General features: G+C 32.4%; 33 protein-coding genes, 1 long non-coding RNA gene, 1 other non-coding gene and 3 pseudogenes across 49 annotated transcripts; 17 read left to right on the plus strand and 21 right to left on the minus strand.

Annotated features, from left to right (window-relative positions):
* Positions 1-539: 539 nt before the first annotated feature.
* LOC100798916 (probable receptor-like protein kinase At2g42960) lies at positions 540-6,016 on the minus strand. 6 transcript variants are annotated; one of them, XM_041009202.1, is made up of 9 exons: positions 5,864-6,016; positions 5,248-5,443; positions 4,003-4,794; positions 3,769-3,873; positions 3,449-3,571; positions 2,280-2,450; positions 2,064-2,193; positions 1,740-1,949; positions 540-980 (listed from the first exon to the last, which is right to left on the minus strand). In XM_041009202.1, exons 3-9 carry the CDS (start codon positions 4,695-4,697, stop codon positions 864-866), a joined length of 1,551 nt encoding a protein of 516 aa, XP_040865136.1. In that variant the 5' UTR covers positions 4,698-4,794; positions 5,248-5,443; positions 5,864-6,016; the 3' UTR covers positions 540-863. The 6 variants fall into 6 exon arrangements, with proteins under 6 accessions (XP_040865136.1, XP_040865137.1, XP_006595757.1 ...); XM_041009203.1 differs by having other exon boundaries at positions 5,248-5,397; positions 5,864-6,015; XM_006595694.4 differs by having other exon boundaries at positions 4,003-4,803; positions 5,248-5,397; positions 5,864-6,015.
* Positions 6,017-8,993: 2,977 nt separating this feature from the next.
* LOC100806543 (probable sucrose-phosphate synthase 3) lies at positions 8,994-15,346 on the minus strand. The gene is made up of 12 exons (XM_003545099.5): positions 14,681-15,346; positions 13,995-14,227; positions 13,808-13,871; positions 12,688-13,383; positions 12,323-12,457; positions 11,946-12,077; positions 11,684-11,860; positions 11,532-11,589; positions 11,386-11,444; positions 10,200-11,141; positions 9,975-10,102; positions 8,994-9,430 (listed from the first exon to the last, which is right to left on the minus strand). Exons 1-12 carry the CDS (start codon positions 14,963-14,965, stop codon positions 9,148-9,150), a joined length of 3,192 nt encoding a protein of 1,063 aa, XP_003545147.1. The 5' UTR covers positions 14,966-15,346; the 3' UTR covers positions 8,994-9,147.
* A 3,168-nt stretch (positions 15,347-18,514) lies between these two features.
* Positions 18,515-23,077, minus strand: LOC100807607 (cellulose synthase-like protein D4). Its single transcript, XM_014766620.3, has 5 exons — positions 22,626-23,077; positions 21,992-22,390; positions 20,861-21,665; positions 19,634-20,397; positions 18,515-19,530 (listed from the first exon to the last, which is right to left on the minus strand). Exons 1-5 carry the CDS (start codon positions 23,075-23,077, stop codon positions 18,567-18,569), a joined length of 3,384 nt encoding a protein of 1,127 aa, XP_014622106.2. The 3' UTR covers positions 18,515-18,566.
* An 8,062-nt stretch (positions 23,078-31,139) lies between these two features.
* On the plus strand, positions 31,140-32,390 carry LOC102665933 (uncharacterized). Its single transcript, XM_041009204.1, has one exon. The coding sequence runs from the start codon at positions 31,256-31,258 to the stop codon at positions 31,439-31,441; it is 186 nt and encodes a 61-aa protein (XP_040865138.1). The 5' UTR covers positions 31,140-31,255; the 3' UTR covers positions 31,442-32,390.
* A 693-nt stretch (positions 32,391-33,083) lies between these two features.
* LOC100806353 (conserved oligomeric Golgi complex subunit 5) lies at positions 33,084-38,035 on the plus strand. The gene is made up of 3 exons (XM_003545162.4): positions 33,084-34,278; positions 35,564-36,037; positions 36,715-38,035. Exons 1-3 carry the CDS (start codon positions 33,190-33,192, stop codon positions 37,651-37,653), a joined length of 2,502 nt encoding a protein of 833 aa, XP_003545210.1. The 5' UTR covers positions 33,084-33,189; the 3' UTR covers positions 37,654-38,035.
* A 1,909-nt stretch (positions 38,036-39,944) lies between these two features.
* LOC100808135 (GDSL esterase/lipase At4g10955) lies at positions 39,945-43,558 on the minus strand. Its single transcript, XM_006596533.4, has 2 exons — positions 43,284-43,558; positions 39,945-42,088 (listed from the first exon to the last, which is right to left on the minus strand). Exons 1-2 carry the CDS (start codon positions 43,454-43,456, stop codon positions 41,128-41,130), a joined length of 1,134 nt encoding a protein of 377 aa, XP_006596596.1. The 5' UTR covers positions 43,457-43,558; the 3' UTR covers positions 39,945-41,127.
* A 1,354-nt stretch (positions 43,559-44,912) lies between these two features.
* LOC100778027 (uncharacterized) lies at positions 44,913-47,212 on the plus strand. Of its 2 annotated transcripts, none has more exons than XM_003545188.5 (3): positions 44,913-45,259; positions 45,868-45,939; positions 46,859-47,212. In XM_003545188.5, the coding sequence occupies exons 1-3, from the start codon at positions 45,049-45,051 to the stop codon at positions 47,146-47,148; spliced, it is 573 nt and encodes a 190-aa protein (XP_003545236.2). In that variant the 5' UTR covers positions 44,913-45,048; the 3' UTR covers positions 47,149-47,212. The 2 variants fall into 2 exon arrangements, with proteins under 2 accessions (XP_003545236.2, XP_006595760.1); XM_006595697.4 differs by having other exon boundaries at positions 45,002-45,253.
* A 41-nt stretch (positions 47,213-47,253) lies between these two features.
* LOC100527735 (uncharacterized) lies at positions 47,254-49,872 on the minus strand. Its single transcript, XM_041009205.1, has 3 exons — positions 49,193-49,872; positions 48,162-48,310; positions 47,254-47,917 (listed from the first exon to the last, which is right to left on the minus strand). The coding sequence occupies exons 1-3, from the start codon at positions 49,316-49,318 to the stop codon at positions 47,725-47,727; spliced, it is 468 nt and encodes a 155-aa protein (XP_040865139.1). The 5' UTR covers positions 49,319-49,872; the 3' UTR covers positions 47,254-47,724.
* Positions 49,873-51,346: 1,474 nt separating this feature from the next.
* LOC100305604 (ribosomal protein L18aB-like protein) lies at positions 51,347-58,398 on the minus strand. 2 transcript variants are annotated; one of them, XM_041008735.1, is made up of 5 exons: positions 56,324-58,398; positions 53,024-53,086; positions 52,818-52,933; positions 52,602-52,665; positions 51,420-51,934 (listed from the first exon to the last, which is right to left on the minus strand). In XM_041008735.1, exons 1-5 carry the CDS (start codon positions 57,998-58,000, stop codon positions 51,593-51,595), a joined length of 2,262 nt encoding a protein of 753 aa, XP_040864669.1. In that variant the 5' UTR covers positions 58,001-58,398; the 3' UTR covers positions 51,420-51,592. The 2 variants fall into 2 exon arrangements, with proteins under 2 accessions (NP_001237792.2, XP_040864669.1); NM_001250863.2 differs by lacking the exon at positions 56,324-58,398 and having other exon boundaries at positions 51,347-51,934; positions 53,024-53,083.
* A 5,305-nt stretch (positions 58,399-63,703) lies between these two features.
* Positions 63,704-70,152, plus strand: LOC100813856 (rRNA (cytosine-C(5))-methyltransferase NOP2C). The gene is made up of 12 exons (XM_006595698.4): positions 63,704-64,009; positions 64,086-64,404; positions 64,518-64,665; positions 65,007-65,144; positions 66,228-66,290; positions 66,753-66,874; positions 67,161-67,368; positions 67,813-68,024; positions 68,573-68,673; positions 69,135-69,216; positions 69,468-69,529; positions 69,712-70,152. The coding sequence occupies exons 1-12, from the start codon at positions 63,798-63,800 to the stop codon at positions 69,824-69,826; spliced, it is 1,782 nt and encodes a 593-aa protein (XP_006595761.2). The 5' UTR covers positions 63,704-63,797; the 3' UTR covers positions 69,827-70,152.
* A 14,942-nt stretch (positions 70,153-85,094) lies between these two features.
* Positions 85,095-85,166, plus strand: TRNAE-UUC (transfer RNA glutamic acid (anticodon UUC)). The gene has a single exon. It is a non-coding gene; the product is annotated as a tRNA-Glu (tRNA).
* Positions 85,167-86,901: 1,735 nt separating this feature from the next.
* HPPD (4-hydroxyphenylpyruvate dioxygenase) lies at positions 86,902-89,017 on the minus strand. 2 transcript variants are annotated; one of them, NM_001367992.1, is made up of 2 exons: positions 87,717-89,017; positions 86,902-87,257 (listed from the first exon to the last, which is right to left on the minus strand). In NM_001367992.1, the coding sequence occupies exons 1-2, from the start codon at positions 88,892-88,894 to the stop codon at positions 87,086-87,088; spliced, it is 1,350 nt and encodes a 449-aa protein (NP_001354921.1). In that variant the 5' UTR covers positions 88,895-89,017; the 3' UTR covers positions 86,902-87,085. The 2 variants fall into 2 exon arrangements, with proteins under 2 accessions (NP_001354921.1, NP_001235148.2); NM_001248219.2 differs by having other exon boundaries at positions 86,907-87,257.
* An 807-nt stretch (positions 89,018-89,824) lies between these two features.
* On the minus strand, positions 89,825-100,561 carry LOC100808661 (anaphase-promoting complex subunit 5). The gene is made up of 20 exons (XM_014766931.3): positions 100,091-100,561; positions 99,337-99,499; positions 99,042-99,163; positions 98,372-98,621; positions 97,963-98,140; positions 97,780-97,858; positions 97,599-97,684; positions 96,987-97,113; positions 96,791-96,823; positions 96,350-96,598; positions 94,884-94,961; positions 94,525-94,787; positions 93,123-93,182; positions 92,921-92,988; positions 92,506-92,611; positions 92,276-92,417; positions 91,695-91,793; positions 91,143-91,407; positions 90,813-90,880; positions 89,825-90,243 (listed from the first exon to the last, which is right to left on the minus strand). The coding sequence occupies exons 1-20, from the start codon at positions 100,259-100,261 to the stop codon at positions 90,082-90,084; spliced, it is 2,769 nt and encodes a 922-aa protein (XP_014622417.1). The 5' UTR covers positions 100,262-100,561; the 3' UTR covers positions 89,825-90,081.
* Positions 100,562-102,879: 2,318 nt separating this feature from the next.
* Positions 102,880-107,454, plus strand: LOC100792926 (switch-associated protein 70). Its single transcript, XM_003545213.5, has 10 exons — positions 102,880-103,060; positions 103,161-103,268; positions 103,534-103,595; positions 103,694-103,777; positions 103,900-103,931; positions 104,026-104,107; positions 104,932-105,160; positions 106,044-106,271; positions 106,440-106,732; positions 106,984-107,454. Exons 1-10 carry the CDS (start codon positions 103,049-103,051, stop codon positions 107,324-107,326), a joined length of 1,473 nt encoding a protein of 490 aa, XP_003545261.1. The 5' UTR covers positions 102,880-103,048; the 3' UTR covers positions 107,327-107,454.
* Positions 107,455-108,708: 1,254 nt separating this feature from the next.
* On the minus strand, positions 108,709-112,801 carry NAC42-2 (NAC domain-containing protein 42-like). Of its 2 annotated transcripts, none has more exons than NM_001255599.3 (3): positions 112,362-112,614; positions 111,525-111,829; positions 108,709-109,472 (listed from the first exon to the last, which is right to left on the minus strand). In NM_001255599.3, the coding sequence occupies exons 1-3, from the start codon at positions 112,603-112,605 to the stop codon at positions 109,044-109,046; spliced, it is 978 nt and encodes a 325-aa protein (NP_001242528.2). In that variant the 5' UTR covers positions 112,606-112,614; the 3' UTR covers positions 108,709-109,043. The 2 variants fall into 2 exon arrangements, with proteins under 2 accessions (NP_001242528.2, XP_006595570.2); XM_006595507.4 differs by having other exon boundaries at positions 108,991-109,472; positions 111,525-111,832; positions 112,362-112,801.
* A 3,344-nt stretch (positions 112,802-116,145) lies between these two features.
* LOC100799259 (uncharacterized) lies at positions 116,146-120,466 on the plus strand. Its single transcript, NM_001252840.2, has 7 exons — positions 116,146-116,375; positions 116,470-116,515; positions 116,614-116,684; positions 117,326-117,570; positions 117,987-118,656; positions 118,740-118,819; positions 120,028-120,466. The coding sequence occupies exons 1-7, from the start codon at positions 116,229-116,231 to the stop codon at positions 120,098-120,100; spliced, it is 1,332 nt and encodes a 443-aa protein (NP_001239769.1). The 5' UTR covers positions 116,146-116,228; the 3' UTR covers positions 120,101-120,466.
* Positions 119,246-120,214, minus strand: LOC106795717 (uncharacterized). The gene is made up of 2 exons (XR_001384451.2): positions 120,085-120,214; positions 119,246-119,682 (listed from the first exon to the last, which is right to left on the minus strand). It is a non-coding gene; the product is annotated as an uncharacterized lncRNA (long non-coding RNA).
* A 1,012-nt stretch (positions 120,467-121,478) lies between the features above and the next one.
* LOC121173473 (glutathione S-transferase F9) lies at positions 121,479-127,519 on the plus strand (annotated as a pseudogene).
* A 2,912-nt stretch (positions 127,520-130,431) lies between these two features.
* On the plus strand, positions 130,432-131,978 carry GST24 (glutathione S-transferase 24). Its single transcript, NM_001249571.1, has 3 exons — positions 130,432-130,595; positions 130,692-130,740; positions 131,258-131,978. Exons 1-3 carry the CDS (start codon positions 130,452-130,454, stop codon positions 131,710-131,712), a joined length of 648 nt encoding a protein of 215 aa, NP_001236500.1. The 5' UTR covers positions 130,432-130,451; the 3' UTR covers positions 131,713-131,978.
* A 7,233-nt stretch (positions 131,979-139,211) lies between these two features.
* LOC100809201 (coniferyl alcohol acyltransferase) lies at positions 139,212-142,039 on the plus strand. Its single transcript, XM_003545103.4, has 2 exons — positions 139,212-140,015; positions 140,544-142,039. Exons 1-2 carry the CDS (start codon positions 139,587-139,589, stop codon positions 141,516-141,518), a joined length of 1,404 nt encoding a protein of 467 aa, XP_003545151.1. The 5' UTR covers positions 139,212-139,586; the 3' UTR covers positions 141,519-142,039.
* Positions 142,040-146,095: 4,056 nt separating this feature from the next.
* LOC100811518 (phytoene synthase 2, chloroplastic) lies at positions 146,096-149,062 on the plus strand. Its single transcript, XM_003545244.5, has 5 exons — positions 146,096-146,695; positions 147,370-147,420; positions 147,515-147,687; positions 147,997-148,232; positions 148,606-149,062. Exons 1-5 carry the CDS (start codon positions 146,323-146,325, stop codon positions 148,973-148,975), a joined length of 1,203 nt encoding a protein of 400 aa, XP_003545292.1. The 5' UTR covers positions 146,096-146,322; the 3' UTR covers positions 148,976-149,062.
* A 1,557-nt stretch (positions 149,063-150,619) lies between these two features.
* LOC100814739 (BTB/POZ domain and ankyrin repeat-containing protein NPR1) lies at positions 150,620-156,783 on the minus strand. 3 transcript variants are annotated; one of them, XM_014767222.3, is made up of 5 exons: positions 156,218-156,783; positions 155,487-156,077; positions 152,470-153,223; positions 151,897-152,094; positions 150,620-151,187 (listed from the first exon to the last, which is right to left on the minus strand). In XM_014767222.3, the coding sequence occupies exons 2-5, from the start codon at positions 156,030-156,032 to the stop codon at positions 150,913-150,915; spliced, it is 1,773 nt and encodes a 590-aa protein (XP_014622708.1). In that variant the 5' UTR covers positions 156,033-156,077; positions 156,218-156,783; the 3' UTR covers positions 150,620-150,912. The 3 variants fall into 3 exon arrangements, with proteins under 3 accessions (XP_014622708.1, XP_014622707.1, XP_014622709.1); XM_014767221.3 differs by having other exon boundaries at positions 155,487-156,492; positions 156,682-156,698; XM_014767223.3 differs by having other exon boundaries at positions 152,470-153,196; positions 155,487-156,783.
* A 6,914-nt stretch (positions 156,784-163,697) lies between these two features.
* Positions 163,698-168,768, plus strand: LOC100817391 (transmembrane protein 56-B-like). The gene is given in 9 exon segments (NM_001255902.2): positions 163,698-163,930; positions 165,152-165,355; positions 165,485-165,573; positions 165,663-165,801; positions 166,918-166,992; positions 167,173-167,294; positions 167,369-167,444; positions 167,593-167,652; positions 168,428-168,768. Coding segments are annotated over 8 exon segments (825 nt in total). The 5' UTR covers positions 163,698-163,930; positions 165,152-165,220; the 3' UTR covers positions 168,557-168,768.
* Positions 168,769-171,237: 2,469 nt separating this feature from the next.
* Positions 171,238-175,294, minus strand: LOC112999380 (probable transcription factor KAN4). The gene is made up of 3 exons (XM_026125522.1): positions 175,171-175,294; positions 174,489-174,565; positions 171,238-171,468 (listed from the first exon to the last, which is right to left on the minus strand). Exons 1-3 carry the CDS (start codon positions 175,292-175,294, stop codon positions 171,238-171,240), a joined length of 432 nt encoding a protein of 143 aa, XP_025981307.1.
* A 3,759-nt stretch (positions 175,295-179,053) lies between these two features.
* LOC112999381 (membrin-11-like) lies at positions 179,054-182,953 on the plus strand (annotated as a pseudogene).
* Positions 182,954-183,087: 134 nt separating this feature from the next.
* LOC100810272 (DExH-box ATP-dependent RNA helicase DExH6) lies at positions 183,088-191,358 on the minus strand. The gene is made up of 15 exons (XM_014767022.3): positions 191,342-191,358; positions 190,769-190,987; positions 190,539-190,629; positions 190,072-190,387; positions 189,224-189,298; positions 188,945-188,989; positions 188,456-188,546; positions 188,269-188,327; positions 187,665-187,814; positions 186,972-187,024; positions 186,627-186,660; positions 186,398-186,487; positions 185,309-186,313; positions 183,855-184,940; positions 183,088-183,745 (listed from the first exon to the last, which is right to left on the minus strand). The coding sequence occupies exons 2-15, from the start codon at positions 190,905-190,907 to the stop codon at positions 183,485-183,487; spliced, it is 3,495 nt and encodes a 1,164-aa protein (XP_014622508.2). The 5' UTR covers positions 190,908-190,987; positions 191,342-191,358; the 3' UTR covers positions 183,088-183,484.
* Positions 191,359-193,218: 1,860 nt separating this feature from the next.
* On the minus strand, positions 193,219-197,324 carry LOC100780502 (WD repeat-containing protein 26 homolog). Its single transcript, XM_003545263.4, has 5 exons — positions 197,173-197,324; positions 195,657-196,533; positions 195,141-195,242; positions 194,234-194,863; positions 193,219-193,527 (listed from the first exon to the last, which is right to left on the minus strand). The coding sequence occupies exons 2-5, from the start codon at positions 196,425-196,427 to the stop codon at positions 193,312-193,314; spliced, it is 1,719 nt and encodes a 572-aa protein (XP_003545311.1). The 5' UTR covers positions 196,428-196,533; positions 197,173-197,324; the 3' UTR covers positions 193,219-193,311.
* Positions 197,325-199,893: 2,569 nt separating this feature from the next.
* On the minus strand, positions 199,894-202,272 carry LOC100784806 (oxygen-evolving enhancer protein 2, chloroplastic). Its single transcript, XM_003545268.5, has 4 exons — positions 201,798-202,272; positions 200,719-200,951; positions 200,325-200,375; positions 199,894-200,238 (listed from the first exon to the last, which is right to left on the minus strand). The coding sequence occupies exons 1-4, from the start codon at positions 202,045-202,047 to the stop codon at positions 199,978-199,980; spliced, it is 795 nt and encodes a 264-aa protein (XP_003545316.1). The 5' UTR covers positions 202,048-202,272; the 3' UTR covers positions 199,894-199,977.
* A 2,838-nt stretch (positions 202,273-205,110) lies between these two features.
* LOC100787981 (reticulon-like protein B8-like) lies at positions 205,111-208,981 on the plus strand. The gene is made up of 6 exons (NM_001255001.3): positions 205,111-205,230; positions 206,287-206,474; positions 206,564-206,744; positions 206,844-206,985; positions 207,753-207,822; positions 208,436-208,981. Exons 2-6 carry the CDS (start codon positions 206,300-206,302, stop codon positions 208,603-208,605), a joined length of 738 nt encoding a protein of 245 aa, NP_001241930.2. The 5' UTR covers positions 205,111-205,230; positions 206,287-206,299; the 3' UTR covers positions 208,606-208,981.
* Positions 208,982-214,226: 5,245 nt separating this feature from the next.
* LOC100793814 (putative membrane fusion protein Use1) lies at positions 214,227-217,093 on the minus strand. Of its 2 annotated transcripts, none has more exons than NM_001361520.2 (8): positions 216,963-217,093; positions 216,342-216,427; positions 216,156-216,223; positions 215,962-216,034; positions 215,402-215,517; positions 215,217-215,321; positions 214,657-214,756; positions 214,227-214,570 (listed from the first exon to the last, which is right to left on the minus strand). In NM_001361520.2, exons 2-8 carry the CDS (start codon positions 216,423-216,425, stop codon positions 214,394-214,396), a joined length of 723 nt encoding a protein of 240 aa, NP_001348449.2. In that variant the 5' UTR covers positions 216,426-216,427; positions 216,963-217,093; the 3' UTR covers positions 214,227-214,393. The 2 variants fall into 2 exon arrangements, with proteins under 2 accessions (NP_001348449.2, NP_001242746.3); NM_001255817.4 differs by having other exon boundaries at positions 216,342-216,432.
* A 4,297-nt stretch (positions 217,094-221,390) lies between these two features.
* On the plus strand, positions 221,391-226,817 carry PIF4B (transcription factor PIF4). Of its 2 annotated transcripts, XM_006595699.4 has the most exons (9): positions 221,391-221,784; positions 222,294-222,383; positions 222,475-223,414; positions 223,800-223,898; positions 223,993-224,058; positions 224,449-224,514; positions 224,604-224,900; positions 225,237-225,366; positions 226,537-226,817. In XM_006595699.4, exons 2-9 carry the CDS (start codon positions 222,313-222,315, stop codon positions 226,554-226,556), a joined length of 1,689 nt encoding a protein of 562 aa, XP_006595762.1. In that variant the 5' UTR covers positions 221,391-221,784; positions 222,294-222,312; the 3' UTR covers positions 226,557-226,817. The 2 variants fall into 2 exon arrangements, with proteins under 2 accessions (XP_006595762.1, XP_040865140.1); XM_041009206.1 differs by lacking the exon at positions 221,391-221,784 and having other exon boundaries at positions 221,837-222,383.
* Positions 226,818-230,255: 3,438 nt separating this feature from the next.
* LOC100798561 (polyamine oxidase 2) lies at positions 230,256-234,630 on the plus strand. Of its 2 annotated transcripts, none has more exons than XM_003545291.5 (10): positions 230,256-230,637; positions 231,268-231,383; positions 231,477-231,565; positions 231,667-231,780; positions 231,952-232,039; positions 232,186-232,271; positions 232,365-232,467; positions 232,889-232,986; positions 233,080-233,509; positions 233,734-234,630. In XM_003545291.5, the coding sequence occupies exons 1-10, from the start codon at positions 230,598-230,600 to the stop codon at positions 234,037-234,039; spliced, it is 1,470 nt and encodes a 489-aa protein (XP_003545339.1). In that variant the 5' UTR covers positions 230,256-230,597; the 3' UTR covers positions 234,040-234,630. The 2 variants fall into 2 exon arrangements, with proteins under 2 accessions (XP_003545339.1, XP_006595763.1); XM_006595700.4 differs by lacking the exon at positions 233,734-234,630 and adding an exon at positions 233,590-233,625 and having other exon boundaries at positions 230,272-230,637.
* A 1,340-nt stretch (positions 234,631-235,970) lies between these two features.
* LOC100811871 (protein DETOXIFICATION 41) lies at positions 235,971-239,060 on the minus strand. Its single transcript, XM_003545107.5, has 8 exons — positions 238,698-239,060; positions 237,736-238,280; positions 237,209-237,295; positions 237,062-237,118; positions 236,746-236,984; positions 236,543-236,661; positions 236,373-236,459; positions 235,971-236,275 (listed from the first exon to the last, which is right to left on the minus strand). The coding sequence occupies exons 1-8, from the start codon at positions 239,004-239,006 to the stop codon at positions 236,201-236,203; spliced, it is 1,518 nt and encodes a 505-aa protein (XP_003545155.1). The 5' UTR covers positions 239,007-239,060; the 3' UTR covers positions 235,971-236,200.
* Positions 239,061-242,548: 3,488 nt separating this feature from the next.
* On the minus strand, positions 242,549-249,638 carry LOC100812417 (uncharacterized). Its single transcript, XM_003545108.5, has 8 exons — positions 249,260-249,638; positions 249,052-249,157; positions 247,425-248,902; positions 245,532-246,844; positions 245,218-245,348; positions 244,284-245,077; positions 243,808-243,920; positions 242,549-243,096 (listed from the first exon to the last, which is right to left on the minus strand). The coding sequence occupies exons 1-8, from the start codon at positions 249,323-249,325 to the stop codon at positions 242,802-242,804; spliced, it is 4,296 nt and encodes a 1,431-aa protein (XP_003545156.1). The 5' UTR covers positions 249,326-249,638; the 3' UTR covers positions 242,549-242,801.
* A 1,550-nt stretch (positions 249,639-251,188) lies between these two features.
* LOC100812956 (pentatricopeptide repeat-containing protein At5g64320, mitochondrial-like) lies at positions 251,189-255,622 on the minus strand (annotated as a pseudogene).
* Positions 255,585-264,164, minus strand: LOC100810798 (auxin response factor 6). The gene is made up of 14 exons (XM_006595701.4): positions 263,489-264,164; positions 262,757-262,869; positions 261,739-261,837; positions 261,596-261,652; positions 261,360-261,518; positions 261,186-261,270; positions 260,368-260,458; positions 259,863-260,027; positions 259,643-259,765; positions 258,520-258,595; positions 258,225-258,372; positions 256,965-258,094; positions 256,413-256,609; positions 255,585-255,978 (listed from the first exon to the last, which is right to left on the minus strand). Exons 1-14 carry the CDS (start codon positions 263,532-263,534, stop codon positions 255,777-255,779), a joined length of 2,691 nt encoding a protein of 896 aa, XP_006595764.3. The 5' UTR covers positions 263,535-264,164; the 3' UTR covers positions 255,585-255,776.
* A 1,573-nt stretch (positions 264,165-265,737) lies between these two features.
* Positions 265,738-266,390, minus strand: LOC100500178 (uncharacterized). Its single transcript, NM_001251102.2, is given in 2 exon segments — positions 265,738-265,882; positions 265,976-266,390. Coding segments are annotated over 2 exon segments (360 nt in total). The 5' UTR covers positions 266,326-266,390; the 3' UTR covers positions 265,738-265,872.
* A 3,604-nt stretch (positions 266,391-269,994) lies between these two features.
* LOC100306020 (uncharacterized) lies at positions 269,995-270,916 on the plus strand. Its single transcript, NM_001364459.1, has one exon. It carries the CDS (start codon positions 270,088-270,090, stop codon positions 270,742-270,744), a length of 657 nt encoding a protein of 218 aa, NP_001351388.1. The 5' UTR covers positions 269,995-270,087; the 3' UTR covers positions 270,745-270,916.
* The last annotated feature ends 2,318 nt before the right edge of the window (positions 270,917-273,234 follow it).

The raw sequence follows: 273,234 nt of genomic DNA on the forward strand, positions 1-273,234 counted from the left end.
TAACGGATATACAAACACACTAAAACTTTAAAAACTTAAAATAAATCTCACAAGTTATTTCATATGTTTATATTCTTTTAGTAAGTCACACAAGAAATTATTCTTTTAATGTAAGGAATAAGGACAACTTATTTTTTAACAAAAAAGAAAGAAAAATTCTTACACGAGTTCTACATTTTCACCACTTTGCTAAAAATCATTAGGTATCAATAAGTTAAATACCTTAAACTAGATTGGTAAAACACTAAAAATATATCTCTAAAAAAACACGTTTATTTACCATTTCAAAAGGAAAATATTGTTAGAATGAACAAGATATAGATGAATTATCCATATACAAAATCACAATTATCGACTCTAATGGTGAAATTGTATAAAAACTGATTCTTAAGTCTAAGAATCTCATAAGGAACCCCCATTCAACATGCTTGGAAAATATATTGTCACTTGACATGGAAATTGAAGCAAAATATTCGTTTTTACTATCGCCACTCTCCAGCAGCGTGTGACTAAGCGAGGATATAATAAAGTCAAGGAAGTTAAGAAAGAAAATCAACAATCATGTAAGAAGGATAGGCCCCAAAGCATCTGTACAACACTAATACTCACACCACCCATACTGATTCTACCCTCTTTGCAAGGCTAGCTAGTGTATCATATCTTCAATGGCAACCATTCAATTAAAAACAAAAACAAAACAAAACAAAAGCTCACTCTGATCTGATTCTATCCTCAGATGAAACAAAATTTTCTTAAGGTCACAAAGTTGGAGATATTTCAATATGGTATAGATAAGTTACTATATATATAACGTGTGTATAACGGGAATTGTACTTGCAGGCTAAGTCATGGGGTTGTCAATCCTATTCTTCAACGTGGCTTTCAGAAATTCCCATCTTTTCAGCATCAGATGGACCAGAAATATCCTTCACGGTTTCAATTTCCATGCTGGCAGTGCCACTCTTTCTTTTCCTTCTATCCTGAAAGTGATTATTATCAATCAGTTGTCTAGCTTACGTTTTAGTGTTTTGTTGTCAACATATAATACTTCAATATTTTGTATATAAGCACCCAAAAACATGCATACAAAAGAGGACCATGCTCTTTATAATATAATGCATCAGAATGCTAAGTAGGTAGAATTGAACAGTATATTCCCACTAATATGTTATGATAAACACAAAACATTATGCTTTGTTTGGTTGTTTGTTTTTGAGCTATACTGAGATGCTAATTGAGTAAATAAAAATTGTGTAGGCTGAAGAATATCAAATTTTGGGTTTTAATATGGTGACTTTTGGTTGTAGTTCTTGAAAAAAAAATATTAGTTTTAGTTTTTATGTTAAAAGTTTTGAAAATAGTCTCTATCACCATTTATTGATTTATTGATGACGTAACATGCATCTAAATACTAAATATGTCATGTCACATGCCATCTTAGAGTGTTCATTAATGTGACCTTTATGCCACATTATGAGGACGGAAACCAACAATTATTATTTGTAGGAAACAGAAACATATTTTACGCCCAATTTTTTTTCCTGAGAGTTCATCCAATGTTTTGTTCTTTCTAGTTGGTGGTAGCCTGGTAGGTTAGCCAATACATGTACGAAGGAGAATAATGAGAAGAATGCACACAAGGTAAAAAAATATGCAAAATTGTGATAAAAGACTCAAGACTCAAGTTATTAACTAATCATTAGAACTTATGTATGAGAAGACAAGATATTGAAGGGAACCTCTCGAAGTGGATATTCGTCAGCTTCAAGCATCCTCACAACTTGACTCATTTTGGGCCTCTTGTCAGCATCAGGATCTATGCACCTAAGTGCAACCAAAAGAGTGCGCTTCAAAGCACGCAGTGGTGGTTTAACTTGAAGGCTTGAGTCCACTACTTCTTCAGCTCTCCGTGTCCCCACCATCGTTTTGAGCCATTCAACTAGATTAACCTGTCATAATGAAGATAAACAATATCTCATCAGCTATTTGAAAGGCAGTGATCACTTCTGGTGGAAAGCATGGTTAGAACTGGCAAGCAGGTAGAGTTCATAAAAATTAGCCACCTCATTAGCAGGACGCGCATAGTCTACAGGGTCCCTTCCAGTAACTGCTTCCAGCAAGAGGACACCAAAGCTGTAAATGTCACTCTTCTCATTTAACAAACCGCTGTTAGCATATTCTGGTGCCACATAACTGAAATCCAAAACAAAAGTGAGTTCCTAAGTGTACAAATCCTTTAAGTATAAAATAAGGAAAGAGATAATAAATTTTCTGTATACCCAAACGTTCCCATTACTCTAGTGGTTATGTGACTTTCGCCTGAATCCAAAAGTTTGGCCAAACCAAAATCAGAAACCTTTGCATTGAATTCATCATCAATCAATATGTTGCTAGACTTTATATCCCGGTGAATAACTTTTGGTTCTATTGCTTCATGTAAATAAGCAAGCCTGCCACCAATCACAGTACACTAAGGGGTTAATCAGGAGAACAAGGTCCATCATTGAATCTTTGACACGAACAGACGACTAAGCTACTCTAAGCTACTGGTAATGAAATTTGCAGAGGTTAATACTTGCTCATTTTATTGATCCTTCATGTATTTATAGGCTACTACACGAGTGCAAAGGCAGAAAGGATAATCCTTAGCCATTCACAAAACGACAAAAGCAGGTAAAAAGCATAACAGAATTGCTAATCCACTAGTAACAGAATTCCATTAATAGTTTCTCTAACTGATTTGCAGAGCAAGCAGCACTAAGACCTTCAAGCATAATCCTCAAGGTACGTGGGCCTCCCGAATGCCCTCTTGGGCCTGCTGTAGCTTCTTCCTATTAATCTTCCTTAAAAATAATTTTGTAACTAATTAAGAAGTAAAATATTTAAACTACAATAGGTCACATGTTCACTAAGACTATGTTTGAACTAATGGAGTGAAATGAAATGGAATCCATTCCATTCGATCCAAAACTGCTCCTTTTCTTCCCCCCAATTTGGGGGTACTGGGTGGAACCAGTTTTTCTAATTCAATTCCATTGCATCATAAAATATTAAAACAATGCAACGGTAAATTTATTTCATTCCATCACATTCCACCCATTGTTGGTAATCCAAATCCAAATATGGCCTAAGATAGTCAGTGGTCCCATGGGCAGAGAGCATATTGTTGTTTACACTAAAAACCTAATGGGCTTAAATATACTGCAAACTATATGAGAATATAAAGTCTATAACATATATCAATAAACATAAATAAACAGTTAATAACATTTATGATATATTTTGACACACACAAAACACTAATAGTAATAACATTAATTAAAGGAAACACATTTTTACAATCAAAATTCAGAGATGAGAGATTTATGATAATTATACCGAGTGATTTGGCACCAGATTATACAAAAGATTACCATGGTATATATTTTAAGTTGCACCCTGAACTTACGCTTTGGCAGTGCCAAGTATAACTTTCATGCGGGCCTCCCAGGTAAGTGTTCCATATTGATGCATGTCTCCATGTAACCATTGTTCTAAGTTACCATTGTTCACATATTCATACACAAGCAGCCTGAATATCAATCAGGAAGCACATTCATTATGACAGATAAAGAGACATAACACAGAGAAAAGCTTATGTCCAATTTCGGACTAAGTAGAATATGACTATCATAAACCCAAAGCTGGCACTATTATTGAGAATGAATGTGCAATATAATACAAAGTGTTAGTGGATACTAATGTAGGAAAACAAAGAATATTTTTTACCTGTGAACTCCTTCTACACAATATCCAAGAAGGCGTACAAGATGCTTATGTCTAACATGGCCTATAGCCTCCACTTCAACCCTGAATTCTTTCTCAGCTTGGCCCCTAGGAATTCAATGCAGAACTCAATTACATAACAAGATTAAAAAAGAAGTCATTGTTTATGTGTAGTGTCAGAAACTGGCAGAAGAAAAAAAATTAAAGGGTACACCATTGATAAATAAATATCCTTACAAGTTGTTAAGAAGCTTCTTCACTGCCACCTCGGTTCCATTAACCAGTCTGCCCCTGTAAACAATCCCATATCCACCCTCGCCAATGATGTTCTCGCTTGAGAAATGATTGGTTGCCATTTCCAGATCTCTAAGTGTAAACCAGTGGCCCCACCCAAGATGAGAAAATTCTGGCAAGCCAACTAAAGGAGAGGCAGTGGCCAGCCCTCCATGTGACAACGTAGATTGCTTCTTAACATTCCCAGAGCTTCCTTCTTCGGCGGACATTGAACTCAATCCTCTCTCATGATGATAAATTGAGCTGCACTGACTGATATTATCAGGATCACCAGATTTGCTATTTCCCAAATGAACTGATACATTATCTGAATTCTTGTCACTTGCCTTGTCATGAACAGGAATAACCACATTTTCTGGTTGAACATGAGAACTCTGCACCCCAACCTTGTCAACATCGATATCTTTTGAGAAATTTGGTATTTGGGATACAGAATACTTGTCCAGAGATCTCCTAGACTTTCTCCGAAACATCGCCCATATCGATAATATACACAAAATCAGCACTATAAATGCACCGACACCTATCCCAATCAAAACCCATCGTTTCAAACCCAAAAATGACGTCTTCTTTGACAATTCCATATTCAAAGAACTGTTGGATGACATAATTGGTTGCACCGAGTCAATCAATATCATCCCCACAAGTTCTTCAGCTGGTAGAACCAAGACATTCCCACTCAAGTACAGGATTCAAGTTAAGTACTCCTCTTACTCAAGACTTCGAAACACACATCTGAACATACTAATTTACAGCCAACATTTCAGTTCTTGCAACAATGCCATAAACAGCAACCAAAGCAAGAGTTTAACAAATCACTAATTGCATCTTAATCATGATTGAAGGTAATCTCAGACTACAAAATTTCCTGTAAGCTAAATTTGAAGATGAAAGACTCCCCTCTCAGGCTTTATTGGCAATGGCATACAATAAAACAGAATCCAACTAATACAAGAAGCAGCATACATAATTCAGCAGTTTCAAAACCAACACAATAAAAAAGGCATGCCGAATGGATTCACAGTTCATTGGGAAAGTAAAATAACCTGATGAATGTTGATAAGCACAACAATTTCTAATGAAAAAAAGAAACGAAACCAGGAAAGCATCACTTATGATCCAAGCAAACAAAAGAGAAAGTGAAATGTATATTATCCAAAAAGTGATTGAGAAAGACAAAGCATTTACCTTTGTGGTGATCCAAGGTAGCTAGACTCCTGAATCCTCTACCCAAAGAAGCAACAGGTTTCACGCCTCATTTTGAACCGACGAGAGACTTAATGTGCAAAGATTACCGGAGGATGAGCAACACACATACCCTACAGCAAAATCCAGATGCTGCAAAAGATGTAGTGGCACAACAGTAGGTAACAAGTGGGCCACACTTAAACAAAAAAATAAAATGTAAAAAATATTAATATAAGAGAAAATGGAAGGGAATGCCAGACAAAAATCTTATTTTGATGGGAAAAATAGAGAGGCAGAGAGAGAATGGTTGTATTTTACTAATTAGAGAAGAGAAAGAGTAAATGTGGTAAAAACGGTTGGTGGGTACTGTGTTGTGTCTGAGGGCAGGACCAGACCAAGCTGGAAAGGAAGCTTGGTTTGCAATGAAGGAAAGCAGAGACAGAGAGAGAGAGAGAAACAGTAAAGGGAAAGCAAATGTGAAATGAATAGTTATGTATGGTGTTTATGGATGGCTGGTAGAAAGAAAGAAAGAAAAAAAAAAAAAGGAAAATTGTAATGAGTAATGAATAAGGAAGAAAGGTAAAGTGAAGAGAGAGAAGAGAGAGAGAGAGTCAACCTCAATCCAACAGAGAAGCTGAGCACCAAATCTAGGCTTCCTCTGATGTCATGTCTGCTCACCAAACTATCCTATTTGTGTGAAAGGGAAAAATCTTATGCAAATCTTGAAACTTAGCACCATGCTACTATGCTTCCCTTCACATGCCATTCCAATTTGCTTTGGGTTTTGGATTTTGGACATCCCAAAATTAACTCTATGTTTTGAACGGATCATAGAAAACAAAGATGGAAAGAAAATCTTAAAATCAAAATAATAAAAAAAGAATCTTAGAAATTAATTTTTAAATTAAATAAAAATATCATTATTTAAAGAAAAATGTATTTTTAATACTGTATAAATTATTGAATGAATTATTCTATATGTATCACATCTAAAAAAAATTCCTAGTAGAGCTTGATATGTTCAATCCAAGACTAATTATTTCATATTGTTGAGAGAGAGGAAAAAAACTACAACATTTGAATATCTAGTAAGAAAGAATATTTTTTAAAAATTATGGGAAAAAACCAACAAATATAAACACAAATTGATGGTGGAGGGAAAAAAAGTGAAGTAATAAAATTGCATTATTTCTTAACCAACTCAAATTTAGTCAAGTAAGGTTAGGCGAAAATACATATATTAGGCGAAATATAACTTGCTGAAAGGTATGTTTTTTTGCCCTTAATAGATAATGGCATGCCTTGATGTTTAACTATGCCCTTAATAGATATAAAATTCGGGTGACTATAGTGAGAGGTAATTTTGTCAATACGTTTTGACTAAGCTTAATCTTCAGACCTTTCCCGAGAGAAAATCGTAAGCTCGAGTAAAAAATTGTGCATTTTCTGAGTATGGGTTTAGAGGGCCACAAAAAGCCACCAATAAAGGAGGAAATAGATACTTTGATTCGAAGCATAATTTTTTATTATAGATAATCCGGACAAAACCTTTTCACTTTTCCTCACCTTTTTAAAATAATTACTATTAGAATTACTATTTTTTATTATCTATTATTATATGAGCTTAAAATTACTATTGGCTCAAACTATTGTCAAGGTATTATTTTTTATCCACATTTAAAAGATATTATTTTATATATATGGTTCAACTCTTGCATTTTTTTCCCGGTGTACTCAACTCTTGCATATAGGGATTTAGTATTTCAATCATAACTTCATAGGGAACAACATTTTTATATTAATATAACAATATATAGTCAACAAATATAAAATATCCAAATGTATAAAGTAGCAATTTAATCAAATATTATTTGTAAAAAAAAAATCAAATATTATAATTTCACAAAGATAAAAGTAATTATTTCCCCTGTGATAGCGGGAATGATGAGGTTTTATAATTAACAATTCGAATTGAAAAGATATATTATTCAATTAGTTTAATATATAGTGGGCCAAACATGTAATATATCAATATATTGTTATAATTTGAATTCTAACAATACTATTATTTTTTTTGAAAGCAGCATTTGTGAATTTTCTAATACAGCGTGCATAGATGGTTCTTAATCGGATCAAAAAATAAATTACTTCAAGTGATATAAAAATTTAAATGTTTTTTTCTCAAATTTGTATTATTTTCTTTTTTCCTCCATATTAAAAATTATTTTATTTAATTCTCCAATTTTAAAAAATGTTTTTTTATCACTCTTAGCCGATGGTTTTAAACGCATTGTCGATGTGTCTAATCCATGTCAACAATATACACATTAATTAATAACAATTTTTTTAAAAAAATTAAGTATATTTTATCTCTTGATAACCGTTAAATATGAGCTATTTTTTATAATAAAAATATAATGGAAATATTTTTAAAAATATTTATTTAACATTTATTTTTTACTTAAATATTAAGAATTGATATTTTTCTTATTTATAACTTGCAAATATGAAAATGAGGTATAAAATTCAAAAAGATACAGGAAATATAAAAAATATTAATAAGAAATATTTTTGCCCAAAAGTCGAAGAAAAAAACACACATAGTTTCGGAGCACTCTAATACACACTTAAAGTCTAACATTTTTCTCTTAGGGAATTCTTTCTTCTCTCTCATCATTTTCTATTCCTATTTTTCATTCATTCTCTTGCATCAGTTTCCAAACCCCTTTTCACATGTAAGACCTCTCATGGCTACGAGAGACTAAACCCTTAGTTAGGGTGTGACAGGTCTAAAAAAATCAAAAGATGTATTGTATACTTTTGGCAGTTAGGTGCTCGATAGTCAGTTTTAGGGATTAGTCATTTGATAGAATGTAATTTCTAATAGAAGTAAAAGGAATGAATATCTTAATAAAATCATAGAGTGATTGCATTATGTTCATGCATCAAAGCAAACATCTAGAATTAGAATTTCATGTATTTTATCTATTGAATTTTTGCAAAAACATTTGTGAGATAAATATGTAAGATAGACTTGTCGTCGTGAGACATCATGACAAGTATTTTAATAGATGTGGATATAAAAAATTCACCTAATTGATAAAAAAATCTAAAATAATATATCTCAGACAAATAAGATATATTAGGTCTTAACATTCTCATGTAAACGAGTTAACATCTCTCACATTTACATCAAATTTCTATTTGATCTCCTAATTTATATATATATATATTTCACATTATCACATAAGGATTAGGGAGTGAACTCTAATTAGCAAAAATTCAGTTTATTAAGTAGGAAAGTCTCATCCCATAAATTTCATTGTTTTCTCAAACACACATAAGGCCGAGATAAATGCATAAAAAAGGGATAAACTTTAGCGGATGATGCTACTACCATGGGCGTGTTTTGTCTTATAATTCTTCGAGTGCTAATGAAATTGTTTTAGTGAAATTTAAGTATCTCAATTTCAGGATGATTATACAAATTCAATTTATTTATATTTTAGAAAAATTATATGTAACTTCTTGAAGGTCTATCAAGAAAAATATGTTGTAGCAAAGAGAAGCATGACCTAGTTACACTTTAGCCACATTCAATATATGCATTAGGTAACTCATGATTTACATCAATTCATTTTCCATTTTGACTGTGGTGGTAAATAAATTTAGGAAAAAGATTGGTGGAGAACACCAATCTTCTCGTTAACACCAGGAAAGAAAAAGAGAAAAAAGAGATATAAATATGAGTATATATAATAAGTGATATGATCCAATAAGAAAAATAAGATATAAAAAAATAATAGATATGGATAAAGTGTGTAATATATGAAAGTGACCACATATGTGAAGATATTCATACCACTCTCATAAATTTATTACTTAATATATAGTAGCACTTCAGATTCCTCCAGATTTGGAAAGTTGCTTCAAAGCATTAGCAATGTTTTCATGTGTTGTTTCAGTAATGGATGCAACAAGAGGGCTCTCATTTGGGACAATATCATCTCTTTGGTAGCTTCCTGGACCTCTTAGTAACTCTTCTGAACCCTTAGACACCACTCCCTTCATGATTATGGTCTTGTGAGTTCCAGAAATCATCTCCTCATAATCCGTGTCCCCGGTTTCTCCAAGGATGACGTACATGTTTGCAACGTTCAACCTCCAACGTACAAAGAGATACCTAGTTAACATATTTAAGCAAATAATTAACATTCAGTTTGTGATTAGGCCAACGTTTGAAAAATTGATTTCAAATTAAATTGATTCTAAATATAATTGATTAGTCGATCAATTTAAGTTTGGGTGCTTTTATTCTTAAAACAAAGTTAGTAATAAAATTTTGTATAAAATTTCGAAATAAGATTACTTTAACTAAAATCGTTTCTAGACATAGAATCATGTAGCGTTTGATTTGACATTCCTCGAGAGAAAACTCGCACAAAGAACATGCCCATGATATTTGGAAACTATCTATTTCAGCTTTTATGTTAAGTGTGTGTGAAATTGATGCAACTTTTAAACCAACTAGATCATAACATGCTATCAATTCTTTAACGCCAGATCGAACACGTGAACATTTACTCAAAATGCATGTTAATTGATACTATTTTAATGTGATTTTGGATGACTCAACGTGAAACCAATCATGCACTCAATATTACTTGCTTTATATTATGAGTTGATTGCAAATATAAATTAGAAGTTAAGGATGAAGTGGTAATTACCTGAGTGCCTGGGCTCTAGATGCAAGAAGAGGAATCACATGCATTCTAGATGACCCCCTGCAGTACATAGGATGACAACGTAGACCTCTCATCCTAAGCTTCTGCCTCAACTCATCAACTTTTTTTGCCTGAATTTTAATACACATGATTATCATTTATCTCTTAGTGCGCCCAGCTAGCCATTATGTAAATTAATATAATGGTAAATGTCATGTTGATTTATACCTTACTAAGATCCTTTATTTTGTATGAGATGCAATGTGCATTGCTGGATTTGAGATCTTCCTCAATGGGGCTGTTCTCATCACCATTCATAAGTTTCCAAATGGTTTTCTTAAGACCTTCACACCCCCAACGATAGTCAATATGTACCTCATAATCTGGATCAGGCAAAAGCTTTCCTTCTTCTGTATTGATGCCAGGGTAGTAAACTTGACTTCCACTACTGCAAATTAAAGCATCAAACTCATTCACTTGAACATTGCCTGATGTTAGGAACTCTACTGTTTCTATCACTGGCATAGCAGTTGATAAAGCAAACCCTGTAACTCTAGCAGTTTGAGGGTCTAGTTGCACAGCTTTAATTATCTTTTGCACCATCTCAATCATTTTCTTCTCCGGAGCTCCATTATTGTCATACAAATCAAGTGCTATAACAATCAACCTACGCCTTCTTCTCAATAGAGGATATTTGCTAGTGTTAGTGCTAGTGCTAGTGCTCGTTACATTGTCAAGCAGCATATTGATATTTCCACCACCATTACCATTTGAGCCAGAATCTGTCTTCCTTATCTTGCTTAGGATGCGTTTAACTTGGTCTTGCATATCTAGACCAGTGCCTCCACTTGCTGCAGCCAAGTCACCATCAATTGAGAGCCTAAGGGACATGTCGTGTTCGTCCTTGAGCGAATCGTTGAAAGACTCTTCTTCTTCAACAGCTTTATCATCCTCTGGATTGTTGGTTTGCCATTGTGGATGCCTCATCCTACAGGCAGCCACCCGGGTCAAGTAAGTGCGACAGTGTTCAGGCCATGAGAAAAGGTGTATGTTCTTCCAACCGTTCTTCCTGCACTCATGCCACATGTTTTTCTCTGACAACAACTTCACCAATGCATCGGCAATTGCTATGTCATCATGAGGGTCCACAAGCAAACCATTGTTCAGGGCCTAACATCACAATTCAAAAGGAGCTTTGATTTCCAACATAAATAAAACAAGAAAAAGCAAATATGGGATGTACAATTAATATCCAAATCACTATATACTGAATGTGAGTAACTCTCCTAGTGGGAATTCAAATCTTGGTTTACAAATTTTTTTCCAATGCTTTGGTGCCATCTGACAAATAAATTATGAACTTCCTAGCATGCATCATGCAACTGACTATCTAAACTTTTAATTCTTAAATTACCCGATGAATGTCCACAGGTCCCCCATTTTTAGTGGCCACCATTGGAAGTCCATGGGCAGCTGCCTGCATGAGTTTAAGCACATTCAATAATCACTTCAGCATCAAAATAAGAATAATATTACAAAAGTGGCTAGTTAGTTAAAAACCTGCCTCAATTAAAGTAAGGCCAAAGGGTTCCACTAAAGCCGGATTTATGAAAACACCCTGGGAGAAATTTCAAACTAGTTAGCTGGCCATCATTGTTATCACAAAAGAAGTTAGATCTCAAAATATACTATAACTTCAATAAATTTTATACCTTTGTTTTTGCAGCAAATCTGTATATCTCTGGAACATCAGATTGATTGTGATGTTTTGGGTATGCCACTTGCCCGTACAGGTCATACTTATCAATCAATTTCAACACTGTTGTGAGCACACTAGCATTGCCAGAGGACATTTCATCTATGTCATCCCTGTTTCCCATTATAAGCGTCTGTTTGAAAACATATTAGTCCTTTTTACAAGTTCTCAACCATAGTTCCCACCAAGTACTGAGCAGTTGAATTATGTCAACTTACAAGATTAGCTAATTCTCTTAAGGGGCGGCATTCTCCAAAGGCTTTTAACAAAGTGGTTATGTTCTTTTTCGGATCTGGCCTTGACAAGGCTAAGATCATAGGTTTATGAGGATTTGTGAAGAAACGCATCACCTGCACAAAGTTATCGGTTATAACTTGACAAGGCTAGTCATTGATTCTGGATAATTATAAAAGAACTAGGAAAGAAAACAATAAGCAAAATGAATCAAATTTCTTTCATAAGAAAACTTCTATAAAAAAGTGATCTTAACTTATAGGAGAAATTTAATTCATTTTACCTTCTTATTTTCTTCTCCTATAAGTATTTATGAAGAACTCAATGTAATTCAAGATATGTAGACATGTTAGTTACTCACTTCTAACCAGATTGTAGGTAGAGCCTTTGTTGAAGACCCATCAACACCACGAGTAAGCTGTGTGAGCTCCCCGTCAACTTCAGGGCCATCTTCTTGTGTCACAACATTGCTAAAGTCCATACCAGGCGGGATAACCTACATAACTTTGAACCATTAGTACTTCATACAACACGTTATCTTAAATTTGAGAATTTAAGACATGCTAAGGTGCATAAGAAAACACCAAATAAAGTAACTGATATAACCATCCTTTGAAAAAGTTGGTACATAGTTGTTTCCTTTTCCAAAGAAGTTTCACCAAGGTTTAAGAAATAAAAGACTTTCGAACATTGAGTCTGAGTGTGTGATCCTAGTTGCATTCTTACCGCCATCCTTGGCATGAATCGGCCATGACAATTGACACCACGTCTAACTCGAGCACGCAAAACTTTCTCAAGCTTGACATCAAACCCATCATAAAGTCCCCATTGCTCATCAATTTCTTGCCTTGTGCTAGTGATAACAAGTTCAGCAGCATCTAGGGAAAGCTCTTCTGCTTCTATTCTCCTCATTATCTTATATGTTGAATTGATATCCTCCTTCGATTGACGCCCTTGCTTAAGAAGCTGTTCTAGCTTGTTTCTTCCAAGTGAATGACCAGTGAGCACCATTGGCACATTCAAGGCACCTGAAAGAAGAGCAGCACTATCTCCAGCATCAGCATAATGTCCATGAATAACGTGTGGCCACACTGGTTTCCCCCCGCTAACTTGTTCACCCAATACTTTTGACATATTGAGAATGTGAGCTAAAGCCCCATCTACAAATTCTTGAATATGGGGCCAAAGAAGTTCTTTCTGTAGATATTTTTCACGTGGACCAAAGGGTATTCTTATGATGTATGCACCACTGCTCTCCCCAATGTTATCATCATCCTCATCTGTGCCTGCAGTTAGCATTTCTGTAGGTTCTCCGTAGCTCCAATCAATTTCAGGAGATGAGATTTGGCGTGTGAAGAGGTCTACTCTATACACTCCTGGCATTTTTGCTAGTGCACGAGCAAGTTCTACCACATATTTAATCTGGAAAAAATACATTGGTTGAAATTGAATCAATGAATTTGACCACCAATTTAGGCTATGTTTGATAAAAATTGGGAATATGTTTTTGGGAATTCCAATTCATATTCTTGAATTCCAAGACAAAAAATGAGAAGGAAGATTGATTGTTTTGAGAGTAAAAGTATTTTTAAGCTACTTCAACTGACAAATTATTAGATAATTTAGAACTATCACCTATCCATAGTTTTGACTAATCTATGTGACATGTACCCGAATTTTTTCATTTATGAAAAAGAATTAATAACAGCTCATTACTTGTCATATACGTAAAGATTAATAGGACCATGATCATCTCAGACCATCTAATAATTTATCTCACCAACTGGCATCAAAACACACACTAAATGGGAGGGTCACAGCTTATTCATGTAACAATGTCAAATACCTGTCCACCAGTATCAGAATCTCGACCAAGCTCCATGTTTTCTCCTCGAACCAAACCATGCAAACTGTCAAACGACAAGGGTCATAGTCAAACAATCAATATACCTTAGTAATACACAATCAAGAAATTTGGCTAAACACATTTATTGAATGCAAAATGATTGTGAGAAAGTGGAGAATTAATATACCTTACGAGGACAATGTAAAGCTTCTTTTCCTTTTTGTCATCAGACCATACTTCCAAGTTGGAAATCTGCCTCTGGAAATTTTTCTTTGATGTCTCAATTTGTATCATCTCCCCAACGCCATCTCCTTTTTCCCCTTCTGACAACTCTTCAGACAGATCCTCTGTTGCATCCCTGCGTCCTTGTTCTCTCTCCCATCTTCTGTTTGCAAATCTCTGCAGCTCCTCCCCTTCCAACTACAAGTAGTGCCCCATTAATTTCACTGACAATCACTCTGGTAAATAAATAAATAAATATATATATATATATACACACACACACACACATCCCCCAAATTCATCGAATGAAAAAGCAAATACAACAAAAACGAAAATTTACAATTTAAACCAAACAACATTTTGCTTGGCCACTCGAGATTCTATTGCATAGCATTCAACAAAATCAAACAAATAAACATTAAACAGGTATTAAAAAACTTACGTGCACATGTACATATATACTACTATCAATTCTACTTTGAAATCAAGTGTTATTGTCATGTTTAGTGTTATTTTTTTCTTCATTCCTAACAAGTATTCTTCTTCAGAACCAATCTTGTTTGAAGTATTGGCAGACACTAAATGTAAACAACTCTCCGGACAGGAGTTCGAACCTTAAGCAATTAGCACTAAATGAAATATGATTGTTACCTGTTTCTTCTTGCGGGCAAGATGCCAAATTCGCCAGCACATGTTCTCCAACCTTGAGCTGCGTTCCCTGGTGTTACGAGTGGCAACCACCTTGATCCATGTACGGTGAAGGTCAGACTCGTCAACACTAGACACCACTTCTTCCACAAAGTACTGTGTGGGATTAAAATGTCCACTTTCTGGTGGAGTCACTGCTTTTTGCATTTGCTCATCAACGGTGCCAGCCCCAGTTCCAGTGGATAGTATAGCCTCAAGGTACCCATTAATCCATTCATTGCCAGCCATTAGAATATATATATACAAAGTTTCTTTTGTGTTGTTATCTATATATATGTGTAACACTGGTGCAGTGCAGTGTTGTCTTCAAACACACCTAAAAACCTTAGTCAGAACGTGGAGAATTTCATGAATTTTACGTGGGAATTCATTGACATGGCCGTCCACGTGCCTATGCAATGAAGAGGCAGAGTATGCTATAGAATTAAGGTGCAAGAGATTATTTGGTTGTGTTGGAAAGAAGAGTATGACTGGGAATTTTATAAGACATGTTGAAGAGGAAAGAAAGAAGGAGAAGGAAATGGAGAAGAAGAGAACCTGACCACATGGTAGGCACGGAATGGTGGGCCCCGCATATTCTTCATTCGTTTGTTCTTATTTGTGTGTGTTGCCTTGTCTTGTGTGGTTCATGATATGCACTCATTAATATTATTCATTAAAGAACATCAATCACAAGATTAGTATGTTTTGATAAAGAGTGTGTTATTGCTGACTAGGATATTAATACTACTTCAATCTTGTTTTGTTTTGCGGAGGATTGGTTACTTGTTATTCTTGTAATAATTTTATTTCTTAAATAGCAAGGAAGTGTTCATTTTTTTTTTATTTCTCTAGGTCATATTATATTGTAAAAAAAATTGATGTGTAAACCACATTACTCCATGTATAAACCTGCCCTTCCTTTGAATTTTTTGCTTCATTGTAGTTTGCAATTTTTAAAATTTTCTTTTAAGATTAAACTATTTTTCTAAATTTTCAAAATTGTAATATTTGCCTTAAGCAAGTTCATAATATCTATGAATGTCCACTTTGTAGAGTAAATCTGATGCACGCATATTTCAAAATTGATAACGCGTACGTATCCATTTCATACTCGTGTGGACTGTCAATATATGTTATTATACGAGTGACCGTGTATCAAAACTTGGCTACATAATACTTTCCTCATAAGTTGTGCAATAAATAATGCAATAATGATAAAAATTCATACGAGTAACAAATTAAGAAAATATAAAGAAGAAAAAAAGAACAGATAAATTAATAAAATATTGGAAATGTATTATTACTATAATTACATTTAACTTAAATATTATAACATATATATATATATATATATATATATATATATATATATATATATATATTCCTTTTTTTTATAAAAAAAAACATCGTATTTACATATGATATTCATTTCTTGTACTCATATCCCATAGAGCATGATAACGCAATTAAAGGTTGGTCAATTATAAAGTTAGGTAATATGAATTGAGTGTGGGATTAAATTTCCACAATTCTTTTTCATTCTCTTTTTTTTTTATCGGCTTCTTTAACATTCTCTTATTTCGTCCCTCTTATAAGTTCTAGTATCAGCTTTTCCTTGAAAAAAAAAAAACTAAACACAAAACTACAGTCCTCAGCACTCACTAGCTAGCACCATTTTTTTTTTATATGATTCAGCATCTATCTTTTTCATTTCTCCATGCTATTGCTGATATGCAACTTATACAACTCCACTTGCTTCTTGCAAGATAAATTCAACTTGGTTATATTCAGTTTTTGACTCTCTACTTGAGGGACAGATCTGACGAAATATTTTAGTTTTAGAAATTAAATTAATTTAAATTCATTAATAATAAATATAGTTATGCACGATCATCTAATAATATTTTTTATGTTTTGTCAATGGAGTTTAATTATCTTAGTTTATTAAATTTAGTGTGTGAATTATTATAAATCTGTTGATATTTAATTTTTTTGATTTTTACGGATAAAAAATATATTTTATACTTTAATAAAATTGGCATCTTATGTATTTTCAAACTTATTAAATAAATAAATAAATTACCAAAAAAACTCATTAAATAAATGTGATGACGCATTGTAACTTAAAATTCATACTTTTGAACTGTTTTATATATTTAAAAACTTGCCTCCATTGTCTGACACACACCAAAGCCTATGATGTTTGAACAAAATGGTTAAAAATAAAGGTGTCGCCCATGTGTTTGATGCGAAAGTTTGTGGCAAGTGAGCCATCATCCCTAAAGTGGTAACCACCATCAACCAAACTTTATCTCTTCTCTTAACATATTTCCCTTCATTGTTTTTAATTTGAGCCTTTTACAAAATATGTCTTTCCGAAATAGCTAGTAATGCATTGAATTGATTGCACCAAATTTTAGTTTCGAGATTGATTTCATTGGCACGTCCTCTCCTTTAGCAATCAGACAAAGAAGGTAGCAATTTGGGTGAGAGTTGGCAAAAGCAGACAAACTAGTGTTTGTGGCACTTCGTCACACTTATCCTTTTGTTTTAGACTGATTCACTGAATCGATTCCAATTGATATATCAAAAAAGAAGCACGTTACTTGTTGTCTTGCTTCTTCTTTGTTATCTTTGGTAAATTTTAGGAACCCTTCACGAGTAGTCTAAAGATGTTAATAATCTTCAAATTAAAAAAATAAAAACATTATTAAAACTTATTGCATAAATATGTTAATAATCTTCAATTTTATTAATTTTAATAACAATTTTTCTCTTTTATTTTTTTTTAACTAGTGTTCTAATTAACATTCTCCTACACGTAACAATGAGAATTATGTGATAAATTTTGTATTCGTAAAATTTTAGAAAAGACCAAAAGCCAAATGAAAGGGTTCTCCGAGATGGCTCGATCTAGTTACTTGAGATTTTTATGGGCTAATTAAAAGATTGAAAATTTAAACCATCTTGAGACTTTTGTAAATCGTTAAAATATCCATACTCGTCGAAAATTCCATAGCACGTGCTCAATGCTCTGCGTATCATATACTACATAATACATTTTATTTTTTGTAAAAATTTCCATACATTAAAATAATTGATATTGTTTATTTCCACTATTTTATTTTCCTTCTTGTCATGGGGTTGGTACATCCTGTAAATACAAAAATTAGACAGCCCATATGTACCCAGAAACAAAAATATAGTCCATAACAGTGAGCCACTTATTAGGGCAGCCCATTCCTGTAAGTAAAGTTAGCAATTAGTGCTACAACAAATACCCAAACAAATTGATTACTTTACTGATGTTTAGTTGCTTAAGCAGCACGTAATTTGTAAGAGTACAGTAAGAAGAATTAATTATAATATTTTGCCAAATTGGTTACCATTTTTTTTAAGTACTTAAGCTCAATTAAATTTTAAGGAATTATGATTTGTACCTGTAAAAGGCTTGCCAAACCCTTTTCTTCTGCCACCAATTTGACCAGTGAAACAATTGAAGGATAGTCCGTTTTCAGATTCATTTGAACCTCATTTTCCCTCTAGTTCACTTTAATTTAAGTTACTAAGATGTTTAACATTTCATCTACTCTACTGAATAAATCAAACAACATAAACATGTAATGCTTTTGAGGATGGAAAAAATGGAATGGTCAATGACAGTAACAACTAACCCAGATGCACATTATGTACTTAAGACATGCGAATTAAAGGTTTACAAAAATAAATGACTGTTACGAACATATAATAAGAATAAGACAAAAAGAAAAACTAAAAACATGAGCCACAGCCACCCACCAGGCCTAGCATTAGCAATAATATTGTTAATGTTGTTATTACTATTATTTCATGGAAATTGAAAATCTCCCCCTACACCTTGTCCGTCAGCACCTTGGGGTGGGCTAATGGAAACCCAAAGCAAAGAAAGTGTGATGGCAATGAGACCTGACCACACAAAGACAATAGTGGGTGTCTTGCCTCTCCTCCCCATCAACCCTTTTGCAAACGGGTACAAATGAGCAAGCACCCAGAAACTGAAGAATGCACCTCCAATAAACTTGCTCCATTGTGGATTGGCACTGTAAATAGTCCTGGAAAAAGCAACCGCAATGGCAATGATGTTGGTCATAGCAATAACAATTGGCGGAACCATGAGTGAGCTCCACTTGACTATATACAAATCTGCAAACATGTCATCCTCATCTTCCCCGGCAGATTTCGACGTCAGCGTGAAAGAGATCTCTATCCCTGCCATAACCTTGAGGAGTCCTTGCACCACAGCAGCCAAGTGAGCACTGGTTCCAGAAATGAGCCAAAACTGTTCGTTTCTCCACCACTGCTCTAACTCCACACCAGACCACTTCACCTCCAGAATGGCCAGCATAACCAGGCATACGGTGATGATGAGCAAGTAGATTAAGAAGGCAATGCTGAGAGTTTCGACAATGAAGAAACCAGAGAACAAAGAGAGAGCGGGGAGGAAGCAATAGACGACAAGGAAGACGGAGGTGAAGGGGTAGATGCCAACGTTGAGATAAGAGAGACGCTGGAGAAGCTTGAGGCGCTTGCTGGCGAGGAATGCGTTGTTCTTAGAGAAGAATATTTCAACTGAGCCTGTGGCCCATCTCAGAACCTGGTGCAGTCGATCCGTGAGGTTAATTGGTGCAGATCCACGAAATGCATCTCGCTTCGTTATGCAATACACAGAACGCCATCCCCGGTTATGCATGCGGTATCCTGTAACCACATCTTCTGTCACAGATCCGTATATCCATCCCACTCTGTCTCCCCATTCAGTCTTGTCTTCGTACCTATTATGCATGCATAGACAACAACAACAAGTTAACATAAACCATTCAAATCAAAATGCTTCAATTTTTTCTAATTCATATAGAGAAATTATTAAAGACGAACCAACAAGAAATGACAGATACGGCTTCGGCTACGGTAGTAGCATCGAGTGGCTCGCGAGGTGTCCTAAGAACACCGAGTGGACGTCCAAACTTGATGGCGGGGTGATCTGCTAAAGGACGTCCTTGGAACTCTGCGATGGGTATGCTCTCAGCCAGCATTGTTGAATTGCCAAAGCGCTTTGGGAGTAAGTTCACGTCAAGGTTTGGATCAAACTCGCTGGCATTCATGGCTGGCGTTTCGGACCCTTGAAGCCTTTTACCATCGTTCTTATTGTCAGCGTCCTTGTCCACTACTGGAGGGTCGAATCCGTATAGAGCAAATCGTCGAAACATGCATCCTGTTCCCACGTACATTGGACCTTGTAGACCATCAAGGGCTCGCATGTTTCCATCAAAGAACACAGTGTTGTGGTTTGCATAACGATCTGAAGGGTCAATGCCTTCGAATCTTTGTGGGAACTGGATGTAGCATATGTCCTCGCCACCTCTGTCCATCATGAAGCACATCCCTTCTCGTACTGCCTTGCAGTTATAGATATAATGGTCACAGTCAAAGTTTAGAATGAATGGCCCGTTCGACAAAATTGCAGATGCTCGAACTAATGCATTCATCGCACCAGCTTTCTTGTTGTGATCGTAACCTGGTCGTTTCTCCCGAGAAACATATACAAACATTGGCAACCGTGTATCTACCCCTGTGAAGTCTAGAATCTTTTCATCTGCAGTTCCAAATAACGGATCGGGACTTGGTGGCTTTAGCATCACCTGCATTCATTAATGCAAAAAAAGTTGGATTAAAATACTATTATTATATACCAAATTTAAGTTAAATTGATTCTTGGATATCCTCATCATATCTTTTTATTTTATTGGTTACTCAAATTGCTAGCTAGTTAACATGATTGATCCAATAGGTAAGCAACACATTACTATGAAAATCTTGATGGTGGACAGTATTTGATATACATCTCAGCTAAACTTTTTTTGAGCAAGAAAAATAAAATTTGCTAGCTAGGTGCCAACAAAGGTTGGTTTAAGTTGATAAGTAACATAGACTCATATTCCATAAAAAGGATATGATCGAATTTGATTTTTATTGTGGATGTAAGAACCTTGTTCATACATAATATGTAAGATCTATCATGATTCTATCTGAGTTTTGGAATTCAATTCAACTAAACTTTTCTCAAAAATAAAAAAATAAAAAATTTCTAGGTAGGTGTGGTACCTGAAGTATTCCAGCATGATCACCTTTAGCATGTTCACCAGAAGGACTGGCCCATGTACCAGGCCAGTGGGTGCCATCAGCCATCCATGTGGCCTTTAACACTTTGACAGGCTCAGAAGGGTCAGCCCCACTCTCTTTCATATGCTTCATCATCTTCATCTCCTCTCTGGCATTAAATGCATCAGATCTTCTCCTGATGGAATCTGGAAGGCCATTTATACGTACCTTGAACTCATCATACTCCCTCTTAACTCTCCTTCTGTCCTTCACAAAATCAGTTCTGCTTTTGTTCTTGGTAGGATCAACTTTTAAGCTGAAATATGACTCTGGATTCCTCGGCTCGATGTTGTGTTTTCGGCAAAAGGGAACCCATAAATCAGCAAAACTTGCAGCCTCAGCCATGGCTTCAAAGGTCAAGAGAGCACCTCCATCATCAGAAACGTAGCATGCAAGCTTTTCAACAGGGTAATCAACTGCCAATATGGAAAGAATGGTATTGGCAGTGGTTAGAGGTGGCTCCTTCTCGGGATCAGCAGTGGACACAAAAACGTCCATACCGGGTAGATCAGATCGCCCTGTTGGATTTGATGGGGATGGACTATCAAATTTCTCATGAAGGGCTTCAAGGTCAGTGGAACGATTCACAGGGCAAAGCTTCGGAACTTGATCTAGAATCCATGAGAAGCCAAACCATATCTCACAAGTAATTGACATAAGCCACAACCATACTGCATCTTTATTTGGATTTACCACTCTCCAGTGTAAAAAAAAGCACAATACTATAAGTCGCACCACGATAAGTAACCTGCAAATACATACATTGACATAGATTTCATCATGAAATTATTATTATTACACTTAAATACATTTTTCTATTTTAATATTTTTTATTCTCATCCATGTAAAAAATAATTTCATTTTATTTTTCATCTTTAAAGAATTTTATAAATAATGTTTTGAACAGCAAAAAAATATTTTGAATTATACAGTAAAAAATAAAATAAATACATTTTATAAAAACTAAAATAAAAAATTACAGAGAGATAAAAATGAAAAAAAATGTATTTAAATCTTATTATCATGGTTATAATTACAAACTATGAGCAACATAAATTGATATAATTAATTAACCTGTAAGGACTTATGATGCCTGATGGAATTGGCATTACCCGGCTCAAAGGCTTCCATGGCTTCTCTTGATCCAGTATTCCTTCCTTTAGGGCATCATCACCATCATCACCATACATTTCATCTTGGGGCCAATATGCATTACCAACTCCGTAGGTACCTTGAGTCTCAAACAACCACTTGTTATGGTCAAATTCTCCATTTTGATTTCTCTTCATAACTGACATGTTGTTTGCGTTACGTTTGGAACCATTTGGCGCTGTTAATGGCAATGCCCCATTGTTAGAATACTGATCTGTGAGGTCTTCCTCATATTCCCCGACTTTATATGGCTCCTTGCAACCGGGACACATACCAGATTCTTTTTGTGCATCTATAAAGCAATCTCTACAAATCTTGAACCTAAATTTGAATTATTATGTAACTTAGTTAGTTTCCCTTCATTTCTCAACAAGGAATCAAATAAAAAATAATGTCAAAAGTTAAAAGGAGAAAAATTCTCATTGAAAGACATAAAATTATGTTTTTTTTTAAAAAAAATTTCTTATTACTTCTACAATAATTACTTTATCTTTTGAATTATTTAAATAATATCTTTAGGACACACCGGTTAGCAGGACCTAATAATAAGACGTACCTGCACTCACAGGGAGTGACATCATGTCCCCTCTCATCCCTCATGACCCTGCCATCACAAATTGAACATAGAGAGCCTTTGGAGCCTGCCATTTGAGGATGAGTGACTTCAGAATCAATGACCTTATCCATTAGATGCGCTCTAGTGACGCTGTTGAATCCCCCGGTAAACAAAGAATTAGAAACATATTGTTCTTCAGCTTTCATTGCAACAGATGAGTCCATGGGTTGATTGTCTGGGGTAGGAGGTATATGAACAGTGTAGTTCATGTAATCCCCTGATAAGTCTGAGGACATATCAATGTCATCCCTTGACAGACTCACATATCTCCCACTTGAAGTTCTTCTCGCAAACTTAACACTTGGCCCGCCAGAGCTTTGTGACCCTTGAGATGTTGATCCTCCAGAATTACGTGCAGATTTCTTCGAAGGTTGCCTATTAATGGATGACATTGTTTCTAACTGCTACACCTCACACCTACGTACACCTATATAATTTACTACTTTTTCTAGTTATTAATTAACAAAATCTACATGTATATTGTATTCCAGTGCTAGCTTATTCTCCATTTTGATTGATAAATAGCTTGATGATGATTCCTGAAGAGAAATTAATGGAACAGGAAATGTAAATGAAATTACACCAACATTAATTTACCGTGGCAAGATCTATTGGATGTTGAACATGTTATAGCTACAATGACAGATAAGAATCAAAGTTCAAATTATTCATGGTAAGAGAACAAAAGTAGTTAGAGAGAAGAAGTTTGATCGACAATAAGAGATTTGTCGGAGTATAGAATGTTGGCGGAGAAGAAGAATGATTTATGGTGCGAGACCAAGTCTATCTTACAATGCTATTTTCAGGAGTCTCACTTCCGAATTCATAGAAGTGTGTCGCTCTCTATCTCTCTTTATACATGTAAACTATTTGATTTTATAACTTTTCTATTTATGTTCAATCTTCAACTCTTTCTATTTTTAAACTTTATTTGGTTTAAATTTTGTTCATACAATACTTTTTTATTTTTATACGATTAAACTATTTTTTTAATTTGGTTAAGAAGTTTATGTATTTTGAAGAAGAAAAAACTTGGTCCTTTGTTGGTGATATTTTTACGAAATAATAAAACATCAATTGAATAACTTGAACCAACTATCAATGTATTGTGATGTTATCTATTTGATATGAAGTTTACATTTGTCATAATTGGTTGGGAGGGTACACTGAATGACTCAAGAGTCTTTAAAAAACGATTAAGAACCTAGATTATTAATTTCTCATTCTTCCTCGAGGTAAATATTATCTAGTGGATTCTGGATACTTGGTCATGTCTTGTTTTCTTTCACCATATCATAGAGAAAACTATATATCACTTGTGTGATTATAGAGACCAACAAATACCCCAAGGTCTAAAAGAATTATTTAATTATATGCATTATTCTTGGTTAGATAATGTAATTGAAAGATGTTTTGGGATTTTAAAATTATGTTTTATTATTCTAAAATCAATGTTGTCTTATGCCTTGAAAAAACAAAAATATATACCGCTTACATGTTGTGTTATTCATAATTTTATTAAAATGGAAATACAAGATGATTCTCTTTTTAATATGTGAAAGAAAAGGTTGAAAGGTTGAAGTTAAAGAATTAGATGGGAATAACATGACATAGCAACATAGGGCATCATTAGTTACTACCACATATACCTATCGAATGGCAAATTTTCAAGATCGATTGGCTCAATGATGATGGGATTCAGCTAATGTAATATCGTAATTGTATTGTACTAAATCGTTATTATTATCACATTTTGGATATATAAACCTTTTGCACTTTTATGTTTACTCGTGTAATTTTTTGCTTGATAAAAACTAAATACAAATTGTAAAGATGTGTTATATAACCCAACATATTATTACTAGTGTTATGTTTGTGTTATTAATTTTTTAATACTTTTTAATTATTTTTATTATGCTTAATTATTTTTTATATTGCATGATTTTATAATGAAGCATGATAAAATAAAATAGTGAACTTATTTTATCTATTTTTAATTTACTATAACTTTTTAAAATTTCAAAATTAATATAAATTGAAACTCACAACTCAAAACATAAATTGAATTTAGTTTTTAATAATTTTAAACTTGGAAACAGAAAATCACCCCAAATAGAGCCTAAATTTCAAAACTCCAAATTTTTTTCTTACCAAAGGCCTCCTAGGTAGTGTTTGAAGAATCGGACTAGATTGGACGGTCCAATCAAATTCCGATGGGCACACCAGTTCGGTTTCCTAGGATCATTAATGTATATGTGATCCAGGTTGAACTAGGATAGATCTTTAGTCAAATCAACTGGGTATTGCATTTTAAAAAAAAATTAAATAAAAATCAACTTTTTCTATGTTATTTAATGTGAACTTATGATTATTTTCATGAGTGTTTGTTTGTATTTGAAACTTATTATGAGCTTCTATTGACATGAGAAAGGAAAGGGGAAAGGGGGGAAAATGGTGTGCATAAGGAAGGCTACGGTGAAGGACCTACTGGCGATGCAGGCGTGCAACCTGTTCTGCTTGCCTGAGAACTACCAGATGAAATACTACCTCTATCACATCCTCTCCTGGCCCCACCTCCTCTACGTCGCCCAAGATGGAGAATGCCATGGAACAGCCATCCCATTATCTCTTTCCATTTACAAATTGCAAATGTAGCAGCGTGTCTTGACTTGGGTGATTCATGCTGCTACTTGTAATTAATTACTAGGGATGATAGTAAATGAGGATGAATATTTACAGTACCAAGTTACCTATTAATGAACTGTTATTGCCTTGCTTTGGATGAACTTAATGGTAAGGATGAGTATTTTCATTTCTGATGCAAATTGGATAAAAGGATGTTGATAAAGAAAAGATAGTTACTTCTATTTCTTATTGGTGTGTGTTTGCATCCTATACTCATTTTATTTCTGATTATCACCAACACCTACAAAGAATGGGAATTTGCTTCTGGATCATTGTTTTTTTTTTTTTTTTTTTATGAGAAGTATGAATATCTTTTTAATCACTGGATTCTGACCTGGATGAATTGTTCATCCTTGGATGTAATGTGTGTTGTATGCGATTGGTGCAATATTAATGATATGCACAGTGCAGTAAAAATTGAGGGTGGGTGTGATTTCTAACAGTTAAAGTATTTCACAGTAGATAATTTGCTGCATTATTTTGGTTTAGAGTTTGATTTTCCTCTTGGATGATACACTGATGGCCAAAAGTAGAACTGTGTAGACATCCAGTTTCTTCCAAAGTTTTATTATTTTTTTAATTTTCTTATATTTCATACATTTTGCTTTATTATATAGTAATTTATAATATGAATATTAGCAGGTAATCAGTTCTGCATTTGCAATTTTATGAAATGTTCTTTGGCCTGTTCTATATCCTATATTTGAATTCCCGTGTTCTCTATCAATTGGATGCTTGAACCAATATTAGCAGGTGTTTGCTTCCGCTCTATTTTGATGCGGCAAACTCTTTCTTGTGGTTGATCTGTTTTATTTATGAAGCTAATTTGTTGAGGTGAACATCTCAGAATTATTGGATGGTTTCTCACTCAACGTATACTCAATGGATGTTATATAAAGAGATCTAGCTTTTTCTGATATTAGGAGATATCACTTTTTTTCCTTTGGTTTGTCTGCTGCAGCTAGCTGATTTTTTCCACTTAATACAAAGCACTAGGCCTGCGTGGCTGTATGTTATCCCTTTGCTAAATAGTTAAATTTTGAACAAACCTAAATTTTAGGTCAGCATGGTGGCCCATGATTAACGTGACTTAAATATGCAAGAGTCTGCATCTTATGTATAGGATGTTATATGTCAAGAGTTACACCGTTACTAATAGCTTAAAATTAGTATAATGGTAAACTTTCTTAGTTATACCATTTGGAATCAAAGTTAGCCAACATGGGTTTGAATTCCAGGTTCAACTTGTTTCTGATTATCTTAAGGTTCAGGGCAAACCTTCTCCAATAGAGAGGGGAATGACGTGTTCAAAGGGTCGTGAAGGTACATTCTAGTCAATGGGTTGGGTTCAAACTAGCGGCTCATGTTTAATGGCCTGCCTCTATGCTGGGCATATATGTCGAGTTATATCTTAGTTAAACAACTTATGAAAGTAGCATAAACTAATGAGTCTGAAATCCTTCATCCCATGCACCATATCAACCTTTGGAAATAAGGAAATGAAAGTATCATTTATCTCCTTAATTCTACTCGGCTCATAAAAAATGTTTAGCACAAGCTGAACAGGAGAATTTCCCACCACACTCCATTGGCTTTGGTAGAATAAAGCTTAATTGAAGGTTTTTATGATATATTATATTTTTATTGCGTTTATGAAACGGTCGTTAGTCATTACACCCAAGAGGTTTATGGTATATTATATTTTATTTGTTAACAAACCTATATATTTACTGGTATACTAGCCGTTATGCAATTGGAAATTGACATATGTAGTTGGAGAAACCAAGTAAGCAACGATTAGCTAACGTCTAAACTTAAGTGGACATGAGTATCTGGGACCACTTGATTGAATTGACCCATTTTGGAGGGACCATACCAAAATGAAATTAGGGAACCAATGAAATAATGTCAATTTGTCTTTTGACAACACTGCAATGAGAAAATTGCTGAAAATACAAGAAAAAAGGACTTGATAGATAAAGTTATGGACAAAGGTAGAAAGGATTGATATCCAACACATAACATGTATTTCACACGATGTTGTTTCAATGAAAATAACACTAATGTCATCTATTACTACAATTAATAAAAACTAGAGAAATATTATTGTACTTTACACGGAGAATAAAAGAAAAATGTTCCAATCAGTACCTAATTCCAGTTTTCAATGCAAATAAAAGAAATTATGACATGGAATAAAGCAGAAAGTGTTGAAATCTGTCCAATTCCTGAGCTAATTTAATATATATTGAGAAAATTTATAGAAGAAATGAATAAAAGATATCAGATTCAATTTTGATGGATTATTTTATTGATTTCTTTTATATTTCACTTAATTTTGTATTATTAATTTGTTAAGAAACTCTTCAATAACCATTATTTCAAAATATTTTGTTTGATGACATGATAATATATACGAGTAACCGATAATAAAGGCTTTCTGCACTGAACCGAAGTCAGTTGAAATAAAACTCGAAGATATTTTAAGATTTTTCTCAAGAAAAGACATATTTGGATTTTTTTTTCAGAATTGGATATTTTCTGACATTGTTATCTTTATTATAATATAGTAACTTATTTTTTCATAATTATAATATAAAGAGCATTCTGAAGAGCTCAATGAAAAATATGAAAATAGTTTATCTTTTTTATAAACTCTTACGGTGGATATGGTATGAACTCTTGCAGCATGCTTGCAAATCTACTCCTATATAATAAATTTAAATGATCATTATATTGATTTTAATTCATAAAAAATCATTTAATTCATTTTACTTTCTTATTTTTTATAAGTTGATTTTATTCAAACTCACGTCATAATAACAATTGAATATTATGAGATTCTAGGCATGTCTTTCAAAAATCATATGTCAAATTATATCAACCTCTCTAATTGAGTAAAAAGTAGGAACAATTTAACAAGGAAAGGTATGCATATTAGGACGTAATCCTAATTTAAGAATGGTTTAATAAAAGACGGAAGTTTTAAAACATACAGATAAGTTTTCTTATATATTTCGTATGATCATTAATGCATAAAATGTAATCTGAACATTCTTTTCTCACCTCCATTTTATTTATCAACGTATCAGAATTGTAATTAATAAAAATGAAACGCTCCCCTCATAATTTTTCCCTTGTTGAATTTTTGTTAATTTGAGACTTGCTAGTTATATTATATACACACCCTTGTTACCAAGCCAGGTCAAATCTTATCATCATGCAGTGCACGACAACAATGCGGGAAACAAGTTGCTCCACGCAACCAAAACAAAAAAATAAATATCTCTGCAAAAATGTTTTCTACTAGTAACAAAGTTGTCTTACTTTATAAACAAACAAAATCAATTATACAAAATATTGGATTGAGGGATTTTGTGTATAAATAAATTCATAAAAAGTATATATATATATATATTCTACAAAGGTGAGATTTGCCGGAAAGATCACAATCACATTACTTTTGGTGTTTGAAAGGGAATATTACCTTTCAGTTTTCTTTGCATACATTAGTAAATAATCAATAAGAAAGAAAATATTTAAATATGTTTCTGGGTCTTAAACAATTTTATGTACATGTACCTTTTAATTATTTCCATTACTTTCATTTTATTAAACGATGACATTTTTTTCATTTATCATATCACTTAATAGAATAATAATAATAATATAATTTAAATATAAAAACAATAAAGTGAAAAAATTTGTATATGATTTAATTATTGACCCTAAATCTGGATAAATGATGAGAATTGTATTAATCCTTCAACAAACGTAAATATCGATAAAATAAAAGATCAAAATAAAATAAAAATCGTAGGAACTAAAATTAAAATCAGTTTTTTCAGCAACCAAAAACATTTAAGAGGAATATTACAAACATAATTTAATGCGATTTGATCCAATTCATTTACCAACCTCTATATTATAAATTTACAGTACTCTCATTAAATATAAGAATATATTTTTATTATAATTTTTTAGAGGATAAAACATGACTTTAATTATCATAATTTAATATTTATGTATTTTTTAAATTCTCAAACTATTAACCATTTTAAAACTTATTTTTATATTAATAGTTTTTATCCTCAAATCTCAACTTTAATTACTAACGGCCGGTATGTGTCTAATTTATCTTTAAAAATGTATCAGTTTGTATAAGATGAATCTATATAATTTTAATCTAATAATTGTAATTGAATACTTTCATTATTACTCACAATAACTCATGTTCCCTCTAGTAATACATTACAGTATAAGTTAAAATACTGATTTTTTAAATAAAAATCATATTTACTTTCTCTTCTCATATAATTGTGATTAATAGGGGTGTTCAAATCTAAACCGATCAAAAATAAAAATTTAAAACTGTTTAAAAAAATCGAAATCCAAACCAAATCGATTTTTTTGAATGATTTTTTTCTTAAACCTATTGATTTGATTCATTCCGTGATTTGTGTTTTGAAACTAATCCAAACCACAACACTTACATTAAGACTTATATTAATTAAAGGTTATGTATTTTATGAGTGTATTACTTAAATTTTACGGTATTTTTGTATTGTTATGTATACAAAATTTATATAATATATATTACTTTTTTATACTACTTTTTTAAGATATGTTTGATTTAAAAGAAATGATTTTTTTTTACAGAATTTTATCATAAAAGATTTATCATTAAGTTTTGTAAATTGTTATCAACAATTTTTTAATATAATTGTATTTAAAATATGAAAAAAATATATAAATTTTAATGAAATAATATATATTAATACGCTTTGTAAATTATTATGAATAATTTTTCAATGTAATTTTATTTAGAATATGAAAAAATATATAAATTTTAATAAAAATCATAAAATTTAAATTGAATCAAACCGTAAAATTTTTTTATTCCAATTTTATTTTAAATGAAAATTTAACCGTATAACGGAACGACGAACACCCCCTTCATCCTTTGTCATTTCGTGGCACATGATCGATATACGGTATTCTATATCAAATCAAATTGATACAGAATTAGTTATTCAATAAAAGAAGACTTTATATGTCCCTTCATCTTTCACAACCTTTTAAATCTCATGCGCGCTCTCATTCCCCCAACAACTCTCCAATACAAATTTACATGCAACACATGAAATGAAACCACTTTACACGAGAATCAACAACTCCACTATTTTTACCAATATTTTCATTTTTTTTATAACTTTGGGTATCTCCAAACTTAGTAAGAAACAAATCCCTTTAATATTCATTTAAAGGGTTTAAACTCTAAAAAAAAAATTAATGAAAAGCAAATAAATATATTAGGAATTTCACATATCTTTGCTATAATCATTTTAATTTTTAAAAATGCAAGAAGAAGATAAATTAATCTTATAAGATAAAAAATTAAAATTTAATTCTCAAATATAAAAAAATGAAACAAAAAAAATCAATTTAACAATAAATTATATATTTTTTTATGATTAATTTAATATTAAATTATAAAATTTAAAAATCAATTTATTATTATATTATCCACATAACTAATGTATCATACTTTATACATATTCAAAAATTAAATATAAAATTTTCAGCTTGATATCAATTTATCATTATCTGCACTTTGATACTTTTCGTAACCATTACCAATTTTTAAATCTAGTTATCTACGATTAAAATTTGCAACGGAAACTAAAAATGGGGAACAAGATTGGTGGAATTTTGTAATGAGTGTCGGAAGGAGCAGGAATTGAGAAATGTGACAAAAGTAATAGAGTTCATAAATAAAGTGTTTCATGGGCCAGCAAACATCCTTGTCTTTGAAGCATGCCACCCTTTCTCAATATAAACAAACAACAGCTCATACTCTGTCCAAAATTACATAATAGAGTTTGATGGAAGAGAAGAAGAAGAGCAAGTTGTGGTTGAAGAAGGTGTCTTGGCCGTTTCGCTGGAAACGACTGGATCTTCAAACAACCATCATCGACACCGTCGTTTTCAAGATACTCTACGCGGCTGAGGCTGTAGTCCTTGTCTCCACCCTCTGTTTCTTCTACCTTTGCTGTGGCTGCCACTTCTGAATCATCGTCACCACCACCGTCACAAAACATGATTTAGCTAATTTCACCTTACAAATATGTTTTTTATTTTTTTATTTTCTTCTCCAATAAAATATTTATAGAAAATAATTGTCCAAATATTGTTATTTCATTCATTTTTTTCATTACTACTTTGCTTCAATTGCATTTATTTGTAAAATATATGTAAGACGTTATAAATTTCTTATTTTTTATTCTTAGTGATAAAAAAAATTATATTTATTTACAGTTACAGGTTTCTCATTAGTAATAGAATAGGCACAGAACTTAAGCTTGCAGTGATATCTTTCATGCTTTATTATATTATAGATTTCATCTTTTTGCTTAACCTGCGGCAATTCCTTCTTGACACTCCCAGCTTGCTCTGTTTTATAATTTGAAAGCTTAATTTTCTGCACCAAATTGGAAGATACGAGATGATGAACGATCATATATTATGTATATAGTTTGATATATTTTCACGTTTATAGGTTGGAATGAATAGTTTGAAGAGCATAAACGATGAATTCTGGAGAACAATTTTCCCTAGCATTACAATTTTGGCTCTTCCTCGTACTTTTTTTTTCCACTGTATAAAATAGTACGAGAAACTGTTTGGTGAACAAATATGTTGGAGTGATCTGTCTGCTTTTTGTTTATTTATTGGGAGGAGAAGACTGGTTTCTATTATTGTAAATGCAAAAACTACCACTTTGAGTGAAATTACAGTGTGGAACTACCAATTGTTGGTTCAGTTATGAATTTCAAGGTCATGGAGTCCCAAATTTTTTCTCTTCAATTTGTTTAGGATTGGCAGAAGTGGAAGGCCGTAATTTCATGCATGTTTAGAATGATATAGATCAATAGATGCATTATTGTCACTTGTAGAAGTTCTCAGCAGTAAAAAGTTTGATCTTTAACACGTTAAAAGGTTTGGTCATCGACAGATGAGTAGGAGCAATGGGTTTTGGTACATAAGGTTAGATGTGATCTTTGTTAGCCATTTAATTTTTCTCTACTTAAAGTCATCAAATTCTTATATATATTCTTACAAAAATTTGCAAACTGGATTTCTTAATGCTATGTTTGGTTTAATGTTACAAAAATATTTTTACAAAATTTCAATACAAAAAATATGCATTTTAATGTATAAATTGAGAAAGAAATATTTTAGTCTGTCTGAAAAATCGTTCAAATACCTCTAAAAGTGCATTGGAGTAAAAATAAAATAAAAATACGAAGAACATGTGTTGTGAACCCGTTATAGTTAGGTTTTATGAATTTCGAAGTGTCATTTTACAAGAAGTAATAATGTATTAGTTAAAACAAACAAACACGAGTATCACTTTGGAGGAAGCATGTTCATGCTAAGAGTACTTTCAACTATCCTAATTTCAATCAGAATAAACTTACTTTCACTTTTTTTTATAACAGCAAACTTAAAAAAACTTAAAAGCTTGCTAATCAAAATATCACACTTTATCCGTTTATCCAAAAAACATAAAAATAAAAAACATTCTAGCTTCGACACTTGAAAAAGAATTCCATGTTATTAAAAAGTTAGGATACTAAATTAAAAAAAAATCACATGAATGGTAAGTAAATTATAAAAAAAAAATAACACAATCGCACAAAACAATTTCAGAAGCAAGAAGTTACATAAAACAAAAGAAATAGAGTAACTATCCTATTCTAGTGTCTGTACTAGACTAAACGACCTTCGTCGCTCGCTCGCGAAAACGAAAATCACAATGGCGTCACCAGCGGCGGCGAGGACGCCGGTCTCTACCGGCGCATCTCCGATGCAACGCCTCTCCACCTTCAAAAACCCCTCCTCCGCCGCCGCCTCCACCGCCACCACCACCCCCTCCTCCTCCGCCCTAGACTCTCTGGCCTCGGATCCCATCTTCTCCGCCTTCCTCTCTCCTTCCTTCTCCTCCACCTCCTTCTCCTCCGCCGCGCTCTCCTCCGGCTCCCCGGCCTCCACCGCGGAGAAGCTCCACCACGCGATCCGCCTCCTGGAGAACCAGCTCCGCTCGGAAGTCCTCTCGCGGCACCACGACCTCCTCTCGCAGCTCTCGTCCCTCCACCACGCGGACCACGCCCTCTCCACCCTCAGATCCGCGCTCTCCTCGCTCCAGTCCTCCGTCCGCCGCCTCCGCTCCGAGCTCTCCGACCCTCACCGCTCCGTCGCCGCCAAAACCGCCCAGCTCTCCAACCTCCACCGCACCACCGAGCTCCTCCAGCACTCCATCCGCGCCCTCCGCCTCTCCAAGAAGCTCCGCGACCTCATGGCCGCCGCCGACCCCGAAAAACTCGATCTCGCCAAGGCCGCCCAGCTCCACTTCGAGATCCTCAGTCTCTGCGACGAGTACGACCTCGTCGGCATCGACGCCGTCGACGAAGAGCTCAATTGGGTCAGGGAAACGGGAGATTTGCTTCGCAGCGAGGCGATGAAGGTTCTGGAACGCGGAATGGAAGGGTTGAACCAGGCAGAGGTTGGGACCGGGTTGCAGGTTTTCTACAATCTTGGGGAATTGAAGGGCACTGTGGAGCAGGTGGTGAATAAGTATAAGGGTTTGGGTGCTAAGAGTGTCACTGTGGCGTTGGACATGAAGACCATTTCGGGTGGAAGCGGGTACGGTCCTGGTGGGATTAGAGGATCTGGAACGCCCCACATTGGAGGAGGGGCTAAAGCTAGAGAGGCTCTCTGGCATAGGTTGGGAAATTGCATGGATCAGTTGCATTCCATTGCTGTCGCTGTGTGGCATTTGCAGAGGGTGCTCTCTAAAAAACGTGATCCCTTTACACATGTTTTGTTGCTTGATGAGGTCATTCAGGTGAGGCTCATTGTTTCTGTTTAAGTTGTTTGTTTACATCAGAAGGAAATTATGTTGTTGCTTGCCTTGGATTCATATATGCTCTTCTTCATCCATCGCACGACAATAGAAATTATTGTTTGTCCTCTCAACGCCATAGTTTGATATGTAGATGATAGATTGTATTGTGATTATATTGTGGGTGCTTCTCTCGTAGAATTGGTTTACTTTACCGACATAATTGTGTAGCGAATACCCTGTGGCTTTAGCTTATTATGCAAAATGGCCAGCCAAACCTTGGTGTTTGAATTTTAGTTTGGAAATTATTAGCACAAACAGGTTTATTTTTAGTTTTTCACACCCGATTTGGTTAGTATATTGAGAGCTATTATTTTGTGTGCCTCTCTTCCCAAATGGAAGAAACTGACGATTATATTAGAAGTTTGAATTGAGTCAGTGATTGCTACGTGTGTTCATTTGGTTCAGAAGAGACTGACATGGCAAGATCTATGAATCTATTGCACTGGTTTAATAGATCTATAAATGTTAGAGACCACAAGAAGGCAAGACTGTAATATTTCAATTTTTTAGTATCAATCAAGTATTTGCTGTGCAATACAATCCATTTGCCAGCCTTCCAAATCTTTCCTTTTTGTGGTCTTCTTTTCCTCCGGTATGCTGTAAACAGATGCCAAGGGGTGACTTGTGCTATACTATATTACCTATACATAAGTGAAGAGGGAGTAAGGAAATCAAGGGTAATTGCTTGTTGTTTCTCTTTTGTGTAAAATTCTTTTAATAGGCTTCCAGCTTTATGCAACATTATACCGTCAAAGGCCTTTCTCTCTTCAAAAGAGTTGTATAGGATGCAGAGTAGAGAAATTGTAAAAGTTCATGCCTGTCCATTCTCTTCTGATGCATTAAACACCGCTAGATGGATTTTGGATGAGATGAGATCAATATGCAATCTTTTGAAAATCAACTCCTCTGTATGTATTCAGTGTAATAAAGTGATCAATATGTTAGATGTATGAAGATGTTGCATTGATTTATTTAGTAAGGTCTTTTATCCTAGATTTTGGAAAAATTTGTGATCTTATACCATGTGCAAATAAACAGATTCAATGGACTTCCTATTTCCTAGGGGTTTGGGTCTTCATGATCTATTATACTTTACAGTATTGAATTCTTACCAAGGAACACTCATCAGATCATACTTATTCTAGCTACTGTTGTTCTCACTTTCTTATTTTCTATTTGATTTTTTTTTTCTCATTTTCGGATGTTGACTGCTGCTGCTGCATAGGAAGGTGATCCCATGCTAACTGATCGAGTGTGGGAGGCCATTACAAAGGCTTTTGCAAGCCAAATGAAGTCTGCTTTCACTGGATCAAGTTTTGTTAAAGAGATTTTTACAATGGGATATCCAAAGCTTTACTCCATGATAGAGAATCTACTTGAAAGAATTTCACATGACACAGATATCAAAGGAGTGTTACCAGCTATCAATTTGTCTGGAAAAGAGCAGATAATTTCAGCTGTCGAAATATTCCAGAATGCATTTTTGGCTCATTGCTTGAGTCGCCTTTCAGATCTAGTGAATTCTGTATTTCCAATGTCCAGTCGTGGTAGTGTTCCCTCCAAGGAACAAATATCAAGAATTATATCACGCATTCAGGAAGAGATAGAAACTGTTCAGATGGATGCACGCTTAACTCTTCTTGTTTTGCGTGAAATTGGCAAGGTTTTAATTCTTCTTGCAGAACGAGCTGAATACCAGGTAAACAGAAATGACGTTATTGTATCTAAGGCGTTGTATGCTGCTTATTAGATGTTTTAAGCGCTACATTTATTGGCTTAGAAATGAAATCAATGCTATCTAGATCATGGGTTTTCAGGAATAACTACTTATATTTTTGGAATAAAGAATATTTTATTACAAGGAAAGAATGGATTCACAGAAAAAGGAAAGTCTTGTTGACTGTACTGTAAATCATGGCATTGTTAACTGCATGCATAAAGAATATCATGTGTTCTTTCATTGAGGAGTTTATACTTCATATGCGTATTGTATTATTGGACTTGTACTGTATCACATTGTAGTGATCAGCAACCATTCAATCATTTAACTTGCTTACTCATTTTATTTTTCAGTGTGTTAAGTAATTAATATTTTTGCTCGACTTATATAATATTTTTCTGATATTACTACCTGAAGTGTTGTCACTTGTCATGATATGGTGAGATATAATGACCGGAGATAGATAATTATTTCCTAAAGTGCTGTTGCTGTATGTTTTCTCTGGAACCTAAAGGCTTTGTTTCCCCTTCTTCTTTGTGTATGAGTTTTGCAATATATAGAATCCCAAAGTCCATTTTATTCAAGTGAAGGGAGGACAACTACTATAGAAGCATAGTTTCTAATCTTTTAATTATTCAATGTCATTGTTATGACAGATATCCACTGGTCCTGAATCACGTCAAGTAAATGGTCCTGCAACACCAGCACAGCTCAAGAACTTTACATTGTGTCAGCATCTGCAAGATGTTCATACACGGATATCATCTATACTTAAAGGAATGCCCAGTATTGCTGCAGATGTGTTGTCTGCTTCATTAGGTGTCATATATGGTGTTGCCTGTGATTCTGTAACAGCTTTATTCCAAGCAATGCTGGATCGTCTTGAGTCTTGCATATTACAAATACATGATCATAACTTTGGAGTGCTCGGAATGGATGCTGCTATGGACAACAATGCATCACCTTACATGGAGGAGCTCCAGAAGTGTATTCTTCACTTTCGCAGTGAGTTTCTTTCTAGGTTGTTGCCTTCCAGGAATTCAACAGCTCCTGGTACAGAGAACATATGCACCAGGCTTGTCCAGAGCATGGCTTCACGTGTTCTAGTATTCTTCATCCGACACGCATCTCTTGTGAGACCACTTTCAGAATCAGGCAAGTTGAGGATGGCTAGGGATATGGCTGAATTGGAGCTAGCTGTGGGTCAAAATTTGTTCCCTGTCGAGCAACTTGGTGCACCATATCGCGCACTTAGAGCATTTCGTCCTCTTATTTTCTTGGAAACGTCCCAGCTTGCATCATCACCACTTCTTCAAGATCTGCCACCAAATGTCATACTTCATCATCTGTACACCCGTGCTCCTGAAGAATTGCAGTCACCGCTGCAAAGGAACAAACTAACACCATTGCAGTATTCACTATGGCTAGATTCTCAATGGGAAGATCAAATCTGGAAGGGCATCAAAGCAACACTTGATGATTATGCTGCAAATGTGAGGAGCAGAGGAGATAAGGAGTTTAGCCCTGTTTATCCTCTTATGCTTCAATTGGGTTCTTCTTTGATTGAAAAAGATCAGACTTCCTCAAAGTCATGATCCAGTAAAGAATTTGTAGTCTAGCAAATTAAACCACATCTGGTACTTCCCATATTGCTTCTTGAAAGTTATTGAAAAGAGTTTGGTTGTGGAAACATGAGGAAGAGGCCTGCTACTTCTGCTAGCAAGCATGAGGTACAAACATTTAAATGATTAAATTTTTTTTCTTTCTTTCATTTCTATTCATCTTCCTTCCTCCTTCCTTCCTTCCTTTTTTTTTTTTTTTCCTTTTTAAATGAAATTACTGTTATTGGTTAATCTCGAATTTCTTGATTATTTGTTGTTACTTTCAATGTAGAGAAATATAACCTTTTCATGGAATGTAGAAACAAGTGCTGTTGTATACTCCCCATGATTAATAGACATGTAAACGATTATTTCATCATGCCTTACGTATGCCTGCCAATATCTTCATGTATAACGTAAACTATCTTTATCTAATTATTCGTTAATTTATTTTTCTCAACAAGTTTGTTGCAGCTTCGCAATATTTCACGTTATGACTTATAATCTATCTTTTTTGTTAAAATTGAAGTATTTTATCTTCAATGTAAACTGGTAGATCCTATCAAAGTATGGGTAATATAACTGCTATGCTGTCTAATAATGATGGCAAATGAAATGATTGTTAAGATTTTTTATCAGTAAAATTGCCAATAATCATAAAAATTCGAGTACCTTAGTTTGTGGACCTGAGGAGTTCAATATTCACCTGCGTCATAATAAAAAGTAACGGCAAAAATAAACATAACACGAAATAAGTTGGAGAATTAAATTTATAAAAGAAGTTAAATGTTAAAGTGAAGCTTAAAATAAAATTAGGTTTAATATAATTTTTAAACTTATCCCTTTTAATCTATAGTTAATAATTAAATTTTTTAGTCCTTAAAATTTAATAAGAAAAGTTTTTAATTTCTAAAGTTTATATTTTAATTGTCAAAAGATTTTTGTCATTAAATAAAATCTGTTAGTCAAGAAAATTGTAATGACACGGTTCTTTTGAGAATTAAAATTATAGAAATTAACTATAGGACTAAAATGAATAAGTTTAAAAATTATAAAAATTAAATAGATAATTAAATCATAAAATTAAAAGAAATTGCGAGAAGGAGACCCATTTAACATTGAAGGGAAATCACGTTGAGAGCTTCGATCCAAATCCTTCTCGGATTTATTTGTTTCCCTTCATAATTCAGAATCTTCAAACTCATTCTTCATTGTCATTTTGAGTTTGAAACACTGTCTTTTATTTGCCACTGTTGATTTACTCTATTGAAAATTTACAATTGAAAATTGTCAACAGCATGAATTTTGGAGAAAAAAAAGAAGACATACCGTAAAGTTTCCATTGCCCATTTTTGGAATCGCTAATCAGCCAAACTTAAGGTTTGCAATATGATCCCATTAATTTGTATTAAATTCATTTTTTTAAGATGTATTATATTTATTTTTAATTTGTCTGGTAATGGCAATTTTATAATCATTGCCAATTTATAGCTGTCCTATGATTTTTGAAGAAATAAATAAGATTTAATTATTGAAAAAACAAAAAATTGCTTCTTTTTTTTTAAAAAAAAAAGGTGAATTAGACAAACATAAAGAAACAGAAAACTAGTTATTATATTAAAAAAAGTATTTTTTAACAAATAAATTTAAATTTAAATTAAAATAAAGGGGGCTATATGACTATATCCTCTCATACACACTAATTTGGAAAATAAAGGCAAAGGTAGATATGACACAGAGGAACAGTTAAAAATGAAAGTAGTTAAATTTAGTAAGCTCCGCCACTTGACACCGTCCAAAGCTGCTGCTGCTGCGTCATTGGTGTAGATCATAATTCATAACGAGTAACTTGAATTAGTATTGAAAGCTTATGATAATGTGTTAATTTGTTGCTCTCGCCGCAGGTAAGGATTTGAAGGCAACTCTCTTATCATCTTTCTTGTTCGTAGCATTCTTATTTACAATTCCAAGTAGAAAACATTTACCCCGCTTCCGCTGTGAATCTGTACAGTCATACCAATGCATGATAGTAATATTTGATGATTGATGAGCGTTACTGAGTTTTTTTAACCAACTCCTAATTGCAGCATCAAATAGTATCAAGATGAAGGTGGTGGTGAGGAAGCTTCCAAGTTGTGATTGTAATGTTAACCTTCCAGAATTCTTTATGTTGAAGCTTCACATGCCAATGCACTGTTGTACTGGACGAGAGGTGTATTTATAGCTTTGCTTGGTGGTGACACAACTCAAGTTAATTGCCGGGAATGAAGTCAATAAGAGAAATATATCACAATGATAAATTAAGGACTTATTCTTCATATCTGCCATGTTCTGTTTTCTTCTAAGCTAGGAATTGAAAATAACTGCAAGCAACATTTCATGTCAATGCTGCCAAAAAAATAAGCAAATTATGCTCTACTGAATCTGAAAAACTACAACTTGATTTTCATACTAATATTTTTTCTCAAAAATGTATAAAGCATAAATAATTATTTATAGTTACTTCACAACTTATTACTTGTTTTTGATAAAATGTTAACAATTTCATTTCATCAACAAAGACAAATATTGCAATCAAAGAAAGTTAGAAAGAAACTAGTAGGAATGTGAACAAGAACTCAACCTCACACTATCACTACATCACAATCTCGATGAGGCTCTTTAAGTGGCTTGCATATATCCCATTTATATCTTCAAACAAAAAATAAAGGGTACAAATCTATACACTTGTATAGTTCCTAACTAGAAGAAGGAATGAAAAACTGATGAAACAATATAAAAAATAAATGATGCATAAAATATCAACAATGATGCTTACAAGGAAAATCAAATGCAGGAAACAAATTCCATAGAGAGAGGGATGTTCAATTCAAGCAAAAGCACTATAACCAGGACCAGAATTAAAATTCCTTCAAAATCATGCATCTATAACTTTCTAAACTCAACATACATAAAGAAAATAACTAAATGTAGCACAAAAATCTCACCGTTAAAAGCTACATGTAAATCACATTTTTCAATTCCGAACAACAATAACATAATAACATAATCTAAGGGAACCAATTACATCACAAAACAAAGTTAAAAAGTTATGATACATGCCGCGGTAAGTTAACATAAATTTCTTACTACATAGACAAATCCAAATCACCCACTACTAGATTTCACATAATCCCCACTAAAAATTGAAAATTTATGAAAACCCTTCACTCAAATGGAAAACAATCAAACTCTAGACCACAAAACAGAGGAATCGATCAAAGCAACTTAAAATTAGATCAAAAACAAGAAGAAAAAAAAAAGCAAAACAAAACAAAACCCAAATTGTATCTTACTTTATGGATCCATCTTTGGCCATAAACCAAAAAAATGATTTGCTTTGATGAGAAAAAGGGAAAAGGGTACGGAGAAACAATTAAATATAAAAAAGAGAAAGTAAGAAACTTTCTTGAGAAAGTTACAATAAAATCATTTGTAATTTTCACTTTTGATTAATGGCCACTCAAAGCATCTCCGACAGAATTTTTGTTTAAGAATGAAATGAGACCAGTGTTGACCGCTAAACAACCTTTGACGGGTGAGAAGAAAAAACAAAACAACTACACAAACTCCCTCGAGAAACTTCTGTTTCTCCTTAGAGACAACAAACAACTTTGCTTGTCCATTTGTAGTTCCTACATTCACCTTTGTGCTTGTGCCAGCACCATCATTGTAATAGCAACAGATATAGTCACCCTTGTTAACATACAAATAAGGAACCCATTTTGCCACCCCCAAACTAGCATCTTTCAAACCACCATTGCTGATTTGAGCCTCACCAATATAAGGAAGCATGGATTTAAGTCTATTCCACACAAACTCAGCCTTTTCTCCAATAGTTTTGAGACTCATGGCTAGTGAAACAGAAGGTGGATTAAACAAATGTGCCTCCACATAAGTCCCTTCTTTGGCTAGTTCTTTTCCCACTTGAAGAGCAAAACCAGCCCCCAAGGAATGCCCTGCAATGCATACATTATTGCTTCCGTATTTACCACAAATCAATTTTAGTACCTCCAAAGCTGCTTTAAACCTCACAGAGCCCTTCAAGCTTTCCCAAGCAACAAAACGGAGGTCATCTTCGATATCTCTTCGCATTGTAGGGCTTTTGAGTAATGTTCCTCTGAGTGCTAAAACAGCCCTGGGGGCACCACTTGGTCTAATTGGTATCAAGTCAGCCAATGCAGCAGATCTATCCCATTCAAGAATTGCACCAAAAATGGATCCATCTCTTTCATCAATTAGTGTTTGTTTAAGCTTGTACTTGAAGGGAATCCACCAATTTGGGGCAAGAGCATTTCCTTGTGTTCTCTTCTCCTGTCTATCAAGTTCAAGCAAGTACACTGCCTGTATAAAGCAGGCAATGACAGTTCTCTTATAATTTACATCCTTCCTGTATCAACCAAAACAATATCAACATCCGTATATGTTACAAAAAAAATGTGAATGAAACTAAAACTATGGGTCCCTTTCCACAGATTTGACAAATGAAGGATAAAGGGGTCTTGGTAGAGTTAATGCCAACAAAATTCATACAATAATAAATCCATGGTATAGATCAAAATTTAAGATGACCTGGAACGGGTTCAAAAGAGAAAAGGAAAAGGCTTCCTAGGTTGTGTTTGGAACTGCATCAAGAATCAAGTTAATGCATAAGCTACAATGGTGTATAGTTCGATACACATTTTTTCCTGCGGTTCAAAACACCCACTGAGGCAATCCAAGCAGTAGAAGTTATTTAATTTTAGAAAATATCCATTATGCAATTATGTAAATGCTTTCTTTTCTTTGTCCTGTCATGTACATGTTTGGTTCTGGGATGAAATATTATATTTATGAGACGTAGTTATTATTATTTTTCTAAAAAGGTCTCTTTCAGCAAACTGATAATACTATATTAAGTCCCCAAAAATAACGTCAAGTGATCTAGTTCAATCATTATCCAAGCCAAATCCCATTAGAAAATAATCATAATGATAATACTATATTAAGTCCCCAAAATTCTATTCCAAATGCTTAATAATTAAGGTAACTAAGAAATTGGGTATCATGATGAAGACTACAACAAACAGATAGATATACTGAATCAAGAATTACCAAAATTATAACTTATAGAACTATGAAAAAGACAATCAAAACAAAGTACATATCATTGACCTCTGCAAATTTGGAGAATCCATCAAATATATCATTTAGATCTGTGAAACAACCCATCTCTAATTTATGACGATAGATGAAACCCAGTTGATAAATTTTGCTATCATTTTCCATTTCAATAAAAAATCTTAAATTCATAAACTTTGCAAACCCATTTGGTGAAGTTTAAAACCTTACACCGATATGTTCCAACCCATTTGTTCTAACATGTTCAAAATCGATCAGCAAACAAACACTCCATACTAGAAACCACGCACACTACCAATTTTGTTATTTTGCTTGCTGTCTTCCAGCACCCCAATAACCATTAACCAGTGGCAAACATAAAGCATTTGCACATCCAAGTTAAGGGATGAACAAAGTGTGATGAAGGATGATCAAATGCAAGAGTGAAAGGCCAACTTGAAGTGAGAATTGAAATGGGTACTGACCAACTAGAAATGAAAAGGTCCCTCCAATTAAGGGAAGTGAACTTGCGAGGGCCAGAGACATGAAAGGCATAAGGGTGAGATTCACGAGGAACCACCTGGTTTGCCATTAACGTAGTAAACAACACAAGCAGAACAAGACTCGTTGGATGGTTTCTTAATTGGGCTGTTTGCATTGCATGGTGAGTGGTGACGGTGGAAAAAGAGAGAACTTGTTCTTCTTCTTACGGAAAGGTGCCAACTCGCGCAACCAACGATCAGTTTTCATTTCAATGCACTTTAAGCGTACCTTTATGCTTATTTTCTAAATTAAAATACGGTAGTGTTTAGTATTTACGGTTGGAACTAATTGAAAGAATGCATGCCTGCTGTTCCTTTATTTCAGTGCTTTTCAGTGGAATTGGAACTTGTTCAGTTGTTCTCTTCAAAAGAAACACTGACATTGTATTCGTTCAAATCTATTTTTATTTATTATTGGTGAATTCTTAAAAGTTAAAAAAGAAATACTAATAGTAGTTTTTAAAAGTAATTTATTTAAGAAGTACTTTTCTGATTTTTTCATAGGTTAAATGAGTTTTTTTTTCTAATTAATTATTTAGGTTTAATTTGGTCTTCTAATTCATAGGTTTAATTATTTCTAAAAAATGTGTTCTTTATACAAGATAAAGTCAGACCGTCAAAGAGTATAAAATATTATTGTATTTTTCTTTTTATTATATTTATTGAACACAGAAAAATGACTTAATTAAAAGTAATTTTATGAGAAAAAATAATTAATGAATGAGACATTCTATATTCTATATTGGTTCTTATGAAAAAAATATCAAATTTCACTTTTAATTTGGATGTTATAAAAATAACCAGAAAAATTATTAAGTTGACTCTATAAAAGTAAACTAATCACTTTAAGCACAATATTCAATAATTTATTTTTTTAATGTTAATTTATTTTATAAAGTCAATTTGATTACTTCTTAAATAAATCACTTTTAAAAAGATATATTGGATTCAATTTGTTTAAACTTATAAAAATAATTTTAAAAAAATATAATTTATATAAGTATTTTTTTTAAGAAGTAGATAGACTTTTCTTCTTTAAACAAATAAAAAAATCACTTATTTTAAGTAAAAAATAATTTAGAAAAACACATTAAAAAATCATAAGACTGTTTATTTTATTTAAAAGAACAGTTATTTTTTTAAAAAAAAAATAAGTTTAAACAGATTTGTCCATTAAATTTTATAAGAATGATCCAATAATAAAAAAATTACATTTGACTTAATAAAAAATGATGAATGTATTAATTCAAAACTTAAATCCATATTAGCAATGTTTTTAAAATTAGTTATTAAACTGGTGAATGTGTTAATTCAAAGTTTACTAATTTAGTTATGATTAAATTGTACTTCAATTAGTAATAATCTATATATTTTAACAGTGTGCAACATATTAAGCAATAAATTAGTACAAGATAGTAAAAAATTATAAATTTACATAAAATGACTATGTTATATTCTAATAAAATATAAAGTAAACATTAGTGACTAAATAATAATAAATCCATAAGACAAAGAGTGTAGTAACTTGACATTGTGTCTTTATTTAGTGAAAGAAAAATATTTTTGAACGGTGGGGATTTAGAAGAATGATTTTTTTGTGGTCCTACATAGAACTAGAATCCTCCACAGATAATATTTGTGGCAGGGAGGTGCCGCCTTTGGCCAATTAAAATACCGACCTGAAACTCCAAAGCTGAAACCAAAATGAATGGCATTAGCAACTAACTCCAAAAAACCTCACTGTATGGCCATCAATCTCAGCACCACTGCTTCTCTTCACTCCAAGCCTTCTTTTCTGACCCATAAACACAACAACCTCATCAAAATCTACCATCCTTCTTCCTCTTTACTCACAACATGTGCTCAAACACAAGGGACTGACACTGGAGTTACACAGGAAGATGCTTCTGCTGGTAATGGTATATATGCTAACAATTCCTACCCACTCTTTATTATTATTATTATTATTGAATCAAATATGGGCTCATGGGGATAACCATGAATTTCCATATTTGTTGATTAACCATATGTGTATGGTCCATTGCATTCACATGTAAGAGAATAATTCATATTTGATTCATTTTGTGTCTAAAATTTTCTTAGATCAGGGAGTCATAGCAATCACGTATCGTGAGTAGGATTATTAGTCTCTAATCCATGTGGATTGGAAAACATACATGTCTCTGACCCAAGACCAAAAAATATTGGTTGTTGATTTATATATTAAAAAAGATATTCTTTCTTTGATGGTTGGGAGACCACAAATATTTAGAAAAGTTAGAAATTGTGTCAGTTATATTTTGATATTTGTTGCATCCACATGGTTACAAGTGGAAAAATGAATCAGAACTTCTATTAAACTTGAAATATTTGTAGGAAAGTCGTGTTTAATTTCTTCACTCTCTCAAATTTTCTTATAATTTTTTTTTATCTTACCAGTTTAAATTTCTACCAAATACTTCTAAATTTTACAATATGAGGTTCTCGTTCATGTCTGACTTGGCTTCTGGGGACTTTGTGTTGTTAGGATCTTTATCTTCTTCTCGTGCACAGCTGGATCTTTTGGAGCAACTTACATCTACAAGCTCACCTAATAGTGGTACGTAAGCTAACATCTCCTCTTTAAATCAATGATATGTATAAGGGAGACAGATTAATTGTCTTCTGTTTTTGTAATGCCATTTTATCACTGTTAGAAACCCCTTCTCTGTTTTGTTGTTAACTTGCTAGTTTAAATGAAATATGCTGAAGATATAGACATGGCTGGAGAATGTAATTGTTTTAATAGTTTTAATGGGAAAAAAATTGAAAGCAAGAGTAGTGCCTTTGAAATCACAAGTTACAAGATTATGTTACTGCCATATCATTAAAATTTCAATGATACTATGAAAGAGCTTGCCTTTGATGTTACCTTATCCTTCCCCCTTATGGCCGCATAGTATAATAATTTAGAGTAGAAACAATGAAGTTGGAATCACATAGTATTACTCAGCATAGACCAAATTCATGGTAGAATTTGGGTGTTGTAATATGATTTGTTCGTCAAAGATAATGTGTTTAGCCGTAGTAGTTGTATGGGAGGAAAATAGGCGGCATGAAAGTTTGAAAATTGAGTAAAAATTTGACTCCTCTAAGATAAGAAAAAATATAAAGTGAGAAAGTAAGGATGTATTTATCCTTAGTTTGAAGTGGTTCAAGTTTACAAGTTATTTGGATTCAAATCAATTGTAAATGCACCCTTAATTTCTCACTTTAGAAGAGTAAAGTCCATATTTTTGGTATGATCATATGTCTATTTCTCCCCATCTTGCATAACTTTTGAAATTCTCCCATGCCATTTATCTCTCTGTTATGAATCACTCCTGATATGGATGTTTGTCTCATGAGTTATGTGAGAATAGAAATTTTAGAGCCATGTCTGTTCATAACCTCTTTCTTGTATTTGGTTTTTCTTCTCTTTTTTTTTCCCTTTAATATTGGGAAAAGGATTACAAAGATTGAACATTTCTGATTTATAGGTTATGAAAGTGATGGAAGCAAACTTACAATCCGAGAGCAGCTCGAGCAGTTGTTTGGAGAAAGGGATGATGATTTCACCATACCCCTAGGTAAAAACTTGAAGAAAGTGAGTGCGAAGTTCTTGACCATCTCACAAAAGAGAAATATCAGGAGACAAGCTTACCTCAATGAAGTGTCTCAAAGGAATGATTCAGTTTTCTTTGCAACCATAGGAGCATTTGTGATTCTTCCACCTTTTATAATACTAGGAATAGCTATATTAACTGGCTATGTACAGCTTTTTCCTTGAAATACTATAGTTAGCGATACTTAAGTGATATATCAATGTGATATTAATAGAATTTCTTACCTTATTATTTGTTTTCTCCTGTTTTAGCGATAGAGTGTATGTCTTTCCCCGTTGGTTAGCACATTCTTTTTATTTTGAAATGCTTATAAACACTGATAAACAATGTCCTCAAACATTGAGAAAAACATCATGGATAATATATTGATCTATCTCCATGAAGTATTACAGCGTCCACATCAAGGTTTGAAAAAAATATCAGAATTGATTGTTAGGAGAATACAACAAAAAAATGTATCTCGCGGGAAGACATCACAAAGTTTTCTATGACTGTACCTTCTCTGAAGAAAGAAACCCACACAAACATATTTTATCTTAGGGAAAGAAATTCAGGTCCATCTGTGGTCTTATGTGTTTCAAACACTTGCATCCATGGCAAGGCATTGATTCATTTTTCTTAGCAAGACTCAGCCTTCATGCCTGCATTCTTGTCATCTGAACTAGCTTTTTTTCTTATCAAGTAGGAATCAGTAATTAGTTGTCCCAAATCACTCCCTGGTTTTGTATGTAGACCCATTTTTATTGAAGAAGGTAGAAGATCACAATCAAAGATATCTGAACGGTGAAAAGTATATTCCAAGTTGTTATGCTTTTGGATGTTTTTTCTTGGTAGGCTTGTAAACCTATAAATACATTCAGCACACCCAGTAATGACACTGCAGTTCCCACTACCCTGCGTGCAAAGAACCAAAGACTTCTTTTTTTGGATCCCCTGCGAAGAAGAAGAAAACACTTGTACCCTAATCATCATGCTTTGCAAACAGAAAACTGTAGCTGTTAATAAAGCTGGCTCTCTAGAAAATATGAACATAGAACATGAAAAATCTTTATAAAGAAATTTAAAAGAGAAGAAAAGTTTGACTGCATTGTCTAAGTTTGGTATTTATCAAAGGCTAAATGGCCTAATCCAATATATTGCATAGATTTTCTTAATAACAAGCAATCCTTTGGTTCACCTTTGTGGTCGAAAAATACCAACTAGAACTTGCAGCCAGATAATACAATATAATGCTACCCCTAATCTTTGATGATTATTGCTGAAGGAGTTGTTGAAACTTTTTATGGACATGATTGCTCCTGCAGTGGCAAGAAGTACGGCAAGCTTCTGTTGAACAGAAATACAAAACGTGCATATAATTAATAAAAAAAAGGCAAGGATCAATGCAAGAAAAGAAAGCTTCTGGCCTTTTTATAACTTGAGCTAAAACTTGATTAATGATACAGACAACAGCATAATTGCAAAGTTCTTTTCACATGCTCTATTAAAAAATGAGACAAAGAAAGCTTGGAACTTCCAATAACCAAGAAGATTATTTCTTGTCTTCAAACCATTCATTATAGTCCTTTTCAATAAACAAAGATGAAATACCCCTCACTTGACCTTATGTAGTGACTAACAAGCTTTAGGACAAATAAATTAACTGTAAAATTGGAATCTTGCTATTCTTATCTCCATTCCACCATCATTAGAAGTTAATTAGTGGGACAACCGACCCTTCTAAACTAAACTGAAACCATATAAATAATTGTACAAATATGGGTTGCCACGTAAAGGGAAAAGAAACTAATTAAATATACCAAAAAAGAAAAAGAAAAAATTATGATCTATGATTTAAATTTATAATGATAATGTAACAGAGGTTTTAGGTTTAGATACACTTTCCTGCAAAACTGCATGAACATAAAATATAATTCTAAGCCTTCTTTGATTCCCCTCTCTGTTGGACAGTCTAATGACTAGTATACCATACCAATAGGCATTAAGAACGCCATTGAAGCCCACAAGAGAAACCCATGTAATGTGATTTCGAACTGAAGTCTAGAACTCATCTTCATACATAAAACAACCACAATAAAAAGGTAACTTCACAAACAAAACTTAAAAGAGGATTATAATAGCAATGTAGACAAGGAGAAGAATATACAAAATTATAATACCAACTTAATTGATCAAAATTAGAAAGAATACAATGCAGGAATGAAATACCTTGATGTTATGGTCTTTTTTGCTTGAATGTCTGCCTTTAGCTTTCTTGTGCTCTTGAGATGCGCTAACAAGGAGAAACATGCTTAATTGAAAGAGGAAAGCACTGAGTTTTTGTTGAACTCCCATTCTTCAATGCTAGTGAATAAGACTTCAAGGCAGAAACACTGACATTCTGGAATTTATATGTGTTTCTTCTCAAGCTGGCTAAGGTAACTTGCATGACTCTATATGTGTATGTGTGTTTGAGGATTCATAGCACTTTTACCGTTCGTCTCAGATTGCACAACTAAACAGTTGAGTCCAAATCAGGAGAGAATGAGAGCAACTTGAAGCAAAGAGAGAACTCATCAATAAGCCGAAAATAGATAGAGTTTTAACCTTCAAAATTATATATTTCAGTTTGAAGTTAGAATAATAGACTAAATAACACTGGTTGCTGCATGAAAAATGATGGTTATGAAAGTGGGGTTGTGGGGATATATAATGAAATGAGATTTCAAACTTGTGGTTGCGGGGTTAACTTCCACAAGCTTTTTGTGTTTATGGTGGAGAATGTGCAGTTTCAGAAAAAAGAAAAAAAGTATGTCAGATTTCGATGGAGGGTTCTAAAAGACAAAGTGGGTCGTGGTAGACTTCCCTGGTAAACACTATCTTCTGTTTGCCACTGCTCAACAGACATTATTATAACATGCTTGAACAAAACATTATAAGTAAGTGAATAAATTCAAACTCTACCAAGTTTATTTCCTTTCTTAAAAAAAAATGTTAACAATTTTAGACATGGCATTCTTGTTCGTATCAAATCACATTTCTTTCATGCAGCTTCGAGGTTAATATTTTTCCATATTTTAAACGACCAATCCATCTCAAGGAAATTATACATCAGCCCTTTCTTTGTGATTACTCTCAACATTTCACATAATTTAAAATTTTGAGCCAAAACTTCAACGCTGTCCCTCTAATTATTACCAGACCTGCGATTAGAAGTTTTTCAGTATTCTTTTTCCTATATTTTTATCTCATGCTTGCATCTGCGTGACAATGGTAGGTCACAAATATGATTATGGGATGTGGAAAACACAGTAGACAGACAGTCACAACTCATATAACCTATTTATCATTGTGAGTTAAAATTATATCTGCCCTTGCACATGGGAAAAGAATAATTAACAAGTGCTAATAATGCAGAACCTTAAAAGGTAGATGCACGTGGTCCCTCATGTTAACCCTTCACCGTTGCTTATATTACTTTATTTTTACTTTTTTTTATTACTAACTTTGTTTATTACTTTTATAGCATTCTTCTATTTGTGTTCTTTAGTAAATGTAAATTCGCTTACGAGCGACAGCATAATCCTGCGCAGTAAGTAATAAGCATGTTTAGTTCAGGTTACCAAGTGAGTTTTTTTTGTCATTTAATAAAAATCAAAAGTTAAACTAATAATACAAAAGCTTTTTTTAATTACACCAGTGAGCAAATTGCAACGATTTAATTTTGACCAAGACCATGATTGTAGTTCGTAATCAATCAGGAGTACGCACATGCACAAGTATACCCGTTTAAAAGAAGTTACACACTAATCATAAGATACAGATGAAGAGTGCGTAAATGTACGTAAAGGAATCTTAAAACAAATTTATAATAGTTATCCAGCCTACAATTTTGATTACTTTTAAGATAAGTTAATCCTTGTCATACAACTTAACAAAATAGTTTATTAAAATCCAATATTAATCATTTATTTTAATTCATTCATTTTAATTATTTTACTTAAATTTAACATTAAATTTCATGTTCTCACTTCTACCCTAATAAGCTAGATAATAAATAGCAATGACTGAATTTAACACAATTAATTGCCTTGTTCATCTTTCTTCCAAAGAAATTAAGTTTATTTACAAACAAAAACTTCGGTGCAGTTGCTAAGGTGTTTTAGTGTTTTCTACAGTTTCACTTCATTAACATAAATAGTCTGCATTAAAAATCAACGCAGAAATTTGAGATAAAAGTTCAATACGATTTTAAAAACAACACAAAAAAACTCAAGGTTGTACACTTAAAGCTTTGTCCTTTATTAGCCATGCTTGGTCGAAAATATTTATTACCAAAAATCAGAGAGCACATATCAACTAACAGGTGATAAACCCAGAACCGAGACAAAAAAGTAATCGCTAAATTCAAAAGCAACTTGATCGAATACATCAGAATGAGTAAAATAGACGACTCTGCAAAAATATAAAATTAAATAAAACACCATCTTTCAAAAACAAAATCTTCAGAGCTTAAAAGAATGCAAACTATGGTTGCAGGCAACGAAGTTTGTCACTACATGGATCACCTCTAAGCTCTTCCTTTTTATACTTAATGAATCAAAAAGCAGGGAAATTCCATTAACTGAATCACATAAATAGGTTTGGCCTGGATGCCTTGTATGTTGTCTTCAGCTTCCTAGTTGGAGGCCTAATCTTCTTGAACACCAATGGGAACTTGATTTTAGAATTGTGAAACTGCTTGGTGCTCTCCCTTTTGCACAGCTTAGCTGGGATGGTGGCAGTCTTAATTATCTGGATGCATGGATGCCTCACCCTATGACGAGATGCCATTTCAGTGTACATATGCTCAACTGCACCATTCAGAGTTGTATCTCGGTATTCCTTGTACATATTGTGATAACCAGTGCGGCTCTGATAACGCAGCCAAATTCCATAATTCTTAATCTTGGTAGGATTCTTCTCAAAAATCTGCAATCAGTACAAAAACTCAAACCTCCATGTCCATTGTCCAATAAGACAGCAATTGGAAGCTAAAATACAAATATTTGTTCAAGTATTTCTTTCCTAAAGGGGCTTTCATAAGACCATAATTCACCAAATGTCCAAACTTCAATGCCTTTCACCTCATTTACCATTTCCTGTGTGCTAATGTTAGGTTGTTAGTCAGAAATAATGCACCATATGACTCGAGTACACTCCATTTATCTACAGTCCTACCCCTACGCCACCAGATACCATCGTATGGGTGGCAAAAATTTAAGAAAAACTATTTGCTTCCATAGTCAATAAAAATAAAAACAGAAAAAGAGAAATGATGTGATCTACCCAACAGATAGTTAAGCATAAATGACTTCCCGTAGTCAAATCCACACTTAACAGGGTCTCTACATGTAGCATTACGTCTACCCTTCTTCAAATGTCTACATAACTTAAACATATTTAATGCACAAGTTAAGCCCAGCAGTATAATATTTATAAAAAAAAAAAAAAAAAAATCCTCTAGAATCCTTCAACATAGAAATCTAGCCTCATTGCAATCCTTTTAACAAGTAACTAGCGCTCAACTCATTTTAGTGCAATAATTGATATTTCTGAGACGAACAAAAATATACTAGTAAAATTGAGAAGTGCACACCTCATTGATGGCTAGCACTTGTCCATTGCTTTTCTTAACCTTCTTCAATTTTCTCAAAAAATACCTGTAACAATTAACATTGACATTGTCAATAATAATAACTATAAAGTGATTAATGGCCAACGTTTTCAGAAATAGAAAAGATTGCATTTTATTATTGAATTAGTACGAATACGAATAAACAACATTTGAAATAGAGATGAACAATAAACATACCAGAACTTGGATTTGGCACGGACCTCGTTGGTGGCCCAGAGTTTCATGCGGTAGATCTTAGGATGCTCATCGGATTCGGTAGGAAGAGCCCTTCCCACCACCTGGTACTGGTGAAACTGCTTCAACCATAATCACATTCACATGTTAAATTCCACAAACTCACTCTGCAAACTAAATCAAACACAAAAACCATTAACATTACCCACCCTCATGGCAACCATCTCCGCCGATTTCGATTGACTCCGCAACTGTTGTTCCACTGCTACAAGCTAATCAACAAAGGATCATATGTGCAAACTAGAACCCTAATGGGCCGGTGCCTTCCTTAGTAGGGCCCAACTGAAACCCCAGGCCCAGGTTGACCTTTTTTACATTTGACTAACGCTCTAACCAGTAAACTTTTTTTTCTTTCATAAAGCCATTTCAATTTTTTTTTTAATTCTCCAGGGGTATTTGTATCATTTTCATTAGAAATTAAAGAAAAAAATTATAATCTAAAATCAATCCAATATTTTTTCACGAGGTAAATTTACAAATATTATTGAGATTGACTGTTTAATTTATGTGCTATGACAATTAGAACTTAGAAGTCATTTTAAGTTCAGCTGATTTTAAAAATTAAACCGTATCTTTTACAAATTTTCTATACAGGATTTATAGAAAAAAAAATTATCTCTTTAAAAACGTATCCAAACCAAACATGTGCTTCGTATTTTTTTAAATAAAATGTGCTTCATGTGTTATTAAATGAGTTATTATAGAGGCCGTATTATACCTTAAAAACAACCTTATCATGTAGACAAGTCAGATTCATATCTTATAATGTCTAACCTATCTATTTTCAGATTTTTCTTGTGTATTGAGTAGTTGAGATTTTAATTTTTATAGTTTATAATTTTTTAATATAAAATAAGCCTTTAAATAAATTAATAAATTGTAAGTTAGGTTTTTAAAAATATCAAGTCTAAAAATAGATTACTTGGGCCTCTTTGAATTTCTTGGCCAGACCTATTTAAGTATGGCAAAAATTCATAAACATCTAACATCTATATGACAACTAGTGAGAAAAAAAAAAGAGCTAGATATGATAGTTTTTTTTTACATGTCAAATGATATAATATACCAAAAATAAATAAATATAAAAATAGTAAATATTAATAAAGTATTTGATATACAAGTGTTCATATATAACTACTTATTTAAAATATGCAAATAACACACTTTAAATCCGTGGTCCACAATATCCCCAAAGGAACATATGCAAAACTGTACACTTTAAATCCGTCTTCTATATTGTGGACTCACCAACCTCCACCATCCACTATTATTCATTTGAGAAATAATACTTGTACAACAACATTCAATAAAATTGTACAGAGGAGAAAGAAAAAGAATTGTAAAATATAATGAATAATGTCATATAGAGGGTTGTATGAGTGGTTGTAAGTGTATCACAATTCACAACTAAAAAAAAAGTCTCTGGACTAAAAAAGTAGGCTCTCAAGGTTAACTTTTTTATAAATAAAAAAATTAATTTCATCATTAAGAATGCAGTTAAAAAAATTACATGATTAAAGACCAAAAAAATTTAAAAAAAAGTTTAAAGACATACTTAAAAATCCCAAATTGTTTAAGTCTTTAAGAATCAGATAAGAAATTTAACCTAAATTTTACTACTAACTTATTTTTAAACTTAAAACACTAAAAAAATCATTTTAAATTTCATTTCATTTAAAAATAATTTTATTTAAAATTAGTTTTAGAAAATCAACTTCACTAAACAAAATAATTTCGCAAATAGCTCACACAAACACAAGCTTAATATATTCGCTCACTTTTTTGTCACCATCAGTGGCCATAGACACAGTTATATTATGACCACTCTCCGTAAGCAAATCTATATTAACAATGTGCGTAATTTATTAAATTTTCATTGAAAATTCCTTCACCTAATTGATGTCACACTCTACCAATACTGAGGGTGAAACACGGCTCTGGAGTTGAAAAATAATACCCACTTCATATCTCAACCTTAGGTTTGAATATGGACCAAAAAACGAATAAACTAATAACTAATAGTCCTGTACTCCTGGTGCTTGGAATTTGGAGGAAAATGAATATATGATGATAGTCTACAATGATTATTCACGCAAAACTTAAATATAGGCTTCATAGTTCATACTGGTTCCCGATGCAGAACTATGAAAAATAATAAAATGTACCAGAACATTTATGGAAGTAGGCAAACTGCAAATTTTACGTTTAAGTATACAGACCAATTCAGCAAAGGACGATAGTCTAATAATTGTATTTGTACTCATCTTATTAAATAGAAGCTTACACATAAAACTTATAAAATCTACATTGATGGAGCTAGATTAGAGTAAAAAAACGTCTCTTATAATTTGTTTACTATAAAGGAAATTCCTATAAACATTACCATTTACTATAATGGCATAATAAGGAAAAACGTCTCTCATAATATAAAACAAAAAAACAAAAAAGATAAGAAAAAAGACTCTATTTTAAGGGTAAAAAAATATAACTCTTAGAAAAAGAAGAAAACAAACAAGGAAATAAATGAGTGAGCTAGATTAGAGTAATAATACACTTACAATAAATGCTTATAACACTTTTTATAATTTGTTTTTCTTTATCACATAACTTGTCTTATTTAATACTTTGGTTACAGAGAAACATCCTTGGGCAGACACAAAAAGATTGTGATCCCTAATACTTTTCCCTTTTTTTTCCCTTTTCTTGTAAATTGTAAAATTTATCATATGAAATTGACGTATAGGTAGTATTATTCTTTAGATTAATGTAAAAGTACCTAGGCCAACAATATTCTTTGGTCCATGCTTTTTTTTTCTTATAAAGTTGGCAGTGTACCTAACAGAAAAGCCATGGAATAATACACTGATGCGACATCGGGGAAAAAACCATGTCCATGTGCTATTTGATTTATTTTTCATTTAAAAGTAGTTTAAAAGAGAAAATAAGTATAAATTTTAAAGGATGTAGTCTACAAGAAAGTAGGATAGTAACAATGAGCAAACCACGAACTGTTATTGCCCCCCTTGACTTGGAGACTCAGGATACAGAACTTCATTGCCAAGTTTCTTTATTTCTTGTGTGTGCATACGGAGCAATTTTCCTTTGAGAATACTGAATATACAAAACAATAACATGTCCAGAATGATAGTAAGAGAGAACATCATATATTCATATATAGAATAGAAAGAACAAAATATTAAAATTAAATGAGACAAGCTCAAAATTGAGCAGTTAAAAAAACAAATGTTTATGTTTGTAATGATCCAGTTTTGTGTAATTACCTGTAAACTAGTTCTATAATCAACTTTAAATTATTATTTTTTTGTGTATATCACTTTCCAATTTCCACCTAAGGGAAAACTAAAAAATCTACCCCCTGACTCACCATGTTTACAATTATGAGACTATACAGTATACACCTTTCAAGTTTCAACCCCAAAAATATGTTAAACATCAGCACACTTCATTGGTGCATAGCCAAGTCTGGATTTCTTCATATCATATAGTATGTGGAAATTCTGCTGCTGATAGTTTCCAATTATTGAAAGGGCAGATCGAGGATTCCCCAAAATAGCCAAACAAACAACATCAGGATCAATCTGGATAAAATAATTCTCCACTGGAAAATTCCACACTGCTCCATCAGCAAACAAGATTCCAAAGTCAGGTAGCTCCATCTTTTCAATTCCAGACACATTGTAACATGGCTTTAGAGGAGGAAGGCCTTCAACAAGTTCATAGCCCTTAATTTTCCTCACAAAAGCCTCCTTGATAATCTCATAAGCAGGCTCAGCAAAATATGTTAAAGTGGTGCCAGAATCAATTATGGTACCACCAGCACCTTCTGAAGACAAATGCCAAGTCTCCTCAGGTATCTTCAGCACCTCATCATCAACCATAACAGAATTTATCTGGACATAGTAAAATGTGTCAACTGAACCATCTTTCCCACCACCAAAAGAAGTGAAATTCAAATTGGGGTGGCTGAGGAGCTCCTTGTCCTCACCAAAAATCAACTTGCTGCTAACACTTGCATTGCTATTCCTATCCACAAGACAATAGGAAAAGGATTGACCATAGAGAGATTGCATTTGAGAAGCAAATGACAATGGTCCTTTCCCCAATCCTAGCAAACCAGCAGCACCATGAAATAGGCCTCTATTCCAATGACCACATCCAAACATCACATTCTCCACATGCTTCAACTCTGACTTCCCATTAGGAGTGGTGAGATTAACAGTGAAAGTCTCCAATGCAAAATCCCCAGTTGTATTGGAACCATCCCCATACCAATAAAAGTAGGGACAACTCTGATTCTCAGCCTTGCAAGGATTAGGTGGATCCGGGGATGAAACCAATTGGCACCGGGGATCATGACAGCTTATATTCCTAAAAGAACTAGAATCTTTGGGGTCATAATATGGCCCACTTTGCTCAAAACATGCAATGCAAGGAACACATTGAATCCAATTAAGGTCACTACCAGTGTCAAGTATCAGAGAAAAATGCTTAGGGGGTGTCCCCACAAACACATCCATGAAATACTCACCAGAGCCAAGACTCACCCCGGATTCCAAGGTTGCCACAAGCTGCCCGGAAACTGGACTTGTCGATGAAGCGGCCGGAGCAAACACTGGCTTGAAGGACTGCTTTGGTTGCTCCTTCTGTAACCTCTGCAGCCTTGAAATGGTGTTTTGGTTCCTATTTTCTATAACCCTTCTGTGAAGGTTCTGAATTCTGGTCAAATCTCTTACTGTGGAATCAATCACAGAGTTTTTAGGCTCAGCACCTTTGCTCCCTGATCTGTGTTTCAAGTGGAGTTTCACCGAATTCTTGTGTGGTTTTGGTGCTGGAAAAGCCTCACTCTCTTCATCAGTTTCTTCACCTGATGTCATGGTAGGTACAGAATGCCCAAGTTGCTCAGAATTTGAGAAGCTACAATCATTGTCCCCAGAAGAAGAGACATCACTGAAACTTGGATGATCAGGAAACTTTATGGCAGCCAGAGAAGATCCATTTTTGTTGATATTGTTGTGATTGTGATTATTGTGATTCCTAGAAATGGCTTCCACAACACAGGAGCATATCACAAGCAGAACCACAATGAGAGAAACCTTCAAAACCATAGTAACGATGATATCTTGTTTCTTGGACCCAATGAAAATCCAAGATCAAGCACCTAACAGAATTTCAGGGAGAAAATCTATTTCTTTATGGAAATTTCTGAGCTTGGCCAAGAGGGTCAAAGAAAGAACTGAGTTCACAAGTTTCTCTCAAAGGCAATCAATCAGAAGCAAAATCTTAAAACAAGAGGAAAATGAATGAAGAGGAGGGATTGGCAAAGTGAATGGAAAAGAAGAAAAAAAATGTGAACTTATGAGTTTTGAGACCAAAACATTGGTTTTGGCAGATGGAAATTGTTTTTGACGGAGAGAAGGAAGAAAGAAGGATTGAAAAGCAAGCTGGTGTGCCTATGAGCTTTTAATGGTGTGACTTTATTAGTAACAACGAATGAGAAAGACTTGGAAGCCTAGCGTCAAAGGTTGATCCCAACAACGCGGTTTTATTCACAATAAAGCCTTAATATTTTATGAGTTTTGCTGATTAGTATTCTGGGTTTCTTTAGTGATTGATTAAGAATTAAAAATAAAAAATATTTATTATATAAATTATAAGAAAGATTATGAGTAATAAAAAATTTTGTTTTTAGATAAAAATATTTAAATTTTAAATTTTTTAACCAATCTTCTTATAAAACTAGTTATTATTTATCATATTTTATCAGCCCTTAAAATGAATTATAAAGTTTCTAATAAAAGAGATTGCGTAGAATTCTTATTTTCGAAAACCATTTTTAAAAATAAAGAAAACATATAGTACTTATTTGAAGTGAATTTCTCATCACGGGTAGCATCATTTCAAACTATTTACACCTCCGAGTTAGGACTACATACAGTACTTCAAGAAAAGAGAGTTAGGATTAGTACATGGTTTTTTTTAGTGTTTGTTTGGATTTAAGTTGGAAATAAGATACGCGGGATTCTATGTAAATTCAACGGATAAAAATAAAAACAAGGGTGATGATGTTTCTGTAAATGCTTAGCCTAAAATGTATATGCCTAAAATTGTTGCTTTGTGTCTTTTTATATTAATTTTAGAAATAATTTTAAAATGAGACATTATATCATGTATAACAAATCTTTTCAATAGGTTGAGATGGTATTGGTATAAGGTGGTGATTCAAAATAAAAATTTTAATATATCATAATTATTATAAATTTAATATAAAAAATTACCAAAAATTCAAAATAATTATGCTAGAGATAAAACATATTTAAGTGTAAATAATAAATGATGTTTGGTCTGGTCTTGTTATCACAGGATTCTCCTCTTTGCTTCCTTGGCTTGTGATTGTGTCACAGATATTAGTCTTGCCTAGCAAGGCTGCAACTACCAAAAGTCAAAGACATAGTGTTTGTTAGGGAACAAAAAAAAACCAATTGGAGAGGTAAAACTCTCTAGTCGCTGGTCAGAGTTTTGAACCAGTCGTCATGCTATTGAAGGGAACATGGAGAAAGACAAATCCACCTTTGTGACTTAAATAATGAAAACAAATGCTAAAGAATTTGTTGAAGAGAGCCCCACTTACGAGCTGGAAAGTGGAAGATAATTATACAAGGCCAAAGTAAATCATAGTGATTCAGGAGAATGAAGATCATTATCGACCCCTTTTTTATGGGGTTAGAATTTGTATTTTAAAAAGTGTAGGTGATAATGTGCCAAGTAGAGGTGAAAGGGAGGCCCCCAAAAATGTGTAATTTTCTTGCTTAGTTCCTTATGTTAATTTTTTAAAACGATTTCTTAATAAAAACGTATTTTTAGTAAACGATTCCTTTTTTTTTTGTTGGTTTTTTCTATTAAGTATGTAGTTTTTTTGTTTTTGTTTGATTCTTTTAAATATTACAAGCACATCATTTAATGCTTTTAAATATCATGATTTTATTTAATTATTTAAAATAATGAAATTAAAAAAATCGTGCTATTTAAAAGGTTCGATAGAAAAAAATAAATGGAAAATTTATTGTAGACAAAAAATATATTTTATACAGGTATATGTAGGAAAAATTTTAAGTAAGGGATATATAATAAGAATTACAATTTTTAAGGGATTAAAATGTATTTAAATAAAACATTTTGTAGTAACAATAAGTTTCTCTTAAAAAGATCATTTGAAAGATAGGTAAAAAAATAATTTAATTTCAACGTACTATTAACTTTTTATATCGTTATCAAATCGTGTAACATTAAATTATTAAAATCTTTATTATCACAACTTGAAAAAAAATTCTACAAAATTTTATTTTATACAAGTTGTATCTAATAACATATCATTATCTTAGTGAGATGATCTGAAAAGAGAAAATTATGGATGCAATAATTAATGCGATGTAAAAGAAAAGAGAAAAACAAAGGGTAAATGGAATATATGGCGTGTGCCCAATTTTAATTGTCTGAAAATTAGGATTGATAAAAATAGAAAAAAATATTGCATTGTGTGGCTGCACGCCGAGGCACTTTTCTCGCTGGAGCATGTGAATACGTGATTTTGGTGTCGTAATGTGCAAAATGGGTTCCTGGAACTGATTGTGGATACCCCAGAAATCTCAATCACTTGACAAATAAGTGTGAAGGAACATTGAGATCATAGAAAAATTAGCATAGTTGTTGAAATTCGATGCAAACATACGTGCCAAGAATCAACATCAAATTAGTGTCCTTTTTTTTTTTCCTTTTCCGGGCCGGGGTAGGAAGAGCTTAGTACTTTGAAAAGCGATAAACTCTTCCATTTATTAGTTCTTGGATTTTACTGTACCATGTTGTAATCTTTCTTCCACGTGATACTTCCTCACTCCGGTACAGAAAAAAATATGTTTATGCTGTGTAATTTCCAATTTTTTTTCATATATCTATCAGATTGATGTGCACTATAACATGACTTGTGTGATTTTGAGTGTCAAAAAACTCAAAATAAAAGAAAAAGATACACGAAATCATTTCACTAGTGAATAGTAACACTTTCCGTGATGAATTAAATAAAAGAAACCTAAGTGTACCATCATTGTCTTCTCTAGTTTTTTACTTGTGACATGCATTGATAATAGTAGTTTGTGGAACCTTTAGCCAAAACCACGTCTTATTCGACGTCCACACCCAACCCAATTATTTTCCACTTTATGTTGATTTATTATTGTTTTAGATTACTTGTACTAACTGTAGTGTTGTATTAATGGTACAGGCTATACGATATAGTATTTTTTTAACAAAATATTTTCTATAAAAAAATACTACCAATGCAAGTTAGAGATCAATCTATTTGTTGACTATTATTATGCCAAACCCTATTCACTTTTTGTGCATTAAGAAGTCTAATAGTACATATTTATTGTGACAGTATTATGAGTAATAAATTTTAACAAACATGCTACTTCTCACACTTTAACAAACACTAGGAGTAGGTTTTATCTTAATTCTCAAACTTCATTTAGAATCAAACACCCACAACATGAATAATGAATATCGCCTGATCTCGTTTGTCAAAGCACATTGTATTTGCTTGGATTATGAAAGTCGCCATTCTATCTGTCTATGTGTAGACAACACGATCAATGCCTGTCTTTATTCTACTCTATCTTATTCTTATCACGTATTTGAATGAGTCTGCTATTAACAGGTGTTTTGAAGTCCTTTTCTAGTTTTATTCATAAGTGGAAAATTTATCAACATTATTACATCAGCTTAACTGGAACAGAAGAACGTACACATGATAACGCAATTAATATTTATCACCCTTCTGACTTTGTTCGAAGAATTCTTTTATTGTATAAAAAATTGTAATTTATCACAACTTAAATTTACCACTATCTATTCAATCAACTCTTTATGTCCTAAAGTTACGGCAGTTAAAATTAGTCAACAAACTAAATTTATATCATTTTTTCATTCATCTTTATCCTATAAATACAATCAATACTTGTTTGATTCCATTTCTTTCAATCATTAAATTGAATTGCCCAACTAGAGACTATAGTTTCAGTTAACTCTATCGTTCTCGTATACAACACACGACCCAAATACGGGTGTACAAAAATTAGTTCTCTAAAAAAAAAATCCAAACCAAACTGATTTCGAACTATTTTAATCTGTTTGGTTTTATATTTTAATAGTAAAACTGATTTAATAATTAATTCAAAAACTGCCTAATTTTAAAAAATTGATTCTAAAAGTCAAATTGGTTTTAGAATTATTTTTTTCAAATAAAAAATATTTAAATGAAAGTCAATTCGGTTAATCAAACTAATTTTATAACAATAATTTGATTAACTGAATTAATTTTATAAAATAGTACATTCATTTTTACTTAAATTAATTAAAAAAACAAATTTAATTTATGATTCAATTATAATCCGATTCAGTCAAAACCCGACTTTTTTGCAAACCTCTAAACCCAAAGAATTGACATCTTGAACATCAAGTTATTGGAATATAAGTAGCACTCAAAGCTGCAGCAGTCACTATAAAAAAACATCTAATATGGTAAGGTTAGAGGATGTTTGGTTTGACTGTTTTATGCTTTCATTTTCAATAGAAATGGTGATGAAAATGCGTGTGGTTAGATTTTTGAAAATATTTTGAGTGAAAATGTTTTCTCAAATAAACCAAAAATTGGAAACAATAAAATCTCATTTTCAGTGTTTTTAGTTGAAATCAAAAATCTCATTTTGAGTAAAATGAAAATACGGTGGCAAGGAATATAATTTTAAGCAAATCTAAAAATACATTTCTTTTTGAAAATATATTTTCAATCTTTTTATTTCTTGAAAGCAGAAAACAAGAAATCAAACCAAACATGTTTTCAGAATTCTAATCTTTTGAAAATAAAAATAGTCTTCAGAAAATAAAAACAAGAAATGAAAATGTAAACTAAACACGCCCTTAAGAACTTGTCCCTGTACATAGTTTGGTCAACAAAATTAGTGGCAATTCAACCACAGGAATCAATAGTGATCACAGATAACTGATTAATATGTTGAAATTAAAATTGAATTATTTAAGTATTATTTGAGTTTGATTTTCAAAGAAGCAATATTTAGTCAAACTTTATTTATTTATTTTTATCAAACTCTGAATTAATAATTTTTTTTTCATGAATCGAAAGATTAAGATAAAATAATTATGAACATTAAGTTGGAGGTATAATATGTTTGATTGATATTTTATTCATAATGTAAACGTAATATTTTTAAGCTTTATTTTTTGTCACTATTTAATTAGTATGATGTATTTATTAATTTTGTTAATGACTAATCTTTATTAGAAATTTGATTGATCACCTATGCTTTGATCTGTCTTATTAATTATATTTTTTTAATTCACAAAACTTCAACTTGAAATCTAATTAAAACATAAATCTAATTCCATTAATATATTGATATTTCATTATATTTTCTTGAAATAAAATTTATTTCTCCTGCTTAAATAACCTTCTAGTCTTTTCAAAACATGATATTCTTTTATCATTTAAAGTTTTTTGTTTGATTTTAATTCTTATATTTTCTTGATTTAATTTTTTTATCAAATGACAACATAACAACATATTAAATCATCAGATAACAAATTTGATCACATATAAGTTTTTCTTAAATGATGTGATAAGTAAATTGATTGTAAATATCATGATCAATTAGCTTAATTAACAATAAAAAAAATAAAAAAAAGGTACTACTATCGAAACAAAGGTGTTTAAAGAACTAAAAAATAACATTGATAGTATTTACATTTGAAATTTTGCAAATAAAGAGGCGAGAAGCCCTAGCCATTGCAGCTATTGGTGGCGGTACTTGGGTGCTTGGCTATGGTGTTTGAATGAAAAAAGGGAGGGAATTATTCGTTGGTAGTTACAGAAGCCTTCACCAAACACCGATTTCCCCCATTCAGTTCCAGCAAACGATGTCGCATTCCGATCCTTCAAACAGATACTCCTACACCCCCACTCTAAACTGGAACCCTCAAGTTCACCACTACTTCCTCAAAGCCTACGGCGCCGACCACTTCTCTCGCATCTCCACCGCGCTAACGTACGCACTACGCACCCTCAAAGCCTATTATTTTGCTTCCAACTCTTTGATTTTTATTCAGCTTTCGAATTCGCAGGCGCCCTTCTCGCTACTCCTGCATCCGAGTCAACACGCTCAGGTCCACCGGCGACGCCGTCATCCACAAGCTACGCTCGCTCGTGCCGAATGCTGACGTGCCACCGCCGCAATCCGATTCCGGAGATGACGTGGCGAATCCGTTGAAGGAGTGTTCGGCTGCTGCTGCTGCTCCAATTTCCAAGTGTGAGATTCCTGGACTTGATTATGTGGTGTTTGTTTGGGGTTCGGGACCGCGCCGCATCCATTACGGCGATGCGCCTCCCAAGGAGGTCATTGTTAGTAGGAAGTGTGCTGAGGCAGTTCTTCGAGGTGCTCAGGTTAGTGAATAGTACTATTACCTTTGCCAATTGCCAAATTCTATGTTGTATTAGGGGGATTAAAGTTTATGGCGAAGAATTTGTTTGGCTCCTAATGTTAGTTTTGCTTTTAGGTGTATGTTCCTGGTGTGATGGCTTGCAGTGCTCATGTTGAGAAAGGAGATACAGTTGCGGTTTCGGTTGCTGTGGAGAAGCAGGGTGCTGATGGGGGATGGGGTATTGCTATGACACGTGGCACTGTTCTCCAAGGATCTGAGACAGGTAACAATTGTGTGTTTGTGTCTGAATGCTGTAGACGTTTAGGTAGACTTTAATTTTAAACTTGGCAATCAGATACGTAATTGTTTAACCTGAAAAACCATCAGTGGATAATTGGATAGCCATCAGGGAGATGAAATTGCATTTTCAAAGAGACATGGTTACATTTTCTAATAATAGAGTTTTAAATAGTAAGACATGAGTGGATTCTTCTTTGTAGAAATCATGCAAAGGATGTTTTGTTTGTAATCAAAATGGTTTGTTTAGGAGGAGGATAAATGTTTCTGTTGAAGTAAACTTTTGGAATATGGTTGATAGGATTTTGTATTTTTCTTGTTTTACAGATCCTTATTATTTTGAACGAAATGGGCTTTATATTGGGCAAGGAACAGCAATGTTGTCAAGGGCTGGGATGTTCCGAGTTTCTGAAGGAGTTGGTGTGGATATGAAGGATAGAGTATATGAACTGCATTCTTTTCATAGTAAATTTCATCTCTCACTCACATGTGATATCATATTCTTGTCTTGGGCAGTATTTATTATTTTTGTCTTTCTTTCATCACTTCATGATTCGTAATTATGTTTGTGTTTGTTTCATGTTCAATAAATGCTCTAGTAATTATTCATTTTTCTTTATTTCTTTTTAGTATATGTATCATTATTTATTTATTTATTTTAAAACATATACCTAATTTGTTGTTCCCCTCTTCATATGCATGGTTGTGCTTAAGTAAGATATTGAAGCTTGCTTGAATTACTTTTTGTATTTTTTGGCTGCAGTTGAATTGGCTTGAACCTTGAAGCTTATGAAATTTTTATAGTATGATATAATGTGGCATGACAAAGTTAACTTTTTTTTCCAAATAAATTTGAGCAAGGAAGACAGCTTTACTTTGATCTAATGAATTTCAACACATGATTAGTTTAAGATTACTATAATCTCATTAGTTGGTGTTGATAATGATTGCTGCTTTAGTACGGAGTTGATCAAGGAATTTCAGAAAGTGAAGATTACATTTTTTTTTTGAAGGAGTGTTGAAACCTGTTTCTCTGCTTTTGGAATCCTATACTGAACTTTTGTCTTTATCTTTTGCTGTTTGGAATGTTAGTGAAGAACATTAGATATTGTTTTAATAATTGGCATCTGTTATGCATATCTGAGGAGATTATCTTTAAGAAATTAGATTTTACATGGTCTCTCACTTGGTAAGTGGAGGGGGTGGAGACTTGTCTAGCTTGTATGAAGCCTACAGATTTGTGATTATAGGTGAGATAGAATCTGGTGTGCTGTGGATATTTTTTTTTCCAGAGTTTTCTTATGTAATTTTATATGGTCCTTTTCTGGTCTGCCTGTGCAGTCATTTATTTGTTATTTTGCTCTGTCTATTTAATGCTTTTTTCCCTCTGTAGAGGCCACCACTCTGTTTAGTCTAGAACTCCTGGGTTAATCCCCTTAGTGGCATTTATCTTTGCTCTCTTTATGTAATTGGAAATTTTGTAAAGTATTTGTGGTTTTGAAGCATGTGTATAGCTGATGTCTTATTGTTTCTTTTTCTGTTTTCCAGATGTGCTTGAGGGAGAAATATTTCTTCAAAACCTGCCAAGTATTATTGCTGCTCATGCTTTAGGTACATAAATTGGAGTCTCATTTCTTATTTTCTGACTTTGGAGTGATTTCCATGCAATGTTATTGTTGGCCATTTGTTTTCCTTGGTAGTAAATGATTTTTTTACTATATTCCTCAGCAAGCACTCCAGATTAAAACACAACTGAGAGAAGTTGGATTTGAACCATCGTAGTATAATGCTTTTCTGGCAACCATGTGGGCCTCAGAACATGCCCTTTTAGTCGGGGATAGGTCTTGCTATGGTCTCATCCGCTACTGAGTAATTTAGATTTTCTGACATGTGATTGATAAAGCTGAATGATAATAATTGTTTACTTTGCTCTATTGGTTTTTCCCTTTTCATTGCTGTTTTACTATTCTTCTTATTTTAAGAAGGATTGAGGATTCCTTATCCTCTCATCTCTTTGTAATTTTTTTTTGTTTTAAAAAATTTTCTTTATATAGATTCTTTTTTATACTACAGATCCACAAAAGGGTGAGCGGATACTAGATATGTGTGCTGCCCCAGGAGGGAAAACAACTGCAATTGCAATACTTATGAAGGACGAAGGAGAGATCATTGCAACAGATAGATCTCATAATAAGGTGAATATTCTGAACTCTAGTAAAAACTTGCCATTCCTATATGCTTGTTTGAACTCAAGTATACTGCAGTAACTGGATGTTGTGGAATCATAGCTTAACATGCATTTTCATATTGTTCTATCTTCTGATTTATTTTGAAGTTTCATTGGTGGCCAGATTTCTGTACCCTGTTTTTGATACACAGAATATTGGTTATTTTGTTATGATAAATATGATAAATTAATGGTGTGCAGAGTTGTAATAAATTAATGGTTTGTTAACATATCAACTTTTGATGACTGTCTAGGTGCTGGATATTCAGAAATTGGCAGCTGAAATGGGCTTGAGTTGTATAAAGACATTTAAATTAGATGCTCTTAAATCTGTTTGTCGAAGAGATGATATTGATACTTTTACTGATCCGTGCTGTAATAATGCCAAAATTGATGTGACAAATCAAGTGTTGGATTCACCAAATTTGCAAGTAGAAAGAGTGTCACCCCTTGTTACAGAAGGTTTAAACTCTCAGACTCTAGAGGAACATTAAATGTCTTCATTTGCTACTTGCCGACTTGTTCATTTACACATGATATAAAGCATTATTGGGTCCTATAGTTACATTAAATTTATATTTTTATTCAATGCTAAAGCTGTACTATCAAGTGCATCGGAGTTATACATTTAATCACACTAATTGAATTGCTCTTATTGTCTAACATTCTGTTTTATGTTGAAAGTAGTGTTTGCTAAATGCAAAGATCAAAGAAAATTATTCTTAGCAGAGCAAAAAAAAAAAAGAAAATTATTCTTATATTTTCAAATATTATGCTTGATTAGATTTATTGGATTTCTGTTGGCTCATTTCTTCTGTGCTATGGTTTGTCACTTTCCCGTTTTATATTTTGTTATATACACAATAAGCATTTCTGTATCAACAATTTACAAATGCATTTTTAAAGATAAAGGCAAAAAACCAAATGGAGGAGCTTATGTTAGCAAAGCTGACATCCGGAAGAACATGCGAAGAGCACGAAATGGACCTGGAAGAAATCAGTGTGTGGGTGGTAGGGTTGATCGTTCAAAAGGTTTTTCTCCTGACAGTTTTGACAGAGTTCTTCTTGATGCTCCCTGCTCTGCCCTTGGTTTAAGGCCTCGATTGTTTGCTGGAGAGGTAGAAGTGGATCTGCGTATTGAAATTTATCCTGCATTTACTTGAATTTACACACACGTGCTTAGACCAATCTAGATTTATTGGTGCAAATATAGATAGGATAAGGGGACTACTGGCTTATCTTAAAGTGGAATTGTGTTCTCATTTTTCTTTTCTTGATTTATACCACCATTAGTTTTTACTACTAAATCCTGCACAAATAAGTGTATATCTTAACCTTTGCCTGAAATACAGGAATGTGTAGAAGTAATGGTTATTTCAATGTAATTGGGGAAAAACAATTTATTCTATGGTAAATTCACCCTTTTTGCCCAGAAAGTGTAATTTGTGAAATTGTCAGCATGAATTATATATCGGTCAATGTGATGCATAATCATCATCTCTGTCTGGGTGGTTAAGTTAGTTTTTATTGTTCATTTTTATATAAAAAAAATTAACCCACAAAAAAGTTGTTTTAAATAAAAGAGGAATAACCATGCAATGCCATTTGTTTTTGGCAGGAAACAATTCAATAGGAATAACCATGCAATGCCATTTGTTTTTGGCAGGAAACAATTCAATCTTTAAGAAACCATGCAAAATATCAGAGAAGGATGTTTGACCAGGCTGTTCAATTAGTTCGACCTGGAGGAATAATTGTCTATTCCACGTAAGTATGCATTTTTGTTGATCACATTGTTCTGTGCATGCTCACAAGTTTCTATTGCAATATGCGATCATGTTTCTTTCCTTTCACTTTCTCTCATACCAAACAACCTAAAAAATCATCTCACTTTCCATTCTTTTTCTTCCCTTCTTTCTTTCTTTTCACTTTCTTACCTAAACTAAACACGACATTCGTAATTTTGAAATGTATTTGTAATGGTCTGAAATATATTTTATTTAGTGTCTAAGTTGCTTCTTTGGAATCTGCTTCCAGCCAGACAGCTTAATACAAGAAAGATTTAAGAGATTTTTTGTTTTCAATTATCAAGATGTTTGTTTTGTACCTATGCTGCCTCAAACCATTATGTTATCTTTGGATGGGCACTTCTGAAGTTTTATTTTACCCCTTTTTAGTTGAGACGTTTCTTTAAAACTGATTTGTTGATGGCTATTATCTTATAACAGTTGTACGATTAATCCTGGTGAGAATGAAGCATTAGTTCGATATGCTTTGGATAAATACAAATATCTGTCATTGGCACCACAGGTTTGATGCTAATTCTTTGCAGTCTCAATTTCCTATTTTGATTCTTTTGAACTGATTAGGCTTCTATAATTCTCGGGCTGAATTACTATCTTGATTATACATGTAATTAATTGAAGGATGATCCCTCTTATAATTTATAAATAAGATGGGTAAGTGGTGAGTACAAACAAATTTTGATGTTTAGTTTGTCTGTAATGAATTATTAGTTCACTTGGTTGAGTTATTCGGATTTGCTATTTGATTTATTCCAGCACCCAAGAATTGGAGGACCGGGTCTAGTTGGTAGCTGTGAATTTCCTGATGGATATATAGAGTAAGCCCTTCATCCATTTGTCCATGATTGTGCATTTTTATTTCTCCCTTACATAGACGATCTTGTATGCACACTCATCTGTGATGCTGTTTAGTATTGTTTGTGGATATACCTTTCTTTTCTTTTTGTCCAAAAAAGAAATTCAGTGCCAATTTTTGGTGCACACCATGATGTCTGTGCAGGGAGTGGTTACGACCAGGGGAGGAAGACCTTGTTCAGAGGTTTGATCCATCGTCTCCGCTTGATACAATTGGATTTTTTATTGCCAAATTTCTCGTGGGGTCTAAAGATACCTGACAACTATTCATGAGTTGGCGTGGATATATGTTTACTTCATAATTGCCACTGAAGGAAGCCATCAAGTTTTTTTATGATTGGCCTCTGGCAACAGTCTGAGAGCTTCTCATATGTCCATTTGGAAAATGAATTAAGAAAATTTCAACAATCTAGATGCACGGCGAATAAGTTGACAACTATTCATGATGTTATGTACTGTAGCTCCCATTTTGCATCTGTGCATGTACCCATATATTGTCAACTTATTGGATTAGTTCGTTTAAATTTATTTGTTAAAAAATACTTATTTTTGATAAAATAAGCAGTTTGTTGTTTTTTTGTGTTTATTTAAACTGTTTCTGTTTTTTTTTTTAAAAAAGTCTTTTTGCTTATTTTGAAAAAAAAATCTTATCTGCTTATTGAATAACTTTTTTTTAAGTACTTATTTCAAAATTGTTTATTTTTATCTCCTATTCGAAACTCATTGAGCGTAACTTTGCGTGTGTAATAGATAACTGATGTGATTAGATGAAACACTCCAGTCATACATAATTAAGATACAGAGCGTACAAATATATTTCGGCAATTCCCAAGCCTTATTACTGTTTTTCAATGTTATATATAATCTTTCTTTGTGCTTCAAACTTTTTAAATATGGGAAAAGTGCCTTAGTAATTATCAACTGGTCAATATTTTTTATGTTCATCAAATACTTATTAATAACTTAACATTTATTGTGAGTCTAACAACTTTTCAGATAACTCACCTCAATTCTTCTCAAATAATGTCAACCAAACGTTACTGCAAAAATTTTAAGGGTAAGGATAATGATGTAGTAATTTAAAACCATTAAAAAAATCACAAAATAGGCATGTATGCAACCTTACAATGATGTAATTGAGGAATCAATTCAGAGTAGGGGCGTGAAAAAAATGGATTCAAATTGAATTTGTCATCCAACTTAAATTAAATTGGTTTTTTTTTTCTTGGAATTAGTTTAAGAAAAAAAGAGTACATTATTTTATAAAACTAATTTAATTAATCGAATTGTTTCTATAAAACCAATTCAGTTAATCAAATTGATTTTTATTTAAATATTTTTTTATTTGAAAAAAATAGTTCAAAACTAATTGGGCTCTTAGAATTAATTTAAAATTAGTTAAAAACTTTGTAAATTTTCATTCTTCCCTTTGAACCACTGAATAATTCTGATTCATATAGTTATCACATTATCAATTCTACATTGCCAAATACGATCCTAATATATAAATATTGTCCTAAATGAGGCATCAAAGCAAGGTCCCTCTATTTTACTATTACTTTGTAAGCATTCATCTTATTTCTCAGCTATCATGCATAATATAGAATGAAAGAGATGGAAAAATAATAAGGAAAGTATAAATAGATAATTAATTAACGTAGACATGCAGCAAATAATTTGGAAATCGAGTCTTTAAACTAATTATTATAAGTCTTTTTCTTTCACTTATGTCTTAATAGAACTTGACCCAAACAACATTTACACATGTAGTTCTTCTAACATGCTCTTCAATTTACGAATTACTAGCCAGATTCTTTCACACGTGAGCTATTTTAGCCCCTATTCCCCTCTTCTCTTCTAGAGCTAGCAAAAAGGTAAACTTTAATATGCATCTAAATATCATAATCTTCCCACAGGAAACCATAACTTGCCTCATTAGAGACAAGCCCATCACAAATTTGAGAGTAACATTCTTCATTAGCATAACCAAAATCCACCATCCCAACAATGTCATCTGAAAACCAATTCATTTTCACATCATTCAGTGGATTAGTTGGCTCCATCATATTGAGCCACTCAAAGTCATGGCACCCATACTTCTCCAAACAGTTCTGCTGCTGCTGTTGTTCTTGCTCCCTATTCATCATGTCAGGATGAGCATCGTTTTCTTCTACGGATTCTACCATGCATTCTACTTTACCATGATCCTTATCATCCTTGCCCTCTTGATCTTCTTCTAGCAATTCTCTTAGGATGGCCGCATCAATTTCAAAGACCTCCAAATCTATTTCTTCTAAGTTCATATCATTGTTGTCATATAAGGCCATAATATATGGAAAAGTGGGGAAAGAAGCAGAGGAAAATGAGGCAATTAACTGGTTTACAAAATGAGAAGGTTATTATCTTACATATTTTGAAAGGATGTACATCTGTTACTCATATATATACACCCAACAATGATAAGCAAGAGGTAAAAGTGGCCATGACATGAAAATTACATTTACCTAATATTGCGGAATCAAATGCTGACGCAAATTGAAAAGGGGACTGAACATACCAAAGGGTAGTAAGAAAATTAAGATGAGAAGGTTCTAAATATGCATATGTACTTATATACTAGAATACGGCATTAATCAGTCACAGGAAGTGACAAGAGGCAGGTATGAAAGGTTTCTGGCTCACGATTTTCATTGCCATGGACGGAGAAGGCAAAACCAAAGCAAAGGATACGCCTCTAATAATAATATTTGGCCAACAATATCTAAATGTAGCTATGCCATGGTGGGAGTTTGATTGCCCCATTTACTAGAATATCATGTTACGTGTATTTCTTTGGGCATCTTAGTTTGGTGCAACGTATGTTATTAGATATGGTTGTCATTTTCCAGTAATACATCCCACCTCGTGACTTGTCTGGTTTCCTTTATCTCCTTTCTGCTCTTCTACGGGTATTCGGTTTTCCTTAAATAAAAACCAGACACATATATAGTAAAGAACATTCACATGATGTATAAAGTTGTATTGCATTTACGCCTATATTCTAATATAAACAATTCTGCTTAAAAAAAAAACCATGAATAACTATAGATAAGTTTATCGTGAATGCTTTTCTTTTTCCAATTTAGTGACGATCTCACTGTGTCATTCATACTTATTTTTTAAAGGGATTTGTAACATATTCCAAGTAAAATTTGGGGTTAAGTAACCCCATACAAGATGATTTATGTAATTAAAAAAAGGATTTCTTTAACTGACCCAATGAAAATGCGATTAAGTAATTCTATCTTTAATGATGAATAGAAATTAGATAATTATCTTAAGTTTTTAATTCTATCATTAATGTTATAATGATCACATTTAATATATCATCTTTAATTTTATTTATGTATAAAATTAAAATTTTATAATTGCTAATTAAAATTATAATAAAATACATAAATATATGTAAACAAGTTATAAAATATTAAAATTTGAATAATTACTTTTTAATTAATTATAAAAATCTATATTCTTTATTCACTTTAGGTAACTAGTTTTCATTTATTTTAACTTTATAAAAATTAATTTACTTTTTTTATAAATTGATTGAAATATATATATATATATATATATATATATAAAAAAATAACTTTAGGTACTCTCGTTTTACTTATAGATAAAGTTAAGTTTTATATATTTCAACAAATTAAAAAATTAAAAATTGATTTTTTCTAAAATTAAAATATATGAAAACTATTTACCTAAAGTTTTTTTATGACAACTATTTACCCAAAGTGAATAAAGAATATAGATTTTTTATAAATAATTAAAATACTAATTATTAAGATTTTATAATTTTATTACATATATTCATGTATTTTATTATAATTTTAATTATTTATTTTAATTAATAATTATAATGTTTTAATTTTATGCATATGAAAAAATACATGATATGAAAGAGAATTAAAGATAATACATTAAATCGGATAGTCATAACACTAATGATAGACAAACCCTTAAAAAAATTATACTAACAGTTTGAAAAGTACATTTTTAAATTAAATGCTCACATTATCTATTATAAAAAAATAAAAAAAATCAGACAAACCCTTAAAAAAATTATACTAACAGTTTGAAGTACAGTTTTAATACATATTTTCTTGTAATGGAAACTAATTTTCTTAAATAATAAAATACAACAGAACAATTGTAATTATAAACTAATTATAACTAATGATAACTGTAGAGGGTAAATATCACAAAAAAGGAAAGAGGTTGAATTGTGATTAAGCATAATTGTAAAAAAAACTTTTCAAACGAACAAAGTTTTTAATCTGTGAAGATCATCTTGTAAAAATAAGTAACAAACTTTATTACAAGAACACTTTAGATGGTGAGAAAACACAATTCTGAAAAAACGCACGATATCCTTAAATGACTGCAAAACCATTCAGGCTCAAGATCATTAAAAGCAAAAAGCAGCAAAAAGAAAAGTAAAGACACACAAGCATAGAGTTATACTTGGTGGTTCATCTCTACCACCATGCTCCATTAACTTTTCAGAAGTTACAAATATTTGAACACTTTTATCTTTTACAAATCAAATCTTGTCCAAGTTTGGTCACACTCAATATTCTTTGTTCTATTATGTCTTTTAAGTATGAGTTGTCTCGTAATGAGTAAATCTTCATTTGTTGTCTCGTAATGGGTAAATCTTGGTTTGTATGAGATCAACTGTTTCAATCTTTAAACCTTCTAGTTTATATAGGCCTTTTAAGTATTTGTTGTCTCGTAATGGGTAAATCTTGGTTTGTATGAGATCAACTGTTTCAATCTTTAAACCTTCTAGTTTATATAGGCCTTTTAAGTATTTGTTGTCTTGTAACGAGTAAATCTTCATTTGATCTTCGTCTGATAAAGAGAGTCGTTAGATACATTTAATACACGTCTTTTCCTCATACATAGACACCTTTGTTTAAGATTTGTGTGTACGAGAAATTACAAATAGATCCTATGTAACTTTTCATAGTGAACATGACACATGAGATCCTGACTTTTGACTTCTTTCCTTCATAGTATTTGATAGATTCTAGAAGAATATTCACGCAAATATCATATCATGGTACACAGTAATAAATAAAGTTTTGAAGGTTATATCACATGCGACAACAAATGTTATAATTTTATTTTTGTATTTGTTTATATTTAATCAAAATAATTAAAGACTCTTGATTAATTGTTAAGATGTAAATGTTCTTTTAATTCAACAATAACAACAACTATAATAATCTTAAATAAGATGAAAAAATAGAATAGAAAAATTATAAAAATATGTGAATAACAAATTTAATGTTAAAATTTGTTTATTTTGATGGAATAATAGGATTTTATTTAAGTAATTAATAAGGGTCGGGTTTTGGTTTGGATAATTATTAGCAAAAAAAAAAAAAGGGTATCATACCCAACTTACCCCATCCCTAAACAAATTAACACCTATAATAAAATGTAAATATAAAACTGCATATTTCTTATATTTTATAATTAATATATAATCATTTTTAAATTCATTTAAATATTAGTTAATTTGAATATTAAAAAATATTTTTATTTACTGATTTGTTAAAAAATATACACTAAAACTAAAAAAGATTGTTCTAGCCACAAATTACTTCCAAATCTAGGGTTTCAGGAGCATATTGCACGTACGGTGGCCTAATATTTTATACTCATTTCTCTTACTTTTTTTTTTCTTTCTTGCAAGAGTATAAACTTAATAGAAATGTTGATAGAGTCCACACAGAAGGAGTAGTTTTGTTTTAACAAATATCCGAGTGTTATAAATCTCTTATGATCATTGTGCTTTCTATCGATAGGACAACTGGTTGAGCATCAAATTGATAAACTGATCAGTATGGCCTTCTTTCTGGAGCAGAAACAACAGTGATATTGGGAATATTTATATCACAAGGAAAGTGGAAATGCCAAGTTTTATAAGAAAAAGTATAATTAAAAATCCTACCCGGTTTAGTAGTTTGAGCAGTGCAAGCTACTTACTAATCAACAAAATCATGCCGTCAAAGTTGGATATTCTTCCTCTCGGTGATTATTATTTTTTTTTTTTTTGTGAAGAGAGAATAGGAATATATTATTATAAATCAGAGGATAAAACTAAAAGGTCCAATTGGTTTGGGAACTCATCTACCCAAAATATATCTCCCATATTGAAAGCCAATTTGGCTAGTTCATGTGCCACTTTATTCCCCTTCTTTTTGTAAAAACTAAGGCACTAATACTTTTTATTTTTTATTTTTATCAAGGCACTATCACTAAGATACTTGCAATCTGCAACAATCAGATTCAAAAATCACATTGGTGATCAAACAAAATTCTGCAGCAAGCTTCGTTTCAAAAACCATGTCAAGTTTCCTCGTGGCAGCTCCCAGTACTGCTCCATTATGATCATTCATGAGCATGTTGAAGGCTCTAACATTTTTTTTTATATATATATAATGGTCATACCGATGTTTAAACCTATGACTTCAGGCATATTACTTCAAAGATCCAAGCCCTTCACCACTAAGCCGACACCCTAGTGATTCTATAGGCTCTAAAACCAAGGCGCTCAATCTTCTTCTGTTTGGTCAGTTTTCCCTAACTTAACCAATAGAATTTTCTCCTTTCTGTGCCATCACCTTCTCTCGGAGATTAATGTGCTGCTCAAAATTTTTAATAGCCATGCCACATTAAAAAGGAATATATATGACATATCTATATTAAATAATTAAAATGCCCTAAAGTTATAGATAACGAATTTGAATCAAATATTGGTCAGTGAATTTTATTTCGGATATGTGTTAACTGGTCAGATGTTTCCTTTTTTATTCTAAATGAATATCTAATTAAGATTTAGAACCAAATCCTCTATTTTGGATTCTACTTGTGAGTTTTGATATTGACTTTTTGAAGGCAAATGAATACATGTGATGTCTAGAAATATCCTAATTTTAATTGAAACTTTGAAACAAATATGAATAAATATATGACGGGTTAATTTGGTGCAAGCCATTCATAATGTCATCATCATAGTGCTCGGATTATTTGGCTGCATGTGTTGCAAGAGGCTAATCAAGTCGCATATGATCTTAAAAAAAAAAAGTTACGAATGGTTTAGCTGAGGCTGGACTAAACAGTAATTGTCTGTTTTGTATTTATTTTTGTAGCTCCTACTTTTATTGTTAATAATACATTACTGGTAAATATGGCTAAGGAAAACTAATACAATTCACATCTACCAATAATATATATTAGCTTGTAGTTCCCCTTTTAATAATGCATTTCATTAGGAAAAAAAATAAAAATGAAATAAAAAATATGGCCTGGGTAACTGAAATGAAAATATAATAAACATTTTACCTAAATGAATAATATCATATGGAATGCATGTGCACAACTAAAATCTTATGATATTCTTTGCTCAAAACGCTTCCCGGCTATCAGAACATTTTCCTGAAGGCAAGAAATATAAAATGGTGATGTTTTGATATTGAAAAACTAGATGTTAACAGACTGTAATAAGAATGTTGCTTTCGTAAGTAATTAATAATGTTTCTCGACAACTAATATTCTTTTCTCAAGCCATTGCAACTTTGCAAGCTAAATATGGCAGTTTCACCGGTTGTCCACCGACATTAACTTGCCCAATTAGTTTGGAACAACACCTCTAACAGCACTAATAAATTATAATTTATTAAATTATATTATTTCAAAATATGTTTTAAAAAGTATATTTAAAAAAAATATTATATAACAATAATAATTTTTCAAAGTATATTTCATTATATATTGGTATTAAATTCTATAATAATTAATTTGTATTTAATAATTTATTTTAAAAATACATTGACCAATATGAAAAGCCACATGTTTAATAAACATATTTTATAAAAATTTAATGCAATTAATATATTATATTCATAATAATAATATTAATATTATTATTAAAATTAATTGTATAATTATATTAATTAAATAGAATATCTAGGGTGTGTTTGGGATGGCTAAAAAGTTAAATTATTTTAATAATCAATTGATTTTAAGATAACTAAATTTGTTAGAATGCAACAACAAATCCAATTTTACGCAGTAAAAAAGTATGAAAATAGCTAAGGGAAAAAAATCTGTTGAGAAATAATTATAAGCTGAAAAATTTCAGATTCATAAAAATAGTTTTTTTTTAATTTTTTTTTTACATTTTTAAGCTATTGTTCCAAACAGCTTTTTTACCACAAAAATAATTAAAATCTTGAAAAATAATCTTTCTCAAATATGCTCTTAATGTTATATATGAAAAGTTGCATTATGGTGACTAATGTCATGGAATTGATTTTGGAAACAAACTCGTTGTATAGGCAAAGGAAGATTGTGTACAATTATTCTTCATGCACCTATTAAGAGATTCTAATCCAGGGGATTAAATAAGATGTATAAATTATTATAAATTTCTTATTATATATTTATCTTTAATTTTTATATATAAAAAAATTCATACCTTCACAAAGTGATGAGAAGCCTCTGGCATTGAAGTTCGTCCTTGTATATTTATAAAATATTATATTTATAATATTAAATAATATATTAATATTTGTATTGATGTTTTACTTTTTTTTTATTTTGATTATCTTAAAATATGTTTTATGAACAATAATGATGAAAAGTTAGCATTTTTAAATATAATTTTCTCGAACATAATAGAAATAATGATTTTTAATGTATATTTTAATAATAAATTCTGATATACAAGTATTGAATTCTATAATAAATAAATGTTGTTTAATATATATATATATATATATATATATATATATATATATATATATATATAATACCTTGATTGGTATGAAAAATCACATGTTTTATAAACATCTATGATAAGTATTTAGTTCAATAAATCTATTATATTTGATAAATATAATATTCAATAATATTATTAAAATTCATTAAGGATTATAATTAAATAAATATTATTTATATATTTATGAAAATACTATATTAATAATATTAAGTACTTTGTTAATATTGTACTATTTAGGTATTAATACTTTTTTTTTATTTTAACAAGCAAAGTAATATCTTTATTAATATTAATTGTTTCAATATATTTCATATTAATTATATTAATACAACAAAAGTATGGTGGAGTGATAGTAACAAAAAGGTGATGACAACATTCATGACAACAATAATAATAGTAGTAAACGCAATGACAATGGAGATGGTGAAAATAAATGCACAACCATGAAGGTGATATAAACAATAAAGATGACCATAATATGGACAACAATGATGACGATGTTAATTAATGCGATAATTTGATGACAATAATATAAATGGTAATGACGATGATGATAGTGACGACATGGTAACCATGAGAGAAGAGATAAAAAAGAAAAAATATAATTATTAAATGAGAAGTCAAATAGGTTTTTTTTATCTTTTAATTATTTAATTTATACTTAAAATAAAATATTATCACATGGTTTATAAAAAAAAATAGTTTTTGTCATTTTCATTTTCACTCGATTTGTATTATCCCATGGTCTATTTTTAAAATGAAACGTGAAACATTTATATTTATCTTATCTACTACCATACCTTTTAATAAATCAAACGAATTTATGTATATAAATTTAACAACCGTACCCCTACTATTTTTTTTAAATGAAAACATTAACAAGTTATAATATGATCACCTTAAAATACACCCAATATGAACTTTGCTAGAGTACTCCTACAAAACAGATGGGTTTATGTCAACAAATCCTTGAAATACACCTTTTTCATGTGAGAAGTAACACTTTAGCAAATTACAACTTAAAATACACCTATGATATAAGTTGTTAATGTACTGTTTCTAAAACACAATTGGATGTACGTTTGAATCTCATTAAAAGTCTTATATTTATGAACATATATTAATTACTGTTATAAAATAATATGTAAATTCATTGTATTTATTAAATGCAACAATAAATGTATAAAAAACCGTCCACTTTTTATTTAATAATACTTTTTAATATGTATAAATTGAAAAATATTAACCAATTATCTTAAAACATTAGTTAAAGAATTTAAAGTGAAAATATTTTTATTAGGAAATAAAAAATCATATTGTTCATGATTATTTTTACTCTCTTTTATATTTTTCATATTAAATATTTTTTCTTTTTAACTCTTTAACCAAAACCTCAAACAGACTGGTCAACCAAACTTATATAAATTATATGAAAAGGATACATTTAATAAATATATATTGTATTTATTAAATCTAATAAATATTTTGCTTTGAATAAAGTTAAATTTAATTAATTATATATCATATTTAATATATATATATATATATATATATATATATATATATATATATATATATATATATTACTTGAAAGAATCATCATTTCATTAAAAGAAAATAAAAGGTACGAAAAATATTTCTTTTAAAATTACTCTTACATTAACTTAATCCTTTCTCATATTATAACATTAAATACTTTATTACTTGTTCTCAAGTATAGTTTACCTATATATAAATATATCTAGAAAAATTGGTAGACAAGTTTTAACATCATCAATTAATTAAAAAATATACTTCAAATAAACATAATCTTTTCTAGCATTATTATAATTCGAGTAGAATTAGATTTGTATCTTTGAGTAAAATCTTATGTTGAGTCTTTGAATGAAAAAAGATATAATTAGAAAAAAAATCATTAAAAATAGTCAGATTTCTGGGGAGATGTTATTAGCAAGAAAAAATAATTGGGAGAAAATGAGAAAAAAATAACATCTGGTGTTTAGTTTTCCACTATAATTAAAAAGAAAGAAGAATGCACAGCGACCAAGTAATAATTGATTAACAGAAAATGGGTCCTAATTAACAGAAAATGAAATACAAGACATCATGCATGTAATTTGCTAGATACAATTCTTGGAAGCCTTGTCAACAATGGCTTTGAAGTTGTCAACATCATATATGATTCTGAGGAGTCCTTGCTGGTATCCCAACTCATCTGCAGACTGATCCAGCAACTCAACAATGGTTGGATGCTGAATCGCTTTGATGGATACCCAAATCTTCTCCATGTTGTGTCCCCCTTTGCCCACTAGCACTGGAACATACCCTTTGCGACCTTCTTCCATTTCGATCTTCCCTCCTATTGCTTTCTCTTACAGAAGACGTACTATGTATTTATATAGGGCTCTTCACCGGTTGGATGAGATTAATTAACCTAAGTAAGTCCTAGTGGCATGCAATTGGCAATTCGTGACCAATTAATATTAATTAATATATCTGCCAAGTGGCATGCTTGAGTGACGCTATTTAATTTTCATCAAGTACATATACAGAAAGTACAGAGTGACGAAGGATTATTAATTGTGAAGTATCAACATTTTGTTAATCAATTTTTATCGTGAAATCTAACTAGATATTTTTAATAGAATCTTCTTTTACTCAATGTTTTTTCAGTCCACTGTACTTTAATATAAAATATTTGCTTAAATAATTAGAGTGTAATTTTATTTTAATCATATCGATAATGTATTGAGTTTGTTAATGCAAGAAATGAACTTACTAAGGTTTAAAAATTTATTCTTATGCATATGAATTTAGATGTGTAATACTTTCATGTTTGTTAATTATATTTTTTTAAAGTATTCTTAAATATTATTTATGTTTTCAGATAAGTAATAACATCTTTTTTTTTTATTCCTATAATAAGATATGGAAAATTTATATCATAAGAGTATATGTTCAGAAAATTTTTATTTTTATTTTCGAGTCTAATTATACTTTATATTTCTATTATTATATTTTATTTTCATTATTTTGAATTTAAACATTTTAAAAAATATTAAAATTCAATCAAACATACTTTTGAATTTAGTAAAAAAAAAATTGTTATAGTATTTCTGAAAATATCAACTCTTATAATACAATATTAATATAGCTTGAAACATGCATACACCAGCTTGGACTTTAAATCAAACAAGGTTAGGTTTGTTTTGTAATCTATCAATTATTTTAATATGAAGTCATACTTCTCTGATCAAAACATAAGGGTATTTCGTGGTCCTTGTCACAATCACTAAGATATTGACAGATATATACTCTCTCAAATTGATTTGCCATGGCAATAATTTAATTTATATATCAACTTCCGAACCATGCACATATGGGGTAGCATGCATGCCGGCGCGCAGAAAAGTAACCTCTTTATGCTTTCTTTTCGGTCTTTTATTTGATTTGGGCGGGGCTAATTAACTCTTAATTATTTAAGAAGATTTAATTTTTTTAAAATCAAGAAGAAAAATACTTGTACTGTAAAATGGAAAAATTGTCACTACTAACTAAAATAGTGCATTCTACTACGCCAAAGGTATACAAGAGTTAAGATATATACTAACAAATGAAAAAATTGTCACTACTAATATTATTGAATTAATTCAAAGCAACCCTTAGAATTTTAGCATTTATGCTTAATTAATTGTTTTACAGATGAAAGAGTTATTCTCCAACTAAGCTAAAGGTGTACAAGAGTTAAGATTATATACTAACAAAGCTTTCAAAAAGGAAGTGACCACGCCTTGCAGTTGCAGGAGTAAGTCTACGCTCAACCTATAATAATAATAATAATAATAATAACAAAAGACGGCAAATCGGGTGACCTGATTCTCCTAAGGAGACCACAAATTCTATATAGCAAAAACTCGATTCTCATCCATTGTCATGCCTGAATTCAATAGTGCTTTGTAAACATTTCAGATAAATAAAAAACTGAGTTCTACTTAGTCTTTTAATACTATATTAGGAAAATTTCTCCCTAGATAAAACGAGTAAACCAAGATCGGTCATGGACAAATTCAATAACATCTAAGGGAAGGGTCAAATGCCAACAAATTTTTACACATATACTTTTATATTAATAAATTTCAAAATTATATATTCTAAAACTAAATAAAATTTACCTATATAGTTGAAAAGCAACTGCAAAGTGCGGTTATGATCTAATGGTTAGAATGATTTTTTTTTTCTTCTTAATTAGGCCATGAATGTGGCTATATAAAAACATTTAAAAATAAGAAGAAAGCCAAGAAAGCATCTATACAACTATAAAGGATAGGCATAAGACTGTGAGGGAGGTGAAGAGCTCTGCTAGGGCTCCAGCTAAGAGTTCTAAGGAAGAAGAGGAAGACTCTTTTAACTGTAATACCAAAAAGGTTAAGACTATGGCAGGTTCGATTACGATAGATGAGGTTATTACTGAGGCCAGAGACAAAGAAAATATGTAGAAAGATAAGGTTCCAAAGTCCTATTTGGATACCTTGTTAGAGGCTGAAAAAGAGATTGTGACAAACTTCCAGAGCTTTGTAGATGAAATGGAACGTAACACTCAGGATAGATGTTACAAGGTAATTAGGAGTATGACAATAATAATGATGCTACAAAGCTATAACTATGTCCAATAACTCCTATCTCGAAGGAATTTGAATAATGGTGTGACCCCCGGAAGAACTCTCATATTGTTGCTGATGTGTTGGGAAGAAAGATAGTTTTAATTATGATTGAACACAAGCTACACAAGGAACAATCTATAATGGGAACTATACGCATTATCAATATGTCGCAAGACTATTACTACCTAGTTTAATTAGTTCTCGGTAAAGAAGGATTAATGGCATGCCCTATATTTTGAAGGACCATGGATTTTTTTTTTGATCAGCATGAAAAATTACTTTTATATAACCAAAAAGGGCATAAGAGATACCCATTTACATATTACATGACAAATGTTCCTTAAAACAAGTGACCCCTCTAATGGTTATATCATATTTAGCATACTACAAGATTGATGTTTATATCTACATTCTGGGTCTTTCCATTGAATTATATGAGAGAAGTTCTTATGGTAAGCAGGTCCAAAGCTGGGAACCATTTTAAAAATCGATATGCTAACTTTATACACTCCAGAGGGAGATTTTGCCAGAATCTATGTTGAAATTGACCTAGGAAGAAAGCTAGTATATATCGTGAATCAATGTCTTGGGTTAGATTCTAAAATTGAAATACGAAGGACTTCACTCAATATATTTTGATTATGGCAAGTACGATCATAAACAACCCAATCCATTCTTAAGAAAATATATTCTATTACCTTTATTAAAAGTAATTAAAAATATTGCTTATATACTATTTTTTCAATTTTTCAAATGGTAAGAAGATTATAGGGATTAAAAGAGAGAAATATATATTAAATGCATGTATAATAGTGTTTTGAAAGAGAATTTTCTAGAAAATGAATCAGATAAATATATTATTTTCTTTTCGTCTAAAATCTTGTTACAAATCTAAGTTACATCTATTGAAAAGAAAAAAGATATAATGAAAAAAAAATTATTTTCTAACAGTTTGGGGGATGGAAGTGGGCTCACAATGTAGTGAAGCAACATTAGGGATTGAGCAAACAACAATTAAATGTCCCAACACATAATCACCAGCAGGAAGCTACCATGAAAGTAATGAAAGGTGGAGAAAAGGAAAATCATGCTGATGTAAGCCCTAAACAAATTAATGAGTCGTAAATTGTGGCTAATCAATTTGTTCAAGATAAGGCGGGATTAATTATACGGTCCATGGATGGTAGTTAAAAAGGGTAAAAATGTGTCTGAGGGGCACAAAAATCAATGTTGAAGTTTTGAAAGCCATTAATGTGAAAGCTCCTGAAAAAACAGATCAAAAAGGGGAAACCAGATCAAGATTCAAATTGAATCAGTACCAAGATGTCACGTTTATTGCATATGATAGCTATAATAATTTTGCATTCGTTGCAAATGTGTAGTACATAGTTTCTTATGACATTCTATTCCAATCCACATCCTATTTAAAGGATATCCTTATGGACAATAAGTCTAGTAAACAACAATCTGTTATTATATATTATCATGATTAATTAATTTTTTTTGGATAGATAACATAAACAATTTATTATTAAGGTGATTTAATTTTGATAATATTTTTCATTAATTTAAATATACACTTATATTAGTCTACAAAAATGTTTAACTGTTTTATTAATTAATTAAATTCAATATCAACATTTTAAGTCTTCATTGTTAAATTAGTTTCGTAAGGTGCTAATATGACAACAAATTGACATATCAGTACTGCAAGTAAAAATTTTATTTTTGGGTAAATTACAAAACATGTCTGATTAAAATTTTATATTTATGAGAGAATTTCAATAATTGAAATCATAAAAGAAAAAAAATAATAAAAGGAAAAGATGAAAAAGAAAAATAAATAGACACGATAAATTGTGCCAAATACTTTTTATATGTTACTGGCATAATCGCTTCCAGTATGCTAAGGGTGAGTTAAAAACGTTAAGTATATGCAAATACTGCTGCACTGTCGTAGTCACATTAATGAAAATTACTAGCTTATGATGTATAACAAATATTTAGGATTTTGTTCACCTACTTATGAAGAAATCCGTTGTCGTCCAGCGGTTAGGATATCTGGCTTTCACCCAGGAGACCCGGGTTCGATTCCCGGCAACGGAAAAGTTATTTTAAATTATTTACTTTATTTGTTTTGTAAAAATGTTTTAACTTTTTCTGTGATATATATCATGAGTCATAGTCATGACTACTTATCCCATTAATAGCATATTTACCAGAAGCTCTCTGCAATCTTGTTGGTAGCACCAAGACTAGCTAAAATTAATGTGAAGACTACTACTTCTGAGTGGATTCAGGTAAACAGCATTCCAACGTACCATTAACAAGCGAAACTTCTGACGGTTGTATTGTATTGCTTCTCATTACATATCTAAAGACTTTTGGTCTAAACACTGTACTTCCTACTCACTTGGATCCAGTTTTATATATTGTATGAGATCTTTTTTGAATTTTTGTAATTTAAAATTTATTGTTTGGATGTTTTTTATGAAGAATTTTAAATAATTAAAAATTTAGAATTTCAATTCCTTTCTAAAAGGTGAGAAATTAAAATTTCTTCTTCAAGAACATAGTTCCTAAAATATCGACCGGGTATGAACATAGAAGAACACATATAACTAGCACACTAATCATATTTTTTTTTATTCATTTTTTTCATCCTCATAATTTTAATTTTTTTATTCAGACACAAACTTTTGAAAATAAAAGAATTTCAATTGAAATATTTGAAATTCTTAAAATTTAAAATCTCTCAAAATTTTAAATTTCTCCATCCAAACACACTTTTAGGAATTTTGTGATCTTAGGGTGTCTTGCTTTTGGAGAGCACATATTATTGTAAAAGGTGAAAAATTAAAATTCTCTTCTTACCGTCTTCGTCAAGAAACATAGCTCTTAAAATATTGATCGGGTGTGAGCATAGATGAACACGTATAACTAGCACACCAATCATTTTTTTTTTCATTCATTTTTTTCATCCTCATAATTTTAATTTTTTTATCCAAACATAAAATTTTTAAAATAAAAGAATTTCAATTAAAATATTTAAAATTCTTAAAATTTAAAATTTTTCCATCCAAACACACTTTTAGGAATTTTGTGATCTTAGGTGTCTTGCTTTTGGAGAGCACCATATTATTTTACACTTCCATTGTTGTGTGAAGGAACAAATATTGTGGCACGTAATTCAGTTGAAAATTGAGTTTCATTGGATCATTGTTATATATTTAGTTTCTGTGCGTCTTCCTTTGGATGAGAAATTGGATTCACTACAAAAAAACATTTGAACTATGCAAGGTTCAAAACCATATTCCTTATCATTTCTCTGTCAGGAAAACTTGTGATATCATAAAAATCACTACATCTAGAAAGTTTAGTTAGGATTGTTGGTTGATGCAATTAAATGTATTAAACTTCAGTTTGGTGCGTATCTTACGCAACATCATGTGGATAGCAATTATTGAATAGAACTTACTTTTTTTTTTCCCTAAAAAATTATGTTAAATAGCATGAAACCGACCTATTATTACTAGTTATAATCATCATATACTCATTATCATTTTCATTTTTTTATTTCTTTTTATTTTCCATTATATTATTTATTACATCTGTCATTTTCTTTCTCTGTATCTTTTCCTTTCACTCATACACTCAAAAAAGTTCATCCTCTTCATATTATTATGCTGTTATCTGATATGATGTTGCAAAAAGTGGGATGCTGTGGAACAGGGAGATTCAAGATGAGTTACTCATGGAATCCCCCAAAGTGCACTTCACAAGCAGAGAGGCAGATAAAGTTGTACTTGGGGACGCCTCGTATCCGTCAGAGGAAACAAATCAAGTAATCTCTCAAAGTATTTAATAGAAAAATACTATCCATAAAAGTTTCTGTGATTTCATTTTCATACAAGGGAGGACACTATCATTGTAATTCTATGTATTATAGAGTATAAACACCCTATGCCACATTGATTCCTCATTAATCATTTCAACAAAGGAGTATTTGTGTTCTTCCAATGTGCTTACGCGGTTCTTTTAGCTTCCAAAGTCTTCTCATATTCTTCAATGGATTTGAAAAGCTCAGAAAAATTGCCTTTCCCAAAACCCCCACATGCACCCTTCTGGTACACCTTCCCTTCCTCATCCTCCACCATGCACCCGATCCTCTGAATTATCTCTATGAATATCGTTGGCCTGTCAATTCAACACAAAACACATTTAACTAATCACCACCCTCCAACACACAAACACTGTCAAATTGTTAATCTAACTTTTACCACTTTCAATCAGTTCAAAGCGGAAGATAAATAAATTGCACTTTTATCTATCAATTTTTTCAATGTCGTAAACTTTATGTCAGGAAAGGGACAAAAGTACAATTTGTAGAGGGAAACACTCTGATGAACTGCTACATCAAGTACATCCATTCTGACATAACACTATACTGTACATCATTTGTTAATTATTGAAAGTTATAATTGAAAAATTAAAATTTTATATAAAAAAAAAAACTAACAAAGTAGGAGAATAAAAAGCACAGTTTAACGTAAATTAAAAGTCATCAAGGCTAGGCTAATAGAATGTGAGAGTTATAATAAAGTTGTTTAGCAGGGATTAAAAAAACAAAAAAAAAAGAAGCAGAAAATGAAGAACCTGTCCCCAACAGGCTTGGTGAAAATCTGAAGCAGAGTGCCCTGATCATCTCTGTCAACAAGAATCCCAAGCTCCTCACACTGCTTAATCTGGTCAACGGTCAACACATCAGCGGCACGGTTGTGGAGGTTGGCGTAATAGGTGGGAGGAGGAGAAGGCATGAACTCAAATCCACCAAGGAAACTTCGCTTTCTCATCTCTCTCAGTGTGGTGAAGATGTCGTGAGTAACAAGCGCAAGGTGCTGCACACCAGCACCTTCGTTGTGTTCCAAATACGTCTCAATCTGGCTCTTCCTCTTCGTTCCGTAAACCGGCTCGTTCAGCGGCAGCAACACCGTCTCCGAGTTGTTCGCCAGAACCACCGAGTTCAACCCGCTCTCGCTCGTTCCCACGTCCTCCGCGGTGAACTCCGCGAACTCGTGGAATCCGCTGAAGCCTTTCAGGTACCTCACCGCCGGCGCCAGCTCCGGAACGTTCCCGACGGCGTGGTCCAGCCGCCGGATCCCGTAGTCCAGCTCCGGAAACGAAGACGACGACGCCGCGGCCTCGAATCCCGGCAGGAACCACCGCGACGGATCTGCGTGTGGCGCCTGCGGCGCGGCGTCCTTGTAGCTGACGTAGCGGAGCACCACGTCGCCGTAGAGGCGCACCTCCGCGAAGCCGGTGCGATCGTCGACGAGAACCGGCGGCGACGCCGGCTCGGCTCCTTTCGCGACGCTGGCGCTGAAAGCGGCTTCCGCGTCGGCGACTTCCAAGGCGATGGCGCGGACGCCGAAGCCGTGTTTGGCAGCGAAGGCAAGGCAGGTGGCGGCGTCGAAACTGGGAATGGAGGCGGAGGAGGCAGCGGAGGAGCCGGCGGAGAGAGAGGGAGAGTAAGGAGCGGAGAAGAGGAAGGAGAGGTCGCCGGAGCGGAGGAGGTAGGAGGCGTGGATTTGGTTTCCGGTGGAGAGATCAGATTTTGCCACAATAGGCATTCCAAGTCCCCAAGAGAATCGGCGAGAGGCGTTGGTGGCATCGGTGCACCAGAACTCGATGTGGTGGAAGCGGTTGACTTGAAAGCGGTCCGACTTAGGATTGGTTCGGACGAAGTTTTTGAAACCGACGAGCTTAAACCCAGGTTGGGCTTGGGCTTGGGCTTGGGCTTGGGCTTGAATTTCGTTGCACATGGGTATTGGCATTGGTGTGGTGTGATGCTGCTGCTTGAGATTGAGCTTGGTGGTTGTGATATATAAGGGGAGTGTGACACTTGGTTGAATGTGATTGGAGGAGGGTGCGGAGAGTGATGGAGTGTACATGGGCATTGCGTCTGGGTTGAGAATAGGTGGATGAGGATGAGGACGAGGAAGTGAAGATAGATGAGAAATGGAAATGGATTACGACGCTCTTTTAACGTCCATATATTGGATGATGTTGATGCGGCTTCTCTCTTTTTTTATTACCCACACCTACAGCCTCAGCGTTATTACTTATATTCAACATTCATTCAACGTACGTCAAATCCACCTAGATTCGTCTCTCTCTTGTTCACACGCTTCTCTTGCCTTTATCACATCCTTTTCTTCTATATTTATCTTCTTTTTTTTAAAAAAAAAAAATTATTATATATTTGGTTCCTAAAGTTAAGAACTCAAATAAATCCCAACCATGTTTATTGGGATTCATTTGTGTGTAAAAAAGATAAGACAATTTAAGAGAACGGTTAAATGAAATAAGATAAGAAAATTTAAGAGGATTGTTGTGTAAAAACTATTATCAAAAATACGTTATTTATACACTAAAATTTCAAACATTGATGCACTATATAACGTTAAAATTGTGTCTTGAACTTTAAGCTACGCATCGTTATTCGTTAAAATATTTTGACATTGTAATTCCATATTTCCAAGGCAATACTGCAATCTAATTTTTTTTTTAAGAGATGCAATCTACTACTGTTAATAATGCATAATTAAAGGAATGTAAAAATGAAATGTATAAGAGAGTCAGTTGCTAGCTGAAATAATCTAATAAACAAATGAGTCCCACAGTTTTTCTCTAATGGTACAAATGTCTAATTTTAAATTTTCTGTTAAGAATTTTAAAGCACAGGAATAATTTAAGAAAAAATATTTAATCTTTTAAAATGATAAATAATTTAATTGTCGTTAGTATGTCCATTACATGAAGGTTGTCCTCTATGAAGGGAAGAGAGAACAAAATATCTCCAAGGTTTATGCCACCGTGCATCTTGGCTACGGTTACAATTGGAAACAAAATGACTACAGCTATTGAATGATAATTACAGAAGATCAGGGGTCACTATTGCACATAAATTTAATTTAATAAGCTTATATAGATAAAATTAGGTATAAACTATAAAGAACAATCAAAACACACTAACAAGAGGATCATCCTCATCTTGAGGATTGCGGAGAGCCAAAATATGTTTCTGAAATGAAGCTGCAGCTTCTTCCCTTTCTTCTAATTGCCCCAGTTTGTCATATACCATGGCCATCAGATAGAAAGCTTCAGCTGCCAGTTCATGAAACTGCAAGAAAATCAAATCTTAAATAAAAAGCAATAGAAGGGGATTTGGGTGTATTAAGACTAGTGAGCTTTCACCATCACAACATAAATCTTGCAAGTATTAAGACCCCATAAAATCAATTTGATAAACATTTATCCAGTATCTATATGCCCGAATATAATGTATGCCTCTGCTTTTGGTTTGCACTGGTTTTTCATTGCGACAGTCATCCCTACTTCATTTTACGCTTTACACAACTCTAGCATCTATCACAAGCATGCAATCATGTATCCACGTGAACTTTGGCGGGAAGCAGAGATGCAGCAAAAAGGCTTACAAATGAAAAAGGACCAATGAAAACTGTTCGGAAGCTTGTAATTATGTAATATATTGTGTAAAAGAAGTATTGTAAATTAGGGATATTATGAGTTGTATAATTATATGACAATTATCTACTGTATTTGCAGTTCTAATTATAAATAAGAGTCTCCACTGTGTAGTCAAGACACAGATTCATTCACATGAACTCTCATTTTTCTTCCTCTCACAAGGGATTACACAAAAGATTAAAAGGCAGAAAGTTTGCTTACCTCCAAAAGTTGGAGTTCTTCAGATGCTTGTCTCAATGAATCTATCACAATCTCATAATTTTCAAAGACTGAAAAAGAAATTCAAATCAGTCAAGTAAGATTCAGTTAAAGCCCCAACAAGGGGAGAGAAAAAGGATCAACACCCTCAGAAAACTATTGATGAAAATGTGGGGAAACTAATTTCCCCCTATTTGATTATTATCTTTTACAGAATCAGAAATTTGGCTATTGTATTGAAATACTTGCAAAAACAGCATATGTTTAAATATATGTAGATAGACAACAAATTTGAAGAGCATAGTTTAACATCAACTATTTACAGTGACATACCATTGAAGTTTGAATCACACAGATAGCATTTTGCTTCAACAATAAAGGCACGGGAGCGGAGTTCCAAACCACCATGACCAAGAATCATTGGGAAAGCTCCATGGATAAGGTTTAGAGCCCTTGTTGCATGGCTTGATCCAAGAGAGAGCCACAACTCAGCTAGAGTAAGTGTGGCTGAAGCTTTTAGAAGGTCCAAGTTAAATGAGAGGCAAAATGAGAGGCTTGCTAAAGCATATGGAAGACCAAGAACTGCATTGCCTGATTTCTGATAAAAACAAATGAAAGAAGGCTTTAAAGTAAAAAAAAAGTAGAGAACACAACAATGTGAAAGCTAGGGTTGGGACAATGTAGTAGATTGCCAGTAATTTAGGATGATACATAGATCAAGCATTAAAAAGAAAAGAAAAAAAATGATCATACAGATAAAGCAAAATGAAATAAAAAAGAATTTCATTCAAGATGGCTTGATCCATATTTTTTATTATCAAAACAAAAAAGTGTTTGATAGTTGATCCACACCACATGAAACTAACAAGTATGTCAGAGATTTACCTTGTGAATCTCAGCAAGTAAAAGAAGAACTGAAGCATTCTCAACTTGAAGATTGTATTTGTAGCACATACAGAAGAGGGAGTGTGCCACAGCAGCTGCCTGAAAGAATCATCATATGAAAATTAAAAACAATCTATACAGATTTTAAACAGTAAATTTTTTAATTGTTCAACTGTTAGGTAACAGTGGTTGATTTCACCCTTTTGTCTCCTTATGGGGCAAGGAAGCTAAGATCCTCACATACTGTACTTTAATACATAACAATAACAGCATTGCATACAGCATGCTTGAAATCTACAAATCCTATGCTTTTGCCAAATGATACAATACAAGGACACTTAACAGAATATACTCAAAGGGTATGATCCCTTGTTCAAACCCTAAGGCTTTTTTTTCAAATGATATAGTACAAGGACTCTTGGTAAAACAGAATATATTTAAAGAGTATGATCCCATGTTTCCAACAAAAGAACAATAGTAACATATGCAGTATAAATTCAAGAATCAAATTGTGAATAGTGTGTGAATGATTTTCTGTATATAGTTTAATATTTAGTACATAGAAGAAGACTAAAAAAAACCTCTCGGAATTGATTTGCTGCAAGCAATGTACGAGCATGGCGAAGGCTTGCTTCTGTCTTTAGTTCCATATCTACACCAGTTACTCGTGATGCCAAAACACCAAGTTCATCACACAGTTTCTGGGCTAGCTTTAATTGTCCACTACATGGTGCTCAATTAAGTGAGCTGAAATTGCAGATGCTAACACAATTCAAGATTCTTAATACAACAAATGAACTAGGCAACTTACCGATGTAAAGCATGCTCATGAAGCAGCTGCAACTTTAGCAGTAAGATTTGAGATTTTGAGACAGATAGAAACTTCTCTTCTGCTATTTTAAGGGCGAAAAAGGCCTCTAGAAACAGAGAAAAAGGAATAAGTCAGAACAATAAGAGGGATAAAAGGTAAGGAACTCGAATGGGTGATAGTGGACATTTCTATCCACTATCAACAATCTTAATGAAGAAAAAGATAACTCTGTATTAATGAAATGCAATTTGCACAGCAAATAATTGCCATTAAGTTGAATTTATCATATTATTTTTTTATAAAAAGTTACTCTGGCAACTTACAAACTATTAGCAAAAGTACAGAAACAAGATAAAACAAATGCAAATGTGAAAACAATCACATACAATATTCAATTTTATGCAACCAATCTGACCTTTGTATCCTTTAGATACTGCTAAATGTTGAATGAGCTTTACATATGCTAATGCTGCATCTGATGAGCTGGGGAAACCAAAAGATAATTCAACAGAAAAATTTAACAAAACGGTGGTGATACAGTTATTTTTCATAATAAACAAAGGTGATAATAGCAGCTTAGAATGTGATCTCTGTAATATATTCAGCTCAGAAACTACCTTGATGCATCAGCAAAGCGAGTTGCATGCACCAGCGCATTTATGCGAGACAGTGGTGAGCTAATAACAATTGGAAAAAAAAATCAGATTGTGAAATACATACAGCAAACTTTCAAGATATTAAAAAAAACACAAAAATTAGAAACAAGAACTATATCTTTAATCACCCCAAATGATGAAAAATAATTAAAACAAAACGAATATGTAAAAACTGCAAAGACAAAGCATGCAATCTGCCTTTTTATTTATAACCATAACTTTCGCAAAAATAAAACAAAACCAGGGCTTAAGGAATTTTGTCAAGATGGTGTCTAGTCTACCCTTATGATTTATCTATCTGTGTTTGAAAACCATAGTTCACCTGATTAAACCCTAAAATAGAAAAAATTGGGTGAAAATTTGCTTCTGAATGTTTGGTAAGCAAGACCTTAATAGCAACTAAAATGTTTTACTTTTACTAATGAATTATAAATAGAAATAACTGCTAATTTATTTTAAGAATATAATATTACAGAGATGTGTGTAAGTATGTGTATGAATCTCTCTCTCTCTAATTTTGTCTTTAATTAAAGTGGATAATTTTCCTCTTTTGAACTTTGGTTCCATAAAAAGGAAAAATAGTCACTTCTCAGAAGCTTGACATGAAGAACTACACAGAATGGCACAATACCATTAAAATGTTTTTGATGGGTACTGAGAAAGAAAATCATCTGACTGAAAATCAATCCAAGATTAAGAAAATAGTTGCAATAGAAGAGAGACTGCAAGGATAATGTCTTTCCAAAAATTCATTCAGGCCATGAGTGTTCATCTTTTGCATTCATTACCACACTTGTACTCACCCATACATAAATGCTCCAATAAAACCAACTATCTCATCTCTTAGCAGAGGGTGTGCTTGTGTGTAACATCTTTCCAATTTATTAGTTCCTTTACTATATATTTATTCCAAGTTTTGGCCCTATTTTTACATCCCCACTTCCATTTTTTACATTCAAGCATTCTGGCCCATGAATAATCTTTCCCACCTTTCCCAACAATTGATATGGCTAACACAGCCAATAAGTCTCGACCTATAATTATATTGCAAAGGGAAGGAGTAGTTGTTGGTGCCAAATAAATAACAGCTACATTCAAGATTTTAACATAATAGAACATTGATATATGGATTAAAATTCAGTAAGGCTGCGTACAACATCCCTCCCCCATACCTTCGCATAGCGAAGAGCCTCTGGGCAATGGGGTACGAAGTTTTTTAATAGATTAGCCTTAAAGCAATGAAATTTTAATCAATTATACCATGTTAGTTGGCAATTTCCAAAAAAAAAGATAGAACAATAATTAGTGTAACCTTAATTCATAATTTCATATAAACATATATCAACACAAATAGCAACTTTACCTTCCATATAACTCCCATGCAGTTGCACGAAGTATATAAGACAAACCCAATACTTGCAACACAGATCCAGGAATTGAGGTTGGTTGTGCAATGAATTGGGAAGCATTAGAACTGTTGCCAGATCCATTCTCTTGACACAAAACAAGAGAACCCGTCGGCTTTTGTAAATTCCTAAGCCAAGCTGTACTAAAGGCACCATCAATTGTCATTGCAGAACTCTCATAGCTAAAATCACTAATAAGATGAGAACTCAACCGAATTTCCTGCCAGCCATATAAGAAGAAAATAGATTAAGTACAGAATTTAATTCTTGTGTTCTGAAACTGTCACCATAGAATAATCACAAAGATTTCTACAACCTTGCAAACATTAACGGGGCAAGTACTGAGCTTCATGGAAGTTTTTGGACCAAATGATAGCAAGGGCCGCTGTACATGCTGCAATCAAGATATTACCATGATGTAAAATGGCATAAGACAAATTTCAAGTTTCAGTACTCACTAACAGGACTTAAAATCTAATTTAAGTTGGTAGGGCTTGAAATAACTTATATAAGAAAAATAATGATGATATGTAAGATACATGGGCTATGGATTCAACTTTAACAAATGAGGTACTAAAATTTATTAGAATTACGGTCATATTTCAAGACACCTAAACCATGCGACATCGAGTATGATCTATCTGATCCCTAATTTTCATCGTCAAGAAATTGTTCACTCAAGTTGAGTCTCATTGAACTTGTATTTCACACATTGTGTCTCTCTCTGTCACTCCTACTTACCCAAAAATCTTTTCATTTCAAAGCTACTCTCCATGACTCAAGTTTAGAATTCATTCTTTCTCTCAACTCATCAACTACAACCATGTCTGTCATGTACTGCATAAAGCATACACTAAGGCACTAGCTATTCAATGTGCCCAATAACTACATCCAATACCAAGGTAAACTGATGGAATAATGGAAAGTGCAACCTATTATGCTTATATCCCTTTTATGTTTTATCCCACATTTGGGAATGTTCAATCTCAAAAAAGTGATTGTTTGTTTGCAACCCGAAATGCTCAAAGCAGCGCTCTGATTCAACATGGTAGCAATAGAAACAAGAACAGTAGCATGTGCTGAGACTTGAGAGAATAAAATACGGAGTTTGTACCTAAGATATAGATCAAATGACAGATTTAGGGACCCGATCCTTTCAGGGACAGCAACATTTTTCCCACCCCAAAAAATGATTTCTTGCTTGGTAGGGTACTAGGGTTCAAACTTAATGATAGATTGAAGTAAATGTATCATGATCAAATTTCAATCCTAAATAGCTAACCAATCAGATATCAAGGAAAGTCCAGTACCACATACAAAACTGTATTACAATCCATTTAACATTAATATGGATTCAAAGTCAATCCTCTGCTAAAGCCTTCCATGAGACTTCTAGTGCCATCCTAGCATATACTCTATCTATCTCAATGATGACTATGCAAGGATCTTTTTGTTTCCTTCAGTATAGATACATCACACCCTGCTGTAGACATAACCTCCCTGGCATAAACCCAAACACTCTCAAATGCAGGTCTCATCTTAATCAACTCACGATAACTCTTTCTCATGTTCCACAGTGTGACTCATGAACTTGATTATCTGGAATTTGCACAATTCCATGTCTCTCCTATATTCTTATATTAACAGGTCAATATATTTGAGGCTTGAATATTTTAAGAAGCTAAAGCCACAACAAAGATTTTACATTATTGCTTAGGATTCATAAAGTACTGGCAGTATAAAGAGAGTGTTTAGTTTAAAGTAGTCAGCAAATTTCATTACCGTTAGATCAAATTTGGCCATTGCCAGATGATTGGAAGCCACCAACCGTTTTAACTTTAAACTTTCTGCTCTCTTTAAAGAACCTCTCAAGAGAACAAACAATTGTTGCTGAACAGAGAGCGAAATACCTATACTTGTAAAAGGTGAGTATGACGATCCTAGTGTCGCAGCTGTACTTGAGATGCCATTTTCAAACAGCAAGTTTGAAATAGCTGCTAAAGTATATGCAAGACAGGTATCATTACTTTGCTGCACAAATGAAAATTGTCAGTTTTTACAGCACAACATCTGGAAATATTTGCCAACAACATTTATGTTGCCATGTACCCCTTGTAGCATAGCATGCACAGGCAACATTTGTCAGCTTAGGTTTTGCAAATAATTGGTGAATACATGTTCACAATTTTATTTAATAAATAAAGCTTATTTTTATATGATTACCTGCTGAGAAACACGAACTGCCTCCGACAAAACCTAAACATAACAAACCAATATAAGTGACACCAAAAAAGTGTATAGTATTATATTAGCTTAATGACTAGTGGAGTATAAAATAATACAAATTATAGAAGCCTTGAGGATTAGAAAAGGTAGAATGCTGAGCACGTATCAAAATCAAAATGCTAAATTTTTTTACCTCTAAAGCCAGCTTTGGATGCCCAAAGTGAAAATGCATCATCCCCAAACATAATAAACCAATTTCATATCTTCCAAAGCCATTACCACTAACTGAAGGAATATAATCAAATCCTTCAGTCCCTGCACTTTTGTCCAACAAATAACAGACCAGTTCAGTTGCAGAACATAATGTTCCTCTATCCTTTTTATTGGCTATTAAGTCACTCAACCCTTAAGGGTATGTGCACAGGACAAATATAGTTATGAGATCTATAATTCAAAGCAAAAGACAAAATCTATGGATGAAGGAAAAGGTTTACAATTGCATATGTAGGGAAACTTTAATGTCAAATTGAAGATGAAGAGAATAAGGTTATTAGAAAAAAGTAGAATGCAGGCAAGGTAATAGTTGCCTTCAGTAGCATGCAAACAGACTAGCAATGTTAACAATTTTGTTGGATGAGAGTCAACTGTGTTTATTGAGGTAGCAATGAATATCCATTGATAATGAACTGCCACAAATGAATGATGAATTATTTCTGCTTGCTTTATATGTAATTAGTCATCAAATGAACCCAAACATTGGCAATGCCGTCAAAGAGATTGAATAAAGAAATAACCGCTGAATTACCTGTAATCAAAATAGCAATGAAGATTCTCCAAAGCAGAAATATAATCATCATGAGAAAGACCATTCAAGTAGCTTAAAAAGTGAACCTGTATTGAGGTGAAAGTCAAACTCTCAGCAAAGAATTTAATGAAAAAATCTAGTATATTAAAGGAATGGTATTAAAAAAATCTAATAAACTTACCCGATGCAGTTCAGGTGCCAACTTTTGTAGTTGCCGTAGAATGATTTCAAGCCCATTGAAAGATACAGCACTACCATTCCTGCAATATATGAATAAAACTTGAAATTTAATATAATTGCATGCACTGTTACAGTTAATTTTTATAAAAAAAATCAGCAAAGTTCTAAGTTTACAAGTTGTTACTTTTCAATGGTATGAGCTTGCTCCTGTAAGTACCCTTGTACCTGCCAGTTTGTCCGCAGAAATACCGGGCTGCTGTGATCAACATCTCGCAGCATGTTACTTGAAGGGTCCCCATATGGACTAGCTACTCTAACTTTCTCACTCTGTTTGGATACTGAATCAGCAGGCACATCAATATCTGTGCATGTGAGTTCCAACATTATCAGTGAAGTTTTGTCATTGTGTCAAACAGTGTTTCCAAAAGCAAGGCATAAAAAGAGAAACCCAAAAGAGAAGTGCAGGATAAACTGTAGAAACAGAAAACAGGGATTTGGAAAATTGGTTAAATATCCTGGTCTAGATTTTTTGAGTGCTTTCAAAACTACAGAAAACACTAAAAGAGCAGCCCAATTAAATTAGATGCTTATACCATCAACTAAACTCAGAAGAGTGTTGTGTGTATGAAGATGGAATGGAACAATTTCACTAGCCTCCTTTCTTGCTTCAATTTCTTCTGAAACCTTTTCATAGACAAAGTTCTCCAGGTCCATATTCTCATATTCTGAATATGTCTCCAGATTACTACTAGAATCATCTAAACCGTGTTCTTCATAGGAAGGACAATTTGAGAATTCTTCTTTACAATAGATCCCGAGGTTTGTCAAGAGATGAGATACACCCTGGACACCCAAATTAGAGGTTATGAGGAGGATAAGATTTGATTCTAAAGAAGAAAAGTGAAAATTACACATATAAACTAAGCATATGAGAAAAGAGTAAGAAAAAAAAATTAACCAGAGACTCAAAATTGTATATTAAATTCCTACTAGCAACATGCTCATCATGAAAACAAAGGATAACAGGTGCTGAGCCCCACTCCACGAATTTTAGTAATATCAATGCAAACTCATTCAAAGGTATCATTTAGAGTTTACTTCAGACAACAATACTTTCTTAGAAGCACCTAGCAATATTATGGAGCTTCAAAGAAGACAACTTCACCTTCCTTCCCCCATTTTTTTTTGACATGGATAATGATCATATAAACATTCAAACAATGATCAATTTAAACCATCTTAAGAATGTGCAAAACATCATACCTCAAACGATAGCAAGTTAAAAGCAAGAACACAACGCCGAAGAAATATCCCCAGGTTACTGTTCATGTCCAAAATAACCTGGTCATCTTCCACAGCACCTGAATCAGGACCCCCAAGTATTCCTGAACCACATTTTACTATCAGTAAATATGAAAATTTGATCTATCGTTATAAGCAATAACCAAAAGCGATGCAACTTGCAAGTAAAATAAAAGGATAAAAGAGGGAATCAAACAAGACATAACATATAAAAAAAAGGTCAAAGGCTAGCAAATATTAAAGCTGATAAACTCACCTCGTATATCGCTAAAAAAATTAAACAAATCATCAGGTGATGACAGAGATGATAGTCTGCTCATCAACTGATCAATAACCCAGGAAGCCTCCCAGTTTTGGCTCATCATTCTCAATTGATGGATGAGTTCATCCAATTTTGGCTCCATGATATCATCGCAGGACTGCATTATTAACAACATTTTCAACACAACAGCATGAAGAAAATGTGTGATCCAACACTGAATTAGAAAAAAATCCCAAAGAATATGGGAATGCTAAAAAATAATTAAAATAACATGCCCATTCCACTGGCACTACGCCCTAAGATAACTAAGATCCTGTTTGAATAGATTCTTCAATAAGAGAAAGTAAGAAGGTAAGATGAATTAAGCTTCTCCCATAAGTTAAGGTTAGCTTATGTGTAAGTTAAAATTATTAGCTTTTGGACTTTGGAGAAGCTAAATGAGAGAGCTTTTATAACTTAGCCAATGCATAATAATTTTAACTTATGCGAAAAGTTTAATTCATTCTACCTTCTTAATTTCTTCTGCTACAAGTATTTACTGAGAACCCAGTAAGAGAAAACAGACAAGGCGTGAAGCTAAGAAAAAAAAAACGAGCACTATTTAGCACAAGCTGCCTGCGATACAACTGAGCCAAAAATTCCTCCTTCCAGAGTGTGATAAGTTTAAATTCAAATTCAAATTCAAAATGGTAGAATTGATTGAAATGCAATTTCATTTGTCCAGAATGAAAGAAAAAAAAGTGGTGACCTTGGTGAGGGCTAATAAGAACAAGCCAAGGCGATTGTGCTGAGCAACGGAAGCGAAAGGGAAGGGGACCGATATCTGAGCGGGTGGAGCGTAGATCTTAAGAAGTATGCAGAGTGATACTTTGTGCGGTGTGATTGCAAACGCGCCGGGTTGCTTCAATATCCCACCCATCAGTTATCTTCGCCTGCTTTCTGTTTGACAAAATGCTGAGCTGATTGTGCAGCTTGAGTACAGTGATGTTCACTTCGATTCGATGCCTGATCAGTGAAGTGAAGGATGAAGGAGCAGGCCTTGGACCAGTATTGCTGTCAATGAATTTGAGACTGTAAGTGGGCGTTTGTCTAGGGTTTGGTTTTTGTTTTGCACAATGAAAAAGCGCCAACTGAAAAATGATATTCTGTATTTAAATTCAAAAGTACACATGATACCCAGACATCCACTCCCTATATTATGGCACAACAGAAAAAAAAATGAAAGACGGAGAAGAAATAGGAAAAAGAGAAAGGTGGGAAAAATAATTGATTTTGATAAAAAAAATACGTTTTTTGCTAAAATATATTTTTACTCATTCGTCATTTGCTGGAACAATAATATTGACTTAAATTTGAGAGATAAAAGATTTTTAAAAATAAACGACCAAAACAAATTTTAATAAAAAGATAAGAAATTAAAAATATATTTTAACCTAGATTTTTTTATAAATTTGATTTTATATATATATATATATATACTATATATATATATATATATATATATATACTAATAATCTACTGTGAATTGTAACCTAAAAAGATTGTGCAATGGTATAAGTTACACTACATTTATATGACATGAGTGAGATAATCTATTTAATGGAAAAATACACATTTAATTTTTATCATGTATAAAATTCTATTATTCTAAAAAACAACAATTATATAGTGCGAAAAAGATTAGTGTTTTTGAAAGACACTCTTAATTTCTAACTCAAGATCAAAGCAAATTTATTATGGATGGTAAATAAAAGTAAAATAATTATATCGAGAATAGGGTATTTATATTGTTCAAAATCTCACTCATTAAGTAAGAAAATAAAAAACAAAATAAAGCATTAACTTTGTTTTTGAAGCATCATCCTCTCTCTTAAATAGTGTTTAAACTATTGAAATTATACAAGTACTCTTTTTTTTTTTGCAATAGCAAATTGAAGAACTTCCATTGATGATCAACTGTTGAATACAAAAAGGTAATTGAGAGACTGGCAAAATCGGTTGCCACCCTTGCAATGGAATGAGTGACAAAGTTTGTTTGCCTCTTGATAAACTAGATCAAATAGTTTGGATTGAGGGAGAATATGTATGCACACTCTTGAATGATGACACTAAGCTCAAAAAAATCTTGGGTCATACTATAGACCTTATCTACAACTAGCTTACTATCCATTTCAAAAATCACTCTGCAAAAGTGATTCTCCAATAACCAATTGAGGGCTCTCAACGAGCCCAAGGCCTCCCTTTCGGCAATAGGAAAGAACTGACCTTCACTGTAAAAAATGGCAACTTTGAAATTGCCTTGGTTGGCTCTACAACAAATGCCCCAACTAGTGCTATTAATATCTACATGGAAGGTGGCATTAATGTTGTTGCATTTGACGAATCCTTGAGGGAGAGGAGAACATGAAATCCGAGTAGAAATCTCCTAATCAGTATTAGCATAATTATGGAAACCTTTTGCTTGAGTCCAATCACACAAATATTGTTTAGCATTAAAAAATAATCTGAAAAGCTGTTGGACGCTTGTTTTCCCAAATGAGCTTGTTCCTACCGTGTCATATACCAGATAAGAGTAGCATTGAAAATCATGCTATATAGTATTGAACATTTCTTCAAATTAGTTTCCTTAATGTTAGTAATATTTTTTTAACTAGAACTTTTTGTGTCTTGTACCAAAACATCATTTTCCTTCTCCTAAAATTTAATTTTACCAAAACAAAAATACACTTTGTTTGGTTGGTGGAAGTGAAGGGGATGGGTGGGTGGAAGATCTATTCTTCAAATTTTTCGAAAGTGTTTATAGGAGTTTTTCTTCAATAAAAAACGTTTTTTAAGAATTATTTTTAACATCTTATTTGTTTCAAAATATTATTTTTGTCTTTATATCAATAATTCAAAATATTTCTATATCACAATATAAATTATTTATTATAAATTTAACATATACTCTATATGTTTAAAACTATTAATTAATTGTGAATTTTAACTATAACATATAACATAACATAATTTATACATTTAAAAGTTATTGTTTATTATAAACTAGTAATATGAAATAATATATTTTCAGCACATCTTAAAATACTGGTTTATTGATAACATAAATTTTTTTATAGTTTTTTTATAAGCCAAGTGATGTATTATTAATAGAAAGCCAAACTGAGAATAAGAAGTGTCAAGTAAAATTATTGATATTATCACTGCAAACTCTTACTTTAATTGATAGTGTAAAAATATATACATTGGAAATGTTTAAAAAACTTAAAATCATGTTTTTAATATAAAATTAGTGTTTAATTTTGATACACTCTTAGTTAAAGGCTTTTTACATTATAAACTGAATATAAATCATTTTAAGTAAAATTTTAAAATAATTACTATAAAAATGAATAATTAAATCCATAAAATAGATTTAAATATGCAATCTTAATTGTATTTCATTATTCAAAATTAATTTCATTAAAATTATTAATCCTGGCCAACACAGAAAAAAGTGAAGCTAACTGCACAACTGCAAGTCAGTATGCCAAATAACCTACCGGTCTTTCCCATTAAATAATTTAATTTCCTAAACTTTTTATTCTTCTTTCAATATTTTCTTCTAAAAAGTAAAAAACAAACACTCGAAAACGCAAATCTGGGGGAATATCATTATCACCAAAAACCCTTTGTGTTTGAGCTTCCGAGAAAGTCTTGATCTCCGCTCATGGCTTCTCCGGTAACTGATCAATCGACACCTTCTCTTTCTCACTCTCGTTGTGTGTTGTGTGTTTTTGAATCGCTGTTAATGACACTGAGCTGAATTTGCAATGACACAGCGAGCTGCAGAAAACACCGAGAATAGCTTGGAGAAGATCAAGCGCCAGCTCGCTTCCGCTTCCGGTAGAAACCTGTTGCAAGGACCACTTCTCAAGAGATCTGAAACCGTAATTCATTCACTCCCTTTATCTCAATACCTATTTTCTATTTCTCACTTCAATTTCACTTTATTTTCGCCTTTACTCTTTTTCTTTTTCCGAATTCCAATTGTTAATTTCCTATTCGATGTTCTGATCGTCTTATAGTTCCAACGCGTTCTGTTTTGTTATGTGTTTTATAATCGTTTGAATAGCCAAATATTATTGATTGATGCTTTTAGAAAAAAAAAAAAAAAAAAGCCAGTTCGTGTAAGAATCGCTTTTGTGTTCACAGCTGAGAAAATGGAACGAGCGTTGGGTCATCTTGGACCCGACTACGGGGAGAATGGAATACAAGTATGTGTTTGCATATTGGTTTCTGTTTGTGTGGGGAAACGGAAAATCACTTTGATTACTGATCTTCTGTATTGTTTTGAATGTTTTCCTTTCCTTAGGATAAGACGAAATGAACCTTCTGTTAAAGGAACAATTATATTTGACGCCAATAGCACCATCACCATATCTCCCGTGAATTTCCAGTAAGAATGGTGTTTTTAACATAAGCCTATTTTTCCTAGTTTCCAGATATGTTTTTATGAAATTTTGTTGCATGAATTTTCTTATACTGACATGGTTTTTTATTTACTTCTGTGTATTACAGCGGGCTTCCAAAGTACGATGGGTGCTGCTTTTGTATCCTTTTTGTCGCATTTACTACTTATGAATCATCAGGTTGTAGCAAATTGATGGAAGTCACTCTGCTTGTTACCTTAATTGCCTTCTTTAGATATTGGGACACCACAGAAAAAGGATTACTTCCTCTGTGCAGAGACTCCTGGTGCAGCTAGAGCATGGGTGTCAACTTTACAGTAAGTTTTATAATCTTAGAATGCATGTTTAAGTCTAACTCAACCTAAAAAGTTAGCTCATGGTGTGAGGGTTGCCCCTCACTTATATGTTATATTTTGACATTATCTTTGACCGATGTTATATGTTATATTTTGGCACTAACATGGTGGATAATCCTTTTAATGGATCTAGGACATCTTAGAATGTGGGTTTGAGCTTAACTCAACCCTAAAAGTTAGCTCATGGGATGAGGGTTGCCCCTCACTTATATATTATATTTTGGCACTATCTCTGACCGATGTATGACTTGGATTTTTTTCAATATAATCCCACACTTTTATCTCCCATTTCCCTCTGGGCCAAGTTCCAAGGAATATAATCTTATCCTTTTTATTTTATGTTGTCGAATGTATTAGTATAAATGTTATAATCCCTTTGTATTTCAAAAGTGTATAAAGAGGTGTAGCTTACAAATGAAATACTGCATGCTTGAACCTAAATGTACTAGTGCATTTGTTTTGAGTTTTATCATTTATTTTCTAGTTCCTTACAAAACTTTGTTTACTTTGTCATGCTTCAAATTATTGAGGATTCACAAGTCATAACTGCAGTTCTTCACAATTTTCTAACTCTTTTGAACAGTGTGTTTTTATATTCATTGGAATAGGCATTTGCTTGGAAAGGGAGACCTGCAGAATACTAATGTCATGTCATAGTTCAGCCTTTATATTTATGTTCCTTTTATTATTATTTATTATAACTATTATTTGTCTGGTGTTCTTGCTTTCCTGTCTAATAGCTGTAATTATTTTGTTGTCTGATTTATTTTATCATCTGACATTAGTGCAACTCAGTTGGTTCTAAAAGCCCATAAAGAAGCTGTGAATTCCTTAAGTGGGAATGGTTCTACAAAATTAGGAACTGTTGCAACAGTTGTTGCTGCAGCCAATTCAACAGCCTTGGAATGTTCAAAAGAAATTGAAGCAGCAATGCAGATTTCTTTGCGAAATGCTCTGGGAATGATGAATAATAGGACTACTGATGGTCCTATGGATGATTTAACAATCATGAAGGTACAATCTAGTTCTGGTTTATTCTGTCTTTCTTGTGCTCAAATGTATAGTTCAGCATTTGTGATGGTGCTGCAGAGAACTGCATAGTTATAGCTATTAATTTTTTTTTGGTAGCCTTTTATATACAAGGACTGATTTGGAAACCTTTTCTTTTTGTGCAAGGACTAGATTAAACATGTGTGTCATGTACAGTGATAAAAAGTTTAATTAAACTTTTTAATAATAAGCTAAAACTCTGAGGAAATTTTTTTTAGTACTATTCTTAGAAGGTAAAAAGAAAAGTGATATCATAAAAGTGTTTTTTTTGTCAAAGCTTAACCAAATGCACCCTTAACTAGATAGTTACTAGCTAGAACATTTTAATTTTTTTTTTTATGAATTTTGATTGTGTGATGCTTGGAACTAATTGTTGTACTTTTGTATAAATAATGGTTGTGGCAAGATACACAATATGGTTGAAATTGAATTATGATAAGGCTTCTTTGTATGCCTTTGTCATGTATTAAACAAAGAAATGTGTCTTTCCTTGTCATGGTATTGTTTGAAAATGCATGAATTACTCCTTCGATTTTGGGGTTAAGGGAGGTCTACCCTTTTCATCACTGTTTACTTGGCTAACTGACGTTTGCAGACTTATGATTTATGTTCACTTGCTTAGAAAAAGAAATGTAAGCAAAAAAAAGGAAGAAAGTATATTGTGGAATATCACTTTTTCTCTTATAGTATCTATTAAAGGGGGAGGGGGCGTAGTGGCCAAGATTTTGAAGAGGAAATGAGGATGGTGGATATAAATAGAGAATGTATTTGTTTTTTAATGTTTTTATGTTGGTATTTATTGTCTTCTTGGGTCTTTCGGTTCTGAAGATGCTACTCCACTCTACAGGAAACACTTAGAGTGAAGGATGAGGAGCTACAGAATTTGTCTCGAGACCTTCGGGCACGTGATTCAACTATAAAAGATATAGCAGATAAACTCTCTGAGACTGCTGAAGCTGCTGAGGCTGCAGCATCTGCTGCATATACTATGGATGAGCATCGGAGAATTGCTTGTGCAGAAATTGAGCGTTTGAATAATGATTCTGAGAAGCAGCAAGAGCTGTTTACACAGAAGGTATGCCATTTGGCTGGTTCATTTGAAAATATTTTTTGGCTGATGATTCAAGTGATTCTTGTTAAACTGCTTTTACAATTGACCCTAAGCTATTACTATGTACGGGTATTACTTGCAATGATATTGTCTTGAATGTTCATCTTGTCTTAAATTGTTTTTTTTGGGTAGCTGAAAGAGTCTGCAGAAAAGATTGTGGGCTTAAGCAAAGAAAGAGAGCAATTAATCAGGCAGAGAGATGCTGCTATTCAGGAAGCAAATATGTGGCGTTCTGAACTGGCAAAAGCTAGAGAGCATGATGTGATCTTAGAAGCAGCTGTAGTAAGAGCAGAAGAAAAGGTTAGGGTTGCAGAAGCAAATGCTGAAACTAGGATAAGGGAGGCTGTTCAGAGAGAATCCGCAGCATTAAAAGAGAAGGAAGAGCTTCTTGCATATGTGAATGTACTAAAAGCCCAACTTCAAAGGTCTAACACCTTATTTTCTTTTGCCCTTGCTTTTTATTTTGTTAAATTAGATTTGTTGGCTACTTCTGTTTTCCCACCTAAACATAAAGATGGAAATAGTATATATCAATACTTAGTGAAACAGGGAAATGGAAGGAGACTTTTGATGGTTTATTTGCCTTTTTGTGAGTTCATTGAGTTTGAATATCAGTATGAAATGTGGAGCATCATAAAACCAAAGTTGACATAGCAGATATTTTTCTTTTCAACAGGCAACACATTGATACAACTCAAGTTTTTGAGAAGACAGAGTCATGCTCAGATACAAAGCATGTTGACCCCACAGAAGAGAATGTGGATAAAGCATGCCTGAGTGTTTCTAGAGCCATCCCCGTCCCTGCAGAGAATGTAGTCCACATGGCAACAGATCAGGTGAACATTCAACCAGTTGGAGATAATGAATGGAGTGATATTCAGGCTACAGAGGCGAGGATAGCTGATGTAAGGGAAGTAGCTCCTGAAACTGATGGAAGCAGCTTGGATATTCCTGTGGTTAGCCAGCCTGGAACCAATCACCACCATGAACAAGGAGCTAACTCTTTCCATCAACCCTGATATGTTATTCACAAGTATACAACATAGAGCAAATTTCAACTTTAGGCATTGTATACCATTTTGTTGGATGATCGTGTAAACCATATTGTTTTCATTTTATCATTGCCTAATCAAGCTGCGTTATGACCTGCCCTGAAAGTGAATACCTTTTTTCTTATGTAAATGTAATGTAATACAACACGAGCTGACCGATAAATCATCTGTGATATGTAACATTTGATCAACGAATAGAGCCCTTTTTTTATCCACAATGAATTGAGGACCTTCAACAACAATTAAACTCAACTGAGCTTTTTCGAGTCCCATGGGATGGAGTATCATAAATATTGAAGAATTGACTAGAAAAAAGCCCACAAATGTTTTACGAATAACTTGAAGTAGGACTTTAGTGCGTGACTTTCTTTAGAATCGTTGCAACCTGACACTCCCTCTTTTCACCTCCTCCTAAGTTATGCCCTTTACTGGGATACCTATTGTATTAACAACTATTTTGTTTCCACCAAAAAAAAAAACAAAAACACAGACAGCATTGATGGGATTGCTAAGTGTTCACATCACTTCCCATTTCCAACCCGAATTTATCGGAGCGTTGTTAAAAGTGTTGACTTCGAAGTTATGTATGCGTCTAGATGAAAATGAAATATAAGGATACCGTTTGAATTGGCAAAATGTGGAAGAAATATTATGAAAGTGAGTGAATTTTATTACATATTTATTTATTTAATTAATTCGAGTGAAATGAAATATAATGAAAATTTTGTTTTGTTCTATCATAATATATCCAAAAAAGTTAAATTAGACCCAATGAATTTTGAGGACAAGTTTGTGTTATTTCAACCCAATTTTATGTGGTATATTCAATCCAGGAAGGGCGACTAATGGTGGTGTTTTTAGGAACTCCCTTGGTATGTTCATTGGTGCTTTTGTTGAGTCCTATGGGGTGTCCTCCTCCCATCATTCTGAGTTGCTGGCAGCCATGAGAGCCATTGAGCTTGCGCATGATAAAGGGTGGCATTTCCTTTGGTTAGAATGTGATTCGACTTTGGTAACTCTTGCTTGCAAGTCTCTTAACTTGGTCCTTTGGAACCTCCGTAATAAGATGAATTTTCGCATCTCCCATATTTTTAGAGAAGACAGCACTTAAGCAGATAAGTTAACGGCCTTAGAAGTGTATAGTTCTAATTTTTGTTGGTGGGACTTTTCCCCTTCTTTTATTTTAGATTATCTCTATAGAAACAACTCTTGTAAACCTTCCTATAGGTTTCATCGAGGGATTTAATTTTTGGTAATCTCTGTCATGGGTTGGTTTAGTCCCCCTTGTTTTTTGGTATAAGCTGTTTATTTTCCCCTGATTTAATTTTTGGTAATCTCTGTCATGGGTTGGTAATCTCTGTAAATGTAATGTCTACGGTCAGTTGTTATTATACACGACGGGTAAAGTTAATTAAATCAAATAATCAATACTTTGTTAATTATATTTAGACACACAAATAAAAAGGAACAAGAATTTTCCCCTAATGAGATTGATAAAAAAGAATAGAGGGTATCATATGTATGACAAATAATATCAAAACTATAACCCGTTCATACAATAATATATTTTGTCAAATGGGCCAAAGAAAAAATAACAAAATACTCCTATTTGGTCAAACTGAGAGATATTAAAAGTTTAAAACTATGTTACTGTTATTAGTGTAGTTTAAGCATCAAAATGCTCTTAAAATCTATTGAATTCTTTACTATGATCAGAAACCCTGGATGGATCAATGGCAAACTGAACCACAGATGTGAGATCATCCCAATTCTCATTAGCAAATTCCACATTATTATTCTGATGATGATTCCAAAAACTTGGAGCCTGAGCTACATTGCCTAATTGACCTAGAAATAAGTGGTTACGTTCAACGTCAACATGTCCATTAATAACTGGTTTCCTTTCATTTTGTAGAATGAGTTGTGGTGATGATGAGTTTGTGAAAGTCAAGTATGGCTTGCAGTTGTCAGATTCTAAGCTGCATGTTTTGGAACTTGAAGAGTTTGTGGGGTGATTTGGCTCAGTGATTGGTGCTGCCGAGTCTTTCAAATTTGGTGTGTACTTCTTGTAAGTTGGGACTCGTTTGAATATTCGGCATAGCGTCCACACTTCCTGCGAACCCCATAAATAAAAAGACATTCAAAAAAATTAAGACACATAAAAACTTGCAAACAAAAGAGACAGAATACTAGAGTTGACTAGGTCGATATCGCATTAACTGAGTGCCACAAAATGAAATAAATGCAATTTATGTAACGCTAAGAAGAGAGCCACACAAAATTTTCGAGGTGTATACAATTAATTGCGAGATTTCTTTTTACGTAAACCATCGTTAAGTAAATTAATAGCACAATTTTTGGTACTACTACTTTTATTTTTTCGTATGGTTGAGTGGGAAACCAACAATGCAAATTACTAATTTGATATGTAGTACTTCTACAAATAACTAATTTGATATGTAGTTCACTAGTTCATAATAAAGGTTTTTACCCTGTCAAAAAATAAATAAAGGGTTTTACACGATCATTAATTTTTCTATAAAAAGTTTTTTTGATAATTACATTTTTTTATTAATTTAAGTTAATTATATGGTTTAATGATAGTGTACTACTAACTTCATTGTTTTCTCTTTTCTTTAATTACTATTAAATCCCATTCGTTCAATTCAAAAGAGCTTGACGAGCCAATGACCTAAGAAACGTGTCACAAACACAAATTAGACTAGACTGAACATATTGAAAGCAACCAATATATATATATATATATATATATATATATATATATATATATATATATATATATATAGAGAGAGAGAGAGAGAGAGAGAGAGAGAGAGAGAGAGAGAGAGAGAGAGAGAGGAACCAACATGTATGTTATGAATTTTAATACGTTAATTGTATTTATTTAATTCTATAAATTAAAGTTTAGGGATTTTAGTTTAATTAAAACTCCATTATAATATATTATAAAACAAGATATTCCAAGCATATATTTTAATTTTTTTTAGCTAATAGGCAAATAGTATAAACTTAACTTGTTGTGCAAGAAAGTGCAACACCCGTATCCTGACATATAGGCAGTGGAGCCAAAATTTATGGGTTTTTCATGCATTGTACATGCCAAGTGTGCTAGAAGTTTGAGACCCAAGATTATATATAAACATTTTTTAATAACAGAATATTAAGTGTATATAGTAACTACCTTAATTTTAAGTTTAGGTCTACAAATCATAAGGAAGGCTAATTAACTACTAGGAAGTATAGATACAATTCGGGATATGCATAAAATACATATGATAACATACATAACAAAATTTGAAAATTACAGAAAACGTTGAAGCTATAATATAGTATGTAAATTAATATAAAGTTAATATAAAATAATGTTTAAATCACCAGAAACAAATCATGTTTTAAAAATGAATACAAAGCATTATGAACATAATAAAATATAATAGAAAAAATCATCTAATTGTTGTGATGAGTATACACAAGTTTGAAAAAATTATAAAAAATACAATATTACAATTAAAAAATTTATACAATATTCGACATGGTTACGTATACAGCTACGGCACAACACAATTCTTATTTGAAAGTGTCATGTCCTTCTTTGCTAAATTATTTCAGCCTAGAAGAGTTTATGTGATTATTTAATAAATAAATTGGTTCATGTGTCTTTATCTATATACATTTCTCCCTTTTGGGGTCTAATAAACGTGCTTCTGACTTTAGAATATAATTTATAAGTACAATTGTTTGTTTGTGGTCTTCTTGAGTATGAACAAGATTCTAACCCCGAATCTCAGAAACTGTTGTGGTCGTTTGACTATGTTATCTCAGATTTGTCTTTACATGCGGTTCTAGATGGTTTATTTCCCATTATATATTTTATACTTCTTTTAAATACATGCAACATAAAAAAGAAATTTAAAACACTGTCTTCTTAGATTATAAAAAATATATAGTGTATGCACTTATGTACAGATTTTTTATACTGTATGATTCAATTATAAATTATTATTAATTTTTATAATAACTATTTAGTATTGTAAAAGTTATTTATTAGTTATGATTTCTGATTCGTTAATTATGTAAAATTTTGTAGGCTAACGATCCATAGATATTAAGGAAACAAAGAGTAACATATGTATAATTGACTTACAGCTTCTTGAACATCATTGGCATCATTAGCTTGTGGATTATTGCTAGTTTTTCCATTGGGTGGGAGGCGAAACTCGTGCATCATCCAATCAGTTTTGGTACCTTTACCAGCACTTCCACGATAGTAGACCAATGATTTCTTTAGACCAATGCATTCTTGGGGTTCTCTAACACAGTATATAGGCTTGTCAATCCCTGTGGCTTTCCAAAATCCAGAACCTGTCACTCTATTAGGCCTTATGCTGTTCCTGTATTTTCTCCCTCTTATGCAAAAGAAGTACCATTCCTTCTCCCCAACTGAACTCACTTCTTCATGCATTAATTAATTAGTTATCAGCATACAAAAAAAGGACTTGAGATTATAAATCATGAATTAATCCATACAATAAATGTATAAAATCAAAATGGGGTGGCTAGTTAGTTGCACACCTAACTAGCTAGCCTAGAATCGAAAGCCAGCTACATGTACATATCATGCCTATATACACCAAATCTGTCTTCTTTTTCAATTTATATTTTATCCAATAACATATTATTGAAGCCTGAGTTTCTACATCTTCACATGAAAACTTCGCAAATTAAGTTTATCCATATAATTAATAATTAAGATGTGCTAATTAAGTTTATATATATATATATGCTTTCTTTGGTTAAGCTTAATTAATTATCCTAGCTTGTTTCATTCAATTTATATATATCAAACACTCTAGTCCTTAATTATTGAATTATATATATCAAGAATCATAACCAAACTCGTGAAATTTATCTGCTGCAGCAGAAACAAAAGGATTCACTTTCAGTAACTAATACTATATATTAAAGAGGAAGCTGATCTTACTTGGAAGATCCCATGGATCATATTTGTAGATGTCAATCTGTTTGATGAGTTCAATTCTCAGAGGCTTCTTCTCCACCTTTCGTCTCAGATAAAACCCCACAAGTTCTTCATCTGTTGGATGGAATCTAAACCCAGGAAGCACAACTTCTTCTTCTTTCTTGTCATCATCATCATCAGAGTTATGTAACTTGGCCACATCCATTATTAGTCTGTGTGCAACACTTGAAAACTTGGGAACCTTCATATAACGTGTAAATTATTATTTTCCTCCTTTCCACGTATTTATATTAATTTTTGTCACCTCATTGTGTAAATTGAAAGTTTTTGACCTGATGATACATATCAATTTATTTAGGTGCCTCCAAAAGACAAAGGTTAATTAATCGAGAAAGGTGAAATGCCAATGACAAGAATTTTGAATCGATGTTAGCTTTGAGGGCAACAACGGAGTAAAGTCTACAAGAGTGGGCGCAACTTTGACTATTACATACATATATGGATCGGAATGGAACAGATATTTGCAATTAAGAAGGGAAAAGTCGGAATGGAACAGATATTTGCAATTAAGAAGGGAAAAAGTCAAAAGAGATTTCAAAGGCATAATTTATTTTTAGAGAATTTTCCAAAAGCTAACTTTAACAAAAAAAAATTAATCAGAATTACTTTGTAGTTCTAAATATTTTCAAAATTATTAACTTTTTTCAAATAAGTTTAAATATATTTTTCGTTCTTATAATTTAATTTTTTTATTTTTATCTTTATAATTTTTTTTCGTTTTAATTCTTATAAGATGTATTTGTTTTGTTTCTCATTCTTAACTTTAAGGACAATTTATTTTATAAGAACATTTTATATAAAAAAAAATGTCATTGTTGCAAATGTATTTAAACCTTCCAAATATTGACTTCTACCTTTCTAAAAGACATTTTGCCATAGTTGCATATTTGTCCTGAACCAATTAATTCTAATATGAAGTATTCTTCTTTTTATACATACGATAACAAGAAATTAGAAATACAAGCATGAATTTTCTTCGTCCCTTCTCGCTTTAAGTATTTGCTTTGATCCTCAATAATTCATACGTGACAATATGAGGTGACTCAAAACTTTTATCTGGAGTGACTCCTGGGTGATGTCACTTTTAAGTTTAGGTCTTTATCATAAAGCAACAGGTTTTGTCTATTTTTAGATTCTCATTAATGATAAGGACTAGTGACAACAATAAGAAGCAAAAACCCAAATCACGAGCCTTCAGATTAACAATCTATCTTCAATTAAGTTTCTGCAATTCATTGAGACGAGACTTAAGAGCCACTCTTATCTAATTCTCCAACATTTGAATTGATTAACTGAGAATTGAGAACACATATTAGATCTGTTTGTTCTCCTTTTTATCTTCTTTGGTACAATAACAATAGAAAAGTTTTTAACCTATTCGCTAAACTCCTTTACCACTAGGCTTCAATTTAGTGGCTTATGCTCTTATTTTTTATGTTATGCATGTTAGGAAGGAAATTGTGGTGTTACATAGTAATCAAGAAATCTATACGGCAAGAATTGTTGTCTATTTTATGTAATAATGCATCATATCATACGCAGGCAAACATCTTTGTGCTACTTGAAGCAGAGTTTAAGTCATTACTACAAATCAAGGTCGTGATGCTTTCTTTGATATAAACTCATCAGATTGAGTGTTGAATTTCTCAATCAATTCCATCACATTGATTTTTCCAAGAGCTGGTTGTGTCACGTACACTATCTTTACCGGAGAAACATTTTCATTTTCATTTTCAAGTAGTATAAATTTGTTGCCCATAGCTTTGTCTTCCTCCTTGAACTTCCAGAAGAGTTTACTCTTGGCTTTGGATTCCAGTCTTTCTTGGTTCATCATCATGAATGAATGCTAGAAGAGCAGAAAGCGCACTTAATCTAAGAACAAAGAAAAAATGTTACACAAACATCACTTAAGTTTCTAATGTTGTACTTATTAATAGAGCCAAAGTGTACTAGAATAATGATTGCTTCCGTTCTTGTAATTGGCACATTCTAGGATCTAACAAGCTCAAGACACCTTGTGGAAGATGCATATTTCGAGAAAACACAATGATTAAAATCTTTGATTCTCCAATGGCATTGGATAGAGCAGTGGAAGAGGATCCCCTATCCTCAGGTCCCTATCATCAAGGAAAATGTTTCATCTATGACGTTTTCCTCAGTTTCAGACGCCAATTTTAAAATTTTGAAATTAATGTTACTAATTTGAAAATTCTTAAATGAAAAAGAAATAAGGAAGACCAAATAAAATTCTTTTATGACAAATGGATTGGTTTATTTAAATTATTATTATTTAACAAAACTCTAATGATATTTTTTTCTTAAATTGTTTCATATATGATTTTGTTAACACTATAGCAAAATAATAAAAATTATGTATTTATATATCAATGGTAAAAAAATTTACCAATTCAATATATGTCAAAGGTAGAAAAAAAAATACTATTTTAATATTTGTATAATTTAGTTTTCAAAAGTTCTAAGTTACTCCCCTATTAGTCCTAAGTTATTCACTTTTTTGTCATTTCATTAAATTTAGGATTAAATTAAAAAAAATACATTTAGAAATTAAAAAGAGAGTGACTTTAGACTTTCGTGGACTAAATTGTAGAAAGACACATATCTAGTAACAAGTTAAATCAGAACACGTGAACTACAACAAATGAGCATGGAAGGAGGATATTTTTGGCTGTAATCTTGTTATGGATCAGGGAATATGGTCAAAATTGTTATTTTATAATTTAATGCATAGAGCATTTAAATAGGCCTTTGCCATTTAATGTTATGTGAAATCTTATTTGTACTGGGTGCCACAACTTATGATAACTCTCACGGATTTAATAAATATTTTGTTGTTAAAGAAAAAACAACTTCTCACTTTCACAAGCCAAATTACGAGTTTGATTTTAATGACAAATATTTATTTCATATAGTAAATTTATAATAAATATTTTTTTCCTAAAGATTAGGGGTGTTCATGAATAATTAATTTGAATTGAGTATGAGTGTATGACTAAATTCGTGACTTGAACTTGTCAAAATAGTTTAGATTGGATTAAATTTTAACCTTTTTTTTCCATCATTTAGATTGGATGAAGAAGGGTTGAGGCTGGGAAAGATGAGAAAGAGACGTCAAGGGTGTTAGATGATGGTTCTTTTTTCTTTTTATCTTTTACTAGTGGCACCCTTACTTCTAATACTTGCATCTCTTTTTTGTTGTGGTTTAAATTTTTGAACTAAAATAAAGATTGGAGTAATTTTTAGTTGTCATTATATTAAATCATTTCAAAATTTAAAGGTTAATAAAATACTAGCATTTTTGGTAGAAATTAAAAGAAATGATTAAAATGAGACACTTTAGAAATTTAAAGGATCAAAAATTTAATGTATTAGAATGAAACAAGTGTAAAATATATAATGGGTCAAAAATGATATTAAACTCATAATATATAATTCATTAAGTTTGTATGGGAAAAAACTTGTATTATAAAATTGTGTAAAATTAGTTGTATGTTTGATGTTATTATAATAATAATTAATGTTATTATCATTTAATAGTCAATTTTAATTTTTTGAGTAACAATAATCATTTAATACGTGTATGAATTAATCTACGTCCTATTACGTTGCAAGATTAATATATATTTATCCTATTAATAATTCTAATTTAATTTCCCTCGCTGGGACCACTTCAAAATTCAAATTCGACTCTCAGGGACGGAGGCACCTCACTGCGCCAGACACTTCTCTCTCTCTCTCTCTCTCTCTCGATTCTCAACTGAATTCCAAGTTAAGGTTTCTGAATTCCCTGATATGCTGAGGAGCGTGTTAGGGTTCATGATCCGTTTCTTCTTCCGATCCTTCACCAAAGCGATGGGCTTCTTCTTCGCGTGCTTCAGGATCAGAGACAATCGCCGCACAAACACATCGCAATTGATTACCTCCTCCACTCAATCCACCGTAACATTTCGCATTTCGCATTTGTCTTTGCTGTTTTCACGAATTACTTTATTTTTTTAATAGTAATTAGAATTTTCGCTGTGTGGAAAGCCAGGGTGTTGTGGTATCTCGAAATCGCTCGTCTTCTTTATTATCTGAAGGTACTTTTTTTTTTTTTTTTTTCCTTCATTTTCTTTCTTTTCGCTTTTACGTTTTCTTTTTTATTTTTCCCGCTAATTTTGTGATATAACCTTTTTAGAAGAGAGAGATGATTCTGCGAGGATTGATGGTGTTGGGTTTGAGGGAGATTTCCAGGGGCTTAAGGATGAGGTATTTTCATATTGTTATTGATATTGGTATTGCACTATTACTGCAGCTGAAATGATTTTTTTAATGGTTTTTCTCAGGTGTTTGGTTGTTTTAATTTTTGTATTTTTTGTTTGAACTAGTTAGGGCATCGAGTAAAATAATGTTCAATTTTTATCTTGTGAATTCGCATTAAGCTGGGCAAAATGGAATCTGCAAACTGACATAGTATAGGTTTCTTAGTTGTTCTTGGACAGTTGTGAATTTGTAAATTTTACGAACCTTCATGAATGTAGTATAAAGAAAAAATATGGAAAGCAATAGAGTGATTTCATAAACCTTTTCTGTTAAACATACTGGAAACAATTGAATAATGACAACAATTAAGACCATTAGTTAGCTTTTTTCAATTTTGGCTTGTGAAAAGTCAGTCATGTCATCTATCACTCTTTCTATGATCTGCTGTGTCCTCATGTTATACCTGTTTTGTATCCAATGCCTAGAGGATTATACGTGCACCATGGTATATATCAAATTTCAAATACTTTCAAGTTACTCTTAGAATTTGTTTTTTTTTTTTTCTTCTTGCATTTTTTATGGGTTGTATTCATTTTGTTATTGTCAATTGAATTTTGATGATCTCACTATATAAACTCTTTCTACAGGCTATGTTTCTTAAAGCTTGTGGGACCTTAGCAGGAACACCTGCTGAAATTCGTAAAGCATCTGAGAAGTTGAAATCACTTGCTCCTGATAAAGATTCAGACCCTTCAAGATTTCATTCTTGGCTTCCTAACACGTCTGTGGAGAAACTGCAGCTGGATGTCCAACCATTTGATCCACCAACTCCCATAAATCTTTGCCAAAAATTGGGAAATAGCATGGATTCATTTGAGCACACACCAAGCAGGTTATTCATGACTTTATTTTTTTTTTTCTGTTAATGCTGATATTGAATGATGATGAATTTGAACAAGTTATATTTTAGTCAATTTGCATGATAGGTGAATCTTCAATTATTACTCTCAATTTTTATAGTAAGCTTTAGATACATTCCTAATAGTTAGAGCTCCTGGTATAGCAACTGCATTTTAACTATAATATAGAATCAGACAATTCGTTTTGCTTTTAAAAAAAAGTGCATTCATTCTGCTTTTAAAAAAAAAGTGCCCTTCAAATGGTTCCTGCATCCTTTCTTTCATATTTTGGATTTTAGATAATTACTTAATTGTATGATTGTTGGTTGGAACTTAGAATTGTCCATTGATAATTATATTGGAGGGAGGACTAGAACCTGATCAGATGTTAATTTCATTTCTTTTGCAGCCGTATCTCCAAAGCACAAGATACTGAAGATGACTCTGTTGACTATATGGAAAAAAATTGGTCAGGGAACCTTCATACGGCGGATAGGTCTGAAAGGAATGCAGCTTTGGTTTCACCTTTGCTAGCCACATATACTCAGAGAAAGAACAAGTCTGTTCGTTTTGAAAGTGAAACTGACTTGGCAACCTATGGAAGCTCATCAGATGATTGGCATATGAAGGAAAACAAGTCACCAAATAGCCAAAGTGCATATAAACCATCTCCTTATCCTACCCCGTTGAAGTTATTTGACGAGATGCAAACACCAGGAACTGTGTACCCTGCATCATTAGAAGAGTTACGTACGGGTAAGGCTCAAGTTCGGTCCCAGTTTGTCTATCCAACTAACAAACCAGGTGATAATGTCTTCTGGTGCAAAATACTCGAGGAGAGAGATTTTAACCTTGAAGAAGATTCAAGTGAGCTGAGTGATTTGGTTGAGAAAGCTCAAAATGAAACTCCTACCCCAGAAAAAGGGTCCAAGAAATTTTCAAAAGAAAATGACGATGAGGTCAAATCAAATTTGTCTGCTAGAATAAGTCCTGTGTCAACCATCAAGGAGCATTCGCCTATGCCATTTAAGTGGTGGTATGACAATGGCATCCCGAATTCAACAACTAAGTACAAGGAGGTATGGCTTGTAATCATTATCATTATTTGTTATAAGGTTTCTAAATCTATATACAGCATCTGATTAGTGCTCATTGTCCCTAGGACCAGAAAGTAAAATGGCATGCAACCCCATTTGAAGAGAGGCTGGATAAGGCACTGTCTGAGAATTTTATATCTCAAAGGTATCTCTAGTTAATAATTGATTGTAATCTGTTTACCTGATAAGAAGGATTAACGGAGCAAAAAGAAGAAAAAAATCTTTAACCTTGTAGAATTTCTGTTAACCATGACAAGTGACAATTTCAGTTGGTGCATGTTATGCTTGCCATATATATAATGTGCTGGATGTTAGTAATGGTTGATTTTTGTTGACACTAGAAATTTCACTTGAGTTTAGCACATTTGAAGGATAAAAAATCATTCCAAATGGTTGAAGAATACCCATTTGTTCGGCATGTCTAGTGTTAACTCATTGCCAAGTGTACCAATTTATCCAGGTAGTATTTTAAAATGGTAAGATCGAGTATCGTTTCCACAGGGATTTTGTTTGTGCTCAAGCTAGCGCATATTCAATTTGTGTGCAATCAATGAATAAATTGGAGAAAGGCTAAGTAAATCATTTTTGTTTGCAAAGTAGACGATGAAGGGCTCAAATATACAAAAGGATGTAAAAGGTGAAGGGATAAGGAATGGATATGAATCCATGGATGAGAATGAGCTCCTAATGATTGCCTTCCTCCTCTAGCTCAAGCTTTTGGGTTCTCTATCTTTTGAACGAGCTCTCTTTCTTCTCTCCGTTTTTCACATAAAAACCCTTCCTGAGTTTGAGATTTTGCGACGACGCGTTGAGCGCGAGTAAGTGGTTGGGCGCTAAGCGCGCCATGTGCGCTAAGCGCCCCTTTGCCTGACTGCAGGTTCTCTATGCTGCTTCTTCGCGCTGAACGGAAACCTTACCGCTAAGCGACAATAGCTCGCTAAGCAAGCTTAGCGCGTTGAGCGTGAACCATCAGACTTCAACTTTTCTCTCTATCCCTTGCTAATATATCTGCAAAATAAAAACCATCAAAACATATAAATTAGCAGTTTAAGGCACCTACTGCACAAAAACTTAGAGGATGCCGAAATTCCAATGATTCACACAAAAAGAAGCAATAGAAATGAAAGAATATTACTAATTCTTGTATGTTTTAATTAGATAATCTACTTATGCACATCAGTTATCATCTAGTTGCATCTAATCCATTGTTTTTATAAATTATTTGTTTTATTTTGTTAGAGAATTTGCTGTTTTTATTTTGAAATAGCTGTATTGTATTGTTTTATTTCTAAGTTGTTGATTCTTAATATATGAATGTATAAATGTCCTTATAATTTGATATTTGATTTACAGGAAGCTTGTTTGTGGGAAACCAGTGGAATTTGATGAGATTGAAGAAAGTGATACTACATTATCTCAGCTATAGTCGGAGACTCATTTGCTGCCTGTGGTGGCTTTTTGATATCTGTATATGTCCATCCCATCCCGTTGTAGTCACTTATATGGGAAGTAATTCAATATTCTGGAAACTAAGTACGAATAAACATCATTCAGCATGCTGGTTGCTTTGTATCAGCAGTTGATTATACAAATTTTGCAGTACCATAGAACTATATATATGCGTAAGAAGTGAGGAAAATTTTCATTCACAGGAGGAAAGTGATAGAACTGAATGGTTTTGGATAAGAACGGTAGGAAGCTTAGATCTGTACAGTCAGATTTCTTTCATGATTTCTTCTCATGAGAAGCTGCTGATCATTCTGTGAATAAATTGATATTTGTTAGTCGTGGATATAAAAAGGTGACATTATTTTTTTTTGTGAAAAAGTGTCTATTTTTTTAAAAAATTAAGTTGAAAGACTTAAAAGAACAATTGGCCAATCTTTTGAGGGGTCTTTCTATGATGTTTCCCATTTTAATAAAGAGAAGATCATTATTCTTTCCTAGTGCATTTACAATTACAAGATTTCTTTCACAAACAAATAGTGGTGCTGCAAGAGATCTTTACCTAATTTCAGATTACTTTATATTTTGATTTATATATATATATATATGTGTGTGTGTGTGTTAAAAATTGATTCAAGAGACACATCTGATTTTCTTTAATCAAAGACTTGGTTGAAGTTCTTTATATTATATATATAAAATGTTTCCCGTGAATGAGTTAATTCAGCGTACTAAACAATAGTGACCCAAATAATATGAATTATTTCTTGACATGTAAATTTATATAACCAAAAGAGATAGTGCTTGAGTTGGAGAGGATAAATTCAATTATTGTCCTAAAATAAGATCCAAGAACAAGAATTAAAAGCTGAAATGAAGACATTGCTATTATCAAACTGAATTTCTCTTCGTTCCCTATTTTGTCATCTGGGCACGTTCCACCTTTTCAATGGTTTTAAAAGTAGTAGCGCGTTTGTAAACAAAATGATAAAGTGTTTCGAATACATTTTGATCAATTTCCTGTCAATTTAGTAGTAGTCGATTACTACCACTTTTATTTAAGACCACATGTGAGTTATAAAGACTAACACGCAGGAAAACTTCCCAATAGATGAAAAGTATAGTTACGTGCGTATTCTGAATGCATGCATGCCCTATCAATTAAACATTGATCCCCCTCCTCTTTCTCATGTGGTGTCCCCACATCTCACCCATCAACCTCAGTTTTGTTTGTGTTGATGTAGACTTTGTTTGACTATTTCACATGTAGAGGCACTTTAACAAGTGTAACTAAGCACAATAAGTGGCTCTTCCAATTCACTCTTCTTGAAGGATTTTTCAAGAGAAACAAATTAACCATGGTAGTGAAGGTGTACGGACCTAGCTGTGCTTCCACAAAACGGGTGCTAGTTTGCTTGGAAGAGAAGGAAATCGAATTTGAGGTTATCCCTTTTGATATCTTTAAGGGGAAACAGAAGATGTTAGGGATAGTTCAAAAAATAGTTACTAGTTTGTTAGTAGTTGATGGTGGTTAATTAGTTGAGTTAGTCTATATATAGACATATGGTTACGTGTAACAAATACACAATAGAATAACATAAATTTTCCTCCAATCTTTCTTTCTCACGAGTTCATGTGTTTAGATTGATTTCTATGTTTCTTGTTTCTCCTATTTTTGCTCCAACAAATTGGTATCAAGAGCATTGGTTCATGATCTAGGGATCATTCATTTCTTTCATCTGTTTTGTTTTGATTGTCGTTGTGTTCATGGGGCCAACTGGAGGAGCAAACTTTTCGGCGAACTTTCCAATGTTAGACGACAAGAACTGGGATCGATGGCGAGTTCAGATGAAGGCATTGTTGGGATCACAAGATGTAAACGACATTGTGGAACAAGGATTCCCTGATCTTGCTGAAGGGGCAACTGAAGAACAACGCGCCACGTTCAAGGACAACAAGAAGAAAGACTGTAGAGCTTTGATTCTCTTACACCAGTGCATAGATGATGCACATTTTGAAAAGATCTCCAATGCAAAGAATGCGAAACACGCATGGACAATTCTTGAAACTTGTAACAAAGGAGGGGAGCAACTGAAAAAGGTCCGGCTACAAACTCTTCGCCGCCAATAAGAATTGATGCAAATGGAGTCAAATGAAAAGATAGCTCAGTTCTTTAATCGGATTATCTCTCATACCAATGCCATGAAGGCATGTGGTGAGATAGTTTCTGATCAATCTATTGTTGAAAAGATATTGAGAATGCTAACCCCAAATTTCAACCATATTGTTGTGGCGATCGAAGAATCCAGGAAGCTAGATGAGTTGAAGGTAGAAGACCTTCAAGACTCACTTGAAGCTCATGAGCAGCGACTCATGGAGAGATCCACAGGAAGGTCTGGTGATCAGGCTTTGTTTGCTCAAACTTCTAAGAAAGGGAGCAATGGTGGAAGAAATGGATCTCGAGGAAGAGGAAGGGGCAAAGGTTCCAGAGGTGAAAATTACAAGAACTCTCAATATCAAGATCAAGAAAGATCTGATCAAGATAAGTCAAGAAAATCAGAAAGAAAAAGTGGCAACAGTCAATGGAAAGGTGGAAGAAAGATAGTGGATAGAAAGAAATTGAAGTGCTTCAACTGTGGAAAGCTTGGGCATTTCTCTACTGAATGCAGAGCCCCTCCCACTCAGAATGAAAGCAAAGGCAAGCAACATGATGAAGCATATTTGGATAAAGAGGATACCGAGGTAAAGTCTGATGACCAACCTCTCTTGCTTATGATGACTACAAATTCTGATATGAGTAGCTGTGAGAATAATTGGTATATAGATTCAGGCTGCTCTAATCATATGACTGAAAATAGAAACTGGTTAATTAACTTTGATGAGAATAGAAAGAACACAGTCAGATTTGCTGATAATAGATCAATTCAAGCTGAAGGAGTAGGTGATGTGTTGTTAAAAAGAAGAGATGGTAAGGATGCTATGATAACTAATGTGCTGTTTGTACCAAAGATGAATACTAACTTGATCAGTCTAAGGCAACTCCTAGAGAAAGGCTTCACCATAGGATTTCCAAAAGGCTTTCTGGAAATCTATGATCAGAATGAAAGGCTGGTCATGAGGGCAGCTATGGCTTCAAACAGAACCTTTTAAGTTAGTCTAACAGCAATGGAAACTCAGTGCCTGAATGCTACTTCTTTAAATAAGGAATCTTGGTTGTGGCATCAAAGACTAGGGCATCTTAATTTCAGAGATTTAGGAACCCTGAAATCAAAGAATATAGTTATGGGATTACCATCAATTCAGACACCAAAAAAGATCTGTGACAATTGTTTGATCAGCAAGCAATCAAGAAATTCTTTCAGCTCATATACTGCTTCCAAGGCCAGTGATTTGTTGCATGTTGTATATTCCGACGTGTGTGGTCCTTTTGGTGTTGTTTCACTTGGAGGCAATAAATACTTTGTCTCTTTTATTGATGACCTGAGCAGGAAAGTTTGGATTTATCTCATTAAACTAAAAAGTGAAGTCTTTACTGTGTTTAAACAATTTAAAGCACTGGTAGAAAAGTAATCAGGGAGGAAACTGAAGATCCTCAAAACAGATGGAGGTGGAGAATTCAACTCAAGTGAGTTTGACATGTATTGTACCGATTAAGGTATAGTGCATGAAGTCACTGCACCTTATACACCCCAACATAATGGGGTTGCTGAGAGAAGAAACAGAACTATACTCAATATGGTGAGAAGTATGTTGAAAACAAAGAATCTACCACACAATTTTCTAGATTCAATGGTACCTGAAGAAGCCTGGTCTGGATTGAAACCTTCAGTCAAACACTTTAAGGTATTTGGCTCTTTATGCTATAAACATATTCCTGATCAGAAAAGGAAGAAGCTAGACAGCAAGAGTGAAGCAATGATCTTTATTGGCTACAACCCCACTGGTTCATACAAACTGTATAATCCAGTGACTAAACAAGTGGTGTATAGTAGAGATGTTCATCATATGGAAACAGAAGCTTGGAACTGGTCTAAGGACAGTATTACTCCTATGACTAGTTTGAACCTGGATTGGGAAAATGACATTTTTGATGATTTAGTGAGGGAAGAGGTTGCTGCTGAGGTAAATCCCAATGCCTTAATTTCTAATGATGATCATTCACCTCCACGTCACTTACATGTAGAAAGACCACAAAGACAAAGGAATCTGCCATCCAGACTTAAAGATTTTCAATTATATCAGGCAAGTTCAAGTATTGTGACTGCAGAAAATGACTTAGCACAACACTTGGTGCTGTTAGCTGATGCTGAACCCTTGAGTTTTAAGGAAGCAATATCAGATGGTAAATGGAGAGAAGCAATGAATGAAGAGATTAAGTCCATAGAGAGGAATGGTACTTGGGAATTGGTAAATTTACCAATTAACAAGACACCAATAGCTGTTAAATGGGTTTTTAAAGTCAAGCTGAAACCTGATGGCACAGTGGCAAAATACAAAGCTAGGTTAGTGGAAAAAGGCTTCATGCAGAAGGAAGGACTTGATTACTCAGAGGTCTTTGCACCAGTGGCTAGGTTGGAAACAGTAAGACTATTGGTAGCTATAGCTAGTTAGAAAAGTTGGAAATTATGGCAATTGGATGTAAAATCAGCTTTTCTAAATGGTCCTTTAGAAGAGGAAGTATATGTACACCAACCCCCCGGTTTCATCAGTAAAGGTAATGAGGAAAAGGTGTTGAGAATAAGAAAGGTACTCTATGGGTTGAAACAGGCACCTAGGGCCTGGAACAAGAGAATTGATAAATTTCTCTCTGATTCTGGTTTTGAGAAATGTTCAGTTGAGCATGGTGTGTATGTCAAGCTTACTGACCAGGATTAGGAGGCATTGTTCATTTGCCTATATATAGACGATCTACTCATAACTGACAGCAGCTCCAAGAGAATTGAAGAGTTGAATCAGAATCTGAAATGACTGATTTAGGAACCTTATCCTATTTTCTAGGCTTAGAATTTCAGCATTCTGAGAAAGGTCTATTCATGCATCAGAGAAAGTACTTACTTGAGGTACTGTAGAAGTTTAATATGATGGACTGTAATGTTTCACTTACACCAGCTGAGGTGAATTTGAAGTTGGATAAGTGTGAGAATGAGGCTGTGGTGGATGGAACTGTATTCAGACAAATTGTGGGAAGTCTGAGGTATATTTGTCATACAAGACCTGAGTTAGCATTCAGTGTTGGGATGATTAGCAAATTCATGAGTGATCCTAGGCACTCTCACATGGTTGCAGCCAAAAGAATATTGAGATATCTTAGAGGTACACTGAATATGGGCATTTTATTCCCACATCAAGATGAGAAGGTTAGACCACATCATGTGGCTTATTCAGACTCTGATTGGTGTGGAGATGTTTTGGATAGAAGAAGTACCATGGGATATATATTCATGATTGTTGGTGCACCTATATCCTGGAGCTCAAAGAAGTAAAGTGTTGTAGCTCTTTCAACCTGTGAAGCTGAGTATATTGCAGCATGTTCAACTGCTTGTCAAGCTTCATGGCCGTCTTCTCTGCTTCAAGAACTTGGAATCATTACTGGAATGGCTATTGAATTATTAGTAGACAGTAAATCTGCTATTGATCTAGCAAGGAATCCAGTCTCTCATGACCGAAGCAAGCACATTGAGACTAAATTTCATTTTCTGAGAGATCAAGTGGCTAAAGGAAAGGTTAAGCTAGTGCATTGCAGAACTGAGGTTCAGCTACCTGACATAATGACTAAGGCTTTGAAGGCTGACAGATTCAAGGAGCTAAGAAGGAAAGTAGGAGTTCAAAGTTTGGAGGATTAAGAAGTTTTGTTCAATAAATGTTGCTGTAATGTTCTTGTTGCTGATTCACTGTTTTTGAATCAAAGGGGAGAGTTAGGGATAATTCATGTTTTTGAATCAAAGGGGGATGTTAGGGATAATTCAAAAAAATAGTTACTAGTTTGTTAGTAGTTGATGGTGGTTAGTTAGTTGAGTTAGTCTATATATAAACATATGGTTACGTGTAACAGATACACAATAGAATAACAGAAATTTCCCTCCAATCTTTCTCTCTCACGAGTTCATGTGTTTAGATTGATTTATGTGTTTCTTGTTTCTCCTATTTTTGCTCCAACAGAAGAATCCTGAGTTCCTCAAATTACAGCTGGTTCAGCTCTTCCATCTATCTATTTTCCTTCCGTTCTTGTTGAATATGATAGAGCCTTCAAGATTATTATTTGATTAATTCTGTATTTTCTTATTATAATGTTCTTTATTCGTAATATCTGCAGCCCTCTGGATGCGTTCCTGTCATTAAAGATGGAGATTACACCTTATAAGGTTACACTTTGAACTCATATTTTCATGCTTCATGATTAATATTGTTTCTCCAATTTAACTAATTTTGTTTCTACTCTTACATGGTTCCTGCTAATTTGAGTGCTTTCGTGTGTTTCTGCAGAATCTCGTGCTATAATGAGGTTTTATGCAGAAAAATACAGGTCTCAAGGGGAAGAGTTGATGGGGAGGACAGTAGAAGAGAGGGGTGTTGTGGAACAGTGGCTAGAAGTTGAAGCACACAACTTTCACCCACCAGCCTATAACTTGGCTCTTCATGTTTTGTTTGCTACAATGCTTGGAGTGACTTCAGATCCCAACAAGGTGATTGAGGAAGAGTGAAGCAAAGCTGGGTCAGGTGTTGAACATTTATGATGAGAGGCAGTCAAATACTAAATATTTGGCTGGAGATTTCTTCAGCCTTGCTGACATTAGCCACCTTCCTTTTCTAGAGTATGTTGTGAACAAAATAGAGAAAGGGTATTTGATAAAGGAGAGGAAGCATGTGAGTGCATGGTGGGATGACATTAGCAATAGACCATCATGGAAGAAGGTTCTCCAGCTCTACAAGGCTCCAATCTAATGTTGAATGGACTTCATGGAAACTGAATTATTAGTGTCTGTTGTTATATCATCATTGAATATATATGTTAGTGAAGAATAAATGAACTTTTACCAAATTCCAAAGAAAGTTAGGAATTGAGGAAGAAAGTGGGTAATGTTCAACCTAATGGAATGGAATGTGTTGAATTTGTACTTGATCTTTTTTTTTTTATACGGTAAAGTTGTGCCTTGGTGATTTGTTGGTCATGGGTTCGAATCCGGAAACAGCCTCTTTGCATATGCAAGGGTAAGGCTGCGTACAACATCCCTCCCCCATACCTTCGCATAGCGAAGAGCCTCTGGACAATGGGGTACGAAGTTTTATTTTTTTTTATATATATTTTCAGTTATGTACTTGTGTGGAATTTGGATATTCCTTGTGGTCATTCTCTTATCATTCGACCTGTTTACCCTCATTCTCTTATCATTCGACCTGTTTACCCTCTATTTTTCTTACTCAATAAGAATATATATGATGAATGTTTTTCCAAATGGCTCACACATGTGAGACATTGATCACTTTGATTCTCTGCCGAGTAAAAAAAAAGTTTAATGTAGTATTATATAAATAAGTCATGAGACTCTCCCAATTAATTAATAAATGTAGTATTAGTTTTTTGGTTGGAGTCTCGTCTTATACTTTAGTTATAACAATGGCTATTTCCATTAGAGTTGAACTATGTATAAGAGGTTAACATGTTATGAGTCTCAAGTAAAATAAAAACCTACAAAAAGAAGAGGCTGTTTATTTTAAACATGTTATCTTGTTTGATAACAAAATATAAATATTTAAATATAAACACTTAAGACAATAATTTTAAAAAATATAGCAAATAATAATAATAATAATAATAAACCACTGAAAAGCTCTATAATAGCAATTTTGTTAGGTATTACTTTTAAAGTAAAATTTAATTATATTTTTTATTTCTTAGATATTAGGATCGTGTAAGTTTAATACCTGAGGTTTTAATTATATTAATTGAGTCTCTAAATTATCTTCAATTTTACAATCAAATTCCTCCATCAATTTTACATGTTTGACAGACTTTTCTAACACGACATTGATATGCTAAGTTAGCATGATGTCACATTGATAGATGTTGACACACATATTGACATGCTACAATTTAATGGCGTGATAGTTCGAATCTCATCTCCATCACTAAATTTGTTTCTCACTTTTGCATGTAACATAAGCATTACGTCATCGTGTCAATGTAAAATCAATATAGTAAAAATATTATATTTAACAGATTAATGATAGAGAGACTTGATTGCGGAATTAAAAATAGTTGAGGGACTTAATTAGGGCAATTAGAACATTAAAAAAATTAAAATCATATAGTTGTGATACTTGAAAAATAAGAAATGAAACTAGGCTTGATAATAACCATTTGTTAGGTTCTTTACATAATTTTTCCTTTTTGTACGTCACGGGGTTTACACATAATTTTATTAAGTCTGTCCCGCCTCCAAATTTCTCATCCACTTCTCACACCTCCATGTGTTTGCCACGTGCTGATCTGCTGAACCTTTCACCGTTCAATTTTTTTTTTTTTTTCCTTTTTACTTCTATCTTTCACTCTTTCTGCTTTTGATTTTAAAATAACCGTGCAATTGCACGGGTCCCAGCCTTAGTTTTCTTTGGGCGGCTAATGTTTTCTTTGTCACATTTTTATAAAGAGAATATCATCATTGTTTCTTAGTACATTTACAATGACAAGATTTCTACTAATTAATAATTTAGCATACAAATAAAACGATTGTGACTCATAAAATTAATGAATTATATATCATTGTACCACAATGGCGAATGGAGCTCTTGTAACATAATTTCGTGTGCATAGGAATCTGTTTCATCACAAGGACATAGTTATCAAAGTAAACCAAGTGTCACTACAAGGAGTAAGATCTTGCGTGTCATACCTTGGAAAAATCAAGGTGGCATATCCTTTTCGACCGTGTGTTAATTGGCTGGTGAAGAGGCAAAAGAATTAAGAAGAAAAAATTAACATCTAATATTGCTCGGAAGCAAATTAAATAGAGATTGTACAGGCCGGTAAATTTAATTAACGCCAAACTTTAATTTTTCCAACTGCATCATTCTCTGTTATGTTGCAAGAGAAACAGAAAAGAAGGGAGAAAGAAGATCGAGGGTGGAGCTGTTCGGTTTGACCATGGTTTTTATGTTTGTGGTGGTAAAATGTAAAAATCCACCAATAAAATATTGTTTTAAACAAACTTTGAATGCATGTTTTTGAGTTTTAAACGGTCAGCAAATGTATTTTAGATTCTCACAACATGAAAAATTTATGGATGCCTTATCCAAACGAGCTAAAAAAAACTACTACTAGTTTCTTTTTCTAGTGTATTTTAGATGACACAAAATGAAGAATTTGTAGATGTTGTATCCAATAAGTTAAAAAATTTAATATTAATTTTTCAAGACTTATTTTTTTTACAATTTTATATATATATATAAGACTCTTTTTATTTGAACGCCAGTTATATATATATGTTCCATAATTTTTTTTAAGTGAATTTAATAAAAAAAAAAAATTCAAATTCGTGTTCAAAAGGATCAACTTAACTCCTTAGCGTGAACCGGTGGAAACCAGAGTTAGTTCCATTGTTATTTAAGACCACATATGTAAGTTAGCAAAGACTAACACGTAGGGCAACTTCCCAAATGAAAAAGACAATAGCATATATACTTTATGACCAGACAACCAAATATTTTGAAAAAATAAGCGCACCTGAGTTATTGACCCAAGGAGGAGATAAGGATCACCACGTATGACCTCACAATCTAATATCCCAAAAAAAATCAGAGTCTCCTCCAGAAGCATCCTATGAGTTTCTTTCTCCACTTAATAACTATTAACTAATGAAAAGTAATTCTCCCATGCTGCATTTCTGATATATATCATTTACTTACACAAAGGTCTTATTAACAAGTATTCTTAAAATATTAGTTAAGAAATTTAAAAAAATATTTATCATATAAATTATAAATTCTTTTATAAATAACATATTTTTTTAATAAAAATACAACTTATTATCATTTATCTTTAATTAATCTATTAACTAAAGTTAAAGTTGTCCACGCATAACATTAATTAATTGATTAAAATTATTCAATAAATATTAAATATCAATCTGCTGTCTCACGTGGTGTCCACATTAGATCTCATCCATCAACTTGATATTTGGTAATTTGCTTGCTGCTTTCAGTGACTAATTCACATGTAGAGGCAAGCACTATATATAAGTGTTGTGTTGCCACTAACTAAGCAATAATATAACTATATAAGCGGTTCTTCCATTTGACTCTTGTTCTGAACGACTTTTCAAGAGAATCAAACCATGGCAGTGAAAGTATACGGTCCCCACTGTGCTTCCACCAAGCGGGTGCTGGTTTGTCTGGTTGAGAAGGAAGTCGAATTTGAGGTTGTCCCTGTTGATGTCACTAAGGGGGAGCAGAAGGATCCTGAGTACCTCAAACTACAGGTTCAACTCTTGTATTTTCCTTTCTTTTTTGTTGAATATGTTTTGTCTTCGATTCTTTATCTTCTGATTCATGTTCTTTATTCATAATATCTGCAGCCATTTGGAGTTGTTCCTGTCATCAAAGATGGAGATTATACCTTATATGGTTACACTTTGTGCTTCTTTGTTCTGTTTTTCTACTTATAGTTTGTTTGTTGGTTAAACGTACTATTCACTTGCTTTTTATATCTCTTTAAGTCTTAGCGTCTTTGTAAGAAAACTATCCGTTTTAGCGTTAGAAATTCTTTTATGGTGTTAGCATGATTTTGAATTGCGATTGCGGTCGTGGCGGTGGTTGCGTTACGGTAAGTCAGAAAACCTTTATAGTTCAGGTAATCGCGGGAAAATGTGGATTGCAATTGCGGCATTACAGGAGTCAAAATACTTTGATATTGCGGTTGCAATTGTGGTTGCAAAACGCTATTTAAAACCATGGGTGTTAGCATTAGAATCAAAACTTAACTTGTATGTATGTGTAGGGACTAAAACTCAACAGTTTTCTGAACTAAAATTAAAAAAGATCAAATGATTAATAGCTTAACCTATTTTGTTGATCTATGATTGTTCCTTCAGTTTTTGTTACTGGTACCCTCTAATTTGAGTGTTTTCATGTTTTTCTGCAGAATCTCGTGCTATAATGAGGTATTATGCAGAAAAATACAGATCTCAAGGGGTTGAGTTGCTGGGAAAAACAATAGAAGAGAGGGGTCTAGTGGAGCAATGGCTAGAAGTTGAAGCACACAACTTTCATCCACAAGCCTACAACTTGTGTCTTCATGGTTTGTTTGGTTCACTATTTGGTGTGACTCCAGATCCCAAGGTGATTGAGGAGAGTGAAGCAAAGCTGGTACAAGTGTTGAACATCTATGAGGAGAGGCTCTCAAAGACTAAGTATTTGGCTGGGGATTTCTTCAGCATTGCTGATATTAGCCACCTTCCATTTCTTGATTATGTTGTGAACAATATGGGGAAAAAGTATTTGTTAGAGGAGAGGAAGCATGTGGGTGCCTGGTGGGATGACATTAGCAGTAGACCATCATGGAACAAGGTTCTCCAGCTCTACAGAGCTCCAATCTAGTTGCTAAATGAGTTTCAGGGAAACTGCTATTAGTGTATCATCTTTGAATATGTTAGTCAAGAATAAATGTACTTTTAGCAGATTCCAATGAAAGGAAGAAAGTGGGTAGTGTTCAACTTAATGGAATGTGTTGAATTTCTGCTTTCTTTCATTTTCAGTTGTTTGCTTGTGTTTAATTTGGATATTCCTTGTGGTCATGCTCTTAACTTTCCCGTTGTTTACCCTCTATTTTTCTTTTGCTACTGAATAAAAGTTATATATATATATATATATATATATATATATATATATATATATATATATATATATATATATATATATATATTGTACTTCTATTTTTCTTAGTGAAAAATTAGAACTCACAATTTTTTCTCTTTCTTATTTCTTCACTACCTGTTTTGGTATTATACGTGAACAGAAAAATAAAATCTCAACGCAAAATATTTACAGGAACACGACACATGATCAAAATATATCATGTATGCAAATTCAACATTGCTTCCCATTTTTAGTAACTGATCCACAAAGAGATTGAAACTCTCTCTCTCACTCTGCCTTGGGTACACAGTATCTTACACCCTAACGCTACCAAACAAACGTTATCAACTCTTCAATAAAAGTTATATTAGATGAAAGTTATAAATAGTTAAGAAATGATTTTTTAAAACTATAAAAATTACTTGATTCATTAAAATTTTATATTAATCGTAATTTACATTAATATTATATAATTGAAAAAGTGGAACTAACTAAAAAGAAATGCTTTATAATACTCAAAAATAGCAAAAACCATCATGTCTTTGTTCTAAATGAAATTGAATTATTTAAGGGATGGTTTGGTAGGGCAGAGAAGAGTGGAAGGAGTGAGGAGAGGCGACAAATTGTGTTCATCTGAGTAAGTGTGAGTAATTTGGTAAGACAAAGGAAATATTCATAAAAAAGAATGGGTCTCACTACTAAAATTTTTCACTCTAATATGAGCATATTTGTGAGAAAATGAGGTGTAGATCCCTCTCTCGTACTATGTTACCAGAAATGTGTGTACATGTAGAGCCTATGTTATCATTATAATATTACATTAAAAAATAAGTAAATAAAATAATAATACTGGATAACTTTAATTTAAATATTTCTGACACTTTATCTCTTCTACCATACCACTCTTATTTCTCATCTTTTTTCTTCTCATCTACCTATTTCTCTTCCTTCTATTTCATCCAGTTTAATAATATGTAACATTTTTAAAGCTCCACCTTCTATATGTGGATGGAAGATTACTAGTTTCCTCATTCGCACAATATTAGATAATTTGAAGTTATATTCTAAATTCATGTTTCGACAGCAACTTAAGCCCAACTAAAATGTTTTTCTAATCAAAATTCACCGCTTTCGTGAGTGAGTTTTTATTGTATTCATCTCGTTTGATTATTTGTTTTTGTGCTCCTACTAGTTATTTCAGTGCTTTTGCTATAACGATATTGTTATCAAAGCAGGGCCGGTCCTAACAGTTACTGAGACCTAAATTTGTTTTTTTTTTTAAGAGGAACATTTTATTTTATATGAAATAATTATATAGTAATTTTTTTTTTGTCAAACATCAGATCCATCTCTTTTTACATTTTATTTTATATGAAATAATTACTTTTTTCTTATACCAGTCCTGTATCAAAGAAATAATGTGTTGTGCTCCTGCAGGTATGAAACCAAATTTATTGAAGAGATTGTCGAGAAGGTCTATAAAAAGATACCTCCTAAAGCATTATACACCAATCAAAACCCTGTTGAACTTGGCGCCCGCATAAAAGAAGTAATGTCACTTCTAGACATGAAATACTGGTGATAATGTACTCATGTTGGGCATATATGGACTTGGTGGTATCGGAAATACAGAACTTGCCAAAGCTTTGTAGGACAACATTGTGCAAGACTTTGATGCTGCAAGTTTTCTTGCCGATGTTAGAGAGAAATCACTACTAGAATAAGCCTTTTCTAAGTCGGTCGATTAGACCCTTCTAATCGATGTTAATCAAACAAAATCAATGGCCTGGAAGATCTACAGAAGACCCTTCTTTTAGAGATGCAAGAGGAGTTAGAAACTGAATTGGGGGGCAGTAAAAGTAAAAGAATGTATGAAATAAAACGCAAGCTTCGCCGAAAGAAAGTTCCTTTGGTTCTTGATGATGTTGATGACAAAGACAAGTTAGAAAAGCTGGCAGGAGGGTGTGATTGCTTTGGTTCAGGTAGTAAGATCATTATAACAACAAGAGACAGATGTACTAATTGCTTATCAAGTTGAAAAAATTTATCAAATGAAGAGCTTGATGAGGAGCATTTTCTTGAGCTCTTTTGTTGGAATGCCTTCAAACAAAGCCATCCTAAAACAGGCTTGCTGTAGATGTTTCCAAGCATCTTCCATTGGCTTTAAAAGTAATAGGCTCTGATTTGGCTACTCTTGATGAAGAAAGTTTAGATGATTGGGAATGTGCATTGGAAGAATACGAGAGGACTCCTCCCGAAAGGATTCAAGATGTGCTAAAAAAAAGCTATGATAGACTGGGAGACAATGTCAAACAAGTTTAATTTCCAAGACATATAGCTTGCTTCTTCAAAGGGGAGAGAATAGAATATGTGAAAAAGATACTTCAGGAATTTGGTTCAACATCCAACATTAATGTACTTGTTAATAAATCTCTTCTCACAATTGAGTATGGCTGCTTGAAGATGCATGATCTAATACAAGATATGGGTAGAGAGATTGTTAGGAAGGAGGCACCAAAAAATCCCGGCCAACTTAGCAGACTATGGTATTATGTTGATGTTATTGAAATACTAACTGATGATTTGGTAAGAATCATGTATCTTTTGTTTTATAATTTATACATTATAGTCTATTATAATAATGACAACATGCATTTGACTTACTTGTTTGTACTTGTTTTAAAGGGAAGTGACAAGATTGAGGGGATAATGCTTGATCCTCCCCAGCGAGCAGTAGTAGATTGGAGTGGTTTTGCTTTTGAGAAAATGGAATGGCTCAGAATTCTCATTGTTCGAAACACATCTTTTTCATATGAGCCTAAACATCTGCCAAATCATTTGAGGGTGCTTGACTGGGAAGAGTATGATGGAAATAAATTTGTATGTCCACGATTCAAATCATCATATAATCAATTCTAATTTTAATAATAAAGTATTATTTTATTTTTATTGTCATATTTCACTATAGTCTATTTGATAATGTCCTTGATTAAAATTAAAGACTTGTTATTATAATAGATATTATGATAATGAGAAACAAATTTATTCTAATTTTAATCTAAACCGTTCTTGATCATAAGATTATTGTAAATAGGATATCAATAATCCGGATAGATTAATATATATGTGATAGTATTTATTAGATAAATATTAATATATCTCATTTATTAATTTGCATATATAAATGAGTCACATGTTGATGTGATCATTGAATTGACTCAATTGAAATTTTCTAATGGTTAAAATTTACCATAAACTGTCAATAGAAAATTCTCAAGAAAAGGTATAATAACTTTCTTTGACCTGAGATTGTCATAGTAATTAACAGGTTATTTGTTGTATTTTGATTCCAGACACCTAATGCTTTAGAGTGTGATAACTGCTAAATAATTGTATTTTGATAGTAGAAAATTAGTCAAATATTGGCCTGAAATTAATTATTTAGCAGTTATTTGTGATTAAAAGTTAGAAAATTAATTAAATTGAATTTTTGGTTGCAGATACAAAAATTGGAGGTGTAACAAGCAAAAATGGCAGAAAAATTGAAGAAAAGAAAAAAATTTGAAGAAGGCCTAGCTCAATACGCGCGCTCAGAAAGGCCTAGCCCAATATATAATTAATTGTCATTTAAATTTTGTTATGTTATTGAAAGGCATGGTCAAAGAAGATCCATCAATAAAAATTTCTTTGATTCAAGAGAGGATTAACAGTGAATTTGCGTACAATGTGTCGTACAAAAAAGCGTGGTTGGCGAAACAGAAAGCTATTGCAATTGAATATGGCGATTGGGACGAGTCATATGCGAAACTTTCGTCGTGGCTAACACACATGCAAAATCATTCTCCTGGATCATATTTTCAAGTATTACATGACGATTTTATCGTTGGGAATACGGTTAGTCGCGAACACCGTCAGTTTCATAGAGTTTTTTGGACTTTTGGGCAATGTAAAGAGGCTTTCAAGTACTGTAAGCCAATCATACAAGTTGACGGCACACATTTGTACGGCAAATATCGTGGGACCCTCTTAACGGCCACATCACAAGATGGAAATGGTGGTGTGCTTCCTCTAGCATTCGCGGTGGTTGAAGGTGAGACGTTGACAACGTGGTCATGGTTTTTGGCACACTTGCGTGAACACGTCACAGATAAAAATGGTATTTGTCTGATATCTGATCGACACGCGAGTATTAAGTCCGTTGTCGCTAACGAAGCACTTGGTTGGCAACCTCCCCACGGTTATCATGTCTACTGCGTGCGACACATAGCAAGCAACTTCAATCGGAAATTCAATAATACAAAACAAAAAGAAATGTTGAAGAAATTGGGTAAGATTTCATATTTGATGGTCATGTTGATTTAACTTTCATATATACTTAAAATTGTTATTCATAACTAATTTTATGCAGCCTACACTCCTTGCAAGCACATTTTTTATCAAAATTTAGAAAAATTTCGTGAACTGAGTCCAGCCATAGCAACATGGATTGATCGCATTTCAAAGGAAAAATGGACGATGACTTATGATAGAGAAGGACGTCGATATGGCCACATGACAACCAACCTCTCAGAATGTATCAATAAGGTTTTAAAGGATTGTCGCACCATTCCCATAACAGCATTGGTCAAATCAACGTACAGTAGGTGTCGAAAGTACTTTGTTGAGTGTGGCCGCCAAGCCCAGAGACAATTAAATGAAGGGCAAGTATATTGTTCAAAGCTTGTTAAAGAACTTAGAAAAAATCAAGAACAAGCTTGTTTGCACATCGTTCGCGTGTATGACATCCACTCCACAAGGTTTGAAGTAGAGGAGACCTTCAATCCTATTACGCAACGTGGCGGACAAAAGTAGGCAGTTAACTTGAATGGTCATTATTGTCAATGCGGAAGGTATTCTGCGCTTCACTATCCATGTTCACATATTATTGCAGCTTGTGGTTACGTGAGCCTGAACTACTACCAATATATAGATGTTGTTTATACAAATGAGCACATCTTAAAAGCTTACTCCCCACAATGGTGACCTCTTGGGAATGAAGCGGCTATTCCTCCTTCTAATGACGCATGGACACTTATCCCTGACCCAACTACAATTCGTGCGAAAGGTCGGACAAAATCAACAAGGATAAGGAATGAGATGAATTGGGTAGAACCATCTGAACACCGACAAAAATGCAGTAGATGTGGAGCCGAAGGGCATAACAGGCGTCGCTGTCCAATGCAATCTGAGCGTGAGAGTTGTTCAAATCATTGATTTATGTATGTTAGTCGAGTGACTTGTATTTGTTTAAGTTCTCTTGAATGTATTGAATTTCTGGGGTTGAATCAATTTGTTAGTTAAAAACATTACTTATTTTGGTTTGTGTATATTAACTATTTGTGGGGTTCCATGAATTCATTAGTTAAAAACATAACCATAAACCCTACTCATAACCCCTAATCCAAAACCCTAGGCCTTAAACCCCTAAGCCATAACCCTAACCCTAAACCCTAATCCTAATCTAACACTAACCCATAATCTTAACCCCTAATCCCTAAACCCCTAAGCTCTAACCCTAACCCTAACCATAAAGCCTAATCCTAATCCTAACACTAACCCCTAATCCCTAAACCCCTAAGCTCTAACCCTAACCCTAAACCCTAATCCTAATCCCAATTTCAACCTCTAATCCCTAAACCCCTAAGCTCTAACCCTAACCCTAAACCCTAATCCTAATCCTAACACTAACCCCTAATCCCTAAACCCCTAACCCTAATCCTAATCCTAACACTAACCCCTAATCTCAACCCCTAAGCTCTAACCCCAACCCTAACCCTATTCCATAAAACCTAACCCCTAAAACCTAACCCTAAACCTAACCCTAATCCATAAAACCTAACCCTAATCCATAAAACCTAACCTTATTCCCAAAAACCTAACCCTAATCCATAAAACCTAACCCATAAACCTAACCCTATTCCATAAAACCTAACCCTAATCCATAAAACCTAACCCTAATCCATAACACCTAACCCCTAAACCTAACCCTAATCCATAACACCTAACCCCTAAACCCTAACCATAAACCCTAAAACATAACCCTAATCCATAAAACCTAACCCCTAAGCTCTAACCCTAACCCAAACACCTACACCCTAACCCCAAGCCCTAAGCCACATCCCTAATCCCTAAACCGTAACCCCTAAGCCTAATCCCTAATCCCTAAACCCCTAATCGTAAAGAGAACATATCGCGTTGGTGTTCGGCTTTAGTTACTAAAACTACTTATTTTTCGTTTGTCAACTTTAGTTTTATTTGTCAACTTTAGTTTTATTTGTAAACTTAGTTTATTATTATAGTTTGATGCGCCACATAAACTCTATACATTAGTAAGGCATAATAAATGAGATGCGATAGATTAATTGTGAAAATCAAATGTCTTACAAACAACAACAAAATTACACAGATACATGAAAATCAGTCATTATGGTGTCCGTGATGTCGTGAGGATGTGCCACATGGTCGATCCCATCTTCGCGCTTGATGATCAGGATTTCTTCTGCCGCCGCGTTGTCTCCCTGTTTTTGCTTGCTCAGCCTCTGCAGAAAAATCCTTACGCAAATCAACACCTAATAAGTCGTCCATATCAGGTATTGCTCCGGGTACATTCCATTGCGGAGCAAATGGGGCGTTAGGTGTTGCCATGGGGGCATCGTGCTGCTGTGAAGGAGTCATAGTGGGCCATGAAAAAATGAGGTTGTGTTTCCGCAACACCACCGAACGAATGTGAGGTCTCAGAAGTATCAGTATGATGACCTGCAAAAGGATACTGATACATCTGTGAAGGATATTCGGAAAATGTTGCTGGCGTGTAATACATTCCATGACCACGCTCCATCATTTGTTGGGAATATTATTTCGCTTCAACAGGCTCCCTTCGTCTGCCTATGCCCCGAGTTTCAACACTTGACTGAAGAATGTGAAACTCTTGTGCTGGGAATTCACGCTCTGATGCTGGACCATGTGACACTGACTCAGTGATTCTCTCTTGCTCTTCAGATATAATCGCTAACTTATCCACGTAAGGCACAAGATCATCAACTGTACATATGTTCCTCCCTTGTGGTGAAACCATATATTGTAAAGTCTCCACAACTTCACCCTAATGCTCATGCTTAAGAACCACGTACTCAATCGAAAAGACCTTTCGTGGATATATATAGAACCACGTACTCAATCGAAAAGTAAGTAGCATGCGGGTGGTCACCAACAACTACCATACTTAATTCGTTAGATGACATTTAATGTTATTCTTATGAGAAATACAGTAATATTTACACACAATAAACGTTATGATGTTGTTCGGGAAGTATGAGATACTACTTGGAAATAGTGTTTTTCAGTCAATTATTTGTATCAACGTGATTTGAATTAATGATACAAATTTTGTGTTATATGAGATCCAGCTTAAAATTGACATTAATATCAAACATTGGACATTCAATTCGCATGTCTCTCTAGGCCACTGCCAATAAATTCATGCGACCCTTTCAGCTTGTGCATCAATAAGCCAACCAAGTAGTACTCGTGAATTAACAAGCCTAGCTAGCTACGTACAGTTTTAATATTCCTGAAAAATGGATGGTAAGGTTGGAGAAGGAGAATTCATTGTGAGTGTGACCAAGGAGGAGATAGTGGTACCAGAGCTTCCAATGAAAGAGCAATGGCTGCCACTATCAAACCTTGATCTACTCATTCCCCCAGTGGACGTGAGTGTATTCTTCTGCTACAAAAAACCTTTGCCTGAAAAATATTATTGCTTTGGAACCATGGTGGGGTCACTGAAAAATGCACTGGCTCAGGCTCTGGTATACTATTACCCTTTTGCTGGTGAAATGGTGGCCAACACCATGGGTGAGCCTGAGCTGTTTTGCAGTAACCGTGGGGTAGATTTTGTTGAAGCTGTAGCTGATGTTGAACTACAGTGCCTCAACTTGTACAACCCTGATGACACTGTTGAAGGGAAGCTTGTACCAAGGAAGAAGCATGGCGTGCTTGCTGTTCAGGTCATACACTATAAAACAACTTCATAAACAAACCTATATTTTGAAAATGTTTACAAGCATATGTAAACTAGTATAATAGAAGACAGGTTAGAAAACTAAAAGAATTAGTTTTCTCTTTTTATTGAGATGTCAAAAATTATGTTCGTCATGATTTTTTTTTTTTTATATTCTCTAACAATTTTACATTAAAATCTTTTTTCTTTGAGTTTTTTAGTAAGTATTACAAGAGTACTGGTTAGTCAAATTTAATTTAATTTAATTTTTTTATAAGATTTAAATTTAAAATGATGGTTATTCCTCAATAAAAAAGAGAAAAAATATATTAAAAATAATTAAAAGAGAATGGAATATTAATGATAATAATAGTTTTATAAAATATTAAAAATTTAAGATAAAATTATTAATATTAATTAATCTTACTAAATTAAATAATTGAATCTATAATATATAGGATTAAAGGAAGGAAGTATTATAAACTTTTGTCTTGGTTCTTAAAGGCACGTCTCATAAGACATGTGAGTTTTGCAGGCAACTGGGCTTAAGTGTGGGGGTTTAGTAGTTGCATGTACTTTCGACCATCGCATAGCTGATGCCTACTCTGCGAACATGTTCCTCGTATCATGGGCCGAAGCAGCCCGGCCCAACAAGCCCATAATCTCAGCCCAGCCATGTTTCCGACGCTCCCTTCTCACCCCACGTCGCCCACCTTCCATCCACCCTTTACTCCACCACATGTACGTTCCCGTCTCGGCGCTACCTCCACCGTCAGATCCTAATAAGAAACTCGTGTTCGAATCTGAGCCACTCATCAGCCGCATATACTACGTCACAAGCGAATCCCTGAACCGCATGCAAGCACTAGCTAGCTCAAACGGTACCGTGAAGCGCACAAAGCTCGAGTCTTTCTCTGCATTCTTGTGGAAGATGGTTGCTGAAGCTACTGCTAGTGTTGATGGTAAGAAAAACGTTGCTGCGAAGATGGGTGTTGTGGTTGATGGAAGGAAGATGTTATGCAACGATGAAAAGAACATGGGTTCGTATTTTGGCAATGTTCTTTCGATTCCCTATGGTGGGAATGCGGTTGATGAGCTTGTGGAAAAGCCATTGAGTTGGGTGGCGGAGAAAGTTCATGAGTTTTTGAAGATGGGTGTGACAGAAGACCATTTTTTAGGGCTTGTTGATTGGGTTGAAGAACATCGACCTGTGCCTGGTTTGTCAAGGATTTATTGTGGGCATGGAAAAGAAAAAGGACCTAGTTTTGTGGTTTCTTCAGGGCAAAGGTTTCCGGAGTCAAAGGTTGACTTTGGGTGGGGGAAGCCCGTGTTTGCATCGTACCATTTTCCTTGGGGTGGAGATTCTGGCTATGTCATGCCAATGCCTTGTGCTAATGGGAATGGTGATTGGTTGGTTTACATGCACCTTCTCAAGGCTCATTTGAATTTCATGGAAGTTAGGGCTCCTCAAATTCTTAGGCCTTTCTCTTGGGATTACCTCCTCAATTAATCTTCATTGACTTTGCTTGTTCTTCATCAATCACGCAACTTGTTGATTTGCAACAAGGGAAAATAATTTCTAGTGTGAATTTTATCCATACAAATAGTATCAAGTGGTGTGACGCAAGTATTTATTTTTACATGTTATTCTGGCCATTGCAGTATTTAATTTTACATGTTATTCGTTACCCAAAAGCGTATACTCGATCCGAAGCTGGTAGAGTTGTGTTAACTTTTCTCTCTGAAACTTGAAAGCAACCAATTACAATCGTCTCTGCGGGTAGCTAGAATAAGGGATCGTTGAATGACTTATTCGGATGGCAATCGCTGTTAATTAGCAACTCAGCCCACATTTCACGACCCAAGAGGACTATTAAGAAACCCAGCAAGCTGCAAGGATACGTGTGAAGATAATAATTAATAGCTCCTTTAGTCCATTACTTAATTAAATAGATGCTTCTAGATGGAAATTCTATTATAACCATCATAGTGCTTATTACAGTTTGGCAATATTTCTTTTCTGTTTTTTGGTACTTGTAATCACTATATTTTCCACTGCTGAATGAGAAAAAGGGCAGCGAAGCATCATTATCCATTACTATAGCATATAGCATAGAGTTAGTTATTTTTCTCCTCTGCAATATATCAGACCCGTAACAATCGCGACATAACTAACCTAAATCAATGTTTGTCAATTAATGAGATATAAAAGAAATTCATAATTATAGGTGTGAAAATTGACTTGTATAACGACATAGAAAGCGATCGACTACGTATTCTTAAATTTGAGTGTCAACAAGTTGCAAAATTAACAAAACCACCAAGAACACATACAACTATTCAATATTGATTGATGAAAGTTCAAAAACATTTAAAAGTTTATTAACATTGGTTCGATTCATTAGAAAGGGAAGATAAATGATCTAAATATCTAGGTTAATATTTCATGCATGATCCTTCAAAGTGACAAGGTACAACGTACAACGAGAAAACTAATTACTAGTCATATACATAATAAGATGGACGAAAAAATTTCAAATAAACCTAAGAAAAAATCATTGTGTAAATCTGAAAAATATAATCATAATAACTGTTCATATAAATAAGTTGACAGTTGATGTTATTTTTACTCTTCAATTTTATGTTTGTGTTTAATTTTTATTATTCATTTTATATTAATGTATTATATTTTTTTAACAACTATTTCATTATTAAATTATTTTATGTTGTTAATATTAAAATATTTTTATCAAATAAAATTAATTAATAATGTTGTAAGAAATTATTAATTTACTTAATGATAAATGTAAAAACAAATCAAAAAATATTTTAAAAGAATTTTCTATTATTTGATAAATTTTAAATTAATATTATTTGTTAATATTCATGATTTAAAAATAAAAAATAGAATGAGTTTAAAGTTATAAAAGATTTTACGACTTCATATAAAAATTAAATAAAAAATTAAAATTGTTTCGTTTTTACAACTTCAATAAAATAAAACAAAATCATCAATTTTTACTGCTTCAAAATTTGAAGTGGTATAAAATTCTACGACTTACGGTGTTAATTCAAAATTTACTCTTATTTGATAAATTTCAAAGGAAATTATCTTTTTTGGTCATTCGATCTACTTTTCTTTTTAATTGTCTCATCATTTGATGACTTGTTAATCTCGTAAACTTATTTATTTAAACTTTTTATGATAGTTTTTAACTCTCAAAAATGAACCGAACCGACACTTAGTACAGTAAAATAAATAATAAAATCAATATCATTCAGCAACAAAAGTTCAAGAACTAAGATTGATTAAATTTTGTTCAAGAAATAAAAGTGAAAATTTAAAAAATATTAGGAAGTAAAAATATAATTAAAAAAAGTGTACAGAATTATAAAATTATTTTTGTTATTTCAAAAGAAAATTGTGATAACCATTTTGTGATTTAAAAAAGCAAAATACGTTCACCCTTGTGCGATCCTTTGCCGAAATTCATGTGGTCTACTTAGGGTTTTCTCAACCTATAGGGTATTATTGTTTGGACACCTCGAAACAATGCAAGTACGATTTCTCATTTTTTCTTGTTTTCTTTTTGTTACATACTACTACTATCGCATCTTTCTGTTCTATTGCTTTCTTTCTTTCTTCGGATGTAAAATAGCATTGGGTTCTCTATGAAACATTTAAAAAGAAAATTCTGACCAAGTTCCTTATTGTTTATTGCTTGACAATATTAACAGCTCACCATTAATTTGGTTCTGATTGGTTAGCGTGGCCTTTCCTTGATCACCCAGCTAGCTAGTTGTCCATACATTCACCATAAAAATGGAGAGAAAAAGACAAAAGTCCTTTCGGGATTCTAAAAGTTCATGAAAGCATATCCCTTTGTTTAATTTGTTGACAAGGTGACGCCAACGTTCAAAATCTTAAACTACGCTAAATTCCGTCCCTCATAAATGCTTAGAAAGAGTTATTTAACACTCAAAATTTTTTGAAGGAAACGTATGAAACCATCTCCAAGAATCTAGACGCTCCTAAGGACACCAAGTTAAAAACTTGAAAGTGCCCACTTGCGATTTGATTTCTTATCTACTACTGTAATTAGCTATAGCTAGCAGCATGGTTGAGTTATATATGCTGAATCTTATATTCTGTTGATTATTTATTATTATAGCATGCAGTTGCATTGCTTTGCTTGTTATATAAAGGGCATTTCAAGTCTTGGCATATTTGAATTTGGACTACAATCCTTACGTGAATTTGTTATTTATCTTTAACAAGGAACATATTTCAAGATGTATTATAAAATGACTTGGGTGATATTTGACAAAAAAAAAAACTGAAGTGGAATTTTTTTTATAGATGTAATTACAGAATAATTAATTATTCGTGTGATAGAGAAAAAGAAATGTTTAATGAAATGTTTTATACAAAATTAATTTTATTACGAGTTTCCGCGGGTTGTAATGAAATGTTTAATCTAATGTTTAATTAAGGTGCAATTAATATAGTCAGCATTTATGTTTGGTTTTACTTGAAGAGTTGATGTTATTAAAAGAAGAAACCAACCGTGTGAACTTCCAAACTTGTCGTATTCGTGGTAGAGTATTTGATGCGCATCTGAATTGGCATCAAGGTGAATTGTGGTAGGAAACAAATATTCGTCTTAATGCTCTAATTAATATTTTATAAAAACAAATATTAAATAAAAATGAATATATTTGATGTCTTTAAAATACAAAATATATATTTTTTTCTTTATTTAATAAGTAAGAAAATGTTTATATAAAAAATATATGGTATGAGAATTAAGAAATATTCTACATTTGATAGCCTGTTAGATAGTTTAAGGTTTGGTTCAATTTCTGCCACGATAGAGAATGGAAAACGTTCACACGTTATTTGGAGATCAGCTCCATCAAGTTGACACGAAGTGCACGTGGTGGTGTGCTTCAATTTGTTTTTGCATACACATGAGGCTGAGACCCCAAGGAAGAAACTTGAGGCTCGAAAGTCGAATATTCCTGTGGCATCTCGTGTTTCATGACAAAAAAGAATTTATAGCTTTTGGTTATTTTAGTTTGTCATTATTTTCAGCAATTAATGAGGCAAATATTCAGATTATGTTTAGATAAATTTCTTCCTAAAATAAATTTCTTCCATAAGTTAAAATTAACTTTTATAAAAGTTCAAATCAATTAAGATATATTCTTAACCATTTGACTTGCATAGTGCCTTTAGTCTAAATAGTTAACGGGGTGGACTATAAACGTAAAAGATCGAATAAAATAATCTACAAGTAGCGTTGCTTCTATCAAGTCAGATTTCCCTTTATCCCAAAATGAATCGATTTAGTAGAAAAAAAAATAATTAAATATCAAATAAAAAATCGTAGGACAAAAAAAAAGAGAGCTAGGTTTCAATTCTCGGAGGAATTGATAATGAACCATAACATTAATTACATGCATATGTTGCTGTCTCTTTACCCTGATAATAATATATATAGATCTAACATGGTATCTAGTTTGTGGATCAAATCTTCTTAGTGTTGGATGCATTGATTCCCTTTTCTACTTTCTAACTCATACTTAAGTGAGTGTGCCAATTAATTAAAAAATAACGAGTAAAATTACTTAATGTAATATTGCAAAATACAATTATTTTTTTTCCTTTCGTGAAAAATAATATATATCAAATAAAATTAATTCTGCCTACTAAGACATTATTTAAATGTGTGATGCAGCCTCAACAGAAAAATTATGATTCTAAATATTTTTTTATATCTATAAAAATAAAAAAACATCAAAATATTTATAATAACTCAAATACACTTTCAAAGGCATTTAAGCCATCCATTCTACAGCTACACAAGCAAAACAAAAGATAGGACCACATACACACGTAAAATGTAATGTAAGGTTGCCCCTTTTTTCTGGGGATACAATTAAATAAAAGAAAGAAAACAAAACAAAATTGTGCCCAAAATAGAGAGGCTGAGAGTGAAGAGGGTCGTACACTAAAGACAAACAAGTTGATCCCAAGTTGATCACGTTAAGGATTACAAGGCCACTGTCCATACATTTTGACATGTGTTAAGGCTATAGGATTACATTCACAATTTCCTCTATATCTTTGGGAAGGTTCTAATGTGACAGCCACACAAACAAAAACAAACCTCATCATAGTTTTGCTAACACAAGTATACACTCATTCTCAAAAGGTTTTCATCCAATTTCTTTCCCTCTCTTTTCATTGGTGTGCACTTTCACTTGTGGAGCTGCATCAACTGCAGTGGAAATTGTGCTTTGTTCTTGAGATGTCTGGTGTTCTTCTTTGGGTGAGTTGTGGACCCAAAGAGAACATCAACTCCTTGGTGAGTTTTTCATGCAGGAGTAGTAGTGGTGGTGAAAGAACACAAAAGAGATTTTCTGGAATCAGTTTTGCTAGTGGTACTTCTGCTTTTTCAAGTGCAGTGGCAGCTACTGAGACTTCAAGATCTTCAGAGGAGAGGGTCTATGAAGTGGTTCTGAAGCAAGCAGCTTTGGTAAAAGAACACAAAAGGGGTACAAAAATAGCTTTGGATTTGGACAAAGATGTTGAGGCTGATTTCAACAATGTGGATCTGTTGAATGCGGCTTATGATCGGTGTGGTGAAGTTTGTGCTGAGTATGCCAAGACATTTTACTTAGGTACTTGCTGCTCTTTTGTTTTGAGCCTTTTCTCATTCATTATTTCTGATTCAAATGAATTTTAGCCCTCTTATTTTTTTTCCCCATCATATCTAAATAATGTCTCTCTGTCTCCAGAAAATTATTTCATGATTCAAAGTTATTATGTGTTCATGATCTCAGTTAATCTTTGCACGATGACACATAATGAAGTTTTTTAATTTACGACAAATATTTCATAAAATTCATGGGCGGTAAAGTTGTGCCTTGGTGACTTATTGGTCATGGGTTCGAATCCGGAAACAGCCTCTTTGCATATGCAAGGGTAAAGCTGCGTACATTATCCCTCCCCCATACCTTCGCATAGCGAAGAGCCTCTGGGCAATGGGGTACGATGTTTTTATTTCATAAAATTCAATTATGTGTCATGTGGAGATTGTTGGAGACAAGAAACAATGATGATCTCGACCATGTAGTAATTTCTCCTCTTCCACCACAACGTTAATATAATTGAAATGTTTGTTTTGTTCCTAAACCTTAAGTCTAATTACAAAGTTCAATTCATATGATATATGCCTTTTGTTTTGTTGTGCTACAGAAAAGTACTTGGCAGCTAGATTAAAATATTTTTAAATTTTATTTGTTAATAATATATTTTGTTGTTGAATTGACTCATCTTGAAAACTGTACTCTAGGCACACAATTGATGACTGCAGAGCGCCGAAAAGCAATTTGGGCAATTTATGGTATGTGATTAGATTATATTACACACTCACTGCTACTTCAGCTTCTCCAGTGAGAGTTATTTTGGAATTGACAATTATTCGTTGTGCATTGCAGTGTGGTGCAGAAGAACTGATGAGCTAGTGGATGGCCCAAATGCTTCACACATCACCCCTGGGGCCTTGGACAGGTGGGAGCAACGATTGAGTGATGTTTTTGAAGGTCGACCCTATGATATGTATGATGCTGCCCTCTCACATACTGTCTCAAAGTACCCGGTTGATATTCAGGTACTTTACATGCCCAAATCTAAGCATTACACCATTTTAGGACAAACCTTACATAAAAAGTTCTTTAGTTGATTTTGATGTTGTTCTCTGATCAAAATTGGAGTTTCACCTTTGATAATCCATGTTGACTTACTTGACATTTATGTAAACCTTTATTACGCATATTATCAAAGTGAAACTCCAATTTGGGATAAAGAATAATGCCAAAAGCACCTATGCAAATTGGTCATCTTATACAGAATAGATTTCACCTTCTTTTTTATGTGCTAAAACTGATCCAAATGGCATTGCATTGTCTTTTTGAAACAGCCCTTCAAGGACATGATCGAAGGGATGAGGGTGGACCTGAGAAAGTCAAGATACAATAACTTTGATGAGCTCTACCTTTACTGCTACTATGTTGCTGGGACAGTAGGCCTTATGAGTGTCCCAGTAATGGGGATAGCACCAGAATCAAATGCTTCATCAGAGAGCATTTATAATGCTGCATTGGCTCTAGGCATTGCAAATCAACTTACCAACATACTTAGAGATGTTGGAGAAGAGTAAGGTTCTTTGAACACTTCAATGCATTGCAATTAAACCAAAAACAATAAACAAATGGCATTTAACATCTTGTCACTCAAGGGTATCTCACATCACACCATAAGATTCCAAGAAATGAATAAAAATAACAACATTAACAACAAAATAGTACTTGTTTCATACAATCAATTAAGTCAATGCCACTCAACATTTAATTTTAGAATTTAATTATATCGACTATCATATATGAAAAGATTGTTGATTTTATAAGAATTACTTTTCTAATATAAAAATCTTTAATGTACATACATGAAAGTTAAACTCTTAATTTTAATTGTCCACATCATTCAAATTATGTTTTGTCTGACTTGGTCTAGTTCTTGATCATTATAGTGCTAGAAGAGGAAGAGTATATCTCCCACAAGATGAATTGGCACAAGCTGGCCTTTCAGATGATGACATTTTCCGCGGAAGAGTTACAGACAAATGGCGGAAATTCATGAAGGGACAAATAAAGAGGGCGAGGATGTTTTTTGATGAGGCAGAGAGAGGGGTTGCAGAGCTCAACTCAGCTAGCAGGTGGCCTGTGTGGGCATCATTGTTGTTGTATAGGCAAATATTAGATTCCATTGAAGCCAATGATTATAATAACTTCACAAAAAGGGCATATGTAGGAAAAGTAAAGAAACTCTTGTCACTACCTACTGCCTATGGTTTTTCACTTCTAGGCCCTCAGAAGTTTACCAAAATGGTTAGGAGGTAACTGTTATACAATGTGTGATACTTTTGAGTTACAACTGTATACATCTCAAGTTACCAGCATGTGTTGAAGAGCAACCCATTCATTTAATGAGTTTGCAAGCATAGTAATCAGTTTTAAAATGTGTAAAAAAAGAAGGAAAAATGTGTTAATCCATTTGTATATTATAAATTTCAGAGGTCATTCTTCAAAGGGAAACAACATTTTACTTTTGAGTTACACTTTTTTTTTTCTGCTATATGACTTGGAGCTTTCTTATCAAATCAAAATTTAATCATCCTTAATTAATTAATTACTCAAAAAACAAGATATTAATTTCTTTAACTTTTTAATCAATCTTTAAATCAAATTAATTGCCATTAGATATTTACAAGTTACCTCGAAAACAATCTTCTACAATTTACTTTTGAGACTTTTCTAAACTAGAAGTTTTAAACAAAATGTTTTTTTTCTCACTAAGAAAAACTCTTCTATTATTGAATTAGTATTTTTCTCCTATTTATATTTTATTTTTATGTAAAAGGTCCCATGCAATGGGGAAAACAAAAAAGCTTGGTAATTTGATGAACATTGCAAACTTGCAAGGATTATTTGGTGATTAATTAATCAATGTTAAAAGTGGCAATTCTATTATCTAGTTAATGTGCGTGGCGTGCTTAAGAGGACACCCTTTTTCGGGCTTTCTACTACTCCTGCTTTGTTGGGCTTTCTACCAACAAGTTTCTTGATTCATCTCAGTAGCTGTCCATATCCTCTCTAATACCAATCGTTGGAATGTCCAGGATGTAAATGCCCGTCAAATTTTCATTAATGAGATATAAGCAATCATAATCAACTTCATATTATATTTTAATCCAAAATTTTAATACTTAAGTTTATGAATTTTTTCAATTATATAATATTCAATTTTTTCATTTATATGTGACTTGAGATTCTACTTCAAATTTATACTTTAACAAATACGAACAAAAGATTAAGAAAAGGAAGAAAAAAATGAAGTAATTTGGCTTTTCAAATTTAGATCCTCTGACTCCCAGGATTAAAATAAGGAAAAAAAATTAAAAATCTTGAGACACCCTCCATGAGTTGTGCTGGAATCCATTAATCCTTTAATATATAAATAGTTTATGGCTTGATGTCTGATAGTGACAACATAATCTCAAGTGTTATTGTTGAAAACAAAATCTAATTTCACCTTTTAAGTTGGTTGGTTCGTGTAACATCACAATTATCATTTCATTACAACTAAAGACTTCAACAGTAAAGGTGATATTCATCCCACTAGTCCTTTTGGATGCCCGATTATATATTATTTTATTTTATATTAATACATCAATTCTAAAAAAAATAATTTTCTAAACAACACTCAACCAGCTTGACTATAGCAATAAGTCCACATTAAACCTTCCATTACTTTGTTGAAAACAAGGGTTACTCCTTGTTGCAACTGAAACAAGAGTTTAGTTTTTATATGTTTTCAATCTATATACAATTATTTTGGTGTACAATGGATATATATATATATATATATATATATATATATATATATATATATATATATATATATATATATATATATAATTTAGCAAGGATAATCAATTAAAAATGACTTTTAAAGAGTCTTGCATATGATCTTTAAAGTAATTATTACAGGAGGTAAAATTTTCAATTATATAACAATCTATAATCAGATAACAATGTAAAAAATACACACTTTAGGGTCTTCGAAAAGGAACAAAGATATTACTATAAGCCAATTCGTCTTCTTTTATTTTTCTTCTTCTCTTGGTCCAACAACTATAAGAAACTAAATCAAGCTAGTAAAAATCTCCCAAGTTCATTAGCAAAACCCCCTAATTTAACATTCCATCTTATTTTTTCTAAATATTCCACGGCTTCTACTTGCAAGTTGCAACACTCTACATAGAAGAACATGGACTTCATTTTCTCCTTACTCTATGGTTAAGACCTTCCCTACGAGTTGAGGAAGAAGAGGAAGACACCGTAGATGAAAAACCAGAATGGTTATTTTCAGCCATATCCTTGTGAAATGCCTTTTGCACATCATCTTTAAGCTCCATGAAGCGTGCTTTTTTGATTCTCTGCTCTTCTTCACTGCCCTTCTCTAGGAAGAAAACATCTGGCATTTCGTCGTCTTCCAGAAACTTATCAAGCACTTCAGAGCAATGGGGAAAGAAGCGCCTACCATTCTCAACTGTACATAATTCAAAAAGCATTCTCAGAGTTTTAGTAACAACATTAGACCACCATCATTCTTTTCCTCTACAATTGCAGGTTGCATTAAATTCATTTCGATTTCTGTTAAGCTGTAAAGTATTACAAATGTAGCTCTATCATAAGAAGGAAAATTTGAGTTCCATTTGGTACGCTATGATATGGTCTACTTAGATTATAAGAAACAATATTTTGTTTCAGGGTGTTCATTTTAACTTCACTAGCACGCTAGAAATCTAGAATTGATTAAGGTTAGATCATAGACATGCTTTAAGGAAAAAAATAAGTAGTGTTCAATGCTCCTTTTCTGATTGGTGTATAATCCTATAACTTGTCTCTTATCCCTCTCATTTGGTCTTACAAGACTCTTTTACATGAGTTAGAGTATCGCTTGTACTGTGTTTTTAAATAAACTTTGCATATATAAAATAAAATAAGAGAGTACTACAAGTGATAAAAAGTTTCTTTATTAATTAGTAGTTACTACACTCCATCTGTTTAAGAGGAAACTTTTATTTTTACTTTTTTGTTGGCATCATGTAATTCTGATATTTTCACAATTGTGGCATGTTCCAACTAAGGCAACATACAAGCAAGCTAGATTTGGTGTTAATAGAATATATCATATCCACATTCCACAGATGCATAACCTCTATAAGGATGCTATTTCAAAATTGTCTTGGACATACCTGTTTTCATAAGGGCATGCAATCTTAACTGGAGTTTTCTGGTTCGAGCCGAGGGAGATTCATTTAGATCTACTTCTTTCGGGTTGCCATTTGTGACCTTCAAAGCCGATGAATTTGCATACAGTGATGATGAATCTGCTTCAGCATTCTCAATGGCTACCCTAGCCTCAGCAGGAAACAACAGCCGAGCAAATGCAACTGCAACATATGGAGCATGTTAATTTCATGTCCATAGGCCTCCAAATTTAAAAGCATCATGCAAATATAGTTTTGTTGTGATTATGATGCATGCATATTCCTAAAGTAAAATAACAGCTTACTGGCATTATCTATGCATTTGTAATTAATAAGTTACCATTACTACTGTAATTAGGAGGATTTGATTGTGCACAGATTTATTCTCGATTTGGAATAGTCTCATTAGAGTTTATATATTTGTATCAATCGATGTATTTTTCTGAACAATGGAAAATAATTTTCTGATTTTTACCTTTTCAACATTCCAACTCAGCTAAAAGGTCCGAAACCCAATATTCATAGAAACAAAGTGACCTAGACAAGAGAAAGCCCTACCTCTATCTTCAAGGTAATCCAGTCTCATGTGCAAATCATCAGCTGTTAACTGTGATGAAACAGACATATTCACAGTCATAGAATTTCTTCTCATCTCCCTCTCCAGGACATCAACACAAAGCCTGTCCTTGTTAGATTCCTTACACTGCACTGTTTTCTCATGATAATCCTTGCATCTTGTCAACCTCTGACAAATTGCAAGAGCGGTTTGTCCATCTGGAGTGGTATCTGATGCACGTGCCCCTTTATTCAGTAGTGCTACCAAAATGGATGGATCCTTTCGCCTTGCAGCCACATGGAGAACTGTGTATCCTCGGGAATTTCTACGAAGAATATCAGCCATGCCTAGACTAAGAACTTCTTGAATAACCTTAGAATCGCTATAGGCACAAGCATAGTGCAGGGCATATGCATCATCTAGAGTGACACTAGACTCATTTAGAAGAAGCTTCAGTAGCTCAACATCATCAGAGTCCAATGCCTTGTGGATTCTCCTGATACTCTTTTCATTCAAGGACTCCGCTTCCATTGCATTAGGTGTGGATTCTGGCTGAAATGAGAGTCGGAGTGATTTGATTTCAGTCAAAACTTCATGAGGGAGCTCTTTTTCCAAAGATGTGTTGTCAAAGTCAGACCTTGCTACTCTCTGAATGCACCGAGAGAGAAGCTGGTCTAGTTGGCAGTTGAAAGCAGCCATAAGAATAGGAATGACATCTTCCACAAGAGCCTTCTCAACAAAATTTAGGAGATGCCGCTGCATCAGTAAAGAGATATTTACAGTAGATTTGTTAAGCAAAAGATGTCTGTCTTTTTTTTTTTTTGTAATAATAGAGAAACATAGAAGTAGAGAGAATGTAATATAGGATCTAAATATCATCCTCAAGATATATGTTAGAAGCTAAAAGCAGCCGTCTAAAATCAGACCGAGCAGGCACATCACCCGCGAACTTGAGTTGACCCAAACCAATCCAAACAGTTTGAGTTGGATCATTTATGTATTTGGATCAAAATTGAACCAAACTCAACCGATCAAAACCATTCATATCTAGGTTAGATCATTGGTTTAGATTTATAGATCTGATTAAAACCAAACCGAACTGATCAAAACCGATCAAAATTTCTAGAGTTGTTTGATTTGACTTTAAATACGGTTAATATTGGAAACTCCAACTCCAAGTGTGTTGGAACTACAAGTATTGAGACTACTAATGTTGAAACTTCTTAAGATATTACTTTTAGGTACATTGTTATTTGTTTCACATCTTTTCATATTAATTTTTTCAGTCATATTTATATTATTAATGTATCATATTTTATTCATTTATTTTAACAAATCTAGTTACAAGAAACTAGTTTGTAGGAAACAACTATAATTTAGACTATTATAATAAACCTCGTTGAAAAATACTTTGTTTTAATTTGTATTAGTATATTTTAGAATATTATGTTGATGACATTAAATGAATCAATTTTACTACTTTCAAACCTTTGATAATATTGTGTTAATTATATTGGATATTTGAAAAAATCATGATATAAATTAGTAGTTCTAAGAAAGAAAGATTAAATTTAAATGAGTAATTTGTGGACTCAAATCGAACCAAACCGTTAATGAATAGGTTGGGTTGGATTTAAAAAAAATTATGAAAACCGAACCAAACCAATCAAATTTGATTGTGTTGATTCCTAAATTTGATCAAAATTAACCTAAACCAGCCCGCAAACACCCGTACATAATGTAGTCACAAGTGTGCATATGTGTGTGCAGGCTAGGTGTACATCTATTTCAAAATTTGTTAACTATGCACATAGAAAAGTGTTGAACACATTCCAAAAAACACACATGTAAGTCGGAAACAATTTCCAAAACTTGCCAAATGTACAATGTTTATATGTTTTTAGTCTTAGGTAAACATTAGGAATACTTTAACATGTAGTATGGAGATATAAGGTGGGTTGAATGATTAAGAGTATCTTTAGTGATAGATCCCAAATTGAGATTTTAGATAATTTTTTGGTAGAATTGAAGATTTCTCAAAATCTCTATCATTTTTTCCTTTAGTGGTAAATCTCATTTTGAGATCTTAGATAATTTTTAGTAGATCCCACATGGACCTCATTTTTAAATATTTAATAAATTAAATATAAGTTTTTTAGTATAATTTTTAGTAGTGTCTCCCAATGACTAATTTTTTATCCTTCGTTGCCATTTCCGCAAATCAGTCTTTCTTTCTTCTTTTTTGGATTTTTTTTCTCCTCCCTCTTTCTTGCCATCCGCTTCTTCCTTCTTCTTTTCTTCTTCTTCTTCTCCCTTTCCCCTTTCCCTTTCGTGGTTCGAGGTATGTGTATTTTGTTTTGATTTTTATGATCTACCTGTTTTTTTTCTTGTTTTTGGTTTTTTTGGTTTTTTTCTTGTTGATCATTCTCCTCTTCTATTGGTGCTTCACGCATGTTGTTGTTGATCATTTCTAGTTTTTGAGTAAAAAAATTTATTTTTGAACCATGTGCTGAGATCTTCAGGGTTCTTGTACAATAACTCATTCTCCACTTTGTAGATCTCTACTAATCCTTTATTGGAAGATCAAGATCTTGAGCTCAAAATCCTTGCTCGAGATCTGATACTAAAGTTGCTCTGAGAGCATCTGTAGTGGTAGATCCTAAATTGAGATCTTAGATCACTTTTTGATATACCTTATAGTGATATGTGGGATTGAAGATCTCTCAAGATCTGTATCATTTTTTTTCTTTAGTGTAGATCTCATTTTGAGATCTTAGATAATTTTTAGTAGATCCTATATGGATCCCACTTTTAAATATTTAATAAATTAAATATAAGTATTTTTAGTATAACTTTTAGTAGTGTCTGCCAATGACTAATAAATTAAATATAAGTATTTCTGTTATTCAGCACAGAATGATTTTGTAGAATTGCTCCAAATTTGTCACATTTCTTCTCTTTCACGCAAAAATTAGTAATAAGATAAAGGAAGAAGAATTAAAAATGACAACCAAAATACCTGAAAAAGTAAAACTAGCTCTTTCATCTGAAAAGTGGCAGAAGCATACATCAGCTCTAGGGCATGATTGATAGCAGGGCGGCATGCTACATGGATACATGTTTCATCAACACATGTTGTCTCTTCTGTTGGTGAAGCCTTTAGCCTTCCAGTATACAGATAGTACAAGAACACTTGGAAAGCTTGATATCCAACTGTGCCATAAGGCATCAAATCTGACATGAGATACCTTGGCTTTCCTTCCTTCCCTGATCCATCAGTCCCTTTCTTAAAAAGCTCATGAAAAAACGGACTACGCGATGCCAATATACAGCGATGAATACCCACAGGGATGTCCTCAATAAGAATCTCAGCATCACTATAATCATACTCAACCTCAATCAATAGCTTCTCAAGGCTTCCACTGAGCTTATTCAGACTCAAAATTTCAATATTTTCCCCATGCTCATTGCTGGTGGTGGAAGACACGTTGTGATTACTAGAACCATGTGACAGGTGAGATGATACGAAACTCAAGGATGAGGATGAATCATATGAGTTATCCATGATTCCAAATATACGAGATTCCAATTGAGTCAAAGCACTGTTTGACTAAATTTAGAAGCAAAAGAAGAAATTAAACCCCTTTAAGTACCCATCTAAACTGAAAAGCTAGCTAACATAATCTATAACTAAACAAACTAAGCTCAAATTAAATAAGCAAAATTGAGAAAGGTCACTGTTTCCCCTACCACAAGACCAAAGTCACTTGCAAGTCAAGCAACAAAACTCAGATTCCCAGAAGCAAAAACTGAGATGATTTTTCATCTGGGGATGATCCATCAAATAAATTGAGGCGTGAGAACAAAAAATTTGAACTTTCAGAACTTAACTGACATGGGAAAGACGTTAAGAGCAAAAGAAGAATAAATATTACATACAGGGTGTTACCCGTTAAGACTTAAGAGGGAAGATGAACTCGACAGCAGATCTTAAGTAAGAGACTCTTGGAAGAGGCTTCAAAACGCTGCAGAAAAAGAAGAAGAAGAAGATGGCTAGTTTAACATCAAGAATGCTCAAGTCCTTTGAACCAAAGAAGCGAAGACTTGAAATGGAAAGAGAAAGAGAACCAATGAACAAAGGTTGACCAACGACGGGAAACAGAAGATATGGGAAAACAGAGAGAGAGAGAGAGATGATGCTCGGGAACCGAGACCTGTGTTCTTGAAAGGGAAAGAAAACGCAAACTACACGTTGATTGTTCTGTCTTTTTTCTCTTTCTATTATTCTCTCTCAAATTTCTCGTCTTGTGAGGATGACCCAAAGTTTAATATATAAATATTGTGACCATGTACTACTAGTTTTCATGTTTTTCAGTACAATTATAAATGCATATACAAAACATGTGATTGGAGGAGGAAAAAGTGGTTAGGAAATTTAAGCATAAAAAGTTAGTACATCAGTGAATGACTTAATCTCTCGCACATCTTTGTTTGTTCATTTAATTCATATTCAAAACAACAAATTTATATGTCAAGTGTATTTTTGTGTTATTTTTTTATATTAGAATTGGAGTTTTATTTTAATCATTTATTTTTGGATGTGTTAATTTTTTTTTCAAATTGAAGTTTTATATCAATAATTTATAATCATATTTAATGAAATTTTTTATTTATAGTAAAATTCTAATTGAAAACAACACTTAAATATTTTATTTTACATAAAAATTTAAATAAGTTGGATTTCATCAAATATTCACCGATAACATGTCTAACTATTTACTAACTATTTATTAAGCTGCATTAAAATTTTGTCATGTTCAAGGTGCTGTTCTTAATAAGATGAAAATTGTGTGATAGTTCTTTTTTTTTACCAATTTCCTAATGCAGTGCACCTGTAACTTGTACAAAACGCAAAGGATTAGGATGCACATTAACCGCATTTATCTTTTTCTGTTTTGGGCAAATGGTGATGTGTTCCGAGTTCTGAGAGTGTGAAATTATAGAAACAAAGTTTGGAAAGAAAGATGCGATAGAATATTGAAATATTGTATTGGCCAAAATAGGAAATCGCTCTGCTAAAGTGATAGTAAAAATTTTAGTTACTGCTGCAGACTACATTCTTGTAGGTATCATCAGCTTTCTGAAAGCACGCAAGTGGGTCAAACGTAAATTTGTTTGTTTTGGATAAGGATTTCATCAGATTTTCAGTGCAGTTCTACGTTCCAGATCATCCTAAAATGAACGTGCTAAATTGCTGATAACAATTTCAAAAAGGAATATTGAAAATTGCAGATTCTCCAACACAAGGAACACATTTAATTCCGTGCAGATAGCATCGTTTGTTCGATTGGAATTTAGGAGTATCAAATTCTAGGAGGGGGTGGCTTCAGTTTTCACATTAGCTTCTTTTTTTACAATATTTAATCATTATTGATCGTACAAAATCTAAACATATGTCAAACATATATATATATATATATACGTATGTTGGAGAATCCTTGAAGGCTTGAACTAAACTCGAATCTTGGTTCTTAAAATTGAGATGATTTCTAAATTTTGATTTTTATGTATATTGTTTTATTCTTTTTTTATACTTCTCCAACGTTTATAACCATTTATGTAATGCATAAAGTACTTATTATTTGTTTTTCATTAAATTTCCCTTTCGCTGCTGTCACATTTCATGCCACTAAGGTGGTTGGTATAGATTTTTCTGAAGAATAAAAAAGAAATGGCGCATCATCCTGAAGCTTTCTTAATTATCATTTGAAACAAATAAAAGCACATTTAATATTTTGATAACTTAAAAATCTTAGTACTTTATTCCTCGAATACGTGGTATATATATGAGTTCTTATAAATTCATCAAATATAAATAAACAGTTAAGTGTTAATGGTAGAAATTGGAATAGAGGCGGGTGAGGTTATCAGCAAGGGTAGGGTGCAGTCTTTGTCTAAAAGAGTGATTCGAAGAGATGAGGAAATGGACTTTGCCAACGTGCTTTTTCCGCTGCCTGGGTGTCCCTTCATCGCTATTATCACTGCTCACTCTAATTTTGCCATTTTCTTCCTTCAAAGAGACACACCACACACCAATTCCATATTTGGATGCTTATCCTTCTATTCTCATTAGTGCTGCTAATCTTCTAGAATTCCTGATTTTTCCGTGATTCAAAATTGACTAATCAAAATCACAAGTGATTCACTTGGTATGTCTACTTCTAAATTCTAATCATTATTGTCCATAAGAAATTCGTCAAAAGAACTAAAAAAAATAAAATATTTACCGTAAAGATGGTATGAAAGTGTTAAAAAAATTATGATCAATATAACTTTACGGATGTTAATAAATTTTTTTCTTTAACTATTATCTTGATAATGCTGATTAGCATTTCCCTTTAATATGACTATTATTTAACCTCCTAATTCCTAAACTGAACATCGATCTCTCTTAAATATTTATAAAATAAATCTAGTTTTTTCTTTTAAAATTAATTTATGCATTCCATCTTTGAAAGAAACTAAGTAAAATATTTGTTTTATAAAAAATAAATGTATAATTTGGTTTTATATTATGCAAAAAATTCAACTTATTTCACTTTCTTATTTTCTTACTGCTTCAGTCTTTATTATAAAGTTCAAATAACCAATTTATCAGATTAAGTAATTTGATTAAATTACCTAAGAGCGTTGAATTTGTCTTAAAATATTATTTTTTTCCCTCATAATATTATCCTTATGAACAAAACTAACCCACATTTATGAATTGTGTTTCTCTTCATGCCACGAACTTTAGTAGAAGATATTTTTGTAAAAAAATAATTAATTCACAGAAAATTTCAAATTGCACCTTATAAAAAAATTAATCTATATTTTTAATTTGAACCTTCTAATAACGACTAGATGAAGTATGTGATAGGTGTTTAAAACAGAATTTTATATTAAACATAATAGTTTTTTCAAGCAAATGTAAATTTAATAGTTAAATTGCACGATATTATTTTGATGAAAATACATTAAATTTTAAAAAATGAAACACTTATATAAATATAATTTCATATGTAATATTTATTTTCAAAATATTATACAAGTAAAATTAATTATTAAAATGTTGACCAGTTTTTAATTTTCATGATTCTTATAAACTTCATATGTTTGAATAAAAATGATGGATTCAACGGTTTTGTTAGTAAAACTTTATGTTTATAAACACAATGATTACACAAAATAAGTTCATTAATGATAAATTGTAATTGGAATTTAATAAATGTTTATTTTATTGTTTGGTACACTTTTTGTGTGTAATATACTAGTCATTACTTTTATGAGTAATATTTACACACTCAACTAATCAATTAGTTGTAGCATGTCTGTTTCAAAAAAAAAGAAAAACAGTTCTAGTATGTAGGCTTGTAGCGACACATCGTTTTTGGTATATATGAAACTTATTCCTATAGCATTCTTCCTATTTTATTATTCATGTAGTGAGCCTTCGATTAAGTGTATGTTGGATATATTTGTGTTGAAGCTACATCGATTATTTTTTCACCGTTATAATTTGTTGCTTCTAATATTTCAATTATCCACCTCCACTTTTGCTTAGACATGGCAATGGGACGGAGCGGACACGGGTATTATTTTCTCAATCCTCAATTCCAACTTCCCAACATGTCTCGTACTCAGCATCGGGTACGGGAATGGGATAATAATAAATTTTAATGCGTCGGGTATTGGGTATCTCCAACCCCATCTCGTACCCGATTCAAATTAGAAAAACATTTTTTTTGTAAAGAAAATATTAAAAATTTGATTTTAGAAAAAATAAATTAATTGTTAAACATTTATTTTTAACTACTTATATGTCAATAAATTTATTATAGCGCATGTGTCTACAAAAATCGTTAAGAAAAGAATATTAAATTATGTAAAAATTCTAAAATAAAATTAACAAATAATAAAAAATTTAGACCTTTTGATTAAATTATGCAAAAAGTCTAAAATTTTTAAGTGGTGGGACAGGCCTGAGTTCGGGGTCGGGACGGATGTAGTAATTACATACCCAACTTTTGGTTATCGGGAAAAACCCGACTCGAACTCATACTCGGTCAATCCGAGTATTACCCGTTAAAGTCGGGACAGATTCAGATAGATACCTATGAGTACAGATTTTTTTGTCATGTCTACTTTTGCTGTTGAGTGTCTTTCAAATGTTCATAGCAACAAACATGACATGTGTTAAAGCACGTGTACTATACTAGAGTAGGTTGATATAATACAGTTTATTTTTTGTGCTATAGCACAATGTTTTATCTGATGCCATAAATAAATCAGTTTTTTTTTGTTGGTATAAGGCAGCCAGCTAATAAAATGCAGAGTGATGAATACCTACTTGTGCTGTTTAGTCTGTTGTTGGGGGAAGTATTTGTATTCTAAAGTTTAAACTTCGAAATATGCCATTGTCTCTTACTTTGTTAAAGTCAAAATTGTTAATGTAATGTTATGGTAATGTTAAAGATAAATCGGTCCCTAACATTAATGTTTTGAGAGACTTTGGTGTGCCTCAAGCTTCCATCTGGGTTCCCATTTAAGAAACATTCAAAATTTGAGGAAAATGTCAAATTGGCTAAGGAGATGGGGCTTGATCATGTGAAAGCATCTTTTGTCTTTGTTATCCATGTGCTTATCAATTTGAAAAGGGAGCAAAGTGGGGAATCCAGATTAGATGGCTGCAAGAAGTGGGAGTGATCTCACGAAATCTCTTTTTCAGTGTTCGAAGTTGTTGTTTGCAAGCATACTCTGTTGCATGCTAAAGCATGAGGAGGGGACCAATAACTGGAATCAAATCAAATTTCATTGCATTGTGTTATCATTTAATTAAGCACTTCTGGTATGTAATTATGATGTTCAAGTTTACCTTCTTTGTTCTCTGTGTCTTGACTAATGAAGAATCATTGCATAAGTTATTGTTTCAATTTAGGTTTAGACGTTTTATTTCTAAGGACTATGTGCCTTGTGTCAGTTTTATCTTTATTATTATTAGTTATTAATTATTAATGGGAATGTTATCTATATTAGATTTGTTGTTATATAACAAATAAAAATATTTTATTGATACTCATTATAATATAAAACACTTGAATAAGACACATGAAGAGAGAAAAACAAATATAAATATTATAAGATTTATGACGTGATAAAAAGAGACAAATAAAAATAAAAATAAATGAATAATTTAAAATTGTTATTGTCTCATACTCATGTATTATTATTAACATAAATATCTTAGGCTATATGCTCCTCAAGCTTCAAATAGGAGAAAATTTTGATTAATTAATGTTGCTTATGTACACTAATGACTTGGATGCTAGTATCGCAGGCTCTTGTTTATAACACCAATTTTTTCCACTAAGTCTAAGTGCATATTTGAAACTTTCATTTATATCACATATATATAGAATGATGACTTTACAATTTGGACGTGGAATTAAGTTGATTCATGAAAACATTGTGTACGTGACATGAGCGGTTTTTTTATTACGTGGTGTAGGCTTAATTACCCTGAACATCATTATTCCTTGGTTCACATGATAAGGTAATCGATTTATATTGTATATAGCACATACCTTGCTTGAGCAAGACGTTTTGGGACCTAGGAAGCATGAAATTAACTCTTGTCCCCTCGTTTTCTTCCAACAACAGATTTCCCCATTTTCCGCAACTTTCAAGAGTTTTCTTCACTCAAACAATCAACACCCCGTTGCATCCGTTTTCATAACGTTAACCAATGCAGCATAACTCTCGTCTTTTAGTTTCAGTCACACATATCTCACTTTCAACAACAACTGTTACTGAATAGTGATATATCTTTGTGTGTAAATAAATGCTTCAAATTTTAAATGGATTTTATATTTATGAAAAGGAATAGATTTGAAATTTTACTTGCTAAGTCACTACAAGTAAAATAATAAATATTTTTTCAATAAAATGTTTTATGCTTTTGTTTATTTAATAACCAATTTTTTTTATTAACGTATGACATATGGTTAAGAATTTGATCTACATGTTTGGGTGTATAAAAGACATCTATCAAGCAATAAAAAAAATCTATTGAAAGAAGATATTTTAAATAAATTCAATTATCTTAAATTATTAGTTATTAACTTTTGGCTGGAACTGGAAATACCCTGAATTCACCCAACCAATGCTTTACTTGGGCATGTTAGCATTTGTTAGTTCATGATACAATGCCATATAAACAACGTTTTATAAATGCCAAAAAAAAATGTGCAAAATGAATTTTTTTAGGAGTACATTAACTGAAATTGAATTAAGTAGTTAGCCTTATTAAATTGAAATTTTTCGTCCATAAATAATTCTTATAGTGCCTGAAAACATATCAATAGTTGTCTGTTAATTCAATTAATCAAAGAACCTAACCTCGCAAAATTGAGAACTGACTTCTTAATTTAAGTTGATACTAAACTTGAAAAATCTTTAAAACCGAATCTGTCATTTTTAGTTTTAATTTTAAATTGAAAATATCTCCAAACCAACCCTATTATAAAATAAGACTTATGCTGGACACAATATCTTGTTAATTATCTTTTTTTTCTATCTTTTTGTTAATTATCCCAACATTTCATTAAAAAATAAATGCACTTAACACCTCAAAAATATAAAAATATTTAACATTTTCTTCATTAAATAAATAATCAGTCAATGATCGAATTTTCAGAATTTAAAAAACATTTTATTTATTAAAAACTACTAGAAGAAAAAATAAATTATACACTAACATATTCATCTTCATTATTTTGATGAACTTTTATTCAAAAAACATACTAATAATGACTTATAATTTTTTTATAGATATGAATAATAAGTAATAATCAGAAATTTATAATATAACTCATACATCTTATTTTAGTAAGTTAATTAAATCCTGATAACTGACTTAGTTTTATACATCAGCCTTAAACACAAACTAAAAACATGGGATTGGAAGGCAAGTACCCAAGACAATAAATGATATAGATTTAATTAAAAAAATCTATTCCATTTGACACGTAATAATTGAAATGATTGATGAGAGCGATTGAATACTGAGTTAGCTACGAGTTGGAGTGGAACTATTTTTCTTTATCATTTTATATTTATTTAAAATATAAAAAAAGGAAGAAGAATTGAAAAAGTGTATAAAAGACGCGGGGTGCCAACCATATTTCTTCCTATCATCTTCCTCCTTAGCCTCACCTCTCCCATTCCCAATCCCAATCCCAATCCCAATCCAAACATGTTAGGGTTTTCAGTGTTCAAATTTCCCCTTCCCATTTCTTCAATTAACATAACTCATGCAGCATGATTCCGCCACCTTCAACTCCAAATTTCTTTACAAACGCACTCACCAACCAACCGATCGCATTTCTTCCCTTCGCCAAACTCTCGCCTATTCGCCCTTCCTCGGTACTTCATTTCGTTCCTTTTTGTCTCGAGTGCTGCTAAAGCTTATACGATTCGTTTTTTTTTTTTTTTAGTTCGTGAAGAGATTTTACTCTCTGAAGTTTGGTGTAATTTTTTTGTTTGTTTGTTTGTTTGTTGCTGTCGCTGAACTTACGCCAATGAGTTCTCTGTGTGGGAGAAGTACAAATAGTTGGTGCTTTGAAGATCCCGCAAGGATTTCAAATCCCACTTGATCAAGTCAAGTGGTTGCAATTATATGAACTTGGTTGGGTGCTGGTTTGGTGTGGAAATTAGAACCCTATTTGAATTGCATTTGGTGAACTTCAATTCTTAAATAATTTTAGATTTCCCCCCCTTTTTTTATTTTTGACTGTCTTTTGTCAGCTTCACATTAATTTTAGTAGTAACTAATTTGATTTTCTGCAGTTGTAACTGGTTAGGCTTGATATTAATGAATAAATTTTTTATTACTCATATTTATGTCTAAAGCGAATTGTTATATCATTTTTCTCTTACCCTCTCCGGATTGATAATTTATTTCCCGTAAGTATTAATAATTGAATTTAGCATATGTTGGTTTGGTTGGTGGATCTGCGGTAATGATGTTAGTTGTTATTATCATTGCTGGATAGCGACATTTGGAAATTGGAATCGACCTTTGGGTGAAACTTGGGTATGTATGTGCACAGGATATGAAGCATTTCTTGTCTTGTTGATTGATTTCAGAGGTTTTGGATGGAGTAAAGAGGAAGAGTGTTATGGCAATTCGATTTGTATGCAAACAAACTTTTTGGTGTCTTTGTTGGATGCTGAATGTTTGAATTTTCTGTTGGATGTTCTTACCTTTTTAGAGTTGATTTGGCATAAGATTGCTTTGAATGAGAGATATTAGCATAGTTTTATTTAATTTTGGATGTGGACTATCCTTTTCTGCAAGGAGGATACCCTATCCTTCAAATTCCTCATATTTCTTCTTTCCTTATATATGAACATTCTGGCTTCTCCATAAGAAAGTTTTGATTAATTATCTGATGTCCTTGTCTCTTTGGCACACAATAGACTTAATATGTTAAGTCTCTTTCCCTCAATTAATGTAACTTCTTTGATAATTATTGTTATCCTTAACTCATAAGTCATTCTCATAGAGAAACCAAATTAGGATTCATCTTTGGCTTTTAGTTTTTGAACATCTTGTCTTCAAACTTGTATTTATTCATATTACAGGAGACAAGTGTAAAGGCAGAAAGGTTGTAAAATCTTCAAAGGATTTCTCAATCAAGGGGTGGTGTTGCAATGTTAGCTTCTAAAGAAATGATGAAATTCAAATCTTACCAGAACCGGGCTAATTTGTTTGTGAAGGAATATTTGTTAGCAGACCCTCTGATTCCATATACTTCTATTATTGGTGGTATTTTTGCTTGCAAGATGGTATGTTGTATTAAATTTTATCCTCATTCTATTTTCTAAAGTATTTCACCTGACTTAAGAGCTTTTAAGATTACTGCTATTTATTATTTTTATTCTACATTTATCTCTAAATATTTACTGTTTTTCCAGGTCTATGATCTTACTCAGCTATTTAGCACTGTTCACTTTAAGAGCTATTCCAGCCTCACTAGAATCCAACGTGTTGAGTGGAATAATCGGTGAGTGGATGTTTTTATTTGGTGGAATGTTTCTTAATTTGTTTCTGACAAGATAATATGTTTACATTTTTTTCCTATTATTTGTGCAGTTCTATGTCAACAATTCATGCTATTTTCATAACAACTATGTCGTTGTACTTGGTGTTTTGCTCAAATCTATATTCTGACAACCAATCGTCCGAACTTATTACATTTCGAAGCTCTTCATCATCTACCTTTGCTCTGGGGGTAAGAATGAAGTGGACTCTTTTCAATTTGTTTCCCTTTTTTCTTCCTCTTTGTGATTTGTAGATTTTGGTGGGCTTTTCATGTTTTGACATTTTTATGATGGAGATATTGTAAGTTGAGTCTGAATCCCTAGATATACTGGAAGTTAAATTTGGAGAACACCCATGCCTTGTTATGAAGGCAAGACAGACCTAGATGAAATCATAGGCTGCTAGGGTTAAAGAAAAATAATATTTTAAGAAAATTGTTGATGAGTAAGTATATACGATAAGCAAGTAGGTAATGTTAACTTCCATGAAGTAGAGAATTGTCTTTTTGTAGTTCATGAAGTGATAATGGAATCCAGCATGGAGATTTAAGGTGTTAAGAATGTTTCTTAGAAGAAGCCACTACTAGGAAGGTTTTTTGTATAATGATCAATGCAAACACCCAAGACTTGATCAGTAGGATACTAGTGATGAAATGCTATTTTCCTTCAGCTGCATTTAACTTGCTGCTTGATTTTCGTAATTTGTTTTTTCTTCTGAAAGATTTGCTGAAGAAAGAAAAGCAAGATAAATAGATTCCCATATGTTTTACATTGTCCACCTTTTTTTAACTTTAAAGCATTCTGCAATTGCACTTCAGACCTGCATACTTCATAGAGTAATGTAATCTATTTGATAATTAAAATACATAAATGACAATTTTTTATTAGCATGAACCATATGTTGATCCAGAATGTGTAATTAATGCAATTGGCATAATGGTTGGATCCTAGATTGAATAAGTTAGACTGAAATGTTATCAATTTATCATCATTTCTTTATGTGTATGTAGCCATATCTGAGCATGTTAACAAATAATATTGACATAATATATTGACTAAATCACTCTTCTCATTTTTCTTAGTATCTACATCTTCTGCTAATTTCCTTTTCATAATTCTTCTATATGTTGCTAGTCATGATTTACATCAAATTTGGACTTGCTACTCCCTTGATTTTCCTGATACATCCAATGATAACAAAAAGTATATATCTTACGTTTATAGATCATCATATTATGAGCTGCAACACATTTTTGTTTTTATCTGGTCATGAAATTTGTATTATATTTTAGTTTTTAATGTGACAGGTGTCTGTCGGTTACTTCATCGCTGACCTTGGGATGATATTTTGGTTTTTTCCTTCTCTTGGTGGATATGAGTATGTAAGGATCATATCTTTTGACTTGCATAGTTTAAACCAATCTAACCTTGATCATCTGAACTCTCTTATTCAATTTTAAGATATTCCACTTGATTATGGCAAGAGTTTGGTTTCCTTCCTTTTTCACCCTATTTGGTTGTAAATATGAATTTAACATGACTTCATATTAACATTGATTCAGGTGATTCATCATTTGCTTTCTTTAGTAGCAGTAGCATTTTCAATGCTGAGCGGGGAGGGTCAGCTATACACATACATGGTCCTGATCTCTGAGACAACAACTCCTGGGATCAACTTGAGATGGTAATCTTGCACCTAAATATGCACTCTATATGTCATGTTATTTATTTACTAATGCACATACTGTGTTTGTGAAGGTATCTTGATGCAGCTGGAATGAAGAAGTCAAAAGCTTATCTCATCAATGGGGTTGTGATATTCATTGCTTGGCTGGTGGGTCAAGTCATTGCAGTTTGAAATATATTGTCACTCATTTATTGTGTTATTTGTGGAATCATTGTGAATTGCATATCATGTTTAAGTATATAGAAATCTCATCCGTGCCATCTTGGGCTTGCTAACTGAAATGGTCTTTCTGCAGGTTGCCAGAATACTTTTGTTCGTTTACATGTTTTACCATGTCTACCTGCACTTTGACCAGGTAATAACTACTGACTGAATTTAAGAATTGTCTGGTATGTGGTGCTTTGCAGCAAGCAGATCTTAATATTGAATTTTTGGCCTTTTAAGATGGCTAATAATGTTTTGTTGCCCATCTGTTGGATGTATTTGTTGCCAACAAGATCACTTTTTGAACTTGCATGTATGTGTGTTTGGGTGCATGGATCAGCGATTCCCTTGGTTTGGTTGTGTTCAAATTGTGAAGAAATTTTTAAAATTGTGGGTCCCACACCTTTTCTATAATTTAAATATTTCTTCTCAATTCTCTTCCCTTTCCTTCCATTCCACACAACCAAACTCATCCTTAGTGTGGTATAGTCTGTGTCCATTTATGCTTGTATATACTTACATACCATTACCTCTACATAATAAGACTGAATTGGTAGAACTTTTTCCAATAAATTTACAATTTGACTCCTTGTTTGCTAAGCCAAATGTTGTCATAGTAGATCCATCATGTCAACTACTTAGTCATGAAATGTTCATCCCAGAAGATTGTTAAAAATACACCTATATGTGATAGGGATAGGGAGTGGTTTATTGTGAGGTATGAGAGTTGTGAATAATGACTGTTGCATTTTACGTGCATAATCAAGGGGAATGTGTAATGTCTTCATTTTTGTAATAAATGTTTTAGACTTTAGTCTTGTATGGGAATCTTAAAAATGGTTTATTTCTTTCTAATTTCTGGTCAAGCAAAGTCTACTTTATAAAGCTTAGGACCTCACGTCATTGTTCAATTATTCATTCAACAGATTGAGCAGATGCACGCGTTTGGACAAGTGTTAGTTATTGTTGTGCCACTGGCACTATCAGTTATGAACTTGATTTGGTTTTCAAAAATTATCAAAGGGTTGAGGAAGACGTTGGCGAAGAGGCAGTGAAAATTCTGCTTAGTGATGTTATTTTAGAAAACTGATATACAGGTCAATGATGTGTAGTGAAAGATGTAACAGAACAGAAACAATTGAAAGTGTTTGGATCCCCTGTGGATTCGAACTTGTACAAAGATGTTCATTCTGCCTTTTTTCTTCTATTAATGTACATTTATTAGTTTAATTTTAATATATTGTTCGATGCAAAGTATTTCGTTCCATTTGTTTGGCAGGAGAAATTATTATATGATTCGGGAATTTGTGGTCAATCTTCATGTGATAGATATATAACAAGATCATGGACACCACGGTATTTAATTTCTGGTTTGCCGAGGAAATCCAGTATTATATGTGGTAGCAACTAGCAAGTGTACCATGCAATGACGGATAATAAATATCCAAATAAGTACACTTGGCCTCTTTCTCCCTCTTAAGGAAAAAAATTTAATCCTAATCAATCGACTTTATCTTTATCGAGAAAGATTACTTTTTTTAGGTGAGTGAAATTTAGCCTATAGGGGACGAATGGATAACTATAATATCTAGCATAATTTGGATTTAAGAGCAGGAAGACGTTCGATTGTTTTTCTACGGAGCAATAATTTTATTTCTTTTTTTGTAAAATGAAGTTTACACCTTATTTTTTGAAATGTATCTTGATATATGAAATTTTATTTTAAGGAATGGCTTTCGGAGTTAATACACCTGATTTAAACAATTATTTTCAATTATGAATTACATACTTTATACGTTTTATTTTATATCTTCATGGATCAGTTATTTTTCACTAAAAAATTGCTTTTAATTTGAAAAGAAATTACTTATATAAATTTTTAGTATGTTTGTCAAAGTTTTTCTATTCAAAAAATTATAATCAATAAAATATATTTTATATTTTTTTAAAAAAAATGTTAGATAAGATTTTAAAAATAAACTACTTTATACAGAATTTTAAAATTACTATTTATTTTTTAAGTTTCAACATACGGGCCTTATTGTTTAGATAGTTATTATTATAACGTTGTGACTTGCATAGTTTACTTTTATATTATAAATTAAAATGCACAATTTAAAAAGTAAAATTCTTATTTTCTTCACTTTTCAATTTTTTTAAAATATTTGTTCCTTTCGATCCTTTTAATGTGTATTTCACTTATTATCTCTATAATTAGTCAAAAATTTCTCTCCATTATCTTAAACTTTCTTTCTTTTATTTTTATTTGCATACTTAATTTTTTAACTATTTATCATTTTCAATCTATTTTCTTTTATTTTCATTCCTAAACTTATTTTTTTTTAGAAATTATCAATAATGAAATATAATTTTATATTTTAAGTTCAATTTAAATCATTTATTGTAAATTTAAAATATAATTTATATATTAAAAAATATTTATTTAGTATGAATTTTGATTATTATCTTGTACCATTCACACACTAAAATTACTAGTTAAATGTGATGGGTTGAATCATGTTATAAATGTATGGTTAAACAATTTAACATTGATTCAATGGAGACAAAGGTCAAACAGTATGCAATTCAAAGGATCGTTATACCCTCTCTTTTTTTCCTGCACGTGTCCAACATATATACAAGCTAGAATATTTTTGAAATGTTAGACATAGAAATAACCACTTTGCCTTTCAACTGGTTTCATTAGTATGGGAGGTATCATCAAAGATCACTCTGATAATTAACCGAGTTTTTGGTTGCTATGTCTCTACAAAGATATAAGATCAAATTTGGGTTGAAAAGAGGCTACAAAGACCATGTGTAGGCTTTTAAAATTTCTGATATTTTATAAAATAAAAATAACATTATCATGTGTACGTGGGTTATTGTAGCTAGATCGATCGATGGAAGTTTATCTTGATTCTATTTAGGAAATTATTGAACAAGAGAATACAACGTTCCACTTTATCAACTAATCTAACCCCATAGCACAACAAAAAAGAAGATCCTTTGCCTGTGGAATTGGTTGTTCTATAGCTAGCCAATAATAAGCTCGGAGTTATAATTGATGGTACGTGATTATATTCATCACATGACCTTCAATGAAAGCATACAATTAATTTAGAGAGCTGGATAATTAGTTAAAAGAAATTATAATTAAAATTGCAAACGGAGACTTTATTGATAAGGTATAAAGGTAAAGGAGTTGCTACAATTGATACTTGGTCAAAGTATCATTAATTTCGAATGTACTGTGTTGTCTAGGATTGAAATTGACCACAATCTGCGTGTGATAACTCCTAGAAAAGAATTATGCTGTTTTCTTTAAGAATAAGACATGCGTGAATGGTGATTCATATGATCATGATGGTGCTGAGTTTTTTTTAGATGCATAATGTGATTGAATCTGAAAAGATGCATAATTAAATTGATATTTTCATTAAACATATATGCAAGTGATCAATCATAAGAAGAAAGTTTCTCCAACTCAACTTGATCAATCATCATCATTAGATTTTAATTTCCATTAATTAATAAGCATGGTTTAAATTCTTGTATCATTATTGTTACAGAAAAAGAAAGAGAACCTTTTATTACGCCTAACAAGCCTAACACTGTAATAAAGAATACAATAATTAACTAACTACTAATTGTAAGTCCTTGCCTAAAAAGCTAACATGTAATTAAAACTAGTGTTACGCACGTGTAAGTAAATAAAAAGAATTAATACACATATTCAGATTGTTAGGTCTAAGTTTATGTAATTGTTTGCAAAAGACGGCGTAGAACTAGAATCAACGGAATGATTAGCAGCTGCAGTGGATGACGAAAAACGCATTATCTCTTTGCTATTCTCACGTTGAATAATGGACATTAGAGGCGTGCTAAAGGAGAAAGATAGATCAGCAAAATTTTCTTCTTCATTTGACACATCATCACTAAGCAAGAGTGCACTTGACTGTGGTTCCTGCAAGGTTCCAGAATATATATTTTGAACAAAAAATATATCTGAGAATAATCATATGTAATGAACATTTATATTCTTCTGGATTTTTTTTGTTTTAATAAAAATGTTAAATTTAATACGCTGTATTCAAATTCGTTTATTTAATCAAGAATATAGAATGTAATTAGTTAGATCATGCAATATTTGTATACAAAACGTATTTTCCACTTTGATATGTTAAATTTAAAACGCTGTATTCAACATTTACTTTCTTATGTCTGAAATAAACTTACAAAAAAGCATTTTGTTGGGAAAAAAAACATATAAATTAAAGTTAGTCTTTATTTTCTACCTTAATTGGGACTAAAATTTTATGTGCCAAGCAAAAATCATTCCACCTGGCCTATCTAACAATTTGAAGTAAGCCAAGTTTTTAATTTGAAATTTTGTATGTGCAACGCATGGAATATAAACTACATGGACATTTTCTTCTTTCCGAGAGCACGTATGCTAAAAAAAGGTGTAGTTTAATTATAAAACCATTAATAATAGAAGTCTAATTAATACAGAAATAGACTTGTGAGGAAGTGTTTGTGTGCGGGAATGTTTAATATTCAACTTTTAATACCAATAAAAAAAGTTTAAAGTATGTATATTTTTGCAGAGATATTTCAACGACTAGAAGCATCAATTCAATTACTAAATCGTCATCAAGACAAGAACATAGTTTTTAATTTGAAACACTGCGTTTGATGCTTTTACAACATAAGATGATCAATGAAAAGTCGCAAAAAAATAGGGGAGACGCCAAGTGATATCAATATTAGTTTAAAATAGTACCTGGTTTAGATCATAATCAGTTTCTTCCCGCTTCAGAATCCTGTTTACATATTTTCATAGTCATAAAGCAGTTCTTATATATATATATATATAATCTTAAAAGTTGTTCAATTCCCAGCTTCCTATCGATTTGATGAGCATATTTAAAGGGTATGCAAAAGGTTAGTTAAATAAAAATGGGATAAAATAACTGATTCATAAAGTGATAATAGTAAAATGTAGTACTCATGATGAGTTGATTCATATCGAAGCCATGTAACATATTCAAATGACGTTTTTTTGTAATGGCTGAAGTTCAAAAAAAAAATAGTATAGAACACCATGCCATTTTTTTTCAAAGCCTAATAAATTTTACCTATGATATATATATATATATATCTTTAGAAATGAACCAAACCTAATTCCTTTCCAAAAGCTACTTCAAGGAAGGATCATTTGCTTAAGTTTTATGAGAAGTATATTAACCACTTTTTTAGTTACTGTGAGATATCTAACTATAGTTCCCTCATGCCTAAAACAATTATTATAACGTAACCGGTATATATATAACAAAAGAAAAGGAATTAATAAAATTTGAATAGTACCAGACCATATGCATAATCATTAACGAAGCTTGTTGAAATAGATAGTGATCCAACCATGAGACTTGAAAACCATATTAGACAAAAAATTTGAAAAGCTAGTTCAGAACAAGAAAATTGTCCAAATCCTACAAAAAATATTTTGACTATATCCATAGCCAATCAAAGACATCTTAACAGAAAATCCTTTGAAAAATCAGTAATGGGTTACCTTTCGGTTGGAGAAATGGAGCATATTTTGAAATCTTCCAGCAACTGACCCACTGGTGCAATAATGGCATGTCCTTTCCTGTTTCTGTACATCTAACAAAACCCAAAATTTCTCTTGGATCGATGTAGGAAAACTCAATCATGAATTATATATATTAATTCAAAAATTAATTAATAGAAGAAAGGAAATAAATAATATATATATACACACGTAAATAACATTAATTATAATTCTCCAACAGTAGTCTTGTGTTTGATCTCAATATTTGGGTACAAAAAAAATATTCTTGAAACAGATTTCTGCTTTAATTTCTGACTTTACTCAGGATCTAGCTAATTTCTCGCTTCTAAAATAATTAACAGGATACTGTATAGAAACCACAAAATATGAGTAGCCAGTCTAATGGCTCTGAGCTGATAAACAAAATTAATTTGAGAGCTGTATAGAGCTGCATATTTGGCTGCTTTGATATTGTTACCCAATGAAACAAAAATCTTCTTTTACTATAATTTACAAGAGACATACGGGAATTAATGAGAAGAGAGGAATTCATTCTTTTTCTTTAAATCTTCCCTCTTCGTGGAGCATGTGTACCTAATTCTTGGTTAATTAAACGATGCACAAATTATTATAAATTTTTTACTGTTTTTAATTTATACGAATAAAAGAATATGTAACTAACCTAGATAGTTAATTGTATATAGATGTTTGTATTGTTATATACTACTATATAGTTCACTTTGCAGTGACTTATTATCATGTTCTCCATCAATTATGGTCTTTTTGAAAGAAGGCTCTATCTGCTTTGTTGTTTTGCTTTTCAGCAATAATTACTAATTACCAATGTATTAGCTAGGTCTACGTTATTTATTGTTCCATTTAATATAGAACAAGGAAGAGAGATGTGACCTTAGGACTAATTAAAAATGGAGAATTAATAAATCTATCGGACGTTCTATCCATATCAGAAATATTTTAAGACTTAAATATTTTTTAATCTTTATAATTGAGTATTTTTATTTTAAGTCTTTATAAAATTATTTTTAATTTTTACTGATTATGTTTGATTTATTTTTTACGCTTTAAATAACACTTTTTTAATTTAAGAATTAAAAACAAAACAAATATAATTTATAAGAATTAAAAATATAAAAATAATTTTACAAGAACAAAAAAAAAACCATTAAATTGGAAAGATCAAAAATATATTTAAATCATATTTTAATTACATAATAATCTCTGCAAGTTTTAGAACTATTTTACTACTACTGTTAAGTGATGAAGAAAGAAAATGGTGCTAAATTAGCTACTATACGTATATTAATTGGATCTTCCTCCTCAGATGATCATGCTGAGTTTTCATTCACAAAAAATAATAATAAGATTTGGACCTATGCATACATACATACCTGAAGATGGCTTTTGATGTGAGCGATTCTCAGTCCTTTCACACGCATCTGCTGCAAAATTCGCTTTGGAGTTGCCTCTGCAAAACCATTTTGCTGGATTTATATATTTGCAGCTTAATTAAGCATCGCAATTCTCAAACAGTTCCTTTCCTTCCCACCTTAATTTGATTTGATATTTCATACACACACACAAGCTAGAGAAGAAAGAGAGGAAACGAACGTATGCTTCATCTATGGATATATATTATGAACCAATAATTTTCTGCTATATACATATCATATATATGTGCTATTATAAATTATATTGCAAACACAAATTATCTTTTCTCTTCTCAGATATTGTGGTATGCAATAAGAATTAGAAGATAAACAAGAAAACTCAAAGAAATCTAGAAATGAAACTAGACATGCAAAAAATTGTAAGTCAACAAAGCATCAAGTTAAGGAATCAAGGACAATTCTAAGGTTGGATCAAAATACATCAAAATGAAAGAATTTGATCGAAATCATCAACATTACTGGCCTCCTTCGATCAAACGGACTTTTGTATCCAATAAAACATATGCTTTTATTAACTGATTTTGGGATATGCTTAATATACTATACATATAATTTGCTATAAACCCTAGCTAGAATTAGAAATATCATATATATTTGTTTACATGAAGGAAATTAAACTTACTGTGTTTTCCACCTAGACTTTCAATAGCTTCAACAAAGTGTTGATGAAGTTCAGGTGTCCACCGCAGGCGTGGAAGTTCAGATTTGTTGTACTTTCTTACACTGCTCTCAGAGTTTTTGATCATTTTTCTGTGCTTCAATTCACACTTTCACATATGTGATATATATGTATAGCTATAGTGAACCTCAACGCGAATAATAGGGCTTGTCTCACCTATATACAATATGAATGCTGAAGCAACGTACCTCCAAAAGTCCAAGGCCAATGACTTTTCAAGAAATTGAATTAAATAATGGATTCTTAAATGCTGAAGCGTATATTGCACATAAATTCTTTTTGTCTATTTTTCAAAGAAGAAAAAAATTGCTTTTGTTCTCCAATTGATCATTACATTTAAAATTGACAGTACAAAAGATGGACCATGTGTTTTAAAAAGATGATATTTGTTAGATTCGACCAATGGCTCTTTCACACAGTTCCTATTTAATAGAGGAAAAGTACTAACTAAATATTCTCAAAGCATTGGTTAAAAAGTTAAAAGTAATTTTTTTTATATAAAAAAATATAAATTTAAATATAATATATAACAATCTAATTATGAATTATCATATAATTAAAAATTATTAATTTTGTAACAATTAAATCAAAATTTATATAATATTTGAAATCATTTTTAAATAGTTGATTGTATAAAAAAAATGTACATGCATTAATAACAATGTGTTAAAATTAAACTAAAAACGTCTCAACTACATATCCTAGTGGTCATTTTTAATGTAACTCTATCATAATTTTGAATAAAATTTATTTATTTATAAATTTTAGTATCTTTTAAATATTCGTTAATATTTTTTGGTGGGTAAAAACTCGTTAATATGTTCCTTTGCATAGCATTATTGATTCGAAAATACTGGCATTCACCGACAGCAATTGTTCCTTTCGCGTTTCTTTATTGTAGTTTTCAAAACATGACTTGAAAAACAAAAATCAATTATGTAAAATAAGAAAGTTAAGCATATGTAGATCTTATTATCTGAATTAAGACACAGTTAATTATGATAAAATGAGATTTAAAAATAAGCCGCCCCTATATTATAAATCTAATTAAGTACTGTATTTATTTTTCAACACAAATTAATTATAGGATATTCATATTAATTTTCTTTTATGCTAAGATTTCTTTCTCAAATTTAAACCTTGATAAAATTCTTTTTAACTTTTATATATATAGTATCGACTCATCTATTTACATTCTTTTAATTTTCAGTTTTGAAAAAACTTAAAATCTATTTTAATTAATACAATATTATTTTAATAACAATTTGTAAATATGTTATTCTACTTAATGTTGTTTAAAAAAATTAAGTGACAATTATAAAATGATAAAAAAAGAACTTTTATTTGATTGAATAGTTAATTAAAAGCAAAAAACATTGATTTGATTTAATATAGATCAATTTTTTAAAACAAGTGCCACAGAATTTAAAAAAACACACATCATTGTATAATTTTTAATAAAGACACAAATTCATGTTATAAGAGTTTATTATTACCCTCCTTTGATTTTATTAAAAGCAATGAAAAGGCGAGAAGAGTTATATTATTTGAGCATCTAAAAATTGACATATATGTCATATATACCACGTACATTAATTATATTTATTTTTCTATTACCTTTTTATGTTTTTTGCATCCACTTATAATACACAAACAAATCTCAAATCAAAAGGTACATCATTTTATTCCCCAAATGGAAATATGTGATGCTGCTTGGTGTGGGAATTACGTACCATGCTTTCCTCAACTTGTCTCTCTATCAAAATAACCAAAAGGGGGTAATAACCTTTTGTATCTTCACAAGTTTTTCAATATATTACTAAAGTGCTGCCAAACATGGATGAATTTCGTCTTCCTTTTATTTTCTTTCTACTTTTATAACAAACATACCAAAAAAAGTATGCACAAGAAGAAAAACAATCACAATATTAATTCATGCATTAAGTATTAATTTATAGTGTTAAAACAAACACAAAGCTATGGCTGTTGTTCACGGCTTACGCTGTCACAATGTTGGGTGGTCTATATGATTAGCCAAGTCGTTTCAATGTCATGTTTCATTATCCACCGACATAACATATGGTTAATTAAGATATTTAATAATACAATATGTTCGTAAAAATAGTTTAATTTATACTTAATAGTGTTGATTACCATCCGCCCCAAAACAAATAAAAAAAACATTTACACTAATTATGTATTATGCTATAATGTACAGTACACATTGTCAATCAATTTTTAAATGATTTTGCCAAAAAAGAAGTTATAAATAACTTATAGTTGTTAATAGAGGGAGGAAAAGTGTCTTTAAATCTTCAATTCTCTGTGGCCAATCAATTTTATGTCAATAATAGACGGTGCCTACTTTTGGATCCATCAGTCTGTCTTCTTTATGCCGTGCTCAACACTACTCTTTCCTCAAAATTCAAACATCATGAAAAGAGGATCTATAACTACAATTAAGAATTTCCTTAAAAGGTTTACGATATATATGGGACCACACGTTCCTCTGAATCTCCGTCCATGGCATAATATGGACCGTCATAGATCACCATCCACGTGGTTTTATTATATTCCCATGATGCTTTGAACAGCCCTTTTGATTAAACTCAGGTGGTCCCAGTTCAACAATTCCATGCACGTAAATCTTAGAAATAGTTCATGCAACAATACGCTTTCTTCATTCACACCACTTATGTTCCTCAGGTTCGCTCGATTCCAAAGAAAGAGAATGAAGAAGTGAAATAAATAATAAAATATGATGAAACCTATATTTTTATACTATACTTTAATTCAAAAAATTTATCTTAATTATATTTTATTTATTTATTTCCACTTACGGAACAGACTCTTAATGTTCTAGCTGGGAATATATATTATTATGGCTTTCATAAGTTCATATCCAAACGAAAATCAGCTAATTAAACAATCAACACGAACGGACCAATAGAATAATGATGTCGCTCCTTTCGTTTTCGGTTGAGAAAGTAAGAAAGATAGTCTATGAATTTTGTTAAACGACAATGTTGATAATTGATATGTACTACCACGGACTTTCATTGCTGCTCAGTCAAATGGAATTTTAATTCTTAAATCTGATAGCCATTATTTGATTTTGCATGTGTTTCTTATGGCTCCATTTCCCCCGAATGCATGATATCGATCGGTCCCTAGCTACCATTTTTCAACTTCCTCATCAAACTACTTCAGTTCCATGAATATTTCGTTTAATTTGTACTGTCATGAATAAATTGCAGAACCATTAATATTACAATTAATTGCTAGCTAGTCAAAATTTGAAAATCATGTTTGGACATAAAATAAAAGTTGTAAATCATGCTATATTTTCAAGTTCACATTCCTGAAAATAATTTTGCAAAACTTAAAATAAATATAAAAACTTTTTCTTATATTTTCAATTTCACTACAACTAATCACAATTTTACAAGAAAAATTATGCCGAGTATACTGGTATCGGTGATGCAGCATTTCTTCTTCTTTTTTTAACCAAACTATGCAATATTATATTCTTTCGAGTTTCTAATTAAATCTATAGTCATCTACATGAGGTTTCTACAGTTTCAATTTCAGGGATATCCACATTAAGTTTTGCAGAGGAATCATCCTCATCTAAAATTTTGTTTTCTTGTCCAAAAGATTAAGAGCCGCATCCAACTTCTCATTAATTGGACTTTAATATAATCAATTAATATGCTTAAATTGGTGATTAAGTAATCTTCTTATTTATTGAAAGGATTTCGGGGTAGAAATTTTATTCTCCTAATTATGAGAAAGATTTTATCTCAACTTCTGATTTATCAGGAAAATGACTTCATTGATTCGGAGTTCGATTGAAAAGTAAGTAAAACAATCAAAAATTATTTTCGTTAACAATCAAACTCAGATATTATTTAAATAATTCGACCTTAATTTTAACAAATTAATAACTTATGTTAAATCATCAGACTAATATTTATATATATATATATATATATATAAAACACAATTACATCTTTTGGTATACATATTTCTTATTCCTAGCTAAATTACCATTTAATATATATAATTATTTTTATTTTCTTCATAAACCTTGAAGATGAAACCGTTGCAATTTCTCTACTTTCTTTAACTATTTTTTTCTTTTTAAAAAAAATAAAGATAGAAGAACGAAGTGTCTTTTTTTCAACTAGTAAACAATAAAAAAAAGCAACTTAAAAAGTGATTTACAATATTTTATAAACTAGTACTTTAATGAGTGTATTATGTACATGATATATATATATATATATATATATATATATATATATATATATATATATATATATATATTGATATAATTAAAAATTATATAATGAAGAAATAATTTTAATATATAAATTATATTATAATTAAATTTAATAAACAAATATCTTTAAATATATAAATTATATTTTCATTTATAATATACCATTTAAATTCTCATATAAGATTATTTATAACTATTGACCATTTTTAAAATATTGAAATATTTAATTTAGAGAATAGAGATGATGATAAAAAGAGAATAAATTGAAAGTAAATGACTACTAAGAAGATCAAGTATAGAGTAGTTTAATATGGGGCAGAGAATAATTTTTAACTAATCGTCAGAGTAATATGAAATGTATGTCCAAATAAAAGAAAAATGAAGTTATTAAAAATATTTAATTAAAAGAATGAAAATGTTACTCTTTAAATTAAAGATTTAGTTTATAATGTAAGCATAGATTTTAGATGAATATTTATGGTAAGATTGATTACATCCAGCGGAGGATTTGTTTAGTGAAAACAAAAAAAAAACAATAATTTTTCAAAAAATATTCTAATTTTTACAAAATACATAATTTCGTGACAAAAGAATTTAAAATGCCTAAGTAAAAAAATCACAACTATTTTTTACACATACCAATGTATTTTTTTCTTTTATTTGTTATAACTTTTTACCTTCATTTTAAAAACAATTGCCTTATGTTTTTTTATGGGAGCAAGTTGTTTTTTAATTAAGGATGTTTAAGTAAAATAAAAGTTGCTTGTGGGGGCAATTGTCCCCGTACAACCATGAGTGCATCCGTCACTAAATACATCAAGAAACTATAGTTTAATTAGTGCAGGATATATAAGTTATTGTAAATGTATAATATTTGTTTTTTACTCTTGCATACGAATCTAGGAAAAATATTGTAAAATTGAATAAATAATCACAGGGGAAAGTCATTTCATACCTATTCCCATCTTCTCTGACATATAGCGTGTGAATGTTGGAATGGAAACTAGGTAACATGTGGTTTGAGATCTAACACAAATGGGTCATCATAAACAATTAATGTTTTGACTAATACATGTACTTCGGCATTGCATAGATTTCTACCATCGCTTTCAATCCAGCAATGTTAACTTTTAATTCAAGGCCCTTAGTTTAGGGAACAGGGATAACTCCACAAGCCATGGTTCCATATATATTAGAGTAGTTTACCAAAACAATATAAAGAAGTCGTCATGCATGTGTAGTGATCCTAAATGATATTATTAAAATTGCACTCTTCACTCTTATCTTATCAAGTATTTTTCACAACAACTGATATGGTAAAGTTGAATCCAATATTCAATTAAAAATGTAGATTCAGGAATGATTAGGTGAAGTATTAGGTCCTTATGAATAGTTTCAAACTATCCGGGTCTTCTATTCTTGTTTGGGGTAAGAAGGTTTCATTTTATGTAAAGCTTCTTGTTGACTCGTGTTTTGATATTCATGGCAATAAACTATTTTTGTTTATATCTATTTAAAACCCTAAACTAGACAATAACATCTTGCACCGATATCAAGCACGTCGTTGATTTGTGTTCTGCAACTTTCTTCAGCTCCAAGAACACTGCATGCCAATGGGGGAGTTGGTGTTGGTTTGATCCTTCATCTTTGTTTGTTCTATGTTGCTTGTTTGTCTTATGTTCTTTTAAATACGACTGCGCATGCATCTATTATTTTTCAATTAATTGGTTTTACTTTTACTAATCCTTGACCAATAATTAAAAAATAAAAGTTAATTCTTTTAATAGCTAGGCAGGTATCATGTAAAAGTTTTTATGTTATCAATCCAACAAAAGTTAATTTTAATTTAATTTTTAATATAGTAATTATAAAAGTTAATAAACTTATAATTTATAAAAGTTTATGATTTAAAAAACTATACTATTAAATAATATAATTTATCATTCATTATAAAAAAAATAACAATTGATATTGATAATTAATTATTCCAGATTTCAACTTAATTTGTTGTATTATTAGGATTATTGCATTGAAATATTGCTTGGATACTTTATGAACCTTGTGGTCTTGTCTTCAAAAAGTGTTCCAATGAGAAAAGAAATAAAATATTTATAAATTTTTTTTAATTAACATTTTTTTACACGGTGCTATAAAAATCATTTTTTTACAAGGGTAGAATAATGTGGGCAGAAAAGCTTGCCCCAATTCAGTGCAATTAAACTCATTGAATATGATATGTAATGTGAATGTTTGGTAGCAAGATTGAGATGCAGTTGCTGTTTGTGTCATTCATTTGTTTTAGTTGCTAGGATATTAAGCTTGTGATGCTTTTTGTTGAGCAGAAAAGTGGAACAGATAGATGAAGAGGCTGAATCGTTGAGAAAGTTTGGATAAACATAACTTGAGGAATCAGAAGCTGATGATGGAAGCGAAAGAAAGAGCGGAACTTCTGGGAGAGCTGTGTGTAATTGTTGACTGTCACATTCTGGTTTAGTGATTCACTGTTTCTTTGGCTTTGCTGCATATCTGACTTTGCTAATTTGCATGTTGCTGAATGGGGATTCAAGTCATGTTTTGAGAATTTATGATGAAGAGGCACAAGCAATGTCCATCCGCGCGAGCTGGAAAATGCTAATGCAGTTGGGGAAGCCATCCTCTCTACAATACATGGACAAAGAGATCGCTTGAAGGTATATCTTAACTGCTGCCTTCACTCATCAACACTTTAGGTTTTGCTATGATTTCATCACCTTTCTGTTGTGAATGGTATTTTATGTTGGGGGTTGGGGGGTTAATGGTTTCTTTTTCCTGAAAATTTATATGGTAATTGCCTAAATAGTTAGGTTTCAGCATCTGGGTATTTATAAAATGACAATGTAATGGTGCTGGTGTGATATCTCTCAGCTTCCTGTCTCTCTGATGTTCTTTTTATTCTATTTTGGTCTGTTTCATTATAGACATCTTAACTCACTCCGGTTTTGTTTTAACTGAAATAATTCTTGCCACTATTCTGTCATAAAATTCTCAGTTCAGTGCATTCCACATATAACAGATAATTTTTTTAAATAATAATTCTAGTAATAATTAGCAGTGTACTGATATCACTTTCTGTGTAGTTGCTGATATAACCTTTTTGTTTGATTTATAATCTTGGTGCAGAGTGCTCATAGGAAAGCATTGGATGTCCTCAACACAGTTGGGATATCAAACTCTGTTTTGAGGCTAATTGAAAGACGTAACAGCGGTGATCAATGGATCAAATATGAAGGGATGCTATTGACATCATTTTCATATTTGCTTATGTTTTGTGGAGACATTAACACGATCAGTTGTTCAAAAACTGACATATTTCCAAAGTTCCACAGTGGAAAGTATATAAATTTAGATTTTAGGTCTATCAGGCTGACTAGCAGAGCAATTTTTCCAGAATAAAAATCTTGACTTGTGACATGAAGAAAGATGCTCATAAATCTCACGTTTACCGCTGACGCTCTAAATATTATATCATGATCAACTCAAAGCCCACAGCACATAGATTTCATTCCTTTTTTGATTTTATAATATAAAAGATTTCATTAACTATTCTACATTCTACTCTTCATATTAAACGTTCACACTAGAATTTACAAAGATTTTACTATGTGGTTGTACAAGCGAGGGAACTAGTGTCCAGAATCCATCATCTCATTTCACTGCGCACACACCTGAAAGTTGTGGCACAAACGCATCTGCCGACCAAGAACAAGAAGGCATTGTTTGCACAAGGAACAAAAAGGCAATCTTCTAACTGAATTTTTCACTGTCAGGATTTGTTCTCTATATAAGCTGAACGCAAGTTTAACTTTCACTGTTAGGATTTGTATTCAATATAAGCTTCTTTCAAAACTGAACATACAATCATCAACCTTCCGTTTGGACCATTATCGTGAGAAAGCAGGATCAGGTTTGGGGTGATCCAACTTGATGAACTTCCTATGCTTTAAAATAAGGCCCAGAGGTCTGGCGCCCATCGTAATTTAAAAGCTCTGCAAGGGATCCTTTTGGTCTCTTACCAAAACGCCTAGTACCTGTTGCTGGCTTGCCTAAAGTTGTTGCATTTACCATAGTGGTTAGTGTTTCCACACCTTCTAACATTGCTGGCACACCAATGCACCCATCACAAGACAGAATACAAGCTATAGCATGCACAGATGCCGCCATGATGGGAGGAAGTGTATTCCTTGGATTTGTTACCTAAAAATGTAAACCAATGTGTCAAGAATATCATAACAGGAATGACATGGATAAATCACAAAAGTGAAAAGTACAAGAAAAACTAAACAAGTAAAATTTGGTTATTTACTTTGTATAAAATTGCTGCTGATAATCTCTCTCTCAAGCAGTATAGCTGAGCAACATCAATTGCTGTTGAACAAAAATAAAGCCAACGGTCCATGATTACTTTAACCATATTATCAGGAGAAGACATCAACTTATCCTCACGGCCTCCACTGGACTCAGCATCAAACTCCATCACATCTTCACTTCCAGCTTCATCTTCACTGCCTCCTACATCATCCTCATCCCCTTCATCATTTTCTTCTGCTGGGGCAACAGCAATCTCTGTTGAAAGCAGCAAAAGTGGAAGTGGTCCAACAACTGTGCAGTTCCTTAGGTTCATACCCCCATCACCGCGAGTAATCTCATCATACACAATTAAAGTGTCATCTAATTTTTTCTTGAATGACAACTTAAAATTTATGGAATGATTGTGCAGGCGAACTTTATCTCCACTTGTTGTTTCAACAATAACCCTTTTTCCACTTTTATTTGTAAGAAACCTCCCAACCCTTGGATACAAACCTGCTACCAAAACTGCATTGAGCACACCAGGGTCATGTGTATTCACACTGTAACCTGAAACGTCTTCATGAATAAACCCAAGTCGAATTAGTTCTGCTTGGAGTTGCCTGCGCATGCCTGATAACATATTCATGGTGCTTGAAGACACAAAATACTGAGAACAAAACCGTGCTTCTAGACCCATTTTCTTTGCATTATTCCAGCATTCAAATGCAGCCAATATGGCAAACTGATCACTACAACCCCCATATAAAGAAGCAAGCTCATATTTGGCAGCTGAAGCTCTCTTCTTTTCTTCAGGTAACATTGGAAGTGTAAATGGATCTCTATAATCAGATGCACATGCAAGAGTTAAAGCTGGATCAAGGCAGTTCATCAATATAGCAAAAAAAAGCATCCTGCATATTAATGGGTGAACAGGAAGAGAACCAAGCTTCTCCCCTAGTTGGGTGAGTTTTTCATCATTTGACAATGCCCCGATATCTTGAAGAACTATAATTGCATTGCGTATGGACTCAAAAACTGGAGGATCTAATGTCTTGCATAGAAATTCTTCTACTTTGCAACTTGGATCAAGCAACTTTACCTGTCACAAGAGAGAGAGTAAGAACCAAATCTAACATGAGGGGAAAATTATTGTCTTGTTTCATTATCATATCGAATCAGTCCATTGAAACCCTGCTTGTAACCCCCCCCCCCAGGACCTTTGCTCTTCCCAAAACCTGACAAGAAAGGTGTTTCCTTTGCACAAACCAATAATCAACCACATTACACAGCATCGTGCAAATTAGATCATGAAAAAAATTTAAGTTTGAATATAGCATTGCAAAGTTACTAACTTTTGCCATTTTCTAACTTTTAATACACTCTAATGAGATACCAGAGAACTTTTTTACCATTGAGTATAAAAAAACAACCAAGATTCTGAGTCACCAATCAAGGAAGATTGAATACCTGCAGACAAAGCTCCTCAATAGGCATTCTCCTAATTTCCGGAATCTGAAAATCTGGCAAGGAAACTGCTCGAGTTCTTGAATATAGATGATAGCATATTCCAGGTTGACAACGGCCAGCACGTCCCTCTCGCTGCTTAGCACTTGCTTTTGAAATCCAAGATGACTGAAGAGTTGACACATTGTTATAAGCATCGTAGCTTTTTTCCTTCATTCGTCCAGTGTCTATGACATACACTATATCATCGATGGTGATGGCTGTTTCAGCAATATTGGTTGATAGTACAATTTTGCGACAACCATGAGGTGGGCGCCTAAAAACCTTCTTTTGTTCCATGCTTGGAACCATTGAATGCAGAGATATGAGCATAAACATTGAGGAATTCTTGAAAAAGGATGATGCAAGCAATCTCTCACGCGTTCTATTTATATCATCCCAGCCTGGAAGAAAAACAAGGATCCCTCCATCTGTTGAATCAATACATATTTTTCTTATCAGCTGCTCTATCAAAACATCATCAACAAGTTCTGGGTTGACTGTTGCCAGGTATTTATCAAGTAACTTCTTCTCTTCCATGGAGTTGGAAAAATCACTATCCATGTGCTTCTTCAATATTTCGGCTGCTTCTGGTTGGTTTTCCCTTTCAGCGATCTCCAATGCAGCCATTCCATCTTTGGCCCTTAAACAGAAATCTGCCCCACAAGATAACAGCATGCACATATCACCCACTCTACCTTTTCCAGCAAACACCATTAACGGAGTAAGACCAGTTAAAGAATGTTGGTAATTAAATAGTTCTGGGGTTCCTTCCGAAGAAACCAATTCTAACAGCAGGTCCCACTCATCATTAGACCAGGCCAAATTAATAGCTTCATCAATGGAAAGCTTCTCTTCTTCACTTAGCTCACAAGTGTTTTTTGGAATACTACATGTGGTACTATCAAGATGATTATCATGCCGGGATTTTACAATAGAAAGAACATCCTCCAAATAGAAAGTTTTGACCTGAAGAAAGGTTGGATAGACAATTGTAGTAAGAAACATTTGACAAAGTATTAGCTAATTTACAATCTACGACTATATAGGTACCGGATAAGTGAAGCCCGGAACATGGATGATTGGGCAGCCCCCAAAATATTGAGAAAATCTAGCAGCATCAATGGTAGCACTCATTAATATCTGTAATATTAGAGCACCAGAAGGTTAAAAACGGGAAATAACATAATTATAAATTAAATAAGCACTAGACAGGAGGCAGAGAATGAGAGGAGACAGAAATAGAGACAAAAAGATATAAATGTAATAAGTTTGAACTGACCAGACGTAGGTGAGGATATAAAGGGAGCATGTCTCTGCATATAAGTTACCAAGAATCAGAGATATTAGTCCAAAAACCAGACAAACCTCTTATGCAAGTAATTTTATGTATAATCTTTCTTCTTTGGGAGGGAGGATTAAATATAACAGGAAGTTATTGCCAGATACTTGTGGCTAAAAAAAAGGCATTTGCACTCATCAAGGAACGACTCAACTCTACCCAAAAAGCTTATGCTATTAGGTGCAAAACATTTTGAACAAGCTTATGCAAGAAGCATTTATACATTTGTATTTAACTATACCACACAAGAGAGTAAAGGCCAATAGGTTCCTTTCAATGGTATACCTGATGATTGCCAACATGAAGTCTGAGTATCGATCCCTTTCATGAATTTCATCCTGAACAAAAAATGAATGTCACCTTAGTTTGCAATGCATAGTTTCCAAGGAAAGGATGCACAAGATATGCTTTGCAGTGCCAAGGCATACTTTCCAAGGAAAGTATATGCAGGAAATGCCTCATATGCCAAGATTCATGAAGAGGGAATATATGAAGACATTTGAATTCACTTCTCACTCATCACAACGAAGTCTCTAAGATAATAACCTATAAGAAAGTTTCAAAGTACACTTCCCCTCAAAGTATTACAAATACCCATTGCAGGAGATACCCATCTGAAAACCAATTATTATTTTCTGTTTTCACAGCTTCCTATACAAACTTTTGAAAATAGGAAACAAAGTAAAACAAGTGCCATTTTTGTAATTAAAAGTAAAAACAAAAAATATTTTCTGAAACCAAACAGCTCCAAATTTTACAACAATTTCAAAAAATAATGTCTTGGATTTGAACACATTTTCCAAGTCAATTTGAATTTTCAATTAACCAATTTATCTGAGAACTTACCAGTCATACCTAATAACCAGTTTTTTAACCATCCAAATGACTCAAAAAAATAAGGTATAGAAGAAGTATTTACCAAAGATTAAGTACCATAGTTTATGCTCTAGCTAAAGATAAAAAATAATTTACAAGTACCATAATTATGTGAGTGATGCCAGAAATCTCATCCTTCACACGCCCTGTCTTTGACGAATGAGAACCTTTGGAAACCAGCACCCTTAATACCACTCCAGTAGTACATAGCACAATTGATGATTGCCTTCCACCTCTGCTTTCTAACCGTATCTGGATTTTTTGTTTAAAATGTAAGCCACACAATTATATGTTCATGAGATGTAAACCACTAGGAAAACTAGCAATGTGCTCCAATAAGAAGCAAGGAAACCAGTGCTTCGGAAGGGACTGGCATAATCAACATAGGATATTGAATGTTGAAGGGCAAAAAGTCATAATTCTATGTAAGAAAAAAAGTGATATGGGAAAATAGAAAAGATATTTGTAGATTGAAGCAATGACAGGAGAAAAATCAAGCTTCTTCGTTACTAATGACATCTTATAGATTTCCTCCTCAGTATCAATAAAAACATGGTGTGTTGTGAGAGTGTAACATACGAATGCAAAAAACTAGTCTGATTATGATGACAATGCTCAATGTTCAAATAAATATTTCTATACAAAATAAATCCAAATAAAGGATCAGAGTACCATTACTACACCAAAGATACATAAACAAAATTACCTTATATCCCACGTTTTCTCCAATAGTCTCTCCTCTCTCACTAGCGATTCTCTCGGAAACTAAACATAGAAACGGCAGAAGGAAACAAATTTTTCAATTAAAACTAACAAAGGAACATTGAAAGAAACACATTTCAATTAAGACTAAAAAAGGAACATTGAAATTTAAGTCCGAAAGAGTTACACACCTGAAGTTGCTGAGATCCGCCGAGGCTGAGTGCAAACTATTTTACATACCTCTCCCTTACCCCACATATGATCCAAAATAAATTGTGGGACCTGAATCATGTTTAATATAAAGTTAAGCAGGACAATAAAAAAAAGAGAAAGATAAATGTTTTGCATAGCATAGAAAGATTACTTAAAGACCTTGGTCCATATACAATGATGGAAGTACAGATGGGTGAAACCCAAAATCACAAAGCATCAAAAAATTATCAGCGTCCACAATTATCAAAGCTTGAGCCAATTATTTTATATTAAGGGTAAAAAGGGCAAGTGCATTAATACAAAAATTAAATACGGGTGCAGAGTCATATCACCAGCATACATACTAAATGGATCAATTATAAAAATATCAACATACAACCAAAAAATGATAATCTTGAAACAGTCACAAACAAATTATATGTAAATGTAGTTGTACCATAATAAAGACAAAACAAAGAATTAGTAACCTGCGTAGTCTTTCCACAACCAGTCTCACCAGATATGAGAACAACCTGCATTGAAACACGTGAAAGGAATATTAAGACAGACCAAAACACATGCAAAAATTTAATCTGCAAATTCAATTTAATTTTCATGTTGAAATGCAGTAAAACTAAAATCTTACTCAACTATGTTATTTGATATATTAAGCATGTCAATGTGAATCATATAAGTTTAATTATAGTGCAACCATCAGCACCCAAGCTACCAAGTAGATGCATATCCAAAGGCAATTTTAAATTAACCTGGTGAGATTCAACAGTGGATGTAATTGAATCCTTGAAAGACGCAATTGGAAGCTTAGATCTCCCTTCATTGATCTGCGAGAATGGAAATCAGACAAATAATTCAATAACAAGATTATTCTTTTGCAAATTCTATATATATGGCAGAAGAGGAATAATAAGAAAACATCATTCTGATGTGTAGCAGGATTAACAAATTGCTTTCATTCTTTGTACAGACAAATGATTTGCCATGCACACAGAAAACAAGCACTACATGTCGCTATCCAAGATTGATAACTATGGATCTTCATGAGAAACATTTATAGGCAATGAATGAAATTCTATAGTATTGAAAGAATAGTTCAGGAGTGGCCTATTAATCATACAAGTGGAAAAGTTGTCCATGGAGGTGTGCACAAATGCAGATTCCGTAGGATCCACTATTAATAAAAAAAAAGGTCCACCTCATGGTATCGCATGTTCTTGGATGGTAATTTGGTCACATGAAGAAGCAAAAAAGCAAAATATAGTTGCAAGGTTGAGTGCAGGGGCAAAATTCTGAGCTATGGACAAAGGGTTTGTGAGTTATTATTGTTGAAATTGTACTTGATGAACTCCAAATAAAATATGAAACTCCAATGAAGTCATTTTGTGACAATAAGTCAGCCATTAGCATGGGACACAACCTAATTTGTTCGTCTATATATATATACTAGCCATTGCACCATTTTATTGCTAGTGAAATAATATTCAGTTCCCTTATTTTGAAGTAAATTCTAACCAACAAAATTCAAATATATAGGTTCACCAACAAAACTCATACATGTAGGTTTCTGAAGTTGAAAGGAGAGCGAAAGAAAGAGGACCTGTTTCAAGTTAGAGACATTGTTCATTCTAGAAGCAAGAGCTTCCAATCTCCTAGCAATTTCAGCTTTGGTCATAGAGGGCCGGCTGAAAATATCACCCGGCCTCTGTTTTGTTCCGTCAGTAGTAGTGTCTTCACTATTTTCTCCAACCATCTCCCACAAGTTTCCCTCACCGGGTGGATGATGAGCAAACAAATCACCCAACACCCACTTTGCCTCTCCAGAAAATGTGAAAGGAGGAAGACTTCCAAACTCGTTATCCGTGTCAACCTTCTTTTTCATTTTTTGAACACACACTCTCCTTTCCTTCCCTAGCCTACACAAAACACGCGTCCAATATCAACAATAACACAAATCTAAAGCATTCATTCCATCACCAACTATTTCATTTAAGAATTTTGACAGTAATAATTCTTACAGATTTAACTAAAAGTGGCAAATTTACATGTGCTGCCCTTAACACTCACCCATAACTTTTAGATCTAAATCCCATTTTGAGGGCCATTTGATGCACCAAAGCACGCTCTTGGTTGGACAAACCAGCATCAAACTTGTACACTGCAGAAAATAAATAAATAAATAATCAAAACCCAGATTTCACGAATGGATATAGTTATGCAAAAATCATAATCCTTCCGACGAGAAAGTTGTGTTTTTTGTGCATGAAACGGTGAAGAAAAAAGGAAAAAAAAAATACCTTCATCATTGGAAGCTCGGAATTGTTCTAGAATCTGGGAAATGCAAATCCTGGTGACTTCATCAACGTTGGGGTTTTGACGGAAAAGTGGCTCTCCTTTCTTCTTCCCTGTTTTGTTCGTCTTCGTCGTCGTTTCCATTGAATTGAACAAATCCCCAGTGGGTAACTTGATGCAACAAGCGCAGCTGCAGCTACTACTATTGTATTTTTGTCTTTGCTCTGTTAAATGTTAAATTTTTAAACCTTATAAGGCTTTGCATTGCATCCAGGTGAATGCATAAGATTATCGAAAATAAATTAACTCCTTAGATTAATATTAATGTTTAATTTACTAACCAATAATTCGTTAGTCGATTTCGAGTTATATGTATAGAAAAAATATAAAATGTAATTAAAATGAAAGAACTTTACTAGATATGATCAAATTAATTTTTTTTATGAAAATTAATCATTAATAAAACAATAGATAATACGTGGCAATATGGTTAAAAAAAATTAACCAGAATCAACATTTAACTTTGGAAGAAAAAAACTAAAAACCATGCGTCATCCAAACAAAAAGTTATGCCCTACCTGGTACTTGTGCTTTCCTTCCATCATCGTGTATATCGTATCTTTCTCCGCTGCTCCATTTTATCTGTTTTTGTTTTCCGTTTTAGGTAAATGCCTTTTTTTTCTTTCTGAAAGCTAGGTAAATACCTTCTTGTTTATATGTATTTATATAAAAAAAATATATATGTATTTGTTCTTTTTGCAACTATTTTAATTTTTTTGTTGGAAGAAAACTAGTAAAGTGTTTGAAAGACACTACTAATTTACTAAATATCTGATATTACGAAAAATAAATAAATTTAGTTGTTAACTTTAATGCATGCGGTTATTTTTTTCATTTTTTTTTAAGAATTTTGCTCTTTTCGCCTTAATTTTAAATTTGTAGTAGTATCACTTTTATATTTTCACTTAAAATAAGAAAAATAAATTCCTATAATATCCGAGATGCTTGTTATTTTTACTTAAAATACACGGGCTATTATTAGCATATGCTTTGCTTCTTCCTTTCCCTAGAGTATAATTTTCTATTTGTTGTTTCTTTTCGTTCGTTTACCAAAACAAATTGTTATAACATGTTCATGGAAAACTATAACCATCCCTAGTTCATTAAAATGCACAAAAATCTTTCAAAATTTCTCTTTTGAGGGGTCTGATGGTTTTTTTTTATTAATCATTTGTTTATTAAAGAAAAAAATTTTGATTAATCCAAAGTTTGATCGAATGATAAATAAAATATAATTAATAATTATTTTTGTCAAAAATAAAACTTGAATATTATCTAAATTATTCAACTTTAACTTTAATATATTAATCAGTTGATTAGGAGCCTAATAGTTTTAACCCTTGTGTGTTTGTATATATGCTTACATTTACATTTAAGTATCTAACATTCTAACTTTTCTAAAATAGACTCTTATGTAAAGTGTAAACGTAAGAGTATATCTACCTCCTTTTAAATTAAGGCAAATTGTTAATTAATATTTTAAGAATATTGATTAAAAAATTAAGAGTAGAAATTTTTTTTTGGACCACATAAATTTGCACTTTACATAATTTTGTTGTCTTTCCCCATCATTTTCACATTAAAAACTTTTTTTCCTTAATTATTAATACACTGGTTAACAAGACTTTTAAATTAATTATATTTATAATTTATTTTATTTTAAATCAACAATAGACGTGTATTTTTACATGTCATGTATTTTTTATGAGAATCAATCATATTTAAATAATAAATGTTTTTACTTTTTCACTTCACATGCTTATATTTGAATAATAAAATTGCTTTTACCTTTTCCCTTCATATGCTCATTTTAAATTAGTTAAATATATTTTCGAGCATGACCTAATAGTTACATTAGACAAACATTTACGCTTAGTCATTACTTGAGAATGTTTTTAGTTTTTTTTTTTAATAGAACTCCGCAAATCTAAAAATTATGTCAAGTTTCAAGTAATTGAAATTAATTTGAGTGGATTTGTTTAAGAAAATAAAATTCTTTCAATATTTCTTTTTCATTTATAATCAATCAAACTTAATCATTATAATAATTTGTATTTTCAATAATTACGAGAAATGAGAGTGAGAATAAAATCCTAACTCTAATATTAACAATGGGCAATTTGAGGCTAGGTATTTAGTATTTACAACCCCAAACGCAAACTTGAATCTCGGGAAACAGAGAACCCAAACTCAATCATATGGAGTTCTGTCTGTCAAAAACAATTGAGTTGAATTTATCCACCATCCAATGTCTAGAAATCCTCACCAAGGTATTCTAGCAAACCCTCGTATGGCAGCGACACTTGTTAAAACAAGACAAAGTCTCCCATCGCAGTTTGACATTAATGGAACACGGATTTATTATGAGATATATATATGAAAAGTCACATGCATGTTTGGCATGAATGGTCCACTTGAGATAATAGTAACGGTATTTACACAATTGCAATGATAAAAAAGAGAAATCAATTGGAATGAGTTTGTCATACTAAGTTCCCCCATTGCAGTAATGGATGCCATTGCTGTGAACATTTTGGTACTTGTTGTGCAGACAATTTAGGCCCCATACCCTAATTGTTCGGTCATCACTGGCTGAGGCTAACATGTGGGGGTTTGCTGGATTCCAGCTCACACAATTAACAGATCCTGAATGACCAGCCAATGCTTCTATTAGCTCCCCTGAGCTTCTGTGCCATATGTAAACCTACAAAGATACCGAATGCAAGTTTAATAATTCTCCAAATTTATCCAATAGAATTCACTATGATAAGAAGTTTGGTTAATAATGCCAATAACATTGCAGGAGTCCTACATGTTGTATTGTTTCATATCCAAAAGAAAGAAGCTTAAAGGCTGCAAAATTCTTATCAATCTAAGATACATCTTGTATCTATATTCCTCATGGAAAATCTACTAAACACCACAACTAGAAACTAGTAAATGTGGATTTTCTTTGGTGTTATAATCACAAAGTGATGGCCGAGAAGAATACAAAAGGGAACCCCAACAGATTTAAATACAGAGCATATCAAGCAGAATTCCAACTTTTATCAAGATAAATTAGAATAAATAATACAGAAGCCCGTCATTCTTGAACATTATAATAGTTGTAGTTGAATTCATTCAACTTATTTATAAAGATGTACAGTTTATCAATCAGAGAACAAAGCACCATTTCATGTGTCTTTTATGCCAATATTTTGATGACCCTCGATAGCCTGCATCAAGTGCATGTTGAACTTATTTTGAAGAAAAAGTAACTTATTTTAACAAATTATGGAGACAGCTTTTAAAAAATAAAAACATTTAACAGAGAGATACAAACATCAAGGCTTTCAATTTGTAAATTCTAAAAATTACACTTGATGAATATTTTCCCATTTTGATCAATGATGATCGAAGACTCATACCTGTGAATCCTCACTTCCACTAGCAATAAAAGCTTGCTTCAGGCCACCAAAGCAAGACCTGATAATAAACCGGGCGCGTTTATGACCTTTGTACTTGCCAACAAGCTTAGGATCACCTTCAATGTTCCATAGATGAATTTCTTGGTTCAAAAGATTAACCAACAAGAATTTGTTATCATTTGATAAAGAAAACGAGGTTATTGTTTCATACTCTTCAATAAATCTCTCATCCTTTGTTTCTCTATTGAATAACAGTACCACATTGGCTTTACAAATACTTAGAATCTCTTCCCCGTCATCTGTTATTTCCAAATCAGATATCTTAAGGGTTTTTTGTCCTTTCCAAGACTCCACTTCTTTCCCATCTAATTCCCACATGCAAATGCTCTTGTCACTTAAGCCACAAAGTATATATTTCCCACATGGAAACCATGAACAGGAGACTAGACCAGCACCGGCTTTTTCATAAATTTGGAGGCATTTGCCAGTAGAGACATCCCAACGCCTAATAGCCTCCTCCACTCCACATGTGAGGAGCTCCTGGTCATTAGGACTCCATGAAACAGAAGAAACAGGCTTCTGGTGACCAGATAATCTATGCTTTACAGACAGTCTTCCATTTATGCCAACCTATTTAAACAAAATTTAAAAAGTGAGACCTAATTTCATAGCATTAAGCCATATTTTATTAGTGCGTGAGTGTGTTAGAGAGCAATTCTTGTGTCTTGATCCATTGGGTGGGTGGGTGGGCATCAGAAGTAAAACATTACAACTAGGATTTGGATCGGCAGTATGATGACAGAATCAAAACACAAGCAATAAAAACACATTTATCAGTTCATATAAAAAATATGAAAGAGAACAGAAAAGACAAAATGTAAATTCTCAGATCAGTATCAAATATTACCTCCCAAATTATTGCAGTTTGATCTTTTGATGCTGAAGCTAAATATTTCCCATTATGCGAAAATTGTACAAACCAGACTTCGTCATCATGTGCTTCTAATATCTGTTGCAATATTAATAAGAAAATAACATCAGAATATGATATAGAAAGTAAAGGCAGGGTGATCGTTGTAAAGAAATAGCAAAAGAATGGATCAACAGAACTGAAGACAAGTTCTTTACCTTTTCTCATTTCCCCTCCCTTGAATCCAACTAATGATACATAAATCTCATTTACAAGAAAGGAAGTGCATTTTAACAATAATCACATGATATTCACATCCATTTCCAAGATGCCACAGTTTAGCATTCGCAAATCTAGTAAACATAACTTTATAATCAAGAAAAAGTAAATGCAAAAGAAAAGCTAATGAACAGAGTTCTAGTCTGCAATAGGCAAACAGAAAGGAGGAAGCTGCTTCCACTACCACTACTAATTAACAAGTCAACAATATCTATTAGACACATCATTTCTAACCTGTAATGTACTGGAAGGTATCTGATCTTTTCCACAATGATGATCTGAATATAATGACATCTCCTTATCCAATGAATTATGAAATGGGCATGCCTCTCGTTGCAAGATTAGGGCTTGTTCAACTAGATGCTCCAACCTCTTTTCAGGTATCATTACTGTAGGGGGAAGCAGTTTCTGCAATTCCTCCAGAAGCTTTGATCGAGACCTCACCCTTAGAATGTCTAGCCTAGAAGATGCTGAAACTAAGCAGGAAGAAAGTTCTCGAATTCTACTACTATTAATGCAAAGTGGAGCAATCTCTGTCCTCAAGGTCTTCAACGCTTCCATGACCTTTTCACCATTTAGAAGCTCAAAAAATTTCTGCTCCAATATTAAGAATGAGGCTGACCTGACCATACTTTCATCTGCCAGACCAATTTTATACAATGTGGCTACGCTGTCATCCCAATTTCCATCAAGTATTTGCTGCATAAACAGATTTACCCCAGGAGAGTGCAAAGGTATTCCAGACTCCTCCTCTAGATGTGCCCCACTCTTTCCGTAACCAAGAGAGTATAATGCCTTTGCAATTATCCTGACAAATTCTTCTTTCTTTATAACCCCTTTGGAACCAACATGTTCGTCCCCTTTGGATGGTAGGGGCCGAGCCATCAAGTCACTGGACAAGCCTCCAACAGGCTCTTTAGAAGAACCGTTAGACAAGCCAACTAATCCTTTAGAGGATAATTTCATTCGTTTCATGGATGGTTCTTCATCTTCCACACCTCCCATGAAAAGTGCCCCCTTAGCCCATATATAATTTCAGCAGCGAGAAAACAACACAAACAACCATACAACTAAGAAAATGCCTCAGAAAAACCAAAAGGGAAAAAAATGTCTGCATAGAAAAACACAAACAACAACAGTAAGTACAATAAAACCATGACCTGAAAAACAATCTAAAATAGAAAACAAATTCCTCAAATTGAATCAACAAATTAACATAAGCTTAGAAAATGGCAGTAGAGAAAACAAAACTGTCTGTATAGAAACTAACACAAACTTAATTAGCATAACAAATAACACAAGAAACAAATTGAAACAACAAATTAAAAAAAAATGTATGCATAGAGAACAGAAACAACAACAGTACGTACAATAAAACTGAGTCCTGACAAAAAGAAGCTAAAACAGCAAACAGATTCCTCAAATTGAAACAACAGCAACAACAATAAAAATAATAACAATAATGCAAGATGCAAGAATCCAAGCTTAGTTACTTGAAAGCACAATGTTTCTACCAAATTTATAATCATCTATCGAAACAAGAGAGATTGCGTGACGCCTAGCAGATAAAATTGCAAAATAAATAAATAATAATAATAAACAAATTAAATATGCATTTTCCGAGGAAACAAACAGATAAAATTGCAAGAGTAACAGAAATAAGATAAGATAGAACAATCGGAATCAGAAGTGGCAGATCCAATAAGTTGAGAAGAAGATAAAGACGGTGATGATCCATCCACCGACTTACCGAACAAGCAAAGCAACGATCGTGACCAAACTTTGAGATGCGATCGTCAGTTGAACACCGCCGATTCCTTCTTCTTCCTCCACACACTCTTCAGTTACCAACCAAAACCACATACGCTCTAAAATCCCAAACCTTCTCCTTTTCTGCTTGTGCTGCAAAGAATGACAACATATATTCGTAAAATATAATATAATACTATTTTTTTAAAATTATAACTATGAATATTTCTATTCATTTAGGATTTTTTTTTCCTATAGAGAATATATATATATAATATAAAATGATTTTATATCGATATTCAATTATTATGATAAATTTGTTTACTTGTATCATAATCATCACAAATATCATATAAACAATGATTTATTATTAAACAATAATATATAATTATTTTATATTGTGATACATGCCCATTCAACTCCTTTATTGTATTATATTACTAATTATTATATAATTTTATGTTGTTCCTAATGAATTTGACGGCCTTGAGTTCAAGTGAATGAAGAAAAAAAAATTGATTAGTGGAATATAATTAGCCAAATTTATCCTACAAAAATTAATAACTTATAAAATTGGCAAATAATTGGCACCAATACATTTTAGTTTTACACCCAGTTTCTACTGGATTTCTCTCCCTTTTTTTTGGTTTTTCTTTTTCTAGTCTTCTCTTTTATAACTTTCCCTTGTGTCTGGTGAAATGACAATCACTACCCTTAGCTAGATACAGTTTCTTTTGGTTTGGTAATTGGTATATGCCTTTCCTTCCTTGTTTCTTAAACCATCACGCGTTTGCCTTCTCGGTTCTCTTTTCTCACGCAACTAACTTCATTTCAGTATTATAGTAAGAGTAAAGTAAAGGATTATACCCTCTGCATTATTGTTTAATCACATTTTATTATATATGATATGTCTATCGTGGACATTTTATTATATATGGGTATCGTGGACATTTTAAATTATCGAGTCATGGTCGTGTCAGACATTTCCACTCACTCCAAATAACTAGTTATAATAAAAATGGATATTCTAAAGATTTATTAATTTACATTCACTTATTTTTGAAAAAAAAACTATCTTAATCTATAATATAGTGTATAACTCTATAATAACAATATTAATCAGCATAACCTCATTTGTTTTTTTTTTTTACACTTTTTTTACTCATTTTACCTCAATAGTTCATATAGACTCGGCTGCTGATAATTTACAAGAAAAATAACAAATACGCAGATAGGTTAGATGCAATACAAACAGTATGGTGGGATTCATTAACCAATGAAATTGATTTCTTTAAAGCACACATTTCATGAAATTGATTTATATAACTTTTATAAGGGGGAAAAATGTCAGATTAAATAAGTCAGTAGTTCTCAAGCATACATTTGTCAAATTAGGCCGAATTGGCTCAATTCTCTTCGGACTAAATTTAAGAACCTGACCCAGTCTTATTTATAGGCTGATAGATTGGGCCCATTTTGTCACGTTTTAAATTTCACTCACTTGTATTAAATTTAAAATTTTCGATAATTTTCTCTACTCTGTTGTTCCTTTATTTAAATTCCTTACACTTAGTGTGATCATTAATAAGAATCAAGGGATCTAGATTTTTTTTGTCTAGATTTATTCCACTAACAATTGTTATATTTAGATATATTTAATATTTTTCGATAAACAAATTTTATTGAGGCTACTTGATATATATATATATATATATATATATATATATATATATATATATATAGAGGAGTTTACAATAACGTATGTACTTAACCAACTCAGTTGGACTCAATATATATTTACTTTAATTATAGAATATAAATATTTTTCATTTTTTATGATAAATAAGTATAATCATAAAAACTTATGTATTAGATTTAAACTATCTTTCACCTCTCATCTCCGATTTTGTGGGGATAAATTATTTCCGATTTCTTGAGGATAATAATAATTTATCACTATTATTTCTTCTATTGTGAGGATAATAGACTATTGTTCCTCTATTTAAAATTTCCACACTTTATAGTTAACTGGAATGACAATAATTGAAATTAGTAACCCGAATTGTTATTGAATTTTAATTATTTTAATTTATTATATTTAGATATATTTAATATTCTTCTGTAAAACAAATTTATTAAATTTTATGGAGATCATTGATATGTTTACTTCTTTTTATTTTCAGGATAAGAGACTACAACTTTTATGGTTTGTAGTCTACGTTTAGCTATTGCCTTGTCTCGAAATTGGCTCAGTGGCTCCCAATAATCAAACCATTAGACCATACCGTAGACAGACTAATGATCAAACCTGGCTCCTATTAATCATGATATTGGAATGGTCAAATCACAATTTGACCCCACAGAATAATAACAGACAAAAACTTAAATGCAGTTCATTGGTATTTGAGTTTCACCATAGTAATCTACATTGATCTTTAATGCAGATTACTAAGTTTTGTCCTTATAAATTATCAATTTCTGTTTTGTCCTATGCAGTCCAGGGTTAGAAGACTCCATAGTTCTTTATGCTTATTTCTTTTCTTTGGTCTATTTCAATTAACTACGTTTCAAAATCAACATTTTACACTTTTTAATTTCCTTGAGATAATTGTTTCTCTTGAATAAAAATTTAAGCCTTGTTACGAAAATGCATACTCCTTGTAGCAGCTTAACGAAGGAGACATTAAGTATTCAGATACTTAATCCAACCAAGTCCCTTAAATTATGAAACTCGTGAAACCATAGATAGCACTGAAAGGTTGATTTACACATAGCATATATATATATAACCCGCTGTTGAAGTTTTTTAAGCAACACTGAAAGAACTTGCTGCGCTCTCCACAAATCTTCTTGCTCCCTTAAACCACCTCTTGTCTCCAGCTTGAGCCTTGCAAATGAACAGTTTTCCATCTTTTACAGTTGCTCTAATTATGTGGTGCTTGCCACCTTCATCTCCATCAGCAGTTCTTGTCAACACAGACAAAAAATAGTATGGCTTCCCGTCAATCACAGGTGTTGCAGTCTCTAAGATGTTAGCCGTGGCCACTGCATTTGGATCAAAACCACCCTGTGCAATTCCAGTTCAGAATTCAGTTAGGACATGCAATGATGATATTTGCCACATTCATTCGTGTTTGATCATCAATCACTTACCTCAGCTTGTGTTTCGCCGAAGAAGGCCTGTTTTCCTAGTAAATAATCCACCTGTAACGAAGAAACGCCAAATCTTGAATTTCAGCCAGAAAGTAGAAACTGGTGTCACTGTCTTCAAAAATTCATATATTACCATTTTTCTTTTTGAATGTATACTAAAAAAGTTAAAATTAGTGAGGGAATAATCTATATGCAATTGAAAAAGAAAATTGTCACTAAAACTTAGTGGTGCCAGAATTAGTGAGATAAACAATTTTTCTTTACTAAATTTGGTCATTATTTCAGTGATTTGGTGGGTACTTGAAACATAAAAACTGTACATTAATGGGGCTATATATAAGTGTTCCTTATTGATTAGAAAACAAACAGAAGTACTAGTGTAAAACAGGTTTACCTTAGAGAGGAACTCTTCGGGTGAACCATAGTCAGTGATGGACTTCTTATCAGTTGGAGTGATGGTGACAACCACGTTGGTGGTTGAGTCAAAGTTATCCTCATATCTAACAACCTGACCCGTGTACTCAACTTCTTTGCTTGGGTTCCACTTTGAGGGAATAGATAGTTTGAATCCATCTCCATTGTATGGCAGGAAATCTGTGTCTGTCTTTGGCTTTCCAAACACATTGGCTGCAAGCAAAACAAGCAAGTTGCTCAAATAAATCATGTCATCCGCATTATTAGAGGGATCAACTCCCACCTAACAACTTAAACCTTTGAGATAAGTTGATCCTTGACACGTTCGAGACTTTATGACCAAATGGTTATTTTAGAGTCTAATAATCTTTGCCAACTCCATTCTTTCAATTATAATTTCTGCACAAGGTTTGAGCGACCTTATTCTTCAAAATAGTCTAAGCATCTGAATTGATTTAGTTATCGACTTCTACCATCAAGAGCTATCTAAACTCCTACCCTCGATTGTATCCTATAATCAATATATTCTTTAGCATAGGCCACAGGTATCTACTGGCAGAAGGCAATCTTGTTCGATTCGAGTAAGAAGACTATTATCGGCAGTAAAGCTTTCCTTTAGCATATTCAACTCAACTGCACTGCACACCTAGACCTCGAACTTTAGATCACTAATTAAGCAGGAAAAACCCCTTACTAATTGATCCATGTGATTGGTGGTTTATGATCACTCATCGTGTAGTAAAGAGTGGACAATTCACAAAAATCACTAAATCAAAAGTAGATTATGGTAACACTTTAGTTATGTGCATGTTAGAATTCAGTTCAAAGCAAAGCAAAGCAATTTGCAGCTAGCCATTTGGGTGGTCAATGATTTTTCATGGCACCAAAAAATAACATATTTTTCCTGAAGCACGGCATGATCTTTGCAAGCAGTGGACAGTATAAAAAATTATAATCATGCAAATGAGCATTTCATCTTCAAAAGCCAAAGACTAATGAGCTGTTATCATCATTAGAGTTTAATATTGCATGATCATAAAAAGAGAGATAGTGAAATACCAGCTTCACCATAGGCTGCATCAGCAGGTTGGACTTTGGAGCCAACAGCAGCAGCACCAATGAGCACAGTTAGAGCTAAACGGCGAGAGATTGGGCTGACATCAATATCCTCTTGTGGTGTTTGTTGTTTCTGTGCCTTGCAAACAAGCTGGTTAGGCTTGGTGCTAACCAAGATGCGTAGTGATGGGGATCTGGCACTGGCAGGGGTGGTAAGAGCATGGTGGTGCAAGAAACATTGGGTAGAAGCCATTCTGCTCTGTGTCTGCGATCTCTTTCTCTCACTCACTTTCCTCAGACTATGGTAGGAACTTGTTGGAGTTTAGTTTCAATGTGTGTTATGTGGCAACGAGGATATTGGAAGAGGATGATTGGGAAAATTGGATTAGATTGTCGATGTGGGATAAGGTAATTGAGGCTCTCATTGGTGCCACGTCGTATCACGTATTCTCATCTGCCTCATGCCATACCCATTTTGGGACAAGACACTGTCATATTCATTACTTTGTGTTATATATGGTCTTGTATCTGTTCAAGTACTTGTTTTTAATATTTTTGTTCAAAATTAAAGACTAACTTCCAAAACAAAATAGACCAACTTCCAATCGCTTTGTGCTTTAGATATTATTAGGTCGAAGAGCATAGCTACAGATTCTAATAGTATTTTTTTTTTCAATTCCACGTTCTATTATTTGTTTTAAAGTTATTAAAAACTATAAAGCAAATTATACGGATTCTCCTATTCTTGCTCTTATTACCCTCAATATCATTTCATTTTTATTTTTTTATATTACTTTGAGTTCCTCCAAAGAGATCGACTTAACGATTTACGCGTGAGAGGGGAGGTTTATATAACGAAAACTTAAAAAATTAAAGGATTTTATGTGGGGTTCAAAAATAAATGAATATCAGGTTAGGTATAATAAGGACAAGTCTCGAGAGGAATACGTGAAATTCATTTTCAATTATAAAATCCCTTATTAAATCAAAAGTAAAATTCATCAAAATTTATTATTTCTCTTAAATTTCAATTAATAATAAAGAATGTCATAAAAAGTGTATTAGAAAATATATTATTAATATTTCTTTAAGTTTAATTATCTTTTTAGTTCTAATTTTATAAATTGTCTTTCTTATTTTTTTCATGAATTTGATCTAATTATGTCGGATGACTATGACGTTGGAGTAAAATATTTAACAATTTTATTAATTAAATTATTTTTTTTCAACAAATACATTTTTTCACTTATAATGATCAAATTTGATATATTATTTAAAGAAATTAAATCTATTATCGATTAAACTAATAATTTATTGATTGATTTAATTATTTTACTTGTGTAATATTAATTTCTTTGTTAGCTTAAAATATAAATATTTAATGGGCGTGTTGACGTAGGCATGCCATAGAATATCGTGCTAGTATGAATGTGCCGCTAGGACGTGTAATATAATGTCACATTGATATTGTTGTTAAATATATTAGATATTAATAGATAAATAAAAATAAAACAATTGAAATAATAAAGGAATAATTTGTGGAAATAAAAATCAGAAATTCATAATACAAAATTAAAAAATAGATAAACTAAAAATATAATAAAACCTAAATTTTAACTAATATAAGCTCTAATACGGCTAAAGACTATAACCATATAGTGTGGAAATTGTTAATTAGCTCTTCTTCAGTTCTGTAATCAACTCGATCCTTAAAATATTTTTTGCTTTACTCAAGTAGTCAATTTGGTGCAATTCATTGCTGTTAATGTTTACAATCATAAATACTAGCTTATCTGGAACAATATTTCCAATATAAAGTTACAATCAAGGAATTAATGGGATAAAACTCTAGATCATGAATTCATTTAAGCCCAAAGTGGTAGGCGTCAAAGCTATCATTTGTAGAACCCACGAAAATAAATTTTTTTTAAAAAACTTAATGAATCAATTGATCAAACATTAGAGATGCTCATTGCTCTCAAGACTAGTAGTATACTGCATTCTTCAGAAGACTAGTGCAGACGAAGGGCTCAATTATGGCTAGTTCTTTATTCAGATACTACATTTTTATCTTTCTTGTTCGGATGGTATTGAGTGTGTCTAAACTATTGGTTAAAAAAATAATAAATAATTAATTATTATATGAATTATAAAAGAATATATAAAATAGTATAATTTTTTTATTTTCAATAAAAATAAAAATAACATCTTCTTTTTTATAACTCACATTTCTATCATTAAATCATCACTTTAAGAAATAAAAAATCATAAAATAATTAACAAAATCTATTTACAGTAATATAAAATTAATAATAAAAAATAGTATATATATATAATAATGTTATTAATTAATTTTATTTCATTATTCAATCACAATTTATCATATATAATAATTTAAAAAAAATTATACAAATGATATTTTTTTAGCTGATTGACAATGTTAAAAAATTTGTATTGCCAATACATGGTTAATAAAATCAATTTAATTCATAACTATTATTTTATAGTTGTATAAGTCTATTTGGAAAAATTTTTCTATAAATATTTGTAGGAAAAAATAAAAAATGAAACAAGCTTGTGTCGCATGAAAAAAATAATTTTAACTTTATAAAAAAATTTATTTATTTTTATTTTTCTATAAATATCTATAGTCTGAAACTTATCCAACCAGCCCTGTTTGTTTAAAAAAATTTCAGCAAAAAAAAAAGAACCTTTACTTTTATTAATCTATAACTATTAATAAAGCCAGTCATTTCATCTAGTGTACATATTTTTTATTCTTAATTTATCTTTTTTAACTACTTCTAAAAATCGCTCACAATCATAAGCAGTTGCGGTCTAATATTTCATTCGTCCCTAATTATAAAATACTTTTTAAAAATTTATTTTTCTCTTTTTATCAGATATTTTTTTTAATTTTTAGATATATTAGTTATTTTTTCTCTACATATTTTTAATTAATTATTCATTTTCCAAACATTAATAATAAATTATTAAATACATAGAGATAAAAATAATAATTTTAAAATGATAGTATAATTAGTAGAAAAATTTAATGTAATTAACTAAATTAATTCTTTTATTAAAAGCATGAATTAGTTAAAAAAATCATAATTAAAAACAAAAGGAATAACTTTTTAACATGACAATCATGACAATTATATTTAACTAAAAAAAAAAGACAGATAAAACGCATGACACAGAATGCACAAGACATGGAGTACCTAATTTTCAACTAGTTAAAATAAAAGAAACTAAACTCTTTTCAAATACAACTTTATTTACAGTAGTAACTTTTGCATTTTACTCTTTCTTTCTTTCTGCCATTCATTATACCAACGTATAAACATCTCTTTCTCTCTCTCTCTCTCTCTGGTGTGCCTTTGCAGTAGTACTTTGTTCGCTACTTCGCTTCTACACTCCACTCCATTCTCTGGTTTGTGCACCAAAATCATTCCTTTTTCTGTTTTAATTAATTAAATTCATGCTTCTGCTTCTTGCTTTGATGCTGCCTCTTTTGCGTTTCTAGTGGTTTTCGTTTCTCTACTCTGTCTTGTTGAATTCACTGAAAATTTCTCCAGTTAGGGATTTGCACTTGTGCTTAAACTTTGAATTTCTTCGTATATTCGTGATATCCCTCATTATATGTGAAATGCGCGTTTTTTATGCCCTTCTCAATTGGGTTGAAAAAAACTTGCGGTACCCCTTTTTCTTTACTGCTTTCCCAGTTTATGTTTTTTAATTAAGAAAAGAAAGTAAAAAAGAAACAAGAGAAAAAAAAAGTTAAATTCATTTTCTCTTTACTTCAATATTTCAAATAATTCTCTCTTTGGTCGCCTTTTTCTGCCCAATCAAATATAGTAAATTGAGGTGTTAGTCTGTGTTTTGTGTCACAATCACTCAGTCTCATTATAACATACTTTATGTTGTGCACTGATTCACCGTGCTCTCCATTTTCCTTTTCCATACAATCCTTTAAATTTCAACAAATACAATGTCAAAAAATGAATCAGGCCTTGGAATGACTATGACAGTAATGGAAAAAGGCATAAAAATAATAATTAAAATGATCGAGAATGCTAAATAGTTCACCGTAGACACTATGAAGTTAAGACCCAATTTTCAGCAATAACAATCTAAAACAACAGACACTAAATAGACTTAATGTGGTTGAAGTGATAAACTTGATGTAGCTTAAGCCTTAAATACAGACAGGCTAAGTTAATAATTAATTGCCAGAGATGTTTCTTTTTGTGACCATAGACCAGACTTATTTCATTTTAGACGAGATAAATTTTTGCCTTTGTGAATGTTATACGACTTGATGTAGGTGGTATGTTCTTCTCTTTTGTTAATGGCTCGGGAAAAAGAAAATCTTATAATCATTTCGCGTGTGCTGTTTTCTTATAAATGGTGATTGAGGCTGCAGTGGTGTTAGGCATGATCGCTATTTTCATGCAACATTTTGTAATGTTCTTTTTTGTTTTTATAGAAGTGCAGGAACAATGTCTGAGAAAATCACAGCTGAAAAACTTTTAAACACCCTTGTGGAAACACTTACTGAAAAGCAAAAATCTGGATTATTTTTTGAAGAAGACAAGTCAAGCTCAGTGAGCTCCCAATTCAATAGACTATTTGGACGCCAGAAACCTGTGCACCATATTTTAGGGGGTGGAAAATGTATGGTAGTTCTAGATAATTTCCTGTAAAATCTATCATATTGACCTTGACTTCTAAACCTTTTTTGGGGTTTCCATTGAATGATGCAGCTGCTGATGTCTTGTTATGGAGGAACAAGAAGATCTCTGCTAGCGTTTTATCCGCAGCAACAGCTATATGGGTGCTTTTTGAATGGCTTAATTATAATTTCCTAACTATTTTATTCTTTGTTGTGGCTCTTGGTATGCTTGGACAGTTTCTTTGGACAAATGCATCCGGCTTGTTTAGCAGGTTATCCAAGCATCTTCTCTTCTTTTGATGTCTTACTTTATGTAAATATATTATGCTACTTTACAACTTAAACATGCTTTGTTCTCTGTTGGCTGACAGGAAGCCATCTAAAGTTCCCCGTTTTGTCCTCCCAGATGGTATCTTCGTGAATATTGCAACTGCAGTTGGTGCTGAGGTTAACCGTGGTTTGAGGTTTCTCCAAGATGTTTCATGTGGAGGAAACCTAAAACAATTTCTTATTGTATGTTTACTCTTATGTTTGCTTCCACTGTAATTGTTATTTACGATCCACGTTCATGCTTATAAGTTAGAATGTAGTTTACAGGTTAAACCATTCTTCAGTTTCTGACACCAGTATTTGTTATAGTACTTGTTATTCAATCAATTTCATTTATTTTTGTTTGCTACAACATCTTCTGTTTGTGACATGTTATTGACATATCTCATCAAAATTGTCAACTGCTTTTTCTCTTCGTCGAATTTCTATTTTGTGCTCATTTAGACAGGGATAAGTTTTTTGAGATCGTGGGAACTTGCCAAGCCAACTACACCTTATGTGACATTATCTTCTAAGAGTCATTTGATCTTAAGTTGTTTGTTATTGTGTGGTTTCCTGATTTTATTACTTTGTTGTTGCTAAAGATTTTAATTAGTGAGCAAAAAACACAAGGAGTTGGCACCCAGGAAGGGTGTGGGTAGGTTGGGGGTGGGGGAGACTGACATCCAGCATATAACTGAATTGGGGAAACAAGGATTTTAAATTATAAGTCTCAAGGGTCAATATAGGTTGTTTTACATGACTTGGAGTTGTATTATATGACAAATAGTCAATGTGGGTGGGTTGCATTTAGTATCTTTAAATGCACAACCATGATAATGCACTTTCTACTTTGCCATCGGTTATTTTATCTTATATATGATAAATTATATTTACTTTCATATTTTGTTGCAAAGGAAAAATATATGCTTTTTTTGTGGAATTTGTGATAATGGCTATAACATCCCCAGGTTATAGTAAGCTTATGGGCTGGTGCTGTGATTGGGAGTTGGTGCAATTTTTTGACTGTCATGTATATTGGTGAGAGACCTGCTTTCTTTTCATCTGTTGATATAGATTAGAATGTGTTGACCAGAGTGTCTGCTTACTTGAATTATTAAGTCAGACAAAGTTTGAAAAATATAATTCAAAATTTCAACTAATCCTACAAATATCCGCTCAGAGAAATGTGAATTATTGAAATTATGGAAATTGTATTATATTAGCATTTGGTAAAGCCAACCTTATGTTGTGCTTGTATGATGGATATGAAGGATGATTAAAACAACATATTAACTTTCAAAAGCTTGTTATTTGTCTGTCTATGCCATAACTGTGTAGCATAGGAAATGATTTGAAAGATGTTAAATTCCTGTTAAGATGCTGGAGTGAGGAGTTTGGATGGTGTAACACAATCCACGCACACAAATGTATGCCTTGTTAAGTGTTTTCTGATAATATGCCTCCTCAATTTTGAAATCAAATATTAGTGTATGTTGATCTATATTATTTTGTGGGATAGTGGATCTTTTTCTTCTTGAAGTTCAAATGGATGATATAGTACCGTTAGAAGTTCAACAATGATGTTTTTCCTTCTAGTTTGATTTTTCAGGTCATACCTGATTTGCTAAATTTCTATTTTGTTATGTCTAAGGTTTTGTTGCTGCACATACACTCCCAGTTCTCTATGAAAGGTATGAGGATCAAGTTGACAACTTTGTGTACAAGGTCTTTGATCAGTTGCAAAATCACTATCAGAAGCTGGACACTGGTTTGCTCAGCAAAATCCCCAAGGGAAAGCTCAAAGGAAAGAAGTATGAATAGATTCTTCCTTACGTAAATGGTTTGATTTTCAATATCCCTTTCTCTAACTTGTGATGGAATTGGGAAAGGCTGAAGGATGTAATGTAAATAGGGAACAATTCTATGTAGGGGTCTTTAGAATTTGTTGTGTCTCATTATTTGACTGGGATCAAGGCTTCATTGATGACTGTTGCAAACTTGTGAAGCCACTTACAAGGCGTTTGATACTTACCCGTTTAAAACCCTAATACATAAAAAAGAGTAATGTAGGGGATGCGAGGAGAGGAGAGAGATTTTAAGAAAGGGAAAGTATTTTATTTGATTCACAAGGGGTCGGGGAAATAAATAAAACGACTATTATTCGTTTAAAAAGATCAAATAAAGCTATTAAGGATAATTTAGTTTTTTTTATTAATTCGTGGAAAAGTTTTTCTCCGCCAAATCCCGTTTAATTTTGGAGAGAACCCAAAACTGTCTTTTTATTTTAGTTTGTATACTTTTGATTATGATTTTAAAAAATTATTATTATTTTTAAGTTGTTTTTCTGATTTCAAGAATTTATAAAGGTAGTGAAACAAGTTTTTTTTATACCATTTTTTTTGTATATTTTGAAAATAAAAAGTAAAGTAAAATTAATGTTATTATTGTAATCATTCATAAAATAATATAGATAATATGAATAGCAAACTAAAACCTACCTTAATAGTTTTTTTGTCAATCTGGTCATGCTATTTTTAATTTTCTCAATTGAATCCTTGATTAGTTATAATATGATGAAACTTGATCAGGATCATTGAGTTGATTATCAGACTAGGTTATAGCCCAATTGATCGAGCATACTTGTATATATGTCCACTTCATTTTAAAGGTTCTGTTATTTTGAATTCGCCCACACAAGCTCATCATCCTCCGGATTGCTTAACTTGTAAATTAGCTTTATTTTTTGAAGAACTTATCTATACTTATATAAATTAAAACTATTAAAAAATTAATCATTTATTAATTGTTTTAATGTTTATTTCAAATAAAACAAATACAAATTAAATAGTTTCTTTTTTCAAATCTTTACATCCTAATATACCTTAACATAATATTTAATCATATATCTATATTTTTTATATTTATAATATTTATCATTTACTCCTATATCATAAAATAAACATATAACTTGGTCACATAATATAAAATTATAAATACATGAAAATAATAGAAATAATTATAGTTTTTCTGATTTTCATTTTTAAATAATGGCACACTCTTCTCACTTTCAATTTTAAATTATTTTAATATTAAATTTAATTTATGTTAAGCTAATTTTAAAATATAAAATATTATTTAATATTTATCATTTACATAAATTTGAAATATATAAAATTTTATGGTTTAATTATTATTATTCAAATTGTTTCAATTACAAGTCTTCTAAATATATATACTCGTTTAAATACAAATTTATACCAAATTTAAACAAATTGTGCAAATTACTTGTATTGTTAAGAAGGTTAGAAATGAATCCAGCTTATTCAAGAAGTTGGATTCAGGTCGTCTTGATAAAAAATGACTCAATTCAAGGTCAGATTCAAGTTTAATATAAACTTTTGTTTTTCTATGATACATTCCACTTTAAATGATACTTAATAAGAGAAAAAGAAATATAAACCTGCTCTACTCATATGTAAGTAAAAATAACTAATTTAACATTAATTAAGAATGTTAGTGGATATTATTTAATTTTATTAATCTATAAAAAAATAAAATTATTTCTAAGATATCCTTAATTGAAACTTGTTATAAAAAATAATTATTAAAAATAAAATTAGAATTAAATGAAAAATATTTAAAATGATAGCATTAAAAAAAAAATTAGTTAGATTTATTTAAGTTCAACATATAAAATCACTTTAGAGAAATGATACTGTACAACAATTTATACAATATCATTTTATGTGTCTATCTTTCTCTGTCATATCATTTATTATATTTTAAAATTTTATCTTTTCTCTCACTTTTCTTCCTTTCTATCTCTTTGTTTTAAAATTTGTTGTACATGTAAAAAAATAATAAATATTAACAATGTATTTAGAGGACAGAAATGTCCACTACTACTACTCATAAAAAATAAAATTAAAATATATGCACCTAATCCAATTGCTTTAAGACACAAATATGTGATGTATTTGAGTAGTCACGAGGGAGAAATGAATGATGAAGCACACGATTTTGAAAAGTCCCTTTTCCTCTCAAATGAGCATGTTTGGCCAAAATCTATGTTGTAAAGGTTTTTACCCTTTGGCATTTACATTCACCTTTTCTTTCGGGGGCTGTTTTTGGCATCTCCATGTCATCCAAGTGCATGTGACAGTGAAGCTCAAGCGTGTGTGCAGCACTTAACTCCACATGTTGAATGCATTTTGCAACATGAAGCCATGAGCTTGCCTCAAGTTTTGTCCACCATGGAAATTTGTATGGTCAGAAGCTTCACCACCTCAGCCATTGCCTCCTTTGCACTCATAAAGAACGTTGAATTCTAACAAGAAAACAAAATCAAAAGTGCCTCGTTGGTAGTAGAGAATGAACAAAGAAGGCAAACTTATCTTTCAGACAATCTCTAAGAGAAATGCTATTCTCACCCAATTTTTTCAGGAATTTTGGAGAGAAACAAAAAAAAAAGATGCAAAATTATAAAACAATACAAAAACAATTAGCAGACACCCTTCAGTTGAAAGAAAGCAAAATGAGACAAACATAGATATAACCGGTAATATTACGTAATAGGAAGAGAGATAAATAAAATGAACAATGGAATGGAAAGAGATAAGAAAATAAATAAATTATAAAAAAGTGTTATTATGTGTTGTAAAGGGTAGAATTATCCAATTCGGATTTCGGAATATATTAAAAGCTAGCCACCCTATATTTTATCTTTTCTTTTCTTTTATTTTTAAAATATAAATTTCTAATGTATATATAAATGTGAAGACTCATGAGCTCATTGAGTCAACAACAACCTAGGTCACAACCGAGGCAGTCTTTTATTTTATAGTATAATTCATTCTGTCATATATCTGTGTAGCAATGGTGGTCTTTATTTGCAAGGAAGAATATGGTGTGCTCTTGGGCAATGACTGGGCTGCAACTCATGAATTTGGCCACAACTTTTGTATCTCAAATGAAGGTGACGATGACGATGATGATAATGGCGTCATTGATGTGGCCCCAGCGGCATAGAAGAATTTCGCAAAACATGCATAAATGAGGAGGATGAGGAGGGATATAGTAGTAGTCAGTGTAAGCTTCATTCTGTAGTCTTGCTTAGTAATTACATTACATTTGTGTTTACTCTTGGAATAGGTTCTAGTGTTATGCTTAATTACGGTCACTATAAATTTGAGACATAATACATGTTTTATTAGTAATTAATGATTAATTCCACTCTCTCTCTCTCTCTCTCTCTCGGACCCAGTAATTTTCTTGTCGATCGTCTTTGACTCTATTATCTGATCATAGTTTTTTATTTATAATAATTTGATGGCAATTGGCAATGTACTTGTAATGGGGTGCAGGCAAATTTGATAAATTTGACATGACCCAATTATAAAAGGTTTCCTTTAATAAACTTATTATGATGATCTATACAAGAGTTTGCTATGTGTACCTTCCAGTTCATTTTTTCCTTGGCAGAATCATGGTTCAGGGAACACATAAATCAAGCTTATATATATGCAAAGAAGAAATTAAATTAGTGAGTTGAGTTTATGACAATTTCTTAACCATCTTGTTTCCTAATGAGGGAAGCCAATGATCCCCATTCACCTTTTAATTTAATTAACTACAAAGGAAAATCCTATCAGAAAGAAGCTAGCTAGCTGAGCAATTTTTACACTTTGCATGGCAATTTTACATAAAATAATTCAAATGTGTTTGATCTATCTTGAGATTCAGAGTATTCTCATCATATATGCCTTTTCTTATCAGATAATTAATTCATTGTTTTCTGGATTTTCTCCTCATCAGCGCATTACACCAAGCTATATGTATTGCTTGAAAAAGTCAAAGAGACATTATAGATATTATTTGACGTTATAGAAAGCTTCCGTACGTTTCAGAAAAGGATATATATATATATATATATATCAGAAGCAAAAGTGTCCACCGTCCACCAAAACAACAAAGTAACCAAGTTGCGGTTGTAGTAACAGTAAATGTAACAATAGAGCATTCTATTATTACATTAGTACAAATGTACAACTATAGTATAAAAGAGGCAGTCTATAGTATTAATATACAACTATAGACAAAAAATAAAATCAGACGAAGTGGTATCATGGGAGAGCCTTTTCATGTTTGTTCGTTCCTTAAAAATACATAGCACTATTTCAATCTGTTTCTAAATTTATTAATATACTTATATATCATGATTTCCAACCTCTCTTATAAAAGCTATCTGCCTTAATTTCTTCATTCACTTTGGAATTGAGTCCACATAATTCTTCAACAAATATCTGCTCACAATAAATTGGATTAATATGAATAGTAATTGTACGTCTTTCCTGTTTTACCAGCTTCTTCTCTGACTGTGAAACCAAACCAAATTTGTCCATAACAACAACCTTTTCAGGAACATCATCTTCCATTTGCTTATCTATAAGCAATGGCCTAGGTCATGCTCATGGTAGATGGAAAGAAAATCTAAAGATATATATAAGTATAATTTTTAGCCTTTTATTTAGATGTGGTGTATCCGGATGATAAAATTAAGAAAATAGTGCTCAATTGTTTAGAAACCCTGTTCAATTTTTCACCTTTTAATTACAATCTTGTGCATTGCACAACTAAATTACTAGTTAATTTTACATAATTTTTTCAAAAAAATTTACTTAGTGTTGTTTATTTTATCAATATATTTTTTGTTGAGTGATGCAGTTAGTTTTAAATAAATCTAAACTTTTTAAAAAAAAAATTGTCAAACAGTTTTAACTTAAAAGAAATTTTAAAACAAAAAAGATAAAAAATTTCATACAACTTTTACTTTATTTTTAAACCTTAATATGAATTAAAAAAAAATGGATCAAACATAACGTCATAACCTTGATATTAGTTAAGATTTTGTTGATTTTAATTTAAAAGCTTTCACTTTTTTTTTAATCTAACAGAGTCCAACCATTATTATTTTTTTATTAAATAATCCAACCATTATTTTAATGATAGCAAATAAACTATCAATAAATGATATAAGCTTCGTTATGCTAGTAGTAATTTAATTAAATATACGCCACATGCATTTAAAATGGATTTCTAATATTCAGTGATAATTTGTAAAATCGTTGAATTGAAGTTAATAGTATAAAAGAATATATCATATGTTAGAGTGAAATGCACCACTTCATAAAAGGAAAATATTAAGAATGAACGTGAAAGAATAAAGAAAGTGAAAGCCTAAAGAAATAGATAATTTTACATTTATATATAGAGAAGGATAGTCTTGTTTGTTGTTGAGTGCTCTAAGGAGACTAATTAAGAAATGAATAAATAGAAACTTTTTATTAAAAACTACATTAGAAATTATGGTAAAAGATAATTAATAACACTTCTCAGAAAAAAAATGTTTTTTAACTATTGTTAACATTTTCCAATTTAATTATCCATGTGAAAGGAAAATTTAGATTATGTGATAAGTGTCAAGGAATCTAGCTCACTTAATTGAGCAAAGATGTGTAAATTGTTGTAAACTCCCTCACACTACTGTCTTCGATTTCTACAAACCAAAAAAATATTGTGGTAAGTTATGTTGGGAGTTATTTCTTTTACACTATGTGACACGGATTAGAAGAATAACCATGACAAATACGCATGTCATGACAAACATGACAAGCCATGTTAAGCAAGAAGTCTTAGAACTCTCCGAGTAGATTGCCGTTGCTCGCACATTGGCACGACCGGTGCTTGCCAAGCTATGTTCAATAGCCTTCTCTGTAGAATCAAGTATCTGCAAAGCAAGCCACCCACAACCAATTCATATAACCGTTTAGCAGTAAGAGAAGCACGATTGAATGAAAATATGAGATTCGAGACCTTTTCAGTATTTTGCAGGGACTGGCTCATCGTGAGACTACTCTCTTTGAGTTGTTTTGCCAAAACCACCATTTCATCAGTCAAATCTTCTTGAAGCTTTCTAAATTAAAAATTGAATAAAACAGAAAAACTATGAAAACACAAGTGATGCACAATAAATGCAGAGTATCTAGAGAGCACAGTAAATGACTATATAAACTTTTGATCTAATACATTAGCACACATGATTTAATGGAAATTATTGGTATCATAATGATAATGATTCAGAAACATTCTCAGGACTAGTCAATGAAGACGATATAAACTCTCAAATATATATAATCCTAATCATATTAAGCTAGTAACATATGGTAACTGGTAAGTTACTAACAATGTATCAGCGATTGACCTTAATATATCGGTGCTTGTCCTGAAGAAAAATATACTTTGTTGTTCTAGACAAATTGACATATGAACATAAGGTTTGTGGCTTGTAGGTTATGGACGCTCCACAAAAGCAGTACAGGGTCTATTGATCCACCATTACATAAACTTCAAATAACAACTCAAATAAACAGTACCTGTGCTTTTCAATGTGTGCATGTGCTGTAGCATCCAGTTTAATAGGTGATGTGTGGTCAGTCTCAGCAGGCTCATGCGCTCTATCTTCCATACTTGAGGCAGGTCTGTCCAATGAATCAGATGAGCAACAGTAAAACAGCCTACAAAATACACATAGTAGTAAGAAAGGCTAACTTTAGCTTACACAGGCCTTCTTCTCAATCCAGAAGAAAGGAGTATCTGCTTTTTTTCCTCAATTTCAGAATGTTTTTCTTTAACAAAATTCCTTTCGAAGTCCTTCCCGGGTACTTGTGTGTCAATCTGGGTTAAAAAATTGTGGTTAAATGATTGTGCTTATTAGGCCAAAACTAAAAATACATAAAATAAAAAAACCAAAAAGGAGCTTACTTTCATGATGCATTCCATATTTCCAACAAAGTCAACAAAATAAAGCCATCAAATGTAACACTTTTCACATGCTACAGTGAACATATTATAAACCACTAGCTGAGAGTTTGGACAGTTTGCATGATGTCTTGGGTTAATATCTTACAGTCATTGTATAACAAAAATATAGTGAATGTAATATGATTTTCTCCATTGTGTAATAAATCCTAAAAGTTTGGTTAATTAAGTGGGAAAAAGAGGATGGAGTTAAAAAATTAAAATGATTTTTAACAAAAGTTAAGATCCAAAGTGAAAATGTGTTAAGAACCCACAAGCAGCAGAGCTGAGAAATAGAGGAAACGAGTAACAAATACACACCACATGATTAACCAATTTGGAAGCAATGGCTTCAATCTTCTCTGAATAATCATTCAACATAGCCTTTGAAATCCTGCATAACCAGAGCAGAGCATTTATACACACAAATGAATGCACTTATGTAGTTTCAACTATAATTCCATGACACCTATGTGTATCAGATGGTAATAGGTAAATAAAGAGACGCACAATACCTGGGTAAGCCTTCCAGTGTCCTTTCTTCAGCCAATTGTTCTAATTGTTCACGCAAAGTAGCAACATACTACAAAATCCAAAAATCAACAAATGATTAAGTGTGTGTTTTTCCAGAGTTAACAGATGACTAAATTAATAAAACATATATTTCAATAAAATTAGAAAAGGTTCATCTTCAGACTTACATGCACAAGTTTTGCTTGATTTTGCTGTTGAGGAGCAGCTGCAAGCAACCTCCTCAAGTTTACTTCTGTTTTACTGATTCCCATACCTACACTGTTCAGTAATTATACAAATTATCTATAAATCAAACTTCATCAAGCAAAGAAATAGACGTATTTGTGTATCAAACTGAAAAAATAATAATCAGAAAAGCTTATCCGATCAAACTACCCCGGATTATAAACACAATCAAACACCCTAAATATCAATCAAACTATTTCAACCAGTTTAAAGTTGAAAAAATTACCAGAATTCAGCAATTACAAAAAATACCATACCAGAATCATGGCCAATTTTAATCGAAAATTGAGGACCTACAACATACTTTTTTTACCGGCAATAATAATAACAATTAAGTTCCAATTCAGAACGTGAAAAACAGTTTAGATATTGTTCTCGACTAAATTTACCAGTGAATATCTTGGCATTCTATTTCCTATCCATGTAGATGTTTCCGAAGTGAAAAATTGCAAATTCCAACACTATACTATAGAGTAAATGCTAACATATATCAAACGGAGTTTCCAGAACCGTTTCTAAAACTTCAACCCCTTACAGCGGAGAAAGAAAAGTGTTTTAATTACCTGAAGAGAAGAAATCAGAGGTAGAAACAGATCGTGTCTCCGGCGTCGAACGGTGGTTTCCGCCGCCGTTGCTTCAATGCTATTATGATGCCTCGTACATAACGGAGTGTGCTTCAGTTCAGATCCAAAATGAGAACGCAACCCGAATCCGAAAAACTGAACTGCTTCTTTCTATGGGCCTGGATTGATAGTAGGTGAATAACGCATTCAAGGCCCAATGTCTAGCACCGTTTTCCTTTTTTTTTTATCACTTTTTTAGTTTTTTCTTTGGAAGACGTTTGCTAGGAAATAATTTTTTTTTTCTCGTGCATAGGTTTAAAAAACTTAATTTTTTTATCTTTGGTATCAATTTTTAAAAAATAATATTTCTAAAAAAATATATTTTCTGAAATTTTTTTTAATTAGTTTCTCACTAAAACTTTTTCATGGAAGAGAAAAAAAATCTTACTTTCTCAAATAATTTTTTCTACTATCACAAAAATATCATCTTACTTTTTATTAAATTATTTAATATGATAAAAATATTACATAATTTTTTCATTCTTAATAAACTTATCTTAAAATTATAACGATTAACCAAATAAATTTTATTAATTCTCAATAAATATGATTTTCAGAATTCATGAAAAAAACTTTTCTCCTACCCATGGTCTCCTTAATGACACCACTCATTGTTTTTGAGAATTTAATTTAATTTTAAAAGTGATATTTTTAAAAAGATCAAAAGCAATGATTTTATATTTTGAGAGATGAAAAAAAATACATGATCAAAATCAAACTTTGCTTATTTTAATGAAAGCTAAAAATATATTTAACTCAATTATGAATAAAATTCCTACTTCTTAGTAGATCTTATCTCACGTTTGTTTCATGAACTTGTCCTTCCGTTGAATTTGAGTTTTACTTTAATCGCAATCGGACAACATTATTTGTGGTGGTTTTTCTACCATGGTCTTTATTAATAATTTAATATGCGCGTACACACCTTAGCGTGAATGTGGTGAGTAACACGAGAGTTCATATGATAAGAATGCTTGAAGGTTACATTCATCTTATTTTTATATTATACCATTATTCTTTACATTTTTTTTCCTTTCGAATATAAACATTTTAACAGGGTTAAAAAAATTTACTTGAGGATTCTGCTACACTAAAGACTAAAGTAAAGTTGGGTGATTTTGATTTGAGGGTAAAATGACTTTCGAGTTGGAACTTGGCCTTGGGCTGATACATTGATAAAACTCAATGCGTATTTAATTAAAACTTATTTTTAAAAATATAATTTACTTTATTGATTTTTGAAAAATAAATAAGTATTTATATAAAATTTAAATGTGAAGAACATCAAGTAGATTAACTAGTTTGAAGTTATTTCAACTTAATTAGAAGTATCGAGTTTTAATCCTAAAAATATTATGGCAAAATTGTAAATTTGGTCCCTTAGTTTATTTCTAGTTTCAGATTTGGTTCCCATCAATCTAATTCACGAATTCCGTCCTCCTATTTTATAAAATTGTGCAATGTTGGTCTACTATGTCATAATTGGATGGTGGCCGTTAACAAATGATGTTGACTGCCATGTGTCATGTTCTTATTGGATGATGACCGTCACATGTCATTTTCTGATTGGATGTCAATTCCGTGAAAGATGAAATGCATTGTTGTTTTCATTGACCAATCAAAACATGACACGTGACCGTTATCATCCAATAAGAACGTGACACGTGACCGTCATCATAACTTGTTAATGTTCAATGTCCAATTATGGTCTGGGGATCAACAATGCACGATTTTAGAAAATAGGGAGACCAAATTCGTAAATTAAATTATTGGGGGACCAAATTCGAAACTGAAGATAAACTAGGGAACCAAAAATATAATTTTATCAAATATTATTGCATTAAATAGTTGGAAGAATAATTTTGTAGTTCATAATACTTGTAGTTAGTTCAAACATAATTATATGAGGTGAAAGATACATATGATTCAGAAAGGAAAAAAAAAATTAAGTGCTAAGGATGAAAGGAGTGATTTGCATGTATGTATCCAAAAAAGGCCAAATAACATTGAATGTCGGCATTAAATTGGTATCTGATTTTGAAACATAAGTTGGTAATAGCTGAACTGGAGTGTGAATAGAGATTAAAACAATTCCTATCCCATTTGGTGCGGTGAAGAAGTTGGCTGGTTGCTTTGCTATGAACTATCTTTGTCATTTGGACCTCAAGGTTTCACCCCCGCTTTCTGTCTCACCAATTTTAGGTTATGCAACTTTACTAAATCTCCATTATCTCAAGTCTGAACATAAAATATTTAACATTGTGTATACTTTTTAATGAAGAAAATTTTGATTGTATCTTAATTTTATCCTTATTCTCTGGATCACTAATTATATTGATAGTGATTTGGTGTGATCATTAGTTTTTATTAGTAGAGTATCTAGAAAAATTATTAATTACAACAAATTATAAAAACAAATCATTGGTATTACTTAATAATATCAAGAATAGAGGTATAATTAAAATACAATTAGAATTTTCTTCATTAGTTTTCAAAACATTTTCTCAAAATTAACAAAATAATAAAAGTTGGCGCAAATTAATGTAGAAAAAAATATTTTTGCTTGTGTACTACTCTTTCAGTCCCATAATATTCATGTAAGAAGAAAAAATTTATCCAAATATACTAGTTATCATTTTAGTTTTTTAATATAACACTAATTATTTTTTTCGCTTATATCCATTATAATATTAAAGATATGGTTACAATAACTAAAAATGAATTAATGGTGACGAGCTTAATTTTATAAAATTATTATTCTCTTTCATTCATCTATTAGTGTGTCTTAATATGTGTAAATTAATACAAGATGACAATTATATTGGGACAAAGGGAGTAATAATGTGATGATGGTAAGTTTTTTATTGGAATTAGCATAAAAGAATAAAGAAAATTGAAACTTTAAAATGTGAAACATAATTAGATGTAAAAAAAATAACACAAATTCTTAAATGTGTGTATAAAAATAAGAAAACATTCAGCCTTTCCTAAGGCTACTTGTCAACAATGTAGCAATGATGAAGAAACTTCTCTTCATTAATAAAATATATTCTTAACCATTGATAATGTTTTTATTCCTTTAAATATTATATATTTCAAACAAATCGTAAGAAACTTTGAGTTAATTAATTAAGTGGTTAAAAATGACATAATAAATAAATAAATAAAAAGAAACTTAGAGACGTAATGATTTTGTCTCTAATATTTTAGTTATTTTTAACAAATAAGACTCAAAATGCATATTCAGAGACAAATTTAGAGACGGACATTATTGTCACAGACAAATTCTATCTCCGAAATTCATCCCTAAGACTAACTAGACAATATAGAAACAGATCTAGAGACAAACAAATCAAAGACGGATCATTCCATATCTGAATATCGTCTTTGAAATACCAATTTTTCCTTTTCCAGTTTTCGTTTTTGTCATAGATGGACTATTTTTTGTTGTTATTTTAGACTTTTTTTTAGTTATGCTAACGACCCGGTAAAACTAAATAATTACATCATTCACATGCAAGATATTATCCAAAGTTCAAAGTTAAAGTTATACACTTTGATCATGAGCTTAACTCAAGGCTCACCAAATTTCTGTAGAAATACTTGATTTTGCTTTCAATGTTATCCTATTTTCTCCCATGAAAGGATACTTTCTAGTGCATAATGAATCATATATAAAAATCTTGTATTAAGTACAATCTTAAGTATTCAATTCTCATGTTCACATGTATAGAAAATCTCTTGAACGGATTCGGAGATTGATCTCTAACTTTTAGCCACAAAATATTCAAGGTCACACACACACAAATAAGTAACATAGTATATGGTCATGTTTAAAAAAATATACAATTTTATCAAATACTACTATAATTAATAGATTCATCAAGCAATTATGATATTTTTTTAAAAAAATATACAATTTTATCAAATACTACTATAATTAATAGATTCATCAAGCAATTATGATATTTTTTTAAAAATATATATATATCTCTTGTTATGTCATACTAGTTAAGATCAAGAGAGAATTCAGATTCTGCATTATCCTTTTCCACTGGTTTGAACTAATAATGAAAATTTCTGAGTTGGCCGGTATTCTTCTTGGACCATTTTTGTAACCAAAAAGTAAGTTACAAAAATGAACTCATGAGACAGGTTGTATATTTGCTAGATAGTTGATGCCTTTGATTAGTAGATGTCTAGATGAGCATGAAACGAGTACCACATCTTTTTCCTTTCTTTTTCGGACAATGCCTCTCAGCCTTATCAATCTCCAATAATATACACCTTGTCCCGCCACGTGTCGACATCACAATGCACTCTCAGATAGCATCCACCGTGTGCATGGAGAATTGGATTTTCCTTGTTTGCGTTTCATATTGAACCGCAAAACCTTTGCAGACCCCGTTTTCAACTGGTCTTGTCGTGTTCCTTCATTTGACGCCACATGTGCTGCTAGCCCTGTTTTTCTCGCTGTTGACAAGCACAATACTATTTAGTACCATTTTTTTCATGCCATATTTGCTCTCTTCTCTCTTTGTACTAACTTGGACATGTCAGTGTCACTGCCCTTCTTCTTGTTAAAAACTGTGCCACAACCTCTGTCACCAAACTCCTCAAGCTGAAGCTAGCACATGTTCAGAGGCAGTTTTGTTTCATCAGTCTGTAGTTAGCATCTATTTTTATAGCTTCTATTCAACAAGTTGCAAAAAAACAGCCTTTGCCTTAACCAAAAGAAAAACTCTTTTTTACCTTAACTCAGGTGGGGTTCTTCTTTGTTTTTGAAGTGTATGTGTTTAAATCTTCTAGTGTTAATACTTAGTGCAGCTCTCCAACTGACTCTGTCAATTTTTTCCCACTTTGTTGGGATTAAAAGTTTGGTATTTTTTTCAGTTCTAGTATTTCTTTATTGTTTTGTTCTTTTTCTGTTCTTGTTAATCAATTTTTGCATGTACTTTCAACTGTAACCATAGGAAAATCATTTTCCTTTCCGGGTCTCTTGGAGTTTAAACATTCCTTGCTTTATTTATTCACACAATTGATCACAATGGCAAAATCCACCATTTCATTGGTTTTCCCCCCCTTGGCAAGTCAAGTTGCATACACTTGACCCGAAGGCTTTCTTTCTTTATTATTTTTTTCTTTCACTTCAAAAATTCTATATGCTTATTTGATTACTCAATTAGCTGAACTATGCAGATTATTCTATTTTACTCTGCTTATAAAGTCTGCTCTAAGTCTAAAGTTCTCTCTCCTCTCTTGTTCAAACAGACAACTGGTTTGGTGAACCATGAAGAACAGTATTCCTGGTTTGGATTTTGAGAGTGATGCATGTCTCACCAACCAAAGAAAGCTCATAGGGTGTGTGTTATCTATCTCTGTCAAAGCAGGATATATAATGTCCCTATTAACTTTCCCTTGATTATAATTCTCTATGTGGTCAATTATACAGGCCGGACCAAGAACTTGTAGAGCTCCTATGGCAAAATGGGCAAGTAGTGAGGCACAACCAAACACATAGGAAGCCACTTGGGAATTCATCTAACTTGAGACAGGCGCAGAAAACTGATCATTCAACATTAAGGTCTAGTGGTCCCTATGGAAACTCAAGCAACTTGGATCAAGAAGAGGCCACCCCATGGATCCAATTCCCACTTGAGGACCCATTGGAACAAGACTTTTGTTCAAACCTTTTATCTGAACTACCACCAACTTGTGAATTTGAATCTTACAAGCCAATCAAGCAATTGGAAGAGGACAAGTTTACCAATTTTTTTGCTTCTAGTACCCCCCATCATCCTACTACTTCAAGTTCAAAACCACTACCACCTAACATGACATCCTCATGGGTTCAACGAATCCAAGGGAATCCTAATCCCATGCCTGCTCCAAGATTTCATGTTCCTGATTCATCCCAGAAAGACAATGACTTAGGTGCATCACGAAAGGTTCTAAATTTTCCTCACTTTTCAACACCCCGTAATAATGTTTCTTCAGCACCTGGTAGTACACAGTTTAGGGAAAAAACTACTGCTAACTTGTCACAAAGTGAGGCTAGAGAGTACTCAGTGATCACAGTTGGTTCAAGTCACTGTGGCAGCAGTCATATCCCTCAGGAGAAAGATGTAAGCAGGGTTTCAAGCAGTGCTGTTTGGGCTACTAATAATAATAATAGTTTATCTGCTGAGCCTGAAGCTGTCAGAGATTGTGTCCAGAGACCAATTTGTCCTAGGAGTGACAAAGGAAAATCAGAGATGATTGAACCAACTGTGACTTCATCTTCTGGTGGCTCAGGCAGTACCGGTATTGGAAGAACTTGTTCCCTATCAACAAGAGATCATGGCCAAAAGAGAAAAGGGACAGAAGAAGAAGCATCTGAGGAACAAAGTGAGGTCATGCTCTTCCTCTTTCCATTTACCTTCATGCATGCTTGCTTTTTTCTTTTTGCCTGATGGCCTCGGAAGATTTAGTCAAATATTGAATTGAATGACATGTGTGATCCATGTAACTCTTCTCATTTAGAAGATCAAGCTTTTGTTGTTGCACCAACATTACATTAGTCCGAGAGGAATTAGATTTGAATTTCTTTCTCATGTTCCAGTCTTGTAAATAAAAAAATGAATAGTTAAAACTAAAGATTCCACCAAAAATGATAAGTCAGATTTTCTGATAAAAACTAATCAAAGTAAAACTATCATAAAAGACATGATAACTCAAAAAAAGACTTCGTTGTTGGCATTATTGTAGGCTGATGAGATGTGTCTACATGTGTAATAGGCCACAGAACTTAAATCAGCTGATGGAAACAAGGCTTCTCAGCGGACGGGGTCTTCCAAAAGGAACCGTGCAGCTGAAGTGCATAATCAATCAGAAAGGGTGAGCGCATGGTATTTTTCTTGTAATTAATTTTGTGATTTGTGTTGTGTCAACTTAATTAACTCTTATTACCGGTGTTATTTTACTAATGCAGAGAAGAAGAGATAGGATCAACGAGAAGATGAGGACATTGCAGCAACTGATACCTAACAGTAACAAGGTTCGTTATCATATAATGCTTGTTGACTTGTCACTACGTTAACTTTTTCTGTAGAGATGCATGCATCTAGACCGAAAACGATGCGTGAACATTTATACGCTAATAGACAGCTAGAGATAGATAGAAATGGAAGAGAAAAAGTATAAATATAATAAATAATGCGATTGATGAGAAAAAAAATACCAAAAAATAAAGAGCATAAATTAGATATACTGTGTAGGTGTTTATGTATTATTATTTTACTATGTATTTTTACTCTGTGTAGACTCGGATGATTGGTAAGGTTAAAAGTGGTATTACACTACACATTTTTTTGTGTTTTGAATGATTCTACTTTTTCATAAGATTCAATCATGGGTGGTGTAAAATAACTATGGGTTGTACGTGCAGACAGATAAAGCATCAATGTTAGAAGAGGCAATCGAATACTTGAAATCGCTTCAGTTTCAGCTTCAGGTACAACTTACACATACACATGCATGCATGTGATGATATATTCTAACACTATATAGTAATATGTGACAAATTTTTGTTGTTGGTGATAGGTAATGTGGATGGGGTCTGGCATGACACCAGTGATGTTCCCAGGAATTCAGCACTATATGTCACAAATGGGTATGGGAATGGGTGCACCTTCCTTGCCTTCCATTTACAACCCGATGCAATTGCCAAAAGTGCCACATGATCAAGCCATGTCTGTGCCTCAGATGCCAAACCAGAATTTAATGTGCCAAAATCAAGTTTTGGGTGCCTTTAATTACCAAACCCACATGCAAAACCCTTGCCTTCCAGAACAATATGCACCTTACATGGGTTACCATTTTATGCGAAGTGCCTCTCAGGTAATTTAATTGGGTTCTTTCAAGTGAAAAAATTTCATTCTTATTTGCTTTACTTAATCATTTGATATTTACGTGTGCACCGACTTTTTTGTTTTAATTTTTTAAGAAGAAAATTTATATTCTAACAATGAAAATGCAAAATAATTTTATATTATTATCTAATTATAAATTATTATTATCATATACAATAAATAAATTTGATAATTTTAGACATTTGTGATATGATGAGATGTTATACCGTCACTACGTACATGACTTAAAACTTTATATGAACGTTTTTATATTTTAATAATCACCTTTGGTAGTTAATTTTCTTTGTTTGGTTTTATTTTGCAGCCTATGAATGTGTTCAGATATGGTTCCCAAGCAGTGCAACATAGTCAAACAATGATTGCACCAGGCAATAATAGCAGCGGACCCATGAGTGGAACAGCTAATATTGATGATGCTGTTAGTGGCAAAGCAGGTAAGGGCACTAGATACATCCAACTTTTTTTGAATTTTTATTCCTTTTTAAAAAGAAATTTGCTTGGTTAATTACATTTTAAGAAATCTTAAAAAAACTAAGTAACTTAAGTATTATAAAATAACAAATAATAAAGAAAATTAAGTGAAAGCACTTTTCACAAAACAAAGGTTTATTTTTATTCTATTTTCATGTTCTCTCTCCTTTCTTTCTCTTGCTTTCTTTTTTTCTTTTTCTTTCTCTACTTTGTGTTTTATCCGATACGATACCTTCTCTCTTCTTTCTCTTTATAATCTCTTTTAAACTTAAAAAAGAAACTGAAAATTGTTAAATAGTTTATACTTTATTTTTAAATAATTTATAAAATATCTTTAAAAGAATTAATCAGACGCATCTTTCAAATTTATAGTTTCTATGCCTTACAACATTAAGAATAAAAGTAAAAAAAAATGTTTTTAACATGTTAAATTTTAGCCGGTATTTGATAAGGGAGAAATTCTTTGGTATCCGAAAATCATGATTCATTGGAATCAAATTTTCTGAAAATGAGTAAAATTTATTTGATTGATTATTAGAAACATTTAGATAAATTTCTTAAAAATTCAAGAGTTATATAATATTTATATCAGTTATTTTAATTATTTATTACATTAATAAGAATAATATGATATTTTTATCATAGTAAAAAAAAATAAACTTGAGAAAAACATGATTCTCACCTTCTTATATAAAAATTTTCTTTGAAAATTTGTTAAAAAACATTTCCAACAAATATTATTTTCTAAAAATCTTTTTTTTAAAACAGATATTAAACATGGGAAATTAAGATTTCTAACCCAAAATTTTCAAGAAATTCAAAACTTATGTCTCCTTATAATTTTTTTAATGTAAGTTTTAATCTTCAAAGATTTTAAATATTTTAACCCTAATCTGTTTCACTATTTACTAATTAATAACGTAATATACATTTAAATATTTCATGTTACATGTCATTTTATAGTCACTGACTTCAGATAATTAAATCTATGTCCTGTCACTATTAAATAGTGACAAATAATTGCTAAAATTTAAAAATTTATGAGAGCTAAAATAAAAGAAAAATTGAAAAAGCTAATTGCCTCCACTGAGTTATCCTCCTTCTCCACTAATTACTTCCTTTTCACTTTCCAGGTTCTTCCACCTTTAACTGAATAGTGGATAGCAATACCTTAAAATTACCCAATTGAGGGAATTAGCTAATGGAGGACGTCAATCCCACAAGTTCCAATTTTATGTAGTTTGGAGTTCCTGCTATTTATATCCAATTTAAAGTTTGTTGTTTAACATATCAGGCAAGTCCTTGATTGTGGGTCAGGCATGTAATCAGCTCCTATATGGAACCCATCAGGTTCAGGCATTTCATGTATTGTTTATATGAGTTAATAACGTGCTAATTTGTACTTCTATCTGAACTTACGATAACAGTTATTATATTTTACTATCAATACCATAGACTAGGGAATTAAAGCTTCAAATTCTTACGCTCGTTGTCTTTTACCTTAGCTGGATGGTTCATATCCATATTAAAGTCCACACCTTATTTTTTTTTATCAACTGATGACAAATTCCACACCTTATTTTTAATTCTCATTAAATTGTGATAATACTCCTCTTTTTTCTTATGAAGTCACTTTTTTTTTATGCTGTGACGTGTGTTATGAGCTTTTTATATCAAATAAAAATAATTTATTTCTTAATTAATTATTTAAATGAGAGATTTTTCCTTTACATAATTTCATTCAAAATACTTCAATTTTTCAACCAACATTAAATATATTAGAATGCTTGCAGTCACTATTGAAATAAAATTTTATTAATTAGAATATACTGTTTGACATTTTGAAAGGTTTAAATATGTATATATTACTAAAGCTTTGATTTTTATTGGTGCTAAACAACATTATGTACTCCATGCAATCCACCTTACCTAGTGTAATGACCCTTTATTAATAATATCAATAGCGTCGTTAATATTTTTTTTCTCTTGTAAGAAAAATTATACAGTAATACACAAAAAGTTAAAATGGATCATAACTGAATATGAAAATATCTAAAATTATATCGGTATGACACTGGTTATATATGGATCTAAAAAATAATTTATATAAACAACCCAAAAGATACTTGAAAAAGAAACAGTATAAGATATTTTTTCAGAAAAAGAAAAAAAACTATAGATTTTTATTAACAATAATAAGTTTATGCAAATAGATAAATAATAAAAGTGAGGACATGACACGCATGATGCAAACTTTATACAATTTAATTTAATCAGATAACTAATTTAAAATTACTTATAAGTAATGGTACCAATAACTTAAAATTACTTAAACTGAATATATCATAAATTTAATACTGAGAATTATTTATTTACTCAGCATCAGATACTCGTACTAAAACCGCAAATAACTAAAACATTTTTCATTATTATTTTTAACATTTAAAATTGATTAATGAAAAAAAAACTCGATACTCATCTTAATATCATCTTTTCGTTCTTCTTTTTTTCACTCATTATTTTTCATTCGTAGACAAAATATCCCAAGTCACTTTGCCTGTTTGGAATCTTTGAGTTCGTGATATGACATTTAATTTAAACCTTAATCCATATCCAATTAATAATCCATAGTTAAAGTAAACAGCGGTTTAAGTTTATTTTAAAACCGGAAATTCGTTCTACAATTTTTTTTTAACAAGTCTCCCTGCTTATATTGTACTTGAAGTGCACAATATGCCATCAAATCCCACTGCCATATGTTTTTATTATATTCTCCATTTCAATCCTAATCACTTGATAGCATTATCACATCTGTCCCCATCATCTTTCCCCACGAAAGGCGTAGACCCTCCAATTTTTTGTTCAAACAGTGTCAACTTTAGGATAAGTTCATGAATCATGATTTTTTTTTTAAAAGAAGAATTGTCCTTAATGTTCTGTTTGGAGATTGAAACAAAATTTAGAGAAAAAGAACATAAAATAAAGAGAAGAGAAAAAGATGAAGAAAAAATAATTTTGTTGCTTAATTAAAAAGAAAAATAATAGAAAGAAAATGTAAGTAGTAAAATAACTTTTATATCCTTAATTAATTTAAATATAATGGTGAATGTGTAAGTAAATAAATGGGTAACTATATTATTATTTTTTTTTTAAAAATTAAATATGTTTTTATTTTCTTAAATTTAGACTACTTTTATTTTTTATCTCTCAAATTTAAATTTATTTTTTAGTTCCTCCATTTTTAAAAAAAGTATTATTTTATTCTCTTCTACAATAAAAATCATTACAAATTACGTATCTAAACGTCAAAAATTAATCAAGAGAAAAATAAAAATAAAGAACAAACTAAAAGTGACCCAAGTCTCTTATTCATAAATTTAGGAGAATTGTATAATATTTGAAAATAATAATGGAAGGTTGACAAAAGATAACCAATTAAAAAATTATTTATCTGAAATGAAAAAATGTATTTTCTTTTCTCATTTCTCTCTCAACTCTGTTCTAAACATATCATTAGTAGACTTTGGGATTCAGCTAGCTGCAAACAAAAAATGTGATGTCGGTAATTTTTGCTGTATTTGATATTTAATGGATTTGAGTGGTTGGCTTGGTTGCCGATTGGTCAAGGAACTGTGGGGTAACTCCTTGCTCACAATGTGACATCTCTAAATTTTGTTGATGAACCTTCATTCTTCTTCTTATATTCTTATTATTATATGTATATTAATTAATAAAAAGACACATATATATATATATATAATTATTTTTTCTTAAATGTAAGAAAATTTTAATTATTTTTATCTTTTATTATTTTTAAAATATTCCTCATTTAATTAAAATATTAGTTTTCATGACTTTTTTTATTCTTGTTATTAAATTTCAAAGAAGAATAAATTAAAAAAACATTTTTAATTAAAATTTATGTAATTAAATATGGATAACTAACTTTTGATATGTTATTTCTCAAAATAATTTTTTTAGTTTTTTACTAAATTACTTTTTTAAAAGGTGAAAATTTTATTGAAACATTCTTTTAGGAAGAATGTTGGCTCCCCGGTAAGATTTGAGATATCTTTATAACCATTCAAAAGATGAAAAATTTATTGAAAAAGTTTTTTACTAAATGACTTAAATCCACCTTTAATTTCCACATTTATGGGTGGTTTGGTTGGAAAGACAAGAAAAGAATAAAAGAAAATTGAAAAGAAATATTTAAATTAAAATAAAAAAAGATGTGTGAGATTCACACAAAATATTAAAAATAATTCTCTTTTTTTTTTTCAACTTTTTCACAATCAAACATACCTTAGTTTTTTGTTTTTGCGTTGTCTTCCATTGACGTTTCGAGAAGCAACTCCTTTATTACTTATACGGTGAACTGCATTGAAATTAATGTTATTGCAATTTGAATGATAAAAAAACGTAGCATTAATGTTAGTATTTTCAAAATTTAACAATTTTAATATATCATTATTTTGCCGTTAATTTTTTAATAAAAATTATTAACGTAATATATTAATAATAAGGTGACACTAACATGTCAACATAATAATTAGTTGGACGCATAGCTGATATATCAAACTATGATGTCATTTATCACAGATTATTATGTGAATGTTACGTCAATAATTTTAGTTATAAAAAAATTGAAGACGTGAGCACCCAGATGTTGAATAAAATATTTAAAATGACAAAATTGTAGAATCATGAAAGATATTTTTGAAGCCTTAGGATGGAGTTCGGAACTGGCGTGTGGCTTTAAAGAAAGAGGGGATGTAAGACACGTGGCTTCAGCATCCTCGTCGGTTTGGGTGGCACAAGGCAATCACCATTCACGAATCCCATACAATAAAAACCAAACCTAACCTGCAATGCATCTTCTTTCCCAATTATATGAATGAATGAATTTTGTTTTCCTTGTCTGAGTTTTGTCGGAAACCAAACCCCGACCAACCTCTCTCCCCCACCTTCGCGTTCTGATTCAGCTGAGAGTGGTTGGGCTCTGCAAAAATTAGCTGCATGAGCTGGTTTGGGAAACTCCGTTTATTCTCCAATTTCAATCCCTTTCACTTCATTACTTCTTTGTTAATTTTTACCCTCCATTTTTCACCCCAATCGCGCTTTTCCCTCCAACCCCTGTTATTGATCCACGCTAAAACCAATCTCAATCGTAATTTCCGGTTTTCGTCACAATATGGGGTTCCGATTCAAGAGTAATCCGCAATTACGCAGAGGTTTTTTAATTGTTCTCCTCCGCGCTGGTTTTTTTTTTTTATGCCTTTTTTGTTCAACGTGTCTACAGTTTCAGTTTAAATTGATTTCGTTTTGTAGATACCAGTGCATGGAGTTTTGTTTTTCGATATAATAATGATGCATTATGACCAAGTTCGTTATGTAGTACGAATGAAAGAGTAATGTGAACACGTGCATGCGTTTTTGCGTAATTTGAACTTTGAAATAGATCTAGGGTTTGGCTGGTGGGGTCTAACAATCGAGCTTCTGAAAGTGATTGGAAAAATTAGATTGCAATCTCTTCGAATCTAGGTGTGATGATGATGACTTTGGGTATGTTTGGATTACCGTTGTTTCAAAAATGTGTTCAGAATGCAAGATACAAAGAGGATCATTCTCTAAAAGTACGTGCAACACTCAAAAGTGGGTTCAGAACAGAATGATGAGTGTCTGATTTGTAAAGGGAAATATTCTCTTGGGTCATCCTCCAAATTATAAAAACAGAAAGTTAGAAGTGAAATGTGCTTGTGCCAGCTCGTGTATCTAGAATTGTCTTTTTTTCAGAAGTTTTGATTCTACTTCTTTGTATCTGCTAAAGTTGACTTGGATTCCCCCCTCCTGCTTCCTTGTAGGCCTTTGCTGTGCAAATGATGACAAGCAGCAGGAGAGGTCCCCATCTGTTATTGTCATTGGAGGTGGCATGGCTGGGATTGCTGCTGCTCGTGCTCTTCAAGATGCCTCATTTCAGGTATTAAAGTTTTTTTGTTTTCCCCTCTTGAACATACATACTTTTGTACTTGTTAATTTATTTATTTGTATAAATTGTACTTTTATTTGTCAGGTTATTCTTCTAGAATCACGAGAAAGACTTGGTGGCCGAATTCACACTGACTACTCATTTGGCTTTCCTGTTGACCTGGGTGCATCGTGGTAAAGCTTACCCTCTTTGTTCTCCTTTTTTTTTCTTCATGTTGACAAGAATGTTGCATTTCTCCATTTTTTAGTATTAAAAATGGATGACTGTGATTCAGGTTGCATGGAGTTTGCAAGGAGAATCCACTGGCTCCATTGATTGGGAAGCTGGGACTACCTCTTTACCGTACTAGTGAGGATAATTCTGTCCTTTATGACCATGATTTGGAAAGGTAAAAGTATCTCTTTTTTATATTAAGTGATATTAGTTATCTATTTCTGCTGTACTTCCATAATTAATTGGTGACTGTAGTGCATGCTTCAATTTATCCTTTGCTTATACTGAATGGTATATATTATCAGATACAAGTTTTTTCTAATAGAAATTCAACAACTTCTTGCAGCTATGCACTTTTTGATATGGATGGGAATCAAGTTCCCCAAGAGTTAGTAACAAAAATTGGTAAAATATTTGGAGTAATTTTAGAAGAGGCGAGTAATTTAATATTTCTAGTTATTTGGTTTATCTGATTGATTACTCGCTTATTAATACATTGTTTTTTCTGATTGAGTAATTTAATGTTCAACTCCACTTATTATGAACATCACCTCTAAAGATTGACCCTGCTTTAATGCAGACAAATAATGTACGAGAGGAATTCAGTGAGGATATGTCCATACTCCGTGCACTTTCAATTGTTTTTGAAAGAAAACCGGAATTGAGGTGATTATTGGCATAAAATAATCCTTTGATCACCATTATTGATTTTCTTAGAGCTGAAGTAATGTATAATTTAACTTTCTCTGTTGGATGCAGGTTGGAAGGGCTTTCCCACAAGGTGCTACAGTGGTATTTATGCAGAATGGAAGGTTGGTTTGCTACAGATGCTGATACCATATCACTGAAATGTTGGGATCAGGTAATTTGACAAAACCAAGTTTGAGATGTTTGGGTTCTATTATCTATATATCCATTTCAAGTTTATGTCATTGAAACTTGAATTGCATGACAAATCATTGATAGGTAGTGGGCTGATGTGAATGGGCAACTTTTTCATTTTCAGCTATTTATCGTTGTTGCTTTTATTCTTGTATATACTTATAATTGAATACAATGTTGCTCGTAAAGTTGCAAACTCATAGTTATGCCCTATAGGTTTGCGTTTGAGATTAAATGGTAATGTGTGCCGCCATATTAGATTTAAAGGATGCTATATGAGATAGAGAAGTGGCTTCATATGGTGATCATAGTCACATTATGTTGCTACTTTATTAATTGCTACATGCATCCATCAACATTTTTTATGTATAACATATTCTTCTCTGTTTATCTGCATACAGGAAGTATTGCTCCCTGGTGGTCACGGTCTTATGGTCAGGGGTTACCAGCCTGTTATAAATACCCTAGCCAAGGGTCTTGATATTCGCCAGGGACACAGGTATATATTAGTTTAAAGTTTGGTTTTGGAAATCTGCGTCCCCCGTTGTGTTGCTTAACTAAATTTAATGGCACTGATAATACCTCTTCTCAGGGTAACAAAAATAGTTAGGCAATATAATGAAGTAAAGGTGGCAGTGGAAAATGGGAAAACATTTGTTGCAGACGCTGCTATTGTTGCTGTACCTCTTGGGGTGCTGAAGGCAAAGAGCATAAAATTTGAGCCAAAGCTACCAGACTGGAAAGAAGCTGCCATTTCTGATATTGGGGTTGGGATTGAGAATAAAATAATTTTACACTTTAAAAATGTTTTCTGGCCTAATGTGGAATTCTTAGGAGTAGTTGCAGAGACATCTTATGGATGCAGCTACTTTCTTAATCTCCACAAGGCTACAGGTCGTCCTGTCCTTGTTTACATGCCTGCTGGGCAGCTGGCCAAAGACATTGAGAAAATGTCTGATGAAGCAGCTGCTAGCTTTGCTTTCATGCAGCTCAAAAAGATCCTTCCAGACACTTCTTCACCGGTAACCATGATAATTTTAATGGTTTATTTCACTTTTTTACTATGCAAGAAAAGTAAATGCTTCAATTCATATTTATATAGGTGGCAGACCCCTAAGTTTTACTCAGTTTAGTTCCGGTACATATATTCTTTGACAATTGCTATATGGTTGAATTGAATAAGTTGTTTTTCAGTGACTAGTATGTTGTTGGTGTTTTGAAGATGTAATTTGTTTCAATCATGCAGATTCAGTATCTTGTGTCTCGATGGGGTACAGATATTAATACACTAGGTTCCTATAGCTATGATGCAGTTGGGAAACCACATGACCTGTATGAGAGGCTACGGGTCCCTGTAGATAATTTATTCTTTGCAGGGGAAGCAACAAGTATGTTGTATACGGGGTCTGTGCATGGTGCATACTCTACTGGAATGATGGCTGCTGAGGACTGCAGGATGCGTGTCCTGGAGCGTTATGGGGAGCTAGATTTGGTCCCGCCGGTAATGGGAGAGGATGCTTCAGTGATACCACTCCAGATCTCTCGTTTGTAATCTCAGGAGGCTTTATGCAGCCCCCTTCCGGGTGGCATCCGTTGTCAAATGTTGTGTTGAACTTGAGTAGCTGGGAGGTGCTGTGACTCCTAGAGTATGAATAATCTCATTAGTAACGCAGAAATGCGTAATTTGGAATGACATGCACTCGCATTTAGTTATATAGTTGCCAATAATATGGTAACGCATTGGTGTTTTCGTTGTTGTGTTTAAGCTCTACCGTGTTTAGGACTTATTTTATCATTGAAGAACTTTGCACAATCATTGTAAGTAGACCGGTAGGACAGTAGGATATATACATGGATGTATGGTTCGTGCCTCAATTCATCCAGAACAGTATATTTATCATACGGAACTCATCGATGGTGTGAAGTTTGCTGCTCCCGATGATTGGAGTTCCATTGCAATCGAAAGTGATTCCAAAAAGGTAGGTAACATTAATAGAAATGTAACAGATTGGTCTGAACTAGGTGTTATTTATGAGGGCATAAGATTAGCAGTCATTGTTTGATGAATGTATTTCCAACTTTGTTCCTAGGAAAGGAACTAAATTTGCCCACAAGTTGACAATGGGCACAATTCTCGGTTGAAGGTTTGGCTTGGTGTTTAATTCTTGGTGATATACTCTGATTCTGTTGCTGTTTAATGAATTTGATGTATATTTGAAAAAGAAAGATAATTAGAGATAGTAAAACTAACATAAAATGGGTTTAAGGAATTTTAGTTTAATTGATGATCGGATTTAGCCAATAATAATGCCATTTTATCATCTAACTTATCTCCAATTTTTAATTACTTTTTTGGGCATTTCAATTTGAATGCATGGATTTGGTTGGTATGGTAGGCTAATTTAACTAACATTACAATTCATTTCACTCATTTTATACAGGGCATAAGCAGAAAGGAATTACTTGTACATTATTTTCTCAACCGTGCATTTTCATTTTATTCTGCATTATGCCTAATACAAGATTAATCGGCAGCTAGAATGCTTTTTAAACCATGCCTAAAAAATACAAGATAAAAGGAATACTAGTAAGTAATAACACTTTTTAACACATTTTTAATATATATTTTATAGGTTAAAATTTATTAAAAATTATAAAATCGTAAGACTTGTCAAATAAAGTTTGACATCGCAAAATTTTATAAATTTGAATAAATTTCAGTTAATGATAATAAATAGTTTGTTTAAAAGAGTACAAGAGTGTGTTCAAAAAATGTTGTTACAGTGTATTACTATTATTTCTCGATTCCTCTTGCGTTGACTGCCAGTTGATCTATCCGACGTCTCATTTTCTGCAGCTCTCTTGATGCGACCAATACTAAAAAAAAATAACTTCATAAATAAAAATAATTTTTTCTATTAAAAATCATAGTAAAATAGTGTTATGAGCAAATTATTTTTTCACAAAAATATTACTTTTAATTTCTTACTTTTTTTTTTAATTAGATTAGTGTTAATAACACATTCTTTTAATTATTAACTAAAATTTATTTAAAAAATACAAATTTACGGTTGATACTCATTACATTAGAAATAAAATCCAAAATTTTGTAAATAATTACGACTAATGTGTGTTTGAATCCACATTTAACATGTCGTTTGAGGATAAAATGAATCAAATAGTTTTTTCATTGATCATGATGTTTGGTATTATATTAGAAACATGAATTATAAGTTTTAGAGTCAAGTCTCATTGAAGTTATGAAATGAAGCCTTTTTTGTCAAAACTAAGAGTTGTGTTATTTGTTCATGTACATCCTTGTCATGTTATTTGTTACATGTATATCCTTAGTCAGACTCAAGAAATTTTGGTAATTACGTTCCAAATCAATTTTGATTACAAATTTTCAAATAACATTGTGTGTCAAAATTAATTTTCTAATATCTATTATCAAAACAAAAATCATATTACTGCAAAGTCATGTTTAGATATAATAAATTGTATAAACACATATCCAACCACGCAATAATATATCAAATATTTATGCTGGCAGTGAAAGTTGGGTTTCATTATTAGATTCTCAAAATTGTGAACAAAACATAAAATTAAATAGGGTGAAGAAACCCATCAACAACATTCCTTTAGTCCAAAGCAAGATTCCTGTGCAGCTAAAATGCATTTCAACCAAGCCTGAAGAAAAAACACGAATGCCTCTAAGTGTCAGCAACCAGTTGATCTAAGGTGTCATTTTCAGCGGATTTATTGATGCGAACAACAGCTTTTTCAACCTACAAAGGCATTAAGAGTTGGTTCAGCACTTCACATGTGACAAAAAATTCATGTAATGTAACATGTATAAGAACTTCTAATGTAGAGTGTTGATACCTCTGCTTGCCAATTTGTTCTGGCAGTCAGAATTATTAGAGTTACTGTTTGTATAAGAACTCCAAGGATCATTCCCCACCAAATTCCCTAAAAAAATACCACAAAATGCATTGCATGAAACTAATCAGTTACAAACTTAAAAATTAGTGACAGAAATGTTCCAAACTTACAGCAACTCCTAGAGAAGTTTTGAAGCCAAGAACACATCCAACAGTAAGACCAACAACGTAGTAAGAAGCCAAGTTTACATAAGCCACTAATGCTTGCCATCCACTTCCAATTGCCACCCCTGAAATTTTCCAAGAAAAATTAACAAAAGTGTGATAAACCAAAGTTGGTGCTTATTCTAGTGTACTTTTTATAGCTTTATTACCTGATAATATAGGTTGAATGCCATTAAAGAAAACAGAAATAGCAAGCAAGGGAGTCAAATTAGACACAGCATCAATGACGTCAGAGTCAGAAGTGAAAAGTTTGCTCAAAGAAACCCGGAATATCAAGATAATTGTGCAGAAAACCACACTAATGAGGATGCTGGTTCCATTCACTACGAAGACAGAAAATTTTGCTACTCTTGGATGTGATGCTCCTAATTCGTTGCTGACTCGGACACTGCAATCATGGAAACTACCATTAGCATGCTTTTGAGAAAGTTTTTTGAATGTAAAACACATTGTTTTGTTGCAAACCTGGCTGCTGTACTAAGGCCTAACATAAATTGCATGTCCCAGTTCAAGTAATTCATACTGAAAGCACATTAGGATAAAGATATTATGGTTAGGCAACACGTTGGCACATAACAAGAAAAATTATTCCAAGACAAAATTTTAACATACCAAATGGAAATAGAGTCCAGTGAGATTGTGGGATTGGAGAGCAGCCCTGATAAAAGCACCAGCCCCTGATTGTACCATACCTCCAAACTACATTAAGATACATTTTTAGATTAGTAGAACTAATTGATGTAAATAATAATGTGGTGTGATGTGTATACTTATGTAGGGTATGTTTGGATAAAAGTTGGAAAAGTAATTTTGAGATGCACATTTACGATTTCCAATGCACAAAATGAAGAATGAAGGTTTTAATGATTTGGGATCACAAGTACTTTTGAGCTCACTCAATTGAAATCCAAATAAATATGTACTAAATAGTCATGCACTTACTGGTTAAGATGTTTTTACATTGTCATTCAATTACAAATTATGTGTGAAAAGTTTGTTGACTTATATAATAATCATTACTTAAAAGTTATATCTTCCTTGATTTCTGATTTTTTAACTGTGTTTCACAAAGAAATTAAACTCATTTATGTATGCATGCATGTAGAGAAAATTATGGGGACATCGACATATAGTCATACCATAACATCACAGCAGAAGCTACTGTGAGCTTGAAATAAGGCCAAATTCCTTTGAAAGCCTTAACACTGAAGCCTGCCCAGGTTTCCTTGCATCTTGGACTAAATATGATGTAGAGACCATTAAACAAGACAAGAAGCCACCAAGAAAAGCTGAGAGTAAGGGCTGCCCCTTGAAGGCCATAACCCAAAACATATATAACTAGCCAACTGAGGAGAATGTGAACAAGGAACACCCCAACTGACATATATGCAAGAGGATTCACAATGTTCTGTGCTTGGAGGAACCTCTGCATTGGACAGCTTATTGCAAATGCATAGAGTTGAAGAATAATTCCGCGTGCAAACACTTGGCCTCGCTCGGCTATGCTATCTGACTGTCCTATGGCCTTAAGAAAATCCCCAGAGAACCAATAGAGAAATGAGAGAATCACTGCTGCTCCAATGTGTAAGATGATTGCTCTTTGCAATATGATGCTCATTGCTCCATGCTTTTTTGCCCCATATGCTTGTCCACACACAGTTTGCACCGCACTTGCCATCCCCAGCTATTTAAGCAAAATGAAATCGTCAGAAATATGCACATAATTGAAAATGAGACACTTCTTTTAATATATTCTATGTTATTTGATTGAAATTTATTGAAAACTACACAGTTATAAGTGAAACTCATTAAATAAGAAGAGTCAGTTAAATGGTAAGTGCGACTTGTCAAATTTTATAATTTCCATATAAGTTAACTATATGTAGAAAAAAAATGGATCTAGATCACCAATGCAGATTACTTAAGTGAAACTTTAATTCTATTAGAGAACAACACTAAAAGTACTTATGGAACTGCATTTAAATTTTATCTAATAGAAAAAGAACAACACTAAAAGCACTTACGGAACCGCATTTAAGTTTTATCTAATAGAAAATGTATTCAAAAGTGTGTGTTAAGTGGCGCAGATAAAGAGGCATACCATAATACCATAAGCTAGACCCTGAATACCAACACTGGCTACGGATGCTCCAGCAAGCTCTAGAGACCCCAAATGTCCAGTGAACATCAAGGTCACAAAACTTAGCATATAATTGAAAATGGACACAACAATAGAAGCCCCAGAGAGGAGCCAGAGAAGCCTTGACTCCCACACAATAAGCTTTGACCACCATCTCAATGCAATAGGCCTATGTTCCAAGAATTCTTCAATGGCATCTGATGACAAGTTTTGAATGTGTGAGTGTGAATCAAGCCTGGGTAGTAAAGGTTGGTGCTCCAAAGAGCTCATGGTTATTATGTGCACTGCAATACAAGTGTCGCAACTAGTTTCAGTGCATGGAATGAGGCATTGCAAATAACCAATTATATATGCATGCATGTGCACAAGTGGAATATTTGCTCCACCGAAGATTATGTAGCTAACCTTCCAACATGTTTTGTTGGCACCTTTCAGTTGTGTTCACGTGCTTCTTGACGTAGAGACAAGTAGATAAAACTACCTTCAGTTATTAACCTTTTATTTTATCAGCCTTCAGTTATTAATTTATTATAGGCATGTCACATATGGTATCTATATATTTTGTACAAAAAAAAAAACAAAAAAGTGGTTGCTGGATAGCAATAAAAATTCAATTTTTTACACCTTTGAATGATTAGTAGGCTGTCACTTGAAAAATATGGGTACTGCAAAAAATAATAAAAATGTGAATTGTTCAAAGTGGGGAAGGAATGGCCTTGGTAGTGTGAAGCAGCTAAACTAAAAGTCTTCAACCGACTGTTAAAAAATGAGAAACGTGAATAATAGCATCATACATTTTAAAAAAACATGTTTTTAGTAAAATATAAAAGTTTTTTACACCATTGTCTAATAAATCATTATTTATAATAAATTTGTTAAATTTTAAAATCATCATCTATAATAAACTGTATATTTTCAATTGATTGATAATGTATAAATAAGGTCAGAATTGTTGCACAAGAAGTGCAAGCAACAATGCTGCAAAAACTTTCAACTTAACAATATATATTTATTAAACTCTTTACAATTTATATAATGTTCAGTTAATAATAAATAATGTGTAAACATTTTATTGGTATTTCTCTTTTAGCAAGCATATATCATCATTGTTTTCACGAATTGTCACCTTTCGTAGGCAATCAACCATCATCATTTTCTCCATGTCGGTTGTGTTTAATTGGAGGGGCATACGGTACGTCGTCTTTTTCATTTAATAGGAAAAATTGGGTGTATTATAATAATGCTTGTGACGCCAACATGTTAATAGAATGTATGAATGTTACCTGAGCTGAGTCATTGCTTGTGCATGTGTAAGCATTGTTAGACATTGCAATGGAGAGTGGGATGGTTATGAGTATTGTCTCTCAATCTCTTATTCTAACTTCTCAATATATCTTCATATTCGTATTCGATATCGGGTTTAAATTTATTTTCTCATTCCTGTACCTATCCGGTATCCCCGACCCTGTCCCATACACGATTTAAATTAAAAAAATATTTTTTTTTATAAAAAAAATATTAAAAGTTTGATTTTAGAAAAAAAAAGTTAATTGTTAAACATTTGTTTTAACTACTTATATATTAATAAATTTATTATAGCGCATGTGTCTACAAAAATAGTTAAAAAAATAATATTAAATTATGTAAAAATTCTAAAATAAAATTAACTAGTAATAAAAATTTTATGCCTTTTGATTAAATTATGCAAAAAAATTTAAAGATTTTAAGTGGCAGGGCGAGTTCGGGTTTGGGGTCGGGACGAGTCTAGTAACCTCATACCCATACCCGTATCTGACTTTTGATTATCGGGAAAAATCCAAACCCGAACCTATACCAGGTCAACTCAGGTATTACCCGTCAAAGTCGAAACGAATTCGAACGGATACCTACAAGTATGAGTTTTCTTGCCATATCTAAGCATTGTTATTACCAAAAACAAATTAATTGTGTTAATACTGGCTAACACATTACAGACAAAAAAAATATTGAATTATTTTAACAAGTTAATATTCTTTAAACTTCCAAGATATTAACTTATGACATAGTAGTAACAAAAATATTTTTAAATTTTTTTTCTCAAATAAGAGATATTTTCCCTCGTTTATTTCAGATAAAAAAGTATATTTATATTGTTCATGAGTTTAATTTTCGTGCATGGTGTTTTGTGAGAGTTAAAATTTTATACTATTAACCAATAAAAAAATCTATGTATAACTTTTAAAATAATTATTTTAAAAAATTTAACAAATAGAGCATATATAATAATTCATTCATCATGGATGATAATATAAAAAAAAATTATAAAACAATATTTAAGTTATTTCGAAAAAGTTCAAAGAGATACAAAATTTTATATAATTTAAAAAATATTTAATATTTCATCAATCAACTTGAATTAATGTAAAATACAGTTTTCAAAATATAAGTAAATCTTCACCATAGGATTACTTGTATTCACTTTCTAAGATGTTACATGCTCGATCACCGTGATATTATCACACGATTCATGATTCGCATTTCATAAGAAATAGAGAAAACATAGAAATCTTACTCGTTTAGTAAATTGATCCCTAGTCAAATATATAATTATTTGTATAGAATATCTACATTCTATATCGGGAAGTTCTTCGTAAGGTAAAATAATTATTAAGCTGTGCATATTACAAAAAATTAAGCTTAATCTCAAATCAAGACTTGAACATAAACTACTTCTGCCGAAGAAATAATGTTTAAAATTGGAGATGAATTCAAATCACACTATTATAATTACCATCATCCATGTGTTTCAGTATTCCTTCCAATTGTCGTTGTTGAATTGACTATTTGATCTTGTATTCCAATTTTGAATACTTCATTATATTTTTTCAAGTTAGGATGATGGTAAATTCTAGGGTGGACCACTTGATAGGAGGTTGAGTATGGACCATGAATCTTGACCGTTAGATTAAACTTAGCATTGCAGATCATCTCACACCAAATCCCCCACCAACCACAATTCGCCACAGTCAAAAACGATTTCTGACGACTACATTTTTGTTTTCTTGCCACTACACTCACTCGCTGACCCCCTTCACCCACAAACAGTTTTCGCATGTTCATAATGTAGCCTTGGTGCCTTCAATCTTAAAAGGACCAAGCATTTTTAAGTGTCCCCAAAACGCACCGCACAATGCTTGTTCTTGTTATTATTATCATTTTCTAAAAGAAAAACAAAGTTTATCAAGCCTACTTGGGACCGATCTACAATCTAGTATCTCTCTTTGAAACAAACCAACAAAAAAAAAATGCTTTAAATTGGATCTAATTCATGGTGTCTCGTTGGTCAATCTACCTCCACAGCTTTTTTTAAAGGACAAATTCAGCGAGATGGGGTTTTCTGAAACGGTGGGTTCCTCCACCAAAAATTTCCTCTGGAGGCGATGCATGGTGGTGGATGTCGAGGGATGATTGGAAGTAATTCAAATCTGGAAAGGATACAACATGCTAACAAAAGGATGCCACTAATCAGATTGACCTGACCATTAAATTGACAATGGAGAAGTTGTTCTCTCACTCTCTCGTACTCTCTATCTCACGGTAGAAGAAGGAGGAGGTGGCAAAAAAAAAATCATGGGCGATGTTGGAGACAGCAAATAGCGGTTGCTGGGGTGGGGGATTTGGTTTGGGATGACTTACGATACTAAGATTAATCTAATGGTCAAGATTGATGGTTCAAACTAGACCCCACCTATGAAGGTGGCCCCCTGTAGTAATGGCCTACGATAAATGTCTAAAACCATGAAGGGGATATAACAATAACGCTTGCAAGGGGATAACAAGTTTCACTATAAAATATAATAAGAAATTTACAAGTTTACAGCCAAAAAAAGAGAGTATGTACAAATTTCAGAAGACAACAACAGCATACAAGATTACAAGTCATGTTGAAGGCTCTCGGAAAGATTGAATCAACGCCATCTAATTTAAAAAAAAATGCTCAATCTACAAAACTTCTCCAAGAGCGTTTGCCAATTAAATCAACTGGCTCGGGTATCCTATTTTAATTCATTTGAAAGTACAAAAAAATTACTTATTTAATAAATCAGATAGCAATTTCTGTTGATCTTTACCTAGCCCAGAGAACCACTTCCTCAAAGTTTCAGCATTGTCAGAAACAGACTTAGAATATGCTGAAAGATGGATTTTAGTATGAAAAAGGGTTTCAAAATCAAGAGGAAGAAGGTCAAACAGAGTAGTGGCCGCGGCAACTTGAAGAGAAAGACCTGCTTTCATGGAAGAGGTTCGGCAAAAATAAGTATACAAATAACATCTCAGGTTTCCAACTCCGTTATCTTCATATCCACCAACATCCACTCCAGTCCTGAAATTTATAACATCATTTATCACTTTGTTAGAACACAAGCAAAAATATGTAAAAGCATCTTTCTTTGTTAAATCAAATAATATTTAATAGTCTACATGTGTCCATGGCAGTATGGCTTTTTCACAGATATGTGATCAACAAAGAAACAGCTGTACAGTAAAAGTTAATGAGGAAAATGAAGCTATCACCATACAAAGATTCTGAGGGTAGGTGCTACCAAAAAAGCAGAATGAGTTGTGGCATAAATTGGATAGATATCCAGTAGTAGTTAGGTGTCCCTTAGTGAGAGAGTTAGTTATGTTAGGTGGGCAGGCTGAGACAGTAGAAGAAATAAGGCATATTGCCAATAAATAAAGAGGGGGGTTGAGAAAGAAATTATCTTATCATTTGAAAAAGGATAAGACTCTTAGAGAGTGAGGATAGTTCTATTCTCTCGATATCCAGGGAAATCACTCATTTTTGTATCTTTTAACCCTAGCCTAAGGCTTCTACCACACTAGCACAGCAATTGGGATTTAGAGTTCAATAAAAAATTAAAAATCATTATTTCCTTAAGATGACTCTAAATCTTAGTTGTAAGTGATTTTTAATCTAGATAAGCATACATATATCCTCTATTGATACAAAGTTACAAACATATGCATATATCATTATGCATGAATGATTGGTCATGATCTAGCAATATCAAAGAAGCAGCGATCAATTTACCTCCCAAGTTGACCTAGAAGAACAATTATACGAACAGCAAAGTTCTCCTCTACACATGAGTCGAGTAAATTCAGAAGCTGAGGAACAAGTTTCATATCAACCCAGTGCCAGCTCTGTATTAGGAAAAGGAAACATGCAATCAGGTTTGATAATGATGACATCAACAAAATAAAGTGACAAGTTATTCCACGAGTATGAGAAGTTGAGAACAGTATAACTCTCAACCATACAAAAACTTGGGCCTTGGCAACAAATCACTTATTTCAGTAAATGATGGAAAATACCACGAGTGAAATCACTTTCAAGAACTATACCATGGCCAATTTCATTTACAATTCTATTAATTTCAGTATGGCATCAATTCTAAAAAAAGATAATGTCACTTATTTTAGGAGAATTACTCTTTAATTTTAGAACTTGATAAAAAGAAATTATAGAACAGGGTCAATATTAACTTGAAATGATGAGAATAATACCATTTTGTTTGCAACCAGTTCCACCAATGACAGGACATCATTCAGGCGACAAAAGTTGACATTCATAAGGGCATCTGGTTGAGTAGCAGAAATCAAGCATTTTTTCAAACAGGGCACATCACAGTTCTTGCTAATGGCACATTGAACTGCACCCTGATTATACCATTGTCTGTCATTATAATTGTCTGACATTAATCCAGAATCTGACAAATTTATTCGCTTTATCTCTTCCAAGAGCAAACACACAACTGCATCAATGGATTCGGCACCTTCCGAGAATGGGCATTTAACATTCATACACAACTCAGCATGCAGCTGATTTATTGAAGGAAGACAAGCAGATGCAACAGATGGGCTCTCATCCTCAAGAAACATAATTAGAGATTTCAAAACAGTCACCATTAATCCAAAATTATCGATGTTAAAAAACTTCTCTCCACCCAGATAAGCAAAAATATGGAGAATAGTCAGCACCATCAGGGAATCCCACTTGCATGACTGAAGAATATGATATGAAGCATCACAAATAAATCCAACATAATCAGTCGCCGCACATACTGACGCTAATATAATACTTGCTGCCACCAATTGTTCACTTGAAGCTACATTGGATGATACTTCATTAACACAATCCAGAAAATCATTGGCTCTCAAATCACAAGACAAAGTTTCAGCATCTACTCCACTGTTTACTATTACTTTTCCCTCAATAAGAAAATCTTCAATGAGGCTAAGCAGCTCGTGCAAAGAATAATTCTCTACAAACAGGATTCTTGTCTCTGCAACAGACATAACTGGGGAAAAAGATGTGAAATTTTGTCAAATTAAAATCAAATTTAAATAACATGATATTAATATTATTATATAACTAAAAACATTATTTTAAATTTTAATGTTCAGAAATGGAAGTTGATTATGAAACAAATTAGCAAACCTGTACAAATATGTTCAGAATAAGATTGCAAGCAGTGGAATAAATTTCCATCCCAGAGTTTTCCAAATGTCTTTGATGCAGTCATGGCAAAGTTGAACAGCATAAGTGTTAACAGCACCGAAACCTTCTCCCTGAAAGAAATTAGAAGAAACAAATTAATAAAATTAATATCAACACCACCATTTGATCACAGTTAAATATTATCATGAACTGATTTGTTTGTTATTACAAGAAAAGCAAAATATTGAAACAAAAACTATAAAGGGTGTTCAACAGCATTGACCCTATACTATCACAAAATGTGAGACACTTACTTCTGTGAGAGCTTTTCTTCCATTTTAAGTACAGTCAGAATGTTACTAACCCCCCAGCCTGTTTGAGTAGCCAAATTGCACCGAGCTATACAATTTTTTGTAGCAACAAGTATTCTAGATATGATACTATTGTCCTCCATATTTGAAAAGACAACACAAAATCCAGGAAGTTGATTGTTTAAAGATCCAATTCCATCCTCCACTGAAAAAGCAGTCCTTGACTTTTCTGTAGTGTGCATATGTAAATTACAAGAAACTCCATAATCATCACATTTTTGTTCGTTAGAATTGATTTCAACATTAATTACATCGAAGTAAGGTGAAGTAAACAGGTCTGTTCTTGATCTCAACATGTCATCTTGGAGTGCTTCCTCTAGAGAGGTATTCGTCAAATTACCCTCTTCAAATGTTTCACGAAATTCAATTTCAGGAAGAGATGGAGAAATGGGAAAATCCATTGCTTTTCTATAGCATTCCTCACTGGTAGCATCTTCTAATTCTAATAATTTCATATAATTTCCATCAGGCACAGTATCAAAATTATTCACAGCATCGCATATCCTATCCCCATATGCTTGAGAGGTTTCTAAAGTATGTGGAGCAGGGCAGGAAGTGTGTCTACAGACATTTGCATCATCATAGACCTCAGTGCCGGCCTCTTCTGTGCCCTTTTGCTCGTCCCTGTTAACCAAAGGTATCATGTCCACTTTTTCCCTACGATATTTCTTTCTCTTTTTGTGGGCCCTTTTATTCTCTTCCTGTAAATTATTGAGATTATGAAGCACCTCTTTTCCTCCGTCTAAGCATTTGCCAACTTTTATATGCATCAAACCATGCAAATCAGAGAGTTTCTCAGAAGATAAATTTGCATCATGTTCAACTGTGTCCTGCGTTCTTTTCCTCTTCCTGTGGTGCACATCAACAGGTTTGTCAGATGGCTTGAAGTCCTGAGTCAATTTTGCTGATGCAGTAACTGGGAAAATGGTTGCATCCTGTGAGCCCATTAACTGTCCATCAGAAAAAGATTCTGTACTGGAATTTACTGCAGAACTCTGTATCTTTGTTCTGTCGGATCCTCTAACAAGAGGCTCTAATTTAGAACCAATACCTGTGATAGATTTTTCAGAGTAATTTCCACCTGGAGTGAGGAGTTGAGTGTTCTGCATGTTTTCCCTCAATGGATCACTTGCCTCAATTGTTGTGCAGCAGGGTTCCAGAAGCTCATTCTCAAATTGGCGACATGTCTCAGACAAATTTAGATTGCAAATTTGTCTCATGACATTTGAATTCTGCATATCTAGTATATTCTCAAACTGCAAACCAATCATTCAACAAAGATAAAAAAAAATAGTTAAGTTGTGCATACACAAGAAAAACATACAATAAAAAGAGAAACAAAAAAAAAGAAATTAAAAAATATATTTAATTATATGAACTCTGACCTAAAACCAAATCCTCTCTGCAAACAAAAAAATCTTTAATTCCTTCCTCTCCCACACCCCCAAAAAGATAAAACTATAACCAAGTACTATCTATAACTACTAAACAATTATTTAGTACTGATATATAATAAAAACCACCCAAATAATTATTTATTGCTTTCAGAGGATCCTGAAAGTTCCCATTTCCCAAGGTCAAATAAACTGTTAGTGCTACAGCTAATATGATGATAAACCCAAAGATTGCAATAATTTAGGGGACAACCAACCAACAAGTTCATAACCACTTGTCCATAACATAAGTAGTCTCACTTTAATCTGCATATGAGAGTAAGCCAGAATGAGATCATTGGCTTCAAAAGTGTGCATGATTTCAACAGGGAGAGGAGATAAAAAATGACAAAAATACTCAAACATTATATATAACTACAAACAATTTGTCAGTGAAACCAACCTTTGTTTGGCCATGCATACTTCCAACGACAGGTGAAAAGGATGCATCCAGTATATCAAGGCGTTGTAGAAATTGAATGAAATTCATCTTTAGATGACCTAAATCATGCCGTAAAATACCATAACGACTTGCTTCTAACTTATATTTTTGCCTGGTATGTTTTGCTCTTAGCTTTTCCAGCTTAAGTTTGTTTTTCAAAAGCTTCACTTCTGTACTTTCAGCATTGGCCTTGCTGTCAGCAGCCATTTCCACAGGTTTTGTCAAGGATGAGAGTTCATGGATCTTCCGTTTCAAATCCTCAATAGCCAGCTTATCCTCTTCTAACTGCTGAGACATCTGATCAGCAAGACATTTCTCTTTCATGAACTTGTTCCAGTTATCCTCAGCAAGTGCCTTCTGCTCCTTTAATTTAACCATCTCTGCATCTGCACGCCTTTTTTCCTCATCGACCTTTTGTTTTTCAACCTCTAACCTTTCATTTGCTTTTGCCATCCCTGACTCAGCATTTATTTTCTCAGCTAATAGTTTGCGCTTTTCAGCTTCAAACTTTTTGGTTGCCTCTCTAAATGTAGAAATCTCAAACGCCAACTTTGTTTTTGCTTCATTTACCTGTTTCTCCAATTGACCAATCTGAAAACTATACTTCACTGCCTTCTCCGCTTCAATTCTGGCCATCTCCCCCTTTACAGAAGCCTTTTTCTTCTCTTCTTCTAGTAACTTGCAAGCTTCAGCAGCTTTCTTGCTCTCAGAATCAACCCTTCTTTTCTTCTCCTCTATAAGCCCCTTCAATCTACCAATTTCCTTTTCCTTTTCAGCAACCTTTTTCTTCTCTTCTCCAAGTAACTTGCAAACATCAGTGTCTTCCTTCCTCTCAGAATCATCCTTTCTCTTCTCCACCTCTATAAGCTCCTTCAATCTACTCATTTCCTTCTCCTTTTCCGCAGCCTTATTCTTCTCATCCCCTACCATCTTGCAAGCTTCAGCAGCTTTCTTGCTCTCGGAATCAGCCCTTCTCTTCTCTGCCTCTATAAGCCTCTTCAATCCACTGATTTCCTTTTCCTTTTCAACAACCTTATTCTTCTCATTCTCTAGTAACTTGCAAGCTTCAGCAGCCTTCTTCCTCTCAGAATCAGCCCTTCCCTTCTCCACTTCTATAAGCCTCTTCAATCCACCGATTTCCTTTTCCTTTTCAACAACCTTATTCTTCTCATTCTCTAGTAACTTACAAGCTTCAGCAGCCTTCTTCCTCTCAGAATCAGCCCTTCCCTTCTCCACTTCTGTAAGCTCCTTCAGTCTACCAATTTCCTTTTCCCAATCAGCTTGTAAGGTCCCATTCTCATTTCCACCACCGCCATGTCCCAGCTCTGTTATGGGAGTACCAATCTGAGACTCCAAGCTGCAATTTTCACTCTCTAAAGGTGCCCTAGAAGCAACAAATTCTCCTAATTTTTCCTCTCTTTCCACTTTGACCCCACATACTGCAGAGAATAACATCAAATCAATCACATTACTAGCATATTCATTATTCACTCAACTAAACCAATTGCATACGCATACTGTGAACATAACCAAATATTCATTATATAATACCCCAAAACTTAACAAAAAAAAATAAAGAGTTAGTTACCTTTGTTGTAGCGGGACTGGATTTCGTTAATTTTTTGTTCAAGAACCTTGACGGCTTGTCGCAGAGCATTCCGCGATTCTTGGGTCTTCAAGTATTTCTTCTTCCACTGCGTATGAGAAATAAGAGAAAGAGAACACATAAATGATTAAAATCAAAAAGTGAAGTAGAAAAGGAAAATGGAAGTGAGTGAAAGAGAGAGGTTTTTTACGAGTTCACAGCAGGGGTTTGTGGAGTCAGATTTGGGAGTCTGATCTCGATTCGTTGGCAATGCCATGTTGTTCGCAATGCAGTGAATGAGTAACAGATTCGCTTCACGAGACGGAAGAAGAGTCAGTGACGACGGTAACAGAGTAAACCCTAAACCCCATAGCAACAGAACAGAAGGCAGCGCCACTTCAGTGTTGAATTCGAAACGAAGGGTTGAATTCACCCACCATAGTGTGATTTTTGGTTTACAATTTTATTTATTTTTAGTTAGATAGTGTGTTTTTTTTTTTTTTATCACAATATTAGTTAATTAGCATGCTAGATGTGTCTTTTAGGATTTATTTAACTAAATTGTTGTGACTGAGTAAATAAAATCACTATAATTTATGATGATGAAATTATATTGACCGTTCGATGATTGTGTTTATTATATTAATTAAGCTTTGTAAGAGTTAATATAACAATAACAGTCAAAATAATACATTAAATTGAAAGAAATAAAAATAATAGAAATAAAAATATTCATTAATTTGAGTGGATTGAAAATGAACAAAAACTTATTTAATCCAGATTTTTTTATAAATTTTATGTAATAGGTTGTTTCCACATTAAATTTATTGTAAGTTAAACCAAATTTATAAAGTTTAATTTAGCATAGCATCTATGCTTCACATGTTGTCTCAATGAAATTTTTAGATGATGATTTGAAAATGTTGATAAAATAAATGTTTGAAATAATCATTGGTTGAAAGATAAGGACCATTTTTTAATTTCAAGTTCTTGAAGGTTTGAAACAATTGTTTGTTAGTTATCTCATTGTTGAGGCAGAGGTTAATGCACCTCTTCTTATTCTTAAGTGGATTGATTTTTTGAAGTCACAAAATATGGTTATTAAATTAGATTGAAAGCAATCGATTCATGTTCTATCTCATATAAGTCCTAAGTTCGGTTCATGTTCAAGTCTCTTTTGGGAGAGTGTCTAGATTTTATGCTAATCACCAAAATTTTGAGTATTTATCATCTTATATTGATTTTATAATTACGAGTGAAATAACATAAACCTCTTTTTTATAAAAAAAAAAAGTACAATTAATTTTTTTAGTATAAATTCATTATCACGTATTCATTAGTTAACAGATATATCTCCTAACATTTATTTAATTAAATTGTTGGGCATAAATAAAAAAATCATATTAAATTGAATATTTCATATTTGTATTGATTATATTAATTAAGATTTACAACAACCTTTTCTTCTCTGTCACTCCCAATTTCACAATGCTTACATTGAGCATGAACTCAACTTGCAACTCCTCCTTAGTTCTAATTTTTTTTTCCTGCTTTTTGTCTTCCTCAACCACATTCTTTCCCTTCCCTGAACTTCACGAGGACTCTACCATCGCTTATTTTGAATAACTCTTCTGAAGGTCAAAGAAAAAATAAATCAAAAGATTTTTTTTGTTTCTGTAGTACATATATATTATCAATTTGCCATAACCTAAACAATAAAATCTCTTGATTCATTTTTTCTTTGACCTTGGGAAGAGTTATAAAAAAAAAAAAAAAACTAACGGCAGAGCCTTTGTCAAGTTCAGGAAAAGGATGGTTAAAGAGGACAACAAAGCAGGAAAAAAATAGAATTAAGGAGGAGCTGCAACTTGAGTTCATTCTCAGTGTAGGCATTGAGAAATTGAGAGTGGCAAAGAAGAAAGGAGAAAGGGTTGATGATTTGGGGAGGAAGCAATTTCTTTGGTGTGTGTGTGTGGGGGGGGGGGGGGGGGATAACTGCACTGCAGAATCTGTTTATTTATCAAGCATTTTCTGACGATTTTTAACTGCTAGAAAATTAGGCACCACAAAATGTAATAAAATAACAATCAAATTAATGCCATATCATCATTAACAACTAAACAAATCATAACTGACTGAGTAAGGGTAAAAATTTCTTTGTTAAACATGACATACTTGTGTGTACAGATAAAAGCAATGAGTTTTTTTAAAGAGATACTGACAGACAGAAGAGATAAGGAGACACAGAGGAGCTCACAAAGTGGTCCTTCTACAGAGCCTTCCTTTTATGTCATGGTGCTAACCTTTATATCGGAGTAAAATCAAACTAATTACTGATATAGTGGTGTGGTATATTACAAGGAAGTCCATGTTCTGTATTGTGAAATGCTGTCTTTGACTCTGTTTTACTCAAATTTCCTATTTTCTAGTAACACCCTCTCTTCATCATTGGTTGCTGCCCCATTCTTCCACAAAAGCAAAATCTCCACATCCCAGATTTTCTGTAACAGATTATAAGATGTTTGAGCACTCTGACCAACACCAACCAGTCAGTTGGTTTCTTAAAAATGAAAGTCTAGTTGATAATTTTGTTTCTTCAAACAAAGTCCACATCAGAAGAACTTTACAAGACACAAACAACACACCTACCACAGTTTTCCTTGCAAATTCAAGCGCACCTACACCATTCATGAAACCTCCAGATACACCAACCATTATCACAGTTCCTTCCGCCAATTCTGTCACAATTTTCCCCACAAGTTCATCTGACAGTTCCTTCTATCACACCAGTTCCCTTGGCCGTTATAATTCAAGCCATTTCAGGGGAACAAACAATTACCAACCCTGTGATTTCTTATCCACCCCAACCAGGAATTGTTTCTACAACAAAAAACACCAAAGCTCAAACCAATTGCAACATAAGCACAAGCTACAAATACAGAAAACAAAAAACAAAAACAAAGCTAAAACCAAAGCCACCATTATGTCTAAAAGCTCAGTTTCACAATCATATCAATCCAACCAAGTAACCAGAGAAGGAGATAAATAAATTGAATAATAATAATCAAAGGACAAACAACAAACATGTCATAGTTTTTAAAAACAAAAAAAATCATATCAATCAATCTGAGGGGAGACAGTTCGACATGGCATGGCAATAGTTGGTTACCTCTTAACGAGCAGTGGAATCAGCCACACCTATCTTTCTCTCTACTGATATATACATAAAAAATGAATGTTTATGCTTGAACTACAGAAAACTTCGACCAGTTTGATGATATAACTCAAAATAGCCCTTCCCCATTCTGCACTTGTGCAAACTCAGAAGTCCAACCAGCAATAACAATCCACAAATCTTAAAATCAATTTACAATGTTGGAGTCCCAATTTCCCATGAGAATAGCAAATGGACCAAAATTCTTAGCCAACATTAGCTCATAATCAGAATGCCAACAGATAAATCAAATAAGATCAAGACAGGAAAGAATAAGTTGGCTTCAAGGAAAAGAAACTCCAAATTCCACCATAAAATCCTTAGAAATTCTTGCTCCCTGTGGTATTTTTTTCACAAGATAATTTATCAGTATCAACCAAGTGACTTCATTAGGAATGAACCCGTTATCTATGCCTTTATATAAAAGCAGGCACGCATCATCAAACATACCCTCATGACAGTGCCTACTGATCAGTGTGTTATATGAAATAGCATCAGGATGAATTCCTTCACTCTGTAACCTGTTAAAAAGGTTTGATGCCTCTTGAACATGACCCATCTTGCAAAGACCATTGATCAGGCTGTTACAAGTGACTATATCTGGAGTCAAACCACGATGAATCATATCCCGAAGAAATATTAGAGCGTCATTTACTTTCCCAATTCTACACAAGCCACTGATCAGTATATTGCAAGAGATAATAGTAGGAAAAACCCCTTTCCCAAGCATTTCTTCAAACAATCCCAATCCTTTTTCAACTGCCCCAGTTTTACAAAGAGCTTTGATAAGGCCATTATATGTAATATTGTCGAGAGGACACCCTCTAAATAGCATTTCATCAACAAGCTTAAATGCTTGTTGAACTGAATCTCTCATAAGAAATGCATGAACCAACGTGTTGTATGTTACAGTGTTGGCAATAACACCCTCCAAGAACATGTCATGATATAAACTCAAGGCCTCTTCCATCTTATCATTCTTGCAAAGTCCATTTATTAAAGAATTAAATGCATAAAGGTCAGGTTTACATCCTTTGCTTGACATTTCACCAAAAATCTGTAAAGCTTCTTCAATCTTCCCATCCTTGCACAGTGCACAAATCAAACAATTGTACCGTACTGTATTCAGACTCAGACCCTTGGCTGACATGCTATTCACAATTTCAGCAGCTTCCTCTAATCGCCCTTGCTTGCAGAAACCATTTATCAATATTGTGTATGTGATCACATTTGGCTCAAAGCCTTTTGCTACCATATCATAGAAGAATTCAAGAGCAGAGACCAAATGCCCTTTCTTGAGTAGTCCATCAATCATTATGTTAAACGTGTAAGCATCAGGCTCATAACCTGCAATTACCATGTTATTGTACAGAAGATCCTTGGCTTCTTCAAACCTTCCACTAGCAACATAACCACTAATTAATGTATTATAGAGCACAGTATTGGGGTTGGCAATTTTGTTCAGCAACGCCCTTGCTTCATCAACTTGCCCCATTCTGCACAACCCATGGATTAAATATCCATACGTTAAAGCATCAGTGCTGAAACCTCGAAGCAGCATTCGATCAAGCACATCAGGCTCTGCAGAGGCCATGGATGACATCATTGAAGGTCTAAACATCAGGCTCACAGCACATCAGAAACATGTCCTCCAAAAGCTGAATCGCTTCACTCACTCTGTTGTTTTCACAAAGAGCATGGATCAGGGTCTGGTAAATGACCGAATTCGGAACACACCCATGCTTTGCCATGTCCCTGAGAAGTGAGCAAGCCGAATCAACCTCATTAACAATACACAAGGCTTTCATGACCACCCCAAACGTGTACACGGTTGGAGAAACACCTCTACTCAACATGTCATAGTAAACATTAGGTGCCACCCTGGGGCAATCTCCATCAACTAGAATATCCAACACTACATTGTAGGACTTAAATGTGGGATCACAGGAATAAACACCACACATGTCCAACAAAAGCCGAGCTTGGTTCTATTGACATGGATTGAGGATTTGAATGTCTTCAACATGAAGGTGAGAGAAAAACTAACCCCAATGGAGCCACCGCGATGTGGGTCGCAATGGACGAAGAAACAGATGCTACAGTGCACCCTCCTTCTTGTCAATGAAAATTGAAACACACGCGTTTGTTTGTTACGATCAGAGGGAGGGAGGCGATGTTTGTTAGGTTCCACGTTTAAACGCAGACTATGAGCGTCAAAACTTGAAACTCCCGTTAATTTTTTTTTATAGTAACTCCAATTCCACATCAGGTTGAATTAAGTTAGATTCTCCACAGCCACAGGTTCTAGTTTTTTCTTATGCAATGAATAAATAGTTTTGAATATATGAATTATATTTTAACATCATCTAAAATAAATAAATTGTATTTTAAATTTAGATAAATAATTAATATTTTAATATAAAATTATTTGTAACTATTTGATATTTTAAAGAAAGAACTATTAAACTCAATTTAAAAATAAAGATGAAAAAAAGTAATTAAAAAAAAATCAAATATATTTCTACACAGATAAAGAGGGAGTGATTTGAAAGTGGTTAACAAAATCAATTACATAGATAAAAGATGATTTGAGATGGTTGAGAAAGAAATAAGTTGGGCTAATTATTAAATAAAATTAATTTTAAAACCAAAATTAACAAATAAATTTGAAAAAAAATAAAAATAATTAGAATTATAAACCATGGAATAAAAAAAACTATAAATGTTCCATTTTTAACATGGAAGATTTATAATTATGTTGTTCAGTTTGGCGAATCAAATATTTAACTTCAAAAAAAAAAAGTGAATGAATAGAGGGTGTAAAAATAATTTAGCAGTGTTTGAATAAACCTTTTTTTCGACTGGAAGAAAATTGAATAAACTATTTAAGCACTTATAAAAGAGGGGTAAAAAAAACTTCTTTTATACTAATAATTTCATAAGTTTTTTTGTTTTTTTAAACGAAAAACTGTACGCAAGTTAAATTAACTTTTTTGAGGTATTAACCTATGCTTGAAGCCCTGAACTGCAGAAACTTTATATTTGACAACTCCAAAAAAAACCCATTTGAAATGTTCTTTATTACAATATATATTTGCTTAAATGAAATTATTTTTTCATCAGAAACATTTTCTTTGTCGATTTTGAAACTCAACTTCACGAAAAGTTGTCAGTATCCCACTACCGTTTGACAAATATGATGGAAAATTGGTGCGTGCGTATATATAAGAAAATGGGGCAACAACGAAGTTCCCAAATTTTCGATTGCAAAACTAAATAAGAGATACAGTAATAATTAATAACTGCTATAAGCAACTAACCATTACAGAAAAAAGGCCACCTATTATAATTTACAGTCATTTGCTGTTGATCTATTTAGACCTTGCAAAATCACTACATGTCAACCATTAATGTGTACAAGAATGCTGGGCCAATCCATACATAAGAAAACTTGTAACATAAAATTCTGCCACCATAATTTCTCAACTAATATTTCCTTACATGGGAGAGTGTCCTAGTAGTGAAAAGATCCCATTGATGCCATGCCATTTCTCGAACTTCTCAACTCTTGTTGACTCACATAATTATCACAAGAGTTGGCAGGAGTAGAAAGTTTGTTACCTGGGGCAGAAGTAGAAGGACTAAGACCTTTGCCCATTTGTTGCACTTCTAGTGGAGATAGTATTTTTATGTACCACACATTGTTCACAAACTCCCTGCAAAATTATCAAACGTAAATATTTCTTTGCAGAATCAGGAAAGTCTAAAATGAAGTGCTTCTTGGCTATATATTCATTTTTTAGTCAAGCATCGTTCTTCTAGCCTTTTACTACTTGGGATGACATGCAAGTAATTAAATACTCTTCTGCATGGACTATGCTTTCAGGAGCTCAAAGCAATGAACCTATACTCAAAGTTAGTGAGCAAAAACTTAATAGAAGGAACAAGAAAAATGGTAGAAATAATTATTCAGATCCATAAAATAAAAAAATTGTGAAATGTAGACATGTTCAAATTATCAAATATGCAAGAAACATTACTGTTCCTATAGCACCAATGACATTAGCAACAATGAAGGATGTAGCAAATACCAAGATAATAATATATTATAACTTGGAACATAAATAACAGCTGGCATATGGCAACTTACTGCCAAGGATCATCACCAAGAAGAAGAACATCATTCTCCCGGTCAACAAATACAAGCTGCCAGCCTGATCTCTGAGTCTTAGGGTCCTCTAGTTGGCCTTCAAGGCCAAACATGCGAGCAAGCTCACTAATGAGCTCATCATAGCTGCTGAACTTGGAAATGTCCAGTGACCTGCCAAAGGACCCTGACTTGTGAACCTGTCAAAATTACACCACATCCATCACCGTATAAAATTAGAGTAATAGTAATAGTCCTAGACAGTAGACAGCATCCACTTACTAATTGGAAAAAATAGTAGTCCTACAAAAAAGAGGAAACAAAAATAAAAAGTAGCTGCAATATGCTGTTTATATAAAAATAGGGTCCCAAATATCCCTGTACAAAATAGAACCAATTCAACATTGAAGATAAATATATTTAACTTGTGCCTTGAACCTATACTTTAACTAATAAACTGTTGCTTAATTTAGGTAAATGATACTCAAAAGTGGCTCCACATAAAATATATAAATAAAGGCATACCACCTATAAACAAAAGGCATTAGATATTACCTTAACAAAGGTTCCAGTTGGTGTATTTGCTTGGTCTACATTTTCAGAAGACTGCAAGAAACCTGATTCATCCACACAACTCGAAGTTGTCATGTTTGAACTTAAGGGGAAATCAGTGCCTGAAGCACCACCACAATTTGAAGCAGAAAATGGCAACGATAATGAATTGTTCACATTGCCTATATTTCTCAGGTTTGACATGCCATTTTGCAGCATAAGAGAAGAGGGGTCAATGTTAATCCCAAATAAAAGATTGCTCTGAGGATCAGCAGCAGCATGGTATGCAGAATGTTCTCTTCCAGCAAATGGAGGCAAAGCAGCAAGTTCAGACACATTTGATTGTGATGTTCCCAAGTTTTCCACCTGAGGCAATACACACTGAGGAGCAGCAGATGGAAGCTGAGGAGGTTCAGTGGTTATTTGCTTGGGTAGCATGGCTGCAGAAGACATAACGGAATTGGATCCACTCAAGTTAAGTAACTGGGATGTTCCATCCTGGGAGAATGAACCTAGTAGACTATGGATAGAGGAAACATCAGAACCAGAAATATGATTCCTCATAAGTTCAGGAAAGCTCTGCTGCTGGCAATGTGAAGCTAGGGCTTGTATGGGAGGAGATTGAGACTGGGTACCTGATGCAAAATTAGACAAAGGAGAGATGACATTTGGTAACTGCTGCTGAACAGGCAAGTTTTTAAGTTGCTGCTGCTGTTGCCGCGGATCACTATATGGGTGGTAACGATGCAACTGTTGTTGCAGAAGTTGTGACTGAGCAGGCACCTGGTTTTCTTGATAATTGTGTAGAAGGGTGTTTTGAGGCTGAGACTGTGGTAATACTTGCCTCTGTACCTCAGAAGCATGAGCACTGGGAACATTCGAAGTCTGCTGAAACTGCAACAGAGATTGCGAAGATTTTGAAGGATCCATTGTCCTTATTTCCTGGAATGCAGAAGAAGCCATTGCTTGGTATAACTCTGGTTGGAGACCTGGTATAGAAGCATCAAGTCTAGGTTGCATCCATGGTGTAACACCAAGCCCCTGGAAGTTTAAAGATTGCATTCCTTGATCCCCAAGCCCACCTTGGAGCCACATGAATGGAGAACCAATGCCCATGTCTCCATCCTTGAGACCTGACTTGCACAAAAGCAAGGAAGAAATAAATTAAGGTGAAGATGTCATGTACTTCACGACAAAAAATAAAACAAGCATATTGTCACAGATCCCATAGAATTCCATGACACTTAACAAAACCACCCATACCATATAAAGAAGGTAAGCCCGATGGCCAAGGGCGCCTCAACCTTAAGGGGAATGGAGATGGATACATTGGGAATGTTGTCAAAGGTTCAATCTCCCACAAGGAAACTCTTGGCTGCCTCTCCCCTGCAGTGGACTCATCCCAGCCAACCTACACCCGTAGACAAAAGTTAAAAAACCAAATTATACATCATCTCATTTATCTGTAAACACAATCTCTGATATTTCTATAATAGTGCTAAATTCTATCAAGACAATGTCATATAGTTGCTATATGAATCAAACAGTCATAACAAACCTTCACAGAACGCCAGTGTGAATTTGGCCAGCGGACTGGATCTAAATCACTAATACCAGTTATGGTACCCATGTATCTGGACAAGAACATGATACAGTGAGTATAGGTTCAAATGTTTAAAAAAAGAAAAAGAAAAAGGAAAACAAAAAAAAAACTTGGAAAAGACCACTGTTATGAAGGACAAACAAATATTGTTGTGGCTAAATCATTCAAAGCTTTTAAAATTTTGGCTTTTTATCTTTTGGAAGCACATAAGTTATGCATCAACAGTCATGAACAGGAGTGCACAGCAGAGAGTGGCATTAAATGGCATACAGAAAACTATTAATACAATAATAATGGTTAGAAACCAACAAATCAGTAACATAAAATGGCAGGAACCAAAATCGAGGAAAGCTAAAGGGAACTAAAATCGATTTGCTACAGACACAACTGTTGAAGTCACAGTCACATATAGATAAAGATTTAAAAGGGTCCAACTAATACTTTCACTGTTAAAGTTGGGATGGAATCATGCGCAGTTACCCGCATTGCAGATTGGGAATTGCAGTGTTCTGTGAATAGCAGCAAATTCGTTTCTTTATTGATACAGCACAGAATACTGCACACCCTACCCAAAGTTCCATGTGGTTATCACCACACATTCATTGATAAACCACATCAAAAAAGGAACATAAATAAATTTGGAATGTAAAATTAAAGGTTAAATTTGTAACCAAAAAAAAAGTTATATTCTTCATAGGTCTCTTATACTTTTTTGAGAGAGAGAATTCAGTTATCCCTATAGTTTGAATTGGCAACTGGGTTGGATTCCTATAGTTTCCAAACAAAAAATTAAGAGTCCTTGAATCCACCCTACCATTAGAGGGTTATAGGGGGCTATTTACAAAAAGGAAATTTAAAATTTCAAACCATCAAAGACCATTTTGAATTTTTTCAAAAAGTATGGGGACCTAAGAAGTAATTTAACCAAATCAACTGTCTCTCTAAGTCATCGGACGAAAGTATAAAGTCACTAAGATTCACATGGGAGAATAATTTTTTATCCCCCTTGAGTTTCTTCTTCGAGCAGGGCCCAAAATAGTAATAAGAGAAAGGAAAATTTAAGACAGGAAATACCTACCGGCGAACACTTGATTCTTCTGTCTCAAATAGCATCCTAAATCGCATGCCAACAGAAACTCGTGTATGATACACAGCTTTAACGTACTTGGCCAAAGGAATGACAAATTCAGATGGGCTTGCCCTATTAAATTAGGGGGGGGGGGGGGGGGGGAAGCAAGTTCAGTGTGATTTGTAGGGTAATAATTCTCATCATTAGCATTAGCATTAAAGTTACAAACCTAGGATTATAGAATATAGTAAAGCGGCTGTTTGTGGCAGCTGCATGAGCTGCAGCAGCAAGAAGACCAATGTGCATGCTATCACTTGACAGAACCGATGATGGCATGATAGTCTGCGGACGATTCGCTCGCCGTATGCCCAAGAGTAACTGGTTTTTTTCATTCCTAATTAAAAGAACAGGAAGAATGGTTACAATAATATCTTATAGTTCATTTGAATAGATTTCAATCATGCACCCGTGGCCTATATAGATGCAATTACTGACGATATTTCTATACAGGCAAGGTAACAAGCTAAAACATATTTATCAGGTCAAAAAGCTCCCACAGACACATTATTTTGAAATAATGTGAATATAACATGACTTCTAGTCTAAGCCCTCTTGTAATTTTCTTTCTGCTTAAATATATCTATAACTAAAACCATGTTCACAGATAGAGGGAGGGAAAAGGAGTTGAATCTCCAATAGGTCAATTTAATGGAAATATCAAAAATTACATGTACCAGATGAAAAGGACTGAATCACCAGCAACAAGCCTCTTCGCACTGACAAAGACACTCCACCCTGTAGTAAGAAGATGCCTTTTGGGCTGACCTGAAAGTGAAAATATTAAGCAGTTAGAAGCGAAAATATAAAGCAGTTAGAAGTGAAAACATTTAAGTAACAATTTAAGCAGTTTTCATGACACCAAATATCACGACTGTTGCTTGCTAATCATTCCTTGGTTTCACTGTAGACAATTTATCAAACTTGATATGGAAAAGGAATTTCAGGAGGAAAGGAAGAGCCAAAGATAAGATGTATATGATTAAGGACTATACACTCAACAATATAATGATCCTTAACACAGCTCTCATACTGTTCATGCAAAACAAAAATTAGATTGGCCAAGGTTGACAAAAAAATTTAAATTACAACAGTAATGCTATTTTAAATGTAGTACGAGTAAAGAAAATGACCAAGGTTGACTAAAGTTTAACACAAGAAAAGAAAATGGCCAAACAAAGTAAGCCAAGCAGCCAATCAAATAAGGATGAAATGAGTTTGCAATAAGACAGAAGTACAATAGTACAGCTACTATAGTCATATCATATGCAATTAAATTACTCCTTAGAAAACTATGTCCTGCTTCAAATGCTACTCCAATTTTAGTGTTTTGAGTGATAAAAAGGAAGATCCCAGATTTAAGTTTATAGAATATCATCAGATGGGCTTTTCTATACAAGAAATTGAGTGCAACAGCATAAACTGGACATAAAGAAGCAGATGCAAGGACCACAAATAATTTTATACCAAAAACTTGAAGAAGAAAAAAACTAACCACGAAATATATGCCTGAATTTCCATTCATTATCATGAAGATCTCTGGCAATTAGCTCTTGAGCAGGAGGCTGCTGTGAGTAATCCTGAGAAACAAATAAAAGAAACATATCAGTCAGATCAAGAGCTGACAAACTAATTACTGTGAACCAAATATAGCAGATAAATGACTTACAAGAGGAGGGAAGACTTTTTCAGCTGCTCTTCGAGGAACAGAAAATCCTCCATGAGTGCTGGTATCACTTGCAGTTAATGTTTTGCAGAAGTAGTTGGTTGGTTGCTTGCCGGGAGTACCCAACTCTGCAGGCAGCAGATACACCTCCTTTTGCTCTTGCTACAAAATAAATAATGTCAAGACATGCTATAAAAAAATAAAAAAATAGAAAAAGGTAGCAAATAAGAGAAAAGTACTGGACTTAGAGGTTGCAGAGTCATTTGAGCATATACTTCATCCGTTTCAGCATCTGCCTGCAAGGTGCATGATTAAAAAAGGTTCAGAGTGCAAGCCGATAAAAATGTTTTCTGAAATTCTGAACAATTAATTTTATACTTACATGCATTGTCACATTGTGAAGCTGACAGATAAGTTGTGGTGGCAAGTTAGGGTAATTAGGAATATGTGCATCTACTTCCCTGTTGGTTGATGCAGCAACCTGAAACATAAACACCAACATTTATCAAATAACTGAAGAATCTAATATAAATTAAATATATGAAAAGCAATTGGTTATTTGGAAATTTCAAATGCAACAACAATAGATTAGAAAAGACAACCATTTGGCTTGAACCCCCTCCCCTGCCCCAGGGAAAAAAAATTGAAACTAAAAATAACCATAATGATGCAATAAAGAGTTCTCTATCTGTCAGTCACTCATTTTTTGCATAGTAATTATAGAAAAGATTTATACCAAGATAATCAGACTGACCAAAGTTCAGACTATTCTCTAGAACTGAAACCTTAATGTCACAATTTCTATTTGAAATTTAACAAAATGCTGCTCATTTCAATCATAAAGCAATGTCATATCTGTTACTAGGGACTTCACTTATGAGCTAGAGTGTTAGCAACAACAACAGAAAGCCTAAATCAAACATTTATTGGAGAATATTTTATTTTCTCTTCACTTAATTAGCCCATCCTCCCTCCCTCCAGGCACAACAACTTAAACACTAATCCATGAAATCTGCTAACATGTAACTTACAGCTTACATCTCCATACTTTCACAGTACTGCAGACAAATTGTGAATCCCAGTCCTATCAGGTCAAATACCAAATCAATCTTATCTTAAAACTATGAGCTAGCACTGGCCCAAGCATGACTGATTTCACCATACACATACAAGAAACAATAAGTTGAAGTCTACTCCACTAACTTCAGCAGACAGATCAAAATATTACAACTGTCCTGCTCACCGTGATCATATAGATATACTAAATGAGCTTCTAATTTTCTATACGACTTTATGTACCTTTCATGACCATAGCAGCTTCACCAAATATCCATGAAATGCAAAAAATTCAAGTATAGTGCAATAAATCCAACTTATAGGATACAAGAAGCATTACTTACCTGCTCACTATGACCTTGGGGAAAGTATACTACACGACTTCCAACCAGAGGCAGAGAAACCAGAGGGCCAGCACAAGCATGCCAAAGTTCAGAATTCAAACATTTTTTCTCCCCTACACAATCACAAGCTAATATGAATACACATGAAGTAAATCATTTCATACAAGTCAAAAGGGCACCACGCCTTAGCCCAGTCTACAAGTGGCATATCAGTAATAAACTCATTAAATCCACTGCATATTTTACCAATCAAAAAAACATACCATAATCCGAACTCCAATCACACAAAAAAACAGGCAAACAGAATAACCACACATAAATAGTAACACACAATACAACCTTGTCACCTCAAACTGAAAATCATAAACTGCACACACCAGCAGACTCAGCACCACCGACATATAAGAAGTTGAAACAAATCAAATCGACATGACACTAAGAAGTTGACCCTGACATAAATACATATTACAAACAAAAACAAACTACGGCAACTTGTTCAACCTCACTCCATGCCATATAATAATGCCAAACCACTAGAGTATCCTTATCCCCTCCCTCCAAACCCATGCAAAGACAAAAAGAACTACCAACACAAAAAAACACAACTAGACCAACAAACCAAGGAAAAGACAAGAGATAAGAAACTTTCAAAAAGTGGGAGCAGGGCAAGCAGCATAATACAAAGCAATTTGCACAAAATGAAAGAATCAAAGAAGCTACTTCTACTGCTACCTTCTTCTTCAGCAGGAGGGTTAAATCCAGAAGAAGAGAGCTTCATGCTTGGAGCTATAACAATAGGTGAAGTTCCAAACTAGTAAAAACTGAAGCACCCCAAATCGAATAAAAGCATTATTATTGTTATAAAGGTCGCAAATTTTGCATGCCCCTTTGAATCAGCAATGATCCTATTTCATAACCCATCCCACCTCCCCACCCACCCCGAAAATTGAAGCTACCCACAGAAAACCATCATCCAAAGCCACTTCCAATGCAACACCCGAATCTCCTGGTTCTCATAACACGCTGGAATCCAACCCTAATTGGGAGCCTGAAGTTCAAACCCTAGCTTCCAGATCTCACCGTAGCGGAGCTGAACAGTAGAATTAGAGGGATTGGGGGAGAGAGGCGAGTGAAGTGAGAGTGACATTCATGTGGGATTTCAGTGGAAGAAGCGGAGAATGTGATGGGAGAGAGAGAGATGGCTAATGGCTATGTTACTCAACAACAATAATGCACAGTGACTGGTAATAATTGATCCATGGCATGGTATGTGTTGTGCTATTATACGAAACCATAACGACGAAGAAAAATACGGAACGTTTCTACGCTTCTTCGTAGATAAATACTCATTGGATACTACGGTTTTGGTTTTCTTTTTTTGTCTGCAACCCAAACACTAGTCAAGTTTGGTCTGTTCCAATGGGAAACAATCGTATTCGCATAATCATTATAGACAAAAAAAAAATCTCCCTATAAATGTTTAACATAGTTGTTGCATTTTAAGACACAAATTCGATATTAAGTGTTTATTGAGAGTAATTCAGTGTTTGGTGATTGTCAACACCTACTTCTAAAAACGAGCAAATATTAAAATAAAATAAAAATAATAGATAAAAAAATGTTTATATCAGACTTTTTATTTCTAATACACTAATTTCAATGAGTTTATTGAGAGTAATAAAATAAGGTCCAACCGTTGCAAGTTTAAGTTTTCACCCCGTAGGTTTTTCTTGCCTTCGATTATAACACTCCTCCACCTATATATTTTTCAAAAGAAATCCTTTCTAACACACTTTTCCAGACAAAACCAAGGAATGCATTATCATGACCCTTTACATATATATCCCTTTTAGCTGAAAAAAAAATGATAAAGATAAGATAAGAGGACAAAACAAAAAAAAAAAGTCTATAAAAGATAAAATATGCAAACATAAATTTGAACTTAAATAATGTTATTCACTTTTCTTAATTCCACTAGTTAATTACTAAGTTATCCTTTTTTAAGCAAGAAATTGGTTGCTCAAGAGTATCTCACATATTAATATTCACACACATACTTTGGCTACATGTTTACATTTTTTTATAAATTAAAAAAATAATAGATATATACATTAAAAATTATATAATTTAAAAAATTATAAATCATAAATTTAATATTTGTGTATGACACAGGTTATTACACTAGTTTAATTAAAATGCAATGCATCAAAACTTTTTCAAACAAATTTTTGTTTGTCTTTATGCAAAAATCACAATCGAGGGAGATAGACAAAATCAATTGGGTGAAATCAAACAACCACGTCATGTCTCTCGCAGTATTAACCTAAGAATAAGGCTATTGAAGCTTAGTAAGCTTTAAGTTTACCAACCAAGATTATTCGCTATTAATTTTTATAATAAAATAAAAAAGGCCATATATGTTAACAAAAATAGCTAATATATAATCTAATTTAGAGTAATAAAGGGTCTCATTCAAAATTTATTTTAAGTCTTATTCATGGATAACACCGGTTAAACAAATCACATCAATAAAGAGGGACTTAATTGATACTTGAAATGTTGTTTTAAAAAAGTATCAAATGTGGGATTAAGTTTATTTTATATTGTGAAAGATATTTTAGATTAGATCATGTGATTTTTATTCTCTCACATCGAGGGAAGTTTTCAGCATTACATTTTGATGTCTTCTTATTTTACTTTTACATTTTTTTTATGGCTATCATTGTTGAAATTAACTTCGCTAGATTATTTTTTTTAGTTAGGTTGCCATAAGAAAAGGAGAGTTTTTAAGATTTTAATATTTTGCTGCGTATTATTATAATCCCAACATACGTATCATGAGATGATAACTTAATTTTGCATGATTTCATTTTTAACTAATTTATTTAGGCTGGGGAATCCTTAATCTCAAGCATTGAATACAACTTATTCATCTTAGTTAATTAAACACAATTAATCTCAATGACGAAGATGTATGGATAAGAACAAATGGAAATAGTCATTAATCATTAAATGCTTGTTCCACATAAATTCAACAAACTCTTTTATTTTTTACACGAAAACTACTTACAAGCATCCCTCCTTTTTAATGTACTATTTCCTCCTCTGCCATTTGCTCAAGCAATGCTGTGGGAAAAAAATACCAATGAAAGTAAAATAATGATGGCTATTAACATGTATAGATTAATTTTTTAACAAAAAAAAGAAAATAAAGTTTACCTGCTACAGTTCTTCTTGGTGATGAGAAAACCCACATCAACACCACATTGTTTAGGAAGTGCAGTGGCTCTGTCTTCCTTTAAGTTAGGAATGTGAGTTGTTACTTCTTTAAGGCACTGACATGCAGCAATTTTTTCATCTTTGGTTGGTGCTGATGATTTCACTTCCTTGACACCATTGCAACATGCAGCTGAAGGGGTATCAACTTTACTAGTGAGGTATTTTATGCATGGTGTCACTGAGCTTTTTGCCTTTTCACAATTGTAGCCCTTCCCTGCTGGCTCTGCAGCTATAATTGTAAGGACTAATACAACTTGCAGTGTTAAGAATGCTACAAACACTTTCTTCATTTTGTGAAGATAGTTTCTATTTCTCAATGAACTTTTCTAGAATTCACTTGTGTTTTGATGTGGATGGATGAAAGGGTTGAGGGAGATGTTCATTATATGGTTACAAATGTGGTACATTTGTCAACCTTGATGATGTGAGCAGTGGTTATGAATTTTGATTTCTTATTTTTTTTAATACTTGCAGTGTGGTTTAGATAGACCATAGAAAATGGTAATGTATAGGTTGTATTTTGTTCATACTCCTGTTTTGCTTTAATGGTTTTGAATTGTGATAGCATTAGAATTTATGTTTGTTTTAGGAATTTAATTTTTCACATCCGTTGGTGCAAAACAAATGATAATTTATCTTTTAAAAAAATAAATATTTTATTTTTTATTTATGAAACTTAAATATAAAAATTATTTTATTCTCAAATTAAAAGTTCACTGAATATCTCAATTAAATATAGAACTACTTTTTGACTTTGGAGTAGTGCAAGCTGCGTAGTAATAAACATAAACTTGTTTTATTATAAAATTAAGAATTATTGAATATATTCATCACTAGTATTTTACTGTTTTATTTTCAAATTAAGAGTGATTGTGTGTAAAAAAAAGATTCATTAAATAAATTGAAGGTTATATTAATTTGCAGGTCCTTGAACTATTTCAAAATTTATAATTACGTTCTTTTTTTTTAGTTAGATCTTTCAACATGTATTTATTATTTAATGGTTTTAATTTTGTTTGCGTTATAATTTATTACGCATTTAATTTCTCACATCTTTTGGTGCAAAACATATGACGATTTATATTTAAAAAAACTTTAAATATTTTTTTCATTTATGAGACATAAATATGGCATTTATTTTATTCTCGAATTAAAGATCAATAAATATCTCAATTAAATGAATAAAAACTACTTTTTGACTTTGGAGTAGTGCAACATAATAAACATTAAATTGTTATAGGCTATTAAGGTGTTACTAAATATTTACGACATACGTCATGAAATTAAAATGAATAAATATTAATTGTATAAAATAACATAAAAAGATAACGGAAAACACATTTTTCCTCTCTCAATAAAAATATTTTTATTTTAAATTCTTTAATCGACACCCTAAAGATACTAGTTAATATTTTATTCTAAAATTAAGAATCATTGAATATACTATTAATTATTTTACTTTCTCTTCTTATTATTATTATAAGGTCTCGTTAACAAATTGTCAGGATAAGACTTTTTTGTTAATTTAGTTGAAAACATTAAATTTATCTTAAATTTATATAATTTTTTAAAGATAAATGTTAGCCAACATTTTCAGGATATTGGTTAATGAAAAATAAATATTTTTATTAGGAGGCACAAAATTATGTTATTTATGATTTTTTTTTACTTTTTTCTATGATTTTTATAATAAATATTTTATTTTTTTAATTTTTTAATCACTATTATAAACAAAACTAACAAACATTAATATGTTATATTAATATGTTATGTTTCTCTAGCCGTCACATTATTCTATAGCTAACTTTAATGAAAGGTATTTTTATAAAAGAATAATAAATATTAAAAATATTTTAGATTGAACTTTAAAAAAATACAAATTTATATTTTTAATTTAGACCTTATAACAAAAATAAAAGAGTGATATTTTATTTTCAAATTAAGAGATATTGAATAAAATAAATGTAAATTAATTTGCAAGTAGCTAAAGTTGTGAACTATTTGATAATTTATTATTAGATCACTAGAGTATTTTTTAAATTGAGTCTCTAAACTTTGTTTTCTTTTAATTAGGTCTAAAAAAAAATCATATCTAACCAAAAATAAATACTAATTCATCAAATCAATTGAAAAAAAAAAAAGAGTTAAGGACATATTTAAAATTGGGCTGGTCTGATGAGCCTATAATTGTTTATATCTATTAAATTAAAATATCCATTGATCCTTAATTTAATAATAGATTTTTTTACACAAATACAAAATGATTTTATGATAAGACTAAATTATAATTTTGGTTTAATTTATTTTTTATTCATGATTTTAGTTCTCACATTTCAAAAAATATGCAATTTTGATTCAATCAAAAATTCTACGTATCCTTATTTTTTTTATTCTAGTATAATTAAATCCTAGATTTAATAAGTTCATTTAAGATACCATCAAAAAATAATTTAATTAATTACAATATAAAAAATAAATACAGGTAGAATTGTATATTTTCTTTGATTTAGGGACTAAAATCACATAAAAATAAGGAGACCAATATGGTGGATGAGGAAATAAAAATGAACTAAAATTACAATTTAATTTTATGTTTATAAAGTTAAATTATACGAAATTCAGAAAATAGTTTATATTAATGAAAAATATTAAAAATACACTCTTAAATATACTATTTTGAACATTCTTCATACTACTAGCCGAGAATTTTAGAAAATCATAATTTTTTGTGGGTTTTAATTCTTATTTAATGACAATTCATTAATAATATGAATTTCAAAGTAATTAGAGTCAGTAAAGTTATGGTTTGTGATTGAAAGACAATGTAATATAAATTTTTTTTATACTGTAAATGTGTAACTTTTTTCTTAAAAAAAAGGACTAGTATATATAAGAGAGTAAAAAAGGTATTTAATTACTCTTAATTTAAGAGGAAAAAATTTAATGCTTCTTAAAGTGCAATACTCCAAAGTTAAAAGGAAGTTTCTATGCATTCAATAGAGATATTTAATGATTTTTAATTTGTCAATAAAATGTATGAATACCCTTTATATATTATCAATATATTTTAAAAACTAAAATTCAAGTATAAAAGACAATATACTCTCAAATTTAAATGAACATTAAATTATATATTTTTCCGTTTAGACAGTGTACTATAATCTTTTAAAAATAATAGAGTACCTTTTAAATATTATCAATAAATGTTAGCCAATTAATCATAAAGTGTCTTAGAAAGTGTGTTACTGTCACTTTTCTTTTATTGTTCAATTAAGATATCCAATGACACTTATTTTTTTTATGTATTTAAATCAAAATCAAATACCAAAAAATTACATCAACTCATGCATATTGCTCAATGTCTCTTAATATAATAATAAAGTTTGTATTTTAACAATTTAGCACATATAATGTTTGAATACCTTTTATATATTATCATATTTTTAACAAAACTAAAAAAAATATTAAAAGCAATGTGCTCTTTTATTTTATTAATTATTTAATCATTATGATCTAAAACAAGAAAAAAAAACTCATGAGGATAGAACTATATAAAAATAATTTAAATTTTTTGTAGTATTGAGAAACTTTTCCCCTGATATTTTTAGTATAGTTTGATGAAATAAAAAAACATGGATAACATTATATAAAGATAAATTTAAATTTTATATTGGTAATAAATTTTATAATTTATTATATTTTTTACATTTTATATTTTAGTATATATTTTGTACAAACAAATGCAATAAATTAAATGCATGCAACAAACACAAATTGTGACGCCATCACAATTTAAAGTTATTAAATGAATACAAGGAAATGAATAAAAACCAATTAATACTTTACCATTTTTTGCAACTCCAATGAACACACTTCAAGTAAAATTAATAATAAGAAGACAATCTTTCATAATCACACCTTATCTCATTAAGGTGATCAATGTTCCACATTTGTAGCTATATAAATGATACATCTTTCAACCATCTATTCATTCCCATCAAAATACAAGTGTATCCTAGAGAGTTCATTGAGATAGAAATTTGTTTTACAAAATGAAGGGAGTGTTTGTAACAATTTTTTCTCTACTAGTTGTATTTGTTCTCACAGTTACAGCTTCAGAACCAGAGCCACCAGTTACACCTTCAGGACCACCAAAGGCAGGGCCACCAAAGGCAGGGCCGCCAAGGGCACTGATTACAACTTCGGGCCCACCAAAGGCAGGGCCACCAAAGGCACCAGTTACAGCTTCAGAACCAGAGCCACCAGTTACACCTTCAGGGCCACCAAGAGCACCAATTTCAACTTCAGGGCCACCAAAGGCAGGGCCACCAAGGGCACCGATTACAACTTCGGGCCCACCAAAGGCAGGGCCACCAAGGGCACCAGTTACAGCTTCAGAACAAGAACCACCAATTACAGCTTCAGAACCAGAGCCACCAGTTACACCTTTAGGACCACCAAAGGCAGGGCCGCCAAGGGCACCGATTACAACTTCGGGCCCACCAAAGGCAGGGCCACCAAGGGCACCAGTTACAGCTTCAGAACCAGAGCCACCAGTTACACCTTCAGGACCACCAAAGGCAGGGCCACCAAGGGCACCGATTACAACTTCGGGGCCACCAAAGGCAGGGCCGCCAAGAGCACCGATTACAACTTCGGGGCCACCAAAGGCAGGACCACCAAGAGCACCAGTTATAACTTCAGGATGAAAATTTTATTGAGCTCGTGATTAAGGCAAAGGAGAAAGTAGTATAATAAAAGGGATGGGTACTTTGAAGTTGCTTTATTCCAAAAAAAAAAAAACTTGTCTAATATATGTGAAACAAACATTTGATGTTACAAATAATAATTAATGAAACAAATTTAGGTGTTCTTGTCCAATCATTTTCATCATATAGATTAATCGTGTTCAATTAGGTTAGATCATTTTTGTTTAATGCTTGAGATTAAGGACAATGGTCTAAGAACCTAAACAACTTATATCAAAATTAAACTAAGTGAAATAAGTATCATCTCATTGGGGATGATAAAGGGTACCTATAACTTATATTTACCAACAAAAATATCTACAAATGGGTAGAATAAATCTATGCTTATTGGGGATGGATACGTGGCATATGTTTATCTATAATTTTAACAAACACGATTGTGGATACAAATACTCTAGTACTCCTCCTTTGCATATTGTATGCATTAATTTAATTAAAATATATTATATATGTGAATAATCATATATATATATATATATATATATATATATATATATGTTATTAATTCTAATTTAATGACAAGCACATGAAACTTTAATTTTCTTCCACAAACATAATGTCAAACAATTTTACTGTCACATGCTTAAACAATTGTTACAGATAAAATGTGTTTTCCTTTTTACCGTCAAACATATAAACTTTTTGTCAACATATCCATGATGTCAATAGAAAACTGTTATGTTAAAATTATCCATAATGTTAATATTTTATAATAATATAAATTTCACACAAACAACCTTGTGTAGTGTTAGTTTAACTTTCATACCAATTTATACATTGAAATAACTACAAATACATTGGAAGGATAAAAATTTATTGTAGTAATTTCTTAACTAGTATTTTTTTAAAAATCTATTGACTTTATAATATAAATAAAGAACGAGTAGTGGGTGTGGATATGAATATATGGATATCCAACATGTATGAGGATGAAACCAAAAGTTGTTATCCACTTGGGTATGAGAGAATGTGCAAGTATTTTTTTTAAAAATGTGTATAGAGATTGATACTATAGTATTTGTTATGAAGGTAATATTTAAGATCCTTTGATATCTTAAGTTAAAGTTACTTATTTTTAGTAACATTGACTTAAAATTAAGTGTTATAGATCCCATTTGGGCTTGTCACATGGCCCAAGGTCCCTAACAATACATAACTACTTCACCTGTCAATCTAGTACTACTTAAGACATTTCATGCCTACATGTAAAAGGCTAAGTTTATTTTACTCATCTCTATATACTCTTTGACTTTAGCATCAAAGTATTTTGCGTAGGTAATTACAGGTCCCACACCTCGTTAGAGGTTATCATCACTTATTCTTTGTGCATCCACCATTGTTAATATTTGAACAACTCCTTAGATAGAGATCATATCATTATCCATCCAAACAAGGGGTGACAAATATTTGCACATACATACAAGTAGGGGTTGGTATATGAGCTGGTTCGGCTTGTGAAACCCCCATTTTAGATTGCCAAATAAGCTCGATTTATGAAGTAAATAAGCTTTTTTTCAAGGTCTGTGTCCAACCTGCAAAAGCCCATGAGTAAGCAGACCGATTTGCGCACCAAATTAGTAATTTGAAAAAAATATTTTAAAAAAGTGAAAAATGTATAAAAAAATTTAAAAAATATTTTTTAAGCTAAAATCTAGCATACTACAATATACTAATATTTTAAACATAAAAAATTAATAATAACCTAAATTAAAGATCATAATCTTAACATGACAAATTAAAAATACTTGAACATTAGATTTAGGCGTGTAAAATGAGTAATCCACTAATAAAATCCACCAATTCTATGAACTTAACGGGTCAGATTCAAAAACTCTTACGATTTCGACTTTTAAAAAAATAGGCCCATTATTCATAACATTTGCGGGCTTAACAAACGGATCAACGAATCTATATTCGTACACGTAGACCCAAGTACGAGTAAATTTTATAGCAAATCGAATTAGATAGTCAAATTAAAACTCATGAGTAATTTAGACAACTTTTTTTCATCTACCTGTTTATTAACACTCATGAATATCTGTTTACACAAATACAAATTACTTTTATGGTTAGACTAAATTATAATTTTGGTTTAATTTATTTTTTTATTTACGATTTTTAGTTCTCACATTTTAAAAAATATGTAATTTTGATTCCATCGACAATTCTGCATATACTTTATTTTTTATTTTGGTCTCTAATTAAATCTTAGACTCAATAAATTCATTTAAGGTACTATCAAAAATTCATTAAATTAATTACAACATAAAAAATAAAAATAAATTTATATAAAATTGTAGATTTTCTATTATGTAGGAACTAAAATCACATAAAAAATAAGGGAAGGATGAAGAAATAAAAATAAAGTAAAATTACAATTTAGTCTTATGTTCATAAGAGAGTAAAAAAGGTATTCAATTACTCTTGATT

The sequence above is a fragment of the Glycine max genome, chromosome 14 (assembly GCF_000004515.6).
Source record: "Glycine max cultivar Williams 82 chromosome 14, Glycine_max_v4.0, whole genome shotgun sequence".
NCBI classification, from domain to species: Eukaryota; Viridiplantae; Streptophyta; class Magnoliopsida; order Fabales; family Fabaceae; genus Glycine; species Glycine max.

Excerpts from the sequence above, each read along its gene's own strand:
- LOC100798916 (XM_041009202.1), bottom strand. The coding sequence starts at position 4,697 with ATGATATTGATTGACTCGGTGCAACCAATTATGTCATCCAACAGTTCT. Across the intron at positions 3,572-3,768 it reads TGTGTAGAAGGAGTTCACAG|GCTGCTTGTGTATGAATATG; the intron begins GTAAAAAATATT and ends ATTGATATTCAG. Across the intron at positions 981-1,739 it reads ACGAATATCCACTTCGAGAG|GATAGAAGGAAAAGAAAGAG; the intron begins GTTCCCTTCAAT and ends AATCACTTTCAG.
- LOC100806543 (XM_003545099.5), bottom strand. The coding sequence starts at position 14,965 with ATGGCTGGCAATGAATGGATTAATGGGTACCTTGAGGCTATACTATCC. Across the intron at positions 13,872-13,994 it reads CTTTACATTGTCCTCGTAAG|TTTGCATGGTTTGGTTCGAG; the intron begins GTATATTAATTC and ends GTCGTTTGACAG. Across the intron at positions 10,103-10,199 it reads AAATAAAGGATCTTAGTAAG|GCAAAAAAAGTTGATGAGTT; the intron begins GTATAAATCAAC and ends ATTAAAATTCAG.
- LOC100807607 (XM_014766620.3), bottom strand. The coding sequence starts at position 23,077 with ATGTCATCCATTAATAGGCAACCTTCGAAGAAATCTGCACGTAATTCT. Across the intron at positions 22,391-22,625 it reads GTCACTCCCTGTGAGTGCAG|GTTCAAGATTTGTAGAGATT; the intron begins GTACGTCTTATT and ends ATTCAAATTTAG. Across the intron at positions 21,666-21,991 it reads GGCATCATAAGTCCTTACAG|GTTACTTATCGTGGTGCGAC; the intron begins GTTAATTAATTA and ends ATGTATTTGCAG.
- LOC102665933 (XM_041009204.1), top strand. The coding sequence starts at position 31,256 with ATGGAAGAGAAGAAGAAGAGCAAGTTGTGGTTGAAGAAGGTGTCTTGG.
- LOC100806353 (XM_003545162.4), top strand. The coding sequence starts at position 33,190 with ATGGCGTCACCAGCGGCGGCGAGGACGCCGGTCTCTACCGGCGCATCT. Across the intron at positions 34,279-35,563 it reads TGCTTGATGAGGTCATTCAG|GAAGGTGATCCCATGCTAAC; the intron begins GTGAGGCTCATT and ends GCTGCTGCATAG. Across the intron at positions 36,038-36,714 it reads CAGAACGAGCTGAATACCAG|ATATCCACTGGTCCTGAATC; the intron begins GTAAACAGAAAT and ends TTGTTATGACAG.
- LOC100808135 (XM_006596533.4), bottom strand. The coding sequence starts at position 43,456 with ATGCAAACAGCCCAATTAAGAAACCATCCAACGAGTCTTGTTCTGCTT. Across the intron at positions 42,089-43,283 it reads GACCTTTTCATTTCTAGTTG|GAAGGATGTAAATTATAAGA; the intron begins GTCAGTACCCAT and ends TGGTTGATACAG.
- LOC100778027 (XM_003545188.5), top strand. The coding sequence starts at position 45,049 with ATGGCATTAGCAACTAACTCCAAAAAACCTCACTGTATGGCCATCAAT. Across the intron at positions 45,260-45,867 it reads AGATGCTTCTGCTGGTAATG|GATCTTTATCTTCTTCTCGT; the intron begins GTATATATGCTA and ends TTGTGTTGTTAG. Across the intron at positions 45,940-46,858 it reads TACAAGCTCACCTAATAGTG|GTTATGAAAGTGATGGAAGC; the intron begins GTACGTAAGCTA and ends TCTGATTTATAG.
- LOC100527735 (XM_041009205.1), bottom strand. The coding sequence starts at position 49,318 with ATGGGAGTTCAACAAAAACTCAGTGCTTTCCTCTTTCAATTAAGCATG. Across the intron at positions 48,311-49,192 it reads AAAAAGACCATAACATCAAG|AAGCTTGCCGTACTTCTTGC; the intron begins GTATTTCATTCC and ends TCTGTTCAACAG. Across the intron at positions 47,918-48,161 it reads GGTATTTTTCGACCACAAAG|GGGATCCAAAAAAAGAAGTC; the intron begins GTGAACCAAAGG and ends TCTTCTTCGCAG.
- LOC100305604 (XM_041008735.1), bottom strand. The coding sequence starts at position 58,000 with ATGGTTTTGAAGGTTTCTCTCATTGTGGTTCTGCTTGTGATATGCTCC. Across the intron at positions 52,934-53,023 it reads CGGAGATGGTTGCCATGAGG|TTTCACCAGTACCAGGTGGT; the intron begins GTGGGTAATGTT and ends TGGTTGAAGCAG. Across the intron at positions 51,935-52,601 it reads AAGTGCTAGCCATCAATGAG|ATTTTTGAGAAGAATCCTAC; the intron begins GTGTGCACTTCT and ends TACTGATTGCAG.
- LOC100813856 (XM_006595698.4), top strand. The coding sequence starts at position 63,798 with ATGAAAAAAGGGAGGGAATTATTCGTTGGTAGTTACAGAAGCCTTCAC. Across the intron at positions 64,010-64,085 it reads CGCATCTCCACCGCGCTAAC|GCGCCCTTCTCGCTACTCCT; the intron begins GTACGCACTACG and ends TCGAATTCGCAG. Across the intron at positions 66,291-66,752 it reads TATTGCTGCTCATGCTTTAG|ATCCACAAAAGGGTGAGCGG; the intron begins GTACATAAATTG and ends TTTATACTACAG.
- HPPD (NM_001248219.2), bottom strand. The coding sequence starts at position 89,017 with ATGCCCATGTACACTCCATCACTCTCCGCACCCTCCTCCAATCACATT. Across the intron at positions 87,258-87,716 it reads ACCAAGCCTGTTGGGGACAG|GCCAACGATATTCATAGAGA; the intron begins GTTCTTCATTTT and ends TTGAATTGACAG.
- LOC100808661 (XM_014766931.3), bottom strand. The coding sequence starts at position 100,261 with ATGGGTGGGATATTGAAGCAACCCGGCGCGTTTGCAATCACACCGCAC. Across the intron at positions 94,962-96,349 it reads TGGCCAAATTTGATCTAACG|CATGTACAGCGGCCCTTGCT; the intron begins GTAATGAAATTT and ends TCTTGATTGCAG. Across the intron at positions 94,788-94,883 it reads GCCCCGTTAATGTTTGCAAG|GAAATTCGGTTGAGTTCTCA; the intron begins GTTGTAGAAATC and ends TATGGCTGGCAG.
- LOC100792926 (XM_003545213.5), top strand. Across the intron at positions 104,108-104,931 it reads GCATGGGTGTCAACTTTACA|TGCAACTCAGTTGGTTCTAA; the intron begins GTAAGTTTTATA and ends ATCTGACATTAG. Across the intron at positions 106,272-106,439 it reads AAGAGCTGTTTACACAGAAG|CTGAAAGAGTCTGCAGAAAA; the intron begins GTATGCCATTTG and ends TTTTTTGGGTAG.
- NAC42-2 (XM_006595507.4), bottom strand. The coding sequence starts at position 112,605 with ATGAAGGTTCCCAAGTTTTCAAGTGTTGCACACAGACTAATAATGGAT. Across the intron at positions 111,833-112,361 it reads TGATCCATGGGATCTTCCAA|AAGTGAGTTCAGTTGGGGAG; the intron begins GTAAGATCAGCT and ends TAATGCATGAAG. Across the intron at positions 109,473-111,524 it reads CCAATGATGTTCAAGAAGCT|GAAGTGTGGACGCTATGCCG; the intron begins GTAAGTCAATTA and ends TGGGGTTCGCAG.
- LOC100799259 (NM_001252840.2), top strand. The coding sequence starts at position 116,229 with ATGCTGAGGAGCGTGTTAGGGTTCATGATCCGTTTCTTCTTCCGATCC. Across the intron at positions 116,376-116,469 it reads CCTCCTCCACTCAATCCACC|GGTGTTGTGGTATCTCGAAA; the intron begins GTAACATTTCGC and ends GTGGAAAGCCAG. Across the intron at positions 116,516-116,613 it reads GTCTTCTTTATTATCTGAAG|AAGAGAGAGATGATTCTGCG; the intron begins GTACTTTTTTTT and ends TAACCTTTTTAG.
- GST24 (NM_001249571.1), top strand. The coding sequence starts at position 130,452 with ATGGCAGTGAAAGTATACGGTCCCCACTGTGCTTCCACCAAGCGGGTG. Across the intron at positions 130,596-130,691 it reads CTGAGTACCTCAAACTACAG|CCATTTGGAGTTGTTCCTGT; the intron begins GTTCAACTCTTG and ends TAATATCTGCAG. Across the intron at positions 130,741-131,257 it reads TGGAGATTATACCTTATATG|AATCTCGTGCTATAATGAGG; the intron begins GTTACACTTTGT and ends GTTTTTCTGCAG.
- LOC100809201 (XM_003545103.4), top strand. The coding sequence starts at position 139,587 with ATGGATGGTAAGGTTGGAGAAGGAGAATTCATTGTGAGTGTGACCAAG. Across the intron at positions 140,016-140,543 it reads ATGGCGTGCTTGCTGTTCAG|GCAACTGGGCTTAAGTGTGG; the intron begins GTCATACACTAT and ends TGAGTTTTGCAG.
- LOC100811518 (XM_003545244.5), top strand. The coding sequence starts at position 146,323 with ATGTCTGGTGTTCTTCTTTGGGTGAGTTGTGGACCCAAAGAGAACATC. Across the intron at positions 146,696-147,369 it reads TGCCAAGACATTTTACTTAG|GCACACAATTGATGACTGCA; the intron begins GTACTTGCTGCT and ends ACTGTACTCTAG. Across the intron at positions 148,233-148,605 it reads CTTAGAGATGTTGGAGAAGA|TGCTAGAAGAGGAAGAGTAT; the intron begins GTAAGGTTCTTT and ends TGATCATTATAG.
- LOC100814739 (XM_014767222.3), bottom strand. The coding sequence starts at position 156,032 with ATGGATAACTCATATGATTCATCCTCATCCTTGAGTTTCGTATCATCT. Across the intron at positions 152,095-152,469 it reads GGATTACCTTGAAGATAGAG|TTGCATTTGCTCGGCTGTTG; the intron begins GTAGGGCTTTCT and ends CATATGTTGCAG. Across the intron at positions 151,188-151,896 it reads GCATGCCCTTATGAAAACAG|TTGAGAATGGTAGGCGCTTC; the intron begins GTATGTCCAAGA and ends AATTATGTACAG.
- LOC112999380 (XM_026125522.1), bottom strand. The coding sequence starts at position 175,294 with ATGATCAAAAACTCTGAGAGCAGTGTAAGAAAGTACAACAAATCTGAA. Across the intron at positions 174,566-175,170 it reads AAGTCTAGGTGGAAAACACA|AGGCAACTCCAAAGCGAATT; the intron begins GTAAGTTTAATT and ends ATGGTTTTGCAG. Across the intron at positions 171,469-174,488 it reads ACATCAAAAGCCATCTTCAG|GAACCACAGTCAAGTGCACT; the intron begins GTATGTATGTAT and ends GGAACCTTGCAG.
- LOC100810272 (XM_014767022.3), bottom strand. The coding sequence starts at position 190,907 with ATGGAAACGACGACGAAGACGAACAAAACAGGGAAGAAGAAAGGAGAG. Across the intron at positions 188,990-189,223 it reads CCACTGTTGAATCTCACCAG|GTTGTTCTCATATCTGGTGA; the intron begins GTTAATTTAAAA and ends GTTTCAATGCAG. Across the intron at positions 188,547-188,944 it reads GTTGTGGAAAGACTACGCAG|GTCCCACAATTTATTTTGGA; the intron begins GTTACTAATTCT and ends AACATGATTCAG.
- LOC100780502 (XM_003545263.4), bottom strand. The coding sequence starts at position 196,427 with ATGGGAGGTGTGGAAGATGAAGAACCATCCATGAAACGAATGAAATTA. Across the intron at positions 195,243-195,656 it reads TACCTTCCAGTACATTACAG|ATATTAGAAGCACATGATGA; the intron begins GTTAGAAATGAT and ends ATATTGCAACAG. Across the intron at positions 193,528-194,233 it reads GTGGAAGTGAGGATTCACAG|GTTTACATATGGCACAGAAG; the intron begins GTATGAGTCTTC and ends GTATCTTTGTAG.
- LOC100784806 (XM_003545268.5), bottom strand. The coding sequence starts at position 202,047 with ATGGCTTCTACCCAATGTTTCTTGCACCACCATGCTCTTACCACCCCT. Across the intron at positions 200,952-201,797 it reads TGCAGCCTATGGTGAAGCTG|CCAATGTGTTTGGAAAGCCA; the intron begins GTATTTCACTAT and ends TTTTGCTTGCAG. Across the intron at positions 200,239-200,324 it reads TCGGCGAAACACAAGCTGAG|GGTGGTTTTGATCCAAATGC; the intron begins GTAAGTGATTGA and ends GGAATTGCACAG.
- LOC100787981 (NM_001255001.3), top strand. The coding sequence starts at position 206,300 with ATGTCTGAGAAAATCACAGCTGAAAAACTTTTAAACACCCTTGTGGAA. Across the intron at positions 206,475-206,563 it reads TATTTTAGGGGGTGGAAAAT|CTGCTGATGTCTTGTTATGG; the intron begins GTATGGTAGTTC and ends TGAATGATGCAG. Across the intron at positions 206,986-207,752 it reads ACCTAAAACAATTTCTTATT|GTTATAGTAAGCTTATGGGC; the intron begins GTATGTTTACTC and ends TAACATCCCCAG.
- LOC100793814 (NM_001361520.2), bottom strand. The coding sequence starts at position 216,425 with ATGGGAATCAGTAAAACAGAAGTAAACTTGAGGAGGTTGCTTGCAGCT. Across the intron at positions 215,322-215,401 it reads GGATTGAGAAGAAGGCCTGT|ACCTGCCTCAAGTATGGAAG; the intron begins GTAAGCTAAAGT and ends TTCATTGGACAG. Across the intron at positions 214,571-214,656 it reads CCCTGCAAAATACTGAAAAG|ATACTTGATTCTACAGAGAA; the intron begins GTCTCGAATCTC and ends CTTGCTTTGCAG.
- PIF4B (XM_006595699.4), top strand. The coding sequence starts at position 222,313 with ATGAAGAACAGTATTCCTGGTTTGGATTTTGAGAGTGATGCATGTCTC. Across the intron at positions 222,384-222,474 it reads AACCAAAGAAAGCTCATAGG|GCCGGACCAAGAACTTGTAG; the intron begins GTGTGTGTTATC and ends TCAATTATACAG. Across the intron at positions 224,059-224,448 it reads TGATACCTAACAGTAACAAG|ACAGATAAAGCATCAATGTT; the intron begins GTTCGTTATCAT and ends TTGTACGTGCAG.
- LOC100798561 (XM_003545291.5), top strand. The coding sequence starts at position 230,598 with ATGGGGTTCCGATTCAAGAGTAATCCGCAATTACGCAGAG. Across the intron at positions 231,566-231,666 it reads GTTGACCTGGGTGCATCGTG|GTTGCATGGAGTTTGCAAGG; the intron begins GTAAAGCTTACC and ends ACTGTGATTCAG. Across the intron at positions 232,272-232,364 it reads GAAAGAAAACCGGAATTGAG|GTTGGAAGGGCTTTCCCACA; the intron begins GTGATTATTGGC and ends TGTTGGATGCAG.
- LOC100811871 (XM_003545107.5), bottom strand. The coding sequence starts at position 239,006 with ATGAGCTCTTTGGAGCACCAACCTTTACTACCCAGGCTTGATTCACAC. Across the intron at positions 236,662-236,745 it reads CATTCAACCTATATTATCAG|GGGTGGCAATTGGAAGTGGA; the intron begins GTAATAAAGCTA and ends GGAAAATTTCAG. Across the intron at positions 236,276-236,372 it reads GAACAAATTGGCAAGCAGAG|GTTGAAAAAGCTGTTGTTCG; the intron begins GTATCAACACTC and ends ATGCCTTTGTAG.
- LOC100812417 (XM_003545108.5), bottom strand. The coding sequence starts at position 249,325 with ATGGCATTGCCAACGAATCGAGATCAGACTCCCAAATCTGACTCCACA. Across the intron at positions 245,349-245,531 it reads GAAGAAAAGCTCTCACAGAA|GGAGAAGGTTTCGGTGCTGT; the intron begins GTAAGTGTCTCA and ends AATTTCTTTCAG. Across the intron at positions 243,097-243,807 it reads CTTCTAGGTCAACTTGGGAG|GACTGGAGTGGATGTTGGTG; the intron begins GTAAATTGATCG and ends TATAAATTTCAG.
- LOC100810798 (XM_006595701.4), bottom strand. The coding sequence starts at position 263,534 with ATGAAGCTCTCTTCTTCTGGATTTAACCCTCCTGCTGAAGAAGAAG. Across the intron at positions 262,870-263,488 it reads CCCTCCTGCTGAAGAAGAAG|GGGAGAAAAAATGTTTGAAT; the intron begins GTAGCAGTAGAA and ends GTGATTGTGTAG. Across the intron at positions 261,271-261,359 it reads AAAAAGTCTTCCCTCCTCTT|GATTACTCACAGCAGCCTCC; the intron begins GTAAGTCATTTA and ends TTTGTTTCTCAG.
- LOC100306020 (NM_001364459.1), top strand. The coding sequence starts at position 270,088 with ATGAAGGGAGTGTTTGTAACAATTTTTTCTCTACTAGTTGTATTTGTT.